The sequence below is a fragment of the Callospermophilus lateralis genome, chromosome 2 (genome assembly GCF_048772815.1).
Source record: "Callospermophilus lateralis isolate mCalLat2 chromosome 2, mCalLat2.hap1, whole genome shotgun sequence".
NCBI classification, from domain to species: domain Eukaryota; kingdom Metazoa; phylum Chordata; class Mammalia; order Rodentia; family Sciuridae; genus Callospermophilus; species Callospermophilus lateralis.
The window spans coordinates 21,318,970-21,570,224 of NC_135306.1; the positions used below are offsets into that span (position 1 = coordinate 21,318,970).

The window sequence follows — 251,255 nt, forward strand, 5'->3', positions numbered from 1 at the left end:
CTGGTGTTTCCAGGTGGGACCTTGGGGAGGCGGTTAGAATTAGAATCGAGTGGAGCCGCCATGATTGAATAAGGGTGGCTTTGTAAGAAGAGAGAGGGAGACTACCACACACACACACACACACACACACACACATACACTCACACACACATATACATACACACACACACGTGATGTGATGCCCCATGCTACTTCAGGACTCTGCCAGCAAGAGGCCTTCACCAGATGCAGGGCCTCAACCCTGGATCAGAACCATGAGACTAAATACATGTCTTTTCTTAATAATTTACTCACTCTATGGAATTGTGTTAAAAGGGACTAAGACAGTGGGCTACAAGTCAAATCAATTGATTGTAACACAGCCACACACTGCAGCCAAAGTCCACAAACTAATCACAGGGAAGTTGTTTTGTTTGGGTGTGCTTGTGGTGAGGGAGAGGCATGTTGGAGAAAACAGAGTAATCCTGCTGTTCCTCCGATGGCAACTGTGTCTGAGCGTCATTGAGGTCCCAGGAATGGGAAGTCTACCTTTATTACACAGAGGTGACACCCCAGGGGGAAAGGCCCCTGTTGTCAACCTTTACAAATCTGACTTTATTCTGGGAGGGGTGACGTGACTCTTTTCAAGGTGACCCTCTTGCTTTCCTCAGATGTTTTCTTCTAGGGATAGATGTATGTGGGGTGGGGTGGGCCGTTACAGAGGGACTGTTTCTTTCATGTTTCAAAAACACAAGGTTTTAGCCAATATAATTCAAAAGCTTCAAACATGTGAACCATTCCTGTTAGCACCAATTTCAAGCAAAGAGTGGAACATCAGAAACACCAAGCTCATTGTAGTGAGAGAGTCTCTCGCCACTCCCCAACTCCCATGTATAAACTATGCATGATTTACAAGCCTGCCACCCGCCTGCTGTTGGGGTAAACACTGGTCAGTGCCTAGGAAAGCTTGTGGTTCCTGGCGGTAAGATAAGAGGGTCTCTAAAGAATGTGATCACGAGGGGGGAACTCGCCACCTCCCTAATCTCCAATCTTTAGGGGAGGGCACACAACTTATCCTACATATTACCCCTGCTTGTGGATGTAGTACAGCCTGCATTGTATCCTGGCTGGCCAATGCTGAGAAGGGCAGGAGTAATAAAATGTTCACACCCTCTCCATTGAGCCCTTCAAGTTCTTTCATTGGGATCAGAATACAGTGCAAAGGGGCCTTTGCAGCCCTGGGGTTGAACAGCTTCTCAAACCAGTCTCTGGAAAAGGCAGGGCATCATTTCTAGTCAGGAGTGGGTAACAAAGCAATGGACTTCTCCAAAAGGGATCCAGGGTATTTGGTACACAGACTCCCTACCTCCTTCTCCTTTTGGCCTTATTGGAATGCACCAGGAAAACGCTACATTTTATGTTGGATGCAGACGCTGTGGGGGAAGCTATGGAGAGAGTGGACCAGTGTTCAGAAGGAAGTTCTTCTGTTTGCCTGCCTGCTCCTTCCCGTGCTGCTGGCTCCCACAGCCTAACTCAGGCTTCTTCTGGAATTTCATCCACTTTTATCTTCGGAATTGTGGGGTCCTGTGAATCTGATCCCATATTGATTTGTCAGGATCCAGAATTGATTTGGAAAGTTCTATATATTAGTGCCTGCTGATCAAATGATAATAAAAAATTAGTATGTAGATTTCTTTTTCTTTCTTTTTTTTTTTTTTTTTTTTTTTACTATTTTAACCATTTTAAAATATACATTTCTATATCAGGTACATTCACATTGTAGTGTGACCATTCCTACTAACCATCCACAAAACATTTTTCACCTTGCAGAACTAAAACTCTACAACCAGAAGAGTTCCTCTTCTGCCCTTGACTCCCTGGCAACCAGCATTCTACTTTCTGTCTTTATGAATTTCACTACTCTAAATATCTCATATTTATGGGATCATACAGTATTTCCCTTTTGTGATTGTACTCGTTAATTTAGCAAAATGTCTTCAAGGTGCCTCCATGTTGTATCATGAGTCAGAATTTCCTTCCCTCTTGAGACTGAATAATATCCCATTGTAGGTAAAAACCACATTTGCTTATCTGTTCATCTATCAATGGACCTAGGTTTACTTCTATATTTTGCCTATTGTGGATGACGCTGTTATGAACATAGATGTACCAGTATCTTTGTTGTAAAAGAATGCTTTGATGGCATAGCAAGATGCATTAAACTAACCTTCAATATTTCTGAACCTTCGAGGACAGAGTTTGAAATACACTGCCAATTCTACAACTATCAGAAGCTTCCTTCCTGGGCCTCCAAGAGATCTGGAAGAGGTCTCTTTGGGAGATTCTCTTGACTATAAGTACCCGTTCTAGATCTTTAAGATTGCTTCAGATATTCAGTAATTTCAATATTTTAGGTGGGATTTAAGTATTTTATCTAACCATATGAAGGTTGTCTGATGAGTAAATTAGTATAAGAAAGCTTTTTTAAAAATGAAGTTGAAAATGATTTTTTTGGTACTAGGGATTGAACCCAGGGCCACTTAACAACTGAGCCACATCCCTAGCTCTTTTATTTTTATATTTTGAGACAGGGTTTCACTATATTGCTAAGGCCTTACTAAGTTGCTAGGGCTGGCCTTGAACTTCTGATCTTCCTGACTCAGCCTCCCAAGTCACTAGGATTATAGGTGTGCACCACCACACCCGGCAAAAATGATTTTTTAATGGTGTGAAAGTTAATAGTTTTTCTTGTGAGGCCAGGAAACTAATATTTGTGTGGCTGAAGAAAGGACTGATTTTAGTAAACAATGTGTAGATAGGAGCAAAATAAAATGTTTGAATTAATAAACAGTGTACTTTGCATTTTCTTCAACAGTTCTTACATGGTGCTTCTGAATTAATTTTTTTTTAAAAAAAGAGAGAGAGAGAATTTTTTAATATTTATTTTTTAGTTATCAGCAGACACAACATCTTTATTTGTATGTGGGGCTGAGGATCGAACCCGGGCAGCACACATGCCAGGCGAGCGTGCTACTGCTTGAGCCACATCCCCAACCCCCTGAATTAAAATTTAAGCCGGGCATGGTGGTGCACACCTGTAATCCCAGTGGTTGGGAGGCTGAGGCAGGAGGATCGATTGCAAGTTCAAAGCCAGCCTCAGCAAGTTAACAAGGCCGAAGCAAGGATGTAGCTGAGTGGTTAAATTCAATCCCTAATACCAAACAAAAAAATTTTAAATATTATAATAAAATATGCACATTACATTAATATATACAAATAACAAATTGGAAGTGTGCATATGTATATATTTTAAGTTACACTATTTGTTTTTAACCCTAACTCCCCCCACTACAGATTATTTTTGTGAAGGACATGAGACAAGCTAATTCAATGTAGTTTTCAAAGATTTCTGGTCATCGATGGCATGTTTCCTTTTTTTGAGGGAGAGAATTTTTAATATTTATTTATTTATTTATTTTTTAGTTCTCGGCAGACACAACATCTTTGTTTGTATGTGGTGCTGAGGGTGGAACCCGGGCTGCACGCATGCCAGGCGAGCGTGCTACCGCTTGAGCCACATCCCCAGCCCATATTTCCTTTTTAAAAACACTGTTCATTTAAAAAAAATTTTTTTTGTGTGTGTGTGTGTGTGTGTGTGTGTGTCCGAAAATAAAATAAAACTGTATTTCCTCACACTCGACCCAGAATATTTGTGTGCCCAGATGCGTGCAAGCCACATCTACTTTTAATAGTTCACATACTATTAAAAGAAGAATTTTAGACCAATTAAGTTTAATTGAGCAAAGAACCAAGAATTGGGCAACCCTCAGAACCAGAAGAGACCGAGAGCTCCAGGCAGCCAGGGCTGGGTAACATTTATAGGAAGGAAAAGGGAAGTGAGGCTCAGGGACAGCTGGATTGGTTCCAGGTTGGTGGTTGCCTGTGTGAGCGCGGCTTGAACAGTTGGCCACCTGCAAATGACTGACACTCAGCTGTGATCAGCTGAGACTCAATTGTGTGTCTCAAAAGCAAATTCCTCAATGAAGTTTTCAGTTATTTACATCTAAATTATGCTGCAGTGTCCTTCGTAGGACTGGCTGGTTCAGAGGCTTCTAAAACCCAAACCTTGTTCTCCAGCAGACCCCAGTTGGGTGTCCTATTATTGAATTCAATTGTGACACTAGCTACTGGAGACAGACTGCCCACTAGCCTGTGTCCCCCAATTCAGATGACAATTTCAAGCCCCAGGCTGTGAACTTTTACTTCTGCCTGGCAGCTACAAATTAGGTTTCCCATGTTCCCAGTATGGGGTCATTGACTTGGTAGGTAGGATGGTTTACAGAACCCAGAAAACACTTATGTTTATTATAAAAGATATTGTGAAGAATACAGATGAATGGTCAGATGAAGGGACGCACAGGGGAAGGTATGGTCGGGGAGCAGAGCTTCCCTGTCTTCTCTGGGCATACCACCTCCCCAGCCCCCCACTAGTTTAGCCATCTACCATATATTTACCAAATTTTTCTCTCCTTTTTTTTTTTTTTCTGTACCAGGGATTGAAACCAGAGATGCTTAATCACCGAACCACATCCTCAGTCCTTATAATTTTTTTTTTTTAAATTTGGGGCCGGGGTCTAGTTAAATTGCTGAGGCTGGCTTGAACTTCCAATCCTCCTGCTTCAGCCTCCCAAGGTGCGGGGATTATAGGTGTGGGCCACTACACCCAGCCTACCAAATTTCCTTGTTCACGATTTTTTGTGGAGTTTAGAGCCGGTCATAGTGATACACTCTGTAATCCTAGGGAGCCTGAGGCAGAAGGTTTGCAAGTTCCGGCCAGCCTGTGCAACTTTTATTTTTTTTATTAAAAAAAATAAAAAGGGCCAAGAGTGTAGCTCAGTGGTAAAGTACCCCTGGGTTCAATCCCCAGTACCAAGGGGAAAAAAAAGGTTTTATGGAGCTTAATCTTCAGCTCCTCATTCCTGAAGGTTGGTGGGGAGGGCTGAATATTCAAACCCTTTAACCACTTGGTCTTTCTGGTGATGAGCCCCATCTTGGAGCTTTCTAGAGACCCCAAGTAAGTCATTTGTCACCTGCTCAATGGGTTTTTACACTATCAAAAGAATCAGATAAGGGTACACAGAGGACAGGAGCAAGACTGTATTTTCCTTTCTCCTTCCTTTCCCTTCCCTTCCCCTCCCCTTCCTTTCCATTCCCTCCCTTCCTTCCTTCCCTGGGGATTGAACCCAGGGTGTTAAACCACTGGGCCACATCCCCAACCCTTTTATTTATACACACACACACACACACAATTTACTTTTAAGTTTTAGGAGGACACAATATTTTATATTTATGTGGTGCTGAGGATTGAACCCAGTGCCTCGTGCATGCTAGGTGAGCACTCTACCACTGAGCCACAACCCAAGCCCCTTTATTTTATATTTTGAGACAGGATCTCGTTAGATTGCTTATGTTGCTGACGCTGCCCTCAAACTTGCGACCCTCCTCTGGAATCACTGGGATTTTTTTTTTCATTGTAGTTATTCATTTTCAGTTTTTTTAAAGTTGTCACTGAATCTTTATTTATTTATAAGTGGTGCTGAGACTTGAACCCAGTGTCTTACATATGCTGGGCAAGTGCTCCACCACTGCACTATGACCTCAGCCCCACTGGGATTGTTTTATACAATGTTATTAAAGTAGACTTTATAGGTTGCTTCAGTGACTATTCTATGCACATTTCTGCCCCGCATCATTTGGAATTTGCTTCTTATCATCTGGAAGAGTTCCTAATATTATTTTCAGAACAGGGCAAATGCTTACCCTGTCTCGGTGGCTTTGATTTCAGTGACCTTGTCTTGTCTGGCTCTAGTTCTTGGCATTTCTTCTGAGCACATCATCTCAGGAGGCTGAGCTGAATGCTCAAGCAGCGTTATCTTAACTCCATAGCCTTGAAAACTGGTCCACTTTTAAACTCCTCATTTTCTTAAGATAAAGAACTAGTCTGGCTTTCTCACTGCCCCCCCCCCCACCACCACCACCTTGGCGAGAGATTTTACTCCTTTAAATTTAAGAGGTCCTATTTTTCATGGGGGTCCCCCAACGGTTTCAATCTTATTAGCATAAACTCAGGTGTTATAAAAAGGAGTCATTATGAATAACAGAAGATACTTCTACACTAAGGAAACTCCCAGGATGTTAAGAGTTCTGAGACAGGAAGCTAGGACAAACAACAAATACTGTATGTACACAGTGTATCTTTCCCCATTTTAGCAGGATCAGGGAAGGAAGGAGAAAGAACTTTCAGAACTGAAGATGCCGTCTTGAAACCAAGACCTGAAATTCTCTAATGAAGCATTAAAATCCAGATGTTGTGGAGGAAAGAACTCGCTACAGATTCTCTTTTATTTATTTTTTAAATTTTTTTTTGGTTGTCAGTGGACCTTTAATTTATTTATTATATGTGGTGCTGAGAATCAAACCCAGTGCCTCATACACGCTAGGCGAGAGTGCTCTACCACTGAGCCAAGACTCCAGCCCCCAGGGTTTGATTTTTTTTTTTTTTTTAATATTATTTTTTAGTTTTCGCCGGACACAACATCTTTGTTTGTATGTGGTGCTGAGGATCGAACCCGGGCCGCATGCATGCCAGGCGAGCGCGCTACCACTTGAGCCACATCCCCAGCCCACAGATTCTCTTTTAAAAGATGGTGTATTGGCCACTCTCTCCCCAAAAGAGAACATTTTTCTCAGCAATAATCTCACTGCTCCAAGTTTACACTCCTTCAATATTGCTTTAATGTTTCTGACAAATACTTATAAGGAGAAAATCCTTAATCTTGTGATTCAATGACCTTACAATTGGGTAAGAAGTACCCAATGGCAATGGTAAAGTGCCCTTGGGGTCCATCTCCAGCAACAACAACAAACAAACACATAGAAAGCCCAGTGATGCTTTTGTCCTACTTTTCAAAAAATTTTGTTTAAAAGCTAAAAAAGCCCATAAAAATAACTCAATCTAATATAGAATACAGAACATGTTTTGTGCTAAAGTGTAATTTAAAGAGTTAAAAACATGACTCATGCAAAATTAAAACCTGAGATTTTGTCCAACTAATTAATTAATGAGGAACTCAGTAAGAGAGTGACTTCAAAGAAGAACTAGTAAGATATTAAGGTTCAAAGGAAAATCTGAAGTCAATGATGAAATGGACGCGCTGGTAGATTCCAAACTGGTTAACCAGCTGATATGATATGTAGGACAAAAGAAGGAGGCACTTATATTTCTCCTGGAAAACATTCATCTTCGTTGTTATAGACAAGAACTTTTTGTTTTATCATCAGTTTTCTACAAGTTAACTTCTACCCTTACAGAGTAGAAACAGAATTATCAGCAGCAAGCCCGAGAAGCTGCGAGCATTTCTGAATGGCTACTAGACAGTAACCGATGCAACACCTGGAAAGGACACTCAGTAATTTCTCTTGCCCATTCTCAAGTTTTGGAGAATTTTTCCTGACATCACTAATTTTAAAAAAGTAGGGGTTGGGGGTGTGGCCCAGTGGTAGAGCACTTGCCTGGCACATGTGAGGCACTGGGTTTGATCCTCAGCACTACATAAAAGCGAATAAATAAAATAAAGGTATTGTGTCCATCTACAACTAAAAAATATTTTGAAAATGTATAGACCTGCATAAATATTTGAATTTATTTTACAGAGGAGTATGTGGGAGATGGAGATATAGGTTGGTTAAGAAATGTCTCAAATACATGGCAAATTTGTTGCAATATTTCATAATTTCAAAGTTCATGGTGAGCTGAGCTTAGCAAAAAAAAAAAAAAAAAAAAAAAAAAAAAAGGCCTAAATAATTGCAAAACTCACACTGTCTATCTACTACTTTCCAAAGCAGGGCCCTATCTTTGTTGAACAAAAATAATTTGCAAGAAAGTCTGCTACAAAAGAGTCTAGAAGTTTATTTTTAACAATTTCTTTTTAAGGCTGCACAAGTTCAGCCCTTATATGGCTGTGTTCTCCTGTGGTTAAGATTTAGGGCAAGCTCATGGTAGAGAAAGCAAGTGTGGATATGGGTTGAAGTAGTGGGTGCTCTGGCACTTGGATGGCCCCACGGGCATTACAAGCTCAAAGCCTTCACTCGGGATCATCTTTCTTTTCCTGCAGCCTGCTCTACCCCAGCTGCATCTCTTTTTGGATGTTTATCTCAGTGGCTTCCACCACTGTCCACCCCAGTTGTCCAAACCATAAATCTAAATGACATCTGTAATTTCTCTTTCCTTCTCTTTTCCGGACATTCTACTTAAATGTCTCTTTTCCGGATATAAAATCCAGTGGACTCCATTTTCTCTTCTTCTTCACTCACTTGCCAATGCAGGACTCCAAAGCATGTCAACGTGTCTTTTTTTTTTTTTTTTTTCTTTTTATCAGAGCTTTTCCTGTATTGCCTTAATTCCTGCAGCAGCTCCGGAGGGGCCTGCCCCCAGGCCTCCCAACCTCACACTGCAGGCACAGAAAACCTTCTTGATAGAGTGACTCCCTGTTGTTACAGTTTCTCAGCAGCCTCCTTCACTTGGCTTATGTGGATTTGTTTACCGCTGCCGTTTAATGTCTCTTTCCAAATATCCGCTCCCCACACTAAGGAGACCTCCACTCCGTTTCTTTTTCTTTTTCTGGTACCAGGGATTGAACCCAGAGGCACTTAATCATTGAGCCACATTCCTAGCCCTTTTTATATTTTGAGACAGCGTCTTGCTATAACTGCTGAGGCTGGCGTGGAACTTTCGATCCTCCTGCCTCAGCCTCCGGAGTCGCTGGGATCACAGGCGTGCGCCACCATCCCCGGCACCACGACCCCATTTCTAGAACACACTCTCTGTCCCTGTCCCTTCACAGCACAGCTTTCTCGCCGCTAAGATGCCTCCCTCACGTCCATCTCATCATTCAGGCGGCTAATTTCCTTCCTCCCTAACGCCCCAGGCTGGACGTCCACGGAGCAGCGGGAACTCCTGCCTGTCCTCGGGCCGTCACAGCTGGGCTCTTTAGGCCCTGTCACCTGGTCACGTCTCTATCTCTGGGTGCCTGGGCCCCGCGGCTTTCCGCCCTCTCGCCTCTCCCTCGGAGCCGCACGACCTCATCCCAGCTCTTCCACGTCCTGGAAGAGTCCTTTCCCGGTGCCCCCCGCCCCTCTCCTTTGGCCTCCCGGGGTGGGGGGCGCCTCCCCTGGTCCCTGTCGTGCACGCACCGCGGACGTTTCCTCCCTAGCACAGTCTGGGGCTCCCCTCTGAATGTCTGTCCCCCTTTCCTAAAGTAAAGGCCAGAGGGCCGACCCTGTCCTGCCCCCGGGACCCAGGAGGTGCGCGACTGAAAACTCCGGCCAGCGTCCTCGGGCTCCCAGACTCCGGGGCCTCCTGGGGACCCCGAGGCGCCCTCCGCTTCCCCGCGCGGCGCCGGAAGCGACTGGGCCGGCCCCCTCCCCGCGGCACCCGCCGCCTTATCTCGTCGCCTCCAGGGCCGCAGGGGGAGTCGCGGGCGCGCCTGGAGGGACGCGGCGGCATGGGCCGGGGGCCCTGGGGCGCGGGTCGCCCGCCTGCCTGCTTGGTGCAGCTGCTGCTGCTGCTCTGCACGGCCCGCGGCACTACTGGAGCGCCGAGCGCCCCCGGTGAGTGTGGGCGGGGACACGTGCGGCGCTGGGGCCCCGGGAGGCCCCAGCTGGGCGCTGGAGGACGCGTCCGCGTCTGGACGCTTCCCCGCCCCTGCGCCGGCCAGCGTGCAGCCGGGGCGTGGAGCGCAGGTGGAGCTTGCTCCAGCGTTTTGGAATCACGAAGGCGGAGCTGGAAGAAACACGAGGGGCGCCCCACGCCAGCCCCAGGCCGCCGGGGGAAGCGGTTTTGGAGGCGGCCTTACCCGCGCCCTAGGGAACCCGACGCTGCCCCGGGGCGTGTGGCGAGGTGGGGGCTGGGCGCGATCGGGGAGCCGCACCCGGAGCAGGAGGGCCTGGGAGGGAGTTCCGCTGCACTGTGGGGCTTCCGGCTCTGCGGTGGCTTTTGCATGACAAATTCTTGACCCCAAGCACTTGACTTTTTACTCTTTAATTTTTTCACCTCCCTGAAGAACTGGATGCTAAATATGGTGAGGAGTTTACAGGAAGACCCATCCTTCATTCCTTGACTGCACGGCCCTTGAATAGCTTCTCCGCCCCAGATAGGAGTGTGCAGGGCTGGCCGCCTTGGGCTCATAATCTGGAGGAGGCAGACAAGCAGATGATCCATTTCTAGGCAATTGGTGTTGTAGGTGTTGTTTTTCCTCCTCTGCAAAACGCAACACCGAGCGTGGAGGGAGTTACTGTACCAGAGAGGATTCAGACAAGTAGGGGAGGTACTGTAATGGAAGGCAGAAGGACGGGAGTGCTCTGAGAAGGGGTGGGTGGTCAGAAGATAGGAGAAACACGTCTAGTGGGGAGGGGCGTGGGGTGGGGTGTGGACATCACGAATGCTCCATGAGCTGGGCCATCGAGGATTGGTGATATTGGATTTGGGAAAATGAGGAAAAGTCGCGCTAACTCTTAGCAGAGAGGGCAAACAGCTCTCCGCGTATGTGTGAGTGAATTCCAGAGGAGGGACAAGGGGAGGAACACACACAAGAGGCACCCAGGATGGGGCCCGTGGTTCCCTTGGTCAGTAGCAGATGGATGGGAATGGGAATGGAAACACAGACTGGATCTCACCAGGAGGCCAAGGACCTTGAGTGGCAGACCTCTGCATCTGGAGTAGCTGCTCCTGGGTAGTGGGAAGCCACTGGGAGCCATTGTAGGTTTTTGTACAGGAAGTGATAGGAAAAGTGTAAATAAGAACACTCCCCCCCCCCACACCTTTCCTTAATAACACCAAACACTAAACTTGAAATGATGGGAATTTCCATGTAAGGAGACTTTGTGGCTCAGATTCCTGTCCCCTGAGTTCTCTTTGGAACATTTGCCTTCACTGGTGGGTGTTTGTCTCGATGGCTCAACTTTCTGGAGTGACTGGTTTTGTAATATGGGACCCTCTGGTGATCTTTCTTCCTTCCTTCCCCGACTTGGTCTCCCATAGCAGTGCCCATGAAAGCTTGTAGAGACTCAGAGCTCATTTCAGGATCTTCCTGTGAAGTCTCTAGCCTAGGAAATTGTCCAGCGTCCTGTTGAATTGCTAGGCTAAGATGGCTGGGTAGAGCCAGTAGGTACCCAAGGTCACCTGTAACTTTTTCTGTATGTGTGTGCTGGGGTTTGAACCGAGGCCATGCTAGGCATGTGCTCTACCCCTGAGCTACACCCCAGTCCACCTGCAACTTCGTAAAGGCTGTGGGGTGAATGCTAGGAAATAGAAAGCAGGACTGCCTGATGGAGCCTCCTCTCTTTATGAAGCAGGCCTCCCTTCCTTTTCCAGTCTTGGAGAATCTGGTTTTATGTGTGACTGGTTTTTCTTTTCTTTTTTTTTTAAAGAGAGAGAGAGGTAGAGAGAGAGAGAGAGAGAATTTTTTTTTTAATATTTATTTTTTAGTTATCGGCGGGCACAACATCTTTGTATGTGGTGCTGAGGATCGAACCCGGGCCGCACGCATGCCAGGTGAGCGCGCTACTGCTTGAGCCACATCCCCAGCCCATGACTGGTTTTTCGATAGTGGACAATATGGGGGAGAAAGCCTGGGGGCTTAGAGCTCACTGAGGCAGTTGTCAGGGTTTCTGGCAGTTTTTCTGGCAGAACTGGCCTGGCAGTTCTGAGGATGGAATCCATAGTAATGACAGCAGGAGGACTGGATGTGGGTGAGAAAGTGGGAGTGGCACTGGAAGAAGATGACACTAAGGTTTTGGGACTGGGTGACTTGGATCTGTGGTTCTGTGGGAGGAGAAAAAAGACTGGGAAGAAAGATGATTGTTTTGAACATCCTAAATTTGGGGTGCTAATATGGATTTTGGACAGATGAAATCAATAGGGAGTCACAACTGGCCACTAGATATGTGCAAGTGGCATGCATAAGCTTGAAGGTCATTTGAAGCCTTGAGGTTGACCAGATTAAGAAGACCCAGGACAGGTTCTTGGGGAAGACCAAGTTTAGATGTGGATGTAAGGAGAGGAGTAGAAGCGGCAGCCAAGGTAGGTTGGGGTAGGTAAGGAGGACAGGACTCGCATGGTATGGAGGAAACCAGAGCCGGGGAAGCCAGGGGCTGCAGACTCAGGAAGGGCTTTGGATTTGGGAGTCTGGCCAGCAGCAACCCAGAGCTAGCAGAGCAGAGGGGGTGAGAACCAGATGCAGAGGCACTAGAGTGAGGGCAGAGACTGCGGCTACAGGGCACTCTTCAAAAAAGTAAAAAGGAAAAGGAGGGCACCATTTGGGCTGGCCAGGTCAGGGTGGAGTAAAGCCAACTTAAGCATATCTTACACAGAGGAATTATTCAGTAGAGAGGGAGAGAAGTTGAAAATGCAGAAATCAATGAGATATTTAATGGAGCCCAAGGAAAGCTGGACTCTAAGTAGGAGAGGTTTTTCTCTGGAAGGGGAAGGAAGGAGGAGGAGAATGGAAGAGAGCTGCTATTTCCTTCTCCTGAAACCATCTCCTCAGTGCTGTTCATATTTCAAAACCAGCCCAGTTGTCCTGGCTTCCGGGAGGCCCATCAGAGTTACCCACTTCTCTCTGCCACAGCAGAGATCCCATGCCAGGCCATGGGACCTTGATTAGGCTAAGAGCCTTGGGGGTCGGGGTTGTGGCTTGAGCTGGGAATGTGAATGGAAATAAAGATCACTCCAAGGAGTTCTCCTTCTCATGCAAAGAAAGCCTCTTCATGCAAAAGCTATTGATTGAGTGCTTGCTGTCGACGGGAGTCAGCCAGGACACTTGGGTTTGGCAACGTCTCAAAAGCAGGCAAGGGGGCGGGAGAGTTTAAGAGACTTGAGGGAGGGCAGCAGGTGTGTCCAGCCTGGGGCGGCTGGAGGCTGCTGACTAGCAGCAGATATCCTGTGTGACTGTGAGGGGGACTTATTTGGCTTTCTCTGGTTGGTCCTAAGTTAGAAATGGGGGCAAAGATTACGGAAGCTGGCTATTATTGAGTAAGTCCATTTCGGGCGATTGCAACAGAGGTTGAGGTTTGAGTTCCTGGATGGATGGCTGCCGTGGGGGCCTGAGTTCTATTTTTATGTATGTCTGGCCATGGTCCATTTGTCTGTTCAGTCCCTCACATGAGCTGAATTACATTTAATTGGTATGGAGGATGTTTGGGGGATGGGGCTAGGCTGTGAGGAAAGTTCAAGAAACATAGTTGGGAAAGCAGTAGGGTGTTGGTGGTTGGGTGGGGTTCCAGGCCCCAGAGGAACCCAGAGGTTAGGAATGGGTGAGGAGGGGTGGAACCAGTCTGTCCTGTTTCTTAACCTTTCTCTGGCATTGCTCTGAGTCTGGGAGTGGCTCTGGGACTTGTTGGGTCAGGCCTGGCTGGGGTTGGGGGAAGGCCAGAGAGAGGACCGGCAGAGGCATTGAGGAACATGGGGGAGCAAAGGTAGACAGGGTCAGGGAAGTTGTCCTCTCTGTCTGAGGTGCCCTCTGTCTTCACTAATCATTCTTTCACTGGCTTGGTCTTCGCTCCTTCTCTGTGAATTACAGCAGCATATTTACTCCTCAGAGTGGAGATGAGGGCACAGGAGGACAGATGGAGAGAGTGAATGGTTTTGGAGTGATTCAAAGTTGCCTTAAATAAGGGAGCAAGATCAGAATTGATGAAGCTCCCTACTGTGGCCCGGGTCCCACCTCCAGGGACCTGGCCCTGGGCACATCTTCATCTTCTTTTTCAAATCTAAAACTGAGCTCCTTAGTGTCTGTGTGTCTGCAGCCCAAGGTAGCAGAGTCCTCTGTTGGACTCAGCCCTGCGGAGGGGAAAGGGAAATGAGAAGCAGGGATTTTTTTTTTTTTCTTTTTAAGTGCACAGGGCTGGGGCTGTAGCTCAGGGGCAGAGCTTGCCTAGCAGGTGTGAGGCACTGGGTTCAATCCTTAGCACTGCATAAAAATAAATAAATAAAATAATGAAGAAAAAAGAAAAAAGGTGCACAGCTGGCTTAAGAATGTCAGGAGTGAAGCAGCGTGGGAGAAGTGGGTGACCGCAGGACATGAACCTTGGGGTAGGCCTGAAGTAATGGTTACATGTCTAGTAAGTGGCAAGGTTACATGTCTAATAAGTTAACTCAAGACTCAGAGTTGAGATTGGGGCACTCTGGTGGGTTAATTTCTGGTCTGGAGGCCAGGTGTGGGGCCCACTGCTAGTTGATCTTGGTGACAAATGGAAGCTGCAGGTTCTGAAAACCACTGTACTACAGGAAAGGTTAAGGGTTCTAGCAGGGTGGTGTCAGTCCAGGGCCTGGTCAGGTGGGGGCATATGTGATCCCTGAATTGCTCTGTGGTGACATTGCTTGAAGGATAGTGCTGCCCTCCCTCTTGGCAGGGGGTGTTTAAAGCAGAGGCTACATTTTGTTTCTGTTTCTGTTTCTTTCTTTCTTTCTTTTTCCTGTCAAGGATGTTGGAGAGGAGAGAATATAAGTATTCTCAGGTTCCTTCCATCTCTGGAATTTAGTGCACTTTCTTAAGAGCAATGCAATGTTATGCAATGTCACAGAAGACTTGGGAATGGCCTTTCTTCTTGAGTTTTGGGCCCCTTTGGCTTTCCCCTGAGGTTATTAGATGGTCCTACCTGTGTCCACAAGTATGAGAGACAGAATCTCAGGCAGGTGGTGCAGTGGGTTGGTTTGGTCTCACTGTGAATGACTGGGGGTTAGATGAGGACAGATATAAGTTCAGGCACTCCCATTGTGCTTTTACACACCCTTCTTCCCTTGAGTGTGAGCAGCATCTCTTCATCTTACTGTTAAAGTCCATCAGCTGATATCTCAGAAGTGCAGTTAAATGCTTGCTTGCATACTGAGGCAAAGAGGGAGGTGGCAGCCCCAGCCCATCCCGAGATACAGGTTTTCTTGATTGCTGTGCAGAGGAGGGACAGGTGAGCAGGCTGTGAGGATGACAAAGCTGACCTTTAAATTGTGAGCCAGGTATTACCCAGGAGGCTGGGAGGATGTGGGGAAAGCAGGGAGTGATTATGTAAATTAGAATATTATGGTTTCTATAATGAATGCTAGGGAATAGGTAGGCCTTTGTCCAAGCAAAGATATTGCATTGGATTTCTATGTCAAGAGTATCCATTGTGCTTCCATTAGCATAATTGGGAGCTGAGTAGCTAACATGGGAGTTAATACCTTCACTAACAGAGTTGTTGAGTTGAGTGGTGGTGTAACTATGCATAACATATTCTAATTGCCTTGTGTGTATTAACTCATTTACTCTTTAATTCTCACAGAAACTGTATGAAGTAGGTTTGGTATTCTTCACATTTCACAGACTTACAGGAAACTGAAGCACGGAGATTGTCAAGGTTACATGTCTAGTAAGTGGCAAGATGATAACTCCCATTTTCCTTGCCACTTTGCCACATACCAAGCTCTGCATCTTTTTTTTTTTTTTAATTGGTAATGGATATTTATTTTAATTTACTTATATGTGGTGCTGAGAATCGAACCCAGTGCTTCACACTTGCTAGGCAAGCACCCTTCCACTGAGCCACAACCCCAGCTCCCAAGTCCTGCATCTTGTATGACTGTTTCTAGCAAAAATAACAGTCTATGGAAACAGGCATATGATTCATATAATTTGCATAGTGCTTTAGAAGTTTTTTCAGTGTTTCTATTTCTCATTTAATCTTTTTTTTTTTTTTTTTTTTTTTGTGTGTGTGTGTGTGGTGCTGGGGATTGAACCCAGGGCCTTGTCCATGCGAGGCAAGAACCCTACCACCTGAGCTATATCCCCAGCTTTATTTCTCATTTAATTTTGACAACACCATTTTCTTCTTGAGGATTGAAGCTGGAGGGCTGACAGTTACCTAAGATCACATAACTGGGGAGCAAGAGAGACAACTCTAGCCTTGGTGAGACCTCCTCTCAGCCTTTCATCATGGGATGTGAATTGGGCTTGGCTGGCTTGGTCTCTGCAGAGCGGAGAGTGGGAGGGAACCTGGGGTGGTAGCGAAGCAGGAGGATAAGGTGATAGTTACAGAAAGTACTTGTCAGGCTTTTCTTCCTTTGAGATTTTAGAATCTCTTAACTTTCCTGTTTCTCTGCCAGGAATTCTAGGTGTCCCTGGGGGACCCCACCCTTCAGTTATGTAGCGGCCACCTCTCTGCTCTCAGGTACTGAGTCTGCTGATGACAGAGCTGACGTCATCTTTTTATTTTTTGCAGCCCTGGGGATTGACCCAGGGTCTTACACGCGTGCCCGGCAAGTCTTCTACCACTGAACTACACTCCATAGTCCTTTCTACTTTATTTCCAGATAGGGTCTTACTAAGTTGCCCAGGCTGGCCTTGAACTTGTGATCATCTTGCCTCAACCTCCCAATAGCTGGGATCACAGACATGGGCCACCACGCTCAGCTAAAGTCGTGTTTGGCACGGATGCAGTTACCCCTGACATAGCCCTCTTGTAGGCTGAGGCAGAGGCCTGGTGACCTTTCTGTTGGCCTGGAGAATCCCCTTCCCATGGCTTGTTCTCCCTGTCACATTGTTCCCGCAGCTATGCAAAGTGTCAGTCTAGACTGGTGGAAGACTTCTCTCATTATTGCCTCCCCCTAGCCTTCCAGAATTCTGGCTGATGTCCTTGAGGTTGAGCTAGACTTACAGTGCGACTCATGGTGTGGTCCACCTGGGAGTTTCTTGGAAGGGCAGAATCTCAGGCCCTACCTACACCCACCAAATCAGAGTCTCTGTGAATCATGTTTTTTTTTTTTTTTTTAATGAACCTTTATTTTATTAATTTATTCATATATGGTGCTCAGGGTTGAACCCAGGGCCTCACACGTGCTAGGCGAGTGCTCTACCGCTGAGCCACAACCCCAGTCCCTGAGTTCTGTATTTTTAACCACCCTCTCTTTTCAGGGTGACTGGCCATCTTGGTTTGTACTCAGACGAGGGGTTCCTAGGACACAGGACTTAGTATTAAAATGGGATGAATTGGTCACTCTTATCTCCCGGTGATTCTTAACTGAGCTTGAAGGTGTTGAACAAGGAACTCTGATGTGTGGTCAGAAGCAGTCCCCACAGTCTGTCCTTGGGTGGGAGTTGTGCTCCCTTCCTCTTTATTCAGTATAAAGTTTCTTTCTTTCTTCAGGAGACCATTTGGTCTCTCAAATCACCAGAATGCAGAGGACTATTCTACAAGGCCTTGCAAACTAGGGTCCTCCTGGCTGGATAATAAGCCTCACCTCAGCACTTTCTCCACCCCAGCACTTTCTGTTCTACAGGTGGTCTGAGAAGCCTTCTGTTGTCTCGTCCTTTGTGCTGCTGTGGGGCACAAACATTTATTGAGCTTCATTCTGCGCTGTCAAATGGATACACGAAATTGTGTTTATCCATTCACATATTTTGTATCCTGGTTGAGGCAACTGTTTCATGGTTGTATACATTGCCAAACTCATTGAACTGTACACTTAAGCCAGGGTTCCTTTTCTTGTACGTGTATAATGTACCAATAAAGTTATTTTAAAATGTAATTTTCTGTATCTTTTTATCATTGTGGTAAAACAGACATACAATGGTACCATTTACCATCTCAGAGGGTGCAACTGAGTGGATCAAATACATTCACTTTGTCGTGCAGCTGCCACCACCATCCATCCCTAGAACTTTTTCATCATACCAAAACGGAAACTCCACACCCAAGATTTGAGGTTTTTAATAGGATTGCATTCTATCTACCCATTAAATTGGAGTGAATATTCATCATTGTGTGGTTGAGCACAACTGAAGATTTTGACTTGACCCAGTATATTATTAGTCTGTTTCAGTTGCTATTATGAAGTACCTGAAGTGAGATACTTAGTTAAGAAGGGAAAGAAAGAAGGAAAGAAAAAAGAAGGAAGAAGGTTTATTTAATCTACAGTTTTAGAGGCCAGAAGGCTAAGAATGGGTGGCCCCTTTGGTTTTCCTCCAGTGAGGCCCTGATGGCAGCTGGCATCATGGCGTAAGCACTACTTTTTTTTTTTTAAATGATATATGCTTTTATTTTTATATTTTTTATTTGTTATTTTTTTTTATTTATTTGCGTAAGCACTACTTGAGGGAGAGATCACTTGGCAAGACAGGAAACCACAGGGTGGAGTCGGCCTGTCTTGCTCTTTTTAACTCCCTTCTCTTGTGGAAAGTAAATGGGGTATTATGAGAACTAATTAATCCCTTGGGAGGGTGATGTTTCAAATGACCCAATTATTTCCCACGATGCCCAACCTGTCAGAGGTTCCATGGCCTCTCACATTGCCTCACTAGGGACCAGGCTTCCAACACAGGAACCCCTGGAGGACAACCTTAGACAGTATCCAAACCACAGCACCCAAGAACCATTATTTAAAAAGAATTTCCAAAATTTGGTTGTATTATGTGATTACAAATTGATAGTGTCTATGAGTTTTATGTATTTTATTTCCCCTTCTTTCTTTTTGATTTTTTTCCATGTCATCAGATGGGTAATGTGCTGATGTGTCAAGGTTTCTCCCCCTCTTTTAAAGTATAAAGACAAGGGGCTGGTAGAGTGCTTGCCTTGCATGCTCAAGGCCCTAGATTTGATCCCCGCCCACAAAAAAAAAAAAAAAAAGTCAAAGCTAAAGTATAAAGACACATTAAACTAGAATTTTCTGGAGTATATAAGTTTTATAGCAAGTATTAAACATTTCATTTTTGGATATCTTCTCTATCCTGAAAGTTATTTGAGAGAATGTTTTGTAGTTTTCCAAATATTTTGTTTAGGGGATACTGGAATTATGTTTTGTAGCTTTATTATTTACTATTCTGTGGTGGGAAGATAATACCTTTACATTTTTTTTTTACTTTTTGGAAATTTGTTGCATTTTTTTCATGGTCTGAGATATATTTTGTAAATATTCCATGGTTAATTTGGTATTAGTAATGATTAATTTGTTATTAGTTAGTAATGATTAATTTGTTTTATTTTTATATAATCTCATTCATTAAAAAAAAAAAAAAAAAGAAGAAGAAGAAAAACAGGACGCAGAATATTTAGAAATCTCCTAGTGTCTGTTGCTTTGTGCCTGGAGCAGCCTGAGGGCTGGCCTGTATTGCCTGGTTAATAATGGGGCCAAGACGCAGATAAAATTCCATGCTGGAATCTTCCTTAACTGGGCCACTTCTGAAATTACAGAGACACTGAGCTGAAACAGTATCCCCCATGGCCTCAGGTAGAAATTCTTGTTTGATCTTGGGCCATATATCACCATCTGGTAAATCTGGATGTTTTAGGAGTTTTAGCCTCAAACATTTCTGCTGTTTGTCTAAGTAATTGGGGTGTGGTTATCCTGTGGGGAAATGGCTGTTATCTCCCTGACATCTTAAACACATTCCTTTTTTTTGCCCCTAAAAGGAAAATGGATAGAGTAACAGGCAGCTGTGTTCCTCTCCCCTCTGTTTACTTTTTGAGTTGTAGCAAGTTGGATTTCAGATCCCTTTAGCGAGCCTGTCAATAAAAATACAGTGAGTGTCTATGCTGGGCCATAATAAGGTTTGGACAAAGGTCATAATTGCTGTCTTTGAGTGGCTCATATAAAACCAAACTGGGAAGACAGAGCTGGGATCAGATATGACAAGAAATTAACGTGATTGATTTGGGAATGTGCAGGTGTTAGGTCAGCACAGAGGACGAGACACTCCCTTTTTCTTACAAATGGAGGAATGGGGGAGACTGAGACAGAATGAGATCCTCAGGCTGGGTCTTGAAATTGGAATAGGTGCCAGCTAGGTGTACAGGGAGGTAGGCATTCTAGGTGAAGGATTGTCAGGACCGTGGCATGGAAATCAGACAGTAGATGGTCTGTTAGGAAAGATTGGCCTCTTCTGCCCAGAGAGTACCACATGTTTGGGATTTGTGAACCATGGAGGCAGGAAATGTCTGTCAGGAGTTAGGTGAATGAGAGTAGTGATTGACACATGGAGGAATCTGCCCTGTATTCGTGGGCAATAAGTCGCCCTTGAAGGTCTTTATTTATTTATTTATTTAAATTTTAATATTTATTTTTTAGTTTCCAGTGGACACAACATCTTTGTTTGTATGTGGTGCTGAGGATTGAACCCGGGCCGCACGCATGCCAGGCGAGCGCGCCACTGCTTGAGCCATATCCCCAGCCCCGCCCTTGAAGGTCTTTAAAGATGAGATTAGATCTATCCTGTTTATTTTGGAATTCAATCCTTGGTTCCTGCCAGGTGCAGTGGCTCATGCCTATGTTCCTAGAGATTTGGGAGACTGAGGCAGGAGGATTGCAAGTTTGAAACCAACCTAAGCAATTTAGGGAGAGTCTAAGCAACTTATGGAGACCCTGTCTCAAAATAATAATAATAATAATAATAATAATAATAATAATAATAATAATAGACTGGGATGAGTTAAGTAGTAAAGCTTCACTGTGTTCAATCCCCAGTACCAGAGGGGGAGAGAGAGAGAGAGAGAGAAAATTGGCTATCTTAAAATATTTAACTAAATGTATCCCACCTTGAGCTTTCCTTTTTTTGAAATATACAAATTATGATTCAGGTGTTGATGTCTGTGCCACTTGCCACGAACATGCTACTTGCCAGCAAAGAGAAGGGAAGAAGATCTGCATTTGTAACTATGGCTTTGTGGGCAATGGGATGACTACCTGTGTTGGTAAGTTCTGACTGGTGGGTTAGACTGAACCATTGAATCAAGAAATAGGATTCTCTAGTGTAAAAGAGTGGATGTCCTTGGGGGGAAAACATTTTGTTCACATGTTTTTATGATGTGAAATTTTATCTATTATAATAGATCTTTGTTTTAGTGTTTGTTCTATCCTTTTTCTGATGTTTTTCCAGGAAGTATCCCTCCTGTTAGAGGTCATTGAACTTGACTCTGGAAACTTGACTCTTGACTCTCTGACCTACCCGAAATTTGAAATCTGTTTTAAGTTTTGAGTTAATTTAACAACTCAAGTGAATATTGCATTTCTAGATTTCTGTGTTTTTTAAAAAATATATAAATATTTATATTAATACCATGGGGAAAAACAAATCATAATTTCCTATTGGACTTTTTGGTTAATTAGCAAAATAATTAACTTGGTTTTGGTCTTATGTCTGCCAAAATCCATCCTCTGAAATTTTTGTAGGTGTGACCCTTTGGGGGACTTGGATGACTTGACTACAAAGTCCTTCAGGTTGGAAGCTTCTGAGATTATTTTTTTGCCTTGTGGCTTCCATAAGAAGCCACAACAGATGGATGATATCCAGATTTAAGTCCGATTCAGAGAGAGAGAGTTTCACAACAGTATTGTAACAGTAAATGTGACAATAATCACCTAGTTTTCTCTCTGCAACCTTGTCACATGCAGTAAAAAATATTGATAATTTTGCCATGCAATTATAGATAGACAATGTATTCAGCCTTGTGATATCTTTGTATATGTGTGTGTGTGTGTGTGTGTGTGTGTGTGTGTGTGTTTCCTTTTTAAAGAAAAATAACAATCAGTCCTGCATTGAAAAAGTCATATTTCAAAAGCTGTGGTGCTATGATGCTGGTCTCAGCTATTGGGAAGGCTGAAAGGAGCTGTCAGTTACCCATCATCACCCTCCTGCACCCTGAAGTTGCATCTTCTTTGACCCTTGCTTTTTAGGGTTCTACCCATGCAAGGTGTTGCTGCTTGGCAGTCTGGGGCTCCTGAGGGAATTTATCCTACTAACCTTCTTCACTCTGCAGACCCCTTGCTAGCAGAGACATGCAAAAATCAGAAATTTTTGTACTTGGAGTTGAGGAGCATGGAAGAGCTTTCCTGCCCCTTCTCTAGATGAACTCCCTCTCTTAAGGAGGCTGGCTATACGCTCAATGTTCCTTTACTTTTAAACAATAGAGACTTCTCTTAAAGGAAGGAGGGGGCCTCATTAATGCATTCCCTAACACTGAATGCTGCACATCACAGTACTTGGTCAGCAGTTACAGGTGAGGTTATACATGTGTCAAAAGCACTATACCATGGTATTTAGCCAAGGGACTTCAGAATTCTGGAATCCTTTACCAACCCAGTGTCACCGAAACAGTGACACAGGACAAGAATCTCCTGTTTTCTGAACAGCTGGACTTTTATCTGAAAGCACTGTGTACCTTTTTGATCCTTGGGCCAAACATCTCTAGTTTTACTACCACTAGTTTTACCTGTGAATTGTGTTCCAGATTTCATTAAATTTTAAAATGGTAACACAAGAAAAAGTTAAAGAACCCAGATCTCTTGGAGGGCATTTTTGAGTTAGTAAGAATTGAGTGCAAGTTGTGAGAGATTATGAAACAGATTCAAGAGAACCCATAGTGAAATCAAACACTAAAGAACAAAAAGCCAAACTGCTAGTTTATGTTCAAGTTGATGAGCTCCCCCCTCCAAACAAACAAACAAATGAAAACCTTGCTGGACAGAACAGCTCTAAAAGGAACACAAGAAATTGGTTCCAGGAGTTCGCTTTGAAGATAGAGGCTGGAGCAGAGTTGGCAAACTATGGCCCACGAGCCACATCTGACCTGCTGCTTGTTTTTGTAAATAGAATTTTATTGGAACACAGCATTGCTTATTAGTTTATCTATTTTTTATATCTGCTTTGGAGCTCTGCAAGCATGGGTGAGTAGATGTAACAGAGATTTCGATAAAGTTTGCTGACCCCTGGGCGAGAGGACAGAGGTGGGATGGAGATTTACTTTCATTTTATTCTTTCAATTTTAAATTGTTTAATGAAAAACTCACAGGGCAGGCATCTGTGACCTCACAGGCATCCACATTCCAGCCCCTCCTCACTGACGTTACTCACAGTCCCTATTAGCATGAGCTGTTCCTGACATAATCTTAGCCCTGTTCCGGGATGAGGTTTCAGTGCTGATACCATTGTGTTTCCTGGCAGCTCAGATGTTAAAAAATTTCCACTTCAATCATTGGATATAATATTTTTCTCCTGTGGCTTTCATGAAAAACCAAGAAAATGGCTGAGCTGAAAAAAATGGGATTCTGCTGGGTTTGTTTCCCCAAGCTGATGACATAACGACACCAGCAGCGATAATCTTGTTGTTATTATCATGCTGAGAGTTGAACCCAGCATGCTAAGCCCTTGTGCATGCTAAGCACATGTGCATGCTAAGCACATGCTCTACCCCTTACTACATCTTCAGCCCTTGATTTGATTTTATTTTTTAAGTGTGAAAAAGTTTCAAAAGAGTCCCCTTCTCCCAATCTTCTTATAAGATGGATGCCCAGTTGGGCTTTGGGGGTTTCTCTGCTGGTTTTTGGATACACCTGCTGCACAACCAAGAGAGTCCTGGATCCTCTAGTCTGGGAAGCATATGAAAGAAGAAGAGGTGTGAAACTAGATCAGTGAACTTTGTCACGGCACAGCCACCCCAGGTTTGTAGAGAGATAGTCTGGGCTACTGAACGCTGTGTGGACGGTGGCCTTTCTGTGTGTTGTTTCCATGTATCAACAGATAAAAACGAGTGCCTGTTTGGAGCCACGGTGGTCTGTGGGAAACACACGTCTTGCCACAACACCCTGGGAGGCTTCTACTGCATTTGTCTGGAAGGCTATCGAGCTACCAACAACAACAAGACCTTCATTCCCAATGATGGCACCTTCTGCACAGGTACTCAGGGGGCTGCGCTGTTGGCCACTGGTGAGGCAGAACAGCATGTGGGCTGTGGAGGGGCGGAGGACCATCCCAGACTCAGTGTGACTTAAGGCAGGGATTGTCCTTTATGAGTAACGATGGACTAAGTGTTAGTGATTATGAGGGAATCAATGTCAATTTTGTGAGGTGGGTTAATGGTGTGGGGGTAGGTAGGATAATAATATTCTTATTTTGGGAGATGCATGCTGAAGTGTCCAGCGATGTTATTATGAAGTATCTAGTGTTATGATGTCTGTAAGATACTTTAAGTTGCAGAATCTGGAAAATCTCTTGAATTTTTGATGGTGACAGGTGGTCTGTGGGAGTTATTGTAATATTATTTTTCTGGTTCTGTGTGTTGGAACACTTTTCTCATGAACCCTGAGGGGGCACTCTCTGAGAGTTGCAAATTCTTATAACTACAAATGGGGTGTCCTTGGGGTGGCTCTGGCACTCACCGGCTCTGAGCATACCACCCGCTATGGACATGGGGATGGACTGAGCTGTGAGTTCACAGCGGGTCAGAATATTGTCCCTGTGATGTGGGCTGACCTGCTGTAGGAACAAGCTGAGAGAGAGAGATGTGCAACTTTTGGAATCACAATAGCTTTGTTGGTCAAATTTCTGGTCATCTGTTGGTTGAATGTAAAGGTGAAAAAAAACTCCAGAAAGTTCAGTGGCTCTTCTATTATCTGAGCTCTATTCACAGTATGTTACAATAATATAGCTCTTTAGCTTTCTTTTAAAATTTTTATTAAAACAAACAAAAACTATCTATATTCTAATTCATGAATAAAAATGTTTGTGCCTGGTCCTGGGATATAGTAAAATACCAGAAAGACACAGATCCTAAGTCAAGGAACATATAGTTCATGAGGGGAGATAGATATTAAAGAAGGAAGCGCTGAGAAATAAGTTTGCATTGTACTTGACGAGTATTAATTTATTTTCATCATTTTGCTGTCTTTTTATTTCATATGTGGCATGTACCATGCATTATTTTCAGCTCACTGATGAATAAACTGAGAAGAAAGAATATTACTGTCATTCAGTCATCAGGAAGTGACAGGGAACACAGCTGGTGCAGAGGACATCTTGATTTTTCACTTGCCCCAGTGTCCACATTAAGTTGCTTCACCCTGACCCTCTGTGAACATGCCCCATGATGGGGACACATTGCTCGGGGACTGCCAGCCTCTTGTCACGCAGCTCTTAGGTTTGGGCAGAACTCTTCCAGTTTCTTGCAACATGAATTCAACCTTCTCATGGTTCAGGAGGCTGGGAAGTCCAAAATCAAGACAAATTTTGTGTCTGATGAGGATCTCCTTCCTAGATGAGAATCTTTTCATTGTGTTCCCTGGCTCTCTGACTTTCTAAGAAAATCTTTGAATGGCCTTAAGAAGGAGAGGCAGAAAGTACTCCTGGTCCTGAGATGGATCGCATAGACTTTGTGACTGCTGAAAAGCTCTGAGTTACTTTAAGGTTTTCAGGGAAAAGAAAGAGGGAGGGGAGAACATGCTTTGTTTCCCTCCTGCCAGCTTCTGATGCTCTGCTCTATTCTCCCTCTTGACCTGTACCAAGGCGAAACCCTCAAAGGATCTGGCTGATTCATGAATGAATGCATTCTGAGTAAATGTATTATAATATCCTCTTGGTTTCAGATAGCAAATTACCAGCAACATGGTTGCAGAAGTCCAGTGTTGACAGATTAAATGAGGCACATTAACAAGAAAAGATAGTGATTAATGGAAACCTTATAAGATGACGATCTAGGATTCAGTTCACTCATCACACATTTCTCTTGCACTTCTTCCCTGACTAGGCTGGGCCAGTGAGAGGTGACAGGCAGACAGCTAATTTTACCCTCATAGGTGTTAGTCACAGGAAAGCAAAGGTGATGACTGGAATCCAGGGGGGACACTTATCTTGGCAACGAGGAAGGGAAATGTTCTGGAGGATGTGACACCTGAAATTGTGTTTTCAAGGCTATGGGAGTGAGTTTGCTGGGAAAACCTTTTATAACTATTTATTTATTAGTATCGTTCCAAGGGATTTAGTCAACTTTTGAAAGTTAGGAAGAAGGAAGAGGAAGAAGAGGAGGGAGAAGAGGACTTGGGGTAGGGGGAGTGAGAAGGAAAGAGAGAGGAGCAGGAAGAAGAAAATATTTTTTTGCAAAGGTCCAATAGGTGTCAGCCAAAAGAACGAATCCTGATCCAGGATCTGCTGCTATTTGTTCTACTTTTTGCAATTATTTAGTGATCTTCCCCTTTAGGAAAATTGGGATATACTTCACATTCCACAAAATTCAGCCTTTTTAAAAAAATATTTATTTTTTTAGTTGTAGTTGGACATAATACCTTTATTTGTTTTTATGTGGTGCTGAGGATCAACCCTAGGGCCTCCAGCTTGCTAGACAAGCGCTCTACCACTGAGCCACAACACCAGCCCCAAATTCACTCTTTTGAAGTATATATATATATATGGTTTTGAGCTATGCTACTATCACTACTATTTCATTTTAGGTGTTTTCATCATCCCAAAATGAAACCCCGCATCCGTTGGCAGTCATTCCCATGGCCTTTCTGGTTGAGGCCTCTGGTTAGCCCTTTGTAAAAACTGATGGGTGACTTTTCTTATTGGTACTGAGTTTCTTTCAAAATCACATTTGCCAGGGAAACATTAGTGGAGCTCAGCACATTTGGGGGTATTAGCCATTATCTGGTGTTTGCCTGGTTCCTAGATTCCGAAGAATCCTCCTGCCAGATGTTTGTTGTGATTCAGTGAGTGACAGTCAAGCTTAAGAGCTGGTTGCGGGTAGACTTCCTGGGAGGCCACCAAAAATAGACAAGGAATGAGTTGCAGGGGTTCTAGTAGGGAGATAATTCCAGCCAGTTCTGGAGAACCGGAAGATGTTCTGGCTCCAGAACTGAATGCCTCCTGGGAATCACGGAAGCTTTGTCATGAGGCACAGGAAGAAGCTCTGTGGAAATTCTGTGTGAGGGTGGTGTGCGGGGGTGGGCTAGAGAAAGGAGACTGACTACTGACGTAGGCTATGGCAATCATCTCCCTACCAATAGGACTCTAGGGAGGCCAGGCTCTACAGCAAAACCTGCAAACTACAAACTAGCTTCTATGTGCCACTGAATTCTCCAGATTCTGCGGATGCATCCCAACCTGATGGCAGCAGCAACCTTCTTTTTCTTTTTCTTTTTTGGTACAGAGGATTGAATGATTGAACTCAGGGGCTCTGGATCACTGAGCCGCATCCCCAGCCCTATTTTGTATTTTATTTAGAGTTGCTTAGTACCTTGATTTTGCTAAGACTGGCTCTGAACTCATGATCCTCTTGCTTCAGCTTCCCGAGCTGCTGGGATTACAGGAGCAACCTTCTTTTTCATAAATTCATCTCTTGCGGTATTAGGGCCTGATGCTGTTGCTGCTGGTGAAATGTAGCAGCACTAAGCTCTGGCTAAGAAAGGGGGTTAAAGGCAGGAAAAGAACTTAGGGAACACATGTTTGCCATTCATCAGTTCCCGGAACCTCCCGCCCAAAGCCTGGGATCCTGTAGGTTTGCCTGTGGTCATATCTAGACATTAGTCCTACCTCCTCCGAGAAGAGGCTAGAGATCCCAGAGGCTTGTCCCTGACGTGAGCCATCACCTCGAGCTTTTCAGCTCTTGCTATTGTGGGTTCTGGGGCAGCCTGATGTGGCCTCAGACACAAACATGCGGGCCAGCTGAGACTCTGCTTGCTCTCTTTGGGGAATTGCCCAGTTAACTTGTAGCTGTCTTGAGGTTTCCCCCAGTGATTTCTCCAAATGGAACTTCCCTGGCACTCCTTTGTTTTAGCTGGATCTTCTCCACCCCCTCCCCTCTTCTTCCCCTCCCCCTTCCCCCTATCTTTTTCTTCTTCCTCTTCTTTTCTTGCTACTAGAGGTTGAACTCAGAGTTGCTTTGCCATTGAGCCCAGCATAATAAACCCCAGCCCTTTTTATTTGTTGAAGTAGGGTCTCACTAAATTGCTTAGGGCCTTGCTAAGTTGTGGAGCCTTGAGATCCTCCTGCCTCAGCCTCCCAAGTCTCTGGGATTACAGGAGTGCACTTTTGCACCTGGCTTTTTGGATTTTATTCTTAAAGAGTTGTGTTCTATTTCTCTGGAAGAAGGAGGAAGCAAGGAAATATAAATCCAAGGGCAAGTACATTCCCTGGAGTGTGTTGCTTTCTCCTGTCCAGAGCTGTGTGGCTCCTTGAATGTCTCCCTAGAGTCTTGCTGACTCTGCTTTAGACATGGGGCCATGATACTGCTCCAGCTCCTAGGAAGGAAAGAGAAGCCAAAGATTCTGGATCAAAGGAGGTTGAAGCAAAATTCCATCTCCCCAAGAACCCGAGGTCCAGACCAAGACACCACTGCTCCTCTTTGGCGGGAGCAGGAAATGCCTGAGCGCCCCTTACAGGTTAATGTCTCCCACATCTGACTCTTGCCTTCTGTTACTTGCTCAAGCTCCAGGATATCAATTTTCTGGGTTCCTTTCCATGTCCCTCTTGAATATGGTGAAATATGTACACAGGGTTCTTTTCTAAGACTCCATTGGTGTAAGGACTGAGATTTATCCTCAATCCATCTACAAAACCGGTTTTCCTAAACAAATGATGAATATGGAGAAAACTGAAGAAAATGTTGAGCTTTTTCATGACCCCTGCATCTCTAAGCAGCCTCTCGCCTTACTTGACCTTATTTATTCTGATGTTTCACTGGCTGGAGTATTTTCTCAAAATTATTTTCAGAAAAGAAATGTCAGTGGTATAATTCTCGAGATCATTCATGTTCTAAAATGTCATTTCTTTTCTTAAATAGAGCGTGATGTCTCGTTCCCCGTTTCTTAGAACTATAAATACTACTCCACTGCCATGTAGCATTTAGTGTTTCAGACAAGAAGTCCTAGGTCAGAATGGGTCTCCTCTTCATAGGTTACCATTCCTTTTTCTCAGAAGGTATATTTTTTCTCTTATTCTGTGGGGTTTGGAATGGCTCTAATTTTTTACTTATTTTTGCAATGATGGGGATTGTACCTGGGGCCTCACATGTGCCAAGCAAGTGTTCTACCACTGGGCTACATCACAACCCCTTCATTTTAAGTAACAGCTTCATTGAGATATAATTTGCATGCCCTAAAATATACCCATTTAAAGTAAAAGTGAACAATTCAGTGGTGGTTAATATATTCACAGAATTACACAACCATTACCACCTATTTTAGATTTTTGTCTCCCCCCAAAGAAACCCCATGCCCATTGTCTCTCTGCTTCCCACTTCCCGCTGACCTAGACAACCACAGCTTCACTTTCTGACCCTATAGATTTGCCTGTTCTGGAGACTTCCTGTGGACTGGATCAGGCAATATGTGGCCTTTGTGTTAGAGTGAGGTGTTGAAGTGGTTCATATATTTCTATCAGAGACGACCTTCCCTAGATGCCACACCTTTGTCTTTTCTAGCTCATGGTGGGGAAAAGAGGAGGGTAGGAACCCTGCACTTGGGGTATGGAAAAATTAGGGGTGGTCCCAAGGGATCCCAATCCTGGAGGTAGGGGTGAGAGTCCCAAAGGGAGGCAGCAGGTGCGGTCAGCCCGTAGCCTGCTGGCCACACTCAAGATTTATTTTTCAGCCGGTGCCTTATGTCATCCTCAGGAGAATGACATGCCTGTTGCCTTAAAAGTCTATTCGGATTTGAAGCATAAGCTGAAGTTTCTGTTTTTGTTTTTTCCCCTTTGGGACTAGTTTTTGTATATTCACTCCCTTCTCTTTGGTAATTCCTCTTAAGTGGATATTGAATATTTTGGATCCGTCTCCATAACGTTTGGCATTTGTTCTGTTATTTCTTGTCTCACAAAATTTTTTTCTATCTATTTTTGGAGAATTCCTCAAGTTGGGATTTGCAATTTTTTTTTCCATCGGCAAGTAACCTATATTCAATGCCTCCACCGAGTTTTTATTTTTAGCATTCATATTTTGCTTAGTTTCTAAGATTAATTGTCTTCTCAGAAGTCCCCTTTTAAAATTGATGTGTTATTCTCTTAATCTCACTTATCTGGACTTTGCTGACTCTTCATATGTCAAGGGGTCTTGGTTATCTGTTGCTGCACAGTCCACCAGCACCTGTGCTGTCCCATCCCACAGACTGGCAGGGTGGTTCTGCTTCATCTGCTGTGGTACATTTAGCCGGTGGCTGGGCTGAGCTGCAGGTAATAGCAGGTAATAGCAGGCCTTGCCCACATGTCTAAGGCCTCCATGCTGACTAGAGGCCAGGGCACTTCAGTTATCTTTCACATGGCCTCTATCTTCACATGGTGTTTGATTTTGGGGGCCCCTTTGAATGGCCTTTCTCCCAAGCACAATAGCTTGGACTTCCTTACAGAATGGCCACCAAATTCCAAGAGAAGGAAAGGGGAGGCTGCCATGCTTCTTCTTTGTTTTATTTATTTTTATGTAGTGCTAAGGATGGAACCCAGTGCCTCACACATGCCACGCAAGCGCTCTACCACCGAGCTACAGCCCCAGCCCCCACCGCCACGCTTCTTATGAGCTGGGTCCAACAGTCTACTGTTACTTATGCTCTGTTCTGTTGGGCAAAGCAAGTCTCAAGACCAACCTAAGAGGAGGGGGAACTGATTCCACTGCTTTTTTTTTTTTTTGAAATTGAATCAGATTCTTGAGATATAGCATGCAAGGGGAGTAATTGTTGGTAGCTGTCTTTAGAGACCATCTTCCACAGATTTTCCCAAAGTTTGCTCCAGTGAAGGAACAGATAGGTTCGTCAGAATAGGTAGCTTGCGTGGGCTCCTTCAGCAACTGAGTGAACTGCTGACTCCCAAATAGGCATCAGTGTGACTGACAGGTGTGCACTGGACCAAGACCAAAGAGAGAGAGACTAGAGTGAATTTTTACAAGATTACATTAAACAAATTTATAAGGATTCTGAAGTAGTTTTCCTCTCTGTTTTGGGGTGCTAATCTGTCCTCTCTTTATTAAAAAAAATTTTTTTTTAGTTGTAGTTGGACACAATACCTTTATTTTATTTATTCATTTTTATGTGGTGCCGAGGATCAAACCTAGTACCCCACATGTGCTAGGTGAGCACTCTACCGCTGATCCATGACCCCAGCCCCAATCTGTCCTTTTTTCATGAAATTATGGTGTTAGTAGTTTTTTTGGGGGGGATTAAAAAAAAGATCTTGCCTGGCAGAATAGAATATTGGCCATTTTTATCAGTCCTTCTGAAGTTACCAGTCTTTGAAATCCCAGAGCCTGGGTGCAACCAGATTTTCTTTATTCATGATGCTCCCTGTCCACTCCCCACCACTCACTCCTGTGGTTCTTGTAGGTGTCCTAGAAAGATTGTCGTTTCAATCAGGGAGCTTTTATTTTGTTTTCTTCCTTCCTTTCTTTTCTTCTTCTTCTTCTCTCTCTCTTTTTTGGTACTGGGGGTTAAACCCAGGGGCACTTTAGCATTGAGGTACATCCCCAGGCTATTATTGTTATTATACTTTGAGACAGTATTTCACTAAGTTGCTAAGGCTGGCCTCAAACTTGCAATCCTCCTGCCTCAGCCTCCACACTTGCTGGGATTACAGGTGTGTGCCACCACACCCAGTGGAATTCTTCAAGTTTTTAAGCTGTTCTGGAGGGAAAAAACCCTGCTTACTCCACAGAGGTTTCTTTCTCCAGCCTCTGAAATGCTATACAGTGTTTACCCTTGTACCTGCTGTCTTTGGCAATTGTTTTAGTCAGCTTTTCCTCTGCTGAAAGACCTGACAAGAACAATTTTAGTGGAAGAAGTGTTTATTTAGGGGCTCACAGTTTCAGAGGTCTCAGTCCATAGAAGTCTGGCTCCATTCCTCAGGGCTTGAGGTGAGGCTGAACATCATGGTGGAAGAGTGTGGCAGAGGGAAGCAGCTCACAGCATGATAACGGTGGAAGAGTGTGGCAGAGGGAAGCAGCTCACATCATGATCAGAAAGCAGAGAGAGACTCTACTCACCGGATGCAAATATATACCCCACAGCCACACCCCCAGTGAACCACTTCCTCTGAGTATACCCCACCTACCTTCAGTTACCACTCAACTAATCCAATCCGGTGATTAATTCGTTGAATGGGTTAAGGATCTTTAACCCAATCATTTCTTCTCCGAACCTCCTTGCATTGCCCCACACATGAGCTTTTTGGGGACACCTCACATCCAATCCAAAACAGCAATCTTCAGTCAAATGGAGAAGACTCCAAGGAGCATATCTTGTTCTTCTTGAAGCTTATTTTAAGGCCTCTACTCTCGGGAAAATTAGTGAGCCCCTTCTTAATTACCGCCTTCTGCCTGCCACATCATCCTGTACTCAGGAACTGAGACGCTGTTTGTCAGTTGCTAGCATTTTTCACTCTTGTGCAAATTGTTTTAGCTTTGGAGCTCCATGTTAGTTTGAGGTTAGGACTATCTTTATTTATAGCAATTGAATGTGTTCTTTTTATTGGGTGTTAGGGAACTGGGGATGGTCATTGGTTTCTATTAATTTCCAGAACACACAAGTATTTTTTGAGCACTTCACATGTTTTCAATGCTTTATTATGTGAAGACTATATGAGAAGAACCCTTAAGGAGTAACAGAAAGTTCATGATACAATTGCAAACACATGTCCATTTGTAAGGACAGATGGAAAATGTGAGAAAACAGCTGTTACAATGTCCCCCCCACCCTCTTCTTTTTCTTTCTGTTTTTCTTTTTCCTGTATCTGGGGTGGGTCTGAAGACATAAATGAGTGTGAAGTTTCCGGCGTGTGCCGACATGGAGGACGGTGTGTCAACACTCCCGGGAGCTTCAAATGCTACTGTAAGGATGGATACTTGCCGAAGAATGGACCTGAGCCTTTCCACCCGGCCAGCGATGCCACGGTATGCACAGGTGGGTGTTGCCAATGAATGCAGGCCCTCCAGGTGAGATCTGTGGTGTGACTTGCACATGCTGATGTTCCTAGGTCTGTGTTGAGGCTGCGGGTGGAGATGATCTTTCCTTTGTACTTTTGTACAACCTATGAATTAAAGCAGATAGTGATCTGATCACCATAGAAGGGGCTGTGTTAAAAAAGTCAAAACTAGCAAACGAGGTATTTTAGTAGTTAACAGACATTTGACATCAGTTGTGATGTTAGAGAGTAGTTTAGCCAATCTGGTAAAGACCCAGCATCTCAAAAGTAATGTTGAAAATTACAAAGGTACATATATTTTAAGGTATTTTGCAATTCAGTTTTTACTTCATGGGATTAGGTGTTCGATTTTTTTTTTTTTTTTTTTTTTTAGTTGTAGATGGACACAATGCCTTTATTTATTTTTATGTGGTGCTGAGGATCAAACCCAGTACCTCACATGTGCTAGGTAAGCACTCTACTGCTGAGCCACAAGCCTGGCCCTGGACTAGGTGTTTTTTAAGTTAGTATAAATTAATGAGGACGGATCTCTAGATTATTTCATCTTTGTGCATGTATAGATGCTATTACCTAGGGAAGGTCAGAAGATGAATAAAGATAATCATTAGAAACATGACCAGAACTCATATGGAAAAAGCTGAGCACAGTGGCACAGGCCCCTGATCCCAGCGACTCAGGAGGCTGAGGCAGGAAGATCGAAAGTTCAAAGCTAGCCTCAGCAACCTAGCAAGGACCTAAGCAACTTAGTGAGACCCTGTCTCAAAATAAAAAATAAAAATGACTGGGGATGTGGCTCAGTGGTTAAGTGCCCCTGTGTTTAATCCCTAGTATCAAAAAAAGGTCAAATCAGTGTATCTAAAATAGGGATTGGGATATGTGTGTGAGGAATGGGGTAAATGTGGAGCAAGATTGTGAATTTTGAAACTTTACATTCACATGGTAATGAATTTGTTTTCAGAAATAGACTGCGGCACCCCTCCTGATGTCCCACATGGCTACATCATAGGAAATTATACCTCTAGGCTGGGCAGCCAGGTCCGTTATGGTTGCAAAGAAGGATTTTTCAGTGTTCCAGAACATACAGTTTCAAACTGCACAGCCCTGGGCACGTGGGAATCCCCAAAATTATATTGCCAAGGTGAGTTTTCAAAAGGTCCAGGATTCCAGTTATACCATTTTGAGGTTGTTTCATATTTCTCTCTCGATTCTACTTTGGGCTAGTAAATAAAGTAAGTCCAGTATGTCCCTGGTTGTTACTAGTAAGTTTTCAGTTGGTTCTGTTGGTACTTTAGGAATAGTGTCTTGTCAAGTGCAGATGATAATTCTATCTTCTAGCTTTCTGTATTTGTGAAGGTTATGTTTCTTTTCTCTCTCTCTCTCTCTCTTTTTTGAGATATGTTTTTCTCTTGATGGGTCACTTGGCTAATGTTTTCAGAACGAAAACTTAAATAGTAGTGTTGACTTTATTCTCTTCTCGTTCCTGACTTCCATGGAAATTGTTGGGGCGTTTCACCATTTGTTTGTGATTTTGGCTTTTTGATGCTGTGTGTATCTACTTAGAACCTTGAGCCCATTACTGTTTTCAGCTCGTTTAATCCTTACGGAATCCCTGTGAGAAGATACTTTTATCACAATTTACAGATGAAAAGAGTCCTCTGAAAATGAATAATGTAATGGAGAGGCTAAGTAATTTGTTTAAAGCTGGATAATTAGTGGTAGAGATGAAATTCGTACCCAGAGATCCTAGTGTCACAGGTTGGGTTTTCGATCACTCTGTTACACTGATTCTGTTTTTATGATGGTGGTTTTGTTGTTGTTATTTTGCTTTCTCTCTGTCACCAGCTACTACTATTTTAGTAGTTTGGGCCTGTGTATAATCTCAGGGAAACTTTCATTCATTCTCATTTTACTAGGAGTTTTTTTTTAGTTAGAAATGAGTTACTTTGGGCTGGGGTGGTCATCCAGTGGTAGAGCACTTGCCTAGCATGTGTGAGGCCCTGGGTTCGATTCTCAGCTCCACACATATTAATAAATAAAATAATGTTCCATTGGCAACTAAAATATATTTTTTAAAAAAATGAGTTACTGAAGGTGATTATATATTTATTTTCTCCTATTAAACAGTAATGTGAGAGCTGGGGTTGTGGCTCAGTGCTTGCCTAGCATGTGTGAGGCACTGGGTTTGATTCTTAGCTCTGCATATAAATAAAAAAAATAAAGGCCTAAAAAAAAAAAACAAAAACCAGTAATATGGTGGATTATAGTAGTCACCTTCCTGGTAATGATAGTACTAATTGCTATTATAAATTATCCTTAGTTTTAGGTGTGTTATTCCTTTAATCTGGGTTTTATTTGCTAAATTGTACTTAGATTCTTCCACTCTATTCACAAGTGTGATTGGTCTGTTTTCTTTTCCTCTGCCATTTTTGTTGTATTTGGTATCAATGGTACTGAGAATTAAAAAAAAAAAAAAAAGAACATGAATCTGTTTCTTTCTCTGTTCTCTGGAACTCTAAAATGGAATTTTTAAAGATTTGGGAAATTTCACTTGGGAAACAATCTGGACATCCCACTTCAGAAGAGGTAGCACTTGGAGTAGTTTCAAAACTTTCTATACTTGGCCGGGCACGGAGTCACAAGCCTGTAATCCCAGTGGCTCAGAAGGCTGAGTCAGGAGGTTTGCAATTTCAAAGCGAGCTTCAGCAACTTATCAAGTCCCTAAGTGGCTTAGCAAGACCTTGTCTGAAAAAAAAAATAAATAAATAAAATCTGGGGATATAGCTTAGTGGTTAAGTTCCCCTGGGTTCAATCACTGGTACCAACAAACAAACAAACAAAAACCAAAGCAAAACAAAACCTTAAACTTTCTATACTTACTGGTACGTTTAATTTTCTTAATTTTTTCCTTTGGGATCATTGTTGGTAATTTATATAGGAAATCATCTATTTCCTCAGATATATTTATAGAGAGAAGTGTAAGCACTCATAGTTCTAATATTCTGTAGTTGTATCTGTTTGTAACTACTTATAGTAGTAAAATATTGGAAATAATTCCAAGTGCCTATTGATTGGAGATTGGTTAAATAAATGATAGTACATCCATAACATAGAATATAGTCAATAAAAATTATGTTATAAAACATTATTAACACACAAATATTAATAGTTTGAGTTATACTCTATTAATACTATATTTTAATTTTGAAAAAATTTCTATATACAGATATACTTAGAAAAAGATTTAGAGAACTATTCATCATATTGGTAATGGTGATATTTTCTTTTCTTTTTTTAACATTTATTTTTTAGTTGTAGTTGGATTCAATATCTTTATTTATTTATTTTTATGTGGTGCTGAGGATCGAACCCAGGGCCTCGCATGTGCTAGGCGAGTGCTCTACCACTGAGCCACAACCCCAGCCCAATGGTGATATTTTCACTGGGAGATTCTAGATATTTTTTTTATGTAATTTCTGTATTGAAGGAATTTTTATATACTAGACAAAGTAATAAAACAGTTTCCCTTTTGGAGAAAAGAAAAAAGCCCAAATTTTCATTGAATTCATTGCATAGCTAAGAAACAGTCATGTGCATGGCAAGTTAGTCCTCTGGATATTCTGAGTTGCCATTCAGGTTCTTAAACATATTCTATAGTTGATTATCATCTTCAAGGTCAAGGAATTTTAAAGGTACATTTTTAATTTTAAGAGCTTTCAACGATCCAGTTCAAATGAAGACCTTAGATTAAATGTGCTGTAACAACAAAGGGAACAATGAACAGGGTAAAGAGAATCTACAGAATGGGAAAAATATCTGTAAACTATTCATTTGACAGGGGATTAATATTTAGAATATATAAGGAACAAAAAACAAAAAAAAATTGAATAAAAAATGGTCAAATGATCTGAACAGACCTTTCTCAAAGGATAATATACAGGTAGCCAATGAATATATGGAATAATGCCTAACATCATTAGTTATCAGGGAAGTACAAATCAAAACCACAGTGATGTCTCATTTTACCCCAGTTAGACTAGCTATTATCAGAAAGACAAAAACAAAACAAAAAAATTTGAATGAGTATGAGGAAGATGGGGAACTTTTGATGGGACTAAAATTAGTGGAGTCATTATGAAAAGCAGTAAGGAGGTTCCTCAAAAACTAAAAATGGTACTGTCATATTATCTAGTTTTCCTACTAATGGGTACAGTTGCAAAGAAAATGAAGTCAGCACACAAAAGAGATACCTGCATACCTCTGTTTATTGCAGCACCATCCACAATAGCCAAGATATGGAATCAATTCAGGTGTCCATTAACATATAAATGGGTAAAGAAAATGTAATGTATACACACAATGGAGTATTATTCTGTGATGAAAAAGAATGAAATTCTGTCATTTGTAGTAACATGGAACCAACTGGAAGACATTATCTTGAGTGAAATAAGCCAGACACAGAAAGACAAATACTGTATGATCTCACTTGTATGTGGAATATAAAAATAGTTCATGTCATAGGACTGGAAATTAAAATAGTGGTCACTATAGCCTAGAAGGGTAGGAGGGAAAGGAAATGGAGGTAACAGGTACCAAAGTATAGTCAGGTAGGAAAAATAAGTTCTCTATGCACAAGAGGATGACTGTAGTTGACAACAATTGTTTATATATTTTATAATGAACTAGAAAAGAAGAACTTCCAACACAAAGAGGGGATAAATGCTTAAGATGGAAATACTAGTTACTCTGATGTGGCCTTTACACATTATATACATCTTCTAGTTTTATCACACTGCACTTCATATATATGTACAATTATTATGAGTCAATTAAAATAGATAAAATAGACTATAATACACATCAAAGAGCCCTCTAATAACTTATATAGGAAAGTCCTTGTAAAATAACTTATTACTTTGAAAATTAGTAGTCTTTTGGATGGAGAATGCAGAGTTAATTTAGAGGCGAGTGCTCGCCCCATTCCCCCAGGAACGGATATTTTAAAATCATGCTTCTGTTTCCCTCCTCTGTTACCTGTTCCCTTGCGTGCTGACACCCTCCTCCTCCTCCTCCCCCGTCACCACATGGCCTGGGCTTCTCGCTGCCTCTTGTCTGCTCCTCTTGGAGCGCACACACACCCCTTCTAATTTACGTTTCTGCCTTCTTTGGGGCTCCAGAATCTGGGCCGTGTGCCAGTTGACGCTGTATTTTTAGCTCAGTGTTACGAAGCCACAGGAATTGGGAATTTCACAAAACACCCTTACAAACTGTGAACTCGGTTGCTGCGGAGGAGCAGCGGGCTTGTGAAAGGGACAGCTGTGACACAGAGCACAGCTTTTGTGTCTGATGACGGGCTTCCCCATCAGAGAAGGCACAGTTGGTGGACCATCATGTCTGCCTTCTCCCAGATCACTGTGTCCCTGGAGGCTCTGCCGCCTTGGTAGGGGTGCCTGGAACACGGGGCCCCATCCTACCAGGCCTCAGAGGTGCAGCTGGAAGAGAATCTTGGAAGCTTCCAGTGGGACCCCTGTGGCCCCGCTTCCTGTATTGAGATGCCAGTCAGACACTTCCATCAACTCTCTGGGAGAGGTGGAATTTCTAGCTTTCATTTCCTATCTTCCTATTGTTATTATTTTCTAAAAAGTTTTCAGAAAATATGCTAGTTGACAGTGGCAGTTTGAAAGAACTTATATTTTTTTTGAATTTCAACCAAGCCAGGAGCAAGGGGAGGGAATCACTTTAACTGTTATGGTTACAGAGCTGATGCCTTCTGAGAAACTGAGGCAGTGGGAAGACCCCCCCCCCACCTTCACACCTCGATTCTTGTGATCAAGTCAGAAATATTTCAGACATGTTGCTCAGAATAACAGGAATGAGCTTACTGAAGGGATAGTCAGTGGGAAAGGGGACATTCTCAGGGACAGAGCAGGTCCTCTCGGAAAAGAGAGGGACGATATGCCTGTCCTGCATTCCATTTCTATTGGGGATCCCAGAGAAGTTTCCAAAGAGTCCTGCCCAGGTCCCTCTCTTGACTGACAGTAAGATGACATCAGATTTTCAAGTACCCACTGCCATGGCAACTCTAGGTCACTGTGGCCCCCGCTGACAGGTTCTAATTGAATTCTTCACCCTGTGTTCTTACAGGTTTTATGGTTAGGAGGAGCTGTCCTTATCTCCTAGAGTTTCAGGATCTGGTCACAAAGGTCTCCCCCTTCAGGGTAACTTGGGTTCCTCTTATCAACATTATTTGGGGCCTGCATTTCTCCTGCAGATAGGTCGTTTGCTGAGGAAGGTGACATATCCTGTCTACTTAGGCTGGGCAGGGCTGCAGGTAAATTGCTTCTTAGAAAAGAAAGTATGCACAGTGGGCCCATTCTGTAGAATTATTTCCTTAACCTCGTGTTTCCACCATCCTCATCTGTCTCTCTTATTCTTATTATCAACAGCAAGTCCAGAGTTCAGATCTAATGCTCTATATGGTAGAAACTGGGCTAAGAAAGTGTAGAGTCCTTCAGGAAGTCAAGGGTCGAATGTTTCCTCTCGTATGCAGAAGCTAGAGTAACGTAAGGGGAAAAATGGGGTGTGGGGTCAGGGGAGCGGTTCCCAGAAATAGAAGGAGATTGGTGGAGTAGAGGAAAGGGACCGAAGGGGAGGGGGGAGGGGAAGGAAAAGGAGGAATCGCAGAAGGGTATTGACCAAATTAAGCTGTGAACACAGATGGATGTTCCACAGTGAATTTCACCTTTATGCACATCTATAAAGCACTGGTTAAAAAACAATAAATACACAGAAGAAAGATCAGTAGAGTAGGGGGAGGGAAGAGAGGGAGGTAAAGAAAGTAGCACTGGGGACTGAAATGGAGCAGATTATATTCTATGCGTGTAAGATGACGTCCACATGAACTCTACCTTTGGGTATAACTATAATGTGCTGTTAAAAAAAAAAAAAAGAAAATCTAGAGTCTGAGAGGGGACAAAGACAGGTATAGCATTATCTATTAGATGAGGTGGGATCCCAGTATTCTGGGGGAAGATGTATGAATGACCAAGAGAGGTCAGGTGGGGAAGTAGGTGGTTACGTGGAACAGACATCTGTGCTCTTTCTGTTGAGCATGGAGGAGTTTGCCCACATAGAAGAGTCTAGTGAGGACTGGTTGTGGTGTTGGTGGGCCAACTGCAGGATTCTGGGAGCATCTGTCTTTATATATGCTCGCTTCCCTTACAGTGCCTGATGATCCTTTTGGGTTGGTAATTTTTATTGTCAGTGTTCTGGTACTAAACAGTCCCTTTAAGAATCCATTTATGATGGGGCCTGGTGGTATGCACCTCTAAGCCCAGCAACTTGGGTGACTGAAGCAGAGGATGGCAATTTTGAGGCCAACCTAGGCAACTTAGCAAGGCCCTATCTTAAAAAAAAAAAAATCCACTTCTTTGCTCGCACTTCAGCCTGCTCTTCACATAGCCGCAAGAATGAATGTCTTGAAATGTACTTAAAACTCCACTGAAGTATTAAAATGGCCATGTATTGAGAGCTAAGCCCAAACTGCTAAATGTCGCCTTGAAAGACGAGAAAGGTTTGGCCCTTTGGCTTCTGTCTAGGTCAAATCCCCCGTTATTCTCCCCCAGCCAACATGTCAAACTTGTCAACTGCAGGGGCTTTGCACATGCTTGTCTCTCTTTTTGAAATACTCATCTCCCTGCTTTAAATTTTTAAAAAATCTTGATAAAAATATACATACTATAAAGTTTACCATTTCAACAATTGTTAAGTGCACAACTCCGTGGCATTAATTTCATTTACAATGAACACAAACACCATCCATCTCCAGAACTCCTTCATCATCCCAAACAGAAACCTTGTACTCAGGGGTGGGGGCTGTGGCTCAGTGGTAGACTGCTTGCCTAGCACATGTGAGGCTCAGGGTTCGATCCTCAGCACCACATGAAAACAAACAAATGTATTAAAAAAAAGAAAAGAAACGCTGTACCCAGTAAACAGTAATAGCTTTCCATTTCCCTGTCCCTGTAGCCTCTTGTAACCTCTCTTCTGTTTTCTGTATCTAAGAATTTGCCTATTCCAGGTACTTCATATTGTGTGGTACAATATTTGTCTTTTAATGTCTTCTTTCACTTAGCATAATATTTCTAAGGTTCAGCCACGTTGCAGTGTGTATCAGAACTTTATCTCTTCAAATCTGAATAATATTCCGTTGTCTTTATATACACATCTTGTTTATCCGTTCATCAGTTGATGGAGCCTTCCTATAAGCCAGCACCATATTGTCTTTCAAGTTTCAGCTTAAATGTCACCTCTGACATTATTGTGTCTTCATACCAATATGTTCCTATATTATTTATGATTCTCATGGCTTTTGTCAGTCTCCCCTGCTAGGCTATAAATCTGGGAGCTCAGCAACCAGGTGGGCTTCTTCCACAGAGTCTCTCTAGCACCTGGCCAGTGTGTGGCTTGTGGAGCCCTGGATCCCCCTCAAAAGGTGCCACAGACCATGGCAGGCATTGTGGGATTGGCCAGGCCTTGTGGAGATCCTGGCCTCCTGTTTCGTTTGATCCTCAAGCTCCATGTCCTTTCCAGATTCTGCGTCTTCTTCCTTTGTCTTCTGGACCTTCATGCTTGCTTCTCTCACTTGGTTTGACATCTCTGCTTTGCGCTGACTCCTGGCTTCCCCTGCTTGTGCATGTGGCCCCCAGAGACCCAGCACTGTGGGCTGATTACAGAGCTTCTCCCTTCAGTTGGTCAACAAGGATGGGACAGGATTGTTAATGTCCACTGATAGCACATTCTGGTTCTACAGAGGTGGCCAGCATCTGAAGATGGATGAGTTTAATAGGTTGGATTTATTTCCCATTTCACAGAGGAGTTTACCTTAGGCCACTAGCTGTGTACCAGGATGAGAACCCAAAGCACTTTTCCAAAGTGCAGATTCCGTGTAAAAGCAGCCAGTGAGCCCTGGAGATGGAAGTCCATGATGAAGAAAGCTGGAGGACCCTAGAAAGAGAGATACTGGGACAAAGATTCCTTTATGTGCAGCATAGTCTAGGACCCACCCTGAAGGGTGTTGATGTTACTCAATCAACTCTTCATCTTTATTAGTGGAACCAGATCTCATCTTTGCAAAGTTCAGAAGGGTCTGAAAAAAATTGCACATAAATTGGAAAATGCATTCAGGTAAAGGGGTGGCAGGTAAGTGTCATTGCATGCTGCTTCTGAATCTCTGAATTTTTAGTACTGATGTAGAAAGGATTTTTTTTTTTTTTTGAGATGGGGACACTCTATTTCCCAGGCTGATCTCAAACTCCTGGGCTCAAACGATCTTCCTGCCTCAGCCTCCCTAGAGGCTGGGACTATGGTGCGTGTCACTATTCCTGGCCCTGGAAAGGATTCTGAGACTACATCTGAACTTAGCATAGAAGAATTCTGTGGTTGATTCATGGTGTCCACCGTGGGTGGCAGAGGATGGAGTGGCAGCAAGCCCATCTTGTGTTTAACACCTTTGTTTCAGGTGATGGGAGGTTTTGTTCATTTGAAATTATGTCTTCTGGTACCTCATTATATACTGATCTTTTAAAGCACTTTCATAAATTATATTGACTTGCTTGCTTTAAAAATCAATTTTAAACCATATCGACTTATTCACAGTATAGTTTATAAAAGTGTATTGACTTACTTGCTGCATGTGACAAATCTCTTGGGTTACCCTTTTGCTAAGCAGACGTCATCAAAATGTGTCTCTGTGTTTGGATTCACTGGATGGGGCACAGTGACTGAGGTCATTGGTTGTAAGACCATCAGAATGGGAAACACGAACTTTAGAGTCAGGAAAACCTATGTGAGTTTTGGCTGAGCCACTTGCTAGTTGTGCAACTGCCTCTAAAACTCTCTCAACTTCTTTTCTTCTGGAAGGAATAAAATGTGTTTCATCCTTTGGTTCGTATGAAGCTTTAATGAGAGAATAAATGTAAAGCCCTGGGCACTGGGCCCAATTCAGAGTAGCTGCTGGATCAGTGTGGCTATGATAAACAAGTGGGGAGTGGCAGGTGTGTTTTTAATACAAATTTAAGATCTGTTCAAAAGGTCCTGTCATAAAGTGGGAGGGTCTAAAATTCTTCAGCTTTCACTTTACCTTATACATTTAAGTTCAGATATTCCATGTGCAACTAGAACATTAAAATGAATAGTTCCAATGTTCTTGTTTGAAAAAAGAAACATTCATATGCAGCTCAAAGCTCAAAAGCTATCATCACCTCAACAGATTCTTGTAGGGAACACGCTGGTAACCCCTCGCCCTTCCTCATGCTTTCGCCTTTACCCACCTCCTCTGCAGGTTCTGAAATGTTCAGGTTCTAGCTGTTTCCTCACTAGACATTATTTATTGACAGTGTTGTGATGTGAAAGGGAAATTTTCCTCTAAATGAGCTCTCTCTACGAGTCCGATTTGAAGACAATGCATTGTTAGTCAAGGATAAAACTTAAGTAAGATTTTGGTTTATAAAATACATCAAAAATAATTTTTTTTATCCTTCTACTGCCTTGAGTGCAAGTGGACTTTTTGGTCCTAATGAGCTCATTAGCTGAGAGCAGCTAATAAGCTGCTGTAGACAATGAACTTCATAGCATACTATAACCCTTTTTCCTTTGGTGGTTACAAAATTCAACTTGCCACATATTGAGAAGTTACAGGTTACAGTCCAACCTCCAACATTAATTGTATATATATATTTGTATATGAAATATACAAAGTTATACACATATATGTACTTGTATATGACATATACAAATTTAGTCCCAAATTACTCTGGAATGAGGGTCTAATTATGTGTAGCCAAATTCAGAACATGCTATAAGATATATGACACTTTTTTACAGTTTTCAGCCCAATTCTTTTTTTAAAATTATAGCATTATAGTTATTCATAGTAGTTGGGTTCTTTTGACAAAATCATACATGCGTGGAATTTGAGTTCAACCCCTGCTCTCCCTTCTCTCCTTCCTCTTCCTATTTTCTTCCCTGTATTCTACTGATTTTCCTTTCACTGGTTTACTTATTTATTTATTTAATTAAAAAAAATTTTTTTTAAGTTATAGGTGGACACAATACCTTTATTTTATTTATTTATTTTTATGTGATGCTGAGAATCGAACCCAGTGCCTCACACATGGAAGGCAAGTGCTCTACCACTGAACCACATCCCCAGCCCCACTTATTTATTTATTTATTAAAAAAATTTTTTTTAAATATTTATTTTTAGTTGTAGGTGGACACAATTTGCTTATTTTATTTATTTTTATGTGGTGCTGAGAATCGAACCCAGGGCCTCACATGTGCTAGGCAAGCGCTCTACCACTGAGCCACAACCTCAGCCCCCCACTTATTTATTTTTAATTGGTACTTTCTACATGTACTAAAGGTAAAATTCCCTGGGGTACATTTATATATGCATATAATGTGGTTTTGTTAAATTCATTCTTTCTTTCCATATTTCCTACCATTTCCTGATCCTTCTCCCTCCCTCTTGATCTCCTTCTTCTACTCCACTGAACTTCCCCATTTATGGTATCCAACCCCACCTCTTTCTTTCCCTTATTTTGCTCTAGCTTCCACATATGAGAGAAAACATTTGACCCTTGGTTATCAGAGTCTGCCAGCCCAATTTTTGGGTCATCTTACAGGGAACATCACAAGATGAGTGTCTTCAGTCACTCACATGACTGCCAGTGGCATTTTAATAATGTAGGATACATTTAATAATGTAGGATACAGGCACAGCCCATTTAGTGAGGACGCTTTCACAAACGAAGCAAGGAGGAAAATACAGTATGGTACTGGATTACCGGATTTGGAGTCTGAGTGTAGTATTGATTCTGGTGTTAATCTGACTCGACCACTTGGCCCTTTACAAACATCTACATTCCGCTGGTTTCCTGATGACAGGTAGACTTTGGATTTGATTCTGAGGCATGATAGACACTTATTCCTATAGCTGGGTAAAGATGAAAACCCGACTTTCATGTGATTTTGTTCAGTTTTTGCTCTTTTTGTGTTCTTTTGAAGAACTTTACATCTTGTGATTTTTTTAATTTTTCTGGGAAGATTTGAGGATGGATCGACATCAAGAAGTGGAATAGCTTTATTATTCATTCCCCTGGCAGTTGGCCAAATGTCTGCCCCAATTTATAGGCGTTATTGGTCAGTTTTCTTTCTTAGCTTGTTATTTATTGATCTCTAAACAGTCTTAGATGAAGCCTCCTATTGCTGTGTTATTTCTGTCATCAGTCGATGTTATTGTGCCGATGTTCATAATAAACAGCAGCCAGTGTAGTGACATTTGTGACACAGTCAGTTGTTGATTAGATGCCATAAATTGCCTAAACCTTTCATCTATCGGAGTAGATGAAATGAAAATATTCCAGAAGGAATATTTTCTTGGGTAGCGTATTAAAGCTAGCAGAGTGGATACTCTTTTTATCTTCAAGATAGGAGATAAACATTATGTGATACATTTGGTCCTCGAAACTTTGACAACCCATTTTCCCTCCAGGGAGGCCTATTTTGAAGTTGACTCTTTGAATAAAATCATAGATAATGGGAGAGTAAGGAAAAATTCCCAGCCATGCTTATAATTAGTTGACTGTATTCCTGATGCAGATTCAAACCCTGTTACTTAATAATATAATTAGCCAGAGAAACATGTAGTTTTAATGAACACCTCTTTGCATATGCCATGCAAATTTGTGCTGCTTATTTTTTCTTTGCTTTGCGTATAAACTGTTTTATTTATAATTTTATTTCCTTGTAACATGGGGGAGTTTCACGTAGAATTATATTTTTTATTAACTACTGTGGCCTCTGTTGGATTGACTTATGTTTCCTAATAGGAATCAGCTACTTTCTGTGTAGAAGTGGTAGTGGCTAGAGTGTCTGTGATAGGGCCATGTTCCAGGCCGGACCCTCATATCATGGTTTTAAATCTGTGCCAGAAAGATTTTATGGGGTCATACAACTACAGGGGGAGTCTAATTCCAGCAGTTCTCCTGCTCTGGGAAAGTTCTCAGAGACAAGAGTGGGTAGGGGGAGTGGTCATGGAACCCTTCTAGATTAGATCTGATTTTCCTGCCTGCTACCTTTGCTCTACAGGTGTTAGCTAACCTAAAGTTCAGCCCTACTTGGGGCATAGAACGGACCCTTCATTGTGAGGCTGCCCAGATTGAATGGACCTGGATTTCAGGGTCCCACAAACCACAGTTTGAATATTAACTCTTTTACTAGTGTTATGACTTTTGAGTGTGTCATAAGCTCCTTAGGGCCTCTGTCTTCATATCTGTAAACTACTTGAGGAAAAAAAATACCTATATCCCACATTTTCTCTGGGAAATAAAACAAGATAGTCTATATATCTAGCAGGCTTCTTTGTGTGTAATAGGATTTCAGTAATGCTATTGTTTTTAAAATCACTGGGGCTTGAGCAGTTTCCTAGAATTCCCTGGTACAAGGCTGATGCTAAGTTTTTGTGGGTCTCTTTCTCAGCTACTTGGTGTTGGTAGATGTGAATTACCTCTGCTGGATAACAGACACAGAAGTAATGTCTGTCTTGTTATTTATACTTGTAATTTAGTGATATCTGTTTCCTTTCCTAAGGGGCTGTTATCATATCAAAGTCGCACTTATTGCAACTTGAATAATGATAAAGTCATAGCAATCTATCAACAAATAACTGTGCACTGAGTTTTTACTATGTAAAATGTTGTTTTAAGTAGGCATTGTGGGGTACAAGAATTATAAGCAAAGTTTCTGTGTTTTAGGAACTGTCCATATATTTGGGAAGACATAATATTCATAAAACACTAAATCCTCAAGGTAGGAAACAAAGGCCAAATGAAGAGCATAGATAATCTTTGTGTAAATAAATAAAATGGTATTTACTTATTGTATCTTCAAGTACAGATTGTCGCGACCCCTCGCCAGCAAGGGAACACACAACACAGGATTCTTCTTTCAGCAGTTTATTCAGGCCTTGATTAAAGTGTCTTCTAGTGACCCCCCTCTCCCGAGCGCCCAAACACAGCCTAATAAAGCCTCCCACGTACCAATCTTAAGCCGCCATGTGGATCTTTCTCATAGGGTGGCAAGGGACAGCGTGCCAACTCTCCAATAAAAGGAGTTGTTTACCACAGGCCACAGTGGAAGCCGGCGCCATCTTCTAATGGCGGCCACAATCTACAACAATGGCTCACCACAGTTCCCCCTTCTATTTTATAAAACAATGCAGGCGAAAGTAGAGGTCCTATCCCACTGTGCAGAAGCGGCTGTAATGTATGGTTCAGTCCTAAGGAGGCGCCTTCCCCAGACCTGACCCCATATCAGCCGACGCCTTTTTTCGTAGGGCGGGGGCGGGGGCGTGGACGTCAAACCCGCATGCAATAGGACATGCTTTCCTTGAGGTCCGTTGAGGGATCACTCAAGTGCAGTGCTTTGCCTCGCATCCTGCATCGTGACGACGGCGAGAAGTAGGGCAACACAGGTAGCCTGGTAACAATAACAAATTTTTAGTTGGCAACACAATCCCTAAGCCCCAGAGGAAAGTAAAGAGTCTGTAGCCGAGAAGAAAGACCAGTCCTAAAACCCATCTGCGTGTAATGGTAACAAGACCTGCAGAGTGCAAGGGCTATTCAGTACTGGGGGAGAATGAGAAAGAGGACATGCCAATACCAGTGCAATGTGAAATTAACTTGGGGTGCAATGGCCATGCCCAGAAAATCACTGTTTAAGATGTGCAAGCCAGATTTGCGGAGACATGCCATTTTCCAAGGCCGCAAGAGCCTGTACAATCATAGCCTTTTTCTGTGTATGGCGAGTTTTAAGGCGACAGAGAAGCCACAAACAAAGTATAATACCGAAGCAACACATTGCCCCCAAAATGCCCACTCCCACCCACTCCTTAAAGAAGGAAAAGGCAGAAGATAGCCAACTGGTGAATTGACCCAAAGTCATTGGTTCGACACGGGTACTATTCAAAACAGCAATTTGGGTTAGTTGAAATTGGAGTAAGTTTTCTGCTTCCATGGACCAGGTTCCGGATAAATATTTCCCGATGATGTGGGAGGCATTCCTGGAATCATTAAATCTGACAGAGGTTATACATAAATGTGCACGTTGATCAACACAACCTAAATATACTGGATCAGACAATTCCTCAACTTGAGCTTGAAGCAGATCTATCCTTTGATTAGCAGCCAGAATCCCAGATAAAATGTGTTGATTAATTCTACTTTGAGATTCAAGTATGGTGGATGTTTGTTGAATAACCTCATTAATAGTGGCAGCAGTTTGTACTTGGCTGGCCATGGCTACTCCAGCTGTAACTGCTGCAGCAGCAGATACCGCCACAGCTGTCACTATAGCTGCCGTAATACCAAAATCTCTACGGGCTCTAATCAGTTAAACAATAGGAAAAGATTCTGGATCCGCAGTAACTGGGATTGGGACAAAGGTTGGAATTTTCATAATCACTGCCACAGTCCAAGAGCCATTCCAACACTTAGTTAAATAACAGGTAACATTAGAACAATTAAGCATCCCCTGTGATGTATCATTAGCCAAAAGAAACAGGAACGGAGATTGGAGACAGACTGCTGCAGAGGATAACGTAGCATTACTTAATTGTGAGTTATGTGAAATATTTCCGAGTCTCCTACCTCGATCCGAGTCTTGGATACTACCAGAAACATTAAACAACCAGCTTTTGACTCCTCGTAATTGAGCCAAAGCAGAGATATCAGCTGTGGCTCCCTTTTCATTGGAAATTAACCATTGAAACCAAGACCAACCTGTTCCTATAGAGGATTTACAGTTGGAAGAATTATATAAGTATCTTTTATGAGAGGGGGAAAGAGAGAAACCCTTAGAGACCTGATGTTTCTCCCAAGAGTGATCTTGACAAGGCGTGAATGTTGGGGGGAAGCTATACTCAGGGGTGCAATAAGGAGAAGCTTTAAAATGACTGGCATCGGAGGTCTGATTAGAAGGGGCCAACGGAATTAGCACCTGGGAAGTAATGGCCAAAGTGGTTATATTTAACCCAGATGTATTATCCGGGGTTCCTGAGCCTGTTTGCACCCCTGAGGCAATTTGTAACAGCACCGCAGTCAAAACTCTCGTGGGGACCCGACTGTACTGCAGTGGGTCCTCCCAGTTAGTCAAGTTCTTAAGTTTTAAATGGATGCAATCACCCTGGGAGAGACTGAAACAAAAAACTCCTGTGAGATTGATGCTGGAGAGATTGAAGGATCGATCTTGGTCCCCCTTAGGGGAAACACAAGGAGCAGACATCTCACATGAAGTAGAAAAAAGAGTAGGGAGAACACTAGAATTGCTATGAACCGGCATCGGCATTGGCCACGATCGAGCTACTGCCCACCACTGCATTGATGTCCCCTGTACCATTGACATCAGCATGAAAACCAGGACACTCAGTAGAAGGATGGTTCTCATCATGAGATTGCTGTAGCGCCTCCTGTTGGTGGTTGCTTGATGTCGGGACTCTTCTTGTCAGGCGTTCTGGAATCCACACCGGTTCCGTCTGGTCCTGTGGAAAAACACAGACGGAACCTCGTGCCCATGCCAGCACGGGATCAGGCCCATACCATTGTCCAGAAAGTACATCTTTCCACTTGACGTGCCCAAAGTTCGGGGCAGAGGGCGAACTGTGCCTAGTCGCAGCAGAGCGCCCTTGGATGTCCAGATTCAAAAAATTAATAGTGAATAGAGCCAGGGAGAGGCGCTCTTTCGGGGTGTGGCCTAAGCCAATTCCCCCTTTTTGTTTTATTAACATTTCTTTTAGAGTCTTATGAGTGCGCTCTACAATACCCTGACCTTGTGGATTATAGGGCAAACCATGGACAAGCTGGATACCCATCTGGTTGCAAAAGGAAGAAAATTGTTGTCCAGTATACGCTGGACCATTGTCCGTCTTAATGGTCTTTGGTAATCCCCAGGCTGCCCAGGCTTCCAAGCAATGCGTGATAACATTTCCAGCCTTTTCACCAGACAAAGCAGAAGCATGGATAATGCCAGAACAAGTATCTACAGACACATGGACATATTTAAGTTTGTCAAAGTCGGGAACATGAGTAACATCCATTTACCATATAGTTAAAGGCCGCAAACCACGAGGATTTACGCCTACAGAAGGAGGATGATGCAAAATGACACAATTAGGGCAATCTAAGACAATTTGGCGAGCATCAGCACGGGAGATAGAAAAGCGCTTTTGAAGTGCTCGTGCATTAACATGAAATTTACTGTGAAAGTTTCTAGCTTGGTCTAAGGAGGAAACAAGGAACATCCAAGAAGGACGAGTAGCAAGGTCAGCGTGGGCATTGCCAGCAGAAAGAGCACCTGGTAAACCTGTGTGAGCTTGAATATGTAGAGAATAAAAACAAGCAGAACAATTCCAAATCAGTGTTTGAAGGTGGAGAAAAAGGGAAGACATTACTCCTGAAGTGCGTATGGGACCCACTGCTTCCAGCACCGTTAAAGCTTGAACTACATAAACAGAATCTGAGATTAGATTAAAAGGAAATGAACATTGTTCAAATACTTTTATGACAATTTGCAGCTCCATCCATTGTGGATTGCCAGGAGCAAACTGATGTTGGATAGGAGGTTGGTCATTTACTACATAGGCTCCAATACCAGTTTTAGATCCATCTGTAAAGATATTTGTAGCTCCTGGGATAGGTGCAGAAGAAGTGATTTTAGGGAAAATGATAGGATGTTCCTTAACAAATGTAATAAGAGGATGTGAAGGATAGTGATTATCTATCTCTCCTGGAAAAGAGCATCGTAATATAGCCCAATTATCCAGGTTAGCACACAAAATTTGAATTTGTTGACACGTATACGGAACAATCACAGACGTTGGAGGAAAGCCAAAAAATCATATACTTTGTTGTATCCCCAACATAGCTAAAGAAGCAACTGCATCAGGATAATACTCAAGGGATTTTCCAGGGGATATACGTGGATGTATCCACAACAAAGGACCCTCTTGCCACAAAACTCCAGTAGGTTGCCGTACAGTGGCGAGGACACATAATTGAAAAGGCATAGCCTCTTGAAGCCTGCAAAGACTAGCATGTTGTATAGCCTCTTCCACCTTGAGCAACGCTGACCTGGCTTCTTCAGTAAGATGTCGAGGGGAAGTAAGATCCGAATCACCTTTAAGAATTTCATACAAGGGTTTTAATTCAATATTGGGAATATGTAAGTAACCCCTAATCCAATTTATGTCACCCAATAATTTTTGAAAATCATTTAACGTATGTAAATTATCAGTTCTAAGAGTTATCTTTTGAGGTGTAATAGTTTTACAAGAGATACTAGCACCAAGATAATCAATAGAATCTTCTGTTTGTATTTTATCAGGTGAAATAAACAAACCCTTTGATTGTAATAAATGTACCAAATCAATGTAAGCTGCTTCCAGCAAACTTTTGGTTTTGGCTGCCAGTAATATATCATCCATATAATGTATACACTTTAACAACGGATACTTTTGTCTGAGTGGAACAATGGCCGCTCCTACAAACATTTGACACATTGTAGGACTATTGGCCATGCCTTGAGGCAAAACCACCCATTCAAACCTTTGATCAGGCTCCTTATGATTACAGGAAGGCAGAGTAAAGGCAAAACGCTCGGAGTCCTGAGGATGCAATGGAATGGAAAAGAAACAATCTTTAATATCTATACATATCACTGGCCAATTTTTTGGAATTGTTGAAAGCAAAGGCAAACCTCTCTGAATGGGTCCCATGAGCTGCATTTGAGCGTTAATGGCCCGTAGATCATGTAGCAACCGCCATTTTTCAGACTTTTTTTTAATAATAAATATAGGCGTATTCCATGGAGAAGTGGAGGGCGTTATATGTCCCAACTTTAATTGTTCTTGTACCAAAGTATGAGCCGCAGTTAATTTTTCAGAGGAGAGCGGCCACTGAGGCACCCATACTGGCTCCCCTGATTTCCAGGTAATGGGCACCTGATCCTCAGCGGCCCCTAGGAAAAACCCAGCCCATGTCTATTAAATTTTTGTTGAAGTGTTAATGGATGTCTACGTCCTTGCAATTTTTTTTCTAACCCTAAACCTGGTCTATACCCCATGTCTTGCATTATCTTTTGGGCAACTACTGAATATTCATTACTAAGTTGAAACCCCATGTCCTTCATAAGATCATGTCCCCATAGGGAGATTGGGAGATCAAGCACATATGGTTGAAAAGTGCCAGAATGTCCTTCAGAATCCTTCCATGATAAATGCCTACAACTGACTTGTGGAGCTTGAGCGTATCCTAAACCTCTTAGGGATTGATCTGAGAGTTGCACCGGCCACCCTTTTGACCAGTCCTTTTGTGCAATTATGCTACGATCTGCTCCAGTATCTAGTAGCCCTAAAATTGATTTGTCCTCTATGGTTAACTTTAACATAGGACGGTTACTCATATCCAAGGACAAATAAGCACAATTCTCTCCGGTGGCTCCAATCTCCTCACTTGTCCTTAAAAAGGAATCAGCAGGAAAATGGGTGTGTAAACTGGGTAAAATTAACAATTGAGCAATCTGGTCTCCTGGGGAAATGGACACAATACCTTTTGGAGCCTCCACCATAACCTTCACTGTTCCCACCATGTCCGGATTAATAATCCCAGGGAAAACATGAAGGCCTTGTAAGACAGAGGAAGCACGCCCAATTAACAAACCCACAGTGCCAGGTGGTAAAGGTCCTTTGAATTTAGTCTCCACCAGTTGGACTCCCATTTTAGGTGTTAATACGAGTCTGGTGGCGGAACAGAGGTCCAGTGCCGCGGCACCTGCAGTGGCTCTCCGCGATTCTTGGGATGGCGCAGGGACGGCCATGACTCGTTTTCCATTGTCCCATTTTCCATTGCCCCATATATTTGCGGGCCCTGGGGTCGGGGGGCCCCCCCGGCCGTTTTTTGACATGGTTCTATCTTTTAACGGCTGACCATGTACATCTCTGATGGACCTACACTCATTAGCCCAATGTTTTTTCTTTTTACATCTGGGGCATAAACCTGGTTGACGGCTAAGAGAGGTGGGCTCAATTCTGGATGTTCCCCTCTTGTTAGGACACTCTCGTTTAAAATGTCCTCCTTGACCACACCCAAAACACTTTCCAGCAACAGGGCTGGATTTATGTGATAATTGAAGGACAGCAGCAGCAAGGCCAGCATTAGTTAACGGCCCACCTATTTCTCTACAGACTTTCATCCAGGCCTCTATGCCTTTGTTTTTATAAGGAGTAATAGCTGCTTTACATTCTTTAGTACATTGTTCAAAAACAAGTTGTTTAATCAAGGGCATTGCTCTATCAGGGTCACCAAAGATTTTTCCTGCGGCGTCCACCATCCTAGCAACAAAGTCCGAGAAAGGTTCTGTGGGGCCTTGCATGATTTTTGTTAAATTGCCAGACACTTCTCCTCTATTTGGGAGTGATTTCCATGCACGGATACAAATGTTATTGATCTGTTCATATACCTCAGGGGGGTATCCTGTTTGTTGATTAGCAAACCTGCCTTGTCCCAAAAGCATATCCTTATCCCAGGCAGGGCGTCCCGCTGCATGATTTTGAGCAGCTTGCTCTACTGCACCTGCTAGCATAAATGCTCTCCAATCCAAATATTTCCCTGGGGAGACACAAGCGCGGACTAGACTAGCCCAATCTGAAGGAGTCATACAAAATCTAGCAAGTCCCTCCACCTGAGTAAGGGTGAAAGCGGCATCCACGCCATAAGTGCGGACAGATTCCGCCAAGGTTTTAATTATCTTAAAGTCTAAAGGCTCATGATATCTTCCCCTGTTATTGTCCTGAAATACAGGGTATGCAAGTCCCATATCTGTATTAACTGTCCTCCAAACTTGTGCATGAAAAGATCTCCCGGAATTTTGGCTCCCCCCCACATACGGGGGTGGGGCAACCGGCACCATATCTTTTTCGAGATATTCTACCTCCTCCTCCTCAGAGTGTTGTTGACCGATATTGGATCCCGTCCCCTTTTTACAGTAGGCCTGCGTGCCCTGTATCCCTTTTTTCTTTTTCTTCATTTTTATCTTGCGTAGTTGTTGTAGCAATATATCAAGGTCCTCAGAACTCTCTGAGCTGCTTGTGTTCTCAGGCGTTTTTAATTCAGCCAAGTCTGGGTAGAGCCTTCTCCTATCTTTAGTTTCAGGCTCTTTGGCCTTCTCACTACTCTTACTCCCAATGCTCTCTGCCACTTCACTATGTGATCCTTCAGACTTTTCCTCATGTAGTTGCTCAAGAACAGCTTGACCCTCACTCACAGCTTCCTGGCATTTACTATCTACTATACATCTTCTAACTAACTTCCAAAGTGGTACAACACCACCCTCTGAGGTGCCTTGTTCACAAGCGAAATCTGGATCTTTCCCTAATTTGTCCCAGCTAGGAATCGTAAGACTCCCTGAAAAGGCAAACCAAGGAGCTGCTATATCAGTTTCTCTTAAAAACATCTGCAAAGTGCTCTGCTTTACCTTAAGTCCTTTTGAACGTAGTAACCCATCCAGGGCCAACAAAATTGGGCTTGAAGAGGCAGCGCCCATAATAGTTTCAAAGCTATAAAGAAAGTGAAAGTACAAAAGTCCCGCTCTCTCCTTAATTACAGAGGAGCGTCCTATTTTATTATATTTTCCCTGCTCTCTCTTAATGTACAGAGGAGCGTCCCGCTATTTACTAGCTGATTCCCACTTTACCTGGGAACTTACCGGTGCACCACCCTGACTGCAGAAAGTTCTGGATCCTGGTTCGAGAAATATTCTTCCCCGTACGGGCCACCAATTGTCGCGACCCCTCGCCAGCAAGGGAACACACGACACAGGATTCTTCTTTCAGCAGTTTATTCAGGCCTTGATTAAAGTATCTTCTAGTGACCCCCCTCTCCCGAGTGCCCAAGCACAGCCTAATAAAGCCTCCCATGTACCAATCTTAAGCTGCCACTTGGATCTTTCTCATAGGGTGGCAAGGGACAGCGTGCCAACTCTCCAATAAAAGGAGTTGTTTACCACAGGCCACAGTGGAAGCCGGCGCCATCTTCTAATGGCGGCCACAATCTACAACAATGGCTTACCACAACAGATGATACTTATTTTTTTTTTCCACATTTTGTTTTGTTGGTGCATCATCATTATAATGATGGGATTTGTTGTTACATATTCATATATGCACACAACATAACAGTATAATTTGGCCAGTATCACTCCCCAACATAGATAATACACTTATTCTTGATTCCACCCCCTCCCTTACCTTCACATCCAGTTCACCAGTTCTGCTTCTGGAATACATCTCAATTCTATTATTTTCTTTCCATCTCCATCACCATCTTGGAAGTCTATGTGGACATCATCATCTCTGTTTGACTATTGCTATGGACCCTGACTGATCTCTCTCTTTCTTTTCTTTTATCTTGTTTTGTTTTGTCCTTCAATACTAGGGATTGAACCCAAGACCTCACACATGTTAGGAAAGTGCTGTACCACTGAGCTACATCCCAATATCTCTTCTTTTTACTCCTGTTCTTTCCCCATACTTTCTATACCTACTAGTCCAAGTGTTCTTTCAAGAACCCAAGTCAGATTATTTCATTCCTTCGCTCAAAACTCTCCCAGAGAATTCTGTTGATTTTAAAATAAGGTTCAGCCAGGCTTTTCCCCAAAAACTGACAGGGCTGTTTAGCTCAGCTTTTCTCTCCACCTTCATCTCATGCTCCTCTCTCTCACTATGCTTCACTCACTTTGCCCTTTTTGGAACAGAGCAAGAGCTGTCTCTGTCTCTGTCTCTCTTTCTCTCTCAGGGTCTTGGGATTGGATACTTCACTGGATTGAAATGTTCTCTGGTTCTAAACATGACTGGATCATTCTCATCCTTCAGATCTTAACTCAGATGCTACCTATTCAAAGAGATCAAAGCATTTCCAGTCACTCTATTCAAAGAGTCTTTCCTATCCTCTCACTTTATCTTCCTATGTAACTTTTACCACAATCTGAAATTATCTTCCTAATTTACTCTTTTGTCTCTTGACTCTTTTCCTAAGTTCCATGAGGGCAGTGATCTTATCCATTTTGTTCACTGTGATAGTGACTGGCATGTACTAGTTTCTTGATAAGTACGTGAGTAAGTGAACAAATTAGCATGGACCACAAAAGGTTAGAGGACTTTAAGCCATGACTCTGTTAGTCATGGAGGATGTTAGGCATTGAGAAGGGTTTTTCCAGGTCTGCGGGAGAAGGAGTGCATGGGGAAGAGAAAGAGTATGAGTCCAGGTGGAGGGAAGTGAACTGCGGTGGGAGGGCAGATTCCGTAGGATTTCAGAGATGGAGCAGCTCTTGATTCCACTATTGGGCACCCATAACTGCTTATGTGACTTTGGGTGTCATGGACCATTTGAGCCATCTTCGCCTGAAAAAGTTAAGGGGAAAACAGTCCTTACTATGAAGGGTTATACGTGAATAGTAATGATGTATACTTGGGGTTCTTTGGAATACACATAATGATGATTGGTAGTCATTCCTACTAGTATTTAATTCAGATTGGAAGTTTGTAGAAATGTGGATGCCAAGACTTTAACTCAGTTCTACTGAATCAGAAGAGTTCTGAGTAGGGGTAGGGTAGAACTTCAACTCAAGTACTTCCTAAGTTCCCTAGGTGTACAGCTGTTGTTTATAACTGTGTGTTTAATCCAGGGTGGGCTGGGATTCTCTCTAAACATCTCTTGCTATGGGACTGTCCGACTTGACTGACTCTGTGATAGGAAGTCAGAGTCACAAGTCCAGGGCCCCACAGGGCCATTTCCTTTAGCTTCTCAGCTTAGTTCCTGGAGATCAAGTCAATGATTTTTTACTAATCTGATGATTTTTAAAAGAAAAATATTTTTGCTACTATATAAAACAATTCTTATCGTCACAACTAAAGTCATTGTACCTTCCATTATTTTTGGACACGTCAAGATGGAAGCCAGGCTGTTTGGCTTTCACACTCTCATTCTTTTAGGCTCTATCGTTCTTCCCTAATGCAACTACCTGTTGCTGGGATACCTCCACAGTCTCTCCACTGAGCTCTTTAAGATTCCAGCTTCAGGGTACACACACCTACATCAACCTATACTGCGGCATTCTTCATAATGTCCACTCTGCTTCTTGCGGTAACCGAACCCTGGCTTAAACTAGAAGATGTTTTGGATGTCAACAATGACTGGGCAGTCTTATAAATTATTAACCGCCTGCTTGGTTTGTTGCTTATGTGCACACAAATATACTCATGTCTTGGAATGTTTGGGGCTAGTAGTAAATATGTACAAAGTTTGATGTGGGAAAACATGAAGAAAGCAGGGGGTCCTGTGTCTGGTAAATATGTGTGAAAAGAGAACAAAGCCCTGCGAGAAAACACGGGACGAGAGAGTAGACAGAACTGGAGATTTATGAAATGATTGCCGCATCCTGGTCCCGTAACTGCTCATGACTTCAGTTTCTATCAACTGGAAACTAGCCTCCTTTTCTTTTAATCTCAGCCAAAAGACTGGTCAAGTGAGTTGGGCTGTTGTATTGAGGGTTTTTTTTTTTTTGGGGGGGGGGGATAACGACAGTGCCAACAGATGAGACCTTGATCTGGGAAAATCCCTTTAGGGAAATAACTGAGGTTCTGGAACAGACCAAACAAGCATCCATAATGAGACAGAGGAGAGCAGTTCCACTATCACCACTAACTCCGAATCAAGGCTTCAGAGAAGCCACCTGTTCCTAAGGCCAAGCATGGTTGATGGAGAGGCGGGAACATATTTTATCGCTTTCTCTATTTGGAATGCTTCTGTTTTAAAAGCCTGGAAGTCAGGAGTGCTTTGTTTTCTTGGCTCTTTCTATAAATTGAGGAGAAAACAAAAAATCAGAATGATCGCCATAAGTTTTTTTCCCCTTCTGTTTTCAGGCCTAACGGGGACTATTGGTTACATTTGGAATCATTGCTGCCTTTTACATTATATTTATATTCTTTTCTTGAGTAGCATTGTATCCACGAGCTCCCTACAATTGCACAACATGAGAAAATTAGCATGCTTTTCTCCTTCCCTACATCTCATTGCTCAGGTTTTATTGAGATACTTTGGAAGTTTATTTCCAAGTTGTTATTTTTTTACATTGCTTGGCCTTTAGTTCTAAAATACTTTACTAATAGTTATATCAAGCTCTATGATTCCAATTTAAATGATTCTGGGAACTTATTTGTACATCTTGCTGATTTCATAGTTCATTAGTATTTCTTCTAAGACCGGTCTGCCTTCTCCCCCTTTCTTAGGTTATTTTTTAAAAAAATATTTTTTTAGTTATAATTGGTCACAATACCTTTATTTTATTTTATTTTTTTTATGTGGTGTTGAGTTGATCCCAGCGTCTCGCACGTGCTAGGCGAGCGCTTTACCGCTGAGCCACAACCCTACGCCCTCTTAGGTTATTTGTTCCAATTCATTTCTTGTTGGACTAGAGGATTTTTGTTTTGTTTTGTTTTGTTACCAAAAATTGAACCCAGCAGTGCTTAACCACTGAGCCATATCCCCAGTCCTATTCGTTATTTTATTTAGAGATAGGGTCTTGCTAAATTGCTTAGGCCTCATTAAGTTGCTGAGGCTGACTTTGAACTTGGGATCCTCATGCCTTGGCCTCCCTAGGTGGCATGTGCCACCAAGCCTGACTAGACTATAGTTATTTTTGACATTTAAAAAAAGAATGACACACATTTGGATTTTTAAAAATTCTAAAATGTCAGAAAATGATTTTATTATGCTCTTGTGTGAAGTATAGTTTGGTTGGGTCTAAAATGGTAATATCATAATCTTTCTTCTTCAGATAGTTCTCTGTAAATAGTCCCTTGACTGTTAGTAGATAGAGTTGTAGAAAAGAAATTTTATGTCAATTTTATAATTGTATCTCCCTCTTTGCTAATATTTTTTTTCTGAAAGATTCATATGAATTGAATGTTTAGAAGATAAATGCTTTCTCTATTACTTTGCCTTAAAAAGTTCAGAGATTTCTTACATATTTCATTTAATATTCAGTTGGCAAGAGTTGCTAAAATTGCATTATTGTCTACTCATAAGTTAATGACCTAAAGACACATAGTAAAAGGTTCTAGACAATTTAATATTTAAAGAACCCTACGATGTATTATTTCATAGACTGAGGAATTCTTTATAAGTAAATAATCTTATAATTTGACCATTCTCTAGGTGTGCATGTTTTGGAAATTTCAGACATACCTATTTGCTGTATTTCTTGACGACTGTATTTTATAAACCTACATTTGTATTATTTGATAAAGTTAGGATTTTCTTTTCCCAGGTGTGTGACCTTTATGATTATTAAATGTGTATTTCCAAAATGCTGATTCAGGATTAGAAGTTGGGGCTCATCACTAGTGATGTTTTGCTTCCCTTTGCAGAGATCGACTGTGGCAGCCCTCCAGAAGTGCGGAATGCCATCTTGGTGGAGAATCTCAGGTCCAGCCTGGGTGGTGTAGCTCACTATGTCTGTCAAGAGGGCTTTGAGAGCCCTGGAGGAAAGATCACTTCTGTTTGCACATCGAAAGGCACTTGGAGAGAAAGCACTTTCACCTGTACAGGTAGAGATTCCATTCTGCTGAACTCCTGTTATCTGGGAACAGAACAGCCAGGGGAACAGGGAATGTAAAATGTGAGGCCTGATTATAGCTTCACTCCGTACTGTGCCTGGTTCTGCCATTTACCCGGGTGGCTGCCTGGCTTTAGATTTGTCAGCTAAATCCTGAAGATTTAGAAGGTGGATTGGGAAGATAAATTGGATAGAAGATTGTATGCATCTCTTTCCAAATACCTTAAATCCACTATGATTCCTGTCTCCTTGGCTTTGTGGGCTAAGAAATTTTACACCATGAGCCATTTTCTCAGAGGGACATACTCCCAACTTAGCATATGTTGGCATGGTAGCTTTTCAGAGAAGAGATGACATGATGGGAAACAGGCTTAAAATTTTTTTCTTTTATTAATTGTGGTAAAGATACAAAATTACCATCTTAACTATATTTAAGTGTATAGTTCAGTAGTATCATATATATTCACATTATTGAACACCCATTGCCAGCATTTTTAATTTATATTTCAAAACTGAAACTTTATGCTCATTACAGTTCCCCAGGCCTCCCTTGGCACCCTGCCATCCCACTATCTGTCTCTTATGGATTTGATTACTTTAGGTGTCTTATGGCATTTTCTATTTGAGACTGATTTATTTCACTTAACATGATATTTTCAAGGTACATCTATGTTGTATAGCCACACATCAGAATTTCTTTCCTTTTAAAGGCAGAATAATATTCCATTGTATGTATGCATATACATTTTATTTATTCATCTGTCAATGGATGCTTGGGTTGCTTCTACTTTTTGGCTATTGTGAACAATGCTGCTATGAACATGGGTGTACAAATATATCTTTTAGATCTTGCTTTCAGTTATTTTGGATACATGTCCAGAAGTGGAATTGCTGGCAAAAAGGAGTTTTGAGACTTCTTTTCAGATTCTAGCATTGCCATCTATTAGGTGTGTGTCACTAGGCAAGGCATTCTGTATCACGGGGTGGCCAGCACCTCACCAGGGAATTCTTGCTTGCTTGGAGGGATAAGCCTCCTAAGAAATTAAAGTCTAAATAAATTAGTGAAGAACAAAAGACAAAATCAGAAAGATAGTTTCAAAAAGCTGGAGCCCCTGATAGGTCCAGTCCACACAGGAGCTGGAGCTAGGTAATTAGAAAATGGCTTCTGTGGCTTATTTAAGGAAGTAAACCAATGGCAGGGATAATGTTATAGGGGCAGAGTCTTGCTTTGTGACATCTTTCAGTCAGCAGGTTGATTGGCATCTTTGCAGGTCATACCCATCTCAGAGGGGCTGTGTGGCTACAGCAGGTCACCCCATCGCTGGTGCTGTGTGGGACCTTTGGCAGAGCTTGAATAGGGCTACAATGTGTCTGGGCAGAGGAAATGTTCACTGGAAGTTCCCAGACACCAGATTCTCCTATTCCTTAGGCTGCCATGTGCAACAGTGCATACACAACCCATGATGGCTCTCAACAATTAAGAGCCCCAGTTTCCTCATCTATAAAAGGGACAACATTAAAAAAAGTGTGCCTTTCCTTTTTCAAAGAGTGCTGAGAGGGAATCCAATAAGATAATCTATGGGGGCATTTTGAAATGTTCAAAGCACCATGCACATGCCAGTCTTTTTCTGAATTATGAGCTTCATGTGAAGATCTTCTCATGAATCAGAAGTGTGTACCACTACATTCTTCAATTTACCCTCAGTCCCCAAGAGACAAAGTGGGTAAAGGCAGTCATTCTTACCATTTGTGATGGTTGGTCAGGGAGTGGGACAAAAAGTTGTTACATAGTCTTCAGTGGCTCTTAGAATATATTTCTGCATTGCAACTTGGTTAGTTCTGAAGACAGGTTTCTAAGGAGTGAAATCTCATGATGGCTTTGGTTTGGGTCTCTGGATTGATTAGCAGCGGAATTGTGATAGAGAGTCTTGCCAAAAATTTCCATGGGAAAGTCTAGCCAGAGCAAGTAAAACTTGTAGACTTCTGGTGATTATTTGTCCATAGAGTGATTGTTCCTAATTTCGGGGATAGGAATTTGATGTAATCCATCCATTCACTCAATAGACATCTTTAGTATGCGTTATGTATGTGGTTCTTTAGGAGGTACTACCCTCTAGGAATTTACAGGGCAATAGGGGAAACAGACCCCCCCCACCAAAAAAAAATGCATGCACACATGTACAGGTAATATTTTGCAAAGAAATTCAAGACCTCTGGAGTCCTTGGGTAGAGCATCCTTGGAATAGCTGCAAAATGCAGCTTTGCTTCTTGGGACCTGTGTGAAATTTCTACGTTCAATTCTGCCTTAAAATTTCTATGTTCAATCATCTCCATCATCAATGCAAAATGATACAGGCCATACACTGAAATCTTAGAAACAAAAAGGATAAGAATCCTAAGACATAGCTCAACCTTTGAGACAAGTCTCGTTGACTCACCAGAGAAGCAAGGGCAAACCTGTAATGAGCATCAGGTTATTCCAGGGTTTCAGTCTAACTCTTTGAGAAAATTGGGAAGAACTGGCGCTGGACTAGACTGATGGTCACGCCAACCTTTCGTTGAATCTCTAGCAGCACCTCTGAGCGTTATTTGGAGGAAACAAGGCAGCTGCCTCCTGACAGCATTCCTAGCACCCAGAGCGACTCATGGAGTCACTGGATAAGAGAGCTGGGTATAGCTTTTGGACCATCAGCCATTTGCTTCATGGCCCTAGCTTCTCTGCCTCTGCCATTCAGAATTCAGTGAGGCCCAAGAATGAGTCACTACATGAAAAAACAGTGGATCTGCATGGGGCATAGTAAGCTATTAATTAGCTCATCCTTGTAGAGCACTTTGAAGAACAAACATGTTATGTAACTGCTCATTATAATTACCATCCTCCGCCTGCCTGCCACCTTTCACAAAGCCTGTGGCTCCAGCTGCAGCTGTTTCTGTGGGCCGGGCTAGCTCTGATCTAAGGGGAAAGAAAGGCCTTCTCCCTGCGAGCTGGGAGCTTCCTGTGACGAAGGCCTCTGTGCCTTCAGACTGGATTGGCAGCTAAATTCAATTTCCGCAGATAAAGGGAATGATTTACATGCTGATTAATTCATGGTGCAGTGCAGATGATCTCTGGGTGGGTAGGTAGGAGAGGCTTCCAGAAATGTAGTGAGATGCTGATTACCTTGCCTCTTGCCTAGCGGCCCCTTCTTTCTTCTTTCCCCTGCCTTTCACCCATGTCTTTACCCTGCTTCCCGCCCATCCCGCCTCCCTCTGTGCATTTTGTGTTTGCCTTCCTCAGTGTTCACTTCTGGCTCCCCACTCCCACCTTCCCATACTTGTCTCTCTCCTATACTTGAGTGTCGAGCTCCAAACCGAGTGGAATAATTTATCTTCATTTTATATGGATTTTAAAAAATCACCTGAAAAAGAGTTTTGGAGTCCTTGTTCCTTAGGATTAGCCGCCCAGATCCGTGATGCGTTTTTAATGGAGTGTGAACTCTAACGAGGTGGTGGGACTTTTTTCTCGGCCAGTTTGGACTGGAAACTCCAGACAGCTGGGAATCAGGCAACCACGTTAGTGTCTGGAAAAACCCCAGCTGGATGTCAGTGAGTCGGTTTACCTCAGGATCAAAGAGGCTGATTCATTTTTGATAAGGCTGTCCCTGACTTCCATTCTGCACAGGTCATTTGTTTTTTTTTTTTTTTTTTTGTTTAGAGCCTGAGTTAATAATTATAAGGTTGACGCTACTCACTCCATGCTCTCAAGAGAGTGATGTCTCCCCTGGAACACAGACTGTTCCTCTGCCAGGATCCTCGCTGAGGCCCCTAACCTGCTCTGGGTGCTGCTGCCAAGGCTGACAGACCTTTGTTGGCCTCTGCTCTTTCTGTTTGGTTGTTGACCCTCCTCTCTAGCCCAGTGAACGCTCACCTGCAGCTTTGCACATTTCAGATGGAAAAGAAAGGTCAGCTGGAATAAATGGGCATGTGCCTATAGTAGCCACAAGGCTGATTGTGTCTGAATGTGTGAAGAGTGTTTGGACCATCAAACATTATTGGCATTGCTGACTGAGCACCAGCTCACATGCCTGGGGCTCTCCTGGGGGCCTTAATGCTTGATTTTGTTTCATCCTCAGACAAACCCTGTGAAGTACTCGTTTGGTTTCCCAGATGAGTAATCTGAGACTCATAAAGGCAGTTTTCACCGGGTTATTCAATAACTAGCAAATGGTCAAGGGTTTGAACTCAGGTCTATAAACCCTGAAAGCCTGCTCTCTTTCTCTCTCCTATACTTGGATCTCCCAAGCTTGAATTATTTTCATACCATCCTGATCGTGTTTTCCATGGTAAGACCATCATTTACTTGATAGGTTTGTTCAAATAACTTTTAAATATATTTGTGTGTGTATTTTTTTTTTTTTTTCTTTTTGAGATGGGGTCTGGCTGTGTTGCCCAGACTGGTCTTGAGCTCACTTGGATAATGTCTCCTCCTGCTTTAGCCTCCCGAGTAGCTGGGACTGCAGTTACGTACCCTCACATCCAGCAAAAGAGCTTATATTTTAAACTTAAATGCGTAGGTAAAGGGTACTTTCTGGTGTTTGTGATGTCCATGTGTTGGATGAATGAGGCATATTTTCTCTAGTATTCATGAAAATCAATACATAGTGAACATATAAAAATTTATTCATGTCCCACCAAAAATCATTCTAGAGAGTGTGTAATGCATTTCTGGAAAACCCTACTCTAAGCCATTCTATGTCTACCCTTTTTACCTAACTCTAAATTAAGACTCAAAGAAAAGACACGTATGGCCAAACAGGCATTCATTCAAGGTAATCACCTTGGAAAATTGCATCCTGATTTCAGTGTTGTTGCCATTATCAAAATGCATTGGATTCTCTGTATGGGGATGGCCTTTGGAAGTGGTCTGTGAGTCGTATTAGAAGATCACCATATTACCTTTACAGTCAGGTACTGTTTCAACTAGAGACGGCACTGAGCTTGACCATCTTTTTGAGTCACGTGAATTCTGAAGGACCAATTACTGTTTCCAAAAATAAAGAAAAAGAATATAGAATGGAATCCCTGACTTTCCAGGGGGACTTCTGAAAGAGTGGTCAATGCCCACCATCTCTGTGTCCTCCTCTCCTCTTCTTCAGCTTCCTGAAGGGACACAAGGGCATCCAGGAAACCCACTTCTCTCTTCAAGGTTCCTAATGACCACCTAACTGCCGAATCCATGTTCTTGTTTCAGTCCTTGTTCCTCTTAACCTTTCCAGAACTTTCGTATTGTTGATTACCCACCCATCCATTCATCTATTCATTCACCCAACCAGACGACATGTATTTTTGATTGTCTATGTCTAAGGAAGGTGCTAGGGTCTGGGGATGGAGAGATAAGCATGGTCTTGTTATTATAAAGCCTCGCTCAGGAGCGATAGACATTTAAAAAAAATGAACTACATTATAATTTAGTTACAAATGTGATAAGTACCACACACAGAGCAATATTAGACTCTAACAGAATATCAAAATACTTATTTCACGTAGGTGCATTGTATGTTTATACACCCCCTCCCCAAACACAAGAGTAAAGAAAAACCAAAGTGCATATTTATTCACCCTTTGAGGCTTCATTTCCCCAAATTCCATGAGGGCTCCATTGGAGGCTGTAAGGGCCTTCATTTTTCAAGCCATTGAGACCTGAATGTCTTCCAGGTGCACAGGCCTTCTCTACCTGCCTCTACCCAAGGTCAAACCTCAGATCTGGTCATGACACTGTGGGCATGCCAGCAGGGGAGAAAGCCATAGGTAAAGGGACAGAGAGGTAGAGCTTGCCTCCAAGACTGTGACAACCTGTCTCAGGTTGGGATGAGGAGGTTGTGGGGTGGGAAGGGAGATACCCTCGAGGGAGAGACACTCCTTATTCTCTCTCTCCTCCACTTCCTGGACACCACTTTTGCATGGCCAGCCCCTTCATCTCTTCTGCATTGCCCTTTCTCCCCTGACTCCCTTGGGTCTTGGTGTTTGTTTGCTGTCCTCTCTGGACCACCTGGATGTCCCGCCTGCACCTCTGCCTTCAGCTACCACCTGCAGACCCCCAGCTCTGGAGTCTGAACAGTCAGCAGCTACCTCAGATTTAGCACGTCCTCAACAGGGCTCCTTCCTCTCTTTCTCACAGGCCCAGTCTGCCCCCTCTTGTATTTCTTAGGAGAGGTCCATTCAGACGCTGGAGCTTAAGACTGGCCGGCAGCCTAGCCTCCTCGCTCTTCCTTCTTTCTCACTTCCTATTGATTCTCGTTCAGAATTGCCTCTTGTTTTTCTAATAAGTGCCCTCATTCCATCTCTTGACCTCTTGGCCGAGCAGCTTCAAAGTCAAGGCTCTTAGCTGTGATGTCTGAGACAGCTAATGAAGAATCTTGACTCGCCTGCTTCCTAGCTTTAGGACCTTTGGCCGGTTACTTAACATCCCTAAACCTCAGGTCTATAAAATGGCACAACAATGTCTAGCTCATGTGGGGTTACTTCGAAAATTGAAGTACTTTGCACTGTATCTGGTTCATGGTAATAACTTGATGTGTGTTCTCTGTTCTGGTTTTAACTGTTGCTTCTTTTGACTGCTGAGAATGTGAGATCAAGTCTATCAAGAGCTATCTGTGATGTATGGGAATCACTGAATAAATAGCATTATATTCCTTCTCTGTGACCTCCAATTCTTCTGTGCTCTAGTGCTTCCTTCAAAATGCACTCAAGTCATCTAAGAAACATATGTTCCTGTCATTCTCCTGCTTTTAGCTCTCTATTGCTCAGAGAAGTGAGTCTGTACTTCACTTGGCAAGCCACGTCTTCCCAGAGTGATCCTGTGCTCCCTGGGCAGCCTCCCTTCCCATCTTTCCTCCTCCTCAGTTATGTGACCTCCCTTTCTCACTCTGAATATGCCATGCCCTTTGCTGTCCCAGGCTTCAGAGTTGCTATTCCATCTTCTCATTAGGATCATGAGCTCCAGGAAGCTGGTCTCCCAGGTCCTCCACTGAGAGTTGATTTCCTTTTTCTCTATGCCTGTGTTACTTGTGTGTAGCTTTGTAATAATACTTCTGAGTTGCAATTTACCTACTTTTGTGTTTTCTTCCTCCATTAGGCATTGTGATCCTCAAGGGAAGGACTGGTGTTTAGGTCACTGTTCACAGTCCAGTGGTTGGCATGGTAGGATGCTGCACATTCGGTGGCCATTTTGTTAGTGGTGAATAGTGAATGGAAGAGCCCTGGAGACAGTTCCAAAGGAGACTTCCAGAAATGTTTTATTAGTACTATTGGAATAAGGGCAAATATCCTCAAGTGTTCTCTTTTAAAAGGGCAACATTAATATAGAGGTTTAGTATCTGACATGTTTGTAAAGAGGTGTTTCCAACTGATTTATAGATGCCTGAAGAGAAACTCCATCCAATTTTGTTAAACTGCTCCTTAGGATGAAGTATCTGACATCTCTACGATCATATCTGGGTCCCGTCTGTGCAGAGTGTGGCACAGGTGGAGGCAGAGGGCGTCTTTGAGATGATATCTTCAGTTGTCATAATGAATGAACAAAAAGGAAGGACAGGAAGAAAACTCCTTCCTTATCTCTTTGTGGGTGACCGAGGGACCCAAAGTGAGAAGGAAATTTGCTTTATTGGCAACTCAGAGAGAAGGTGAGGGGTGAGATACTTTCTTTTCCTTCTAGATCAGGTGGTGTTTAGCATTAGAGGGTTTTGAGGAAGCACAGTTAAAGTTTAGGGCTCTGGGGCTTGGAAGGGCAGCAGAGAGGAAGGAGCCAGGAATATTTAGGGCTTGTTCAGGCTGACAAAAGACTGGTGCCAACATGATCTTTATGTTACCCACGGAGATGAACTGATAAGGTCATCATATCCTTACGTTACCCATCTCCATAACTGGAATATTTCTTTGATTTTACATAATCTGTGTTTTGGGGAGAAACACTTATGTAGAGACCCAGGAATTCTTTAGACAACTATTAGTCAGCTTTCTGTCACTGTGACAAAACACCTGAGAAAATCAACTTCAAGAAAGGTTTATTTAGGTTCATAGTTTTAGAGTCTTCAATCCATATCATGTGACTTTGCTGTTTGTGAGGAGCCTGTGGTAAGGCTGTACATCATGGAGGAGAGCATGGTAAAGCAAACCTGCTCACCTCATGGTGGCCAGTGAGTCGGAGGGGAGAGAGTGGGAGGGGGATAAATGAGAGGTTGGGGTGGGCAGAGAAAGGAAGGGTCTGGGAACAAAATAAATTCTTCAAGGCCACATCCTGTGACCTGCTTCCTCTAACTAGGCCCCATGTTCTGAAGTTTCCACCACCTCCCAATAGTGCCACCAGTTGGGGACCAAGCCAAGATACATGAGTCTTTGGGAGATGTTCCAGAATCCAACTCTAACAACCATAGGTGATCCTTTGGTATCTCTGTAGGAGTTTGCCTGTTATCATCTCTCTCATACTCCATTTATTCTCATTTACCCAAGAATGGGTAATGTGGAGCATAGAATCCAGGTAGTGTGGGATGGAATTACTCAGTAGAGATATAAAATAGTTGACGGGCAGAGAGATCACTAGACCCGGGCAATCCACACTGGGCACTGGTTCTGAGTATGGGAAAAATGAATTGACCCTATGCATGCCAGAGGTTCAGGCTTTCTTTCCCACTTGGAGACTGAGAGGAAATTTACTAGAAGGAAGGAATAAGAGCCGAGTTGAGGGGTTAATTTTTTTGGAATGAAGAATTTACCTTTCTCACTCTTCATGATTGGGATCTTGCCTTAGTTTCCTGGAAAACAAAGCCAGAGGTAGAGGGCTGATATTTATTATGTAATTGGAAATACAGCCCAAGGGACCAGGAGTGTAGACCAAGAATCGGAAGGAAGGGTAAGAAGGAGAGCCAACGGTAAGGTTGTCTTATGGTTCTCTCTGTATAAGAACCTTAGGGTTCTCTCTGTATAAGAAAGATGACATCATGTACAGTAGTGATGGTTTTGCTTCTCTTCAGGAACTCTGATTTTAAAGAAATGAAAATTTGGATGTCCCTTGACCCCCATCCGAACTACTTCCTAGGTCATTGGTTGACCCGGTCCACTGGAAACTGTTCCCTCAGAGAACCAATTCCCTAATATGTTTCCCCACATGACCAGATTTGTTAGATGGAATAGGTTCAGAGTACTTAAGAGAAGCAGAACCCAAAGAAATCATGGCTTCTTAATCGACCAGGATTACTTAGCTCCAGTTGAAGGAGTCCCAGGAGTAACCAGAACCTTGGGTAGAATTCATTTTAGTTCACCCCAAGCTGCTCCTGAGGATCGGTGGTGACTGTCATTGCCCCCTTGTGAATGGTTCCACCACTCAGTTGGGATGAGCAAGTGGAAGTGGATCTGACCTGTGCAGATGTAGGGGAGGTTCCGGTCAGGACAGCTCTGGGCCTTGTTCCATCCTACCTGAGTGGACCGCCAGTGGCATCCAGTGGCCCGTGGGACAGGAATCTTCTCCTGGGCCAGACTCATTCCTGATAAAGAGAAGTTGGGTGACCGGTCTGGGGCTGCTTAGATCGCTGATACGGCATCAGAGTCAGAGCCTGAATAGTGATGGGCAGAGACACCAGCTGGACGGATAAACTAATCACCACTAGGGCTTTTTCTGAAGTCTATTGATGCATTTTTTGAGTTGACTCTCTTTTTCTATTCTAGAAAAACCCACAGAAATTAATGAAGTGTCAGTGTTCAATAACACTTGTGTGAGGTGGCAAACGAGCTCAGGAAGAGTCAACTCCAAGATCATGTACGTGGTAAGTTAAATGATCATTTTCCTGCTAGGGCAGGAACGGTAACCCAGGGAAATATGACTCAGAAAGGGCTTGGTTCTGTAAGAACATCTCAGTCTAATTGCTTTCCAGTCCCATTGCCATTTTTAAAAGGTGACTGGAATTTTTAAGATAACTTGATTGTTTTGTTATTTTGTACTTTGGGTTTGATCTGTTTGTCATTCAACAGGATGTAAACATGGGGGCTGCTTTTATAGTTGGTGTCATCCTTATTGCTGTTTCCAAGCACTCGGGTTCTCTCCCCAGAGCAAGCCTGGAAACATCTGCTGAGTTGGTGACAGAATGCAGCCAGTGGCCCTGGGGTTGTGACTTCCTCCCTTTACCAGTGATTATTTGCAGGCAGCGTGGCACTCCCTAGACAGATTCCTCATTTATGTTGCTTCTTAGGGTTTATTGATTACTGGGCTGAATGGACCTCATCATCAGAGACCTGATGGCCGAGGTTGACCATTTGTCCTCCCTGCTTGAGTCTTAGTTGATCAGACCAGCGTCCTAGTGGGGTCTCTTGTCTTTTCCTCTCTCTCAAAGATACACATAAAAGGGCAACGGCTGGACCCTGTGGGATCAGTTCATGAGGAGATAGTCAACTTGACTACAGACAGCAGGACCCCAGAAATGTGCCTTGACCTGTACCAAGGCACCAACTACACCGTGAGCATTTCCACAGCCCCTCCCAGGCGCTCTGTGCCTGCCATCCTTGGTTTCCAGACAGCTGGTAGGTGGAGGCAAAGTCTCATTTCCTCTAGAAAAATGCTAAGTGTAGGGTGCCGGGAATGTGCTTTAGCATGTACTGGGCAGGAGAGTTTCTGTTGGTTTTCTGAGATGTGTGTGTGTGTGTGTGTGTGTGTGTGTGTGTGTGTGTGTGTATAGATACTTCAGGGGTCAGAACCATAGCAGGTCTAGTAGGAAGATTCCTATTCAGTTTCTACAGAGTTGAAAAGTGAAGGCAGCGATAAGATGTCACTGTTAGCCGAAGAGAGGAGTAGACCAAAGGGAGCTTTCAGAAGTGAGTATAAACTTCACTGCGCATACTTGTCACATGGATTTTTTAAAAACAGCACTGTGACAATTACAGTAAGCTTTTTTTTTTTTTTTTTTTTAAGAATTCTTAATATTAAGACAGGTTTATAACATACTTTGAGAAACCATTGGCATCATTTATTATTTTGGGGGAGTTAACTAGCTGTTTGATGTCCCACTTAAAAAAATCTACCTTAGAATAAGAAGCTATGCTCCATTTGTGTACAATATGTCAAAATGCATTCTACTGTAAAATCAATCAATCAATCAATCCCTACAAATTCATTTTAAAAAAACTACCTCAACCCTCAGATATTGCTAGGTACTGGGAGGTGACACTGAAAGTCTGTCAACCTAAATAAAGTAAAAGCAACTATGAAATCACATAAGCCAGACCTCTCAATATCTATAGAGAAATAAAATAAAATAATTTCTTTGTAAGTAAATAATAGGAAAGATATCATAAAATTAATATGTACCTAGAGAAACTAAAAAATTAATGAACTGCTATGGATTTACAGGGATGTCTTTCAAAGGTCATCACAGGACTTGAAACTTACCTGTCACTGTGAATCAGAGGAACAGTTGGCTGCTCAGTCAGCTTGTTTACAAATATCTGATTACCTCTTCAAGTGACTTTCGCTGGGGAAAACATGGTTTTTGGGGTCAGATAGACCTGATTTTGCATCTTAACTCTGCAATCGTTGAAGAACAAGCACAGTCATAGCTGAGTTATTTAATGTCTTTGGACTGCTTTCCTCTGTCTGAAATTTTAAATGGAATTGGATTAAATGTGCAAGTTCATCTAGTGAGAATTAGCATTTATACTGGGGCATCCCAGCTGGGAGCAAGGTACATCTCTATTGTCATTCAACGTTTCCCATCTTTCTCTCTTTATGTCTGTTCTACAAATTTGTCATTCTCTGCCCTTCAGTCCTGCACATTCCATTGTTTGGTTAAAGTTGGATACATTTGCTCATAAAAGTTTCACCTCGTTCAGAAAATGTTTCTTTGACAACTTTGTCAGTTTTTCCCAAGATTTTTGGTCAGTTTATGTTTCCTAGATTTTCTTGAGTCCATTTCCATAATTTTAATTTTCTTTCAAAATGTCCATTTGGGCTGGGCGCGGTGGCGCATGCCTGTAATCCCAGTGCCTCCAGAGGCTGAGGCAGGAGGATCGTGAGTTCCAAGCCAGTCTTAGCACCTTATCGAGGTTGTAATCAATTTAGTGAGACCATAAGCAATGTAGTGAGACCCTGTCTCAAAATAAAAATATAAAAAGTTCTGGGGCTGGGGCTGGGATTGTAGCTCAGTGGTAGAGCGCTTGCCTTGCAAGTATGAGGGTTTGATCCTCAGCACCACATGAAAATAAAAAAAAAATAAAAAAATAAAGGTAATATGTCCATCTACAATTAAAATATTAACAACAAAAAGACTGGAGATGTGACTTAGTGATTAAGCACCCCTAGTTCAATCCCCAGTTACCACCCCCACACAAAAAATGTTCATTTGGTAGAGATTTTTAAATATATTGACAGAATGGCATATGGAATATTTGTTTACAACTCCTTTGGGGCTATAGGTTATATAATTCCAGGTTACACTGATTCTTAATTTTTTTTCTCTCTCTTTAAAAGTTGATTTTCTTGGGTTGACTTGTTATACTTTTCTTTTCTGAAAGAATGAACTCTTGGTTTTAAAATTGTCTTTTCCTTTTCAAACTTGTTAATTTCTCTTACCTTGATTATTTTCATCTCCATGCTTCCCTTAAGTTGATTATATTGTTCTATTTCTAAATTCTTGAGTTGAATACATAATTCAATTTACCCCCATTCTTTCCTATTTGATGATAAAAGTCCTTAATATTTTTTTCTCCTTTCTGGATTTGAGCTTTTGCAGAATCCCTGAGGCATTGATTCATATTCTGTTTATCCTTACTTTCAAAGCTTGATGTAATTGTTATTCTGATTTTCCTTTTGGTTGAAGAATTATTTATGAGAATGTTAATATATATTCTCTTTACCCTTACTTTCAAAGCATTATATAATTGCTATTTTGATTTTTCCCCTTTGATTGAAGAATTAATTATAATTATGTCATACAAGTGGTAGTTTTTTCCCTTTTTAATTTTCACACTTCATTGTTAATTTCTAGTTTTATTACATTTTGATATGCTTTGGGAGATTGATTGACATTTTCTTGGGCCTCACTATTTGGCCAAGTTTTATCATTTCCGTAGTTGCTGGTTGATAAAGTGGAGGGTGGAGTAAGATCTAGTTTTAAGTCAACTTTATTAATAGAGTTATTCAGGACTTCTGTTTTTGTTTTTTTCTTACACAGCCATTTTTCTCAATTTCTCTTAGAGATTCTAATTGATTTGTTGCACACATATTGATGTTATGACATTTGTGTTTGTGACCTACCTTAATTATACTTTCACTAGTAGCAAATGGCTCGTGGATCACATTGATATAGGTGAACTCTAGGAGTTAGCACATGCTGGGAATCTTTCCAGAAAAGCTTTTGTTTTTTAGTCGATCAGTTAATTTGCATTATTGTTACTTGTGACCTGATTTCCTTTTCTTCTATCATCTTATTATTATTTTCTTTTTTTAATTATTATTTTCTTTTTTAAGGGTACTTTTTTATGTCTTTTGTTTTCTTTTTTGCTACACACATTTCTTTTTCAATGAGTCAGGTAGTACAAATTTTGCTTCTACTTTACAATTGACCACACTTTTAAGAAAACCCTAATTGGGTACATATTTCTGATTACTAATGTTAAGACTGAAAATATTATTAACTTCTCCCTGAAGGAGACAGGGAAGTCAGCCTCTCAGTTTGCTTTTATTCCTTCCCCTCTCCCTTTTGTTGTAATTATTTTTTTGGTTTATTATTGGCATTTTATTTTCAGCTTCTTAGTCTATATTTACTTATAGCAATACTTACAGCAGTTATCTAAGCTTAGGTATGTGGGGTTTTTTAATATTTATTTTTTAGTTGTAGTTGGACACAATATCTTCATTTATTTATTTTTATATGGTGAATGAACCCAGGGTCCTATCTGTGCTAGGAGAGCACTCTACCTCTGAGCTACAAACCCAGCCCCTAGGTATGTATTTTAATAGTTTCAGTGCTTACTGCCAATCTTTTAATGTCATTTTTTTTTTTGTATTTTCCCTCTATTTTTATATATCTATCTGAACGGTGATTTTTGTCTTTTCCTCACTGAGGGAATAGGATACTTTCAGAGCCCATAATTATCTGAGAATGTTTTTTTGTTGTTGTTGCCTTCACATGTGAATAAGGCCTGATTGAAGATAAAATTCTCCAGACATAAACCTTTGTTTTCAGAATTCTGAGAGCAGTTCACATTGGCTTTGGGAATTTAAAGCTTTGAAAAGGAAGCTTTTTATTTTTCCTGGTGCTAAGGATGAAACCCAGGGCCTTGTACATGCTAAGCATGAGCTCTGCTACTGAGCTACATCCCCAGTCTCTCTTGTTTTTTTAATCCTATGTAAGCAATCTGATTTTCAGTTTGGATATCATAATTAGCAGTACATTAGCAGTAAAATTCAAGACATTAATTGTTTATGCATGCACCTGGTAAGTGTTTATTGACTACTTATTTTGTGTCTGACATCGTTGTAGGCACTGGGAGTTCCATAGGGAAGAGACAGGAATCTCTTTCCTCATGAAATGTTAGTCTGTGGGGGACATAAAATGTTTATATTTTTTTTTTACTGAGTTTTCCTACTACCCTTAAGATTTTTTAATCTTTATTTTGGTTTATCCATATACTAGGAACATTTTCTTTCATTAAATTTCTGATTATTGTTTGTTTTTTTTAAGTTTTGTTTTCAGCTTTTCCAGTTAACTGTGGAATTTCTGTCTGTCCTGTTGGTTTCCCATTTCCTCCTTTGTAAGGTCTGTTGTTTTTCCTCTGCCTTCCGGGAATATGCAGCAAGCTTGTTTTCTCTATACATTTGTATACTCAGTGCATTTATAGATTGGCATTTCTCATCATTGCCATTTCTAATGCACTTTGAATTCTGTTGTTGCACTTTCACTTCCTCTTTTTTTTCTTGGTCTCATCTTGTTCCCCTTTTATTTCTGCCTCTTTCAACTAGTTTTTCCTCTGCCGTTATATTCTTTTTCTGTGTCATCCTTTTCTCTTGTTGAAATCCATTTTTTTTTTTTTTTTTTTTTTAGTACTGGAGTCTGAACCCAGGACCTTGATAATTCTTTTTTTTATTTTTATTTTTATTTTTTTTATTTTTTAGTTTTCGGTGGACACAACATCTTTGTATGTGGTGCTGAGGATTGAACCCGGGTCGCACGTATGCCAGGCGAGCGCGCTTTTATTTATTTTTTTGCTTGAGCCACATCCCCAGCCCCCATTTTTAAATGTTTTAATGGAAAGTTACAAAATGGTTGCTGCCTAATTTTATCATCACGTTCCTTATTTTTTTTTCCCCAGAAGTATGTTCACTCTTTACCCCCTAAACATGATTTCCCCTCCTTCCCTGTCCTCAGTAGAATCATTTCATAGAACCCCCCACCCTTTAAAAAAAATTTTTTTTTGCACGGGGAGTGGCTTGTAGATTACTTGTCTGGGGAAGATGAAAGTTCTGTCTAGGTCTGATATTTCCCTCATAATAAGATGGATGGCATTCCTTTTGATCTCACCTTTTCCTGGATAATATTAATGTGCTTATCTCGGATCTCCTGAAGAATTCACTGTTGGTTGGGTGAGCCAGCCTCCTTTGGGGAGCAGCAGCATGAAAGCCCACAGCCTGAGCTTTAATCTGAGCAACTTGCTATCTTAATTGGTAAACTGTTGGCCTTGGGCCAGCTCCGCATTGCCTGGCTTCATTATGGGGCTATAATCACTGAGGCAGGAAGAAGGCCCATCTCTTTTGTCAACCCAGGCTTTCTGTCAGTGGAACCTGCAGGTCCCCAGGGCTCTGCTTGGAATTTCTTCCTTGTTACTGATCTCCAGTGTGCTAAGAAATTATTACGAGCAATAATAATAGAAGTTTATGTATTTTTTTTTTTTTTTTGCCCTGACTGCCTACGACTGGCCTTTCTTCCCAACTTGAATGCAAATTTTGACCCATTTTTACTTATTCTCAGTCATTTCTGTTAGGAGTGGGTGTGGGAAGTGGAAGCCTTTCTTCATGCTTCCATCTTCCCCTGAATTCAGACTGTAGTGGCTGAATAATGTGAGCATCATCCTGAGTGGGAGCTCTGCAGACAGAACTGCTTACGTACTGTTTGTGCACAGACTTTATGTGGTATTTTTTTACGTACGAACATATATTTGTTTCATATATACATCTGGTATCCTTCAAAATCATATGCATACATGTGGCTATTTTTCTCTGATGTCCTTATGAAATCTTTAAAAAGAAAAGTTGGGAAGGTAAGGGGGCGCATTTATGATAGGTCTTCAAATTCTTTCTCATAACCAAATTTATACATTTTTCAGTAATAGTCAGGAATATTTTCTCTCAGCTGATTGCCTTTTGCTGAGTATGCTGGTGATATTGAAAATATTGTGGATAGTCCCTATTTTGACTAGGATAACTTATTGTTATCATTGATACCTCTTTAGGTGGCAGAGATTCCCCATGTGAAAAATACATATTAAAGGTAGCTATAAAATAGTTTCTGCCTGATAGACATTTCAGCTTTTTCTTGGGGGATGGTGATGAAGTTCTGGTGAGGCCCTGGGTTTGATCCCCAGAACCACAAAACAAAAATTAAAACAAACAAACAAACAAACAAAAAAACAAGTATATTTTTCTCATTGACAGAAAATATAGAGACTTGTGTACTAGGATATTTGCTTTTCCCTAAAAATTACCATGTTACTCCTGGACTCTCTGTGAGTTCTTTAGTTTGTTATAAGAAACCTGTATTTTTTTTTTTTTTTACTACATTAATAAAATAATACATTGCAGGAATGGATTCAACTGCCAGAGGGGTGAAATGACTTTTTCTGTACAATGGTTGAAACAAGTCTGCCTTCTGATTATTCTATGGCCTTTGGGGAACACAGCTGAGTAGCTCTTGATATACCGACTTCTCTGAGAACAAGTACTTCCTGTCAGGTTATCTACGCTGGTCATTTCCTAGGTTGAAAAGCACCTGCCCTGAGACTTTGAATCCAGGATCTTTGATTTTTATTCACCTTTTTCCTCATTCTCAGACTTTCTGGCTACTTACTTGTCTGCTTATCTTCGTGACATTTTACTCTGGAGTATCCAAGGGATCCGATTCACTTTCTAAAAAGGGCACAGCTTTATTAATTTACAGCGATATTTAAATATTTCATTTGATTCTCTCAACAGCCTATGATATAAGAAAGCAAGCTGGATTATCGGATTTCACCAATGAGAAACAGGTTCAGAAGGGTTCAGGGACTTGGCTTTTCATACAACTAGGAGGTTGTAGAGCCAGGACTTGAAGCTAAGCGTGCTGATGCCGGAGTGAATGGCCTTCCTGGTTTTATACGCCCTCCCAGCTCTCTGAAGGTGTTGGGAGTCTCACCTGTCCTTAGCCATGATATGTTTTGCTAAAATGATGCAACCTTTCCCTGTGTTCTCTCTTGTCTTTTAGAAGATGATCTCTTAGAAGATGATGGAATTTTCAATATTTCAGTATTTAATGAAACTTGTTTGAAATTGAACAGGCATTCTAGGAAAGTTGGATCAGAAAGAATGTACCAAGTAAGAAGATCTCTTATGCGATCTGTCAAAGAATGGTCTTAAAAATGTGGGTGATCTCCAAGTGATGATCCATAGCATTTAAAAACTACTATTGGAATAAAGTTTTAGACAGTTTGTGCTTTTTCTTTTTAGAGATGGATATGAGATGGATGTGAGGAACTGAATTGAAAGAAAGACACTGTATTTAGTGACTTATTATTTCCCTGCCTGAATATTTCACACTCATATTTTATTTTATTGCATAAAAATTACAGGTTATTTTACTGTCAAATTCATCTTTGGACAAGGATATTTAAGGAACTCGTTGCATGATTATTGGACTTCATTTAACTTGATTTTTTTTAACAACATAAGTCAAATTATAAGTTGATTCAGACAGGAATTAAGCTTTACTTTTCTATCATTTTTAGTGACTAGCAAATCATCTGGCAGAGAGTAGTAAGTATTAAGTTAAAGTTAAGTATTTATTCTATAATGATTACTCCAAGAATATCATCTATTAGGACCTGGAAGTTCCAATTCAAACAAATATGTAAATAAACAGGCAACTACATCATGATATAATGAGGACTTTGATAAAAAAATAAAAGAATGAAATGGGAGATCTGTATGTGTGTGTGAGTGTGTGTGTGTATGCACACGTGTGTCTCTAGGAAAAATTTTTTAGCAAGAAGCAAAGACTATGCTGAGTCATAAAAAATGAACAGGAATTAGACAGTTACAAGAACTGGGGTGAGGGTGAAGAGGGTGCTGTGGTGTAGTATATTGGGTAATAGAGAAAGCAAAGGGCAGTAAGAAGAAATGAGACAAAAGTCTAAGCAGCGGCCCCATGTGAGAAGCCCTGTGTGCTGTGCTTCTGTATTTGAATTTTATTTTGATGTCTATGCAAAGAATTTTAAAATGGCAAGTGAAACATTCAAATTTCCACATTAGAAAGAACCCTGAACCTAGAAACATATTCCAGCACCCAAATAACTTAATATATGATGAAGGTGATTTTTTTTTCTTTTCAAATCAGTTGAGAAAGCAAAGTTTATTGAATGAATGGACTGGGACCATTAACCAACTATTTGGTTAAGAAAATAAATGACTTTTATCAAAGTGACTGAAGAGTAAAAATTTTTTTAAAAATATTTTGTTTTAGTTGTAGTTGGACACAGTACCTTTATTTCTATGTGGTGCTGAGGAATGAACCCAGTGCCCCACATGTGCTAGTTGAGCGCTCTATCGCTGAGCCACAACCCCAGCCCTTGAAAAGTAAAATTTTTTCAAGATTGTTTTTAATGTGTTAGACAAAGATTAATTTATATAATATGTGAAACAGTCTCAAGTCTAAAGGAAAAAAGTAAACATTCAAAAGCAATTTGCACAAGACAATACACTTATTGTCAAAACACACATGAGCACATGTTATATGTCACCAATAATGGTCCAGAAGGGTTCTGTGAGATCTTGGCGGAGCAGCTCTGAGGATAACCTAGTCTAGGGGTTGGCCATGGGTATGGGTGACTGGAGTGGAGGAAGTTCATAGCATCAAGTTCAAGGAACTCTGAGGCCACATTTTGATGGCTTATCTATGAGGACACTTAAGTTATTTAGGAGAATTCAAGGAGTTGGGGGAGAGAGGAATCCTTATGAACCAAGGGTCAAGGTCTTAGATGACCTGGAAGACTGATGGTTAAGAGAGTGATTGACAGGGGTGGGGAGGGGGTGAAGGGTAGGATAGCCAGGAATACTGGCATCAATGCCAACACTAAACCCATGGTCTCCACCAGATAAAATGCACTGGTTGATCCGGGGCCAATCATCTGACTTCTGGGATCTTCCCCTGTAACTCTCTGTATCTGTTGCTTGAGTGGCGGTGGGTCGAGTGTGATTGATTAGCAGTATGTGTGCTGACTCTGTGGATGAAAAGCTTTTCACTAGAGCTCTAATGGGAAGGAGCAGCTGAAGTCCCATTGTACAGTTACTGCAAAATCTGAGGTAGTCCTGAAAAAGTTTAAGTACTGTGGACTGTGAAGCTTATCTATGGATTCCTTACAGTGAAAAGAAAGCAAAAGACTTTTGCCCAATAGCTCCAGTGCAGTCCTTTTCACTTGAGTGGGCATCAAGGGATTTTATTATTCTGCAGTGTATTTATTCATCCAATTTAGTCGTAGTCTTATACCTGGTTGAGAGGGAAATTCAATGGGTAAGGTAAGATGACTCTATGAAGTCCATTCCCAGTTTAGCTCACTGTAGTATTAAAAATAATTCTCAATACGTAAAGATAAATGAAACTTTCTTGTTTTGTCTCATTTTACTTATAGTCTAGACATCTGCAAGCCAACAGAAAATTTAATGCAGCGCTTTCTTTTAATCTCATGGCAGTTTAAAGTTCTGGGTCAAAGACTGTATCTGGATAACTTTTATCACGCAACATCTTTTAACCTCACAACGAAGGAACGAGTTCTGGAAGTGTGTTTGGATTTGTACCCGGCAACCCAGTATACAGTGAATATCACCCTCCTGAGCTCTCCTGAGCAGCACTCAGTACAGATAATGATAACAACTGCACCAACAGGTAGGTGGAGATGACTTCCTGTTTTTGTACCTCAGGACAAGGTAAATATGTAAATTGAACTGTACAGTGTTGGGGAGCTTGGAGGTGGGGGTCAGGAGACTTGTGTTCTAGTTCTAACAAACTACCAGCTTTGGCTGGGGTTCAGGATGCCTGAACCCTTAGCCCCTTCCCCACAGGGTTCTGGCTTATAGAGGGAACAGACTACTTTATCCAGGGATCCCTGGTAATCCTAGATTGAGAATTCTGTAAAGCCTTTTATGACTCACCCCAACTTTAAGATGATCCTAACCTCAGGGATGTGTAACTAGAACCAACCTCCAGGAGATAAAGATGTGAGCTTACTGTGCCTGGCACCCGCAGAACCAAGAAGCTCCCTGATTGGGCCATAAGTGAGCACATTTACTCAACATATAGAGAGCGGGAAGGTCAGGCACCTTGGAAACTTCCTTTGTGGCCTTTTGAGGAAGTTGCATGGAGGCCGACTGTGTTAACTGCACAGCTCCCCCTAGTGGGAAGGGACAAAGAATCTCTACCATTTCTCCTGTTCTTGAATCTTGGGGTATAACAAACAAATTTCCAGGTAGCCACAAGAGCCTGTCCCTTTGAAGGAAAACAGCAGTATAGTGCAGGGCCAGCTCTGATCCTGAATCCTTCTCTCATATTTGCTACAGCTCTGGAAGGCTCTCGGGTAGACAGTTTGGTCTTTGCACTCAGAAGACTCTGAAGACTCATGAGACACGAATGTTCTCCATGGGGGTCTCATACGTTAGTAAGCAGAGTTGTCTGACTAGCTTATTAAGATACTGGTTCCCAAGATCCATTACAGAGGTTCTGATTCAGCAGGTCTGGGGTGGGCACCCCCAATTTTTGTTTCTAGCAGCTTCCAGACTTTGCTGAGACTGCTAGCCTACATTTTGAGCAACATTGAACTAACCACATAGATCTTAGCTACTTCTGGGCAATTTAAAGGCCTTCATGGGCAGGAACGTGATGAAAAGAAAGGCAGGGGAAAAGTGGTAGTTAAAATAATTCTACCTGCTCTTGTATAAGAAGCCTGCATGTTATAACTGTGTTGCCTGATTGGTGAAGTTTTCCTGATAATCAGATATGCACCTCATCAGTTCCTGCATTCCAGCTGCAGAGACCGAGAGCCCCCAATTCTTCCCAGGGTGTTCCGCTGTCCCGCGGCATCTCTTGTCTTTACATTCCACATCCCGGTCAGTATATCCACATTTTTACAGGGAGAAACTGAGTCTTAACCCTCCTTTCACCTGAGATTACACAGGGTGAGATGAGAAGTAAAGCATCCACTTTATTGATCTGCGGGAGTTCCCAGGAACTGCCCTAATACAGATTTCAGGTAAAAGCTACATTGGAGAAGGAGGGGGTTTAAGTACATGGGCAATTGAATCCCACCCAGCCTTAGGCTGAACAACAGAAAGAGGGACAGTAGACAGACCCCTGTTACTTCCTGGAGACTGGAGATAACGTGCAGTGCCCCTTGTACTTGGGCAAAGGCAAGTTCCAGAGAGCAAGAGTCTGTGTCTTGTTTGGGCATATGGACTCTACCCACTGATAGCCTCCTATCACTCAGCTTACATATTTACTGTTCCTTCCTTGAGGATTAATGAGTAGGGAATTTTCCTTTCTTTTATGGAAATGAGAAGACAGACTAAGTAAGTGACCTTGAGCACGCTGGAGCAAGGTAATTGACCTCTGTGATGTGGAGGTTGGACAGGAAGGATCCATTTTAGTCCCAGGAGTCTACGTTAGGAAAGCAATTCAAATTATTTTTAGGTTCCTTCAATTCATTTCTTTTAACATCCAGACTTCTTGATTGATCTGTTAACCATATTTATTTCATTTATCAACTGTTGTATTCTTATTGTTACATACTATTTATTCATGTGCTAAAACATCAATCTTTTATTATTTATATGTCAAACATTTCTCCTGTTTTACAGTTTCTTCTAATTTTGATAAACGATGCTTTTGATATAAATCATTTAGATTTCTTTCTTTTTTTAAATATTTATTCTTAAGTTTTAGATGGACACAATATCCTTATTTTACATTTATGTGGTGCTGAGGATCGAACCCAGTGCCTCATGTATGCTAGAAAAGCACTCCACCACTGAGCCACAACCCCAGCCCCAATCATTTAGATTTCTATGTAATCAAATCTACTAATCTTTTCCTTTGTAATTTATTACATTAATATTAAATGTGTAATTTTTAAAAATAAAAATAATTAAATCCCATCTACTTATAAGAAAAACTTTAAGTGACTCGTATGAGTATATAACATAAAAGATAATAGGTTATAAGTCTAATAAAGAAAAAAGGGTAAAAAATGGCAGGAACATAAAAGAAGTAAGAACAAGGTTAAGAATAATTTATCCTTATAACCCATTTGCTTGTTCATTGGTGGTTCACAGATTTGGATGTAAGCTTTCTACCAGTCTGGTCAGAAAGGGAGCTGCTACCTTGTCTATAATGTTATAACATGGCAGTGTTTCTCATAAGTACATAGATTTTTCCTAACACGAGGATCAGATAGGCGTTTCTGATTTCAGGGGGTCTCATAAATAGGATGATGTATGAACAGCATTTTGTGAGGGGTTTATAAGTCTGATTTCTATGTTGCCTGCCCACATGGCTCATTATATTATGGGAAAGCACAGTTCAGCGTGGGTGTTCAAGGAAAGATGCGCTGGGAATGCCTGCCCCCTACAGATCCGGCTTGACCGGGAACCAGGTCCAGGGCTTTTAGACTACTGGAGGGTATGATTGGAAGCCATTTCTTTCAAGCAGTGTTCCCTAAATATTGCTTCTCTTCATTGAAATTTGAAGTTGAGTCATTCTGTTCCCTCTCACAATCCCCAGGGAGCATTATTCTGTGTGGCACAAGAATAGCAAGAACTTGAGCTTGAGTAGAAGGCTACCCGCTTGTGTTGGAAGGTTGAGCCCAGGGCGTTATCTTTCAGTGAATGGATGATTGAGCCCCCCAAATTCGTCTCCGTATAATAATGTAGTCACATAATTTTAGCTTGAAAAATTTCATAGTGGTTCTAACCAGATACCAAATTTGTCTAAAGAAGAGTTTTTTAAAAATAACAAACTCCCAGTCTCTGACAGTGTTCTATCTTCTTGTTCTTTCTAAGATAAACTGCTCCCAAAATGTACATTGAGGATAACCAAAATGATAACTGCTACTTATAGAGCAGAAATAAAAATAGTAACTTTGCTTTCAGAATAGTGGATTTATAGCCATTCTTTCTGATAATATTTAGATTGCAAAGCCAACTCTCTATTTAGACTATTTCTAATTAGGGATTTTAGAACCTTATCATTTATATATAAAACCATGTTTGTTTTTTAGCTCCTTTTAGCAAAGGTTTGCATGCAATTAGATATTTCTAAAATAATTTTCATAAATTAAAAAAAAAATGAAAAGAGAGAACAGAATACTTTTCCAAGGGAATAAAGCCCTAGAAATCCCACACTCTTTTCATTTTTCTTGATTGACATATATTTGTACAAATTTATGAACTACAATTTGATGTTTTGATTCATGTAATAATTGAGTAATGATTGATCCACCTAGGGTAAATAATATATCTATCACCTTAAAATTTTATTATATCTTTAGGGTGAGTACATTTAGAATTCTCTTTTCTAGCTATTTTGAGGTATTTAATGCATTTTAATTATATTCACCCTGCTGTGCTGGAGAACACCAGAACTTAGTTCTTCTAACTATAATAAAATATGGATTATTTCATGAATTTTCGTGTCATTCTTATATAGCAACTGTGCTAATATTCTCTATTATTCCAACTGTAGCATATGTGCTGCCAAAGTAAGCACAATCATAATTTTTTTTTTTTGAGGGGGGAATACCAGGGATTTAATCCAGGAGTGCTTTTCTATGATCTACATCCCCAGCCCTTTTTATTTTTATTTTCAGTCAGGGTCTCATTAAGTCCTAGGGTCTCGCTAAGATACAGAGGCTGTCTTTGAACTTGCTACCTTCCTGCCTCAGTCTCGCAAATTGCTGGGATCACAGGTGTCTGCCACCACTTCTGGCATAATCATAAGTCTTTTTTTTTTTTTTTTTCAGTGCTGGGTTTTGAACCCAGAGCCTTATGTATACCAGGCAAACCACAATCATAACTCTTAAAGTGGATTTATGATGCAGGGTTTCTAACAAATGTGCAGTTTAAGATCAATGTTGACCTGAAAAATCTTTCCCGGTGACTGATTTCTGTACTCATTATCCAGGTTCAAACAATAGATAATAAAGGCCATCAATAATTCACATTGTTTTTGATATTTTTCCATAAAATAAAAGATGGTATACCAGTAATCTGTGATGAAAGAGTCACATCTGCAGTCTACTTGTTTCTCTTAGGACCCATTAGCTTGAGAAAAATTGTACCTGCAATTGGTCAAGACAGAAATTGGCATTTTTAAAATATTATCTTTACTCACAAAGATGAATTAGTTATTTAGAATTGGAGTCCTCCACTAAATGGTCCTAACTGCTGTGAAAGCAACAAGTTCATCTCATTCTTCTCAGGATCTCCATATTCTAATCATCTGTATAAACACGAGGCTCCAAGACTGAACATGCATCTCAGTGTTTTTTCCCTCACAAACTCACGCTGAAACTTAATTCCCAACTTAAGTCCCATCTTAATGGTGTTTGGTGGTGGGACCTTTGGGAATAATTAGGAATACAAGAGATCATAAGGGTGGGGAGTCCATGATTAGATTAGTGGCTTTATAAGAAGAGGAAGACAGACCCCAGTTAGCATGCTTGCTGTATCTCACTTTGTGATGCCATTGTTCTCCATACCATGACCAGCAGGAAGGCCCGCACCAGATGCTCAGCAGATGCAGTGCCACGCTTCAGAACCCCGAGTCGAGTAAACCCTCTTTTTCTTAGGAATTATCCAGCTTATGGTAGTCAGCTATAGCAACAGAAAACAGACGAATTCAATAGCTATTAATGCAATGCAGAGGAACCGTAACTATAAGATATTCTTTTAAAATTTCACTTGTAACTTTTAAATTTTATTGTAATTTCAAAAAAATTTCCCCTTTCACTTGCATGAACTCTATCTCTCTTGTTCTTGTTCTCTCTCCCTTAAATATATCCCATTTGGTTGTGGTGCATTGTTCCTTATGTGGTGTTGAAAATTCTCTTCAGTAATATTTTTTAAAAAGTATTTTTTTTATTTGTCAATGGACCTTTATTTTATTTATTTATATGCAGTGCTGAGAATTGAACCCAGTGCCTCACACACGCTAGGCAAGTGCTCTACTGCTGAGCCACAACCCCAGGTCCTCTTTAGTAGTGTGTGTGTGTATGTGTATGTGTGTGTGTATATATATTTGTATTAATATTCATAAATAATGTTAGTCTAAAATTTTCTCTTTTTTTGGTGCTGTCTTTATCAGATTTAAAGATCAATATTTTCCTTGCTTCTTAATAATAATTTGAAAGGCTTTCTTTATTGGTTATGCCCTGGAACATTTCATGTTTCATTTGGTCTATCCAAATTAATGAATGATTTGGTAGAATTCATCAAATTTTATGCAGTAATCTGGGCATGGGGCACCTTTTATGGAAACTGGTCTTTTTTTTTTAATTTTTTTTTTTTTGTAGTTGTAGATGGACAGAATGCCTTTATTTTATTTGTTCCTTTTTATGTGGTGCTAAGGATCAAACCCAGTACCTCACACATTCAAGGCAAGTGCTCTGCCACTGAGCTACAGCCCCAGTCCTGTTTAAACTTTTCGAATGGGGTCCATTTTGGTAAATTGGATTTTCCTAAGAATTACCTGTTTCATCTAAATTTTAAAACTTATTTGCATAGTGGCCTACAAAGTAGTTCTGTTTAACTGTTTGGATTTTCTTCTTTCTTGAAGATTATCCTTCCCTGTATTTTTATTTTCTTTCTTTTTTTTCTGGATTAAATTAGCTAGTGGTTTGTCTATTTTGTTAATACAGTTGTCCCTTAGTATCCATAGGGGATTTGTTCCAGCACCTCACTGATACCAAAATCTGAAGATGCTGAAGTCTTTTATGGAAAATGTGTAGATTTGCATATAACCTACACACAGCCTCCTGTATATTTTAAGTCTTCTCTAGCTTAACAATATAATACCTAACACAATGCAAGTTCTGTGAAAATAGTTTTATACTATATTATTTAGGGAACAAAGACAAGAACAAAAATCTGAATATGTTCAGTACTGACCTAATTTTTCCCCCAAAATAGTTTTGATCCCAGGTTGGTTGAATCCATGGATTTGGAGTCCATGGATACAAAGGCCTGACTGTCCAAGAGTTAGGTTAGTTAATTGGATCTCCTCTTTTTTTCTCTCTGCTCTTTCAACATAAGGAATTAGCAAACTACGGCCTGCAGGCCAAATCAGGTCTTTCGCCTGTTTCCATAAAAGCAGTTTTATTGGAACAAAGGCACAGTTGAGTAGTTGTGACAGACTGGTCTGGCCTTGAAAGCCAAATATATTTAATTATCTGGTCTACTATAGGAAAAAAAAATCTTGATTCTTGTTTTATGTCATTAATTTCTACTTTCATAATTATTATATTCTTTTTTTTTTTCTTTTTAAAGTACCAGGGATTGAAGCGGAGGGGGGGGGAGGGGGGTTAACCACTGAGCCACATACCCTGCCCCCACCCCCGGGGGGGGGGGGCACCTTTTTTATATTTTATATAGAGAAAGGGTCTCTCTGAATTGCTTAGGGCCTCACTAAGTTGCTGAAGCTGGCTTTGAACTCACCATCCTCCTGTCTCAGCCTCTTGAGCCACTGGGATTACAGGTGTATGTCATTTTATCTGGCTATAATTGTTATATTCTTTCTTAAACTTCTGTTTTTGTTTGCTTTATAAAGGTGGTTGCAGTATATCTTCATTGTGAATTGTGGCTTTTAGCATTAAAATGGGTCCTTTGTTTTATTTAATGATTTCAGGTTAAATTGTGCTTTGTCTTGTATCAAGATTGCAACTCAGTTGCAGGATTGCAACTTTCTTATGGTTTCTGTTTGTCTTGATAAATTGTTGCCATTGCTTTCATCCTTAGCCTTTCTGAATCTCTTCAATCTCATCCCTCTTATCTATAGCTTAATGTTGGATCTTCCATTGTAAGACAAATTGAAAATCTTTTAAACCTTTAAATTAGTAAATTAAACCCATTTATAGTTACTACTGATAGACTGATATGTTTGGTCTCAATTCTGTCCTATTACTTTATATTATAATTACTGTGTGTATTATGTTACAGTTCTTGTATTTCTTTTTTTCTGTGGCTTCTTTGTTGTTTTGTCTTTGTGCCATTTTAAAATGCCCTGTCTGTTCTTTTAAATAAACTTTGGGACACTGAAATAGGCCAGGAGAGATTATTGGATAAAAAGTATTATACTATTTATTTACCTCCCAGCCTACAAAAAAAAAAAAAAAAAAAAAAAAGACAAAAAAAATGAACAAAACAGAACAAAACACCTATCTCTTGTTATTTCATTTAACTTTTTGAAAAATTAATTAATTTATTCTAATTAGATATATATGACAGGATGCATTTTGATTCATTGTATACAACATTTCATTTCTCCGATTGTACACGGTGTAGCATCACACCCTATGTGCGGTCATACATATACCTAGAGTAATGATGTCCACCTCATTCCAGCATCTTTCCTGTCCCCACACCCCCTTTAACTTTTTAAGCATCTGGCTTGCCAGTTTTTTTTTTTTTTTTTTTTTGGCGTGTGTGTGTGTGTGTGTGTGTGTGTGTGTGTGGCCAGGGAAGGTTGGGGAGTGGTACTAGAGATTGAGCTTGGGGCTTGAGCCACACCCTCAGCCCCTTAATTTTTTTTTTTTTCTTTTTAATATAGGGTCTCACTAAATTGTCCAGGCTGGCCTCAAACTGTGCTTCTCTTGCCTCAGCCTCCTCAAGTTGATGGGATTATAGGCATGTGACACCCAGCTGATTTGCCAGTTTTTTTTTTAATATTTCTTTTTAGTTGTAGATGGACCCAATATCTTTCTTTCTTTCTTTCTTTCTTTCTTTCTTTCTTTCTTTCTTTCTTTCTTTCTTTCTTTCTTTCTTTCTTTATTTAATGTGTGCGAGGCAAGTGCTCTACCACTGAACTACAATCCCAGCTCATGATTTGCTGGTTTTAATGGCATATTTAACTCTCATTTGTTGTTCTTATGACATTCATTTAGTTTATTTTACTTCCATTTTCTGCTGTCCCTTCTCTGTTTTCCAGTTGCATCAATATCAGAACATATACCGTTTATATATTATTCCTCCACCCTGCCCTATCTTTATTTTAGTCTAAGAGTCATAGTTCATTGTATCAAATGTTTACCATCATTCCTTTTACTGAAATTCCTCAGTTATTTCTTGGATGAAGATCATCTAGAAACTTCTTAAGAGTATTGCCTGAGTTCTCTCATGTTTAGAACAGTTCTCTGTTGCCTTAATGTTGCTGAAAGCTCAGTTCTCGTACCCAGGGCCAATCCAATGATGAGGACACGGTTTTGAGAGAAAAGAAAAAGAAGATTTATTGTTTTGCTAGCAAAGAAGAAACACAGGGTACTCCTGTCCCAAAGGCTGTGATTCTGCCCATCAGCAAGAATGGGGTGGTGGTGGGGGGGGTGTTTAAACAGGTGATTCAGAGAAAATGAGATTAGGGAGGAGAGATCAGGTAAAATCAGGAAAAGGTTAGAGAAAAGAAGACCAGGGAGGAGAAGATCAGGAAGAGGAAGGTTGGGAAAAAGAAAAAAAAAAAAAAGAAGTAAAGTTTCAAAGCCACAAGGGATATAGTCAAAGCATCAAGTGAACCTAGGCTTTAGGCTTGAAAGATAGTGTAGCTGGATGTAAAAATCCTAGTTCCCATGTACTTGGTTTGAGTTTTTTTTTTTTTTTTTTTTTTTAATGTTCAGATTTTCCTTTTTGCTTTTTATGTAGCTTTTGAGAAATAAGATGAAGGTTAATTTTTTTTTTTTTGTCTTTGGGTGTTTGTTTATTTATTTCTTTGAGTGGAGCTCCTGAGGATTTTTAACCTAGTTTTACTTAGAAAGGTTTTAGGGATGATTATTCTGGATCTGCTTTCTTAGGTATCTGGTGTCCCCTTTTATAATTTACTTTTCGGTGTTATTTTTGTAAAGTTATCTTGAATTATATTTTAAATATTAATTCTGTTTCAATGTTTCTTATTCTTCAGAGACTTTAATTATACATATGTTGGATCTTTGTGTATAGTTCATTTCAATCACTTCATTTTTTTTTTATTTGTTTTTTTAGTTGTTTTAATCTCATGTCTATTCTTTTGGTTGTTTTTCTGTATTTATTCAATGTCTTTTATTCAGCTTCCTTGTAATATTTTTGTTGTAAGGCATCAAGAAATTTAGTTTTTATTTCTGACCTGGATTCTCTTTTCCTTTCATTTCTTTCCCAAATTCAGTCATTTCTGTTCCATTTCCTCCTGCTTTTTGACCATTTCTATTCTTAGTTTTTAATTTTCTGACTAAAGGTGTTTCTTTCATACCCTCAGATGCTTATTGGTAGATGTTTATTTTGTTATAGGTTTTCCTCCCTAGTTCTGTGGGTTTTAAAAAGTGTAGAGCTTTTCACAAGCTGAAAGGTTTTGAGTCTGATTTGGGGTCTATAAAGGAAGACTGCTTTTGTCTATTGCCTCTGGGCAGAATTGGTGGTTTAGGTGGCTAACAGGATTTCTGGGTTAAGACTGCCCTCTTCTGTCATCGAGGAGAGTACAGCTTCTTTAAAGGGTTTGTTGGTTTTGGGTAAGGTTGGGGGTGCACTGTGTATTCATCTAGCTTTGGGTTCTCTTTTTACCTTCTAGGGTCTTGCAGTGACCTTTGCTTCTTTTCCCCATCGACACTTGGTCTCCAGGGACACCCAGTCCTTTCTTCTTAGCCCCTTTTTCTACAAAAGCAATGGCTTTCTCAAAATGCTACCTGATGACCATTGACTTTTTCCCCTTTCTCTGTAGTCAGAGTAGAGGGTAGGTGTCCTCTTCTAGATTAAATGCATTTTAAGGGCAAAATTGTCGTACCTTTATTTCATTGGGTTAATACAATATCCGTTTCTTAGTTTTCCTCTTTTTAATTTTTTTTTTTTGTAATTGTAGATGGACAGTATGTCTTTATTTTATTTGTTTATTTTTATGTGGTGCTGAGGATTGAACCCAGTGCCTCACGCATGAGGGGCCAGTGATCTACTCCTGAGCTGCAACCCCAGCCTTGAGCTTTCCTCTTACTACTCATTGTTTGCATTTAAACGGTGAGGAATGCTGTGACGGCCACTGTCCTAGACACTGGGAACACAGAGATTAGTTCAATGGGGACGATAGACAAGGGTCAGAAATACAATGCATAGGCCAGGTGTGGTGGTGCATACCCATAGTCCCAAGTGATGACTTGGTAGGTTGAGGCAGGAGGATCCCAATTTGAGGCCAGCCTCAGCAAATTGGCAAGGCCCTGAGTAACTTAGTGAGACCCTGTCTCAAAAAAAGAAAAAAAAAAAATTTTAAGGAACAGGGATGTAGCTCAGTGGTAAAGTACCCCTGGGTTCAGTTCAGTACCAAAATATTAATGATAATAACAATAATATAATGCATAAAGTGGTATTTGCAGGGTACTTTAGGGGCAGAGAGGAAGTAATGACTGAATTGGTTCAGAGTTACTCTCCCACATAATGAAGCAGAAACAAAGTTCCAAATAATTTGATTAAGTAGGAGCCCAATTTTCTCTGAGACTTTCTTGCAGGTTTGTTTTTTTCAACTTTAGGGTTAGCCCAGTGGGTGGGGGAGGTAGAGAAAGAGTGGCCACTGCAAGTGAGGCAGTGAAGGATGGGAGACAAGGATCCGAAAGCAGGAGGAAAAGACTCAGAATCCTGGGTCCACGATGCCTGTGGTTCAAACTGTAAAGCCCCTTGAATGGAGGAAGGTGACCTGGAGTGAGAATGTCATTCCCCAATCAAGAAGCAGCGGGAGGTCTCTGAGGAAGCCCCACAGACCCACCACTACTGTCATGTTACGTGTTAAATAGAGTCATTATACGTGAACCATTCTTCATCTTGCTTTTTTAAAAAATTTCTTAATTTTTGGCTTTACAATATTCTAAGGACATACTTTCATACCAATTCATGTAATGTCGTGTCGTTCTTTTTGAGGGAAGCATAGTATTCCATTGTATGAAGGTACACTAATTTATTAACTTCACTGTGGAAGGATATTTGCTTTTTTTTTCCCCTTAAAGTTTTTGTTATTATAGACAATGAAGCTGTTAATATAGATGAATATATTATGTTTTGTTGATTCTCAGGCGCTCATCTTTTCACATTTTGATAGAAAATCTTACAATTGTTGTAGACTCAGGTGTCTTTCATGAATATAATTGTCATTGCCCATGTATGCACCGTACTGGTCATAGCTACCTAATGTGTCATCATATCTATTTAATTATGGAGTTTTGTGGTTCTGTTTATGACTTGGGTTCAATTGCCCATTACAACTTTTTTGTTGTTTGGTAGGAGGGATTAAACCCAGGGGCACTTAACCACTGAGCCACATCCCCGGACCTCTTTATATTTCATTTAGAGGCAGGGTCTTGTTAAGTTGCTTAGGGCCTCATGAAGCTATGAGGCTGGCTTTGAACTTGCAATCTTCCTGCCTCAGCCTCCCAAGCTGCTGGGTTTACAGGTGTGCGCCACTGCGCCTGGTACAACTTTTTTTCAGAAAAGATTATACTGTGATTTGATATTGAAACAAAAAGTTATCATGTCTGTAGAAAACAATAGCAAGGTGTAAGATCAAGTGTCAGCACCAGAATAGCTACGGTGGCTTTTGGAAGAAGATCTGGGAATCCGAACCTGGGGCCTCTGTCTTGCTAGGCAGATGCTCCACCATTGAGCTACTTCCAAAGCCTAGTAGGGTACCTTTTAAAGAAACACTGCCTCATCAAGACTGTGAAAGGCACACAGGATGCTGTGTGGAAAAATATAGACACTAGTAACTCAATTAAAAAGTGATTGATTGGGGCGCAGTGGTGCACTCCTGTAATCCCAGAGGCTTGGGGGGGGGGCTGAGGCAGGAGAATTGTGAGTTCAAAGCCAGCCTCAGCAACTTATTGAGGCCCTAAGCAACTCAGTGAGACCCTATCTCTAAATAAAATATTAAAAAAGTCTGGGGAGGTGATTCAATTGTTAAGTGCCCCTGGGTTCAATTCCTGGTACTAAGGGAAAAAAAAGTGTTTGAGAAGTGTTAGATACAGAATATGAAGACATTTTCAGAATGTCTCAATCAACTTTTATCACATTTTTGTTTTAGGATACGTGATAAAAATTTAGTGTCCACATGGGTCTAAAAAACTCTTTCAACCAATATAAAATAATTCTATGAGATAAAAAATAATTGTGTGACATAGTCTCTGTGGCAGAATTTTTTTTCTTAATAATTCATAAGATATTGGTGTTATCTTATAAGATTTAATGAAATATGCTGTACCTTTGCATCCTTGGGGAGTGTATTTCTATAAAATTAAGCCTTGGGAATGAAACTGCCAAGAGAAGGATTCTCATAAATTCCTTTCGGCAAAGATTACATCAGCCTACACACACCCCAATGGTGTATAAAGGCCAGTTTCCCTTTACCAACCATTACAAACACCGGATATGGTTATTTTTAGTGTTTGAGAGTCTAATAAGAGAAAAACACATTTCATTTTGTTTTAATATATAAATCTTTGACTATTTAAAGGCTTATCTGTTATGGTTCTCCTATGAATCACTTATTCTACTTCATGCCCATTTTTTTTTTTAGATTTTGTCACTTCGTCATAGATACTCTAGCTATCAGGACAATTGACTTTTCAATATGTTAATTCCCCCGCCTCGTCCCATGGTTTGTGATTTGTCTTTCAAAATTGGTTATATATATATATTATATATATGTATATATATAAGATTTCTTTTTGCTGTAGAGAAAATTTAAGACTTCATTTAGTGAAATTTTAAAACATAGATTTTTTTCTTATTAATTTTTCCTTCCCAAGATTATTGAACTTTTCTTCCTGCCCTTTTGTAGTGGATTCTTAAACTTAAAAGTTGGATCCAGGCCAATGTTAGTAGGCCTCAAGTCCTTTTCTTAATTGACTTCTGTTATCAAAGTAATTATTTCATTAGAGATAAATAGGAAAATTTTTTTTTTTAATTTCAAAATAAATGTCTGAGTTGACTTTCATAATTTCACAAGGGATATTCATTTTATATAAGTCTTTAAAGTCTTTTATTGTTTGAGGTTTTTTTTCTTTCCCCAGTACATTTGCTAGGAATAACATGTTCAAATGTTTTTAATCTACTTGTGCAACACTATTTAGTTTCTTACAAAAATTGTTCATACATAATGATCATCACATTTTCTGAATTAAGGCGTGTTTAGGTGCAAGAGGAGCTCAGCTTTTACCGTACAGAAGGTTGAGAAAACATCGTAGATGTAAATGCAGACAAGACATTATAGTGGAGATGTAGTAATCATCATGGGCGATGGAAAAGGAGTCCAATTCATAGTCTGAAAACTTTAAATGTATTCTTAGGGGTCAGATTTTAATGAATATTTTACCCACAATAACTGCCTATTTTGATATAATAAAGTATATAAATATATATAAAACTTTCTTTAACTAAACTGTAACTACGGGAATTATTTTCTTTATATAGTTGCACACACACACACAAACTTATATATTTAAAATATATTTTTCTTTTGCCACCTATGCCTAACTTTTTGTTTGGTTTTTAAATTAAATATAAATTGATCAAACTTATCTTCCTTAATCATGAGAACTGAAAGCAGGAATACAGTGGTTGTGAGGAGAAGCCTCTAGGAAAATTAGACTAAGTAAAAGTATGAGCATGTTCTCCTCTTATACAGAAGTTTGCAAAAGGTTCCCAGGAGAAGAGGATGTTTGTTTTTGTTTTGTCATTTTTCTTGTCATTGGGTTTGATTTTGGTCCCCTGCCTTTCCTTTTATGAATAAGAAAACAGGCAAAAACCCTATTTATGTGTGTTTTCCCCTCAGACACCTTTCATCCTATGTAGCTGCTCTGCACTAGAGTTGCCCAGATCATCATGGTGAGCAATTTTAAGACATTTTAGTGAAAGGTAGAAATTACTTCAGAAGTCAATTTCTCTGGTCCTTTTTCTTATTAATATCATTTGGTTTCCCATTGTTCTTTGGAGTCGTTTATTAAAATATGCGGTTTCTGACACCCTCCTCATTAAAATTTCTTAAATGAGTACTGGTTTATAAAGAATTAGCCACACTATCCATTCCATATATGAGAAAGAGGAGAACAGCTAATAAAACTTTATTGTAAAATCTGCAAAAAAATTAAAAAAAAAAGTTTAATCCAGCTGGAATCATTTTAGCTATGTTCCAACTTATTTCCCACTGAGTGTCATTCTTATCTTATAGATTCCCACAAAGAGATAGATCTATTTCTGGACTCTACTCCATTGATCTATTATTTCCTTTGCTTGTACAATACAATGTTTAATCACTCTAACATTCCCCATGGTGGGTGGTATCACTGGGGGTGGGGGGCAGAATCACCCACAAAGAGGCAAAAATTGGTTCCTAAGGGATAAAGGAAATTTGTTTTGTGTGCATGAAGTCTAGGTTAATGTGCAGTGCCTAGGGGACATACAGCATGTCAGTGGTCTTACAGTTTTACAGGGGATGAGAAGAGCAATCAGGAAAGAACAGAACAAAACAAAACATTCTCAGAAGGTCCCCTGTAGGGGCCAAAACAAAAGAGAATTGAGCAACACTGCGCAGGTTTAATAGTAGGTACCGGCGTCTGGTCACCTTCCCTCTCAATAGTTTTCTTTCTAGTTTTTTCCTCTTGGTTTTTTTCATTAATCGTCTCAGAGAAACTTAGCAGTCTTGTTTTGCTGTTTGTTGAGTGTGTCACACTGGTTTCTGCTTTAGGGACTTTGCCCTGCGGTTCTCTCTCCCTGACCTCTCCTCTTCCTCCTCCTCCTCCTCTTCCTCCTCCTGGAGGGAGGGAGGCAGGCCGTGGTGACTCACTCACTCCTATCTGTCACCTCCACAGAGGGCCTTCCCCAGCCATCCTGTGTCGCCTGCTCCCTGCATTTCTTCACAGCCTTTACCAGTGCACAAAATTCCACATATGATATTAATACATGTATAAAACTTTCGACTTAGTTTTTGCTTCCTTTGCTAGAATGAATCCCATCAAGGCAGGGACTTTCTTTTCTCATCACTTAAGATATTCAGCCCCTAGAGCACGTCTGGCACACAGTAAGAACTTCTAAAGTATTCACTGAATGAATGAATCCCCAGAAGGCCCACTGTCATTGCCTGTGGAAATATTTTACATTTGATGAATTGATAGAGAATCGATATTTTTTTTTTCGTTTTTGAGTCTTTCCATTCAAGGACATGGCATTTCTCTCTGTATTGTTTTCTTTTATGTCCTTTAGAAACATTAAAAAAAAAAAAGTAAAACCTTCATGTTTGTTTTTGACATCGCTAGTTCGATTTATTTCTAGATAGTTGAAGTTTATGGCGTCTTTCTTGAATGGAGATCTTTTAATTCTTCTGTTGTATTTTGTTATGTATATTAGTTTCCTGTTGCTGGTTAGACAAATTAGTGCAAATTTAGTGGATTAAAACCACACATATTGACTGTCGTATAGTTTTGGAGGTCAGAGGTCTGAAGTCAGTCTCTGGATACTGGGATGGTGTTCACAGGCCTGTGTTCCTTTAGGGGCTCCAGGGGAGAAGCCTTCTCCTTAGTGCTTCCGGTTTCCAGAGCCCACCTACATTCCTTGACTGTAGCCCTGACTTCCATCTTTAAATCTCAGCAGGTGAACCTTTTCTTTGTCCTTATAGTGTCCTTCTTTAACCCTAACCTTCCTGTGAGGATCCCTGTAATTACCTTGAACCTATCTGGCTAATCCAAGGTAACCTCCTTATCTTAATCATCTCTACCAATCCTTCTGCCACATAAAGGTACAAATTTATAGGTTCCAGGGACTGGGGATTCATCATTCAGACTTCCATACTTGTTTTTGTAGGTATGTAGAAAATGATTTGGTTTTGTATATTTCTTCGAGCTGGGTGTACTTGCCAAAATCCTATTATTTTGTATTTGTTTTTCAATTATTTTCAAACGATTCCATGTTTGGTTTCCAGTTGATTCTCTTAGACTTACTGGCAGTGACATCATTTGTCCCTTTCTTTTTGGTATTTGTGGCTCAGTTTTCTTGCTACTTTTTCTACATTGCCTGGAATCTCCTGACTAATGCTAGATAACAGCTGAGACCAGGCATCCTTGAATTGTTCTTTCTCATTTTCTTTTTTTTTTTTCTTTCTTTTCTTTTTTCTTTTTTCTTAAATGGAGTAAGGCTAAACAAGAGAAAGTCCTGTCCTTTAAGATCCAGGTTTATACTTTGGCAATTAAACCTTATATCAAATGTGCATACTAGGGATGATTTCTTTATCACATATTCTAACTTACATTATTCTTAACTGTATAAGAAATTGCTTCATTATTTTACCACTGAGTATGGAAATTTCTAATAAACATTATTAAATTAGAGAGTTTCTATCAAATCAAATCCAAGTTAATTGAGATTTTAAATCAGGAATGTATTAACCCTTATGATTATAAAAGTAACCATATGGTTTCTTTTAGCCTATTAATAGCTTTTCCAATAATGTTCCCTTTGTATTCTGGGAATAAGTCTTCCTTGGTCATGGAACATTATTCTTTGAAAGGACTGCTGACTTCCCTTTGCTCATATTTTGTTTTGGATTTTTGTATCTATATTGACAAGTGAGTCTGGCATAGTGAGTTCAGTGTCTGGCTGTGCTATTCTGTACCTCTAGGGCATTGTGAATGATCTAGTCATATTGAATGAATTGGGAAACTTTCCACTTCTTGTATTATCTGAAACTGTTTAAATAATATTGATAATAATAGTATTAATAATATTAAACATTATGTGTTTGAATGTTTCCAAAACACGGGGGCCCATGGACCACCACTCATTTCTACAACCATCTTTTATACCCAGCAGTGGTTTCATTGTCCTGGATCATCTATACTTCTTCACCTGCTCTGCTCTGGAACACTTGAAATATAGTTGTGACCTGTGCAATAGGTTTTCTCTGTGCAGAACTGCTCAATGCACAGACAGGGAGTCACATCTACCAACTTAGCTTCATTAATAGAAACCTGTCAGGCCAGAGAGTTATATAATATAGCCTTGCCTCCCATGGGACTTACTTTTATGTGGTTTGGATATTGTCTTTATTAAGCATTAATCATCTCAGTGTTCCTATGAAACTTCCTAGCAGGTCTGCTATATTATTTCTAGTTTAGGGGCAGAGATCATTGTTAATGGAAGTAACCTCTGATATCAGTTTGGAATAGATAGTCTTTATTTAAAAAAACTTGAGGAAGTCAATAAATGTAATTCATCACATCTATAGACTTAAAGATAAGAACCACATGAACATCTCAAAAGACGCAGAAAAAGCATTTGACAAAATATAACACCCCTTCATGTTCAAAACACTAGAAAAATTAGGGATAACAGGAACATATCTCAAAATTGTAAAAGCTATTTATACTAAGCTCCAGGTCAGCATCATTCTAAATGGAGAAAAATTGAAAGCATAAGTATAACTCAAATTAGCACTATTTGCCGATGATATGATTCTATACCTAGAAGACCCCAAAAATTCCACCAGAAAACTTCTAGAACTAGTAAATGAATTCAGCAAGGTAGCAGGATACAAAACCAACACCAATAAATCAAAGGCATTTCTGTATATCAGTGACAAATCCTCTGAAAGGGAAATGAGGAAAACTAACCAATTTACAATAGCCTCAAACAAAATAAAATTCTTGGGAATCAACCTAACAAAAGAGGTGAAAGACCTCTACAATGAAAACTATAGAACACTAAAGAAAGAAATTAAAGAAGACCTTAGAAGATGGAAAGATCTCCCTTGTTCTTGGATAGGCAGAATTAATATTATCAATGACCTTACTACCAAAGCATTATATAGATTTAATGCAATTCAAATCAAAATCCCAATGACATTCCTCATAGAAATAGAAAAAGCAGTCAAGAAATTCATCTGGAAAAATAAGAGACCCAGAATAGCAATCCTTAGCAAAAAGAGTGAAGCAGGTGGCATCACTATACCAGACCTTAAACTATACCACAGAGCATAGTAACAAAAACAGCATGGTATTGGCACCAAAACAGACTGGTAGACCAATAGTACAGAATAGAGGATACAGAAACTAACCCACATAATTACAGTGGGTTATTATATATCTTAGATAAAGGTGCCAAAAACATATACTGGAGAAAAGATAGCCTCTTCAACAAATGGTGCTGGGAAAACTGGAAACCCATATGCAGCAAAATGAAATTAAACCCCAATCTCTGACCATGCACAAAACTCAACTCAAAGTGGATCAAGGACCTAGGAATTAAATCATAGACTCTGCATCTAATAGAAAAAAAGTAGGCTCAAATCTCCATCATATGGGATTAGGCCACAACTTCCTTAATAAGACTCCTATAGCACAAGAATTAATAAATGGGATGGATTCAAACTAAAAAGTTTCTTCTCAGCAAAAGAAACAATCAGTGAATAGAGAGCCTACAGCTTGGGAGAAAATTTTTACCCCTCACGCATCAGATAGAGCACTAATCTCTAGGGTATATAAAGATCTCAAAAAGCGAAGCACCAAAAAACAAAAGAAAACAAAACAAAAAAACAAATAACCCAATCAATAAATGGGCCAAGGACATGAACAGACACTTCTCAGAAGAGGACATACAATCAATCAACAAATATATGAAAAAATGTTCAACATCTCTAGCAATTAGAAAAATTCAAATAAAAACTACTCTAAGATTTCATCTCACTCCAGTCAGAATGGCAGCTATTAAGAATACAAACAACAATAAGTGTTGGTGAGGATGTGGGGGAAAAGGCACACTCACACATTGCTGGTGGGATTGCAAAATGGTGCAGCCAATCTGGAAAGCAATATGGTGATTCCTTGGAAAACTGGGAATGGAACCACCTTTTGACCCAGCTATCCCACTCCTCCGAGTATACCCAAAGGACTTAAAAACAGCATACTGCAAGGACACAGCCACGTCAATGTTTATAGCAGCACAATTCACAATAGCTAAACTGTGGAACCAACCTAGATGTTCTTCAGTGGATTAATGGATAAAGAAAATGTGGTATATACACAATGGAATATTACTCAGCAATAAAAGAGAATAAAACCATGGCTTTTGCAGGTAAATGGATGGAGTTGGAGAATGTAATGCTAAGTGAAGTAAGCCAATCCCCCCAAAACAAATGCTGAATGTTTGATATAAGGAGGCTGATTCATAGTGGGGTTGGGAGGGGAAGCATGGGAAGATTAGATGAACTCTAGATAGGACAAAGGGGTGGGAGGGGAAGGGAGGAAGCATGGGGGTAGAAAAGACAGTGGAATGAGATGGACATTATTATCCTAATACGTGTATGAAGATGCAAATGGTGTGAATATACTTTGTATACAAGCAGAGATATGAAAAATTGTGTTCTATATGTATAATATGAATTGTAATGCAATCTACTGTCTCATATAACAAATTAGAATTTTAAAAAATAGCAAAAAGCAAACAAAACAACAATAACAACAAAAAATTTGAAGAGTGTGCCTTTACAATAAACTGTACCAGATTTGGACTAAGCTGTATGTTGATTGCCATGAAACTGAGCAGAGGCCAGGAAGTCCTTGTATGATCATAAGAGAGGTGGAAGCAAAAACCCAGAGAACTGCCCTTTCATCCTGAAAAGCCCAACTGCCCCAAATACTGTGTTTTCAATTCCTCAAGGAGCAAGTCTCTGCTGAGATGTACCTCTCATCTCAGGATTTCAAACTGATGCTTATTTGAATAAATAAAGATGTCCAAAACCCAGGACAGTAAGTTGTAATTTAAACTTAGTAAACCAAGGGAATTTGCAGTGAATAGAGCTATTTTCTCTAATTGGTTATCTTCAGATCTGAACTCTTTCATCAGGACTGATTTACCTAAATATAAAAGTAGTGGTGTCTCTTGAATACTTCTACCACTAGTTTATAAATTAAAATACTGTTGAATTCATCTATGCAAATGTTTATTCTTGGAAAATGCTTCAATTAAAAATTTAGTATTTTTTTTGTATGGGGTGTAAACTGATTTCTCACCTTTCCACTTGCAGAAAAACAGATCATCAGTAATATTTCAGTATTTAACGACACCTGTTTGAGATGGAGAAGTTTGAAGACAGATGATGCAGAAGAGATGTATTTAGTAAGTTACTGAATGATACTTGTTTATAGATGCTTGTCCTGTGTGGGAGGTTTAAAGAAATCTGTAAACCTAAAAATTACTTCTGTAGCTTCCATCATCAATAGAAGTAGTTGCACCAAGAAGCAAGAAAACAGCACTTCTCCTGAAAGGCAGAAACCCTTGCTGGGTGGTGAGAAAAACCATGTGCTCCTCTGTCCACACATCCTGGTGTAGATGCTCAGGCAGTGTCTGTCCTTGAAAAGCATCCAGTTGTGTCTATTCAAACCAGTGTGTCTAAGCAGGATCTAGATGCATTGCCTGGAGAGTCAGAGGGAACCTTTGAAGCTAGACATGGTTGTGAGTAAGAACCTGAGAAACCATGGGATAAACTGCTACTAGAAGAAATTAGGAAGAAAAAGGACCTTTGGCCTGCGTGCTTGGATACCACTGGAAAGTGTAGGGTCACCATAAAGGGGTGAGCAGAGGAGATAATTTTCTCCTGAGTTTTACCTGCTAGGTGTATCTTAAGTCAGGTTCTGCTTAGTTCAAATTCTTAATTTGATTTCCAGGAAAATGTTTTTGGCCTTGCTCTTGTTTTACCAATAGGCTTCCGTGTTAGGCATGCACACTAGCTATGTGAGGCCAAGAAACAGCAAGTTGCCAGCACTGAGGCTTCAGTCTTGTACATTTTTATTTAAATACTGATGTATAATCCTCATATTGTAAGCACAATATATACAGTATTGCAGCTTTACTGATTTGCTTACTATTACATTTTATGTTTTGAATAAACCACAGTTTGGAGGGTGGGAGAGGAAGGAAACTCATGCCTTGATACTCAGGTATCAAAGCACCCAGAGCCTTTCAATCCAGCAGTTTACCCGGTGAACTTTTTTTATGTTTTAGTTTCACATTTGGGGCCAGAGATGGTATCAGAAGGAATTTTCTCAGGAAATGATCTTTAATACCACTACCAGCAGCCAAGCTCCTGAGATGTGCCTGGACCTGTATCCGGGTACCAACTACAATGTCAGCCTCTGGGCTTTGTCTTCAGAACTTCCTGTGGTCATCTCCCTGACAACCCAGATAGCAGGTAAATCTTGAATAACAGCATTTGGATTAACCAAGTCACCATAGAGTTGCTGATAGGCCTAGGTAAAGAGGAACACTGTAGTGTACAATGAATCAAAATGCATTCTGCTGTCATATATACTTAATTAAAATAAATAAGTAAACAAATTTAAAAAAAGGAGGAACACTGTTGCTTTCTCTCATTATACAGTGAACTGAGATAGAGAGAGAGAGAGAGAGAGAGAGAGAGAGAGAGAGAGGAAGAAGGACATGGACTTGGAAAGAGATGTTGAGCAGCTTGAAACTGTTGACCACATGTTTTATTTCCTAAAAATCTATTTCAAACAAAATGTTTGTGTGATTTAAATCCAGGTAGTGTATTCATGAGTATTGGTTAAATTATATGGGGAATGTTTAAAATATGTCATACTAAAGATTTCCTGTTACTCTTTCTTAGTAACATATTCAGTTGGAATGCAAGCACCTTAAGAGTAGGTTACTATCAGGGAGAGTGATCAGCATTATCACCATAGACACCTAGTAAATTCACTTTCTTTTAATTTTCTCTACTGTCTTTAAATCTGTGAATACTGCTTCCCTGCTGCCAAAGCTATTACTAAGATTATTAGCCCCTTTCTCCCTCCCTCCATTTCTTTCTTTCTTCCTTTCTTTGTACTATTGGGGATTGAACATAGGGTCTCACACATGCCTGGCAAGCTCTCTGTCACTGAGCTGCATCCCAAGACTATTAAAAAAAAAAAGTCACTAAGTTGCCTCGTCTGGCTTTGAACTTGGGATCCTCCTACCTCAGCCTCCTGAGTACCAGGCTAAGAATTAGCTTCTTGCTTCTTGTCTCACTGAGAAATTAGAAGTCATCAGGTGAGGACTTTCCAGTTCAAATCTCCCATTCCTACCTGTCACCCATATATTTTGCCTTTCCTCCTGTCTCTGCTCCTATCTAAAGCTCCCATTCCCTCCACTAGGTGTTGGATTCCATCCGTTCTTGTCTAGTCATCCCTTCCCCCAGTATAGAAGTATTCCCAGCACAGCCAACTATCTCCTCTACTAAAGAAAATAATGGAACAAGTCCACACACTCCCACAGAGCCCATGTTCCCCTCCAACTGTTCTGCCTTCTCAACCTCCCTTTGTATTAAAATTCCCTAAAGGAATATCTGGTTTATGGGCTCTGCATCCTTATCTCCTGTTCTCCTTTCACTCACCCCACTTGGGAGGCATCTGACTTTCTGCTTTACAGAAAGGGTCTCCATTCAGCCTCCATCTTGCCAGATCCTGTGGACAATTTTGTTCTCTGATTTTCTCTATGGCATTTGACGCTCCTTTTCAAAACATCTTTCCCCTTGCTTTTGGGTTCTTCTGTTTTACTGGCTATACCTTCTCAGTCTTCTTTGATAAGCTCATCTGCTTTTATTGATCCCTCTTTGGCTTCCTCCTCTTCCTTTTTCTTCACTATCTACTCTTCTTAGGTGATCACTACCAATCTCAGGGCTATAATGATTCCTGCTGATGATCTCCAAATATGTATTTCTAGTCTCAGCCTCTTTCTGGGCCCCAAACTCATATATCCACCCATCTTCTACATATACCCTGTTGAACACCTAACAGGTAAATCAAACAAGTTTTTTATTTCTCGCCTTTTCCCTTACCCCTAAATCTATTTTCCACCTAGGCTTCTCTACCTGGGTAATTGACATTCACCCAGTTGACTGGTAAGACCAAAAAAAAAAAAAAAAAAAAAAAGAACTAATTGATTGTATTCCACTCCCAAATTTCTAATCTATTGAAAAGCCCTATTGGTTTGCTATTCAAAATGTATTCTGCAGAAGCCATGTATCTTCTCCTTTACCTTTGCCACTAGCATCCTGATCCAGCAACAACCAGCTGCAGTTGTTTCCTGTTTTCCTCTTTCACTCTTGACTGTTCCACTCCACCCTGGACACAGTCTTCATCTTCACCGTACCTTTAAAAAGATTGCTCATCAGCCAGAGCGTGCTTTTAAATATAAGTACTAGGCTATGTTAGCGCCACTCAAAACCTTCCAATGAGTTTTCATTAAAGGTAGAATAGAAGCCAAGTTCCTTAGCATGGAGCATATGAACTGGCCCCTGCCTACCTCATTGAATTCCTCTCCCTTGCTTTCCTTCTCTCTCATCAAGCACCAGCTCTCTCCCTGGCCTTCTTGATAGTCCCTGAATAGGTCACACTTATTTTGCATCCAGGCTCTTGAATGTTTTCATTTGCTATGTCAGCGCTTCCTGGGACACAATCATGCAGGTATCTTAGTCAAACACCATCACTCTTGCCTTTGTCCATTTTGTGTTGCTAAACCCGGACATCACAGACTGGATCATTTGTAAAAGAATACAGCATTAGTTAGCTTGTGGGTTTGAGTGCTGGTAAGTACAAGAGCCTGGGGCCAGCATCTGCTCAGATCTGGTGAGGGCCTTTCTGCTGGGTCCTGACATGAAAGAGCAGCAAGGCAGAGCAGAGTGACCCCGTGGGAGCTTGCTGTTATTTGAAGCCACTCCCTCCAGAGCCCATCAGTCCTTGAATGATCAATCTGTTCGTCAGGGCAGAGCTCTCTTGACCCACTCACCTCAAAGATCCTGCCTCTCAAATACCATTCACATATGATTTGGGGAGTAGGTTTCTAAGACATGAAAACTGGGGGACACATTCAAACCATGGAATTCATGAAGAAGCTCCTGCTTCTTCAGAAATAAGAGAAGCCTCTTCAAAAATATCCTCCTCAACATCCACTCTATTATTCTCCATTCATTTACCCTGCTTCCATTTTTTTTCAAAGAACTTGTTTTCTGAAAAAAAATTTGGTTTGCTTATTTTCTTTCTCTCCTACTAAAATAGCACTCTTCAAGGCAAAGGTTTTGTCTGTTTTTTTTTTTTTTTTTTTTAATTGAATGCACAGCTTATAAGGACAGTACTAATAGGACCACAACAAATACTTTTTTTGAACAGTGGCCTCATGATTTTGTGGGTGGGTGGTATTGGTGTTGGGGACCTTCCTGGTCAGTCAATAAATATTTTACACCAAAAAAGAATTCATTACAGTTTGGGCTGGAGAGACAAATAGTATTCCACCTGGCCATTCCTTCCCAAGGTGACTTATTAAAATGAATAGCTATTTAGTCTCCTACTCTTTTGCTCTTGTCATATTTGGGTAGACTACTTTTCTGATTTTAATTAATATTTTATACTTTTTGAGTAAGAGTTAGGGGCTTCCTCTTGATGAGACACATTTCTACCTTGTTTTGTAGACTAAACATAGCTCTAGTCACTCAAGCTCCCAGTGTCTGCATTCAAGGCCACCAGGGGACGCTGTTGAGCTGCTCAACTTCATTGAGACCAGGAGGCTGCTCAAGGTCTTTGAGATTGTGACTGTTTCTTAACTTGGAGAATTTGCCATTTTTAAAAAAGCATAAACATTCAAGTTGTTAAGACTTTATTAAAGAGTTTAAAAGAACCCTCTTTCATTTTATAAAAGGGGCAAGAAAGATCCTCATCTGTTGATGTGAAGAGACACTCCTCCTCCTCACCTAACAGGCATGTGGCTTTATTTCAGTAAAATCATGAACTTTTGAATCTTACCAGAAATGTTAGTTAAGGATTTGGGTTTGGAAATGCACCGGCTGATTTCCCAGAAGAAAAGCGAGTGGAATTTCCCTTCTGTGTATCTTCCATTAAACTCAGTCTTACAGATGGGAACAGGATGAAAGCAAATGCTTTAAATATATTGCTGACCTCAGAGGAGAGTGAAAGTTCTAGGAATGTTGAGGGACAGAGGCAAGTGTTTCAGTGAGCTGGGAAGAGGGTGCTGGAGAGGGGGTGGGGAGGTGGAGGTTCTGTCCCAGTGTTCCTGGCTGGTTGCTAATGTGCTGGCTTGGGTGGCCATGGAACTGAGTTCTTCAGAGTATTCCCAGCATTCATATCCCTTTAGGACAGGGTGGAGGACAAACTTTCATCCTTGATATAAACCCCAAAGAGTATTAAGAGCTTTCATGAATTGGTTATACTATTTTCTTGCATAGTCTAAAAGCTTGTAGGCAAACTTTTCTTTTCATAAGGAAAGGAAGGTAACTGGAGAGGAGAAAGGGAGGGTGGTGTTGGGGCAGGGGTGGAGAGGGAGGAAGAAAACAATGTGGTGTGTGTGTAAATGTGTACTACACAAACGTGGTGGTCGCTTGAGGTCAAATGAGTATGTGGAACGGAGAATGCTGGAGGTAAAAAGGGAAGAAGAGACGGAAAGGAAATTATCCCATCTCTACCTTCAGTACCGGGGCTGGCAGCTTACATGGGGCCTTTCTCTAATTACATTCATAACAAGAAGAAGGGAAAGTGCTTTTCAGATGGTTAGGAAAACACAGGTGTGTCTCAAGCATCATCAGACTGTCACTTTGTCAGCCAGGGTTGCCTTGCTTCTCCCTGCCTCCTGTCTTTCCGCTGGGTGTCCCTGGGGAGAACTGTGCAGGACTGGTTCTCTTGATTCCTTCTGCTGTAGGCTTTCCTTTCGTGGTTGGCTACCCACAAGTCATCTATAGACATCCTTATGGCCTTGGTGAGATCCCTGTGATCCCACAGGCATTCCTGGGGGTGGGGGCTGAAGCTGCATCAGGGGTCCATAGAGGTTGGCCTTCACCCCAGTTGTTTCCTTTCCAAGCCTTTTGTGGTTAAAGGCTCCTTGGTATCTGGAGACCTAACACTGGGTCAGGCCAAGAGTGGCTCATAAGCCCCTCCAAACTTCTATGATCCACACATTTCTCCCATTTCTAGAAATTTCCTGACTACTTTCTAATCCCAGGTCTCCAGGTAAATGGCTGTGTGCGGATGGTATCCTCTCACTAAAGCCATCTGAACCCCAGTCAGCCATCACTGAGATGGATGATCCACCATAGAGGGAAATGGACTGGCTGGGTCATTTCCTTATATTAACTTTAGCTTTTATAAAATATGTATAAAAAGCTTCCTTAGATCAGAAACCTAAAAACCAGAGTTTGTGTGGGGGGTAGGAGCCAGGGAGGGTCATGCTGAGATTTAACAATCTAACTCAGCAAATATTTATTGATGACCATGAAGTCAACTCTCATGATTTCATTGATTGGGAAGACCTGTCTGACCTTGACATAGCTGATGACTCATGGTGGAAGCTCCCATTTCTTTTGTTCCATCAATTTCAATTTTTCTTCCTTTGGGTTGTATGATATATCTGGAGAGGTGCTTGAGGTTTAGGGAAAAACTATCTTGGTGACTTCATTTTTCTTCCTGCTTTTTATTATAGAAAATTCAGAAAAGTAGATGATACCAGTTTCTCAGCAGAATTATATTTTAATTCAACTCCTGTACTTACATGCAATTAATTGATGGTATAAACTTGGGACCTTTGCTTACTTTTGGTAGATAAAATTTTCTTTTTTGTTCATTTTTAATAATTTGCCTATATTAATAATGTTCATCTTATTTTTACTGCCTTAAGTTTATTTACTCCTTAATTTTCTTCCTTTTTGGGATTATTTTTAGTAGTATGCCTATATTAACAAAATTAATCTTTTGTTATACATAGTACAAATTCCTACCTCAAGGTCATTTATTATTTAATTTTCTTTTCAGTGTTATTTTGATATTTAGACATTTTATTTGAATTTTCTATGTCATCACTTTTATTCATGGCTTTAAAATTTCTGTCTCTGGTCATGCCAAGAGAAGGCTTCCCCACCCTGAAACCAGATCGATTCTTGTTCTTCAATATTTTCTTATGCTTCTTAATAGTTTTGCCTTTTGAATTTAAAATGTAGGCCCATTTGGAATTCATTTGGATGTGTTACATGAGCCTAAACTTACGTGATAATTTTTTCCTTAACTTTGATAAGCAAGTTCCCTATTACCTTTCACAATACTGTCCATGTCATACAGTATTTTCTCCATTTCTTTGGTCTCTTTCTGGACTGCCTAGTATCTTCCATTGCTCTGCCTCTCTGCTGTTTGTACCTTACTATTTCAATTATTGTAATTTTATAACATATTTAATATTTTCTCCTTATTCTTCAAAGTTTTCTTATATAGTGACCATGGATTTTCTTTTGTCATTTGCTGTTATGGAGAATTGAAATCGTTGACGCATAGGAATGGTATGCCTTCTGGTTGCCTTCCATGTCATATGCTCAGGGTAAAAGAGCTACATTTTCTAGCCTAGTCATGACCCATTTCTTGCCTGAGGTCTGGTGTAGTTTGAGTCAAGTCACAAGATTCAGGGAAAGGACTGCAGATTTGCCCGGGACAGCAGCTTGGGAGACAAAGAACAGCACCTTGGGAAACAGAATAAGAAGTCAAGGTCATTTCACTTTAGATTGTGGCTGAGAATCAGTTTACTGAGGTTTAAGCTTCTACATTCAAGAGAAAAATATATAAAGTGGGCAAGGCTTCAGGAAGCAGGGCAGAAAGAAGCCTAGAGATCCCAAGTTGATTGAATCAACCAGGTGACAATGGCACCTTTAAAAGTATGAGAACCACACGGGACTGGAAAAGGGCAGTGTGGCTTGGAGCAAGCAGGGGATGTCCTGAGGGGCCTGGACCTGCCTTCTCCCCACTGAGCGAGCATTTTTGTTCTGTTACTGAGGATAGCAAAAAACTAAGTGGGTTTCAGAGGGTTAGTCAAAAGATTAGAGAAACTGGAAATATTTATTTTGGAGAAGAACAACCGAATAATTTAAAAGAACCTGAGGGTTCTCATACAGAAGAACGACAGTTCTTCTCTGTCTTTGTCACAACAAAGCATCACAAATGACACAATGGCGGAAAGGCCCGAGGGCAGTAATTCTCAAATTGCAGGGGTGCATTGTCCTGGTCAGGCATCCTTCTTCCCTGGGGCACTGCTGCAGGAACTAGCCAGGTTTTCCTCAGGTGTGTCCCGGAATCTCTTCTGGGCGCCTCTTCAAAGTAGCATAGACCTTCAACAAGGGTGTTATGTGAGGCCTTGCCCATAAGCTGGGGCTGTTCCAGGTGATGCTCCAGGGTCCCTGGCAGTCCTGCAGGTTTATGAAAAACAGGATCTTTGTCACCAATCTGGGTGACTTTGGAAGAAATTCTAGGTTTAACCCTTTTTCATAGAAACTATAGGGTTCTCTCACTTACACCTGGCTGTTCCCTGGCCACCCTCCGCCCTCCTCTTTTCTTTTATCCGGTGTCCGCGGCAGCCATGCCCACTCCTACTTAAGAGCTGACTCCAAATCTCCCCCACAGAATTTGCTTCTAGGCCTGGAGCTGGGTTTCCAGCTGCTTCTGGAACGTTCCACATGCACTCCACCTAGGCAGGTCCATAAGTGAGCTGCTCCCATCTTCCCTCCAGACCTGGTGAAGGGCATCGTTACCTGCTGGGTGACAAAACCCAAATCCAGGTTTCTCCCCTTGTTCCTCCTCTCCCAGGACATTGTGTTCCTCTTCTCCCCAAGGAGCCCTTCTGTCTGTTTCCTCAGTGCCATTGCTTGCCTCAGACCTCAAGCATTCCTCACCTAGATTAGGGGATGACCCATACTTCTGTCTTTTTTCTAGTCATCCTCCAAATAGCTCTTTAAATCATATTTCTGACATATGAATCTGTCAAAAATCTTTAAGTGACTTATTATTTCCAGGTCCTCAGATCTGACCTACACCTACCCTCTCTAACCTTATCATCTGCGTCTTTGCCGCCAGAACGCATCCAGTCAGTCATGAGCTCCACGTAGTTCCATCACTGCCCACCCCTACCCCACGCCTCTGCATGAATGTATTTCTGTATTTAATGGGCTCATCCTCCTGTCCTTGGTCGGGTGGGTGTTCCTCTGCACCGCAGAGCACCCTGCATCTAACTTTATCGTAGCTCTAAGTGCTACCTGTTTGCAAAACTGTCCCCACTATTAGGCGCTGAGCTCCTAGAAAGCAGAAAGTCTGTCTTCCCTGGCTGTCTCCCCTAGCCTGGCACGGAGCCTGGTGCATCAGGTAGCTGAAAAGTGTCTGTTGATGCAGGAATAACACATGCCATAGGGCTTCCAAAACTGTGAAGGTTCACATAGGCCTAAGTTTATTATAATTTAGAATCTGACGGTTTCTACCCCCAAACTATTTTCTAATCCAGTAAATAGAGTCTTGAGTGTCTATTTGGCTTCCTAGTCTTAAATTTCACTGTAGCAGGGTTTGGGTTTTGGGGGAGGCAGCAGCAGGGAGACATTCATGTGGGTATTTTTCTTTTTCCCACCATGTCCCCCTTTCTCCCTTCTACTGAGTTGATTCAGGGGTAGAATCTAAAGAAGAGATGGCTTAGTATAGGGTCTAATTAGGGCTCTTCTTCCTGCTGTCCTCACTGTGTCTGCCACCAGAGGGTCCGGGGATGTTCCTGAGATTCATAGCATTCTTTTCACACAGATGCTTAAGAATCGCTTCCATCTGGCCCAGTGCCAGGGTTCCCTCAAGCGCACAGCTGTGCGATCTGCCCTTCAGCAGACCATCAGGATGCTGGGTGCATTCTATAATTAGTTAGGGCTTTGGGGGTTGCAAGTGATGGAAATCCAACTCAAACCAGTTTGAGTATGTAGAATTCGTTAAGTCAAAACTAGGAAGAACACAAGTGGATCTTGCTTAGAGCACAACGAGATCCAGCCACAAATGGTCCTCCAGAGCCCTGTGGCTCTCTCTGTCAGCCCATCTGCCCGCTTTCTGCTGAGCTCTTTCTGGGATAGGCATCATATTTCTGGCTCATAGCTATAATTCAAGAGGAAAAATAAGGCCCTATAATCTCTTAAATGAATTGCTCCCTGACCAGTCCTGTCATTGGGGCATGGCATCCATGACCATCAAAGCCTAGTCCAGCGGGGGTTTGGGACACTGTGACAGCCCCATAAGAACCATATGGAGGGAGAGGGCTGTTCTCCATAGAAAAAGGGACACTGAACACACAATCAACAGAGTCTATAAGATTTGAAAAGATAACATATATAGACTTGGAGAATCTCAGACATACGGGTCCCATCTTCTGGGAGTTTTGCAGTTGCAGGTTTATAGCTTTCCTTGGTCTCTTCCAGACTTGGTTTCTCTCAGCCCCCTGTTCATTCTGCAGAATCCTCTCCAGCCCTGATTTAGGGATCCTGCCTCTCCTTCTGGCTTATGTTTCCACTGGGGTACCCCTTACTAATATTAAATATCTCATTTACAGTGGCCTGAATGACATTTCCCTTGTGCCAGAGCTGGGAAAGAGCTGAATTATAGCTTCCCTTTCTGGGGTTATTCCCACTCACCTCTTCCCTTTGAACTTGTGCTAATTAAGAGATCCTTGGGGTTTCCTATCCCTAGGCCTCTCAACCTCTGTTCCTTATGGTCTCGGGCTGGAGAAGGCACAGGGGCTGCTTATTTGTCAAGAATTTGTTTTATTTATGTGATGCTGAGGATCAAACCTAGAGCCTCACATGTGCTAGGCAAGCGCACTACCACTGAGCCGCAACCCCAGTCCCCATGTGTCAGGAATTTGTGGTTCTAGGTTTCTATTCCTGGGCCATTATCGAATCTCAGGCAAAGTGAACAAAAGCATTGTCCTAACATGGCAATGTGACAAAATTGACTTTGGAGTCAAATTAACCTGGGTTCTATGCAGTGCTGTATTCAGTGCTGTGTCTCAAGCACTGAGTTTCGTTTTTTTCTTATTGATCAAATAAAGGTGATGGTCACTTGGGCTGCTGTGAGGACTTGAAAGAGCAGGGGCAAAATGCCTAGCACAGTATCAGCACCCAGTAGTTGTAACTCCAGTGAATTTTGAAAATGGCCAGCATACACCGAGGGCTGCTGTGTTGCAGGCTCTGTTCTATTCTCTGTGTGTGTGCTGAATAGTGAACTATAATTGTTAATTATCATTAATAGACTCATGAGTTTTCTCAACATGCTTATGAGTTGGGGGTTATTTCTACTCCCATTTTATAGATGAGGCAGTTGGAGGCATGTGTTGGAACCAGCATACTAACCCAGAGCCCCTGGTCTTACCCACTACACCGGTAGTGTTTATTTCTGCATCTTACCTGGAGTCCAGCCCCTCTGATGAGAGCCACACTGGTTAGAACTGTGACTCCACACTGACTGTAGCAAATGGATTATTTCCCTGGAGTTAACATGTTTCTAAAGTCTTTGCAGATTCAGTGTATAAAAGTAATAAGTGGATTTTATTAGTTCACTCAAAGGTGAGGAAACCCTGATAGATCCAGTTGGTGGAACCAGACATTCAAGTCACCCCAAGGTGAATGAGAAAGGTGTAGAGTAGAGAATGAGTTCAAATCCTAGCTGTGCTACACTGTGTGTGCTGTTGGAGAAAAATTTAGCTTCTCCATGAATCTGTAACCTTAATTATAAGATGAGATTTTGGAAAATAAGAAACCTACTTGTTCTACCTGCAAGTTTAGGAAAATTGAGGAATATACCCAAGAGTAAGGTAAGGATCCAGATATCACTTTGGTTGCTGCTGAAACTGGCTTGGGCCCAGGGCTAACAGAAAGCTTCCTGGAACTTCCTCTCACATATGAACCTTGCAGCCCAGCTGCGGGGAAGCTGAATCTGTAGGCCATGTGTAGACCTGACTTCAGACCTGCCTGGACTCAGGGTTTGCCTGGTGCACTAGTTATGGGAACAGGAAGTGAGTACATCTGCTCTGTGTTCAGGCTGCCCCATCCCACAAAAGAAAAAGAAGAAGAAGAAAAAATGTGGGGCATGTGGCCACAACAGGCAAACTCTAGCTCTCCCACAAATCAAATATACAGACGGGCAGCTGGGAGCTCTTTTCCGAATACTTGAGAGGAAAGAAGTTTGTAGTGCACAGGCAAAGGTAGGAATACCAAGAGAGGCAGAAGATAACTGCTTCCATAAATACCATCCACTTGATAGCACTGGAGAGATTAAATGAGGTGAGGCATGTACAGGACACATCTAGTGTATGGTTCATGCCTAGTATATCGTCACCATGGCACATGCAGGCAGACTGGCAGCTGATGCACTGGTGCTGTGAATGTAACTCCTAGTGAGATGTTGGAACATTGGTATCAGCGAGCCACAATATTTCTCTCCCAGGGAAAAACCTATTTGGGAGATCTGGTTGAAGGGGAGGACAAAATAAGAACAGATAGCTCTGTGATTTTAAAGGATCTAGAAGTCTGATATGTTGGTTTTTCCCACTGTATTAGTCCATTTTCTATTGCTATAACAAAATACCCAGGACTAGGTACTTTGTATAAAAAAAAGAGGTTTATTTAGTTCACAGTTCTAGAGGATGAAAGTCCAAGATGAAACTGCCCCATCGGTTTTTCCTGTGTTAAAGTCCTCATGGCAGACAGCATATGGTGCTTGTGGAAGAGGCCACATGGTGAGGCAGGAGGCAGAGATGGGATGGGTCCAGTCTTCTTAGGATAACCCACTCTCTTGGGAACTGACTTCATGAGATCAGTGTCAATCCCTTTCCCCCACAGTGACCTAATTACCTTCACTAGACCCTACCTCTTAGAGGTTCTACCACGTCTCACGTCAGCACACTGGGGACCAGGCTTTCAACACATGAATCTGTTGGGGACACACTGAAACCATATCCAAATCATAGCACCCACCAAACAAGGATCTACTCACTAAGCAAATGGTAATGCCCAGAGTGTCCATCCTGTCAGTGATGGAGTGTGCTCATCACTTTTTTAAAAATTGCATATATATATATATATATATATATATATATATATGCCTTTTAACCCTTTTTAAGTATACAGTTTACTAGCACTAAGAATATCCACAGTGTTGTGCAACCATCACCACTATTTCCGAAACTTTTCATCACCCCAGACAGAACCACTGGTCACTGAGCAAAAAGTTCCCACTTGGAACCTCTCATTGATTAATGTCTTTATGAAATTTGTCTATTCTAGAAATTTGTCTATTCTAGGAATTTCATAAAAGTGGAGACATGCACTATTGTCCATTTGCCTTTGGTCATTTCCCTGAGCATCATGTTTTCAAGCTTTATCCATGTCATAGGATGCATCAGAATAAGCTGATCACTTTTTAAATTCAGGACCACTTTGTGTTTTTTCCTTGTTCTGATCGTATCTCTTTCCTTCTTTTCAACATTTTTAGAGCCTCCACTTCCAGAAGTAGAGTTTTTCATGGTGCATGGAGGGCCTCTGCCGCGCCTCAGACTGAGGAAAGTCAAAGATAAAAATGGACCTATCAGGTCAGTAGCTGTCTTTTGTCTTTGGGGGTTGTTCAGGGATTCCCGTAGAGTGTTCCGGAAGCCCTGGTTTGGGTGAGAAGACTCTGTCAGTAGACTGGAGTCATTGGGGCCATGCAATGTTTTGCTTCCCTGGGCACAGACTGGCCTTTAGTCTGAAAGAGCCCTCCAGATAGGCTGACCCTTGAACTCACGATCCTCCTGCCTCAGCCTCCCGAGTCACCGGGATTACAGGTGTATGGTATCACCCCAGCAAGAGAGAGCTTTTGAGTGACCAGGCTCAAACACTTGGGCAGCTTAGCTTCAGATATTAAGCTTTGGCTGGCCATATCAGGCACTGCCCTTTGCACTCACATCCTGTAGTGCATCCTTTAGTGACAGTGGGTCAGGAGCATCCTTTCATTTGCCAGAGACAGAACATGTTTGTCTTTATGTAAGACTGTGTCGTGAAAAGGTCATTTGGGTAATTTTTTTTTTTATCTATTTTTGAATTGAGTTATGGGTAAATACTGTGTAGTTAATGACTGCTGCTAAATTCCAGATGTAATTAGGATGGCATTAATTGACTTCTGTTGGAAGACTACATTGTGTTCAATTTTGCATTTTATTTGCAAAGGTCAAGTTAGGATAGAGAGGAAGATTAGGTTGGCCTGGAGAGAGGAGCAGCTTGCCCACAGTACCAGGTCAAGATGACAATGTGTGCGGCCTGACCCCTGTAACTTCATGTCTCTCTTGACTCTTCAGTCTAGTGACCCCTCAGTGCCAGCAAGGTAAAAATAAATATGAGATACTATAAATTTATAAAAAAGAAAGTCTGGAGATATTATTTGTGGGTCCATTTATAATGAAACTTAGAGCTTTCCTGCTTCTATATTAGTTTAAGTTCAGGGTCTTTCCAGGATGGACATTGCATAAATGTTGCTGTTTTTTGATTCCTGACAAGTTACTGGAAGGCACTGTAATTCTGTTGCTGCAAGGAAGGCAGAACTTATGACATCACTGGCTGAGTGAATTTGCAAGAGTTAATGTGACTTCAGCCAAATAATTACGTAAAGCAAAAAGAAAAGCCAAATGACCATTTACCCTTGTGGCTCTGGGTTGGGCAGGGCTTCCAAAACAGGAAGTGGAGGTCTGTGAGTCATTCAGGGGAGGGTGGTGGTGAGACACAGGGGAGAAGTTCTTCCAGAAGGGTTGAGTTTCAGGCCACCACAACTGCTTCCCTGACGTCATCAGGGCCCATTACTATCAGGCCAGTGGGCTGATTTCCTCAACCTGACCACCTGCTTTGAGCTGGGGCTAGCACTTTTGTCAGGCCTGAGTCTGCTTGGTGCATTGTTTGGGAGCAGTGGGACTTGGGGTACATAGTGGAGCAAGGACCCTGGCACCAAATCCCCCTTGTTGAATGTGCTGATCTTAGGCCAAAGATTTGTCCTGTAGCTGGGCTCCCTTAGTTCTACTGTCTTCACTTTTGCCAGGTTATAGGAATCACCTCACTGGGCTGGTTAATTAGCAATAGGAATTCCCAGCTCTTCTGGAGGTTTCGATTCAGTAGGTCTGGGATGGAGTCTGAGTATTTGTATAATCCTCAAACTGAGTGGGGAGCTGCTTCCTGTCCTGTGAATGATGCCTTTAGTAGGCAATGTACAAAACCAGATGGGTGCAGGTGAGACTTGAACTTGTACATGACCACTACCACCTGCACGGAAAGATGCGAGGGATGTGAAGATGTGCTTATGGACAGCATGGTACAGTCTCGTTTCCTTTCTCACCTGCAGCCATGATTCATAGGGATGATTTCAGATCTCCGGGAAATTTGTTATTAGAGGGGTTGCCTGTAGGAGTGGATGCTCAGCAAATGTTTACTGGTGGTGGAGATGACTATTTACTGCCCTGCAGGTTTTATTTTGTTTCTTTTGTAGAAAGCCCTTTGTTGAAAGTGAGCCCAGACTTTGTGGAAATCAGAGCCGTGAGGACACCTAAAATATTTTTGAACCTGATGGGTGGCTGGAGACTTTCCAAATACAACACCTGCTGCTAGGGAGGGCTCCCTCTTCTTTTCTTTTCTTTTTTTTTTTTTTTTTTAAAGTATTTATTTATTTATTTAGTGGTAGTTGGACATAATACCTTTATTTATTTATATGTGGTGCTGAGGATCGAACCCTGGCCCCTGCACAATCCCAGCCCGGCTCTCTCTTCTTAATTTAGTGATCCATGAACTTTTAGGAGGCGGGAGATGTCACTAGGAATATGGAGCGGGAAATGCAGATCTGGTGGTAAAATAGAATTATGTGGCTTAAACGAGTTTTGGAAATTACCCTAATTACATTTGGTGATGATACAGTCCCTTCCTCTTTACTGAAAGTTTAGCTCATGAAGCATTAATGGGGGCTGATAATAGCCAAAGAAATGTGCAAGGATTTACAAGGATACAAGAGTAAGGTGTTCAAATCTCTGCTCTTGCGTCTGATCAAGGAAGCAGATGTTCAAACATGTACTGCATCAGAGGCGGGAGAGAAGCACAGAGTAGATGGAAATGGAAAGGATGGTGTGATTCACCCGTGGTGCATTTTTATGTTCTATTTCCTTCCTGGTAGGTTTTCTATGTGGTGGGATAAATAATAACAAAATACATGACACAATGATTCCTGACTGTTAGCATTCTCTGTGTGCACACTTAGGGAACAGTTTTAGAATGCACAAATGCCATTTTTACCTTTCTTCCCATTTTGAGACCTTGTGATCCTAGATTAACTCATGGTGACTTTGCACTCCTGGCTTCTCGTTTATTTCACATGAACTTTGGTATCAGCCTGTGAACTGCAGGGAATGTAAATCACATGAGTTCTGTTTTAAGTTGCCACATGATTGTCTGGAGCCTTTGCTCAGACTTAGGACATTAACTGTTTTGGGCAGTTGGCCTCCGTGTGATTGCTAAACCCTTTCTACTGCTGTTCTTTACTTGCCCGTGTGAAAAATCACTGATTAGATCAACTTTATGGCAGACACGGCAGGGCAGCTGTACATGCCAAAGACTTCTCCCAGCTAAAGAAGATGTCCTTGGCTGGAGCTTGGAGAGCTTATCAGCCAGTGTTATCTGGCATTCGCACTCAAGGTCAATTTGGTGCTCCACAACTGTTTGAGCCCTCAGATAGTAAATCCCATGTGGGCCAGAGCTTTTTCTTTTCCGGCATTGTGTCCCCAGTGCCTTGAAAAGTACTTCATCTTATAGTAGGATTTCAATGTATATGAATGAATGAATGCATGAGTCCTCCAGGCAAGGGTCCAATAGGTGAGTTTTATAAAATGCACATCTGATCAAGGCACTCCAGTGTAAAGAGCCCCTGCCAATTTCTCTGCTTTCTTTTTCCTTCCAGTACTTATCAGGTGGTGGTGCTTCCTCTGGCTCTCCAAAACACATTTTCTTGTGATTCCGAAGGTGCTACCTTGTTCTTTAACAACACCTCTGCTGCTAATGGATATGTGGCTGCAGAACTGCTGGCCAGAGATGTTGCAGATGATACCATGGATATTTCTATTGGAGACAGGCTATACTACGGCAAATATTATAATGCACCCTTGAAAATAGGGAATGATTACTGCATTATATTACGAATCACAAGTGAATGGAATAAGGTATAGTTCTTTAAAAAATCTCTTGTTAACTCTAAATGTTCTTCTTCGTATGAAGTTTACTTGGTTGAACTTGTCTTCCCAGTATTTGAGACGTATAGTCCATGTAATGACCACTGAAATGCACCAGGAGGATTACATTGCATTCGAGACCGTGATGGATCTGCATTTGGGTTGATCTGGCCTTGGTCGTTCCTAAGCTTCATGAATAACTGCATTCTATTGCCTTGCTTGACATCTGAGTCGGGAGGATCATCTAGATCTCTCTGTCAACTTCCCCATACTGCTCCTGTGTTGCTACCTCCACTCATCCTGCAGAGAAGGAGGGAGGGGCAGTTAAGCACAGCCCTGCCCCACTTTATCCTTACCCTTGTTTCCTTGGCTATAGAGTGGGCTCCACTCTCCTGTCCCCTGTCCTCAGGAAGGCTCTGCTCTTCCAGCAGTGTTTCTGTCATGAGACAGAGAAGTAAATATTCATTAGATAATTAGTAAATGTAACGGGCTGGACTAGCAGAATAGCAAGAACTATCCAGTATCAGTCAGTCAGGGACAGAGGATCTGGAAGGACCTAGAGACCCTAAGCTTGGTGTAAATGCACATGGGTTAGTAGTGGAAACTAAACAAAGTTATATTAATGCTAGTGAAACATCTCTTGACTGGTAAATTTGAGGCCAAAATAGGAAGGCATCTCAAGTGTAAGGTTTAATGCATATTTAAAACAGAGACACTTTATTAAATTCTAGATAGAATACAAGTCTAATGTGCAATGGACAAGATATTAAACCAATGGTTACTTTTAAGACTATGTCCAACTAGCAAAGAAATCTGGGGGTACCTTGGTCCATTTTGAGTTACTTTTTGCATATGGTATTAGGTAAGGATCCAACCAATTATTATTATTATTTTTTGCTATGGATATCCAGTTTTCCCACACGACTTATTAAAAAGGCTGTCTTTTTACCAGTGAATGTTCTTGACACTCTTGTCAAAAAACATTTGGCAGAGGGCTGAGATTGTGGCTCAGACGTAGAATGCTTGCCTAGCATGTATGAGGCACTGGGTTCAATCCTCAGCACCACATAAAGTAAAATAAAGACATTGCGTTCACCTATAACTAAAAAAAACCATTTGGCATATATGTAAATATTCATTTCTGAGCTCTGTATTCTGATCCATACATCTGTCTTTATCCTAGTATCACAGTGTTTTTTGTTTGTTTGTTTGTTTGTTTGCTTTGGGTTTTTTTTGGTACTGGAGATTTAACCCAAGAACAGACTGAGTCACATCCCCAGCCCTTTTTGTTTTATATTTTGAGACAAGGTCTTGCTAAGTTACTTAGGGCCTCGCTAAGTTGCTGAGGCTGGCTTTGAACTTGCACTCCTCCTGTCTCAGTCTCCCAGGCCCCTGGGATTATAGGCATATGCCACCACATGGAGCAATATCACACTGTCCTGATTACTATAGCTTTACAGTGCATTTTGAAATTAGGAAAGGGATTCTTCCAACTCTCCCATTTTGTTTTTTCTTCTATGTATTTGTTCTAACAAATAGCATCACTATACTTTTAGTCACTGAGGCAGAAAACCCAGGAGTAATTCTTCTTCCTCCTTACCTCTTGTCCAGTCTCTCATGACATCACATCAGTCTATCACCTCTGTCACCTGAAGCCTGCTTGAAATCGTGCAGTCTTCTCCTGTTCCACCAGCATTGTTCAGCTGTTGTCTTCTCTGTACATCTCTTTTCCAGCTTATATTTTCTGCCTCTTATTTCTACTCATCTCTGTGCCCCACACTGCTGTCAGGATGAGTGCTAAAATGCACATCTGGTCAAGGCCCTCAATGTAAAGAGCTCTCCTCTTCCACTCATTTCTTTGCTTGAACACTTTTTACTTCCCTAGTAACTACCTTGCTATTTGTAGTTCCTTTGCTTCTCCAGTGTTTTGAAATACATCCTTCTCTACTTATTCTTGTCCTTCCTTCCTAACTTCGTACTTAGCCTCAAGGTGAAATTTAATCACAATCAAAACCTTACAACTGTTTTCAGCTTTTCCAAGAAAATTTTCAGTTTAAATGTATTTTAAAAATATTCTAATAAATGAAAACAAGAATGCCAGCTGTTGTCACTTGAATCTCCTAAGGAGGTTGAAGGACTCCTTCTCTAACTCCTGCTGTTCAACTTCCTCTGGGATCTATCATGTTAGAGTTTTATCATACCCAGTAATCCCAGCAGTCCTGATTGACAAATATGCACTAATAATGATGCAGAGAAGGGAAGGTATTCCATTCCAGTGGTTTGTAGGTTTCTTCTACCATGATGAGTTTCCATGTGTGTTTCTTAATATTACAATGATGCATGGCATAATGACAATGTGATCAGTAGCTCTGCTTGGGTTATCCAACAGATAGTCACTTGCTTGTTCTTGAATACATTTTGGGTAACTGATGTTGCCATGTGTCATTCAGACAGGCGAGGAATTATTATGTATCAGGACTTGTCATAACCTTGCTTATAACATGCATCACTAGTTCTGCTGAACTTGGTTGTGACCTCAGGATTCTCAACATAGTTCTTCAAGGCAGTTAAAACCAGGAGCTTGGAGCTGGTGGTGAAATGAAGCTCTTGTCATTCTCGTGTTTACAGTAGCATGTCCTTCCTGAGATCTTTTGGAAACCTATAGAAGTGATCTTCTGGGTCACTTCTGTGCCTGCTACCCATGCCAGTCCCTTGAACAGTGGTGATATATGGCTGAATCATAAGGTAGAAAAGCTAGACGGGACTCTAGAGATCTTCCAGTTCAAATTGAGATGTAAAAAAGCTGAGGGTCCAAAGGTTTCAGCCTCTCAGCTCTGTTGTTTAAACGGACAGTATGTGCCACCTAGTTAAATGTGCTACTTTGTTTTTTGCTTACAGGTGAGAAGATACTCCTGTGCAGTTTGGGCCCAGGTGAAAGGTAAAACCATTTTCTGCCTATGAATGCTGTCCTGATTTTTTCCCTATTCAATTTGTAGCATCAAGTTTATGTTGAGATCTCTTTTTTAAATTGTCACAGATGACAGAAACCCAGCTCCTACTATCTTAAGCAAAAAACCACAATTGAAAAGAATGCATGTGTGTGGGGGGTAGTTTATAGCATTGTAAAAAGAGCTCTAAGCTCAGGCCTCCAGGGACACCATGAGTGGGGCTCCTCCTCTCTTTCTGCCTCTTGTCCCTGATCTCCATGTCAGTGATCTTAGGTTTTCCTACTGTGGGAGAGATGGGTCCCTGCTGCCCCAGCTGAACTACTTCAGTGAGAACGGAAAGGTTCTTAATTCAGGGAGGGTGTCTGTCTGTTGGATAAGTCACCGTTGATAGAAGATAGGGAAGCCATGATTGGCTTTTCTTGTGTTTTGTGTTTACTCCTGTGGCTTCTTGGGGGCAGAGCAATGTAATCAGTACCTCTGCTTGGGTTGTACTAAGAGGGAGATGAAATTCCCACCTAGAAAAGGGGCACAAGGGGCTGGGGCTGTGGCTCAGTGGCAGAGCGCTCACCTACCACGTGTGAGGCCCTGGGTTTGATCCTCAGCACCACATAAAAATAAATAAATAAAGTAAAGGCATTGTGTCCAACTACAACTAAAAAATAAATATTTAGGGACAAAAAGGGAGCACAAGGAAAAACATGTTTACAGGCCAAAACAATAGCTACAGCTGTCTCTTAACTACTATTGTTTGTGTGGCATGTGCACATATACATTTACACTCACATACCACATAATGACATTTTGGTCAAAATGGTCCACATATACAACGGTGGTCCCGTAAGCTTTTATCACCTGAGATAGCATAACCATCTTAGTCTGTGCAAACATATTCTGGGATGCTTGTATAATAGCGGAATCACCTAGTGGTGCATTTCTCATAATGTATCTCTGTCAATATGCCATGCATCATTGTAATATTAAGAAAAATGTCCTCTATTAACAGAATGGAACTATCCCACCTACCATAAAAACAAAAAAAATGGAACCCTAGGGGAATACAACTCAAAGGCTGGTTATGCATCCAGTTCCAAGACCAGGAATCTTGGGGATGATACTTTCTTTTTGATCAGATCCAGATGTGCTTCTCATGATCCACTTAATCATCTGTGATTAGATGGAAAGTTTAACCATTCTCAAATAGTGTATAATACGATAGGGAAAACTGGGTAACCACAATACATACTCTCACTTAGAAAGGAGGAAACTATAAAGCAATATGTAGTGGTTGGGGGCCATGACAGTGGCCCACCTCCTGCTGGACAGGTAAAGCAGGCATCTCCTGCCATGGTAGCAAAATGGGACACTTGGTCAGTTTGGCTACCTTAGTGTCTGCCTGTTGGGAGAGTGCCCCTTGTCCATTTCCTCCAGAACCTTCCTAAGGGATGCAGTGGGAAGGGTCTCTGTGTACTCTGCTAGGCTGGGTGCTATACAGCTTTAGCCTTCTGCACATTGGCAGAGTCACCCGGGAAGGGAGGCAGATTGCCTCCAGGACTGAGCAATTGCAGGTTTCCTGTTTGCCAGGCTCGGGACTTCCCAGGCAGTACATCTCTTTAAAACCACCAGGCAACGGGCCAGTGGATTTGATTCCCAGGAATTCCATTAGTTTGTAGTTAAAACCAGAAATCTTGACAAGTTTATGACCTTGGAATCTGGACCTTTTCCTCGTGGTTTATGAGTCCTCACAACAGGCTAAAGAATGCTGCCCTCAGCCCACAGTATCAGTTTAACCCCTTGTGGCCTGTCCCCTGCCTCAGAGCAGCATAATCCTTTTGCTTTCAGGAGGATTTGAAAAGATGGCACTTTTCAGTGGTGTCTGTTATCCTGTTGGTCGAGTGTACTTTTCAGGAAATGTTTTAGGAGGGACCCAGGGAATTAGGCTTCCTTCATTGGTCTGCTCCCCCACTCCCCAATCTTATTTTCCTTAAAAAAAAAAAAAATCTCTGCTCAAACTTCAGCAAAAGTGAAGGTGTTGGCTCATGAGCTGGGCAAGGTGAATCCAAGACTGCTGGGCAAGCAGTCTCGGATTGCTGGCTGCTGGGCAGTGTGGGACACTCTACTAAGATGACTTAGTGTGAAGATGGGCCAACCTCCCTTTCCTGCAGGTATTTAATGCAGGACACAGGAAGCAGTCACAAATTCTAACATTTGGAAAAACTGCTGTCAATCCATTCCCTGAAATTCTAGGCATGGGAATAAAATTACTGTGGCTTTTTAGAAATAGGAGTCAGGTGGGGGCATGCAGGCTGAGGAAGAGGGAAATTCTGAGCTCTTCTGATGGAAGATGAGCGCGGAGGCTTTGCCAGCCATCTACAGGATAAAGGCTTGGGCTGTGCGTGAAGGCTAGGCGTGCAGCGTGTGGATTGGGAGAATGAGGAGTGGTCACAGAAACAACAGCTTCCAGAATCCACTCAGCAACTGTTTGATATGATTGGAAAACACTCAAACTGGGTAGAAGAAATAACCAGAGAGCTGCTGTAGTCATTCGGCTGTGGGTTAGCTAATGGGAAGGATTTCACTGTGAGAATATCCAAGTGGCTTTTGGCAATGCCCTTTTCTCCTCAACTTAAGAACTAATATTGAAAGAGAATTTGATCCTTTGAATTCAAACCACTGGAAAGCTATAGAAGGTAATAGAAAACCCACTGTTATGTTGAACTTCTAAAGGCAATTCTAGTATGTATTTATCTATGTATAAAATTCACATGTGTGTGTACTATTCTCTGGAAGTGTTTTTCAAAAAATTTTGGAGACTTTCATAAAGTAGTTTGGAGAGAAGTGGGATCCAAATTAGTGCCGAAAATGTTCCAATTCACCCGTGTCAACCCTTAGCCCCATTCTGGCCTTTTACCCAGTGACAAGTTATATGATTTACCTTTTATATATTGGCACTAAAAGAACTTTGAGATGATTACCAGGAGTCGTTCATCCAATAGCAAATACAGAGACCTGGGCTTCCTTGCTTGAGTCAGCCAAGGGTCTTTGAAATGATATTTAACTTGGCTAGTCCTCAGTTGCCACTGTCTGGGCCCTTGAAATCCCTTCTAGCCACAAAGGCTATGGTTTCTTGAGTCATGGAGATGATAATAAGGTGTAATCAGGGAGCATTCTCCATCACAGGCATGAAGGCCTCTGAGTCATTAGTGACCACTCCTCATTCTCTCAGTCCACACGCTTTGTGCATGGCCTTCATGTACAGCCCAAGCCTTCATCCTGTAGATGGCTGCCAAAGCCTCCTTGCTCATCTTCCATCAGAAGAGCTCAGAATTTCCCTCTTCCTCAGCCTGCATGCCCCCACCTGACTCCTATTTCTAAACAGCAGCACTAATTTTATTGTTTCCTCTGATAATTATTCTCTGGCCTTCCATTAATTTTTAGCCTGGCTTCTGAGACCTCTCAGTCTGATATCAGCGTTTTCTCTAAATGCTTCTCTCATTCTCCATCCAGACTGACCTGCTGCTGTTTTCTGGATATGGCCCAAGAGTTCTCTCCTTAATGTCTTTGCTTGCATGGTGCCTTGATGAATTCCACCTGGATTGCCCTATACCCTGTCTGTGACTCTTCTTATTACAGTCCCACTTCTCTTCAAGCTTAAAACCAAAAGGCATCTCCTCCCTGAAGCTTTTTGAGTTTCCTCAACAGGAGAAGATCTCCCTCTCTCCTTGTCTTTAGCCATTCTGGTATACCTTAGAGCAACTGGTGAGCTCTTCTTTTCTTAATAATTTCAAACCCTTCAGGGAGAGCATTTGAAGAGCTGGGACACTGTGGCACAGGTTTGGTTCTCAGAACGTACTGAATTAGAGTCAGTGGTACTGGGGATCCTGCAGTTTTATGGGAAGTGAAGCATGGTAAGTGCAATACTTATTAAACAAGCCAGAGAAGATTCGAATCAAGATATAAGAGTCTGTGTGTACACATGTAGAGTTGGCTCACTGGACCTGCAGGTTCCACATCATGGATTCAAACCACTGCAGATAAAAAAATATTTGGAGAACAAAATTACATCTGTAACTGAACATGTAGAGACTTTTCCCTTGTCATTATTCTCTACAGACTATACATTATAAGAACTATTTGCACAGCATGTACATTTAGGTATTATAAATAATCTAGAGATGATTTAAAGTATATGGGAGGTTGTGCATGGATTATATGCAATTACTGCACCATTTTAACTTAAGCATCTGTGGATTTTGGTATTCTCAAGGGGTCCTGGAACCAATCCCCTGCAGATACTGAGGGACAACTGTATATACTGTTTATGTAGACACACACACACACACACACACACACACACACACACACACACAGACTAATTTTAAGCTTTCACAGTTGTGGCAGTCAGAATTTTAAGGTAGCTCCCTAGAATTCTTGGACCCTGCTGTATACCCACCTTCTCTCAGTTATTCATTTACATTCTTCTACGTGTTGCTGATGAGGAATTTTGAAGAAGTAATTAAAGTCCCCAGTAGGGAGATTATCCCAATGGGGCTGACTGGTCACATGAGCCCTTTAAATCTCAGTGCAGAGGTCAGAGACAGGGGAAGTTAGAGATTCAGAGGGTAAGATGGATTTGACACAGACATTGTCCTGCTATCTTGGAAGTCAGAGAGGGTCATGTGGCAAGGAATGCAAGTGGCCTGTAAAAGCTGAGAGTGCCTCACCACCCACCCCAGCTGACAGCCAATGAGAAAATGGGGACCTCATTCCTCCAAATGCAAGGAACTGAATTTAGCTGATGTCCTGAATGAGTTTGGAAGCTGATACTTCCCCAGAACCTCCAGAAAGGAAATGAAGCCCCCTGATACCTTGATTTCAGCCTTCCAAAAGTCCCACCTTGGAACAGAGAAGCAGTTACAGTGTGCCTGAACTTTCAAACCACAGGATTGTGAGCTGATAAATGAGTTATCGCTCCCTAAATGTCTGGTAATTTAAGCTGCAATAAAAAATGAATGCAGACAGCAGTATTGCTGACTTACCAAGCACTGCTTACTTATGTCTAAATTGGTTTTCTCCTTTGATGTCCTTTGCTATGTCCCGCTGTGCAGGAAATTGAAGGGAGAAGACCCTAAAATACAAAGAAAAATTGAACACACTAATGGTGCTAATTATTTGTCCTAGTTGGTCAACAGAATTGCTGCTTTTGATAAATGTCCAGGCCTGTGTAAATTTGTGGGAAAAAAGAAATGTCCACACCCACTGGAAGTCCTCAAGTCATCACGAATTCTGAGAGTAGGATTAAGTCCTTTCTTTTTTTAAATTTTTTAATTTTTTTTTTTATTAAGTCCTTTCTAACTTACTCTTCAGTACCTGTGATGTTTCCACCAGCGGAAGAACTAAAATAAGCCGAAATGGTGAAATATAGTTCTAATGGGTTTGCTTTCTCCAAGAAGGAGTAATCAATCTGGGACATATTGCATGAATCACTCACTTGGGTTTCTAAAATAATATTCTACAGGTGATTCAGAAGAAAAATGAGCCTGATTCCATGGCATGAGATCATGGAAGGGAGGGTCACCCCAGCATGGCAAAGCTATGAAAAACAATTCAAATTGGCCTGTTGCAAATTTTTTTTAGTAAGGAATTCATGGAGTGAGTCCCTAAAGAAGCCTGTGTGACTATACAAACAAGTGTTCTTGCAGATTTTTAGAGTGCTAAGCAATGGAGACAAAAACGACATACAACCAAGAACTGTCCCACCAGCAAGAATCATACTGGGAGCCAAAATCTAAATCATGTTATGCAAAATATATAAAGGTCTTTTTTTTCCCTATATTTATATCTCGAGTAAGGAATATTTGTTTTTATGACTTAGGATAAATCCTGCTGAGGGATGATCAAGAGGAACCTGACTTTCATCCTGTTGGCTTGTGGGAGGATATTTGAAAGCAAGGGAAGATCTAACTGCTGTACATAGATTAAAGTCTCCTAATGTAGATGATGCACATTCTAGCAGGCTCATGCAACTTTCAAATGGGATGAATAAACCATTGCAGTGATCTTGGAGAAATCTGGAAGAAGAGGAGAAGTGTAACAAGATTAGAGATAAGCAAAGAACCAGAATCTCTGTACAAAGAAGGAGCCATCAAAAATATAGATGGTGATAACTTGAAGTCAAGGCTGGGTCAGGTCTTCAAGGGAGAGCTGACTTTCTGGGAGAGGCAACAGCAGTCTCCTCCGCAAGGCAGCATGGGAGTTCCGAGAGATGAGGCTGGGTCCTTCTCCTTTTTTGCATGGAGTTCCTCACTGATCAGGGGAATATGGCAGGCATATGTATTTTGACTTCAGCAAACACTTAACAACCCCCTTGTGGATGGTGTGGGGACATGGGGTCATATATAGGTATAGGGACAAACTGAATGACTGCAAATTTGGCCATCGATTCCTTAATAGTTAATAGTTATCAAATCCGGGAATATGCATGACTTGGATCTCGAAGTCATCGTCAGTTCAATATTTTCATCAATCAAAAGTTAGAAATATATGGAATAAAAAGTATAAAGGAAAAAAAATAGGAGATTGGGGATGTAGCTTAATGGTAGAGCACTTGCCTAGCGTGCATAATGCCCTGGCTTCAATCCCCAGCACTACAAAAAAATAAAATCAAAATTTAAAAACATGTGAAAGCTATGACAAAAACTGGGTAGATTGAATGAAACATGTAGAGCAGGAAAGTACCAACTCCCCCATTGCACACCCTCCATATCCAATGCTATATTTTCTCTTAAAATAACAAATCAAGCCCAGTTCAGTGAGGCATGCCTGTAATTCCAGTGACTTGGGAGAATGAGCAGGAGGATCACAAATTCAAGGCCAGCCTGAATAACTTTGTGAGATGCTGTCTCAGAAAAATGGTATCTCAGTTTTTTTCTTTACCTTTTCATTACTTGCAAGAGAACATTTAACCAAAGGTTTATTGATGTTGTGATCATGTTTTATGTATGATTTACTTTTTCATATAATTTGCTTATTTTACTATTGGAGTATTTGTGTTTTCCTTATTAGTTTGTAATACTCTTTGTGAATTAACCTCTTGACTATAATCCCAGATATTTTGCCCAATTTGCCATTTATCTTTTAATTTTGCTTATGGTAAGTTTTGGTAAATGAAGTGTATACCTTTTAATGTGGTGAAATCTCTCCTTCTCTTTAAGGCTCATGCATTAATAGGTATACTTTGAAAATTCTTACACGGTTTAATATTATATAAGTATTTGCCAACATTTTCTAACTCAGATTTCAATTCAAGTTTTTAATCCTTTTGGATCTTATTTTAGTATAAGGTATAAGTTCTAATGATCAAAATTTCTTTATTCTAAATGGTTAATGAACATTCTCCACATTAATTATGAATAATTTATCATTTCTCATCGATTTGCAATAGTAACAAAACAATAGTTACAACAATAATTAATAATATAACTTTGGTTTTTGTTTTCTCTGTGCTAGGCACTATTCTAACATATATTAACCCATTTATTTCTCATGTGGATATTTTGTTGTCATTTCTATGTCATTATAACATTCTTCAGTATGGAAACTGAGACACAGAATGGCTGAATAACTTACCCAAAGTCACACTGTGAGGTATGATGTTCAGAAAAAATTTGGACAATCTGACTTCAGTATTCCCTCTTTGCAATGATTTGATATAGTTGACTTTGTTTCTAGGTGTTCTTTTTTTGTTCCGGTGTATTCATTTCTATGCTGGTTGTATTAGTCAGCTTTTTGTTGCTATGACAAAATACTGGAAGAAATGAACTTCAAGGAGGAAAGACTTATTTTGTCTGACAGTTTCAGTGGTTTCAGTCCATGACTAAATACCTCCTTTGTTTCTGGGCCTGTGGTGAGGCAGAACATCATAGCAGGGAGGATATGGTGGAGTATAGCCGCACACCTCATGGTGGCCAGAAAGGGGGGATATACATACATACACACACACACACACACATGAGATATATGTGTGTGTGTGTATATATATACATACATACATACATGCGTGTGTATATATACATACATATATGTATATGTGTGTGTGTGTGTATATATATATATATATATATAGAGAGAGAGAGAGAGAGAGAGAGAGAGAGAGAAAGAGAGAGAGAGAAGGAGGGGCCATAGATAAGATATACCCTTCAAAGGCACGTCCCCAGTGACCTCCTTCCTCCAGCTGGGACCTACCTCCTAATAGCCCATTCAGTTATGAACTAATTCATTGATGAGGTCAGTACTCTCATGATCCAATCACTTTCTAAAAGTCCCACCTCTGAACATTGCTGCTCTGGGCACCAACCCTTAACACATCAATCTTCAGGGGATATTCTGGATTTGGTAGGGGGACTGAATCCAGTGGTCTTAACCACTGAGCCACATCACCAGCCCTTTGTATTTTTTTTAGAGACAGGTTCTCTCTGGTTGCTTAGGGCCTTGCTAAGTTGCTGAGGCTGGTTTTGAACTCATCATCTTCCTGCATCAGGCCCTTGAGCAGCTGGGATTACAGAAGTGTGCTGCTACACCCAGCCCTAACCCCACTGCATATTGCACTTGGACTCTTCTTTTTTTGGTAGTGGGGATTGAATCCAGGGATGCTATACCACTGAACTACATCCTCAATTCTTTTTATTTTGAGACAGGATGTTGCCAGGTTGCTTAGGGCTTCACTAAGTTGCTGAGGCTGGCCTCAAGTTTGTAATCCTCCTGTCTCAGCCTTCTCAGTTGCTGGGATTGTAGGCATATACCATGGCGCCTGTCTGTACTGCCTTCATATCTGGTAATTCCAGTCATTTTCCTAATTTCTAATTTAATCACTATTATTCCTTCCTTTTTACAATCTAGCTTCTAAAAGTGGCAAGGTCTTTTTCTTCTGAATACTAAAAGCAACCAGACAGTGTAGTCCATGTTTTTCTAGAAAGTCTCTGACAATACTTTTGGAGGCAGTAGGTTTTGTAAGACTCTTTAGCAAGAGGTGAGTTCTATGCTTGCTCTTGCTGGTGCAGGTACCTTACAGAGTTTATAGTAGAATCAAACTGCTCTTAACCCAGCTGTAGAGATAAGAATTGTGTTTAACCACTCCCTGCCTTATCTATAAAAAGGGAATAATAATAGTATCCAGTGTAAAATGAGGTTAGAAGGCTGTCTACATGATTTAACATTTGTGAGAAGTTTAGAACAGTGTCTGGCACATAGTAGGTACTAAATAAATGTTTGAAAATTCAACCAGAGTTTTCACTGTGGTCTGGGACATGAAGCTCTGATTCAGTCACTTGGCCCAAATGTGCAACTCAAATGTGGGTGTTTTAGAGTTTGAAACCAGTAATCTCCTTGGAGTTGGGATGTAATGTTCCCCAAATAGAATGAATGTCTTTCAAAATGCTTTTATATCAATTTTTCTTATTTTATCCACACAGCAACTTTCTGAGCAGAGTGGAGTGGTATTATCCTTGTTGAGGTATAGGGAAAATGACATGTTAAATATCTTCTATTTAACACAAGATATTTTTCTGCTCTCTTTGACCACTGGAGCTAACATTTTTGGTCCAAAAATTCAGATGATGTCAGAATGACTTCTTCTTCCATACAAAGGATAACTGTGCATAAAAATTTATCCAGTGTAATTCTCCTGAGAGAGGTCTGATACAAAGTGTAGAATTTATATGCTCACTAGATCAGCCTTTTTCTCCCTTGTCACTTTAATATGGTCTATTTTACGCTTGATTTTCAGAAATGCCCGGAAATTGTGGTTTCCCAAAGCCCTAGGTCTGCAGGACCATTTCAGGGGCCACAAAGCCATGGTGGGGCATTCTTGGGATTCTTCCTTAAAGGGGGCCCAACTCTGGGTTGTGCCCTCCTGGGAGGGCTGTGATGTGCTGCGGGCTCAGTGTGTGGTTTCATCCCACAGATTCGTCACTCACACTGCAGCAGATGGTGGGTGTTGGACTGGGCTCCATAGCTTTTGTGATCCTTCTTGCATTCCTCTCCTTCTCAGCAGTGTGGTATGTGGGACTGTCGTTTTTGAGAAATGAGTGGAATGGAGGGGAGGGTGAGGTGGGAGTCATGCAGAACAGCTGGGGATGAGGAGGGTCAGAGGGGATGTGGGTGGAGGTTGTCCCGGGCTCAGCAGAGCACAGTCGTTGGGTGAAAGGTATGACATACCCTGTAGCTCACAGAGTGGGGTGGCTGGCCTGCCTTGCAGCTGCTTTTCCCCACCTCCCCGAGTGTGTGTATGAGTGTGTGTGTGTGTGTGTGTGTGTGTGTGTGTGTGTGTGGTGCATGCAGAGATGCACAGTGGGAAAACCAAAGGGTGTTCATTATTTGTCTCTTCTCTTTTTTTCCCTCCATATCTAGATCGCAGATGGGTGCTCCATGGAATCGATGCCCTGCCGCTGGGGCAGATGTTCTAACTGCTTCTCAGGTGTCTGCATGAAGGCCCTGTGTGGCTTCCACCCAGACGGGTGTGTGGGCCTGCACCTTTCTCCATTCCTGGATTCACTCTGGTGGCTATCTCTGTGGAATCCCCCAAAGGGAGAAAACTCAGGAACTGTTGATGTCTCTCCTGCTTCAGGACCAGTTCTATGTCTATGAACTTGAGACCCCTGATGTCCAATGCCATATTGATCACAGGCTACAGATCATGAGAGTCTGGTCTGAGTGATGCCTGTGAGTCAGCTTCTATAGACAGTGGATGCAAGAGATTCTCTATACTCTCCTTTACGGCATCTCTTAATTAATTCAGAACGTATATATGTATATATATTTTTACAATATGTAATGAGATAGGGGTTACATTTGGGCTAGAATTTGACTTTACAAAGGAGGTCATTGAGGGGGATGGAGAATATTGACATGGGCATATGTTTCAAGCATTGAAGGATCAGTCCTTTTCCCAATTAATTGATATATACTAACTACAAAATATACTAGCCTCTCAAATCCAGGAAGTTCCCTGCAATATCTGACAGCATTTCTTTGATACAATTCCAGTTGTCCTGTATGTGCTCAAAAGTAATATCTACATTCCAGTGAAAATATTTGGTAATTTAGGTTATTTTCCCCTAGTTATTTTTTTTTTTAATTACAGAGAATTTCATAAACATGCTTCCCTTTAGAGTCTGGATCTGGTGGTAGTGTAGTAAGAACAGGTTGATGCACTATCAAGCCCTTGGCCAGAAGAGTCCAGGAATGGAAGGGACAGCAGGTAATGTGCCTTATCTACAGCCTCAGTAGTCATGACAGTTACTGTGTCATGGACCACGAAACATTACATATTAGCAGTCCTAGACCTATTGGGAGGGTGCTGAATTTACAGATGGAGCATAGTAGATTTGATTTTTAAAGTTTTAATCAATATTCTTTAGCTTTCTTCATTGAGTTATCAGGTAACTCAACTCCAAGGCTCAGTAAGAAATGAGTGAAGAAATAGAGGCTTGTGGATTCTCCCTCCCTTGCTATTCCTGGAGAATGAACAGCATGGATGACAGTTACATTACACAATCACAGGGTGGACCATACAGAATTGTGTCTCTGGAATTGTGCTCCATTTTGGTCCTGAGGAAAAGGGACAGTCTTTCTAATGTAGAGGCTGGGGTGTCCTCTATAGAATTGGTGGGTAAATCTGAGTGGCTTGGTGTTATGGTTTGGGTATGGTTGGTCCCCATCAAAATTCATGTTGAAATGTGATTGCTATTTGTGGTGGTATTGGAAGGGATGAGATCTTTAAGAGCTGATTAGATCATTAAGAGGGATTAATGACTTGCTTTCAGGATTGAGTTTTCACTCTTGTGAGACTGGATTAGTTACTATGAGAGTAGATTGTTATAAAGTGAGGCCACACCTCGTATTTTGTCTTTTCCTGCATACTCCCACTTACCCTTCCATGGGTACCACCATGCTTTAATGCAGCAGGAGGCCCTCACCTGAAACCAAGCAGATGCCAGTACCATGCTCTTGGATTTGTCAGTCTCCATAATCATGATCCAACATAAACTTTTTTATTCTTTATAAATCACCCAGTATCAGGTATATGGTGATAGCAAGAGAAAACAGACTAAGACACCTGGGCTTCTGAGCAGATGAGGAGACAATAGGAATAGGCAGAAATTGTCCATAAAAGCTGCTCCATAGTATGGCAGAAGAGGGAAAAGTGTTCCACTCAATTGGGAAAAGACAGAGAATTGGAGATAATATTCTGATACTTGGATATTCAATGCCAGCTGCTAACCCCTGCCCCCTGCCAGTATTAGGCAGTATTAGGAAAAATTGTTTTCTGTCCTGTGAGGTACTGCCCCAGACTCCAACATAAGATCAGTGTTTAAAACCCTTTCCCCTTCATCTTAGGTGAATTATAGAGTAGAACTCCCAAATAGCTTTCTACTTTTGATTTTTAGTGCAACCATTCAAACTTGCACTATTTTTGCTGCTTCCGATCGCAATTTGTAATCATTACAAGTTATTGTGGTTAGTGTAGGGCAGGGCCTTGATGAGAAAGGGTTTTCCTCAGAGGCCATCTCTGTCTAAAGACGGAATCTGAGCCCTTACTCTCTTCCTTGCTTTGTTTATTACCAGGTCTATAAACTTGTCTGGTAGCTTTACAATAATATATATATATATATATATATATATATATATTTTTTTTTTTTTTTAACATGGGTTCTTAAAGGGGAGAGTGCAGGGTCCTTTGAGCAGGTAGCACCCTGTGGACTGAGGCATTGAACTGGCTTGGGAGTCCCACTAAGTAAAGCTAGGTCCTGAGGTGTCCACCACTGTCTGGGGACAGTGGGAAGTGGAGCACATGAGCTCATGAGTGTGGAGAGCCACCCGTTGCCCCGGGCTGAGCTTACTCCCCCTGCCTGGAATGATGGGGGTACTGGTCTGGCACACATGCGAAAGCTATACAGGGCAAGTGGCCACGGAGCCCGCTTCAATCCCTACGTGGGCGTTACCTAATGGGGATGGGCAGCCCCTTGAAACCTGATTCCCTTGCCTTATTTGGGTGGAATTTTCTCAAATGTCTTTTCCCCAATAAATTGAAGGTTTTGGGTGTGCTTGCTGTCTTGCTTCTTCCAGCGCTGGAGCTGACCCTTGGGGTCACTGAGCCGAGTCATCCTGCCTTAGAAACATATTCGTGTGCTGCCTGGTTTCTTCACCATTTTCTTAGTTATTGATACAGCCAGCTCCTTTGAACCCAGTTCATATCACCAGTCAGGCCAGCTGGTGATACATGAGCTCCCTTCTAGATTAGGACTCAAAACTGTAGGGTTGCCCAGGCATAGGGATGTGCCCGGGCTGATTTCTTTTGTGTCTATCAACTGTACAAAAGGCACTTCCTCATGGTCTTTCATTCCATCCTCACAGTGGTTCTGTGTGGTAGGAAGGTTGGGGTTGTTGGTCCCCGTTTAAGAATGGGAAAATAGGTTCAGACGGATCCATGACTTGAGTTGTAGGGCAGGTCTAGTTTTCTTTCTTGGCATTTGCTGGCCCTTGAGTTAGCTACTGAACTAATATTTGTACAGACTTTTTGGATCTGGGGGTTGTCAGACCTTTAAATTTCCAAACAACATGCACCTTGGTGTTGAGGCTTTCTGCTCCTGATAGCGTAAATGGGCATCAATCTATATATTTAAACTATTTCCTTTATATATAGCATATGTTGTCTTTTATAACTATCTTTTCACTGTAAGGTACCTTCACCCATCACTTCTAGAAGGCACAACAAACAACCAAGCAGGTTAACAGTTTTTTTCTGTGATCTAAGACCCAGGATTGCAGCTGAGGGCTTGAGACCAGAACAGCAATAATAATTTCAAAGTTCCACATTACTTTGGAATAAAGTTACTTATTTGTTTATTTTTGAAACAGGGTCTTGCTATGCTGCCCAGGCTGGTCTTTAACTTGTGAGCTCAAGTTGTCCTCCTGCCTCAGTTTCCAGAGTAGCCGGGGCTAGAGGCGTGTGCCACCATATCTAGCTCTAAAGTTAATATTTAAATTGATTTTAAAGGAAGTAAAAAGGAATTCTCAGTGTTCCTTTATTATTGATAATCTTACATTCTGATTTTCTAAGAAATTTTTTTTCTGTCCGATTCTAAGAGAAAATCTCTGGTCAAATCAGGCTTTAAGGACCTCTCATCTATCATACTCCTCGGTGAAGCCAAGGCCTGCTTCTGGAGGGAAGGATGTGACCTTTTTGGACTCAACTGTATGGGCTGATGCCACAGTGAAGCAAATCGATGACCAAAGCAGGGTGTGTTTTTGTTGCAATTAATGAATCACTTTGGTGGTGGTGGTGTGTCTCTTTATCTGTACCTCTGGGCACGACTTGGTGTGACCAGGATGGAGTTAAACTGTGTGTGGTTTTCTAACATTCTGCCTTTGCTGGTCAACATTTCCTGGACTCATTTTCACATCCATCATGATGGCATTACAAATTGGTACCATGAGTTATTTAATCACACTCTATTGTACATTTAGTTTTTCCAGATGTCTACTGTCCTTATACAAGTCTGTTTACATGTGTGTAATTATCACTTAGGCTGAATTCCTAGAGGTGAAATTGTTGTGATGGAAACTTTGTATATGTTATGTTGGGTTGCTCACTGCTGGAGAGATTGATGCCCATTCACGCTATCAGGAGCAGAAAGCCTCAACACCAAGGTGCATTGTTCTTCTTGATTAATTTGTTAGGTAAAAATGATGTTTTAATTTTGGGGGACTTTTTTTTTTCTGAAAATTTTGCATATTGATTTGCCATTTAAAATTCTTTGTGAAAATGCCTTCTTTCTTAGTACTGCACTTGGCCTGGTTATGTTTTATAGATTTGAAAAAATTCAATATCATTGTAATTTTAATTCTCATCTGTCATATATTTTGTAAACAATTGTTCTAGTTTTATTTCCTGAGAGTTTAACCCCTTTTTCCCCCTAAATAACCTTGTTATGTTATGAATTGTTACAAAAAACTTTTAAAATTTGTATAGTCAATTTTTTTTTCCTTATGTATTTTACTTTTGGTGCTATGGTTAGAAGGACATTCCAGTCTCAAAGTAACAAATATAATCTAGCATTTTTTTTAAACACATAAATCTTAAGTCTATCTGAAATTTATTTTAGTATAGGTGTGGGGTTTCTGGGGTTGGGGCTGGGGTGTCTTTTGTTGTTGTTGCTAAATGGTTTAGCCAGCTGCCTTTTAATATTCATTGACCATTTCACCTCCCGTGTCTTGAAACCATATACAAGTGTCTATTTTTGAACTTCTTTGTTTTACTGACCTACTTCTGTGCCAATACTACCTGCTATAACTTTAAAATAGTTTTTTTATATATATTAAGTAAGTTACTATTTTTCTAATAATTATCAGTATTTTAAGCATGTATTACATATTTATTCATGTATACTTATTGCATATATAAGTTAAATAATTTAGTCAAGTTTCTTAAGTCTTATTTTTTGGGGGGAGGATGTGTTAAATACCCAGAACATGATATGTGTCTCCACATAAAGTTTTCCTTTGTGTTCCTGCCTATAATATTTCAAAACAATGTATCTTAAAGATCGTCTCTGTATCAATTCATAGTTCTTCCTCAAAGTCATTCATGCATATGTTTTGTTGGGTATGTCTAGATTTATGTTTTATATATATAAAACATATATTTATATAAAATATAAGTAATATGATTTATATATAAATATACTTTTATATATGAAGTATATATAAATATATATTTATATATTTTTATTATTTATATTTTATCTATTTATTTATTTATATATTATTATGTCTAGTTTCTATTTTCCTGAACTCCGGTCCCTCCCTCAGCCCCTGCTCCTGAGAGTGCATGCCACAGCCTCTTCCTGCTGCTATGAGTTGGGTCTTCTGCTTGGGCAGTCTGCTTTCTTTGGGAAAAGTCACATCAAGGTGACTTCTCCATCCAAGCGGAGGATTGCCTGGCCATCGTGGGTAGCTCTAGCTGCCGACTGCCACCCATTGGACCCATTGTCCAGTTGGTGGGTAGGTCAATGCTTCTTGTTTTGCCCTGCCGCTGAGATGACACCTCAGCCTCTTGACCCTTGGGTTTCTTATTCTTGGAACCAGATACAGGCCACTTGTCCTCTGAAACCTTAGAACACAAGCTGAATTCTCGGAGTGGAGGTCCTGATGTTCCCCTTTCTGGGTGTGTGCTGGGGAAGAAGACCCTCTCCCCTCTACCATTAGCATAAGATGCAAATGCTCAGCACACCAACAGCTTTCTCTAAAAACACTTCTTTTCCTCTTTTCCATTTAAACCACTTTATATGCCTGAGAAGTATTATGCTGAGGGTCAGAAGACAACCTCGAAATCCTCATTTTAGAATATGGTGGTTCTTGCAACTGATTATTTTTCTTTTCTTAGTTTTTTTTTTTTTTTTTTTTTTTTTGGTCAAACCAATGCAAAAGAGTCCAACTGGAGATCAAAGGATATGAAAATACACTGCAGAGAATAATAAATGTACTTGATTCCTAATCCTAAAAAAAGATGCTCAGCTTTACTTTAAAGAGAAATTCAAGTTATACAATGTGTCAAATGCATTATACTGTCATGTACAACTGATTAGAACAAATTTTTTAAATATAAAAAAAGGAAAATGCAAATTAGTGAGATATTTTCTCAGTTATCAAATTTGGAGAAACCTAGGTTTGATAACACACACCTTTTTGAGATGGTGGGGAAACAGGTATTCAAACATTGGAAGCACAAAGTGGTAAAGCTCTATGAAAGGAAATATTTATATAATTTCAGAAGTTTTGGTCCTTTACTCCAGAAGTCTCCCTTCTGCGATTTATCCTTTGGACTCACCTTCATATGTTCAAAATGACACCTGTACAAGGAAAGTACAAATTAGTAAAAACCTTGTACAGGTGTCATTTTGAACATATGAAGGTGTGTCCATAGAATTATGATAACTTGGAAACACCCAAAATGCTCTCAGGAGGAAATACAAAGTGGAATACTATGCAGTTATAGAATGAAAAGGAATGAGGAAGAACTATGAATTGATACAGAGACGATCTTTAAGATACATTGTTTTGACGAGAAAATCAAGATGCATAACAGTAATGATATGCATCTTTTGTGTAAAAAAGAGGATGAATGGAAGTATTTATTCAATTTTACATAAATACATATTTATTCAATTTTACATAAACACTAGAATAATAATGAAAAATTAATGCAAATGGTTATAAGTGGGATAAGGGAAAATAGGACAGAGGTATGGTGAGTAAGGCTTTTCAGGGTCTGTCCTTTATTTAAACATGTAAGTATGTTGCTATTCAAAAACAAAATTTCATTAGGTAAAAGTATCATCTTTAATATTCTGTAATACACAGGATGAACCGAAATTTGATGGGTACTGCTTTATTCCTTCTTAGTCTAAACCCATGGCACAAGATTTGGATAAGATTAGTTCTTCATTCCAGAATCAGTGGAATGATCAGAGCTGCCTTTAGGATTTCTGGAAACCCTGTGAGGAGATAGAGGTAGGTGTTTTGCATTCTCATGATCAACTTTAGAGACTAGTTTCTGCTTCCTAGGATTCAGGTCAGCTGCAGGATCAATCTCTTCTTGGATGGTTCTCATTCTACCTGCACAGACCCACCTGTAGAATGAAGCTCCTTTCTTGTTTCTTCTCAAAATCTCGCTAAGGACTCTTTGCATTTAAATTATGTGAATGGGAAGCATTTTTATTTCCAGCTGATACCATAGCACTACAGACTTAGTGGCATAGAATCACACAATTTATTATCTTATGGTTCTGGAAGTTGGAAGTTTCACTGGGCTAAAGTGGAGGTGCCGCCAGGACTCCCCTCCTCCTGGAAGCTCTGGGGTGCATGCATTTCTTTGCCTTTTCCAGCTTCTAGAGGCTGAGGGCTTTCCTTGGCTGAGGGCCTTTTTTCCATCTTCAAAGCCAATGGCCTGGCATCTTTACGTCTCTCACTCTGACACTCCTACCCCTCTTTCACTCCTAAGGATCCTGGAAAACCCAGGATGATCTCCTTATCTCAGGGTCTCACATGTACAACATTCCTGTTGCCAAGAAAGATAAAATGTTCACCAACTCCAAAGGATTAAAATGAGGACATTTTGGGGGGATTTTTATTCTGCCTACTACAGAGTATTATATGTCAAGAATAAAAACAATTTTAAGGTGAGTGTTAGCTGTCCTCATCCCTCAAGGTTTTCTTTCTCTTCTGTTATGGTTTAGCTGTGAGGTGTCCCCCCAAAAGCTCATATGTGAGACAATGTGAGAGTGTTTAGAGGTGAAGTGATTGGGTTACGGGAGCCTTAACCTAATCAGTGAATTAATCCCCTGATAGGAATTACCTGAGTGGTAACTGTAGACTGACAGGGTGTGGCTGGAGGAGGTGGGTCCTGGGGGGCGTGCCTTTGGGGTATATATTTTGTATCTGGGGAGTGGCGCGCTCTCTGCTTCCTGGTGTGATGTCTTGAGCCGCTTTCCTCCAACACACTCTTCTGCCATGATGTTCAGCTTCACCTTGAGCCCTGAGGAATGAAGCTGGCTGTCTATGGACTGAGACCTCTTAATTAAACTATGAGCCCCGGAATCAACTTTTCCTGCTTTAAAATTCTTGTCACGTCTTTTGATCTCAGCAGTGAAAAAGCTGATCCAAACAACCTCTTTCTGCCTTCCATCTTCATTCTTCTTTATTGTACCTCTAAATTCCTGGGATGCAGAAAGATTTAGCTAGAAATCCTAAGCATCCACCTTTATCCAAGTAATTTATCAAACTATTTTTTCAACAAAAATAGTTTTCTTCTTAAGAATAATTTGGTTTCTGGGTTTTAATTTAAAACCTCTGGAACTTCTAGGAATTTCCCAAAGTTGCTGTTTATTAAGTGTATTGTTTTCTTGATGCATAGTGAGATTCAGATTTCTTGAAATATTTTTATGCATCTTTGGTAATGAGATTTTTAGGGAACAACTAGAAAGTCGGTGAAATATTTGTTAGAAAATTAAGAGAAAAAGAACATTTGCTTATTACAATGCATTAAATTTCTCTTGCTGTGTAATAAATCACTAAAATTAGTGGCTTAAGATGACATACGTTTATTATCTCCTAGTTTTGTGAGTGAGGAATTCAGTCCTGGTTTGGTTGTGGCCCCTGCTCAGGGGATCACAATTTGCAATCAGGATATTGCCTGGGCTGCATCTTCATCTGGATGGTTAATTATGGAAGACTTCCCTTCCATGCGTATTCAGGTTTGTTATGGTTTGAACCTGGAATGATCCCTAAAAACTCATGGGTTAGGCCATGCAACAATGTTCACAGGTGAAAAATGGGACTAAAGGGCTCTGACCTCATGGGTGTATTGATCCATTCGATGGACTAATAATTTGAATGAACTACTGGGTGGTAGTTTTAGGCAGATGGGGCAGAGGTGGAGGAAGTAGGTCACTGGGGGCACATCCTGGAAGGCTTTATTTTCTTTCGCGCTCCTTCCTCTTTTTCTCTCTCCCCTACCTGGCTGCCATGAACTGAGTAGCTTTCCTCTGCTGGGCCCTTCCACCATGATGTTTCTGCCGTGGAGCAAGCCAACCATGAGCCTGTGAGTCTAAACAAGGCTTTCCTGCTAAGTTGTTCGTGTCAGGTATTTTGGTTATAGTGATGAAAAGCTAACAGAAGGTTGTTGGCAGAATTCTTTTCCTTGTGCTTGTACATCTGGGGCCCCCAACATTTTGCTGGCTATAAACTGGAGGCTGTTCTCACGTCCTTGATGCCACCACAGTTCCCAGAAGCCATCTGCAGGTGGGCTTCCTTAATACCACTGCCCTCCTCATCAGGTACTCAAGGAGAATCGCTGACTGTAGGGAGGGCCTGGTCCCCTTCTAAAAGCTTTCATCTGAGTAAATCAGGCCCAACTGGATCCAGGATAATTTCCTGTTGATCTCACTAAAAATCAGTTAATTTAGCACCTTAATCACATTTGCACAAACTCTTCATCTTTGCCATTTTCTATTGATTAGAAGCAAATCACATTCAAGGGAAAGTGATTATGCACAGGCTGTGGACACCAGGGGGCCAGGAATTGTGAAGGTCATCTTAGAATTCTGCCTATGAGTTGCTGAAGAGAAAATTAATTATAAACTTTAAATTCTACTATGATATTTCTTGGGTACTTTGGGCAGATTTGCTTGACTTTATAGCAAAAGCCTGGGACATAATTATGTTTTTTTTTTTTCTTCCTAAGGAGAAATGCCAAAGCTGAAAGGAGAGAATGGCCAATGGCCATTACCTACTGGGTATCTAAAGTGACTTTCTCATCTTTGACCAGATACATTCATGTGAATGTCACAGTGGTTCAGGGAAGGAAAAGGACACCCGATTCTTTGGGTCCATGGTTGTGTGTCCTATCCCTTACTCTTTAAGTTAGCAGGATTCAGGATCTTTGAGTTTGGCCTGCCTGTCTCTGCTGAACTGAGGAGAGCTTAGCATGTAGACCCAAAGTGTTGTCTCTGCCATTGTCCTTGGGAGTGGCCATCTGGAGTATTGGTGGACTTGGCAAATAGGGCAACATTCACCAGATTCAAAGCTTTCAGAGGGTTAGTGAGAACCCAGGCACCAGTGCTGGCGAGCACAAAGGCCTTCCTTAGCTCCCAGCACCCTTCCTAGCCAAGGCCTTCCCAGCAGTTGTGTACAGGGAAGATAGACTGGGACTGGGGTGGGGCGGGTAAGCACCAATAGCTTTTGGCTATGGTGACTTCCTCTGTCCAAGAGCACTCTGCCTTCCTGTGAAGAGCAGGCCTAAAGAATTGAAAGGGGGCTCAGTTCCAGGGACCAGAGGGAACGTGAGTTGTCTTGGGATGATCACCTGGCTTGAAATGTCACAAACACCAGAATTGGTGAGCCACAGAGAGCTCCAGAGCCCTGATGATTTGCACCAGCCTCTCTACCATGCTGCTTTCTACCTAAAAGAAATGGCAGTACCCACAAAGGGACCGTCATTATGGAATCTAGGAAGGAGAAGCCAGAGGACAGTGTCTGGACAGTGCTATGCCTGCATTTGACAAGGAAGATGGTGCCCAGGTCCTGGCTAGAGAATGTAAATGTCCACGCTGCATGTAGCTTTATAAAGGAGAGGGTATATAAGGTGTCAGATTCAAAGATTCCAACCTCAGTCCCTGCTACTTGCTTCCAAGGACACAAAGCAGCTTTCTGAATCTAACTTGGCTTCCTGCAATCTACACTCATGAACATTCTTACTGGATTTCTTGTGGAAAATGAACACACAGTTATCTGGCCTGAATGTCCATCTGAGTTTCGTACACCTAAAATAATTCCCTGGATTAAACAGACTGGCAGAACCTCAAAGCCCCCAAAGGACCAGACCTCATCCTGACCTCTAGAAACCCGTCGTCTGTATCTTTCTGTAATCCATCTCTAGCACCAGTCACTTTCTTTCACTTTCTCTCATCTCTGCAGCCAATACACTGGTTTCCTCTCCTCTAACCTACAGGTTGCTTCTGCCCTGTCTCAGACCCCTGTAGTCTTCTATAGAGATGCTACTCAGAGAGGGTTGGAGCTGAATGCAAAGCTGGACCCCATACTGGAGATCTGGCTGGTAGAGCATGTGACTATCAATGAGACCAAGGCTTGTCAGTGGGTCAGATAAAAGAAACATAAATCTCCACCACGAGGGAAAGAGGCAGTCTGCCTTTGGTGGGAGTGACACATACTGCAGACAGCCTTGGGCCATTGATCATGAGCTTTGGAGGGCTGCTGATGTGTGTTGGAGGGCTGACTGTTTGCCTTGGAGGGCTAACTGTGTTTATTCTACACTTGGCTTGCGACTCTGGTCTGCATTGATCACATTGCATACTTAGCTTTCTAAGGCTGACCAGACAGGTCAGGGTCCTCAACCCCTGTCTGCAACTGGGTTGCCAACCTACCTACCTAGGTTAACTTTCTCAGGTCATTGCCCTTAATTCCTGGGGCAGGTCATCACCAGTTTTCTGAAAAGATATGGTTGGCATTCCTTCTAATCTGCTGCTGCATGTTAGTCTGAATTTGGGGAAACTCTGATAAATATTTTTATACTGTTTTACCACATTTACTACACAGACATCTGCTTTGCATGATTTCTTGCTTGGTCAACCACTGTGCTGCTTTTTGGCAAAATGGAACAAAAATAAATACCTTAAACTGAACAATAGGAAAGAGAACTTGTTTTGAATAGGTACTTTCCAAGTGAAATGAGAACCTGAGACTGAGCCTAAAGGAGACAATGCTTAGCTAAACTAAACTTTTAAGTGTTTTCCAGTTGAAAAGCGCCAAAATTCTCTGATCTCAATGAATTCTCCATCTAGTCCAGAGGAGATTCCTCAGGAACCTCATTATGAGGTGGCGAAGGTCACTATAGTCAAACAATTGTTTTTTTATAAGATACCTACTGAATATTATAGTGAAAGGAAATTTTCTTTTTTAAAAATATTTATTTTTTAGTTATAGTTGGACACAATATCTTTATTTTTCAAAATTTTTATGTGGTGCTGAGGATCAAACCAGGGCCTCGCAAGTGCGAGGCGAGCACTCTACTACTGAGCCACAATCCCAGCCCCGGAAATTTGCTTTTTTAATCATCCAAAACACAAAGGGGTGGGATTTGATGCGCAGTAAAAGAAATCATAATTTATTTTGAATTCTATTGTATTTTGGTAATGCTCTAAGCTCTGTATTTATGCCATGTACTCTGAGACCAAAGTGTATAGATTTAAAAAAAAATTTTTTCCCCAGGAATAAGCTTATTGAATAATCATAGGTTTTTCATCTTTTCTTTTTGTTCAAATGACTTAGAATTAATCATTGGGAACAAACTAAATGGGAACATTTACCACACAGAAGAATTACATGTCAGTCCCTTTTTTTCTTTTCAAACTGCTACATCCCTGAATGTGCTTGTCCTGATAGTTTGTGGTTGCTGAGTCTATACCCAAGCTTCCTATTAGAGTCCGCCTGTCACTTGGAGAAGTACTTTGCTGGCAGTTTTCCTTTATACTGCCAGGAATATTTTCTTTTTAAATTGATTTTTTTTTAAATTCTTGTGGTGCTATGGATGGAACCCAGGGCCACATGCAAACTAGGCAAGTGCTCTACCGCTGAGCTACACTCCCAGCCTTATCCTGCCAAGTGTAAAACTTTGGTGGCAACTTCAAATTCATGGGGAAAATGGGTTATTAGAGAAGTGTAAAAATAAATGTGTAACCACTTTGGAAAAACTGGTTTGCAATAAATACAGTTGACGAACAGCGAGTAAGCTCCATAAAATTCTTGCATATCAATAAGTAAAACTGTACTATCTTCCTGCTGGAGAAAAAGTGATCATACACAGCAATCTATTGATATTTTCCTTGGAAGCTGTATTTTTCCTAGTTTTATTGAGGTAGGATTGATAAATAGAACTAGTATGTATTTAGGGTATTCAATGATCTGATTTGAGACATATATTCATGATGAAATGATTACTAAATCAAGCTAACATATACATCACCCATCACCTCACAGAGGTTATGAAAAATAGTTACCTCTTTTTTTTTAATGGGTGGTGAGAATACTGAAGATCTAATCTCCTAGCAAACTTCAAGAAAACACTGCATTATGACTAATATCTCTAGTTACCATATGGTACACAGAGCTCTAGAATGTATTCATTTTATAACTGGAAGTTTCTGATCTTTGATCAACATCTTCCTATTTCTCCCACTCCCTGACCCCTGGCAACCACCTTTCCTCCCTGTTTCTATGAGTTCAGCTCTTTTAGAATCTACATACAAGTGAGATAATACATAATGCAGTACATCCCACTCTGTATCTAGCTTATTTTACTTAGCATAATGTCCTCCAGGTTAATCGATGTTGGATGGCAGGGTTTCCTTCCCTTTTTTTTTTTTTTAAGGTTTTAATATTTCAGCGTGTGTGTGTGTATGTGCGTGTGCACCTGTGTGAGTATCTGACGTCACCCATTTGTCTGTTGATGGGCACTAGTGTCATTTCCATGTCTTGCCTGTTATGAATAGTGCTGCGATGAACATGGGAGCGCAGATGTCTCTCTTTTTTTTTTTTTTTTTTAAGAGAGAGTGAGAGAGAGAGAGAAAGAGAGAGAATTTTTTAATATTTATTTATTTATTTATTTTAGATTTCGGCAGGCACAACATCTTTGTATGTGGTGCTGAGGATCGAACCCGGGCTGCACGCATGCCAGGCGAGCGCGCTACCGCTTGAGCCACATCCCCAGCCCTGCAGATGTCTCTTTGACATACTGATTTCCTTTCCTTTGAACATGTACCAAGAAGTAGGACTGCTGGTTTGTGCTTAGTTCTATTTAAAATTTTTTTAAGGGAACTTCCATAATGTTTTCCATAATGAATTCACTAAATTTACATTCTCACCAACAGCGAAAAAGGCTTCTCTTTTTTCTGTCAATGTCAATCTTTGCCAATGCTTCTTTTGGAGGTTTTAGATAATAGCCATCCTGACAGGTGTGAGGGGACATCTCATCGTGATTCTGATTTGCATTTCCCTGATGATTAGTGATGTCAAATACTATTTCATTTAGCAACTGGTCATTTGTATGTCTTTTATGAAAAAAAAAATCTATTGAGATCTTTTTCTCATTTAAAAAAAAAATCAGGTTTTTTTCTGAGTTCCTTATGTATAATATTTTGGATATTAACCCAATGGAATATATGGTTTGCATATATTTTCTTCCACTCTGTAGGTGGTCTTTTCATTTTGTTGTTTGTTATGCAGAAACTTTTTAGTTTGATGTAGTCCCATTTGTTCATTTTTGCTTTTGTTCCCTGTGTTTTGGGCATCATAGCTGTGTTTTAATATTTCTTCCACCCACAAAAGTGAAGCAACAAGCTGAGTGTCGTGCTGCTTTCCTGTAATCCCAGCATCTGGGGAGGTTGAGTCAGTAGGATCACAAGTTCAAAGCCAACCTCAGCAACTTAGCAAGGCCCTAAGCAACTCTGCGAGACCCTTTCTCTAAGTAAAAAATATAAAAAAGGCTGGGGATGTGGCTCAGTGGTTAAGCACCCCTGGGTTCAATCCCTGGTTACCCCCCCACCCCCCAAAAAAGACGCAACAAATGAAAAACATGAGGACACTAGAGTAGAAAGCCCTGTAGAAATCAGATGGCTGACCAAAGTTTTTACTATTAAAAGGACATATGTAGCCAGGAGTGGTGGTACATGCCTATAATCCTAGCCACTGAGAAGCCACTTGCAGGAAGAGCTCAAGCTTCAGAGCAGCCTGGGCAACTTAAGAAGATCTGTCTCAAAAAAACAAAACAAAAAAACTGGTGATGTGGCTTAGAGGTACAGCATTTGCCCAGCATTTTTTAGGCCCTGGTTCAATCCCTGGTACTGCAAACAAAACAAAACCAACAGATGTGATTTTCATCCTTGTTAACACTAGTGTATCTTCAAGACTTCCATTAATATAGAGATATGTATATTTTATTGCCTGATATTCCTGTTCTTTACTTGATGGTTTCCAATTAACCACACCTCTATGAGCCCTGTTTATTAAACCCTAGGATGATTAGATGCATGTCCTACAGACACATACATACTCTATTGGAAACTTCCCAGTACAGTTCCCAAAGAATGAGACTAGAAGTGTAAAATTTAGTCCTTTCTGTTTTAATTTCACATTTATTATTAGCAAATTGGACTCTTGAATGACTGAAGTTGGGGCATTTCCTTTAATTCTAACCCTGAATTTCCCCTGATTGAGGAATCCATCCCTCCTTTATTTCACAAACCCCATCAATGTCCTACTCAGCTCCTCTGTGAGGAGTTGTTATGTATGCAGTGGTTCAGAGTAACAAGCATAACAGAGAATAACATAGTAGAGAATAACAAGAATATCAGAGAATTGGCACAGAGGCCAGCAAAGCCAACACAGGTGGGGTCTGAATTGAACTTAAAGATTAGTAGGGTTTTGTTAGGCAAAGAACAGGAGGGAAATTCCAAGAATTGCCTCTGTGCTGCGCCCACATGCACTAGAACATAAACAAAGAAGTGTGGGGGAGAACCAGCTGCAATATCTGTCACCCCGCTGATGGCCAGGGTTGTTTTGACTGATCTGGCTGGCTAGGTGGGTGTCCCCCTCCTCCCTCACAGCTCCATGGGCATCCCCTTCCAAAGCTTTGCAATCAGAGGATGACCTTCCCTATAGAGGAGGAGTGTTCTTAGGTGAAAGATATAGGAGTAGCTGCGCTCTCCTGCTGGAACCTCCAAACAAGCTCTCAAGAATGTGAACAAAGGCACTGAAACTGCAAGAAAAATCAATATTAACTATTGAAGTAGAGGGACCAGAGAGGGAATATCTAATAAGGGAGATGTGGTGGAAGTAAAAATAAACAATTTGATGGTGTTTTGGGTTGACTGAGTGTTGGAATAGTGCAAGGAAATAGGTAAAAGAAGGGGAAGATTTGCTTATCAAGTCTTTCAAAGTAACATTTAAAAAGAGAACATCTAGACCAGTTGTGACTCTAATGTAACAAGGATTTAGAGGCCACTTTGCTCTGACTCAGTTACTCTGGATTCTAGGAACAACAGGTTTGATTGACAAACATCTTGTGATGATTCAAAACTAGCCCCGCCCCACCCCACCCCCAACCGGAACAGCAACTTTTTTACAGCTACCAACAATGTCCTGTCCTACCTGATGGATCCTGAGATAATGAGCAACCACATCACGGTGTGACCAGGACTGCTTGACTGCACATGCTTCTGGTCCCCCAGGTCTTCATAATCTGGGAGCTCATGCCAGTACCCTCAAAGACAGGACTGGAAACACTGTTCCCTTGTATTCCTGGTATAGGTATACTGATTAAAATTCCTTTCCTGCTTTTCACCATTATTTTTGCCATTTGGTTTTTTGGGGTGAAATGCCAGACCTAATTTGCTGGAATCCTGAGAGTTGGGCCTAGGACTCTGGCCTAGGACTCTAGTAACATAATGAGATTTAATCTCCCCCAAATGTTAGATATTCATCTAAATTATATTTGTTACTTTAAGTAGTTATTATGAAAAACTAAACACTTATTCCAGTGGTACTATTTTGAATTGAAAATAAAAATCTTGCCAAATGTGGTGGGCATGCCTGTAATCCCAGTGGCTTGGAATGTTGAGGTAGGTGGATTGAGAGTTCAAAGCCAGCCTCAGCAATTTAGTGAGACCATAAACAATTTAGCAAGAACTTGTCTTTAAACAAAAAGTAAGAAAGGCTGGGGATGTGGCTCAGTGGTGAAGCACCCTTGGGTTTAATTCCTGGTACCAAAAAAAAAAAAAAAAAAAAAGTAAGAAAAAAATCTTCAGAAGTCCCCTTTGGTAATTGCCTTTAGAATATGTTTAGGAACTATGAAAGAGCATCAGTCTTATGAATTAAGTTTTCTCTGTCTCTATTTTATATATGAAAACATATGTATATCTAGAATATATATGTTGTTAAAACTTAGCCAGTTGTACATTTCTTTTATAAACTGGAGTATGTGGCAAATAGCTTTTGCTTAAAAAAAACAAACAAACAAACAAAAAAAAACAACTGAAAAAAAGAATGCTACTTGGGGACTCAGAATACAAAAGATGGAAGAGAGAAAGAGAAAGAAGGAAAGAAAAAGAGAGCTGCTAAGGCTCTGATAGGATTCTAACATTTTGAGCAGCCCTAGTACAGGAGTCAATGTTGAGTCTGCACAGGAGACTGTTGCACAGAGCCCATGTTCCATGTAGATCTGCGTTCTGGGGATGTTTTGTCATTGTGGCTAGAAAAAGTTGTTTTGTAAGATTTTATGGTCCACTGTGGTGTCTGGCTGTCGTCCTCTAATGCAGTCACTCATAATTAGAACCTCTCCCTAAATTGTCCACAAAGACCCAACCGTAGTGTGGAGGGAAGAGTGAATTTCCTAATACCATCAAATCCCAAGACAGACAAATTAGTAGCAGAATCTGAAGAGGACTGGACTTCACCATATAGCATATTCTGGCTTTGTTTCACAAAAACAGTGCCCGTGCCAGGCATAGTGGTCCATGCCTGTAATCCCAGTGACTTGGGAGGCTGAGGCAGAATTGCAAGTTCAAGGCTAGCCTCAGAAATTAAGTGAGACCATGTCTCAATATATATATATATTTGAAATAAGGACTGAGGATGTAGCTCAGTGCAAGAGCACCCCTGGCTTCAATCCCCAGTGCCAAAAACACCACCACTATCACCTAGGGCCCTTTTGCAAAGGAAGGAAAATCCTTTCCTATGATCAGAAAATAGGCAACCATGCTTCTCTATATGACCACTCTGGGGTACAGACAGAACATGTCCCCTCCATGACTATATTTAAGGGGCCTATGATTTGTGCAGTATCTATGTGTTAATTGGCAAGAATCCTTCTTTCTTTGCTCTAGAATAGTTTAAACAGGATAGACATGATCTCTAGTTTTCAAATTGTGTCAGCCCAGAATTGCTTAATGCTCCTTGTGATGGTGAAGTAAGCTTTGCCTCCAGACACCATCCCAATCTGATAAAAGATGATGGAGAAGACATGATGTGTTTGTTAAGGCAGTATCTCTTGCAACACCATATTGGGTCAGTGGCTTCCAAGAGGGAGTGTTTTTTATTTTTCCGGAGATTTCCCCATGCCCATCATGCCTATTGATGGGACCCTTTGGAATTATTCCATGTAGGAATTGTATCATTATACCATGCTTATGCACTAGAGATTTGAGTTAGATCATGGGACTCTTGGTTGGTTTCAAATGACACTATATACAGTTGACTTAATCAGAAAGGGTAGTATAATGTTGGGAGCTTTGTTAGCTATAGAACAAAGTCATTTTCTTAATTTTCAGTTCTTTCTTTCCTTTTGAAAAGGGGATCTTGCTATGTTGCTCAGGCTAGTCAAACTCCTGGGCTCAAGCAATTCTGACTTAGCCTCCCAAGTAGTTGGGAATACGGGTGGGTGCCACCATACCCAGGTATTTTCAGTACTTTATGTTCATTTCTTTTGTGTTGGCACAGTGTTTGGAGTTAACATGAATTTCTGCTATCATTTTTTTATAAGCCTTCACATATTTTTCCATAGTCCATGAGCAAATAATTTAAACAATCACTTGAGAAAGTAAGTAATGTAAAGAACTTAAAAATTTTGAAAATATCCCTATCAGATACTCTATGGTTTATTAAAATAAACCATAAAGTCACAATAATTAAATTGGTACTGCTAATGAAACAATTTAAAGGCCAGAAATATATCCAGAGCAAACTCTGGTGTCAATATTTTTATGGAGGCCTGAATTTTGGCCCCAGTCAGGTGTAGTGGCATATGCTTTTAATCCCAGCAACTCAGAAAGCTGAGACAGAAGGATCACAAGTTTGAGGCCAGCCTCGGCAATTTGGCAAGGCCCTAAGCAACTTAGAGAGAGCCCGTCTCAAAATAAAAAATAAAAAGGGTTGGGGATGTGGTTCAAAGGTAAACCACTTTAGAATTCAATACCGAGTACCAAAAATATAAAATAAAATAATAAATTTTGGTTCCACTGTGGGCATGGGGAGGATACATAGGAGGAGACTCAGATTAAGCAGAAGACCCTAAACTGTGTTTAAGTCATTGCAAATTAATAACAACCCTCAACCCTAGTTCTTGGCAGAAACTAATATCCATTCTTTCTGGAGGAAAGCATCTTCAATTTAGGTATTTAGAATACCCACTGATTATTATGAACTAATTTTCAAAGATCATCAAATATTCAAGGAAAAAAGTTACTATGACTGAGATATAGCTGAATCTACAATTATGTGGAATCTCCAGGGATTTCACATATTGAATTATTAGACACAAGATATAAAAGAAGTATGCATGGAACATTTATAGAACATTTATTTTACATAACATAAATCAGATATCATTTACTATGACTGGGATGTTTAAAAATAACTAAATTGAGATATCTCCCATATATACTTCTAAGTGAAAAATATTAATTAATAACATGTAGTATGCTAATTTTGTATAAGAAAGAGAATAAGAACACATATATGTGATAGGCTAATTTTTGTGAGAAAAAGAGAATAAGAACATATATATATGTTTACCTTCATATAGAAACACTGAAAAAATACATAAGAAGCTCAGAGAAATGATTCACCTCTAGAAAATAGATGATGGAGTAGGAATAGAACTCAATGTGTACTTTTTAATACCAATTTGATTTTTGAATTATGTGGCTTTAATTTTTAAAAACTAAAATAAAAACAGAGTCAAATAGAATTTTTAGAGATGGAATACATACTTTTTTTTTAAGTGGATGAACTAAAAAGGATATTAGGTATAAATGAAGAGAGAATTAGACAACCAGGAAGGCAGAGCTAAAGAAGTTTCTCAGAATGAAGCACAGACAGAAAAGGTTTTGAGAAATATAAAAGAGAGATTCAGATGTGGAGGATAGAATGTATGAAAGTGTGAAATGCATATAATAAGAATATCAAAAAGAGTAGGGAGAATAGTAGGGAGAATAGATTATGAATATATATTTGAAAGATATTTTAGATTTAGGTGTTTGTTTTTACATAACAGAAACAATTGATTTTCTTTTTCATTGTATACAAATGTAGTATAACTTTTCATTTCTCTGGTTATACATGATGTAGAGTTGCACCATTTATGCAATCATATGTGCACCTACGGTTATGAGGTTCATCTCATTCTACCATCTTACTTATCTCCATGCCCCCTCCCTTAAGGATCAGCATCCACTTACCAGAGAGAACATTTGGCCTTTGGGTTTTTTTTGGATTGGCTTACTTTGCTTAGCATGATATTCTCCAACTCCATACATTTACTGTAAATGCCATAATTTTATTCTCTTTTAATGCTGAGTAATATTCCATTGTGTATATATGCCAGTTTCTTTATCCAATCATCTATTGAAGGGTATCTAGGTTGGTTCCACTGTTTAGCTATTGTGAATTCAGCTTCTATGAACATTGATGTGGCTGCATCTACTATAGTATGCTGATTTTAAGCCCTCTGGGCATAGACCAAGGAGTGGGATAGCTGGGTGGAATAGTAGTTCTAGTCCCAGTTTTCTAAAGAATCTCGATACCGTTTTCCAGAGTGGTTACACCAATTTGCAGTGTCACCAGCAATGTACCAGTGTGCCTTTTCCCCTAAGATTTAGGCATTTATAAAGTCTTGTGTACATCTCTACTGTAGTGGCACCCCTTTTTCCACAGAAAAGTCTTAACTGGGCTTCTCCAGAAATCTTCACCATGACTGATTATAGGACTGTCAGCAAAACAGTCTCTACAGAAGAGTTCAACGTAGATAAACTTCCCATTTTTGTGTTAACCTGTCTTTCTTTGCCGCTACTAACCTGGAAGAAATCAGCCCTCTAGATGCTGGACACCCCCTTACTAGATTTTCACAAACATTTATCCAGTATAGTAGTTTGTAGAAATGTGCAAACAAGGCCTCTGGCTTTGAGCTGGGCTTCACAGAGATGTCTACATTTCTAAGTTAAGAGAAGTTACCAATTGAGCTCCATGTAACAGCTGGTAGGGGGAGGAAAGAAAGGGGAGAAGTTCTCACCTTCTCAGGTGTTGTCCTTGAAGGGTTAACTTGCCCAGAACAGTGAAAGAAAAAGATGCTTTTATGTTACCTTCTGCAGACTGTGAACTTCTGAGCCCCTCCCCCTACATGCTGGGTATAAAATTCTGAAACTACCTGAATTCAGGATGCAGGGGATTGGTTGATTACAGCAAAAGCTGTGCCCTCTGAACCTGGCTGCAGCCAAATAAAACTGATTCCTACTATCTTTGGTGCCTCGCCTGTCCCTACAACACTACTAGTGTACAAGTGAGTGTTTAAACTTTAGTAGTGATGAAGATGCATTTGAAAGTGTGAAAAATTATGTGAAGAGTCTGCACCATGAATAGATGAACGGTTACGGGGCAGAAAGACAGACTATGAAATGTACTGAAATGATGAATGTCCCAGAGGGCACCTGATGGCATTGAAGAGGGGGTGTGAGGCTTGAAGGAGTCTGGGTGATGGAAATGGTTTAAATGGTGATGGCAGACAGTGAAGAGAAAGCAAGCGTAAGCCAGGATGCTGATGGGAGATGGTTGCAGATCCGAGGGAATCTGGAAAATTGAAACAACAATCAAAAACCCAATAGTTTGTACCATGTTTACTCAGTGTATTCTCAGGTTGTTTTTTTTTTTCTTATTGGAGAAAGATAAGAGAGAGCGGGAAGAGTCCTATTTTGAAGGAGAGAGTTTCCAAGATTAAGGAACAGAATCAAGAATTAAGATTCTGAACAGTACAGCTCTACGTGAAAGCATGTGTATTTTATTAATGCCAAAGCTTTCTACTGTTTTCTTACATGACAGATAATGACAGGACATTTCTCTGGGTCTCTTAGACAATTTAAATCGAATATAACTGCATAATGATTCTGACCTATTGAATGCTTACGTGTGCTAGGCCTGGAGCTAAGTACTTTATAAACAACCCATGTGGTAGGTATTTATTTCTCTTCCTCCTTCCTTCCCCTCCCCTTCCTACTTCTCCTTCTCTATTTTAAAGTTGACAGAATGGAGAGAGGTTAAGTCATCATCCAAGTTTACTTCCCAAGACTTAGTAGGGTTGGGATTCTAACCCAAGGCTTCATGCTCTAAATCCTGAGCTTGGAAATTCTTAGTGTATCCAAATCTACATCAATACAGAAAGTGATCTTAATATTAGAAGTGTCTTTGGGTGGTAAACCTAACTTCCTGTTCTAAGGTTAAGAGATCACAAAAGAGACTGACCCCTGGGAGTAAAAAGGAAACCCTCGATCATGTTTCATTTTGCTCCTCAAATGTCAGCAGAGACACCCTTGTGTTCTACTTTCCAAATTTCTGTATGACTCATTTTTTTCCTGGTCAACATATTTCCAGTCTTGCCAACTTTGATTTTAGGGTGGGTGTGAATAGGTATTTGTTGTAGGTGTTTGTATATCAAAATAGTTTGTAGGAGAGTTAATTTTTAAATGTCTTTTAGTCATTGGTTTAAACAGTATTCTAGCCACTAAGAGAGCTGAGGAATAAAGGAGTTTCCTAGGGGGAAACTACTGAATGAATGAGTCCTTTCTTCCTTAGAGTAATTAAATTCTCACATTCAACTCAATATTGGAAATAGCTTCTCTTTCATTTCTTGTGATATTCACCCTCCCCGCCGTTCCCCATCTCCCCAGTGCCCTCTAGCAGGCCAGAAAATACCCCAATTCAAAGTATTAATGCATTTTTATTAAAGCACATCCTGAGTAAACCGGCTTGCAGAGAACATGCTGTCACATGAAGACATCTTAGTTTCCTGTCCTTACTATTTCTTCACACTAGAACTTGTCACGGTTCACATGTCCTGGTTTCAGAAAATATCATCACATCATCAACAGATTTAAAAGCCCCAGAACAGTGGTTTTCAGCTTTTGCTGCACAACAGAATCACCTGGGAAACTTTAAAAAATACCAAATGCTTGTGTCTCATGTGCGAAGATCCTGGTTTAATTGGTCTGGAGTGTCAGCCGGGTATATTGTGATTAAAAAAATAAAAATAACTGGATGATTCTAATGTGAGCATGGTTCAGAAACCACTTCCCCGGCCCCAGAGTGCAAGTATAACCACTTTACTGTTTGGGACAAAACAAAAGGAAATAGGTACGTGCTAGGCAAAACTATCTTTACTGCCTTGGTTTTTGGGGATCAATATTCCTGGGGTGCCTCGGAATGCAGTGATAGTATCTTCCACCGGCCTCTTCTCCCCGGGTCTGCTTTCAAATCATGTTTTCCAGAGAAAGAAGTAACATCCATTGTTTGTATCTGTAGGGAGGGTGTTGTTGATTTTATTGTTTTAAAATCCAGCACTTAGTGTTGAATTGAGACAATGAAAAACCTCAACAGCAAAACACATTATATACAGCCTGTGACTAAGTAACACCATTTTATGATAGCCACATAATTTTGGTAGCATTGGGAAGAGGATATGCATGCGTAATAAATCTTTGGTAGCACAGTGATCTTCCATTGTCAGTCTCTTTCCACTGGCTCCTTCATCTTGGACCACGAAGGTACAAATCTTCCCTGGGATTTACAACATTTTCCTTTTTCTGCTTCCCAATCACAATTCACCATACTACCTTCTTCCATTCTGTCACTGCCAAACTCTTCAAGAGAACTATTTATATGTCTTGTCATTCCCAGTCATCCTCAGATCTAGCTGCCAAACCTGTATCTCCCTGGAAACTCTTCTTTCAAAGGTGACCAATGATCTACTACAACCTACTGACCAAATCAAATAGGTTCTTTTTCATCATTTTCCTTGACCTTTACTTATTAAACACCATTTAAAACTCAATGAAGCAAAAGTAATACAAACAATATGCCCTTCACATGAGAATACACGCATTAGATCAAGAAACATACTTGAGTCCAAAAATAAGCTTGGGTCCATGTAGGTCATAAATAGAGATAAAAGTAGACATTAAGTTGAAAAAGAATCACCTCATTACGGGTGCTGGCATTGTGAAGACACTTCACATACAAAAAGTAGATCTCAGATGAATCAAAGATTCAAATATGGTAACATTAAAAGATTTAGAAGAGAATAGGCATAAACTTGGGAAAGGGGAAAATTCTTAAGCAAATCAGCGAACTCAGAATTTGTAAGGAAAATGCAGATATAGTTGTCTACATTAACTTTTTTGTGTATAATAAAAAATGGCAAAATCAAAATGATGACAAATGATACACTAAAAAGATATTAGTAACACATATATAGACATTAAATGTCCTTAACATATAAGGAGCACAAATTGGTAGAGAAAAGCCAAGAAACTCCATTAAAAAATGGGCAAGGGACATGATAGGCAATTTATAGAAAAGGAAATACAATTGGCCAATAAACGTGGAAAACAGTAATATGAATTAAAGCATTAATGAAATACCACATTTTTTTTTTCTTGGTACTGGGGATTGAATCCAGGGAGCACCACTACTGTACTACATCCCCAGTCCTTTTGATTTTAATTTTTTATTTTTGAAACAGGGTCTTGCTAAGTTACCCAGGCTGGCTTTGAACTTGCCATCTTCTTACCTCAGCCTCCCACGTCACTGGGATTACAGGCACCACCACACCTGCTAAAATACCATCTTTTATTTAATGGATTGGCAAAATGTCAAAGAGCTCTGGTGATGTGGTGGGAATATGAATAACATTCTAGTCTTTGGGAATGTAATCCACTGTATCTGTTAAAACTAAAATTGTAGTTATCTCTGGCCTCAAAATTTCTGTCTTGATAATCAACCATCAATAAAATGAGAGCACCATTATGTAAGTGTGTATGCACAAGGATTTTGCTGTACCTTTGGTTGACTTCAAGGTCAGAGGGGAAGGGCAGAGGCCTGTCACTTAAGTTGGAGCTGGACCCAGGGACAAATCTCATAGACAACGACCCTTTTCTGAATTGGTCCTCAGCTTATCCTTTATCACTCAGCTCCTCTTTGCCTTGCTTCTCGCTCGAGTTCCTCACCTCTTTTGCTGTCTGTGCAGATGGAAGATACAGTTCTAGACCATTAGCCTGAAGTGAGGCCCGTGAAGGGAGCTTCACTTTGCTGTAAATGGTATAATTGCCATGGTGACCTGGCCTTTCCCACTCTTCCTGTCTTGAAATCTGATGTGCCATGGGAGCAGAGGTGTCTCTGAAGAAGAGTTGGAGGGACTCCTGGAGAGAAGAGAGAACTCCACTCGGGACCAATGGGGTTCTTGGCATACATGGAGGAAAAGAATTTCAGCATGGGCCAGTCAGAGGCACAGACAGAGATTTATTTGGGAAAGCAGAGGCACATTCAAGAGAGAGTGGGCCATCTACAAAGGCAGAAATAGAAACTGTTGGTGTTGAGGTATTAATACTTACAGAGGGACAGTTGCTAGTGGCTGTACTAGAGGAGGAGTCAGGGAGAAGTTATGCAATTTCATGCCAGTTTCGCCCTGTGCTTTAGCAGTGTCCTCGTGTTACTTTTTGCAGGCAAGGGCATGGGCCAAGGCCGTGGGCAGAGAGCACAGGTCGACTGCATGGGCCAAGGGTACAGGCTGGTTTTCCAGGAGCTGCAACTGTTCATGGGTGCTTTCTCCCTTTCCATGATTCATGGGCATTGTCTTTATTTCAATGGTTATGGATGCTTCCTTTGAGATTCAGTGTATCTCAGTTTATCTCCCTTCCCTGTATCCCAAATTCCTGTCTCAGATGTGTGATAGCCATCTTGAGCTTCAGGATCATTTCATCAAGTTTTTTTTTTTTTTTTTTAAACTAAGTCAGTGAAGCCAAAATTCTTCACAACAGCTCTGAGGAGTGATAAAATTTCTTATAAAATGTTCTTCTCTAGAACTGTGGGGGAAATTAGGCAAATACTGGACAAACTCCTGAGACTGTTTCATTTGTTCATTTATGAACAAGGTTTGGTTGAATCTTCCCTCTATACTATATATGCGGATTAAAAAAATGATCTCATTGTCAAAAGTTGAGGAGTACACAGATAAGGAGAGGGAGATCAATCTGGATTATGGTTTCTGTTTTCCACCAAAGAGAACAACAGCTGTCAAGTCTGGGTGTAAACACCTGCCTCTGTGGATGCTACTAGAGCAATTTCCCAGCACTAACTGTTCACATTTTCTAGGCTCAAGTGTCAACACTACCCTCTGAGAATAACTTCCTATCTCAAATTGCCTTGTGTAGGGACTTCTTTTCCAATAAGCCTGGCCACCCTACTGAGAGCATGTGGCTGCAGAAACCATGCTTGAAGCCAGTCATGTCACCAAAGGGACCTGAGATAGGCCACGGGTACAAGGACCATGTGAATAACAGGCACCGTTGAGCTCAGACTTTGAGGTCAGCAGAGATGGACCGGTTAAGAGTGAGGGATAGAAGATTTTTATGAGCAGCGTGGCATTTGACTTCCCAATCTTAGAATTACTACTGAAGTTCCACAAAGTTTAAGCAAAAGGGAAACGGGCTTTTGTGGCAGAAGTAAAAATTGCCTGGTTAGTTTTCTCTGATGGCAGAATAGTGGGAGTCCTTCTGTGGTGGGCGGTCTGCAAGGTCCAGTGGCTGGTCAAAGGGATTAGTAAAGTTGCTTACAAGCCAAGTTCATGAGTCATCCTCACAGGAGCCTGGTGTACCGAGGAAGGCTCAGTTGCATACTTCCCTTCTTTGTCACCGTAACTGAGACCTCCCTTCAGAGGTTTTCTGAGGAAACAAAACCAGAACTCACTGAGGTAGAGAGGGACAGATTGACCTCTTAAGCTTAGAATGTTGAGGTCTGAAGTTGCTGTGGGGCTAGATAGCTCTGATCCCAGGCAGGATAATTTATTGAGCTGTTTGTTTTCTTTGTGCATTACCCAGCATTCCAAGCAGGTGGCTAGGTCTTTGCTGCAAGGTCCAAAGAAGAAGTAGTGCAGACCGCCTCCCTTCCTGGCATTGCCCCTCTCAATCCTGAGGGATTTGAGGATACTGTGTTAGGGAAGGGACTTATGGAGTGGCTTTGGAAGGGTAGAGTTCTCTATAATAAGAGAGCTGAGATTGTTTCTGGAGGGAAGGAATGGACATCCATATTTTTTCCACATTTTTATTGGTACTTTATAGTTGTCCATAATGGCAGAATTTATTATTATATATGAACAAGGTTTGGAAACTCGTTATCCATATGTAGAAGAATGAGACTTAGATTCTTATCTATCACCCTGCACAAAAAAGTCAACTCAAAAGGATCATATATGCACACAATATAAATATGATTTGGACAACATCATTCCCCAGTATTTCCCCTTTCCCTCCTCTCCTTCCCCACTCCACCTCTTGGTGCCTTTCCTTTACTAATCTCCCTTCAATTTTCATAAGATCCTCCCTTTCTTTTCCTTTTTCCTCTCTATCTTCTACATATAAGAGAAAATATATGACTCTTGACCTTGACCTTCTGAGTTTGGCTTATTTTGCTTAACATATTCTCAAGTTCCCTAAATGACATAATCTCTTCTTTATGGCTCAATAAAACTTCATTGTGTGTATATGCCACATTTTCCTCGTCCATTCATCCATTGATGGATACCTAGGCTGGGTTCCATAAGTTTGACTATTGTGAATTGTGCTGCTATAAATACAGGTATACATGTATTGCTATAGTATGCTGACTTTAATAAATACCAACGAAGGGGATAGCTGGGTCATATGGTGGTTCTGTTCCTAGTCTTTTGAGGAACCTCCATACTGATTTCCATAGTGGTTGTATTAATTTACAATCCCACAAACAGTATAAAATTGTTTCTTTTTATCCACATCCTCTCCAGCATTTATTAATATTTGTATTCTTCATGGTTGCCATTCTTATTGAGTTGATGAAATCTCAGTGCACTTTTGAATGGCACTTCCCTAAGTGCTAATGATGTTCAACATTTTTTATATATGTGTTGGCCATTTGTATTTGTCCTTTGAAAACTGTTTAGTTCATTTGATGATTTATTGATTGGGTTATTTTGGTTTTTGGTGTTAAATTTTTTGAGTTCTTTCTACATTCTGGATATTAATCCTCCGTCAGAAGATTGGCTAGCAAAGATTTTCTACCATTCTATAAGCCCTCTCTTCACATTCTTAATTGTTTCCTTTGCTGTTCAAGAGCTTTTTGATTTCATGCCATCGCATTTATTAATTCTTGGCATTGTTTCCTGAGCTTTAGGGATCCTATTGAGAAAATTGTTTCTGTGCCTGTATGTTGGAGTGTTCACCTTATGTTTTCTTCTAGGAGTTGCATAGTTTCTGGTCTAATTACAAAGTCTTTGATCCTTTTGAGTTGGCTTTTTGTGCAGGATAATAGATAAGAATCTAATCTCATTCTTCTACATATGGATAACCAGCTTCCCTAGCATTATTTATTAAACAGGCTACACTTTCTCCATTGTGTGTTTTTTGGCATTTTATCAAGGATCCTATGACTATCCTGTGGGTTTGTCTTTGTGTCTTCTATTCTGTAATGTTGGTCTATGTGTCTGTTTTTATACCACTACCATGTAGTTTTTGTTACTATAGCTCTGTAGTATAATTTGAAGTCATTTATTGTGATGCCCCTAGCATTATTTTTTTTGGAGGGGGTACAGGGATTGAACTCAGAGATACTCAACCACTGAGCCATATCCCCTGCCCTATTTTGTATTTTATTTAGAGACAAGGTATCACTGAATTGCTTTGCACCTCACTTTTGCTGAGGCTGGCTTTGAATTCACGATCCTCCTGCCTCAGCCTCCTGAGCTGCTGGGATTACAGGTATGTGCCACCACAACCAGCTCCAACATTACTTTTTTGGCTAGAATTACTTTGGCTATTCTGTAATTTTCCTATACTCCAATAGTGATTTAGCCAAGGAAGAAATCAGGAAAACTATACCATTCCAATAACCTCAAAAAAAAATTAAATACTTGGGAATTAATCTAACTAAGGAGGTAAAAAAGCTCTACAATAAAAATTATAGAACATTGAAGAAAGAAATTGAAGAAGACCTTAGAAGATGAAAAGATATCCCATATTCTTGGATAGGCAGAATTACTATTGTCAAAATGACCATACTACCAAAAGTAATATTTAGATTCAATGCAATCCCCCATCAAAATGCCAATGACATTCTCAGAATTAGAGAAAAACAATTTTTAAATTCATTTGGAAGAGAGCCAGAATAGCCAAAGCAATACTAACCAAGAAAAGCAAAACAGGAGGCATCACAATACCTGATCTGAAATTATACTACATAGCTGTAATAATAAAACAGCATGGTACTGGCATCAAAATAGACATGAAGACCAATGGAGCAGAATAGAAGACAGAGATGAGACCACATATATATATAGCATCTGATATTTGACAAAGATACCAAAAATATATCTCGGAAGACTGAGGCAGGAGGATCGAGAATTCAAAAACCTTTTAAACAAATGGTACTGGGGAAACTGGATAGCTATATATAGAAAAAGGAAATTAGACTCCTCTCTTACACCCTTCACAAAACTCAAATCAAAATGGATCAAAGACTTAGGAATTAGACCAGAAACTTGACAACTACTAGAAGAAAACATGGGATCAACACTCTATCATATAGGTGCTCACACCAACATCCTTAACAAGACCCCTAAAGTGCAAGAAATAAAACCAAGAATCAATAAGTGGGGTGCCATCAAGCTATAAAAAGATTTTTTCACAGCCAAGAAAATGATTGAGCACTAGGAGAGAGTCTACAGAATGGGAGAAAATTGTGGCCAGTTACTCCTCCTATCAGGGATTAATATCTGTTATATACTAAGAACTTAAAAACCCAACACCAAAAGCAAAACAAAGAACAAACAAACAATCCAATCAATAAATGGGCAAAATAACTAAACAGAAACTTTCCAAAAGAAGAAACATAAATAGACAACAAATATATGAAAAAGTGTTCAATATCTCTAGCAATCAGGGAAATGCAAATCAAAACTACACTAAGATTTCATCTCACTTCTGTCAGAAGGGCAATGATTAAGAATATGAACAATAATAAATGTTGGTGAGGTTGTGGAGGAAAAGATATTTGTACATTGTTGGTACAACTGTGGATTAGTATAGCTAGCAATAGGGAAATTTCTCAAAAAACTAAGGATGAACCATCATATGACCCATCTTATCCCACATCTGGGTATTTTCTCAAAAGATAAAATCAACATACTACAGCAATATGGTCACCTCAATGTTTAGCACAATTCACAATAGCTAAATTATGGAACTAGCTCGGATGCCTGTCCTTAGATGAATGGATTAAGAAATTGTAAACACACACACACACACACACACACACACACACTGGAGTTCTACTCACCATAAAAACATGAAATTATGGCATTTGCCAGTAAACACATGGAAATGAAAAACATCATGCTAAGTAAAATAAGTCAAGCTCAAAGGTCAAATATTTTCTCTCATATGAAGAAGCTAGAGAAAACTAAAAGGGAGAGGGAATAATAGAAAAATATAAAGAACCAATCAAATATAAATTAATAGGCAAGTGAAAGGAAGTCAAATAGAGTAGGGGAAGAAGAATGGGAGAGGGAGGGTGAATGGGAGGGAAAAGTGGGAGGAAAATGGGGGGAATCATGAGCTTAAATTAATATTGATGCATGTTATGAGTTTGTCAGGATGGACACAACTACTATGTGTTATTAAAAAGCTCCAATTGAAAGAAAGTAAAAAGAACGAAAGAAAGATTGATTGCTTTGGTTATTCTGGTTTTTTTATTCTTGCAGATGAAATTTAGAACTTTTTTTTTTCTAGTTCTGTCAAGCATTTTATTGGCATTTTGATGGGGATTACATTAAATATGTTTATTTTTGGTAGAATAGACATTTTAACAATATTAATTCTGCCTGTCCATGAACATGCGAGTCTTTCCAGCTTGTGTTTTCTTCAATGTTTTATTGTTTTCATTGTGGAGGTCTTTCACCTCCTTGGGTAGACTTATTCCTAGATATTTTATTTTATGATTATTGTGAATGGAAATATTTTCTTTTCTTTTTTAAAGAGAGAGAGAATTTTTTAATATTTATTTTTTAGTTCTTTGGTGGACACAACATCTCCATTTTTATGTGGTGCTGAGGATCAAACCCAGCACCCAGCGCATGCCAGGCGAGCTTGAGCCACCTCCCCAGCCCATTGGAAATATTTTCTGATTTTTTTTTTTCTTAGCAGATTATTGGTGCATCGGAAAGCTATTGATCTTTGTATGTTGATTTTATAATCTGCTACTTTGTTAAACTTATTAGCTCTCCCAGTCTTCTGGAGGAGTTTTCTGGATCTTCTAAGTATAGAATCATAACAGCTGGTAATTTGGCTTCTTTTTTCCCCTGTTTTTATTCTTTTTATTTCATTCTCTTCCCTAATTTCTCTGGCTAGGTTTTCTAGTACTACATTGAATAGGAGTGGTAAGAGTGGACATGCTTATCTTGTTCTAAATTTTAAAGGATTCTTTCATTTTTTTCCCATTCACTATGATGTTGTCTTTGTGTTTGATATATATAGTCTTTATAATGTTTAGGTAATTTTCTTCTTTCCCTAGTTTCTTCAGTGTTTTTGTCATGAATGGGTGCTGAAATGTTGAAGCCTTTCTCTGCATGTGTTGAGATTACTGATTTTTCCCCTTAATTCTTTCTATTCATGTGGTGAATGACATTTGATGCATATATGTCAAAACATTGTTGCAATCCTGAGATAAAACCAACTTGATCACGATGTAAAATCTTTTGTTGAATTTGATTTGCTAATATTTCACTAAGGATTTTTGCATGTAAATTATTCAGGGATAATGGTCTGTAGTTTACATTACTTGATGTTTCCTTATGTGGTTTTGGTCTAAGCATGATATTGGCTTCATAGAATGAATTTTGTAAGTGTTCCATCCCTATTTCATGTAATATTTTAAGGAGTACTGGCATTAGTTATTCTTTAAAGGTCTGGTAGAATTCAGCTGAGAATCCATCTGGTCCTGGACTTTTTTTAGTTGGAAGGCTTTGTATTATTGTTTCTATCTCATACTACTTATCTGTCTGCTTAGGTTTTCTGTGGCCTCCTCATTCAATTTTGACAGGTTGTATATGTCTAGAAATGTATCAATTTCTATTAGGTTTTCCAATTTATTGGAGTATAAATTTTCAAAATAGTCTAATGATCCTCTGGGATGTCTGTGATAATTTCTCCTTTTTCATTTAATTTTTATTAATTTGGGTCTTCCCTCTCTCTCTCTCTCTCTCTCAGTTTGGCTTATCGATCTTGTTTATCTTTTCAAAGAACCAATTCTTCATTTAATTAATCCTTTGTATTTTTTAATTCTCTATTTAATTGATTTTGGCTCTGATCTTATTTATTCACTTCTACTGGTTTTGAAATTGGTTGGTACTTGTTTATCAAGGACCTTGAGATGCAGCATTAGGTTGTTTACTTGGGATGTTTCTGATTTTTTTATATAGGCAGTCATAGTCATACATTCCTCTTAGAACCATATTGATAGTGTCCCAGAGGTTGTATCACTATTCTCATTTGATTCTAAGAATTTTACAATATCTTCTATCACCCTTTGATCATTCAAAAATGTGTTGTTTAATCTCCTTTTGTTTAGATAGTTTCTGTAGGGTCTTTAAAAAATGATTTCTAATTTCATTCCATTATGATCAGATAAGATGCAAAGAATTATATGTTTTTTTTTATACTCACTAAGACTTGCTTTGTGGGTCAAAATATCGTCTATTTTGGAGAGGGTTCCATGAAAAGCTCAGAGGAATATATTTGGCTATTATTGGATAAAATATTCTATAGATGTCTGTTAAGTCCATTTGATTTAGAATATATTTTAGGTTTCAGAAGTTTTTACTAGCTTATTGTCTGAATGACCTATCTATTGATGAGAGTTGTGTTGAAATCACCCACTGTCATTGTACTGGAGTCCAACTGAGGCTTTAATTCAAGTAGTGTCTATTTTATGTAATTAGGTACACCAACATTTAAGGCATAGAGATTTACTATTTTATCTCTTTTTGTTGGATTGTTCCCTTTAAAAGTATGAAGTCACCTTCTTTCTCTTCTGTTTAATTTTAGCTTCAAGTATGCTTTGTTCTACATGAGAGTAACTATTCCTGCTTGTTTTGGAGCTCCATTTTCATGGTATATAATTTATGTCCTTTCACTTTCAGCCTATGGATTTCTTTGCCTGTAATTTGAGTCTCTTGTAAACAACATATGGCGAGGTCTTGTTTTTAAATCCATTCTGAGATCATTTACATTCAATGTTAGTACAGAGAGATGATTATTAATTCCTGCCATTTTGATTTATTTTTTATCTTTAATTTGGTCCTGTTTCTCATTTGCTCAATTACTTCTCAAATGTTATCTGCCCATTTGTGAGATCTGGAAATTGACTGTGATTTCTTCTATATCGAGTATTTCTTTAAGTATTTTCTGTAGTTCAGCATAGTAGCTATGAATTCTTTTAATTTCTGCTTATCTTGGATGGTTTTTATTTCTTATGTGATTCTGAAGGATTACTTTCCTGGATATAGCAATATTGGTTGACTTTTTTTTTTCCAGGGCTATTCCAAGCCCTCTTGGAGTTTATTCTGAGAAATCAAAAATAATTCTTATTGACTTATCTCTAAATTGACTTGACACTTTTCTCTCAAGGCTTTTAAAATTCTATCCTTGTTCCATATATAAATCATTTTAATTATAATGTGTCATGAAGAGGTTCTTTTTTGATCTTGTCTATCTGGGGTTCTGAATGATTCCTGTATCTGGATGTCCATTTAATTCTCAATGTTTGGGAATTTTTCTGTTATGATTTCCCTGAAGAGATTATCTATGTCATTGGCTTGCATCTCATAACCCTCTTCAATTCCAATGACTCTTAAATTTTGTCTTTTATTGTTGTTCCAGCATATTCTTGCATATTTGGTCATGGCTACTTATTTTCTTTTCTTTAATGTAGTCTGAATGTTCAAGTCTGATCACTTTGTATTCCAGCTCTGAGATTCTGTTTTCAGCACAGCCTATTCTATCAGAGACTGTTAATTGCATTTTTTAACTTATTGCATCATTATTTATAATTGGTTCTTTTTATATATTTCTGTTTCCTTATTGAATTTCTCATTCATTTCCTATACTTATTTAATTCATTCAGTAGTTTTTCATTCTCTTGCAATTGATCATTTTTATAATTATTCTTTTGAATTTTTTTTTCTAACAATTTTTTTAATATTTATTTTTTAGGTGTAGATGGACACAACACAATGCCTTTATTTTTATGTGGTGTTGAGGATTGAACCCGGGTCCCACCAGTGCTAGACGAGCACTCTACTGCTGAGCCACAATCCCAGCCCCTTGAATTCTTTATCTGGTATTTCATCCACTTCAATATCTTTGGAGTCAGTTGCAAGTGAATTATGAACTTTAGGAAGTGTCATGTTACCTTGTTTTTTCATGTTTCCTGTATTCCTGTGTTGGGTTTTATGCATGTGATGGGATAGATTTCTCTTCCACTCTTACGCATACACCTTTTTAGGGCATAGCCTTCTTTTGCCAAAATGTCCTAGAATGTTCTAGATTGAGACTCCTTGTAAGTATTGTATCCACAGTATTTATGTTAATCCTCTTTCTTTTTGCTGTAGGAGTGTATATCCCTTTGAGTGGACCTGGGGGGCCCCACATTGCTGTTTCTACTAGGGGCCCAGATGTTAGTTTGGGGGTTTTGTCTCTTCTATTCTTGGTATTAAAGAATAGCTAATGCTTGAGTGTGTTTAATTCTCCTTGTTCCATACACAAATTAATCAGCACAGGAAGAAAACACACACACAGACACACAGACACAGATACACAGACACAGACACACACACACACACACACGAAAAAAAAATTAAAGAAATTGTCTCCACTGAGGTGTTCTAAACTGTAGACAAGGATAGATGGTCATTGCCTATGCCCAGCTGTCCATCTTTCTATTTCTTCTTGGGTTATGAACCAAGAAAGAGAAAGAGAGAGAACATGATCAAGGGCTGGGGATTGTTATCTACTTCCTCTTTTTGTGTGCTCACTGAACTGCCAGCTGGAGTGGCCTAAAACTGAGGCTGGTTGAAAAACCTTTCAACTTCTTTTCTCACCAGAATAAGGTAGGATGGAATGGAAAGTACCATTTATTGAAGTTTTGTCCAGACAAACCAGATGGATACACTCCAAGGGTGGGGCTGCTGCAAAGTTCTAAGATAATTTCAGAAGCTGTGGCTTAGCTCCAGTCAGGCCTTAGGGACTTTGTTGGTTTGTGTCTGTTCTGGAGAGATTAGATCAACATACCCCTAGGGCCAGGCGGACACCAATTTCTGCTGGCAGTCTGGATCTCAGAAGCCCCCAGAGATTTTACTTGTGGGACAGAGGAGCCAACCCTCCATGGGTCTCAGACACTCTGTTACCCACAAATACAGCCTTCCCAGGCTTAGTCCCTGAGTGTGCTCCTGCCCACCTGTTCAGTTTCCTCACCCTCCTCGGCTAGTCAGATGGGCCATCATATTCAAAGGGAAAGTAAAATGTAATCCCCTGTATATTTCTGACGCGAATCCCTCTATAACCTTCTCTGTGCCTGTTTCATTCATGTTTTGCTAGGTGTACCCTAGGCCACACAGTAGGTGCAATATTTGCTATGATCTCCCAGGTTCCCACAGCAGCAAGATGGCTCCTTCTTCAGTTCTCTGCCTTCCAATTGAGACACACAGAGCACTCTTCAAATGCTAGTTTATGTGCAGGCTCTGGATAAGTTAGGTTCAGGCTGCTTTTCTGATCTACAGGTTTTTCATATTTGTCCATTGTGTTTCTCTCTCTGTTTGTGGCATTCCTCTCTCCTCTGTGGTGAACCAGAGCCACAGTCACTGCCAAAACCAGTACATTGAATTCAATGTACTCTTTCTTGTACTTTGTTCAAGGCACCCAAGTTTCTGAGTATTTAAGAGACTCTGACTAAAATTCAGTGAAATTCAGTGAATTTCAGAGAATTTCAGTGAATTCCCTCTTTATCTACCTTGCTAAGAAGCAGTACTCCCACTGCTTGAATCCTGAACCATGGAGCAACTGGAAATGTGGCTTTCTTCTAATCCACCATCTTGAATCTTCCATCCACAATTTTTGTAAATAATTGACTTTGTGGTCCATCCTCCTCAGAATCTCAGAAAGATGACAGGAACTCCTTGGGCAATGACTGTGCGTTGAGACAAAAAGTTCTCCCTTGACTCTAGAAACTGAGGCTCTCAGTGCTGACAAATGTTTCCTTAGGGAAACCAGAACACTCAACTTCAAGAATTTAGGCCTGTAGGCATCTTGGTGGAAATCATGTAGTTAACCATGGAAACGATGCTGACTCATAAGTCATACCTAGATGGACATTTTTTTAAAAAAAAATATTTATTTATTTATTTAGCTATTGGCAGACACAACATCCTTGTTTGTATGTGGTGCTGAGGATCGAACCCGGGCCGCACGCATGCCAGGCGAGCGCGCTACCACTTGAGCCACATCCCCAGCCCGACATTTTTTTTCTATATGACCTATGAGCTGAGAATGATGACCTTTTCTTTGGTGCAAAGTATTGAACCTAGGGCCTCACACATGCTAGGCAAGTGCTTTACCTCCAAGCTACATCCCAGCCCTACATTTTAAAAATGTTTAACAAAAACGTATAATAATATTTTATAACATATGTGATTATCTGAAACTCACATTTCAGTATCCATCAACCAAGTCTTCTTGGAACACAGTCAAGTTCATTCATTTACCTTTTGTTGATGGCTGCTTTCAAGCAACAATGGCAGAGTTGAGTAGCAGGGACAGAGAGACTCCTGGCCTGCAAAGACAAAAATATTTACTCTCAGTTCTTTACAGATAGTACAAACAAGTGCACTGACTCTTGTAACTATGGCAATTATATTAGGAGAGAGATAAGGCCCCGGCTTTGCAAAAACCACTTGGCCACATACATTTCTTTCTTCTTCTGAGGATTGCGACTAGTTCTGAGAATTAACACCATTCTTCTCTGCCATCCCCAACTCTTTCCCTGTATAATCACAACATAATCATATCGTAGCTGAGGTGGTAACACCAAAGAAGATAGGAGGGGGGAGTTTCAATGGGATTGGGTGGGATTATAAATACTGAAGTTATGGCCAGGCCTGGACAGGCCTCAGACTAGGAGCATGGACAGAATGGATGAAGGGTCCAGGTGGTGCTGTATGCCTCACATCCCTATGGTCTCTTTCCCCAAATATTTCTGAGTGCTCTGAGCTTTGGCCTATGACATCCAGTCACCAGTGCCACGGCTGATAATTTAACTTTTGCAAGAGGAGATGTGACAATGTCCTCTCTGTTCCTGCTTGGCCCTTACTTTTTTTTTTTTGTAATCTCATTGGAAATGGAGCCAACTCTCCTGGAGAGGCCAAGCAAATCTCAGGATATACCTCCTACGGGGACAGGGGAATTTATGATTCACAAACCTCCAGATTTATTTATTTTTTAAAAGAGAAATATTGTTTGTATTTCCTATGCAGTATGCTCTGTGCACTTTGATCACTTCCTCCGTCTACCCAGTTGGCTCCCCTCTCTAAGCCTGTTCCATCTGATGGATGGCACCCTGTCAGGAGGGCTGGGATCAGAAGTTGGGAGTCAGGAATCTTGTTTTCTGGCTCTTGTTTTAATCCTGTTTTTCTGCTCATTAATGTCCCTTTTACACAGTGAGAGATTCTCAGAAGAGGTTTTGTCTATCCCTCGGACAGCTGTGAGAAAGTCTCTGAGGGAAGTGTCAACAAGAGCCAGTCTGGCTCTGCACCAGTTGCTTCTCTAAAACCACTTATGGAAAGTCATTTTGATGTGAGAACAGGCTGTTACAGGGAAGAGGCCCATGTTGCCCTGGAGCCCCAGCCTGCACCTTCCACCTGCCATTTTCGTCTCCCTCCACAGTCTCTACCAGGAGTCTCCCCACTTTCAGATATGTTTGACAGACTGTATTCTCGGTGGTCTCTGCAGATTCTCATGGTTGATGCAGGTCCACCTTTGAAGATCTCTGTACTGGATCTTGCTCTGCTTTCTGAGGGTACAATATGTGGCTAGCCTCTTTCCCACCTCTTAGTAGCTCCTCTATGGAAAACTTCCTATCAGCATGAAAACGTGCTCTTTTCTTTCACATACAAAAATAAGCATAGGAAAAAAACAGAACGGGCTTCCTTCATGCACTTCTTTAAATAAGACTTACTCTCTCTACTTTCATTTATAGTCAAAGCTCATGAAAGTGTTGATTACTGCAGGGTCTCCACCCCCTCAGTTCCCTAGTCCTCCTGCAATCTACAGCAATTGGGTTTCTAACTGAAGCATCTCACTGCAAGAACTACTCTGATGAATCTTGCTTCTTGTTTGTTCTCACGTTTTCCTTTGGCCTCTGGGATATTGCACAATCCTGGATTTTTCTCTATCTCTCTGGCCAATTTTTCTTAGTCTCCTTTATCAATACCTCCTCTATTCAGACTCTTGTGTTGAAATTCCTCAGAGCTCTGTCTCATCCTATACTCATTCCTCAAGAAACAGCAAATAATTCCTTGGTTATACATACTACCAGAGAGCTGCTTCTTTTTAATTTTTAATAACTTTATTTATTTATTTATTCATTTATTTATTATGTGATGCTGAGGATCAAACCCAGTGTCTCACATGTGCTAGGCAAGCGCTCTACCACTGAGCCACAACCCCAGCCCATAGAGAGCTTATTCTTTACAACAAAATGTCTCCCTCATAATATTGGAGCTGTTGACTCTGGTGCATCAGGCCTGGTTGGGTCAGGAAAGATTCCCGGAAAAGAGATATTGGGCTTTCAAGTCATGGGAACCACTAAGGCAGTTCAAGGATCTTTCCTCGAATGAGAAAAATCACTTACTGGGGACCATCTGACAGAGAGGTTCTGCTCTGGGGCCTCATAAACCAGAACCTCAGATAGGCTCATTTGGGCTCTTGAAAGTCATTATTGGTGTATTTCCACTTACATGAAATATCCAGAATAGGCAAATCTCTATAGGCAGAAGGTCTATTAGTGGTTACCAGGATCTAGCTGGGAAGGGAAACGGGGAGTGAAGCTTAGGAGGTATGCAGTTTCTTTTGGGGTTGCTGAAAATGTTCTGCAACTAGATAATGATGTGGTTACCCAACATTGTGAAGGTACCACATGTCGATAATGGTGAAAAAAAATCTGGTATTTGCCTCAGAAGAGGAACTAACTCTGAACCAAACCTCCTAAATGGAACTTCAGGGTGTTCAAGGTCAGCTAGGATTAGTAGATAAGAAGCTTCAACCTGAGAATGATGAAAATCTCTTTCCCCAAGCACATTGCACAGAATGTGCTATTTTGCAAGATAACTAGAGGATTTCTAAACTACGTGAATGAGTAACATGCAGCAGGTGTGTGGTGTGATGGTACAAAAGCAAGTTTAAAGTTGTATTCAGAACCTTTTTCCTTTCAAATCATTATTTCTATGACAAGGTCAGATTGATGTCTTGGTGGTGCTTTCTGGTGGCCTGGGGAAGGAATATGATTTGAAATATTTAAAGTCTTGAGCTGGCAGGGCTCTGTCTGTCACCTTTTGGAGAAGTCTAGAATGGCCCTTGGCAAGTGACGTGAGTGAAACCTGCCCTGGGCTGGTGCTTTACAGAGGTCATCTCATTCTCTCAGAACAACCCTAGGAGGGGACACCTTCGGGTCAGGGTGTGAACCAGATACTTGCTCCTCCATTGTGTGCTAGACCTGATGAAGCTGGGAGCCCATGTGAGTCCTTGAATCAGAGAGGGAGGGACTCGCAGGTAAGGGGGCTGCTGGTGTCCCTGTGGTTCTATGGCTGCTGAGCCAGCATTCATGATTACATTTCTCTGATTGGGCCTCCAATTTGGTGTGACATTCATCTTATCTGGAACCTTGACGTGTCTCTGTCCTGCTGATAACAAAATGTGAGAAAACTACACCGCCAAGGGAAACTTCTAGAGTTTGCTTGCTTGTCAATTTCCCCCTCACTTCACTTCCTGACTTGTAAACAGGCGTAATAGAAAGCAGGTGACTAGGGTGTACGATAATCAGAGAACTCTGCTGGGCTCAGCATATCCTGTTATTGTTGTTATTGAGTCCTCCTTTGTCCAGTTTTCCCTCCTTTTCCTGGGACTGTGGTTGGGTGCGGGATGATTGGATTTGTGGGGGTAAAAATTTAAACTTTTCACTGAGGGAGTGAGCAAGGTGTAATTGGGAGAACATGATCCTTGGAACCAGCAGTGGATTCAAATTTTACTTCTAACACCAAACTTCAGTTTCCCATCTTTCCCAACTTTATTTTTTTCTTTACAAAAACAAAAATAAAGTACTCAGTCATTTTTGAGGCCTACTCTTAGACCAGGATGCAAGAAAAGACCACTGACTCCAATTAAAATCAAATTAAAGCAAGCTTATTATTTCCACCGGCCGGGCTGCCTCTCCCACCCCAAACTGCGGGAACAAGACAGCCCCCGCAGCTTTCCTGCAGCCCAGCTTTATAGCCCAGTAAGTTACACAAAGAGGGGTTACAGATAACAGAACTCTGACAAGCATCACACTAATGGTAATTTACATTTTTTTTGCTGGCCCCAACATCAGAATTTATGAGGACCATTAGAGCCTCAGAGAGGGTCGTTGTCTGGCCAGGGAAGGCCAATATTTAAGAGGTGCCACTAAAGTTTCAGAGAGGGCTGCTATCTGGTCAGAGAGCCAGGCATGGGTGAGTTCAAGGCAGGGCAGGCATTCCAAGCAGGTTCAGAATTTGCAGTAATTTATAGTAAAGCCAAAATTATCTTTTCATGGCTTTGTGGCGAGATGGCTCCCAATTTTAAGAAAAGATCAGGTTGGGTCTATCACTATATGCAACAATGGGAAAAGACTCCACATTTTATGGTGCTCTGGGAGAATAGAATGGGATTCATGTGGTCATTTACTGGAAATATGGGGTTCAATTGGAAAGGGGGGAGGCAGGCACCTGCTTCTCACTGAGCAAAGCAGGAGGGCTTTATGATTCTGCTTTCCCTTCCTCTTTTCCAAAGCTGCCTCCTGGCCTACCATCCTCAGCCTGGGCCTTCATTGGCAGATTTTGCCCCTTACCTGGGATTATATAGGTTTTGCCCCAGTGTTGCCCTATCTCCTGCACCAAGGCTGATGGTACCAGTGGCCTGTATTATGTAGATGGTACCCAGACTTGGAAAAAATGATAAAATATCTAGTTTATTCTCTGTGCAATTAACATCCTGAATTTGGTCCTTTCTCCTTTGGGGTGAACTTTCCTTGAAGTGCCCTGACCTCTCCATATTTTCCTCCTCACATACATATCCATTCTCAACCCTCAGCTTCTAGAAAGTATGTGGGTCAGGCCATCTTTCTCCAGGGACAGCCTCAGTCCTGCACAGTGTTGGGATATTGTAGCCCCAGAAAGGCCCAGAAGCAGATAGCCATGGAGCGAGTCCATAGATGACTCCTTGCTTTCACTTATGAATCGGAATAAAGTTGACTTGTTACCTGGATTACTATTTCTCCCTTTCTTTTATTCTATAGCAGAAATAACACAGAGAATAATGATACCAGCTAGCTTATATTAAGTGTAGGATGTATTTTTAGTACTTTCCTAATATTTGTAATAACTATATTAACAACAACTATATTATGAGAAACAATTACTATCTCATTCTTACAAATAAAGAATCAGACATTGAAAGGTAAACTAGTTCATCCTAGGTCATATAACTAGTTAGCGGTAAGCCATTCAAACTCAGGGAATTTAATTCCACATCCTGGGCTTTTAACATTGTACTAAAGCAGAATAGAGTATATGAAAAGACTTTTGGTGTGAAGGGGGAAGGTCCCAATTTTGTGTCTGGACACAGATGTGAATAGTTACTGGGATGCAATCAAGATCTTTTGAATGATATTACATTTCTATAATCAGAGTTTGTTGGTCAGAATATATATTGGTGTAACCATCTTTGGAAAATATGATTTGCCCAAACTTTTTGAAGATGTTATAAAAATAGCTTTATATAAAATACTAGGCTTTACCATACTAATAAAAAAGAAAGTAAATTTTATCCACAAAAAATTTTCCTCATTTTGTGTTTTATTTATATCCTCAGAGACTCACTTATCTCTTATGCCTGTGATTCCAGCTACTCTAGAGGCTGAGGCAGGGGAATTGCAAGTTCAAGGCCAGCATGGGCAGTGTAATTGGATCCTGTTCAAAATAAAATTGTAAAAAGGACTGAGGATGTAGCACAGTGCTTGCCTACCATGTGCAAGGAATTCCATATCTCAAAAATAAAAAATAAAAAATTTCTAGGATTGAGGTAGCCTCAAAAGCTATAGTCCTTATATGTTGAGAAATAAGAAAGACTACATAAATATATTTTGCTTTCAAACTTACATCTTCTCCTAGATAAAGGATGTATTCCAATCCCTTACCTGGGACTAAAAATTCAGAGAAGGAGGTTGTGGCTCGGTGGTAGATGCTCGCCTAGCATGCATGAGGCACTGGGTTTGATTCTCAGCAGCAAATAATTGTAAAATAAAGATATTTGTGTCCACCTAAAACTAAAAAATAAATATTTTTTAAAAATCCAGAGAAGGAGAAAATTAGTTTCAATCCTAAGATTCAGAAAGAGAAGCCAAACTCTTTTGGGTATCCCCCTCTTTGGGCAGGGTAGCAGTGATGATTGAGCATGACAATATAGTTATCCCCAGACTGTCCCAGAGTCTATTGGGCTGAGCCAGGGCTCCCTGCATGTAACTGACAGCATCTCTCACTATTACTGCCAGGAAGCCTGCCAAGAGCATTCCCGGTGGCATTCCTGAGCCACCTATAAACTCTTCTTACAGCACACACTCTGTTGTGACATGACAGGAGCAAAGGGGGATGCTCCAAGTTTCCTTCTCCCCTCTGAGGGAGACAAAAAAACTCCCTGCTTACTGGAGAAACAGATTACCTACCTGGCATGAAATCTGAAACACGAAACTTACACTACTGTTAGAAAAAAAAAATCAGTTCTAACCGCAAAGATAATGAAAGTACATTTGAAAGCCTAATACAGTGTGGTTGAAAGAACAGTGCAGTAATATTAGTCAATGTTATTGTGCACTTTGTACAGTGTATTTTATTTAATTTTCATAATGAGCCCTTTAAACTGGGTGGTGTTATTTTCTCTGTTTTTTTTTTTTTTTTGGACAGGGAAACTGAGGCTTTGAAGTTTAAAATAACTTGTCCATAATTACACAGCTGGCCAGAGGTGAAGCTGGAATTCAAATCCTGTCTAACTCTAGATTCACTTTCTTAAACATCATGCAGTTGCTTCTTGGCCCTCTAAGGCTACTGTTTGCTCCTCTGAAGCCTGGTTGAGTGACTGGTATCACCCACTGGCTAGCCATGCAAACTGAGGGTCATCGTGGACCAGGCTTCTTAATCTTCTTAATCTCCCTCATGTCCCCTGTTGATGGTGACTCTGCCACATGCCAGGTAGCATGGATATAATGGAAGGAAGAGTAAAGATTCCTGCCCACGTTAAGCTAATCAGGGTCTTCTCTGGGGTTTTGGAACCAGAGAGAGTCCATATCCATTTTCTCTTGGTACAGAAACAAGGAGAGGAAAGTCCAGGGATCCTCAGGCAGCCGTGTTTCCTATTATGTGGAAAATTCAGAGAGAAGGAAGAAAGAACTCAAAGAATCAGAAGTGAGAGATGAAGAGAGGAGATGGCAGCATCTGAAATTGTTTCCAGCTGTTCCTAGGTTAACTGGGCCCTGCTCTCAATGTGTTTGTTAGGGAGAAAGTGGACATTATCAAAAGACTAAGAAAAATTGGGTTTAGGCTTCCTGCAACCAAACCATTCTTGAGACATACAAACCAAAATAAAAAGGCATTCATACTCTCACCACAAGGGAATCATCATGGTGCATGTTCTTAGCAGTAGCACTGAGAACACTGGGCATCACAGAGTCTCTCCTCCTGGCCAGGGAAGGGCCTCCATAGCCATGGCTCTACCACCTGGTTATTAATTCATCCAAACACTCACTTCTGATCCATTTTGGGTCAATCAGAAACCCTCTTCTTAAAATTTTACGTTTGGGCTATAAGTAGAACCTAGATGGGAACCATTTCATCAAAGAAATAGAGCAAGAAATCCTCAAATCCATCTCTTGAGAAGGATCTTGGCATTGTTCTTGTTCCTTATCCAATCATATCTTTAAAGAACAATTCTTCCTTCAGTTTCATAATTTTTCTAATAAATTCATCCTCTTTTTTTTATTAAGTTAGGCTGGGTCAACTTTAGTTTCTTGTAAACAAAAGAACTAACTCTTAAATTCTTTCAGAATCTGCAAATAGAATATATAATATCATAATATAGTATATGATGAAAATAGAATCATACTCTATAAGCTATTTTGTAATATATATGAACATTTCTTAAAAATAACAAATATTATTTTCTTAATTAATTTTAATAATATAATGTGTAATTTTGTTTATGTAGCCTGCTTCTTAATTTTGATCATTTGGGGAGTTTTCCCTATTAAAAAAGTTTCTAGTCCCTTCTTAGAATAAGTTCTTGAAGTCACATTATTGAACAAATTAAACGCAATTTGAAAGACTTTTAATTTATATTGTCTAGTTTCTTCAGGAAATTTGTCCTAATTTACATTTTCATCCCTGGTGAAGGTAAACAGTTTCCTTACATGATTGATAACATTGTAATTATTTGTATCTTTGTATCTGGCAAACAAACTGATACCCCTTTCTTTTAATTTGCACTTGTTCAATAACTGCTAAAATTAAATCTTTTTTTTCAGCCTAAGCTCATGGCCACTTGTATAACTTCAGTTATAAAATTCATGTTTTTGTGTATTTTTATGTTGGAATTTTATTTTTCAATTTTTATTTTTAAATTTGTATATTTTCAAGATACAGCTGGTGTTTGAAAAAATATTTGTGCTATAAATATTTTCATAATTTTTATTTACTCTGTTATTGTTCTTATTGTTGCTTTACAAAAATGCTTACTTTTATATAACCTTTATTCTTACTGATATCTGTGGTTTCTAATTTTATGTTATGCTTCTATAGGTGTTTCACATGCACAGATCATATGAATATTTACATATTCTACTATGATTTTTTTTCACATTTAAATCTTTATTTTATCTGAATGCATTTTGGTGTAAAGCATCAATTTTGTCCTCCATTTGGTTGGTCAGCTTATGGTTTTTCCCAAATGTTAACCACATCATTTTTAGAACAATCCCTCCTTCCGTCATTGGCCTAAGCTACACTGTACTATGGTCTGCTTCAGGAATTTCCATCTCCTATGCAGTCTTCCTTCCAATTTGCTACTAATGACACCAACTTCAGTTCTCCTTTTGCATTCCTCCCTAGAGAAATGCATTCCATGAAGCATTAGTGACCAGTGTTATTTGACTAAGTATTTGGTAGGAGAGTCAGAGGAATTCTGTACCAAAGTCCAAATATCTCACATATGAAAGCACATGGACTCAACAGCCCCTAGTCTCACTTGGTCTGAGTTATCTGCTTAAGGTCCTCACCGGCTCTATGCTTGCCCACACGAGTCTGAGTCCCAATAGGGCTTTCAAATATTTGCTTCATAATCAAAGGTCAGTTCTCCAGTTCTCTGCCCCCACTCAATCTTCATGGGCCTTCTTGCCCAAAGGCCTTGGTGGTCAAGAAATATAGATCTGTGAAGGCAAGAGGGGCTGTCATGCTCTCCCACCATGGCCATGACAACTGGACCTTCTGACTTACAGCAGGCCTTTAGGCTCACAGCAGCCCACTTACTGGTAGCTCCACGTGTGTCTGCACAGACAGAATATGACTGTTGCATTTGAAAGCTTGATGTTATGACCACTCTAGACCAGATTTGAGGCAGGCATTGCCCTATCTCCAAATGAACAGTGAGCCTCCCTCTTCCCTGAACTACCATCATCTCAAGTCTCACTTTTTGCAAAATTTTTCCAAGTTACTATGTTTCCTCCTAAAATTTCTGTGAGCTAAGTAGTGACGCTCTTTAATTTACAGGAGGAATAAAATCAGAAGTTATACAACTAAAATTTAGAAAGGGTACAACTAGATGAGAAGTTTAACTCACAAGCCTGGTGCCAGTTTAATTTTTTTCCCCCATGAATCGTGTATCATTCTCCCTTGACCTGCTTCACTCCCCCATTTTCTTCTCCTACAACAAAGTCCTTCGTTCACTATTTTTCCAGGTCAAACTCTGGGCTCTCTGCCCTCTAGTTTCCACCTTCTCCAAGCTTATTTTTCAATTAGTCTTTCTTACAGTCTAAGAGTGGGGCTGGAGTTGAACTTGACAAGAGACAAGGTCACAGCCACTTGAAAGGAAGGGGCAAGTGCCCTGAGCTTTGCAGAGTAACCTGAACTTTTTGCATTTTTAAGTAGAGAAAGAGGTCAAACAGCCCTGCCAAACCTGAAGAGTTGGCCAATGGCCTTGTTCTAAGAGCCTTAGGGCTGCTGGGTGCAGAAGGGAGCTTTGGGGGGAGTGGGGTTAGTAAGGAGCTTAGCAGAGTGAAAATAGTGAATTTTCATATTCACTAGCACTCAACAGTTTACAGCATTTGTTAATGATTTCTGAATATTTGCATCTGTAACTATCCTTTTAAAATTCAGAGTAAATGTAGTTATTTGTGTTGCCTTATTTTTAAAAAATTAGGTTTATGAGAGATTCTGATTTCGAATTGGTTTTCGTTTTCCCAAAGAAATCGCTCCTAGATGGATTTCTCTGTTCTAGCCAGTTTTGTTTCCTAATTAATTAGTTTCTACCTTTGTTTTTATGATTTTGATCTTGATTTGGATTTCATTAGGGTGAATTTTGTTTAAATTCCTATCACTAAATGTTAACACATCATTAGTCTTTATTTAGTAATAAAGCAATATTAAATGGCAGCATTCCATTAGTATTGATAGGTTGTATCTGCTAAATAATTTGCAATAGTTATTTCCATTTCTTTTTGAAGATGGAGGGAGAAGTGTTTGCTGATCTTTAATTGGTAGATGTTCGGAGTCAAGATGGAACTTCTGTGACACTTGTTAATAATGGCTAAGGATGGGAAGGCAGAAATGCATAAGTCATCCTCATCTAGTCACCCTATAATTTGCCCTACAGGTTTCTGCAGATCTGTATAGGAGAAACGCTAATCAAATGGGACTCAAAGTATCATTTATTCATAGCTGAGCCAATTTATAATCAAGGTTAGTGAGACACTCTGGGGAAGCTAGTCCCGGGCCTAGAATTTGAGGTCATGTCTAAACAGAGGCTCTGCTCTAAATCTTAGGACCAAATAGTCATACATCATGCAGTAGGAGCTGGCTGGGCTCTAAGATAATTGTCTGATTATCACCAGGTGGCATCATGAGTCCCCAGGCCCATAGAACTGCAAAAGAATGGCCAAGTGAGCAGGGCAGCTATCAGACCATCTGGCTTGAGAGAAGAGTGTGAGGCAGGCGCAGGGTAGGCAGGGAAGCCTGTCGCAAGGGGAGGGCGGAGCCCCAATAAGAGTTCCCCTTCCTAAATAGTACAGGTTTTATCTTTTATGATTAGTGTCTGCTTATGCTTTGTGGTCTGAAAATATGATCTGAGAAAGTTCTATGTTTCGGAACTTAAAGTTTTTGTTTTGTTGTTTTGCTGTGACTATCATAAAAGAAATTATATTTACATATATTTAATACATTTATTAATTCAAGATTATATGGAATATTTAAAAGTTTTACAAAGCTTTTGGTTTTTTAAAAAAATCTTATTGCAATTATATTTTTCCTTCCTTCCTTTCTTCCTTCTCCTTTCCCTTCTGCTCTTTCCCCCCCCTCCATTCTGTCTCTTCTTTCCATATAAACTATATTTTCTCCCCCTCCAATTTGGAGGGCACATGTATTCTTTCCAATTCCACTAAGTTACATTTCCTTAAAAAATGGAGTATGTCAATAATCAATTTTAAGAAAATTAACATTAATTATTTCCCATGTAATATAACAGTCTTCTCTCCTACATTTTGATCTTTAAAAATATAATAAGAGGAACCAGACCCAGATAATTGTCATTATGTCTTTACATAGTACAAATGAGAATATATATAATTATTATATATATTATTTTAAAATTTTTCAAACTTATATCAGGTTGTTTTATTGTTTGTTTTTGTTTTATACCTTTGGTACAGTGATTGAATACCCAGAGCACTTTCTACTGAGTTACATCCCCAGTCCTTTTTATTTTTTGAGACAGAGTCTTGCTAAATTGCTAAGGTTTTTTCTAAATTGCTGAGTCTGGCTTCACACTTGCAATCCTTCTGCCTCAGCCTTCTGAGTTGCTGGGATTACAGACATGTGCCACTATGCTGGCTCTTATATGAGTTTTATTAGTTCCTTCTTCAAATAATAGAGAAGTTCTAGGAGTTACAAGAAGATTGACTAATTTTAGCTCCAGCCAAGAGGGATATGTGACTTACATCTTTTAAAATTTATTGAAACTTTTATTGTCCAGAATATGGTCTGATTTAGTAAATGTGTTATTTGCACTTGAAAGGATGTGTGTCTACTGTGGTGAGAGGGCATGTTGTATGACTTTTAATCAGGACAAATTGGTTGCTAGTATTCAAGTCTTCTATATTTTCTCTGACTATAATTGTAGATTTGTCTATTTCTCATTCTAGTCTGATCAGTTTTTGCTTCACATATTTAGAATTTTTATGTCCTTTTTGTAACTTAACCCCTTTATCATTATAAAATAATGTTGGAATTGTTATTATGATAATATTTTTTGCTCTGAAATCTACTTTAGTTCATATTAATATAGCCATTCCAGCTTCCTTTGGTTAGTTCTAGTCTGGTACATTTTTCCTGCTTTTTTACTTTAAACCTATTTGTGTCTTTATATTTAAACCATATATATTTGGGTCTTACTTTTTTCTTCTACCAATCTGGCAATCTATTACTTTAAATTGGAATGTTTAGGCCATTTACATTTAATGTAACCAAGGATATAGATGGGTTTACACATATCATCTTGCTATTTTTTTTTCCATAAGCCCCATCTGATCTGTTCTTCAATCTCTTTTCCTGCCTCCTGTTGGAATAATTGAGTTGTTGTTGAGGGTTTTCTTTTCTTTTCTTTTTTTTTTTGGCACTGGGAATTGAACTCAGGGACACTCAGCCACTGAGCTATATCTCCAGCCCTATTTTGTATTTTATTTAGAGATGGATTCTCACTGAGTTGCTTAACGCTTCACCATTGCTGAGGCTGGCTTTGAATTTTCAATCCTCCTGTCTCAGCCCCTCAAGCTGTTGGAATTACAGGCATGCACCACTGTGCCCAGCTAATTGAGCATTTTTTAAATAATTTTTTCCTTCTTTATGAGTATATAATCTAAACCTTTTTAATTTGTGCTCCCAGTAGTTGATTTTGAATTTATAGCTTTAATGTATTGATGTAATATTATATGACTTCATGTATAATGTAAGAATCTTGTAATAGTAATCTTGTATTTCTCTTCTCCTGAACTTTGCCCTATTGGTTGTTGTCTTATAGTTTACTTCTATATTTATTATAAGCCATAGCATATTATTGTTATTTTTTACTTAAAAAATTCAATTAATCTTAAAAGATATTTAAAAATAAGGAACAAAGTGTCTCATTTTGATATTATTGCCCGTATTATTGTGATGAAGTAGAAAAATACTTTTTTTAAAATTGAAGAGGAATTCATGATACTTTCTTAATACACACATTGCAGACTTAGTAGTCTTACTAATATCTATGGAGGAACACTAGTACTTTATTTTGGTTTATAGAATTATTGGATTATAGAATTATTTTGGTTTATGGAATTATTGAATTATAATTTACATAAAAATTCACTAATTTGCCATAAAATCACGAATTAGAAATTCAATATACATTTCAATAATTCTTAGTAAATGTGTACAACTGTGCTATTATCACCATAATCCAATTTTAGAACTTTCTCATTTCCAAAATTTCCTTGCAGCCTGTTGGACCTTCTAAGAAAGTGCCTGTCCTGGTTCACATTCCCCCCAACAGTCCATGAGGGCCCCTGTTTCTTTGGGTCATGTTTTATTTTGGGCTATTCTTGTTATTATGAAACAAACAAAAGAGAAGTGCCTGATGCACAGTGAGCACTTGCCCCTCCAACTCATGTTATATGCAGGGTGCGTGAGCTGATAGCAGGGAGAAGAGGCTCTATCTGAACCCCATGCAGATGGTAATACTGCTTTGGGTTTTTGGAAAGATGAGAACACTGCAGTCTCCTTTCCTTGTGGTGCTTCCGTGGGCCTGAATGGAGTGAAGAAAGAAACAGGACACTGGCTGATTCAGGACATCATGCATTTTCTTTCTTGGCTTTTTTTTTTTTAATTCCTGGATGGCTTTCCTACTAAATTTGCAAAAGCAATTTTGTGATTTATTTGATTATATGAGTGAGTCTGAAAAAGAGAGAACGTGCAATGCTGGTAACCACAGCACCTTCCTGTTCTCTGGTTGTACCAACCCATGGCATACATCTCAGGAGAACTGAGGTAGCATAATGTGGTCTGAAGAACTCTGTGATAGCAGCTGGATTTGGTTTGAGGGATGGCTTCTTCAGGCACCTTAAGAAGTTACTCTAGCCAGGCTCAGTGGCGCATGTCTATAATCCTAATGGTTTAGGAGGCTGAGGCAGGATGGTTATGAATTCAATGGCAGCCTCAACATCTTAGTGAAGCCCTAAGCAACTCGGCGAGATCCTGTCTCAAAATAAATACATAAATAAATAAAGGGCTGAGGCTGTGGCTCAGAGGTTAAGTGTCCTGGGTTCAATCCCTGGTTACTCCCTCCCTCCAAAAGAAGTTACTCTATGTCATTGCCACTAAAGTTAGCTAGGACAAAATATTAGATGAACAGATGTTAGAAGAACAAATATAACACAGCAGAGGGAGGCAGTTAAAATTGGTTCATTAAAGGAAAACAGTAAAACAAACAAATGTTATGCCAAAATTCATTTAAGTTTTCTCTTTTGGACTCTAGAGCAAAGCAGGTTGGACAAGGCAGGTTGGTTTCCTTACCAGGTTGAAAGAACAAGTATTTGCGATGCAAAAACAGAGTGACAATGTCCTAGAATGTATGTGAGTTGCTTTTCAAAAAATTCACATCCCTTCTTAGCTGTTGGTTATTGCCTATAGTTGTTGGGGATGTCCTTCCTGGGGACAGTCCAGGGCAACCTTGTTGAAATCCCTGTCTCCCTCTCACATACTCTGCCAGAGGGGCAGAGGGGCAGTTGGACAATATGCTCTGTAACCCAGTGCAAATGACAACACATGACATGAAAAAAGATTATTTAGAAGCCTACTTGTCTGTTTTCTCCATGAAAGAAACTGGGCTTAGAGGTGGCTTCATCTTTTCCAATGACTGTGTGTGTGTGTGTGTGTGTGTGTGTGTGTGTGTGTGGTGTATTTTAGACAGGTCTCACTATATTGCTGGCTTTGAAAGTGATCTTCCTGCCTTGGTCTCCCAAGTAGGTAGGAATATAGGCACATACCATCAGCCATACCCAGCTTTAACAATTATATTTTAAAGACAAATCAATTCCCATTTATCTTGGTAAATTTGTATAGGCATTTAAAAGTTTATATCTCTTTAGTAATTTTAAGTCCATTGGATGTAGTAATTTGCAGAAATGTTTGTATGTGAGGAGAAAAGAGAGATCCAGGTGCTATGATTTGAACCAGTAAATCCCAGATACTCAGGAAATTTCAGCCAAGGCTACACAGTCAGACCTCACCTTAATTTAAACAAAATAAAATAAAATAAAGCCAGTTCTAAGATAATTTAAAACTGTGTTTTATTGGCTTGCTGTCTTGAATATTAATTGCTTTTGCATTTCCAAGTGATAATTCAGGGGATTCATATCATTCCTGGTAGCTAATGGCATCTGGTTTGATTTCTATTTCCTCCATCAATATTCTTCCAGATAATAATATAAAGTTAGAGCCTTCAGGTGCCATGGAGTGCACATGTGTCAGGAGGAGTAGAAAAGTGTTGTAGTGAGTGAATTGTCTGGAGGGCTCATTACCTGATTAGACAGCTGTTTTTATTATTTATGCTCTCAATTGAATGTTCATTAAAGGCAAAACATAAGAAGTCCTGGTATTCAAATATATGCTACAAAGTAATGGAAAAGGACTCATAATAATTCTCTTCAAGATAATCTTTATTCTATTATATGTTGCATTTATTCAAAGTTCTCGTATAGGATAACAAGGAGTTCTAGTTCTTCAAAATTCAATATTTAAAAAAAATAGTATATAAATGCCATTATATTTACCTACTTTTCTCCATTTTTAGGAATGAAGAGTATCTATACTGAGATAGTTTCACGTGCAGAGGACCTCCAGTTTCCAGTTAGCAGCCTGGAACTTTTTTTTCCCCCGGATATTTATTTATTTATTTTTAGTTGTGATTGGACACAATACCTTTGTTTTATTTATTTATTTTTTTTATGTAGTGCTAAGGATCAAACCCAGGGCCTTGTATGCGCTAGACGAGTGCTTTATTGCTGAGCCACAACCTCAGCCCCTGGAACTTTCTTTCTGATCTTGCTATTCAAAAATGTAACTCAAAAATTAAAACAGTAAACCAATTTTTAATATTCCAAAAGTTTACAAATTCCAGCTGGATGTGGTGGTGCACCCCTTGTATTCCCAGGGCTTGGGAGGCTAAAGCAAGAGGATTGCAAGTTCAAAGCCAGCCTCATCAATGACAAGGCGCTAGGCAATTCAGTGAGACCTTGTCTCTAAATAAAATACAAAACAGAGCTAGGGTTGTGGCTCAGTGTCGAGTGCCCCTGAGTTCAATCCCCAGTACCATTAAAAAAAAAAAAAAGAAAGAAAAGTTTACAAATTCCAAATAGTTATGAAAATGGATATTGTCTATTTTTGATTTAGTTCCTCATTTTAGTATATGCTTGATTCTGAAACCAAACTCAGTTTTGGTTTAAAGTTATAAATTTGTATATAATTAATTTAAAGAAAAATTAGGGCATGTCACTTTTTTTAAACTTTATTTTATTATTTATTTTATGTGGTGCTAAAGATCAAACCCAGTGCCTCACACGCTCTAGGCAAACGCTGTACCACTGAACCACAACCTCAGCCCATGCCATTTGTTAAATAAGAAAGCGTAGAGTTTTGCCTTAAAATAATTAAGAGAATTTTTCACAGTATTTAAAATGAATTTATATCATACTTATTTATAAGATGTGGGCCTAACATAGAGCTATTTTAAAATTAAAATTGTTGGGCTGGGGATGTGGCTCAAGCGGTAACATGCTGGCCTGACATGTGTGCCGCCTGGGTTTGATCCTCAGCACCACATACAAACAAAGATGTTGTGTCCGCAGAGAACTAAAAAAAAATAAATAAATATTTTAAAAAAAGATTCTCTCTTTTAAAAAAATTAAAATTGTTTTTCTATTATACACCATACAAAAAAATATGACTTTTTATTCCTAAGAAATGAGAAAAATATGAGTAATGCATTAAATAAATTTTATAACTAAGAATATACGTATGTAAAGCTATATATATGTATATGACTACATATATGGGTCTAAAAAAGATACTTTCTACCTGAAAGTCACTTTTGAATATACAGTCTGTTTGAAAAAGAGAAATAGAAGAGAAAGGGATAGAAAAATTCTTCGTTTATGTCACAAAACTACTGTCCTACACAGATCTGCTCTTGATGAGTCTTTAGGGTCCCATTCAGAAAATGTGCCTCTTCTCTAGGCATCTCCTTTCCTTCCTCAAGAGCATTTACGTCTCGAACTGCCCACCTTGTTTTCTCCCCAGGACTAACTCCATCCGAGAAACTGAGTTGGTGAGAGACTGAACCCTTTCAAGGGTCAAGAGAGTGGCCCCCCCGTATCGGGTGGAATTCTTTATTTTCCACGCTAGCTGCTTCTGTTCCACCAACTTCAGGAGGTTGAACCACATGGGCAAGCAGGCAGAATGTTCCAGAGTCAGGAAAGCGTAATTATGCTTGCATATCCTGAGACCAAACAGTAGTCTGATCTACAGGCCGGGCTGTCAGTGGTGGCGTGGAAACTGTCAACATCTCTCACCACGCTCTCTTAACTCTCAGATTAACTTTATTTCCCCAGCCTCTGGGTCCTACACTTTGGGATTGACCTCTTGCTTCCATTTGCCTAGATTAGGTAGCCGGCCTAAGAGCAGTCATCATGTAGGTGGCTAGTCTGTCCCTTAACCCACATTTCTTTTTTAAAATTTTATTTCTAATTGACAAATAAAAAAAATATGTATATTTATAGGATACAATAATAATAATATATATATATATATATAGTATAAATATATATTTGTAGGAAACAATGTGATATTTTGATATATGTATACATTAAAGAATGATCAAAACAGCTAATTAACATATCTGCTTCTCATATACCTATCATTTCTTTGTGATGAGAACATTTAAAATCCACTTTTTTTAAGTTTGAAATATGTATCACTATTGTCACCAAGCTGTGCAGTAGATCTAGAACTTATTCCTCCTGACACTTTGTACCCCCTTCCCTTTCCCTGTCAACCTCAAACCCCAATCCCACTGTTCTAACAGCCTCTCTAACCCACAGATCTGTCAGGTGTTTGGTGCGAAAGAGGAAACAGGTGCCATTTCGATCTAGATTCTGTAGGATAGAGAACATCCATTTCACTTCCCCGCCCCCCCCCCCCGCCTCTCTCTCTCTCTCTCTCTCTCTCTCTCTCTCTTTTTAAACTGGGGTTGAACTTGGGTGGGCTTTACCACTGAGCTATATTTCCAGTCCATTTTAATTTTTTTTATTTTGAGACAGGGTCTTGCTAAGTGGCTTAGGACCTTGCTAAATTGCCAAGGCTGGCCTCTAACTTGTGATTCTCTTGCCTCAGTCTCTCAAGTTGCTGGTATTGCAGGTGTGCAACACTGTACCCAGCCTTCTCTGATTTCTTGAGAGAGCCTTCTCATGCCACTATTACCAAGCATGCCTCGACTTTTGCATGGCAGGTCATAAGATTTCTGTATGGGTACAGTGACCCTTACGATGTTAATTTTCCAATAAGAAATATGAAAAGTTTACTCAAGCTCCTAAGGTCTTAGAAACATGCTTCTTTCAAAACTGAGCAGAGCTCTTTACAACCTTGCTAGAAGGTTTGTCTCTTCTAATCACAACCTCACTGCATGTATCGTGTTTGCCTGTTGGTGACAAATCATGAATGTGTCAGTTTTACAGGTGTTGAGGGGATAGTAAAGGGGAAATAGGTAAGCTAGTCTATATATGTATATATATGTGTGTGTATATATGTGTGTGTGTATGTGTGTATGTGTATGTATACACATACATATATGTATATATATGTATGCAAATATATTTGTGTGTGTATGTATGTATATGTGTGTGTGTGTGTGTGTGTGTGTGTTTTTAAAGATGGGTCTCTATGTTGCCATGTTGCCAGGCTGGCCTCAAATCACTGGGCTCAAATGATCCTTCTGCTCAGCTTCTTGAATAGCTGGGATTACAGGTGTTTGTCACGGTGCTTGGTTTATACTTAATATCTTATAGACATTTCAATTGTAAAACAGGCCATATATCTGGTATACAAAAAATAGTGACAGTTATAAAATCTAAAGCCATGAACATAGTCAAAGAGTTTTGGAGGTGTTGAAGTTTCAAAACCTTTTAATAACATAATCATTTAAGTTATGCCCCTGCCTCTCAAAAAAAGAGACAATATTGAAAGTAGGACGCTCAAAGGTGTCACAGTGATGTGTTTTTGAAAACAATATTTTTCACACCAAGACTCCTTTCAGGAGCGCTGTTATGTGGTTGGAAGGTGTCCCTTAAGAGTGCCTGAGCTGGAAACTTGGTTTGCAGTGTGGTAAAGTGGGAGAAGGTGAAACTTTTTGGAGGTGGGGCCTAGTAATTAGGATAATGAGGGCACAACCCTCAGAATGGACTAATGCTGATCTCTTAAAGTGAATTAGCTCTTACTAGAGCAGGTTGTCATAAAAGTAGGCCACCCAGTATATTTGGCATCTTCTGTGCACTGCTATTTCACTTCCTGTGACACAGCCAAGGAGGACCTTACCAGAGGCTCAAATAGACGAGGCTGCCCAATTTTGGATTTTCAGACTCCAAAATTGTGAGCTAAATAAATCTTGTTTTCTTTATCAAGTACCCAGCCTCTAGTATTTTGTTATAGCCACAGAAAATAGGCGATAGGTGATAGCTACCTTATAAACACTAGAAATTAACAATAAAAATTAAATTACCCCAAAGACACAGAGGAAACATTAATACAAGTATAAAATTAATTGTATATAATTTGAAAGCCTGTTTTAAAATGCTTCCAAATTCCAAATTGATGCATTATACAGATGTTCAGTTTAAGCTTAACATTAAAAAGTATACGAAATACTCTGCCTATTTGTCAATTCATGTCAACATTAATTTATAATGTAGCATTTACCACAACGGTACCAAGAGGTTAAAGGAACCAACTTCCTATCAAAATCGAGGCAAGTGGTTTGAGAGCTAGTGAAACGATTTATTGCAGAACTTATTTACCAGAAAGAAACTGTTTTCTCATTCTGCCATACCCACACTCCCTCATAGTCCTAAGGAAAATATGACAAATCCACCTTCTTCTAATTAAAGAGTATTTAACACATTTAGCAATTAAGAGTATTTCTTTCTTTCTTTTCTTGTCATCCTCCCATCATAGCTTTTGAAAGGTGTAGTTGACGAATCAAAATTATGTATATTTATGGTGTACAACTTTTGATATGTGTATACTTACGTTTTGATACATGTACAGTGTAAATAAAATAATAAAATAAATCTAACTAAAATATCCATCACTTTAAATATTTCTTTTTTTTGTGATGAGAATGGGCAGAGTTTACTCTCACAGAAGTTTTCAAGTACTCAATATATTATTATTAGCTATCGTCTACATGCTGTAAAATGAACCTCAGAACTTAGTCAACTTGTCTAGCTGAAACTTCGTGCCTTTTGGCCAACATTCCCTTTCTTGTCCTCTACTTTGTTTTAGCAGAATAAATCAGTTTCACCAAACTAAGATTCAAGCTTTTTCTAAGTTCAACTTGATTTTCTAGAACTACAAGATACATGTTGCCATTCAACAACTTTCCAATTTCCCAAGTTTGAAATATGAATATACAGAGAACACGGTTTCTAAAATGTATTTGATCATTTTAAGTCTACGAAGAAAGTGCCCGTCAGGAATTACATTCAAGAGGGCAAGTTTAGGAATGTATGTTACTTAGATATTGCTATTTAGAAGACTAAACAACTCTTGTACAACTCTCATGGTACAAAAAAAAAAAAAAAAAAAAAAAAAGAAGGAAGAAAATCAATCTCTTAAAGAAAATCCATCTTTTTGTCAATTTATCTTTAGTAACTTGAATCTATCTTAGTAACTTGAATGCCTTTATTGTTCAATATAATGAAGCAAAACTTTTGATGTACATTTCTTTCTGCTTCTTATGAACTTCTTTTCAGTCTATATTTGAGGCAGGTAAAATTTATAATAGGTTTCCATATTTCAAGAGAAGAAGACACTTGAAACCATCTATGAAAGGTACCAAGACTCTGCTTTGTCCTCATCCTTCCTCTTTGCTAGAACCGTCGTGAGTTCATTCTACTTATATAGGGACAGCTATGTTAGCAGTGGGACAGTTCCCTGAGCACTTTCGAAGTGCTTCCTTGGCACGTGGATGAAACTAAGTCCTGGAACCTCCTTCCGTGTTGGAAGGAGACAAGGAGGAATACCTACAGCCAACGTAGCCTCTGGCATTGGAGGGTAAGGCTTTAGGGAGGAGGTATGTGTTCCTTGATAGCACATATTTTTCTTCTCTGCACCTTTATTTTTTTCTTCCTTCCTTCCTTCTTTTCTTTCTTTCTTTCTTTCTTTCTTTTTTTTTTTTTTTTTGTACCAGGAATTGAACCCAGGGCCTAATACATCCTGGGCAAGTGCTCTACCTCTGAACTATATCCTCAGCTCTTCTCTGTGCTTTTAAGGGCAGTGAAAGATAAGTTTGACAACGTGGGTGAACCCAGAGGACACGATGCTAAGTGAAAGAAGCCAGACACAGAAAGACAAATGCTGCATTACCTCACTTACACTAGAATCTTAAAAAGTCAGCACCAAAAACAGAGTAGAATGGTGCTTTCCAGGGGTGATAATGGAAGGTGTAAATAAGGAGATGTTGGTCAAGGAGTATACGCTTTTGGTTATAAGATGAATAAATTCTGGATCTCTCATGTACAGCATGGTGATGATAACTAATAATTCAAATTTGCTAGGAGTAGATCTTAAGTACTCTTATTGCCTACTCCAAATGGTAAGTGTGTGAAGTGATGGATGTTAACTAGCTTGATTGTGGTAATCACTTTATAAAATATGCACATATCAAAACATGTTGAATATGTATAATTTTTGTCAGTTATACCTCAATAAAGTTGGGTGGAAAAATGCTAAGATCAATTCATGTTAGAGCAAGCAAAGTTGCTAATCGCCCCCACATTGAACGCTGTATTTGAAAGAGAAAAAATGAGCTGAGGGTGGGGTTCAGTGGTAGAGGATTGATCTACTTGTGCTAAGGTCCTGGGTTTGATCCCCAGAATTGGGGAAAAAAAATTGCTGAAGGAGAAACAACATCCAGGTATCCTGGCATAGCAGGCACTGCTCAAATCCATTCAGTTTTTGACTGTGTTCCAGAGTATTTAGTAGTAGCATTTAAAATAAATGGAGCCAGGTGAGGTGGCACACACCTGTAATCCCAGAGGCTCTGTAGGCTGAGATAGGAGGATTTGGAGTTCAAAGTCAACCTTGGCAAAAAGCGAGGCATTAAGCAACTCAGTGAGACCCTGTCTCTAAATAAAATACAAAATAGGACTGGGGATGTGGCTCAGTGGTTGAGAGCCTCTGAGTTCAATACCTGGTACCCCAAGATAGATATATATATAGATAAGATCTCACTCGTTATATTTATTTATCTATTTATCTTTCTGCTAACCATGATACATATACAGTGTAAAATAATTAAATCCAACTAAATATCCATCGCTTCAAATATTTCTATTTTTTATGAGATAGGAATGAGATAGGAATTTTCTGTGAGCTAGACAATTTTTGCCATTCTTATCATAATGGAAACGAACTTTGTTTTGGTTTCCATTTTAGTTAAAAATGTTTTTTAAAACTCATCTAATTTATCAATGCAACATCTTGTTACCAAAAGCTTAATTGTGTAAGCTGAATCTTAATTTCAACACCAGCAGCTGATATGTGTCATTATCTGATAACTGTAAATTTGTTACATTTATGGATGTGTTACTGATTTCAGAGCACCACTCATAAAATGCATTTGTCCTTGTAAATCTTGATAGTAGTCATTATAAATTTGTTACCAGGATTTTGTTACTGGAGCTGCCTTCTGATGATTGGCTTGTGATGGCAGCCACTCAGTGCCCTGTTGTCCTTGGTCTTTGAGACAAATGATATTTTGCATGGCAAATAGTCGGCTTCTCTTGTAATTTTTTCAATTATTCATTCAGAAGTAGTTATACTTTACTCTTCCCAGTGAAATATATGATTTCAAGCACAAAACGTAGCATGACAGAAGCACAGTGGTGACAGCCTGAAGTAGGTGGCTCTCTTCTGGGTCACAGTCCTCAAGTGCCTTGAGCCCTCCTGACTGGCACATGTTCCCTACTCATCCTGCTCCCACCTGGCTCAGCAGGTGAAGCCACATCATTTCTGGCTTCTGCCGGGTCTCCAGCTAACCCTGGGGGACCCTCCAGATGGAGAATGCTTCACCTGAAGCACATAGCATCCGGCACAGAGCCTGTTGTCCCTGACAAGCCTGAGTCCAGACCAAATTATTTTTTTAAAATCAAAATACATACTGTCTAAAGAGATCTAACCGAACACCTCTATATGAAATTAAAAAAACAGAAGGGAGAACAAAAACAAAAAGTTCCATTGTAAATGGAAATTAAACAGGGAAGGCAATATTACACTTACAGAACCACAATTTTAATGGGAGATTTAACACACCACTATCAGTTCATGGCAAAATAAACTATAAAAAGTAAAAGGAAGATTCTTTTTATTTGATATTTAGTGATCATGTGCTATGGACAGGAATGTTCCAGACACTAGAGGTACACTTATATAGAGAACAGGTACTTACATACAGGTGCATCTATATACAGGACAGATTAAAAGGCATCAAAGAAATACAAAAGGTGATGAATTTTTACGAGTGATAATTAGCACAGGATTAGTACATATGGGGTGCCAAGGGCATGGCAGGACTAAAAACTTCATCTTAGAGTCTAAGAAAGTTTACTTGGAGTAGATTTTAAACTGACACCTAAAGGCTGAGGTTGAGGAGGAGATAACTAGATAAAGATGGGGTAGAAGAGGGCAAGAATGTGTAAATGCCTGGAGAGGAAAGATAAGATAGTGTGAATTCAAGAAATGAAAAATTTTCCATCGGCCGAGTAAAAAGTTGTGGGGTGAGAGATGAGGATAGATGAGTGGAGGGAGGGTCATAAAAGGTCTTGTGAATGTTGTTATGATCTTCCTAAGTGCAATAGGGAACCCTGTAAAAGTTTCAAAAATAAGGAGAAACATAAAGTTTTAAAGGGATAGCTCTTTTAAAGGGATAGCTCTTCCAATTACATAGAGAATGGAGGAGACCCGGAAAGTACCATGCAACCTGTCAGGAGGCTAAGACAGAAGTCCAGGAGAGAAAAAACTGTGACTTGTAGTCTATGACAGTGGTGAAGGAGAGAAGTAAATACACTTGGGCGTTATCTGTAAGGTAGAATAGATAAGACTTGGTAATGAATTGTGTGGGTGAAGGTGACGGATGGTATTTCCACAGATGGTCACAATGTTTTCCATCTATATCAAGAGACGGAGGCTTTTTCCACCTCCCATCTCTGCATGGGCCCCAAGACTACTCTGAATAATAGAATATGGAAGAAGTCACACTGTGCCAATTCCAGTTGTAGTACCCAACTGGCCTCTCTCAGAACCCTGCCTCCATTTAAGAAATGTGACTACCCTGAGAAGGCTAAGCCATGTGGAGAGACCCTGGAAGATGTGAAGCCAGGTGAAGGTAAAGAGATCAAAGAGAACGGAGTGTCAGACGTGTGACTGAAAAAGACATCTTGAAAGTGGATCCTCTGACCTCAGATGCATAGCTGATGCCACACAGATCAGAGACAAGCTGCCTAGCCGGATCCTTCATGAGTTCTTGACCCACAAAACCAGGAGCAAAATAGGTGGTGGCTTATAAACATTTTGGAATAATTTGTGAGGTAGTGATAAGCAGAACAGTGACGGGGAGAGAGACATGTAAGAGTACCGCCATGTTAGCTTTCTGTTACTATAATAAAGAGAAAACGTTTGTTTTATCTTCCAGTGTGGGTGGTTCCTATCCATGATCAATTGGCCCATTGTTCTTAGGCCATTTAAAATGTAAGGCTGAAAATGATATGCTTATCAGGACAGATGTGGTAGAGCAAAACCCCTCACCTCATGGCTGGGGAAGTGAAAGAGAAAGAGGAAGAGACAAGGGTCCCATAACCATCCTTGAGGGCATGCCCCAAAGACCTAAAGACCTCCCACCAGGCCCCACCCAAGCCTTTAACACGTGGGCCTTTGGGGCACATTTAAGATTAAAATGACAGAAGTCAGGGTTATGGTTTCTATGGCAGTGCCTTTTTCTGAAACAGAAGACGGTTGAGAAGATGAGAAGTTCAGTTGAGTTTAATTCATCCATGAAAAACCTTTGTGTAGTTTCTAGTAAGTATCTAGGTGGATGAACTGGTAGGCAGAGTGAAACCCGATCAAGATGGAATCCCAAGAGAAGCAACATTTAGGGGACCTTTTCCCTAAAGGAAGAACTTGTTAAGAAGGCCACGAAGGAGAAGCCAGACCCCACAAGAGTGCAAAGAATCAGAAACCGAGGGCAGAAAAAAATCTCAAGAAAGAGAAGAGAGTGAAGAACGTCCCGGGCTGCTGGGAGATCCAGTCTTACATGGTCCCCTGTGTACCCCCTGGATTAGCAACTGCAAGAGAAATTTTAGGGAGGGATGGGAGGGAGAAGGCAAAGTCTAGACTTGAAAGAACTTGAAAGGAGGAGAGAACACAAACAAGGGAGAGTGGACAACATTCAACATGGGTCTGACTATAGCAAAGCAGGGAAAAATGTGGCTATATCTTAATCCTCTCTAAGATAGACCAAGGGTGATTGAGTGTTGCTTTTTCTTAGGATGAGGAAGACAAACATTTTTTTTTCTTAAAAAAAAATTATCACGATTGTCTTTTCTGTTACAGATGTTCAACTGTCTTCTGGCTTCTTCCATTGCTGTAGGAGGTACTAGTGTCCCCGAGTCTGGGCCTTCCATGGTGGCAGTCATTTCACTTCTTCCTCAGTCTCCCATACAGGATCCCCACCTTTCTCTCTTCTCTAATGGCAGTTTCCTCTCCTCTACTGATTTTACATAAAAAAAAAAAAGGTATTGCCAACATCTAAATCTATGGTGGTTTCTTCTACAATTATCTTTGCTGTGGTTGGTTTATACCTCCTAAAAAAAAATTTGGTTTTACTATTATTTTAGTGGGTTTTTTTTTTTGCTCTTTTTTTTAAATTTAAGGAAGAAAGGTACCTATATGTGTGCCATCTGCCTTGTTTAGTTGGATTCTCTTGTCCAAGAAATGTTTATAGCACCACTTATTTGACCAGAAAGAAAATGATCATATACTCCCCAGAGCAAAAGTCTTATAGGCCAAATTATCTGACAGCGATGGGAAAGGAGAGGTGAAAATAGGTACATGAGATGTGCTGGGTTTTGCCACTTGGGCTTAACAGGCCCAGCTGTGGGTTGAAATAAGGTGCTGTGGTTTGGGTCTGAACCAGGGTTTCCTTTTCCTTATAGTCATTTGGTACTGGCAGCTGTGAAATGGCAACTATCAAATGTGAGGGACAGTTGGTGGCAACAAGAAAGCAAGCCTAAGCCAGGCGCCCTTCCTTCATAGCCCTTCATATTCCTGAACTGGAGTGCCTAGTGAAAATACTCATAACAGCATTGTTTATAATAGCCAAAGAGGACACAATCCAAATATCCATCAATGGGTGATATAAAAAAGTATTCCACACAATGGAATACTACTAGAAAACTGAAAAAATATTTGGTTTTGTAGCATGGCATGGGGAGACAGTGGAGGTTCAGGAAGGGGGCATGGGTGAGAAAGGTGAGCACACAATGGGAAAGCTCAGAGGTGAATTTTATCTCTACCATTCCCCTGTCTCTAATGAAAATAAACCAATAGGTACAGATGTCCTGGGCACATACAAATATCCTCAACATCGTTACTCATTAAAGAAATGCAAATCAAAATCACAATCAGAGACCACTTCATTCCCACTAGGATGGTGATAATAAATGTGACAGATAAGAACAAATGTTAGACTGTAAAGAAATTATGACTCTCGGAGAGCAGTGTAGCACACCTATACTCCCTGCAGCTTGGAAGGCTGAGGTAAGAAAACTGCAAGTTCCAGGCCAGCCTAAGTGTTTAATATATAATTACCATATATCCCAGTTCCCCTACAAAAAGTACACATCCTAATTCCCAGAACCCATGAATGTCTTTTCTTACATGGAAAAGGGGATGTCACAGATATGATTAATTTAAGATTCTTGAGAAGGCGATTATTCTAGATCATTGTAATCCCATGCATCCTTATAAACAAATAGAGGTGGGAGCAGAGAGTCAAAGACAGAGATAAGGCAACAGAAGCCAAGGCTGGGGATGATGTGGCCATGAACTAAGGAATGTTGGCAGATGGACAAGACAAGGAATGTACTCTCCCATGAAGTCTCATGAAAGGACAGAGTTCTGCTAATGCCTTGATTTTAATCTGTAAGACCCATTTTGACTTTTGATCTCCAAAACCAAGATAATTTTACATTATTTTCAGCCATTAAGTTTGTGATAATTTGGGGCTGGGGATGTGGCTCAAGCAGTAGCGCACTTGCCTGGTATGCATGCGGTCCGGTTTCAATTCTCAGCACCACATACAAACAAAGATGTTGTGTCTGCCAAAAACTAAAAAATAAATATTTAAAAAAATTCTCTCTCTCTCTCTCTCTCTCTTTTTAAAAGTTTGTGATAATTTGTTGTAACAGCAACAGGAAACTCATACCCACAATTCCATTCCAAAGTGATGACACAGGAAAAATAAAACCACATATCTATACAAAAAAATGCATATGAAAATACTCCTAGCAGCCTTATTCACAACAGTCAAAGAAGACACAGTCCAATTGTTCATCAGTTGGTGATATTAAAAAAAAACTTTATAGACTTACAATGGAACAATACTTGCCAATAGAAACATAAAGTAGAACTGGTGGTTGCCAGGAGCTGGGAGAAAGGGATATGGGAAGTCATTTAATTTATAATGTCTCCATTTTGTAAGATAAAGATAGTCCTGGTAATGGACGGCAGTAAAGATTGCCCAACAGTGTGAATGTATTTAATATTGTGTGGATTTTACTTCTTCAACTGAAAAATAAAATGAAGTCCTGATATATGCTACAACCTGGACAAACCTCAAAAATATGCTCATGAAAGAAACTAGACACAAAAGCACACATGCTATAAGATGGCATTTGTATGAAATGCCCAGTGAATGCAAATCTTAGATTGGTGGTTACTTAGGGCTGGAGGGAAAGAGAATGGGAGACTGTATGAGCACCAGGTTTCATTTTGGGGTGTTGCGTGTGTTCTAAAATTAGGTTATGATCACTGCACAACTCTGTAAATATATTAAAATCATGAATCTTAAATAGATGAATTTTATGGTATATACATTAAACTCAACAAGCTGTTAACTACAGTTTTTTTTTTTTTTTTTAAGCGTAAGGGTAGTATTCTTCTGATCCTTAAGGATGTGCACATTTCCACTCGTAATTTTCTGAGTGATCTAAAGGACATTGTCTTGACCTTTGTCTCATAGCAACCTCATAGAGTTCTCTCAGCACAAACTCCAGCCAGTCTGGCATTCTTAGATCTTTGGAGAGAGGAGAGAAGTGGTTCATTTATGCTTGTTGAAGAGGTAGAGTTTCATAGAAGACTGACCTAAGAACATAAAGGAGAAAAATAAAAGCATAAATAGAATTTGGGGTAGAGGGAGATGCCTGTTGTTGTTTAGGCAAGAGATGATAGCAATATCTACCTTTTATTTACAATAAAGAGTTAAATATCTAACTTTGGGAACAAGTCTTGTAAAAAAATATATTTTGAAGCAAATAACAGTAAGAGTTCATCTTTTGGGCAAAATTTTTAAAAAGTCAAGAAAACCGGGATGATATTTTTGTGTGTACTCATGTGCATGTATGCTGACTTACACTGGTCAAAAAGAAAGTAAACAATGTCTAACCTTGAACCCAAAACAATATGTATTTGATCAAAGTCTCTCTTTGATGTGCAATGAATATCTTCCAGAGAGGGATAGAAATTGGGAAATTTGCTAGAAGTCTCAAGAGATGGGAGGTTATTGTTTTACAGCCTTCACACTTCAAAGGTGACCTGAGGTTTGAAAATCATAAATCTTAAGTTTGAGATGTGAGACAATTGTTTGTAGAGGAAGTAAACTCTCTGACATTTCCTAACACTTAGTTTGAATCAAGTGGTACTGTCTTAAAATGGTTTGCTTGAGGAATTCATTTCCTTTTATATTATTCTAGAAGAGATTTAACTCAAGTCAGCTATGGACACCAAAGGCTTGATGGGAAACAATCGGCCCTTCTTTCATTGGTTTTTCTATGCTTTTCTGGGGTGGTGGGGGGGAGGCATTAGGGAGGAAGAGCTGTGCTTGAGACGGGTTGTGCACCGGTAAGTGGTGAATGAATTCTTGTGAGCCCTGATGGCCAGCGGACAGGAAGCACAGGCAGTCCCCTTGCCAAGCCTTTGTAGCTGTGACAGCCCGTGGCCAAATGCTGGGTAGTAGCAAAGGCCATTGCTTTTCTCTCAGACTGTCTCACTGCTGCAATGAGTTTTTCTCCCTGACTTAGAGCTACACTGAAGTTAACCTGGCCCCCTGTACTGTATGCCCATCTGTCACAAGCCCTCCGTGGACTGTATGTGGACTGTGTTGCACATAGCAGCCTCTTGAAGGGATAAGTCTGGCATTGGGAACTCCCTGGGGCACCCCGACAGGGTTTGACCACCTGATGCAGGTGAACTTCCCCCTCAAGCTCTGCCAAAGATCCCGCATAGCACCTGAGATGGGTGTGACCTGTCAAGATGTCAATCAACCTGCGGACTGCAAGACATCAGGAAGCAAGATTCCACCCTTGAAACCTTATCCCTGCTTTTGATGTACCCCCTTAAATAAACCACTGTAGCCATCTTCCTTTTGTCTAGTTCCAGAGCCCATGTGGACTAGATCAGGGGCTCTGCTTTTGTAAATATATTTCTGACTATCTGTGTTTTGTTATTCACTAATTAGTTTAGACTTTGTTTTAGGGTAGCTTACGTCCTCCTGGGCAGGAAGAAGAACCCCGGCAATGAGATGCTGGCTGTGGCCCCTGTTATTCATGCTCAACAGGCCTGCCCATGTGAAGGTCTGGAATTAGCCACCAGGAGTGGGCTCCATATTCTGAGCCAGAGAAAAGCTCACAGTGGGAGGATGACTTCTGCAACAAGTATCTGACCTGGAGAGGGCTGCTGCTGGGAACTGGCTGGCCTCGTCCTGTAGGAGTAGATGGCTAACATGCTGTCTTCCCCTTGGGCCCTCCTTGCTCTGGCTGAAGACATCCACTCTTCACAAATTCTTGGGGTTCTAACTCGTGACCCTAGTAAGTCCTAGGTGACAACGTGGGGCAATGTGGCATGGTGTATGGGATCAGAGGGGATGCTGAAGAAGGATGTGGAGGGAATGAGGAGTCACAAAGAACCTATGGGGGATGGAGGTGTCACAGCACAGCCTATTTTTCCCTTTTCTTGTGGTGTAATCCCTCCATTATGCCCAGCACCACCAAGGACATAATTACTCTTTGGATGGTGAGGGACCCTTTCTTGGTAGGTGTGCTCTTGGTCCACAACCCCATTTTAAAGGTATTAATACAGATTTCTTGAATCTTTTCACACAAACTTTCCTTGCTGGGCTTTACTTCCCGTTTGCAGGGGCTCCAGTTCTCTAGCCTGATTCCAAATGGTGACTTACAGGTGCTCCCTGAAGCAGAGAGGGAGTATGTGCACCCAGCCCCTCCTAGTCCATCTCTCTAGTTTACCCTCAGTTCTCCTCGTAACCAACCAACTCAACCTCTATCTCCCTGTTCTGTCATGATAAAGTAAGTTATTCTTCCTGAATCTGGCCTCCTATTTCTCTTAGGATTAAATCCTAACTATATGAATAGCCAAGATATTTAAATAATTAATATCTAAATTTATTGAACCCTGTCTGTTGAGTACTGTTTTAGGCACTCTATAAGGAGCGATTCATTTCACCCTAACAACATGAACACACCATATTTCGCTGATTCTAAAACATAAGCTACTTTTCACATTTTAAACATCTCTAAACCTGATACATCTTAGGAATATGGCAGTTAGTTCAAAGGACAGCCTTTTTTTCCTCAGCAGCACATAATGCTGTATTTTACATTGACAGAGCCTCAGATTAGATGAAATATGGTACTGGAAATAATCCAAATAGCTCAATGTGTTACCTTTGGGAATCCCAGTTTGGGAACCACTAAATTAAGAGAATCTCTGATGTTTTGTTGTGGGCTTCTTTACATTTTAAGATAACATCAACAGGAATAAACATTCACCCTAGTACTCTGTCCCCATCCTATTCTTCCCGTGGAGAACACTGGGCTTTTCCTCTGGAGAGGGACAAACTCTCTGGCAACCCTCACTTTGCTATCAATAGCTACAGGGGGACTGGCAGTTAACTTCACAGATTGTGTAGCAGAAAGAGAGGGGGGGATCCTGGAGAAAGATTTGTTTACCCATTTCATGAGCCCTTCTGGCAATCTTTGAAAGGCTCTGTTCCACAAAATCTTGTCAGTAATTGTAAATTAAATCCTTTCTAATATAATAGAGATGCAAATTAAAGATTTGGTTTCCTCAGAAAAATCCTTTTAGCTGTGGGCCTTCATGGTTGGAAGGTAAGTTTGCACCTACCTGGGGCTGGGATTTATAGATATTGGCTGTGTTCTTCCACAATTCCTGCAATGGGGATAGTGGGTAGAATGAGGTTTTCAGGGCTTCAGGGATATAGCTAGCAAAAGTGGAAAGAAAGCCAAGAATGCAGGAGAATTGTCACAGGCCCCAGCCTCAGACAACAGGGACCTCATGTAGCTCAGACTGGGGTCAAGTCTTGGTAGAGGAAGATGATGAATCTGACATTGCCCCTCACGTGATACAGTGATCCTTGGCTGGTGTTGGGCACCTCTCCAGGTTACTGAGCTCTGTGATGGTTCCTTCAAGTTGCTGGTCTAGGGTGGCAGCTGAGTGTGAGCCTTACTTCTCCCTTCACAGAGTGGTCTAGTAGCCCAGGAAAATGAAGCTGATGAGTTCTTTGTAAAATATATCTTTCTAGTACATAGTTCAAGGTCATGGCATTCATTCTCTTGGCCAAAGAGCTGTGACCTCATGACAAGGAGCTGACTATTCTTCCCCTAGCCTGACCCGCAGCTTGTGACAGTGACCATCTTATGCTGGTTGAGGCCACCTACTATGCAGCTTAATGCTCAGGAACCTAAGGAGTCTTGGAGCAGTGTCTTGCCCAATCAGTAAAAGTACTGTCCTCCTTTCATCTTACCTGCTAAGTGTGAAATGAGGATGGGGTCCACACTACCCACCTGGAGGCCTGATGCACATTTGCCCCAGAATTTCTCTAGGAGGATTGGGGGGTTTTAGTGGGGTGGGTAGTTACTGTCTTTTGCTTTGAACCAGATTTCTGGGCTCAGAGTCAGGCTGTATTCCTAGCTAGCTGTATAATCTTGGGCAAGTTGCTTAATCTCTGTACCTATTTCTTCCTTATCTGTAAAGTTGTGATGATAATTATGCCCACCTTTATAGATTTATTCAAAATTACTAGCATAAGTAGAATATATAAAACTACAAAAATAAATTTACTAATGTCCTCAGTTGCAGTTATATCATTGCCACCAGAGGGTGCTGTTAACCTTAGGGGTAGATGGTACCATTGGCAGCGGGCCAGTATCTTGGGACCGAGGGACTCAGCACTGAAAAGGTCTCTTCTCTTCCCCTCAATGGAGCAAGGAGTAATTTGTAATTGGTAGAGAATAATCGCCCAAATCTCTGGAAAAGAGCAATATAAAGCCCAGCCACAGAAAGACCCAGCAAGCCAGAGCTGTCATGTCAAGCATGGACAGAAGCTTGGCACAAGGACACCTGCCTGGCCTTGACTTTAGAGAGAATAGCCTGCATTTATCTCAGGCTGTGCTCTTAGCAGCCAGTCAGAGAATGGGAGTTAGCAGGAAGAACCTGGGGCTTCAGTGTGAGAAGAGAGAACCATGACTTGAATCCTGCTTGGGGGAGCTTGGAAAGCCAAGATGAGCCTAAACATCAAGCTCGTGGGCTTGAGCCAAGAATTGGAAGTGGATGCCAGCAGTCTGGAGGCGAGATCAGAGGCAGTATGGGAGCAATTAGGTTTAGGAGGGATGTCTGAAAAAAAATGTAGGAAGTAGCATTTTATAAGAAGAGAGTACCCAAGGACCTGTATAGAAAGAGAGCTCTTAAGGCCACCAAGTTGGTCTCCCCTGCTCTCCTTCCTCCACATGTGTGACCATAGTGAATATCTGCAGCTTAGTGGACCCACATCAATTATCTCTCTCTGGGGAAAGTAGCTCCATAGGCTGAGGAGGCCTGAATACTGTGCCTGTCCTTTTCCATGTCATCCTCTTACCATTTGCAGGAGGCTGTCTGATTCTCTGAGATGTTTCTGGGACTTTGACAGCTGGTGGCTCACATGTCAGTAGATTGCATTAATGTATGTCTCCTCTTCCTTCACTTCATGCTTCTTTCTCCATGGCTTTCACCTTCAAAAAGAGGGGAGGACAACCCTCTTTCTGAAATGTTCAGCATCCCGACTAGACATTGAGGGCTTCAGTCAGCATGGTAATGGTAATTTATCCAGAAAACAATAGGGGTTTTGCTCTGTCTTATTTATTTTCCTCTCCCATCCCTACCCCCAAAAGGTAGTGAGGATTTTAGACTTCTTTGGCCTGTGCTTTGAGTTTGTTTTTGTGTGGTAGGGCCCAAAGTGGAGGATGCAGTAGAAAATTTCCCCCAGAACTTGGAAACATAAGCCCATCATAGGGAGCTGGGTCCTTGAGGAGAGAGATTTTTGAGCATATCTGGGAAATATATTTGGCACTCTGTGTGGAGAAAATGGCCTCAGGCAGCTGCTCTATGGCCTGTAATTCTCTCTCCCTCCCCCCTCTCCCTCCCTCTTCCTCCTTCCCCCTTTCCTCCTCCCTCCCTCCCTCCTTTCTGCCCTTTCTTCCTTCTTTCTTTCTTTTCTCTTTTGCTGTCTCTTTCTCTCTTTCGGTTTTTTTCTCTCTCTTTCTCCCCACCTCTCTCTGAGAGACACCCTGAGCCTCTGGGGTGACAACACGTAAGAGACAAGAAGATTAACCTCTTGGACTATTGTGGCTCCTGCCTGGCCTGCTTGTGCCCTGAGGTCTCAGGACTTCTGCAGAATCCTTGTGCGTGTACAAGTATGTGTAAGACGATGTTGAAATGGCAAGACATCTGAATTATAAACAAGATTGACTATTCCCCCCACCAAGTGCCCAAAAGTGATCTTTTTGGAAAAATAAACAAATGGGGCCTGTCTCTAAGTACAGTGCAGTAAAACTCGCATCATTTGCACTGGTTTCTCAAAATCCCCTACATACAGGAGGGAACTTTGAGGTCTGACTTGCAAGGCTTTAGAAGTTTCCCACTGTCCCTAAAGGCTCCCCTACCACTTTACCTGTATTCTGACACTTTTTTGTCATTAGCAAGATTCCTGTACTTGAGGTATTTCCTTAGCAAGAGGAAACTTTAACACCCATTACTTGACTGGTATGGCAGCCCTAATTGGGCAACTTTGATCTGTGTGGTTTCTACTCTGTGTTTGGTAAAATGGCTCCGCCAGGGGCACCTCCTTGGCTCAGGTGCCCCTCCAGCACATGGGGGCCTCTGCCTCCCTTGCTGCCCCAGGGTCTTCTGGTTTGATGGAAGCTGCTTCTGACCTTTGTTGATCCACAGCAGCAAAAGAGGGTGCAAACACAGGGGATCAAAGTGTCCCTCAACCCGCCCTCACCCCCCACTTAGGAGGGTTGGGGAACTCTCAGATTTTCTCGGATAGGATACCCCGTTTTCAGGAAGTGGAATTGTGAGTTTCCTACTGGAAACTTCCTTCCATCAGTCTTCTCTCAATCCACAACTGCAGACCAAAAACCTCTGCCTCCATCCTGACTCTTGCCCTTCTCTCCTCCTTGGGTATGGTGGGCCAGTTCTGTCTTCGTAAGACATCTCAAGCCACACTGGACATATTTTACTTTTGTAAACAGTAAAAGCAAACCCATGTTTATAAGAGAGTGCACGGGGCGGGGCAGTTTGTCAGCAGTTTTCCTGTGAAGGAAGGCTGAAGAACAGAGGAAGTGGAGGTTAAAGGTTTGGGTGGGAATAAGAGTTCAGGTCTCAGAATTTTGAAGAGGGTGACAAAAACTGAATTTTAAAAGGCACTGTGTTTTCGGCTCATACTCTGCCAGAAGAAAAAAGCTTCTGATGAGAATTGGTATGTGTAGTCTGAGTGCGTAAACACAACCCAGTTTTAGATCAAAGGTTTGGTGCAGTTAGATCAGCGGTTATACAGGCCCATGAGCTGCACGGCGGAGTCCGCCAGATGGTACTCATCTCAGCTGGCCTGGGGGTTTTCTGGGGGCAGAGTGGCTCAGGTAGTGCAAACTGAGGCTGCCCTGGGTCAGGAAAGTGATGGATGTTCTTTGATCTGTAGCTCAGTGGTTGGTCTTTTTCAGGGTGGGGACTCTTTAGCCAAGGCCAGGAGAAGGCCTTTCCAGAGTAAAAAGTGGGGGTGGTAGGGGGCAGGGGAGACACAGGGTGAAGACAAGAGTTCACTGTCTCTACCAGATCATGAGCCCCAGGGAGCTGGTTAGAGGCTGGCTCTCTTGAGGAGTTTGCCAAGAGGATTTTCTTTCTGATCTGAAAACTCAGACAGATGCCTCTCTTTCTCTCTCTCTCTCTCTCTCTCTCTCTCTGTGTGTGTGTGTGTGTGTGTGTGTGTGTGTGTGTGTGTTTGTTCTGGTTTTTTGGTAGAGCTGGGGATTGAACCCAGGGCCTCACATATGCTAGGAAAGTGCTTAACTACTTGTCTCTTATTTTTATTTCTATTTTGAGCCAGGGTCTTGCTAAGTTGCCCAGGCTGGCCTTGAACTTGGGATCCTCCTGCCTTAGCCTCCTGAGTAGCTGGAGTCCAGGTGTGCACTGCTGCATTCAGCTATGCCTTAGTGTTATAAATGCCAGATGCAAGATTCTCATTGAAATCAACATTCCCTGCCAGCCTAGAACTGAGGGAACCAGAGAGCTGCCTCCACTTCTCTTCCCTAGAGAGGGCTTGCTCGTGGTTAGGCCCCAAGGAAATCCTGGTATAGACCTCTGGCCTTCCTCAGGCCCTCAGTTTTATGAGAGGATGTGGAAATGGCAATAGGAGTGGGGGGGCTTTGGAGTTTCATTTTCTGCATTCAAATTTCAGCTCTACTACTTATTGGTTGGGGGACCTTGGGCAACTCACCTAACCTTTCTAAGCCTGCTTTTTCATTTGAAAGATGAAGGAAACATATTGCATGCTTTATTATGAGCAGCAAATGAGTTAGTAAAGATACTAAAATGCACAGAGTGTTTTAGTTATACTATCATCTCCCCAAGGTGGTAGGTAAAGCAGAGCACCCATGTGTGTTGGGCTGGCACAACCCTGGGTCCTGAATAACAAGTGAGAGGGAAGAGTCCCACCATGACGCATCAGCGCACACAACAGCGAAGTACCTTCCCTGTACCCCCATCCCAAGTAGGACACCATCATGGTGGTAGCAATTGTGTCCCCAGGATGAGACAGTGATGAAGAAAGAGCAGCATCCCCACAGCCCAACATTGCTCAGATTCTGCCCCTGTTTCAGCCTTCAGGGCTCCCCAGATTCTCTCCCCACCAGTAACAGGGAAGCATACATTCCCAAAAGGATCATGGTAGACATCAACCTCAGGAAGTTGACAGAGGTTGCCTAGAATTAGCTTTTGCTCAAAGCCAATCACAGGGTAGGAGGAAAGAGAAGAAGTAGCATTTTTCTCTCTGGCACTTGGGGTTAGGCCCCCACTAGGGTTCATCTTTGTGGAACAGATGGGCTGGGGTTTGGAGGGAAAAAGATACAGGCTGTACATCTGGGCTCACAGAGCTGTGACACCTCAGAAAGGAAGGAAGCATTTGTTTGGGGCTTAGCCTCCTGAACTGCCCACTTTTCAAAGAAAACAAGCAGGAAGAGAAACCCAACAGAGAAGTAGAGGAGGCAGGTCACACTTACGGTTGGTGATGCTGTTGGTTTTCTACCAACAGGGAGAATAACCAGCTGCCTTTATGGTACATTGGCCTTTTGATAACCTTAGAGCAGGCCCCATCTCTTCACTTGCTCACAAATGTGGCAAGAGCCTGTCAAAGATCAGTTCCTAGTTAGAAGTAGAACTTGGGAGCAGGCCTCTCACCAGAGCTGTCTCCAGGAGGAGAATTCCAGCAGGCGCTCTCCTGCTCAGCCCCCTCTGTCTCAGGACAGAGAGCAAGTGGTGGCATTCCAGCTGGCACCAATGTCCCTACTCTTCCCATGCTGTGGGCATCTTTGTCCTCCTTACTTCTCCAACACCACCAGCTCTGGGCTGAGATGACTCTTCCCACGCAGAGCCCGACCATGGTGGAGAGGGATGTCTTGCCACTTCCTCTTCAGAAGGCCAGCGGGCAGGCTCGCTTCCCTTCAGTGACTTTATTGCTACTCAAGAAAGAGAAGCAGGATCACGACACTAGCACATCTAGTGCTAGCTTAACAGGGCTGCAAATGAGTGAGCCAGGCATTAGGAAGAGGTTAGAAGGCAGATGCAGGGGAGGTGACCATTAGAGGGTCAGGTCTAAAGAAAGGTAAGGTTGCTGGTTATGTGCCAGGAAGTCAAGGGTTAGTGATGGGTACAGCAATGACACTGGCTGTCAGTGTGAGTGTCATTGTGTCTATGCAGACAGCAAGCTGAGCACTTTACATGCACAGTCTTCTAGTAAGTAAAGGGCAGTCAGGACCGTTGCTCTTAAGCAAACCTCCCTATTCTAATCCTAGCCAAAAGTTTAGGCCAAGCTCAGCCACTCTGCCCCCCTCTTCAGGCTCTCTTTAGCATGTACATCCTGCATTGGATAAGAGGAGACGAAAGCAGTTTTACAGCCCCGCCCCCCAACCCTTCCACCAAGCAGACAATTTGCATCTCTGAGCAACTCACCTGCTTTACTTAACCTTTGTGCATTCCAGGAATGATGCTTGCTGGGCATCATATTTTAAAGGGACTTGGTTTCAAGAGCCTCAGAGCCAGGCTGGCAGTGTGAAGGAGCATGGGTGAAGAACGCTCACCTAGTCGGAGCTAGAGGGTGCTTGTCCTTCCACACATGAAACCCGATTGCCAGATCTTCTGTTCTTTTTTTTTTTTTTTTTTTTTGAAGGAAATCAGGAATCCATATTAGAATATGAAATCTCAAAATCTTTTAATGTTAACAATAAGCATAAAAGTCAAAACAAGCGCTTTCTTTTAGGGACTTCAATTATGCAAATCAAATGCAAAAATCACATCCAGCTTCCCATCTGCCACTGTGTCTTGCAACATCTCACCAAGATCAAAGTCGAATTCAGAGTCCTTGGCATACCTTTCTGATACAGGTTAAATGCTTCCAACTGAGATGGGAACACCCTTAGCATCGTGTGACCGCCACTCTTAGCAAACCACTAAAGCTATGTCACCATCTCATTCATCTGTGGACTTAGGGCTAAGAGAAGAGAGGGAAGGGGAGGGGAAGGGAAAGGTGAAAACATTGGGTGGGAGGAGGAAGATACTATATTCTGTCCCAGAGTATGCTACAGATATCTTATTTAATCCTCACGGCTATGTAGAGTAGGCATTTTCCCTCTTTTGCAGAAGGGAAACCCTGTCTAAAGTCACCCACAGTGAGAACTCACTGGAAGGGGCCTGTACTCTTTCTAGTGTATCCTGCAGAACTGACTAGAGGGATATCTCAGTCCACGACTTTCTGAGGGGAGGACGACGACCAGCGTCTCAATAAGGGATTCTTCGTTCTGTGCAGGAGAATCCAAGCCCCCCTAAAACTTATAATCTCAGATAATTAATAAATAACAAAACCAGATACTCAAAAATATATGTACATAATGCAAAGTCCCTGATAGATCTAGTCTATGGGTTCTGGAACTAGACAAAAGAAAAATGGCTCTGGTGGTTTATTTAAGGGGATACCTCAAAGGCAGAGACAAGGTTTCAAGGGCAGAGTCTTGCTTCCTAATGTCTTGAAGTCAGCAAGTTGATTGACATCTTTGCAGGTCATACCCATCTTAGGTACTGTGTGGGCTGGGCCACTGCAGAGTGGGAAAGATTCACATTTTCCCTGGGCAATTGACCAGAGGAAATGTCCTTTGGTTATTCCCAGACACCAAATGTCTCTATCCACGAGGCTTCCATGCACAGTGACCCACATGCAATCCATGAATGACTCATGACACACAGTGCTGGGAGCCATCAGCCAAGTAGGTATGACAATTTCCTTCCCAGCTACTCCCATGCTGTCTAGTGGAAGGACTTCTGAAAGGTGACCTTGCTCAAGGACCAGGGCGGATCCGTGTTCCCCTTTAGAATAGGGCAGTTTAGCATAATAGGAGATTAGGGTGTTCCCCCTTTAGAATAGGGCGTATCCTCCTGCTGAGTTCCTCTTGAGTTCTTAGGGTCAGACAGTATATTTTGGGAGACAGAAGCCCATGTGAGGTGGATTTGGGCAGAGTAGTGGATTTGGGCAGAAGTGGATTTGGGCAGAGAACGTGGATTCCCCCAGAGCGTGTTTGTAGACGGCCGGTGTGAGTTCGGGAATAAAGAATTGCTGTTTGAATCTACAAGCTGTGTGGAGACTCGTGATTTGTGCCCAGCCAGAGACTGCGGCATTTGGTGGCCCGTACGCGGAACGCCTGAAGCTTGGGGGTAAGTGAAATTGCTCGCCCCTGAGGGAAGGCGAGAGAATGGGTGACCATTTCAAAAAACAATGTGTTCTTCTTTTGATTTATTTTGTTTTTCTTTCAAGCTGCCTATCCCTAGAAATTTCTCAGGCAAACTGGAAAAAAATGGTTGACTAAAGGTTTGAAGTTTGTCGGCCCTGAGGAAGAGAAAATTGATACAACGATTTTTTATTCCGTTTTTGTTTCATTCAGTTTCGGTTTCGTTTTGTGTTATCTTATTGGGTTGCGTTATCTTTATAGAAGATTAAAACAAACTGAAAAGATGTTAAGTAAATTGTTAGAGGTTCAGAACATGGAGAAAGACATTTTAGATCAAGCAAAAGAGAAGGTCTCTCGAGCTAGTCAGACAGAGGAAGAAAATTTAAAGGAAAAGGGGTTGTTAGGAAAAAGGCCACAACAGGAGGCTGCTACTAACTCCGTTTTATCACAAGAGGGTTTAATTCAACCAACAGCCCCACCGATAGAGACAGCTGAGTGGCCCTCAAACCCCGTAGTTGATAATTGGGATCCTGAGACAGGACCTCGAAGATTAGCATGCCCTGTACTTGAGCAGGCAGGAGGGCAGCGAATTCACCGTGCTTTAGATTTTAAAACAGTGAAGCAGTTAAAGGAGGCTGTAACAACCTATGGTCCCCAAGCTCCCTTCACGGTGAGCATGGTCGAGTCCATTACTAACTTGGACATGATGCCAGCAGATTGGGCTAGCATGTGTAAATCTGTGCTAAATGGAGGACAATATTTGTTATGGAAGGTTGCCAATGAGGAATTTTGTGCAGAGACAGCTAGGCGAAATGCAGCAGCCGGTTACCCTCAAAGAAATCTAGAGATGTTGCTAGGGAAAGGACCTTATGAGGGTCAGCGGCAACAAATTGATTATGATCCTGCTATATATGCACAAATTGCTGCAGACGCAGTTAGGGCATGGAAGACTTTACAAGGACATGGAGATTTACAAGGTCAGCTATCTAAGGTAATACAGAGAGCTAATGAACCTTACGCTGACTTTGTAGATAGGCTAATTCAAACGGCTGCCAAAATATTTGGGGATACGGAACAAGCAATGCCATTGATAAAACAACTGGCTTATGACCAAGCAAATCGTTGCTGCAGAGAGGTTATTAGACCATGGAGACATGAAGATTTAAACACATATATTAAATTATGTAGAGATATTAATGAACAAGGGCAAGTCTTGGCAGCTGCAGTACAACAGGCTTTAGATGCCAGGCCAAAAACATGCTATGATTGTGAACAAACAGGACATTTTAAAAGGAGTTGCCCCATAGGAGGAGGGTTTAACAAAACTAGGTATCAAAGAAATAGAATACCGGGTATTTGCCCACGATGCCGTAGAGGGAGACATTGGGCTAATGAATGCCGTTCTCAAACTACCATAGAGGGTACTCCCTTATCAAAAAACGGACAAGGACCAGGTATTTACCCACGATATCGTGGAGAAAGGCATCAGGCTCCATTGCCAAAAAACGGACAAGGGGGCCCAATGCTCCGGGGCCCACAACCACAAATATACGGGGCAGTGGAGGAACCCAGCAGCACCATCAGAGTAGTGCCCAGGACACATTGTCCATTAAATCCCTCATCAGACAAACCCGAGGGAGCGCAGGGTTGGACATCTGCGCCTCTGCCAGAGCAGTACTAACTCCAGAGATGGGAGTTCAAATCATTTCTTCAGGAATAAAAGGACCTCTTCCCCAAGGGACAGTAGGCTTATTATTAGGACGTAGTTCATCTACATTAAAAGGACTTATGATAAGTCCTGGGGTAATTGATCCCAATTATGTAGGTGAAATAAAAATTATAGCTAGTTCTCCAAGAGGTATATCAGTAATTTCACCTGGAGATAGAATAGCACAGTTGTTAATAATACCCAGCCTACATAATAAATTTCCTAGTCATAGTGTAAAAAGAGGTTCCAGGGGATTAGGCTCCACAGGTGTAGATTGGGCTATGTTGTCTTTAAATTTAGATTCTCGCCCAATGTTAAAACTAAATATTCAAGGACATGACTTTAATGGGCTACTGGACACAGGTGCAGACCTTAGCATCATATCTAGTAAGGAATGGCCAAAACATTGGCCATTACAACAAGCCACTCAAACGCTTCGAGGCCTAGGAGTGGCGACTAATCCCCATAGAAGTGCAATGGTATTAGATTGGAAGGATCCTGAAGGATGTGAGGGAACTATACAGCCATATGTATTGGATCATCTTCCTATAAATTTATGGGGACGAGATGTCCTAGATCAATTAGGTTTGACGTTAACAAATAACATCAATCCTAATGCGTCCACTACTAGGGCTAGACAAGGTTTTAGGAAAGAAAAAAGATTAGGAAAACAAGGACAAGGTATAGCAGCACCAATTCAAATAGATCAAGGAACAGATAGACATGGGTTGGATTTTCAGAAAGGGCCACTGAGACAATAAAAATTACTTGGAAATCAGAAAGACCAGTGTGGGTTCCTCAGTGGCCCCTGACTAAAGAAAAGATACAAGTAGCCCATGATCTGGTCAAACAACAATTAGCGGAAGGACATATACAACCTTCCATATCTCCCCATAATACTCCCATTTTTGTCATTAAAAAGAAATCTGGTAAATGGAGATTATTGCAAGATTTAAGAGCCATTAATAATGAAATGGTTATTATGGGACCTGCTCAATCAGGGATTCCTCAATTGTCTGCTTTGCCAAAAACCTGGCATGTTTTAGCCATAGATATTAAAGATTGTTTTTTTTCAATTCCAATTCATCCCGAGGATAGTCCACGTTTTGCATTTACTATCCCTGCATTAAATCATGAAGGTCCTGATCAGAGATATGAGTGGAAAGCACTCCCTCAAGGGATGGCTAACAGTCCAACTATGTGTCAAATATATGTTAATAAAGCAATCCAGCCACTTAGAAATCAAAATCCTGAACTACAAATATTTCACTATATGGATGATGTATTATTGGCACATAAAGATAAAAACATATTGCTGGAATGTTATGCCACACTTACAAATTTATTAAAAAATTATAATCTAGAGATAGCAATAGATAAAGTACAATTAAATTTTCCAATTAATTATTTAGGAGTTCTATTATCCTCAACCATGGTTTGTTTGCACATTTGTGTTTTGTGTTATATGTCTGTGTGTGCGTATGTCCATATTTCATATATGAGGAGCGCTCATGAAAAATGGATCCAAATTATTATTTTTTTATTCACGTGATTTAAATGGCTTAATTTAAATTAGGTAAACAGCTGTTAAGGATTGTTTTTAAAGGTGGTTAACAGATCTGCTTGTTTACTAATTTAAATCAGGTAAACAGCTGTTAAGGATTGTTTTTTAAGGAGGTTAACAGATCTGTTTGTTTACTTTCACCTTTCCTTTTCATTATATTTAATAATTCTTTTCAGGATAATGTCTTTTTAGCATCATTGCCAGAATTCCTATCTTCATCCCAATGAATATAACTCAACAAGTATGCTCAATCAAGGAGCCAACTTACTTTGGGAGGCAACAGACTTTGGGAGGAGACGGACATATTGATAGATTCCTCCACTTTGAACTGCTTGCAGCCACCCTCTTCTTGTACACCCGTGCAGTATTGCAGCCCTAAAGTGCACAGCTGGCACCAGGCAGTGAGGCTCAAGGAATGGAGAGGGAATGGAGGGACTATCTGCAGTCCCTCCACTGTGTCCCTGCTTCACACACACATCTATCAAACACTTGCTTTCTTCTCAGCACTGCTCTTGGGAGACTGAGAAAAGACAGGAGCAATTGAAAACCCAGTTTCTCCCTGCCAAGAGCTTTCAGTCTAATAAGGAGACCCAGGACCTCTAAAGGACATTGATTTGAGGACATCGGATCTTTAAGGTACCTTGATGCCCACTACAAAAGACTTGGCCTCCTACCAAGACAGAATTGTGGAAAGGTTCCTCAGAGAGCTGAGGGAGCCTTGTGAGCAGGGTCTAGGACTTCTCCAGGAGACACCTAGAGTTGCATAGGACCCATTGACCAGAACTGTTCATTTCATCCCATTTATAATCACACACCTGGGATACTGTATAAAAAAAGAACAAAATATTGTACACACTTCAGCATGGATGAAACTCAGAAGCATTGTGCTAAGTAGAAAAAGTCAGACCTGTGGAATGATTCTGTTGATCTTAAATGTCCAAAATAAGTGAATCTGTAGAGACAAAGTAGATTAGCGGATGCCTGGGGTTGCAGGTAAGGTGGGAACTGACTGTAAATGAGTATGAGGGACCTTCCTGGGGTGATGGGATTGATTTTGAAACTGGATTGTGGTGTTGGATGCACAACTGGGTGAAATTTCTAAAGTCCATTTCATTGTGTGCTTAAAATGAATGAAATGTATGGGATCTAAACTTGTTTAAACACATGCATATATACAATTCTTGAAGCCTGAGGGAAACCAGAAGCATAGCACCTTTCATACAAAGCCAAAGAAGAAATTAGCCAGAGCATAGGTCAGATCTGCTTTCTAGAAGTACAATTTTCTCATGAAACTTGATAGGACAGTTGAGAAGTTTGCAGCCACAGAGTTACACCGTGATATGAGGTGAAGAAGTGGGAAGACATGTGGTTTGGTTCCACTCTGTGTCTACAGGTGGGACAGCAGGAAGGAAGCTGACCCAAGCTCAGACTGATATGGGGACAGCCTCTCCAGGAGTGGACCCTACCGGAACCCCTCCCTGGGCCCTTGGGTCCACTGCTGCCTTTGGTGGTGCTTTTTATAGAGGAAAAGGGTTGGGATGTTACTGTTGTCAGAACAATGGCTCAGTGAGGCAGGCAGAGGTGACTTGGGGGATACAAGAGTGAAATCTGTCCTTGGAAGAGGGAGATAAGGAAGCCAAGGTAAAAGAACAGAGTCTTGGGAAGTAACTACAGCCAGATGCCTGCTAAGTGACCTCCCAGCTGTGCCAGGCTGAGCCTTCATTCAGGCTTGGGTAATAGTAGAAAGCATCGGTAATGGAGATAATCCCTGAACAACACAACACTGCCTCCTGATTTAGTTAAGAGCGCTCGGAGGAAATTCACCTGCTTTCATAGCCTCGCTCCACCATTTTACTCAGAAAAGCTTTATGGAGCATCTGTGTGGGGCCAGGACACACAAGTAAAGACAAGGGTCCCTGCCCTAACGGGACTTGCATCCTCTGCAGAGGGGGAGACAGTCAATAAACAAATAAACAAATGATCAAAAAAGCAAAAAGGAAAATGTATTAGAGGGGGATAGATGAATCCTATTGGGGAGGAGAGCTAAGAGGCAGCAGGAATGCAGGGGTGGGAGCAATTTCTTTGAACCCAGGGAAGGAGGTGAGAGTGAGTCATGTGGCTATCTGAGGGACAGCAGTCCAAGGAGAAATAAGCCAGGTGGAATTTTGCCCAGTGTGTTCAAGGGGCAAGGAGGAAGCCAGAGTGGCTAGAGCTGAGCAAGCCAGGGGAGAGTGTGTGGGGGCCAAGAAGTGCCCTTGGTTTATATTCTGAGAGAAATGGACAGCCCTGAGGGACTGAAGCTTAGGGGAGACGTGCACTGGTCTAAGTTGAGAACTCCAGATTGCTCTTTCAGAAGGACTGCTGGGGCGACAGTAGAAGCTGGGAGACTGGTTAGTAGGCCACTGAAGTAATTCAAGTGAGAGTTGATGAGACTGGGACCTGTGTGGTGGTGGGTGGTGAAGAGAAATGGGATTCTAGATGGCCAGTCTCCAATTAACTTACTAGGAAGCCATGTGACCTTGATCGTGTCTCCCAACCTCTCTAAACCTTAGTTTGCTTGTCTGTAAAACAGTGGTAATAGAGCCTATCACAGAGGAATACAGACAGGATGAAATAAGATAATACAAATAAAGCCCTTTGCATGAGCTCTGATAGACGGGAGCTTACTTTATTCATTCAACAAATATTTTTTGAGCATGTATTATGTGCCAACCACTGAAGAGGGATTAGCAAATAAAACAATTGCATAGAAGTCAGATAAAACTGTGATAGGACAGAGAGTAATTGTAAGAAGACAGCAGTGGGGACGGGAATGGGTGACTTTTCCATCGTAAATCAGAGAAGGAAAAGTTTTTCTGGAAAGATGACATTAGAATAGAAGCCTGAACAGTGAGAGGGAGCCAAGGAGGTAAGGATCTGGAAGGAATGTTCCAGACTGAAAGAACAGCAAGTGTATATGTCCCAAGATGAGAAGGAGTTTGCTCAGAGCTAGGATTGTGCTAAGTTTGAAGAGGCATTCACATGTTGAGCAACTACAGGGCTAGATCCTGTCTTTATTGAAAGTACTGATATTTTGTTCACCGTGAACTTTTTTGGCATTGATTTTGAGCCTTTGAAAAAAGTTTTTGAACATGTTTACTGAGTTTTTTTTTGGCACCTCTTAGGGTTTGCCCCTCCAGGGACTGCCTCACTTACCACGCCCCAGTCCCATCCTGTGGGAGGAAAAGCTGAACCAAATGGTTGCCAGCGATGTTGATGTTCTAGAGAGTTCGGGATACTCCTGTAGAAGGCAAGGCATTTGGTTCTGTGACTCCAAAATTTGAGTATGAGTTGGGTTATTGTAAAAGTAATCTAATGCTAAATCTCTCTCCGTTTTTCCTTCCCCCGGCTCCTGTTTTTAAATCAAGAACCCAGATTATATTCAGCGGTATTTGTCATGACATAGACCTGCTGAGATTCCAAGTCCATCTGCTCAGTCACCCCTTCCTCCCTTTTCTGATGTTGTGTGTGTTAAGGGCACACACCAGAGTCCCCTCCAAATTATTCCCGGTAGGGGGAAAACTCTGGGGCCTTCAACTCTGATGTCCCTTCTAGTCAGTCCTTCCCAGGTCCCACTCTGTTCTAATGTCACCATTCTTCCTCAGCCCCCAGGCAATCTCCCAATTCTACAGAGTTCTTTGAAGAATAAGAAAAAATGTGTGTGTAGGGCTGGGTGGCCTCGCATGCAGGAGGTCCTGGGTTCCATGCCCAGCACAGCAAACAAATAAACAAAAAATATGTGTAAACTATAAAGCCCTAACAGAGTCTCATCTGTTGGCTTTGGCAAAGCCTCAGGCCTCTAACACCATTGCAAAAAAGCCACTATAGTCAGTCTACCCCCTGGGAAGGACGAGCCTGGGAGGTTCACAAGGTTTGGGGGCCCACAGGTGACTTTGCTTTTTCAGGGTTGTAGAGCCTGAAAATCTAGACCACGTCCTATTTTGTCATTTGCCACTTGCTTCACTGTTTTTCCTTTTTAGGGAATGGAGAGAACCAGTTTTCTTCCTTGTTAATTTGCAGGAACTTTCAGGACTACTAGAGCCTTCATGCAAATAGGTCCCTGGGGCTTGTGAGGCTATCTTTCTCCTTCCTTCCTCATGCAACAGATATATTTTTGAGTTCCTGTGTACCTGCCACTGGACTGAGGACACAGGATGTGTAAGACAGACCTGGCCCCTCTTGGACTGAGCTCATAATCCAGTAGGCCGACTCATGAAGCAATCCCAATAGGGCTGCTGTGATGGGGGAAAACGGGGTGCTACACAGGTGGCAGGGGAGAAAATCTTGAGCCTCTTGTCCCTTTAAAATATGGAACTGAGATCAGAGAAGGAAAGGATGGTGTCCTTGGGTACATGGTCCAAGAGCTCTGGCCTGATTTCCAGACCCACGCTTTTTCTTCTCTTTGTACTTTCTAATAAGGATCTCACTTTGGGGCCCATAAGATCTCTATTCAGGAGGGGACTCCAGGTGTGTGACATAAAAGCAGAGGGAGTGATGGGAAGAGTTTATCAGATGACAGTCTGACAGAGGAGTGCACGTGGCTGAAACCAAAGTCAAGTGCAGCTTCTGCCTCTCCCGCAGAGCTGGCTGAGGCTGGCCTGGGCTCACTCTTACTCCAGTGTCCCTGAGATGTCCAGGGGTTCCTGGACCTGGATGAGACTTCTTACTTTTTCTTCTTGTGCTTCCTGTGCCAACTCTACTTTGATGTGTAAGGCTTGGCCTGCACAGTATTTGATTTCTTAGCAGTGGCTCCAGTTCCACGTGGAGACCAAGGTCTGCGATGGACACTGTAGGAAAGGAGATTGTCCATGTGAGCAGACAGATACCTCCTTAAACTTCTCAATCAGAGCCCACGAATTTTCCACTTGCCCTTGCCCCCGTAGAGTAGCTTTTACACATTTCTAGAAACACACAAAATGTTTTGTACATGTCTATAATAATATATTTCTGTAGGCCTATCACAGGGACTTCCCCAAGCAGGCACCGTGGACACATCAATGAATGACTCTGGAAACTGCTCCCCCTGCTCAGCCTTATCTTTCGTGGCCTAATCTGAAGTCACTTGCCTCTCCTACGGGATTTCAGCATAAGCTCAGGAAGTTAGGTCTAGAAAGAGGCACTAACTGGAAAAGGATGAAGGGGTTTCTTCTCCCTCAGCCAGAAGATGAAGATGCTTGCCAAGATTGGAACAGGGGCCAAAAGTGTTTTCTCCAGAGGCAAGCTGACTTAAAGTTTCCCAGAACCTTTCTGACCTGGAATAATCCATTTCCTTCCTTATATTGTTGGCTCCTAGGTAAAGCTGAGAGCAGGTAACTGGCCAATTGGAAGTAAAGAAGAAAGAGCTGGAAACACAAGCAGAACTTTTTGACCCGAGAAAGACTTGGTTTTCTTGTAGTGTCAGGCTATATAGGGTGGGTTAGTGATTACTTGGCACTGTTCTTAACTGGCCCAGACTTGCATTTCCAGGGGTACACCAGTCTGACAAGTACACAGGATCCCTTGCTCTTAAGGGCCTTATAGATAGACATACAGGTCAGAGTTCAGCCAAGCTCTATAGTATCTGCTCTCACTTCCACCAAAGAAATGTGAAAATACCACTCTTGTGTGACAGCTCAGGCAATGACATTCATTAGGGAAAATCTAAATGCAAGATGTATGTTAACTAGTCTGCTCATGGGAGAATGTGGGATTACTGAACCTTTTAAACAACTTGTATGAAGAGTTGTTTTTTCCCCCCTAGGAAATCAACATTGAATATATCAGTTTGGTAAAACAATATCTCACAAAGCAGTAGCTATTGATGCTGATTGCACGTTAGAATCATCTAGAGGGGACTTGGAGATGCTAATATCTGGGCCGCAATCTAGAGACTGACTTAATTACTCAGGATGCAGGGGAACAATAGTAAAAACTCCCCTGGTGAGTCTACTGTGCAGCAAGGGCTGAGAAAACTGACCTAAGGGGACACCTGATTCCCATGCTAGGTGGCTACCCTAATTCAGAAAAGAGGAAAGCCAAAGCAACATATTAAACCAGCTCATATCTACTGCCAGGAGGTGGAGAAGTAAGCCTGACCTGCGACGCCAGCCATATGCTTCATGTCTGTAGAAGAAATGGAGATGTTTTGTTGATCTCAGCTTTGATTGTTCCCCAATAGCCAACCATTTCCCCCGAATGGCTACAATATACCTTATTCTTTCCCCACTGTCTCTACATTTTCAACATCTATGACTATTCCAATATAATTAGGACTTTTCTGAGGACCCTATTCTAGTTCATTATTTGACCTATTTCTGCATCAGTGTCACATGGTTTTAATTATGTTTCAGGGAACAGTTCCAATGAGAAGCCACAGCATCTTTTTTTTTTTTTTCCTGGTTCTTGCAAGCATGTCAGAGAGATTTCAGACACTTTGCTCAGAGTGGCAGGCATGAGTTTATTGAAGGGATAGGAAAAGGGAAAAGAGGACACCATCAAGGAAGAGAGGAGAGCCACACACCCCTCCTGCCCTCCAATTTTATTTGGGGGGGGGGTGTCCCAGGAAAGTTTCCAGAGAGTCCTGGCAAGGTCCACCTTTTGACTGATGGCATAGAAACTGCACAGCCACCTCGGCCTCAAAGACAGGATCAGGATGGTGCTCATAGAGTTGGAGTTTTTAAGGAAATTGAGTCCCCTGTTTTGGGCTCAAATTATTCCCCCCTTAATTATTTATTTATCCTTTGAATAGCCCTCAGCAATCTTTCTTTGTGAAGGTCTTGATGTTTTGGTTGCTACGGTGATTGGGGGTTGTGGCACGTTTTGGTGAGCATTCCTGGTAGGGTGTGACATGTTCTTGAAACAGTAGTTTTCCCTAAAGGGATGTGATTAGAGCCAGGGGAGGTTTGGACAAGCCAACCCCAATTCCAGGTGCTTGCCTGTCAGATCAGGCTCCCTGGGATTTTTCAGTTGTCCTTAGTTGTCCTTTTTCTGCTCATCCATTCATGGCTGATGACCTTAACAATCACATTAAGGTCTCTCCTAATATTTGCAATCTGTTTCCCCTAGTTGTAAGAAGGAACAACACTGAAATATTCCCTAGAAATAACCTTTAACAAATACAGTTTATTTAAAAAAAAAAAGTGCAGTTGCCCTGTATCAACCACTCTCCATGAAGTAACTCAGTTCCACGGGAATTAGGCACCATTATCAACCCCATTTTACAAAAGAGGAAGCTGAGGTACAGAGTGATTCAGTATCTTGCTCAGGGTTACCCAGTTTATAAATGGTGGAGCAGGAGTTAACACATGTGATGTGGCTCTAAAGCACATTTGGTTTTTGGTACCAGAGATTAAAATCATGGTCACTTCAAAACCATTGAGCTACATCCCCAGTCCTGTTTATTTTTTATTTTGAAATAAGAGACTCACAATTACAAAGTTGCTTAGGGCCTCACTACATTGCCGAGGCTGGTCGTCAATTTGCAATCCTCCTGCTTCAGCCTCCTGAGTTGCTGGGATTACAGGCGTGTGCCACTGTGCCTGGTTCCAAAGCACTCTTCTCAGGTTGCCTACGCCTCCCAATTATTCTATCTTTCTCAGTTTGTCTGTTTGTCTCTATGTATAAATATATGAATATATTTATATATACACACACAGATATACACATTATATAATGATGCATACACATGTATGTATAGACATATATTATTTGTATAATGTATATTATATTTTTAAAGGAGATCTTTGGAGCTCACTCCCCACATATACCTAATAAAGTCTTTAATCATTTTTACAAGGAGGATTTAGAGCTACTCCTATCTCATTATGAGAAGCAAGTTAGGGAACACACATTGGGGCTCTTGGAGTGAAGCAAACTAGATGTAAATATCTGCTCCACCATTTCTTAGCTGCGTGGCCTTGGGAAAATTACTTAACCCTCCCTGTGTCTGATACCTCAATTTAAAAAATATAAATGATAATGACAATATTACCTCTCTTACATTCTAATACTTAGTAAACACTTTTCTATTTGCTTGTTATTGGCACATTTTTGTAAGCTAGATAATCTCAAGCAAAGCACTTTATCTGTGCCTTTGTTTCCTCTTCTGTAAAATGAGGGTGATAATGGTACCAGGCTCATAGGGTTGTTTTGAAGATAAAACAAGTTGATATGTAGAAGAAAGCTCAGGATGGGCAAGTGCTTCACTGTTGGTTGGTTCTTACTAAATACTAGTTCTAAGACTTATGAGAGAAGGATCTTGGATTTTTTTTTTTTAAAAAAGGTAAGTATTCCATGTTTTATTTAATTAGAGCCTCACTCTTATTGAGTCAAGTGTCCTAGAATTTCATCTATTTCACACATAATTTTAAAATCTTTAAGTTTTAAGCTAACTTTGACTCTTCTAATCAGAAGAATAGTTTTCCTTCATTCTTGCTAATTTTTGTGCATTTATATTCTCCCTGTCTCTCTCAACTGGACTTCCTAGTTTTTGAGAATCTCTGCTGTAATGTCACTTTCTTCAGATATTTTTAGAAAAAATATGTTGAAAATTCAGATTTAAATTCAATCTCATATTTATTATATCTTCTATTCTGGTACTTAATTTTTAAAATCTGTGTGATCTAACAGTTTCTGAGAAGGAAATGTTAAAATTTCTTCCAAAATGGCAGTTGTATTTAGTTCCATTGGTCTTGACTTTCTATATTTTAAGGCTATGTATTAAATGTACATCTGTTAATGATCATTATGTCTTAGGGAACTATTCTATATCTTATATGATCACATGGCATCATTACTTTTTCCCTGGTCTTTTTATTGTTGTTGTTGGGGGTAGGGAGTAAGGGGAAGAGGTAAAGAGTTTAAAATCTACTTTTCCTAAAATTAAGGTGTTTCTCCACCTTAGTTTTGGCTCTTGTTAGCTGATGTGTTTCTCCCTGTCACCATATTGTCAGTATCTTTATACACTTTTAAGTTACCTGTCTTTTCCCCAAATAAGACAAGTGTTTAGCGTGATCTCATCCCTCTGGTCTAGCCTTCTCTCCCACTGTGTTGGAATGGCCTAGTTTTAGGTATGTGTTGTTATGGGCATACCCTTTTTTTGCTTTTGAACTTTCTTTCATTGCTTATTTAGGCAGCAGTATACCTAAAGTTATTTACTTTCCTTATTTCTCCAATGAGATTGTGTCTTCTTATAACATCTATCATCCTTTCCAGAGTGTTTGTTTCTTTTTTTAAAAAATATTTATTTCTTTAGTTGTAGTTGGACACAATACCTTTATTTATTTATTTTTATGTGGTGCTGATGATCAAACCCAGGGCCTCACATGTGCTAAATGAGTGCTCTACCACTGAGCCACAACCCCAGCCCTAGAGTGTTGTGTTTCTAATTCCTCTCTTGTATTTCTGGGGACATTTATGTTACCTAATTTGACTATTTATTTTGTGAGTCCTTTAATTTTACTTTTTCAGATGTTGGCTCCTCAGAGTGGTCTTTATTTATTTATTTATCTTAATTTTGGGGGATACTGGGGATTTAACTCAGGGGCACTCAACCTCTGAGCCACATTCCCAGCCCTATTTTGTATTTTATTTAGACAGGGTCTCACTGAGTGACTTAGCACCTTGCCATTGCTGAGCTGGCTTTGAACTCGTGATCCTCCTGCCTCAGCCTCCTGAGCTGCTGGAATTACAGGTGTGCGCCACTATGCTCAGCTGGGATCTTTATTTTATAGTGCTTTTGTTCCTCAGATGTCCCATTGTTATTTCTTGTGAGCTCATATTCTCGTGTCTGTTAGCTACCTGAGTTGACCCTATGTCCTGACTACGGGAATGAGAGCCCAATTTTGTAGTCTTTTTCTCTGGACAAGTGGGCAGGAGGAGGCTCTGCCAGGATGAATCACTCCACATTAGCTGTTTCCCCAATAGACCAAGGCAACCCCACTCCTTAGGGAATCTCTCAAGCAATTTATCCAGGCACTGCTTTTTTGCTGGCACTGTGTCCTCAGGGTGTAATTTCTCAGCTACAGGTCAGGGGAGAAGCAAGGTAAACACCAGGAGGCAATCCACCACCTGTCAATTTCAGAAGATGCCAGGAATGGAGAGCAGAAGAGCCCTCCCCAATTGACCTTCCATGACCACTACCACCATCTTGCCATTCATCCAGGAAGACAGTGTTGGGGAGAGGAAATGGCAGTGTCACCTAGCACTGTAATGGGAGGCAAAATAGTGTGGAGACAGGAACTGTGATTCTGGAGCCAGACTGCCCACGTTTAAGCCTAGCTCAGTTTTTATGAGCTCTGTGACCTTAGGCATTTGACTTATCTTCACTTTGCCTCAGTTTTCTCATCTGTAAAATGGGATAGTAATTCCTACTTTGTAGGGTTGTTCAAAGGATTGAATGAGCTCATATAGATATACAAGACTTAGAAGAATGTCTGGCAAATAGTAAACACTTGGTAAGTGGTTATTATGACCACTATTATTATTTTTATTATGATGATGCTCCCAAGGCCCATTTTCTTCTCTCACCAAGTCCCAAGCACTTTCTGCTCTGCTTTCCCACAGTTTTACATTAGGTTTCGGAGTTCACCGACCTGTCGCTCACACTTCTCTTGCACATTCACGAGAGAGAACCTGCAACTCTTGGTAAATGAGCTCATTACCTTGATCTGAATCTGAAGCTCTTTTTCCTAAGTGTCTGCAAACCTCTTATTTTGAAAAAATGAGGATATAACACGCTTATTCAACCTCCCTACACACTGAGCCTTTAGTTGACTATTCAGTTTCCTGTTTATCATCAGAAAATAACATTCTTATATAATGTTATTTTTTCCAATAAAAATACTTGATTTTTAAATTTTGTTAAGTCAACTTTATTAAAGTATCATTTAGATACAATGAAATGCACCATTTGAAGTGTATAGATGGCTTTTGACCAAGGTGTATACTACTGTAAGCACCCCCACAGTCAAAATAGAGAACATTTTCCTCATTCCAAGTGATTCCTTTCTGCCCTTCCAGCACTGCCAGCTCAAAGCAACCACTAATCTGCTTTAATATGTTAGATTTGCCTTCTAGAGATTCATATAAATGGAATCTTACAGTATGGAGTCTTTTGTGTCTGGCTTTAGCTCAGCAGACATTTTTCGGATTCATTCATGTTATTGGGTGTTAGGTCATATTGTAAGTGTAAACTTTATAACCAACTACTAAACTGTTTGCCAGAGTGACTGTAGCTTTTCACATTCCTACTAGCAATGTAAGAGAGTTCCAGTATTGTACATTCTTTCTAAAAATTGGTATTGTCTCCTATCTTTGTGTGTGTGTGTGTGTGTGTGTGTGTGTGCGGGTACCAGGGATTGAACTCAGGGGCACTTGACCACCAAGCCACATCCCCAGCCCTATTTTGTATTTTATTTAGAGACAGGATCTCACTGAGTTGCTTTGTACCTAGCTTTTGCTGAGGTTGGCTTTGAACTTGCCATCCTCCTGCCTCAGTCTCCAGAGCCACTGGGATTACACGTATGCACCACCGTGCCTGGCTTGCCTATCTTTTTTATTTTAGCCATTCTAATGGGCATGTGATGGTATATTATTGAATTTTTAGTTCTCATTTACCCAGTGACTCATGATGTTGCACATCTTTTCATGTGTTCAATGTTCATTCATATATCTCTTTTTTATAAGTTGGTCATCAAAACTTTTTGAATATTTAAAAAAATTGAATGCTTGTCTCATTGTTATTGAGCTATAAGAATTCTTTATATATTCTTGATATAAGTGCTTAGGCAAATGTACATATTTCCTCCCAGACTGTTGCTTTCTTATCAGTATATTTTATAGAGCAGAAGTTTTAAATTTTGATGAAGTTCCAATTTATCTTTTTTTTGTGACTTATGGTTTTTAAGTCTTATCTAAGAAATTTTTGTCTAAGCCAAGCATGCAAAAAAATTCTCCATTTTCTTTTAGCAGACTTGTAGTTTTCATTTTTCCATTGAAGTCTACGATTCATTTTTTGGGTTAATTTTTGGGTATAGGTTCAGGTAAAAGTCGATGTATAGATTTAGGATGAGGCAAAGAATTTCAACAATGTAGTTTATTGAAAGAATGATCTTTTCCTTATTTGAATTAACATGTCACCTTTATTAAAAAAAATCAATTGTGGATGGAAATGGAAGGAGACCCTCATTGATATACAAAATTACATATAAGAGAATTTGAGGGGGAAGGGAAAAAAATAAGGAGAGAAATGAATTACAGTAGATGGGGTAGAGAGAGAAGATGGGAGGGGAGGGGAGGGGGGATAGTAGAGGATAGGAAAGGTAGCAGAATACAACAGTTACTATTATGGCAGTATGTAAAAATGTGGATGTGTAACTGATGTGATTCTGCAATCTTTGTAATGTTTTGAATAACCAATAAAAAAAATAATAAAAAAAATAAAAAAATCAATTGGCCAAGTAAGGCTCAGTGGCACATGATTATATCCCAGAGGCCCGGGAAGCTGAAGCAGGAAGATGGCAAGTTGGAGACCAGCCTTAGCAAGTTAGCAAGACCCTGTCTCAAAATAAAAAATAAAAAGGGGTCTGGGGTTGTGGCTCAGTGGTAGAGCACTCACCTAGCATGTGTGAGGCACTGGGTTTGATCCTCAGCACCAAATAAATAAATAAATAAATATAGATATTGTGTCCATCTACAACTAAAAATAATAATAATAATAATAATAATTAAAAAAATAAAAAGGACTGAGGATGTGACTCAGTAGTAAAGCACCCCTGAGTTTAATCTCCAGTACAACAATAACAACAAAATCAATAGGTCGTATATGGAATGTTCTACTTTTGGACTCTTCCCTGTGTTCTGTTAGTTTGTTTTTTTATCATTTAAAAAAAATCACCTGAGCAATTGATATTTCCTTCAGAAGTTTTTTAAAATCCTATAGTTGTAAGCCATATCAAATCAACAAGGCAATTCGGGGGCTTTTCCTTCTGACTGGGGAAAGCAGTGGGGTGAGTCTCCAACTTCTGTTACATTCCAGTTTGGGTAAAAGGCAGCCATGTTGGTGGAAGTCTGTTTAGGGAGATGCTCATGGTAATTGTGTTTTGTTGATTGGCATGTATTTCACCCCTGCCTCCTCCCACCTGTGCCACACAATGCTTCTGCTCTGCAGCTGCCTTAAAGGCCTATTTAGAGTCAAAGCAGTGTCAAATCAATGAGGGAAGCTACTTGTTGTTGATGTCTTATGGGGGATATTATCCCAAATGCGGTAACCCACAACTCCCCCACCTCTATATTGGATAGTACTATGGGGACCCTCAGAATTTTGTTCCTTACCAAGAACAACAATGCTTACCAACTTGAGTGCTGTACTTTGACTCTTAGCACCAGTTTAGAGTTTGGTACAAATTGAATTGCATCTGGTCAGTATTCTCAATATGTAGAAGACTGGGCCTTCTCTATTTTGGATATTTTTGTTTATTTTAATGGATATGGACAGGGAGGGACCTTGGAAATGGACATTTAAACTACCCTCTTTCCCAGAAATTTTCATCTAATATATTTTTAACTTCAATTATTTGTTGATTTTCTCATACATTCTATTTTCAATGTAACCTTAGGTCAGTTAAAATTATCAATTGAGTGGTTTTTTTTAAAAACTGGTAAGATTTCTTTAATCTCATATTCTGTGGGAAGAACAGTTTCCTTTCCATTATGTATGTAGATTCCTGGGAAGTTTCTGCAAGCTCCTGGTCACTTCTGGCCCCAAGTTCAAGTTTCACTTCTCTGAATCCTCTTGGTTTCACTTACATTTCACTTCCTGAAGCTGTTCTCTCTCTCCCATGGCTCAGCTTCTGTTTTGTGATTCTTACTTCTGGAACTGTCTCCCAAAACTTCAAAAACTTCACACAGGCATTTTTGGGTAATTATCAGCTTTCCTCTGGGTTTGAGATGCTGCAGGTGGAGTGGGGGTTACATAGTCAATTTTCTGGGCCTCCGTCTCTCCCGGCTTCCAGTTTCCTTTCCTCTTAGAATTCCCCACCCAGATCAATTCCCCTTTTCTACCAGGAAAATGATGGAAGACTATTAGTATCATATTAATAAACACAGGAAATTTACCATGTGTGGTGTCGCGACCCCTTGCCCGCAAGGAAGACGCAACTCAGGAATCTTCTTTCAGCAGTTTATTCAGGCCCTTGATATTTCTTCTCTCTCCCTCTCGGATGCCCCTCCCAGCCTTAATAAAGCATCTCAAGCCCCAATGCGAAGCTGCCACATGGAACTTTCTCATAGGGTGTTGAAAAACCATGCGCCAACCCTCCCAAATAAGGAGTTGTTTGTCACAGACCACAGCGGAGCCAGCGCCATCTTGTAATGGCGACCATAATCTGCAGAAACGGCTCACCACAGTTCCCCCTTTCTGTTTTCTGAAAACAATACAGGCGAGAGTAGAGGTCCTATCCCACTGTGCAGAAGTGGCTGCATAGTATGGCTCAGTCCTAAGGAGGGCCCTTCCCCAGATCCGAAGCCATATCAGCCGACGCCTTTTTTCGTGGGGCGGGGCGTGGACATCAAACCCGCATGCAATAGGACATGCTCTCCTTGAGGTTCACTTCAAGGATCACTCAAGTGCAGTGCCTTGCCTCGCATCCTGTATCGTGACGATGGTGGACGAAGGGGGATAGCTGAGGCTGAACTGTGGCTGTTTACAACGACAAACAAGTTGACAACACCCTGAAAGAAAGGCACGGACTTCAAGGCGATAGAGAAGCACTAGTGTGGAAACCCATCTACGTGCAATGGCAGCAAGACCGGCAGAGTGCAAGGGCTTTCCAACACTAAGAGAATAACGAGGAAAGACATGCCGATCCCAGTGCAATGTTATAATAACTTGGGGTGCAACGACCATGTCAAAGATTTACTGTTTAAGATGCGCAAGCCAGACTTGAGGTGAATTGCCATTTTCTAAAGCTGCAAGAGCTTGGATGATCATAGCCTTATCGTGAGCACTGCGGGCCTTGAGGCGACAGAGAAACCACAAGCAGAGAAACATACCGAAGCAACACATTGCACCAAAAATGCCTACCCCCACCCACTCTTTAAAAAAGGAAAAGGCAGAAGATATCCAATCGGTGAATTGACCCAAAGTCACGGGATCAACACGGGTGCTATTTAAGACAGCTATCTGGGTTAGTTGAGACTGGATCATGTCTTCTGCTTCCATGGACCAATTTCCGGCCAAATATTCGCCAATGATGTGGGAAGCATTCCTGGAATTATTAAATCTGACAGAGGTTATGCATAAATGTGCATGTTGGTAAACACAACCCAAAAGCACCAAGTCAGCCAATTCTTCTACCTGAGCTTGGAGTAAATCTATTCTTTGGTTGGCAGCTAAAATCCCTGACAAAATATGTTGATTAATTGTATTTTGGGATTCAAGTATAGTGGAAGTTTGTAGGACAACTTGACTAATGGTGGCAGCAGTTTGTACTTGATTGGCCATAGCCACTCCGGCCGTAACTGCTGCAGCAGCAGATACCGCCACGGCTGTCACTATAGCTGCTGTGATTCCAAAATCTCTGCGGACTCTAAGTAGCTCAACAATAGGGAATTTATCAGGATCCGCAGTGACCGGGATTGGGACAAAAGTTGGAATTTTCATAACCACTGCTACAGTCCAGGAACCATTCCAACACTCAGATAAGAGACAGGTAGTATGAGAACAATCCAGCATCCCCGACGAGGTGGCATTAGTCAAAAGGAATAAGAATGGGGATTGGACACAGACCATTGCAGGGGGCAATGTGGCATAATACAACAGAGAGTTGAATGAAACAGATGTAAGTCTATTACCTCGTTCACTTTCCCTAACAGTACCAGAAACATTAGCCAGCCAACTTTTGGCTCCTAGCAACTGAGCCAGTGCAGAAATATCGGCTGAAGCCCCCTTTTCATTGGAAATCAGCCATTGAAACCAGGACCAACCTACTCCTGTAGAGGAGTTGGCACTGTTGTTAAAGCTATAAACATACCTCTTAAGAGAGGGGGAAAGGGAGAAACCTTTAGCAACTTGATGTTTCTCCCAAGAATGATCTTGACAAGGCGTAAATGTTGGGGGGTATCCTGTTTGTTGATTAGCAAACCTGCCTTGTCCCAAAAGCATATCCTTATCCTAGGCAGGGCGTCCCGCTGCATGATTTTGAGCAGCTTGCTCTACTGCACCCTCTAGCATAAATGCTCTCCAATCCAAATATTTCCCTGGGGAGACACAAGCGTGGACTAGACTAGCCCAATCTGAAGGAGTCATACAAAATCTAGCAAGTCCCTCCACCTGAATAAGGGTGAAAGCGGCATCCACGCCATAAGTTCGCACAGACTCCGCCAGGGTCTTCACAATTTTGAAATCTAAGGGCTCATGGAATCTTCCCCTATTGTCATCCTGGAAAACTGGATAAGCAAGACCCATCTCAGCGTTAACAGCCCTCCATGTTTGGGCATGGAAAGCTCTCCCCGAAACACCCCCACCGTACGGCAGTGGATCCGGAGGATCATTTTTCTTGAGCCCCTGTTTATTTTTGTTCCCTTCTCCTATAGCTAAACTCCCTAGCTGATGAGACAGCCTCCCGAGCTCTTCCTCCTCATCCTCCTCTTCCTCTGGCCCACTTTCGCATGGGGGTGTGCGCAGCGTACTGAGATCTGGATACAATCGTCTCCTCCCCTGTTTCACGCTCCGCACACACCTCACTTCCTGCCGTCTCCGATTTTTCTTCATGTAATTGCTCTAGAACTTCCTGTCCTTTAGTAAGTGCTTCCTGACATCTGCCATCTGTGAGGCAACTACGAACCATCTTCCAAAGGGGTATCACCCCACCCTCTAATATGCCCTGCTCAGAAGCAAAGTCAAGATCTTTGCCCAACTTATCCCAGCTAGGTATAGTAAGGCTGCCCGAAAACGCAAACCACGGTGCAGCAATATCTGTCTTCTGTAAAAATCTCTGTAAAGTACTACGTTTCACTTCTAGGCCCTTGGAACGTAACAGGCCATCTAGGGCCAGGAGAAGCGGACTTGAAGATGCGGCACCCATGACACAACAAAAGACGCACAAAAAACAAAAGTGAAAGTACACAGTGCAGCTGCAATAAAATGTAACGCTCTCTCTTTCTTTACAGAGGAGCTGCCCCGTTTTGATCGCGGATCCCACTCACCTGGGACTAATCCCTGCTTTGATGGCGGATCCCACTTACCTGGGACTAACCGGTGCACAACCCCTGACTACTGAAAGTTCTGGTTCCCGGGTCTCGGCACCACTTGTCGCGACCCCTTGCCCGAAAGGAAGACGCAACTCAGGAATCTTCTTTCAGCAGTTTATTCAGGCCCTTGATATTTCTTCTCTCTCCCTCTCGGATGCCCCTCCAAGCCTTAATAAAGCATCTCAAGCCCCAATGTGAAGCTGCCACGTGGAACTTTCTCATAGGGTGTTGAAAAACCATGCGCCAACCCTCCCAAATAAGGAGTTGTTTGTCACAGACCACAGCGGAGCCAGCGCCATCTTGTAATGGCGACCATAATCTGCAGAAACGGCTCACCACTCTTGAAAGTACTTTAGACATACTAATCATTTCATCTTCATTACAATGCTGAGAAGAAGCTATGGTAATTAGCCACCTTTTGTCAGATAAAAACTTAATCATATCTAATTTGCTCTGCTTTTAAAAAGACCATTGAAAGAACTGGGAGACTTTGAAATTATGGGTATCCCTCCCCACTACCCCTAGTTTCTGGGGAGGTGAATTGGGCAACATGGAGATTTATTTTGTCAAGGATGTGAAAAATGTTAGTTCCTTTACAAATAAACACACAGATATAGTCAGTGACATTTTAGATAACTGAAAGTTGTCAGCTGAGATCACCCTGCTAGTATAATTTAAATTTCCCATTCTATAACTTGTAGAAATCAATGACCTTCCCCAAACTTTGCAAATGTCATGACAAATTACCTTCTCATGGTTTCCATTTTGCATATCCTCTGAATAAATTAAATTATGGGCTATTATACAATACCTGGGCCTAGACATGGAGTACAGCTGTTGGTCTTGATTCTCCCCAACTGTACCCACCCCACCTTCCCACACACATGGTCTTCATCTGAGGAGACGATACTGAACACTTGGGAGAAATTGAAGAGTTTCTGTCCCCTAATGCTAACAACTCTCTTTGAATATTAGATTCCATTTTTAATTTAATTTTATTTTTTGTACCAGACATTGAACCCAGGGGTGCTTAACCATCAAGCCACATCCCCAACCCTTTTTTTATATTTTATTAGAGACAGGGTCTTGCTGAATTGCTCAGGGACTCACTAAGTTGCTGAGTCTGGATTTAAACTCATGATCCTCCTGCCTCAGCCTCCCAAGTCACTGGGATTATAGGCATGTGACACTGCACCTGGCTAGATTCTCTCTTAAAAGTCCTTTTAGTTCTTCCAGCATTGGGAATTTTACTGTTACTGGCCTCTACCTTTTCTCTCTTCCTAATTCTCTTCTATCTTTTTTCTGTCTCTTCCTCTTAGGAGTCTAAAATAATTCCTTTTGTTCTCTAAAAGATTAAACTCCCTTCTTTACTCCATGCTTCATGACCAGGCTTTATAATTTGAGAATCAAATTTTTCGAGAATGAAATTTTATGCCTAGAGAAACAATAACAATATTTTTTTCAACAAAGAGTGCTTCCTCCCAGAGATAAAGTTTGGGACCACCTGCTGAGTCATTTTTTAAGCATCTACAGAAGACTTTCTCCTTGTTACATAAAAAATGAAGGTTTGATAACTTCAGAAAATTTACAACTCAAGAGTCACAGGTTGAGTTCATTGGCCCTTTTGCTTTTGGGTAAGACATGAGAGAGGTCCATGTCTTACACAAACTAGAGGTAGAGGTAGGGGCCTATCTGTTGTGCTTTGATCAGGCAGAATTAGGGCTAGACCTTGTACATGGGAATCTTGAGTAGCAAGAGAAGGAAAGGGGAGATTTTATATAACTTATGCAACTTTTGATTTACCAATAGTATAAAAACTAACATTTTTATATATGATGCATGATGGCATAATGTAGTATGCTTGTAAATACATTAGTATTCTGAAAACAGATTTAGAAGAGAGAGGTCTTCAATGAGACTGAAAAGGCTCATTGTCCACCCACTGTTCAATATGCTATATAAGTGAGACAAAATTGAATAATTAACAAATAACATTGGAAAAGTGGGATAGCCATTTTTTAAAAAAGTGGCATCACTTGGCATTTACTAGAAGAATATATAGATGAATATTTATGTAAATCTTAAAGTAGGAAAGTCTTTTCTAATCATGGCATAAAAAAACACTAAAATAGATTTGACTGCCACATCAAAGTAATACCCAGAGGGCCTTAAGGAGCCAGCAACGAGGAGGGAGGATGGGTGTCACCCAGAAATGAACAGTCTAAAAGCTGAGAGCATATTCGCAGGCCCAGATGTGTCCTGATAAGGTAGCCCCAAAGGGAGGGGACGTTAAGAGGAAAAGGGTAGAGACAAACACAAACAACTGAAAATACGCGCGCGCGCGCGCACACACACACACACACACACACACACAGCCTTATAAACCACTGAGGCACTGGACATAGGGCATCTGGGCCCATTTTTAACTACTAGGGGCAGAACACCAACAGAACCTAGAGACTCAAAGAATCCCTCAGTCCTTCACACTGTCCAGAGTTGAGACCTGGAGAAAAATCCTGGAAACATGCAGGGATACCTTGCGCTGTCACAGAAAAGAGAGATCATGTGACCTCTGTGAAAAAAGAGATAATACATATAGCAGGGTTAAGGTTGTGGCTCAGTGGTAGAGCACTTGCCTAGCACGTGTTCAATTCTCAGCACCACATGTAAATAAAGGTCCATTGACAACTAAATATATCTATATAAAAGATACAGCAATAAATTAATAGAATGAGGCTGAACAAGGAAGTTGAAAGGGCTAAGGAAAGAAAGTGAGGACAAAATCTCCTTCCAGAACTAATACATATAACAGAAACACCGACCCAGTAGCCAACCTATGTGTGATATGAGGAATAAACTTCAGAAAAATCACATAAATCTCAGATGACCACTCAGAGAAGCCAAAGCAATTAGAAGAAGGAAGAGAAGCTGGGAAGAGCCAGCATACTTTTTTGACAGGCAATTGTTGCTTTTCAATCTAGTAACTCTTCCCAACCCACTTCTTGCCTACCTAAATTTACTGTATAGGATGCACAGGTGAAAGACTCTCTCTCTCTTCCTCCTTGAGAAGACATACACCTTTGACTTGAAAACATGCTGAAACTGCTCTGAGAAAATCAAGTTGCAGAGATGTACACAAGAAAAACGTGTGTGTGTGTGTGTGTGTGTGTGTGTGAGAGAGAGAGAGAGAGAGAGAGAGAGAGAGAGAGAGAGAGGAGTTAAATCACCACTCCCCCATTCACATGTTGAAATCCTATTCCCCAATACCTTAGGATGTGACTGCATTGGGAGTTAAGGCCTTTAAAGAGGTAATTAAGGCTGAGGCCATTCAGTGTGAGCCCTAATCCATCACTGGTATTCTCACAAGAGGAAATTAGGACACAAACACACACAGACCAAAAAATCACACAAAGATGCAGAAACAACAGGAATGTACAAGCCAAGCAGAGAGCTCTTGGAAGAAACCAACCCTGCTGGCACCTTGAACTCAGACTTCCAGCCTTCAGAACGGTGAGGAAACAAATCCTCCCATTTAAGCCCCTCGGCCGGGGTTCTGTGTTACGGCAAAGAACACAAACTAAAATAGTATGTGCTTGCAATAAAATACAACTGGAAGAAACTATTGAACTCTAACTTGGCTTATTTTTGAAGGAACGGCTGGCTACATAAGAGACTAAAATTTCTAAATTATATAGTTTTGTTTGAAAATGTATAAACGTCCTCAGAGAACAAATAGATATGTTAACAGGGAATGCAGGGTGGGAGACAAGTTGGGAAACTCCTTTCTTAATAAAAATACGGAATTTTAAAATATGAAATAGAATAAAAGAAAAAAACCCAAAATGCACCGATCTCTCTCTATGTGCGGTCACCAATTTGCCCCTGAGCTGTCAATAATGCAACTTACAAGAGCATGGTGTTTGTTGCACAAGTGAGATAACAGCCCGGATCACATGTTAAAAGGTACCTGGCTCGTGTTGGCATAAGACAAGAACCCTCCACGTGCTCTCACACAGGTGACATTTCAAACATCCTTATAACTCAAGCTATGATTGGTCCATAGTGACTGGTTTTATACCAGCTCTCAGCATCACAGCAAGTGCAAGCAAAGGCCATGACCTGAGTCTAGGACCAAATCGTTCCTCTTCAATTTGTCATCTGTCAGGCTGCACTTGGTAAGATACCTATTTGTTCTCCAAGGATGTTTACATGTGTGATCCCAGTCTCCACAGGCAGAGCATGGAGAAAGGTGGGGCTTAGAGAGCAGAGTCCCTGTTCCCTTTTCCCTCCCTGACCTCTGCTTTGAAGGGGATGGCACTGAGAACTAGCTCTGGGAAATCCCAATATCTTCCCAGTCTGGGGGCAAGAATTAGGGGTGGGGATCATTTATTGCAAAGGGGAGGAAAAAAAAAAAACCTAGGCAACTTTTCCCAATATGTACCAAGCAGTTACTAAACGTGAGTCATTATATTAAGTGCTTTTCATTTATTATTTCATGTGATCAGAATAACAGCCCTGAGTGGTATAGTCTGTTGTGGCAACCATATTTACAAAAAGGGCAGCTGAACCTGAAAGAGGTTGAAAAATTGATCAGATCTCGCAGGGGACAGAGGTGGAGCCAGGATTTGGAGCCATGTATCCTGACTCCGGGGCTAATGTTCTTCTAACCACCGGGCCTGGTATCAGGAGGCCCCATGTCAGTGCTAGTGTAGCCACTTGCTGGATGATGGCTTTTGACAAGGCCCTCCCCTTCTCTGAGCCTCATTTTCCTCCTTAGTCGAGGGGTAAGCTTCACCTGGGCATTCTCGGGGGCCTTCTAGCTGGGCAGTGCCAGGCTTGGCCCCATGTCATCATTTTGGCTGATGGCCTTGGCTCCAGCACAAGATTGGCTTAACTTCCAGAAGGCTCCTACCCCTGGATGATAGAAATTGTCCCTGAAAAAGTTCTGCAGAGAAGAGTATGTCTCCTTCATAGATGAGCTATGCTGCAAGATCTTGGGGCAGTTTTTAGGATCCTCCCTACCTCCTTTAGCATTCTTGGCCCTACTCCTGCCTCTACTTTTGACTCCTCTGCCATTCCATCAGCACTGTCCTGCCCCTCAGTGGTGACAGGTGATGACAATAGACATCTGCATTTCCAGACCACGAGCTCTGTCCCAGGCCTACCTGAAATTCCAGGCATTAGGACTAGGAAACCTCTGATGGGCAGATCCCTATTCAGGAACCACTTACCAATACTACCACCCATCCAGATCCTGACCCCATTTCACAACCTAGTTAATTGTACCAATCCATGCTTTTTCTGTTTCTTTCTAAATAGTGCTCAAGGGCAGGCTGTTTTTGGACAGAGGGTTTGTGATTGGTTTTCTTCAAGGGTTTCCCTCTTCAACATCACTCCTGTTAAAATCTCTCTTCATTGCTTACATTGCTTACAAATCTACTGGAAAAGGATAATAAAATTAAGGGGGCTATGATTTAAATTCTTTGTATCCAGAAATCTATGTATAGCATTTTAGGACAAGAGAAGTCCCAGAGATGAAACAAGAATAGTGGAGTATTTCATTTTGTGCCTTCCAAGGTCTGGCTCCACCTACATTTCTATCTTATCCATGGCTGAGGCACCATAGACGTAAGAGCAGTAAGTCCTGTCCTAAGGGCAGTGATGAACCTCAGAGGCCACTTTAAACACCGCAATAGTGTTCAGATGAGAAACAGAGACTAGGAGAAGGGAAGGGACCTATGAATCACTGACAGAGGAAGAGTTACAATCTAGGCTCCTGAATGTCTGAATGTCATTCCAAGGTCATTTACGCTGCAGCCCTCTTGGCCTTTGGGGGCTGTTTCCTCCTGATTATCATCTTTCTCCAGTTGCATGGCTTGGAGAAGCCCAGTACCTGGGAATCCGGGTAACATTTTGTTTCCAGCCCTAGTTTTCTCTGGATTATGCATAGGTAGGACCTTTCAGAACCTAAAGTGTATTTTCTTCACTCGTCCCTTTTAATTTGGAAATTTTGTTTAAAAATTGTTTTGAGAAAGAGATCGGAGTTTAGATGACAACCAATACAATTTGGTTAAATATCTGAACACAAACATTTCTTCTTTCTTTCTTTGTTTAGCAGCCATTTTACATTTAAAACAATATACATGACTTCACTCTGCACTCACCTGGGTTCCAAGATTTTCTTTGGCTATGGATAAAAGACCAAACCCTGTTTGCTGACTTTACAGCCTTCCAAGGTCTGGCTCCACCTACATTTCTATCTTATCTATTTCCCCCCACCCCCACACTGAATGACATTCTTCTCTGCAGATACACTGGCCTTATCACACCTCTCAACTTCTTGATCACATGAAATCTCCTCTGCCTGTGATGCCACCCACCCCCTTCATGTCTTCACACTGTTCATGCTTTTCAAGGTCTAGTTTAAAAGTTCTTCCTCCTTGAGACATTCCTCAAACTGGGAGTGACCCCTCACCTACCTCTGGGTTTCATTGCACCTTATCAATTCCTTTCCTGCCACTTCCTAACTCACGGCATAGTTATCTAGTATCCTCCCAACTGGACTGTGAACTACAAGGCAGGATGCCTGTCACATGAGAAAGCTGGGATACCTCACAGCACCAGCACATACTGATGAGTAATGAACAGAGGGTACCTGAGTTCAGAAAACAGAGCCATCAAGGGAACATTTATGGTGGTGTGGAAATCAATTCCTTTATCCTGGAGACTCTATGGAAGTATAGGAAAGGAAAAAAAAAAGAAGAAAGAACAAATACAATGGTTATGGGAAAGATTTGCAGGTTGCCCACCTAACTGGAGGGAAGGAAAGGGCAAGAAACAGCAATAAATAAATTCTTCTTCATCTACTGAAATTTTCATTCATATAAGGCTGGAATATGTGGCAAAGTTTTGCTTTGCTTTGTTTTGCTGATGGTTTCATGGTGATGGGCAGAGGTAGCAGAAGTTAAGAGAAGCAATGGATTGGTTGTGGTGGCACCTGCCTATAATCCCAGCAACTCAGGAGGCCGAAGCAAGAGGATTGTGGGTTTGAGGTCAGCCTCAGCAACTTATCAAGGCCCTAAGTCATTAGCAAGACCCTGTCTCAACATAAAAATTTAAAAAGGGCTGGGATGGGAAGTTATGCTCCATGTGTATATGATAGGTCAAAACACATTTTACTGTCATGTATAACTAAAAAGAACAAAATTTTAAAAAGGGGCCGGGGATGTAGCTCAGTGGTAAAGTGCCTCTGGGTTCAGTTCCAGTACAAAGAGAGAGTGAGGGAGAGGGAAAGAGAGAAGCAGTGATGGAGAAGCAACACTGATTGACAAGAGAAAGGCTTGAGGTATTAATGAAGCATTTTCCTCAGAAGAAGTAGGGAAGCAGCAATGCATTTTTTGCTGTGATAAAGTGAGTTGTTCTCTGGAAGAAATGGCATTGATTTTGAGTTAGAAAACGTGGTGGGTGTTGAGATTGGAATGAGGTGGACCTCCGTTTTCAAGAGTTGGGACACTGAGATTGTAGAGAAAGGTGGTTCCAGGTGGAATGATTGGCTAAATTTGGCAATTGATCCAGATGTAGCATTCTTAACGCTATGAAGACATTTGGAAAGAGAGGCTGTGTGTGCACTCGTCACTGAAAGATAGAGCTGGGGAACTGGAGAGCTCCCCCATGGATGTGACTGCAGTGAGAGTAACATTATCTCTAGGTGAGTATCACTTTCTCCCACAGCATGTCTTGACAGCCAAAGCACTTTCTGCAGTGGTCAAGGTCCTCTGAAGTTCCAGAACACCTTATTTTGGTGAAAGTGGTATCTGAGTCTCCATTAAACATCCAGAACTGTGAACATAGCAAGTACTGGGCTTTCCAACCTCTAAAGTGAAAGATTGCAAGGGAGAAGGAGGTTTGGGATGGGATAGTGCATGAGTTTTATGTTGCTGCAATAACAAAATTACCATAAACTTGATGGTTTAAAAATACAAATTTATTAGCAAGTCACAATGGCACATGCTTGCAATCTCAATTACTTGGAAGAGTGAAGCAGGAGGATCACAAGCTCAAAGCCAGCCCATGCAATGGAGCAAGACCCTTGTCACAGAATAAAAAAAGAAGACTGGGGATGTAGCCCAGTGGTAGAATGACCTGGGTTCAAGCCTCAGTACCACAAAAAGAAAAACACCCTTACAAATCTGTTATCTTACATTTCTAGAGGTCAGAAGTCAGAAATGGGTCTCACTAGACTAAAATCTCGGTGTCAGCACTACCGTTTTCCTGCTCGAGGCTCCAGAGGAGAATCCATTGTCTAGTTTTTTCCAGCTTCTAGGGGCCCTTTGTACTCTTTATCTGTGGGACTCTTTCTATATCTTCAAAGCTCGAAGTATAGCATCTTTCGATATTTTGTGTATCTCTCTTCCTCATTTAAAGGAGCCTTGGGATTAAATTGGGCTCACTGGGATAGTCCTTTATTTTAAGATCTGCTATTAGCAAGTTTAATTTCATGTGAACCTTAGCTCTTCCTTGCCATATAACAACAGATTCACATGGACCATACCATTTCCCTCCAGACACTGGAACATGGACATTTTTGGAGGAAGGCATTATTCTTCCTTTCACTGTTGGGGAAAAAATAATTTTGTTCCCTGGAAGTGTGGAGAAAAGACATTTATCTTTATTTTCTTTCTATCTCCCTCATCAAGTAGAAAGATATTTAGATCCAAAAGAGAAAAATCATACTAGATGGAATCAAAGCCGAAGATGAATGAAGAGTCACAATAAATTCTAGGCTCCAGTGTTGGATTAAAATTTGCCCCAAGGTACTGAGAGAATTTAGGAATGAAATTTCCAAATTGCTCATGGAGAACTTATAGGATTTATGGAGAATAATAAAAGTGTTAGAAGATTAGAACGAGACAAACATTGGTCAGTGTCTTACAGAAGTTAGATCTCATAAACTAAAGGTGAATGAGTTTATCGTTGTTTCTGGAAATAATTCTGAATGAAACATGAAAAGAATGGTTTCTGAACACCCCAAAGAGCCCTTTACAACTACAAAACAACATGGGCTCACTGAGAATAAATCATATCAGACACATGGTGTTCCACCCTTTCACATGGTTCATCCATGGTGGGTCTAGAGGGGAGGTAGATGCTACATTAACAGACTAAGAACCCCATGAGGATTTGCTGAGGCAGAGACAATTATCAGTCTGTGCTGGAGTTGGCTTATGCTGGTTCACTAAAGTTGATCATGCACATGAATCTTTTGCCAATTCCATGTTCAATGACACCATACTGGTAGTTTGAAATCTGCCATTTTTTTTTTATAAGGCTTATTTCAAATGAAGTAAGCCTTAGTTCTTCTTTTTTTTTTTTTAAGAGTGATAGAGGAGAGAGAGAGAGAGAGAATTTTTTTAATATTTATTTTTTAGTTATCGGCGGACACAACATCTTTGCTTGTACGTGGTGCTGAGAATCGAACCCGGGCCGCACGCATGCCAGGCAAGCGCGCTACCACTTGAGCCACATCCCCAGCCCTGAAATCTGACATTTTGGAAGTAGTTATTTCCCAGAAGTCAGCAAACATGACAAACCAGGGCTTTTCTTCCTGGGTATTTGGTTGTTAAACATTTACCACCACAGCCCTGCCTGCTCTACAAGTGTCTAGCATGGTGCCAAGACCCAGCAGGTGCTCAATAAATGTTTGCTGAAGAAATAATAACTTGAACAAGAAACTAAACAAAGTCTTCCATAATAAAATTGCAGTTACAATAAAGACAGCTGGATACTAGTGCAATAAAAAATATTAAAAGAAAAGTGCAAACAAGAATGAAAAGAAATAAGGAAAAAAGAAAAATGATTCAATGTCAAGATGAAGGGAACTTTCTAAGAGGTGAAGAAAGAGCTCTATTTTGGCCCAATGAGTCTTGTGTGATCTTTATCATTCTGAGAATGTTGTATGATATAAAGAAGTCTTCACCCTCCTGAATGATAAACAGAATCTAGCAAGATGAAATCTCACAGGGGTAAATTAAAGTCCTGCTCTTAAGTGAGAATTAAAACTTAACAACAAAAATTGTGCAAGGTCAGGATGGAGTAGGGACAGGCAGGATGAGGTGTGAAAAGTGAATCTCACTACTCAAGCTGGTCAGATGATGGCAGAGCATGGTTTTCAGAACCAGCTACGTTAGCTGAGCATTCAAACAGTGACTTGAGTGATGGGAGATGCCAAACTCATCCAGCAAGGTGTTGGAGGAATTCAGGAGTGTTGTTATTGGAGAAGGAAAGAGTCCAGAGGATATGAGGTTGACAACAGATATTTAAATAACAGGGTCATCATCCTGTGGAATTTTAGGGTGCACCATTTTATGTCAGAGTCTATGTTGAGAGCAACCCTGGAGCTGAGCAGGATATAGTCTGCAAAATCAGCAGGGCTAGTCCTACTTGAGCACAGCATTGCTGTTTCACATAGCAGAAGCCCCTGAGAGCTATATTTCAGCTCAATATCAGGAAGAATTTATAACTCCTAAGGAGAATTCCCTTGCCTTGGATGGATTCAAAGCAGAAGATGGATGGTCACACGCCTTGGGTGTGGGATGGGGGATTCTGGCAACAGAAAAGCAGGAAGGTTTTGTGGGATAACTTAAAAATCCTTCCAACTCTGACATTCACTAATCTCTGTTGTGGACTATCATTGACGGGCTTTTACTTGTGCTAGGTATTCTGTTAGGTGCTTTATATACCTGAATTAATTACCTGCTGTAATTTAATCTTCTGAAGAACCCTACAAAGTGAATATTATTTTACAGATATAGAAATGAGGAGCCAGAGATTAATTCTTGGTCCATATTGAGAAGTTCAGCCAGGATTTAGACCTGGGAATATTTGACTCCTTGATTTTTCCTGGACCATTGTGGATGGAAGAACTTGATTATTCCTGGACCATTAGGGATCCTCAACTATCTTAGGACTTTGAATTAGCAGTGTGACCAGTGTCAATACCAGTACTATAGCCAGGGAGACTTTGGAAGGAGTTTACTGCAAAGAACATAAAACCCCGGCTTTGGTCACAATTGACTGGTCGGTGGAGACCCTATCTTGGAAGTTAGACTTTTGACAGAGCTGAAAACTCTGAGGCTGAAGCCCTCCTCCTCCAGCCCTAGGATACATAATCGTGGAACCAGATTCGTACTGTGTACCTTCCACTGGCTAGTGATCACAAATTCACAATGCCCTGAAGACAATGAAGATGCTCACAGAATCAAAGTCTCTGACTGAATCCCTGCTTCAGATTAAAGGATGTGAGCCAGGAGTCTCTTTATCTTGCCTCCCCACCTACTCCACTGAGACTCAGGTGTTGACGGTAACTCTGGGTTCACAATCAGTCCCAGGATTGCTCATATGGGGCCAGTGGCAGACTGGAGCCAGTTCCTGAGAGCAGCCAAGTGGCCAATGTCCTAGGAAGCATGATCTTTGACTCATCCATCCTTTATGAAACTAATGAGCACTGCAGAGCTTGGGTGTTCACAGTGTGTCACCACGCACAGGAGCCACACCTCTCTGTTGCTGGAATAGCTTGCCTGGCTGGCTCCTGAAGCACTGGAGGATGTTCTTTGAGTTAGAAGAACCAGTGCCTTCCTTATTACCTAACGTGCTGCATCGAGACTGCTATTTCCTGCCTGCCTGTAATGTCATTCTTGAGTGTGAGAATTTGCTATGGGCTGATATTGTGTCTTGGGCAATTACTTTGAATTTCTCTGGAAACACCCTTGTTGACAATGGCTCATACTCGCACCTAGGATTACAGTCTGCTTATTATCAGAGGGTAAACACCTGTCCTCCCAGTGACCACAGCTGCAATTACAGGCAGGATTCCTATCTCGCTCCCTTCCAGCCTCTCAATGGCTCACTTTATTTTCTGAATAAGTCTGTCTGAATGGTCTCCCTTGACTCAGGCACTCGAGTCCCAAACATTATTCCATTCCATCATCCCACTAGCACGATTCTTCCCAGGTCAGTATGATTGTCACAGACCTTGGCACCACAGATTAGTAATAAAGCACAGGGTGGCTTGGCCAACAAATCAGCAAGTTCTGTGATCTTTTCATCCAGTTTTCATGCCCCTCTCCCTTAAATGAGCTGGGGTGGTGGGTGGCCAGAATGGTGAGAAGGAAATTGGCAACAGGCAGCATGTCTTTGTCTTTATTTTTTATAGATGATTCTGAAGTTGCCTTTGCAACTCACCCATTCTCAGAACGAAATGAAGAGGCTGAAATGAAACGTTGAAAAGGACTAAAGGAGGACTATTGTACACACTGGCTAAAGACCACGAGGGAGTTGGGTGGGGTGGTGCAGGCCTGTAATCCTGGCAACTCAGGAGGCTGAGGCAGGAGCATCACAAGTTCAAGGCCAGCCTCAGAAACTTAGCAAGACTCTGTCTCAAATAAAAGGAACTGGGTGTGTGGCTCAGTGGTAGAGTGTCCCCGAGTTCAATCCCCACTACCAACAAAAAATAAATGCAAAATAAAAAAGGCTAAGGATGTAGCTTAGTATCAAAACAAACTGATAAATAAAAACTCACATTTTGAACAACCAACAATAAAAATTAAAAAAAAAAAAAACTCACAATACTTTCTCATCTCTGGCTCTTGCATCTCTTCAGAGGATACCACTGGGACCCAAAGCAGAGAGGTAAATTAAATTGGGTCTAATTCTCCTTAGGCAGCCTTCACATCCCTGTTTCACATGGGCTGCCTGCCTCTTTCTATAGGGCTGCGTGACTAACTCTCTTTCTGCACATGTGGAAGGTCCAGTGTCTAAGGACGAGGGTGGGAATAGCTTAGTAAGGCTGGCCTTCCAAACTGCCAACCCAAGGGCTCTTGGCTTGCACTCTGCTGGGACCCTTGTCCTCTGTGGCTGTGTTCATACAAGTTATGATGACAACAAGGAGTTTCGTGGCTAGAGGAGTCCCTTCATGCTTGAGATGAGAACTGAAGATGACTTTTCCATTTGCACAACACTCTGGCATTTGGGGTGCAATGGTATTCAATGCCTCTATGGCAAGTGTAACTTGAGCTACTGCTTTTTAATCACCTCTTGCCCAACATCTCACATTACACAGCCACGATCCTCTTGTCCTCTGTTGTTTGTCAGAAAAGCAGAATAGCTTTTTGGTGAATAGTTTTTGAGTTATTCAGGTTCAATCCACAAGGGTGTCATGGGGTGCTATCCAGAGTATTCAGTAGGAAAAAATCAGAAGAAGGTTTGATGGGAGAGATGCCATCTACCTACTCATTCTCCATCCACACAGATTTGTTGGCTTCAACCTGAGTCATCTCATATCTCAGGCTGCAGGGAACTCCAAAGAATGCCACTTCCTCATCAGAGCCATTCTTAATGGACACTCCCTAAAAAACATTAAAAGTAAAGCTTGCTGCATCTGTGAATATACTCACAGAAGAAATGCCTAGAGTGGACATGCCGGGTCAAAAGGCATGTGTATTTGTAATTTTCAAACAGAGGTTGTGAATTTATATATCCACCAGCAGTGTATGAGAGCGCCTGTTCTCCCATACCTTTGTAAAGAAAGTGGCTTTTAAACTTTTCAGTTTTATGAGTGACAAAAAATAAAAGAAAATTTACAATCAACTTAGAAAAAAAAATCCATCCTTTTATCACTGGGAACTCTTTGGAGGAGGCGACTTGGATTCCATAAATGCTTTCTTATCTTTACTCATACCACTTAGGATCCTGAAGAGAGAAGAGGGGACAGGAAGGAGAACAGGGACAGGAGGAGAAGAGAGAGTAGCAGATGCCAAAAAAATGGGATGAAGTGGTGAGGACGTGGGGTGGCCGTGGGTTGGACCAATGAGAGCATGGCTAGAGGATGCAGCTCCTGGCTACTGAGGTGTATTCCTGCCCCTCCCCCGTGAGCTTAGCTGCCCACAACCAGGGTATCCATTTCCACCCAGGTGCTTTACTTTCTGTGGCAAGGAATTCTGCTGTAGGCATTTGATTGCTCATGCCATTCTCAGACCTCAGGACAGTACTAGATATGGATGCATCTACTCCCCAGAAGCCCCCGCTAGAAATGTCAGGAAAAAGAGGTTAAGGGTCAACAGTGAGGTTTCTGAAGCTGCAACACTGATGATTTCGGATGCAAGAAATGACCACAGCAAATTCTGTGCTGATCAAAAAGACCTCAGGGCCAAGTGCAGCGGTGCACACCTGTCATCCCAGCAATTTGGGAGGCTGAGGCAGGAGGATCAAGAGTTTAAAGTCAGCCTCAGCAATTTTGCAAGGCCCTAAGCAACTGTATCAAAATTTTTAAAATAAATGAAAAGGGCTGGAGATGTGGCTCAGACTGTGTTGGGAATTAAACCCAGGAGCGCTCAATCACTGAGCCACAACCCCAGCATTTTTTTTAAATTTTGAGATAGGGTCTCACTAAGTTGTTCACTAAGTTGCTGAGGCTGGCTTTGGAACTCAAGATCCTCCTGCCTCAGCCTTCTGAGTCCCTGGGATTATGGCATATGCCAACATACCTGGCTAAGACCTCAAGTCTTACTATCAGCAGGATTAAAACTATTGGATCAGAAATTTTAATACTAATTTATATGGTCGTATATAGCACAGTTGTCAATGGGAATGCTGGTCTATTAGCCCCTTTTAGTTTAAGGTAACAAATGAACTGATTCAGATTACCCTGAATGTTGGTGATTTATGAAATTACATGTGTAATGAAGCGTAATCTGTTGGCCAGGCAGACAGGTCCAGGGCAAACCTGTTACAACTCAATACCGACCTCCCCAAACACAGTTTGGAAATCAGAAGATAGAATAGAATTCCATGTAGGTCCTTCCACTGGGCAATCACTACTCTTCTCTGGGCAGCAGCATGAATTATTTGCTGCTCTAGAGCTTCACCATCGTTTCAGTCTCACTCTTCCATCTTTCCTACTGGGCATGTCTTTCCCCATGAGAGTCTCTCTGCTCTCCAGCTGATCTCACCCTACTGATTAATTCATAGCCAAAATCTTTCAGCTTTTGCCCCTCTTATCACTTGCTCAATGCCCAATATCCCATCCCAAATCCTCAATGTCCTCAGAGGTCTTTATAGCTCTGACAATTAAATGTGGTGGTACTATCAGTCTCCAAATACTACATCTGCTCTTCCAGACTGCTAGTCTTCCCTCTAATATGACTGCCGTGTTGACCTACTACTCTTCCAGGGAAGACGGCAAAGATCATTGTTTCTCATGCAGGATATCAGAGGATATTTACAGGCGGATAAGGTCTCTTTCACCATCAGAATGGATTACTTGTTAGATCTGCTGGTGGTCCCTAGACTCAGGGGGTGTTGCAGTGTGGGGGGCATAGTGTGGAGGGAAGACACCTGCCCCATTCCTCATACTCTCATGGAGAAGTGGAGGAAGGACGGCGGGCTTGTTGCAACCCCTTTATCCTTCACACGGATTTCCCAAGAGAGAAAGAGTGACTAACTAGAGAGGATGAGAATATTCTTTTTTGGAGCATCCTCCTCTCAGCAAATTCAGGTTCTCTGCTTTCCCATGCAACGTACTTACCAGAACATGTTCTGACCCTTAGTAGGGAAGGACTACAATTTTGGTGATCAGCAGTAGGAAATCTGAGCCAGTCATGTCACGGTTGCCTTTATCAGCCAGAAAGGTGTTTTGATCTTGAACTGTATGATTCATGGATATATCTCAGAATTGCTTTGGCAGTTGGCCTAGGGAGAAGGAGCATGGATAATTAGCATCACCTCATTTTCCAATACCCTGCCATCCCTGGGCCTGGATGCTTAAGGAAACTTTGAGTACAGAATAGAGTGATTTGATCTGAGGTTCCAGAAGCAAACTGAGAAAAGAAGGAAGACATCCTGCAGGGATATTGGCCTCCTGTGAAGGAGTACCAGGCCCCAACACTATCCACAAAGATTCTCCATTCCTCTTTCTCCTCTGGGGATGCCAATAATTTTTGCTGCCACTAGTTTTTCTGGGGTTGGACTAAAAGACTTATCAAATTCAAACCTATCCAGATGTGAGCATCATCATTTTTTGTGTCACTGGATGGAAATATTCCTTATTTGGCTTCTAAGACCTCTAAACTACCAGAGCTCACAGTTACGGAGACAAGAATCAAAAATGATCTAATGGTTCCTTAGATGTGGTATTGAGAAATGCTAAACTACTTCTAACCTATATATCTGGGCTGAAGAAGAATCAGTACTTCTGGTTCAGAGCACATACTTCAGCACATACTTTAGCACATATTTTCAAGGTTTTGTCTCCTAGTCCTTTTCATAACTAAGTCTTCGATCAACAATTCCACCATCTTTAAGTCCGGTGAATTCAGCGTACATGGTGAGGCAGCTGGGTGCCATCAACGTCAGCTCATTTTCTTCTTAAGTTGTAAATTGAGCTTCTTGATCAGAACCTGTGGAGTGTGTGGCAGCTGGAAAAAGCAGAGAGGGTAGAGGAGACGAATTAAACATCAGAAAAAGCATCTCTTCTAGGGAGGACTACCTTCTATAATGGAAGGAATCCAATGTGAATAATCTGCCACCAGGTAGCTGTCTGGTCCCCTGCATCATGGCATCCCTGCAGAGGCTTTGGTTTGGTTATCCTGCTGGGAAGTGCATATTCAAGAGCACAGCAATGGTCACATCAGCCTTTGCAAGCAGAAATGTGAGCTCTTGGGTTGTACAAAATCTTTTCTCCTCCCTGCTATGGGGCCTTGGGTGAGCTCTCCTTCCTGCTATGGGGGCCTGCATATAAGGGACTCCACATGAGACCATAGGCATATGTCAGTGAAGAAGTGGCAGTGTGACAGAGTAGGCACACTGAGACTCTGAGTGGCCTGCTGCTCATACAACTTGCTAGGAACTCCAGGACCTTTAGATGTTAATCATGCTTAACTTCATGGCTTGGCAGGCAGATAAAATCTAGTTCATCATGGACAGTCTGTATTGCATGGGTTCTTAATGTCCATGGACAGGATTCCATCTTCTATGCACCAAAGGCAATTGCTTCTCAAGAACAGTTACTTGCCAAAGAATACCCGTCTTTTCTCTAAAACCTCAGGGTCTTAGTTGTGACTCTCCTATTAAGGGCTGCCACAGCAGCTCTTTAGCATCTTATAATTGCACAGATCCATATAACACCACTAGATCTTCAAGGGTCCTGAGTGTCAGCTGTTAAAATCAGATTTGGGTTCTTCTCTCCATCCTGCAAGCCTTTGAGATGACAGCAAAATGATCAAAACACCAACCATGCTTTAATGTAGCATACATGGCCTCAAAGCCTGAAGAGGTTTACCAAACACTATATATCTTAGTGCTACACAATGCAAGGTTCACACTAATGCTAGATGTTGCAAGTACAAATACTTCTTCCTTTGAAGGTAATAATCAGTCCCTGGACGTTATGAGGGACTTATCCTTTATTGTAGAGGTAGCCCCTACATGTTCATGGGATGCTTCTCTTACTTCAGGCACATGTGTGTCTTTCTCAAGGCATCCAAAACACTAGCTCCATCCTGGCCTCCAAATCCTATTAGCTTGATATCAGCAATATAATGGGCCAGCATGATGTCAAGGGAGAAAGACAAGCATGGCCTAAAATGTGGCACAATGGCAGAGGTGATGAAATTTCCAGGTAAGTCAAGGAAGTGTCCAGCCCCACCTGCCAAGGGAAAACAAATGACAGGTGATGTTTTCTTGTTATTTGAATATACCACACAGCTACCACGACCAGGTGTTGGAAACTGTGCCTTGTTCCCTTATTAAAATGCCGCATCTGGAGCAGCAGATAAAATTTGAGCCACTACTTAATTATGTTCCTGTGAGTCCTCTAGATTTCTTTACGATCTATCTACCAAGGTGTTGTAAGAGGCACCATTATCCCTGCAGCTTTCGGCTGTCTTGTGATTGCACATGCATTTCTGAGACTTTTTCAGGAACATGGTGGCATTGCTGTGGGCTTGCTCTCATGGCAAAGAGGGAGGTTATGAAACTGTGCTGTCCAGTACCATCGCTACACGACATATGGCTATTGGGCACTTGAAATTTGTTTAATCATGGACATGTTCTGAAAATTATACACTTCTGTTTGAAGACAGTACAAAAATAAGCCATTGCTAAGTTTTATATTGATTATATGTTGAAATGATCCTATTTTGGATATGCTGTATAAAATAGAATGTATTGTTAAAATTAGTTTCACCTGTTTATTTTTTAAAATGTGGCTACAGAGGTTGGGGTTGTGACTCTGCGGTAGAGCGCTTGCCTTGTGTGTGTGAGGCACTGGGTTTGATCCTCAGCACCATATTAAAATAAATAAATAAACAAAGGTATTTTTAAAAAGAGATAATACATTTTAAAAAAAGTGGCTACAGAAATTTAAAGTTGGTCATGTGGCCCACATTATACTTCTATTGGACAGTACTGCTTTTAAGGCCATTTTTTTTCTATAATAGCCCTCATGACAAGAATTAGGAGGTCAATTTGAAAATTAAATGAATTGCTGAATTTATTTATTTCAACTACCCACCCAACTAACTACCCAGTGAGTCACAAGAAAAGTTCAAGTCTCACCAGGCCTGGTGTGGAGCTGATTAAAGTCAGACTGTTAGCAACCTGATCATCATAAGGCTGGCACAGACTGGCAGTCCATAGTGGCATTCTGACCTCTCATATTTCAAAACTGAAGGTTTGGATATTTTCTTTCCCTAACTATACACTGACCCTGATAAAGAGTTGTTTCTTTTGGAGAAGATGAGGAGAAAGAGGCAAGTATACACCTGTCATGATATCGCAGTCTTTTCATTTGAGGGGCTTAGAGCCTCTGAAATGAATGAGACCCAGGAATTGAGTGAGGAGGCAGGAGTCTATTGTACTGACTCGAGTAAAGACTCTTTTTTTTTTTTTTTTTTTTTTTTTTTACCAGACTTAGAGTTTTGGGTTCCATAAATTAAATAAAACTTGAGGTGGGATGCCCATCTGGTTCAATTTTAGATCATCTGATTAGTTAATTAGATACCACCAAAGAATCAAACTATTCCTATGACCACGTCAGCACCTTTGCCAGTTATGCCAATTATAGATACCATGCCTCTGGATGGTTCCCTGCTCATGCATGGGTGTGGGTCTTCTTGCCTGTGTGCCCGACTCCCCATTCCATTCCCTATTGGAATCTGGGAGACCACTTCAGCACAGTTTCTCCTGTTTGCATCCTTGGCCTTCAGGGGCTTATGAAGACTCTGGCACTCCTGGAACCAATGTATTTCTCAAAGCTTTCTAAAACCCTAACTTGCTTTTCTTGCCATTATAGTTCTCATGAAAGGGTCTAGAAGTCAATTTGGAAATTATTCAAATTGCTGAATATATTCCAGTTATACAATGAACCATGGATGAGTTTGGCTTTCATAGGACCCAGTGTGAGGTTGATTATGTTGTTTTGTTTATTGTATATTGTTAGTCTTTATTGGGGAGGAGGGGCATGGTTTTGAGGTGAATGAATCTTAAATGATAAATCCACTCTAAAAATCTCTTCCTAAGGCATTGTATTGAATCCTGTTAATTCTACCCAGGAATTTCTGGCCTGTTAGCCTCCTTTGGTGTGGTCCTTCTTTGAGCCACAGTTTAGTCAGCAAACTGAGAAAAAACAATTAGAATCACTTCCAGCTGCTGGAGTTGGCATTTCATCTGAAATCTCTGAAAAGAACACTGTATTGAAAAATTCAGCTTTATTTATGTCCTTCTTTTCTTGGCCAAGTTCTCATTCTCACACATGTTCTCCAGGGTTTTGCTGATAAGAATGAGCAAAAAACTTCCTCTTTTGACATTTTTGTCGTCTTCTTGGTTCTGGATCTTGGAGGGCATGATGGGAAATAATTCTGGTTTTAAGACCAGAGGCAATCAGAGATGGTAAGAAGAGAGGGTATGAAAAGAATCACCTTCCTCTTTTAAGGTAACTAACTCCATCTAGCAAGATCACTCTGGGCTCTCTGACAAAAGAGGAGGAGGAGTTGCATTTGTTGGCGAGAGAAGCGCAGTGGGATTTGGGGTATTCTGAGTCACATAAAAAGCATCAATTCTTTTGGATGTACTTCTTTCTGATTCATGCCATAACTTTTGTCATAGGACTAATGAGGCTGTGAATTCAACTAAAGTTTTAATTCAACATGCTACAGAATCAAACTTTGAGTATCAGGGAACAGTGGGGAAGCCAAGTTGGTCATCAAGTCCAAGGGGTTGTAGGAGACTAGAACAGGAAGTAAAGCCAGTAGGGTCCTATGCAGGAAGTGGTTGGAGAGTGACCTCCTGGGAGGTAAAGTGAAGGCAGGGAGTTAAATAAGTGGGCTGTGGTCCTGATGTGGACTTTTATTTTGGGAGGTCAGATCCTCATAAGGCTGGTGTAGGATTGATACCGAAAAAGGAAGAATTCCCACTGTATATAGTGAGGATTTTGTAAAAAGTATATTCCCCTTGACCAATGCAAAAGGAAAAAAAAAAAAGTTTATAGCCACACCTAGGTCAGAGGGGTAGGATAAACAGCATTCCTAACTAGGATTAGAGCAACAACTTTCCTGTGAGTCTCTCTGCCTGCAGGCACCTTGTCTCTAATTCACCCTCCACAGAGCAGCCAGATGAATCTCACGCACAACACGTTCAATGACTCTCTACTGCCAAATGCCTCAACGGGCCCTTTAAGACATTTTATGCCCCAGTCCTGCCATTCTCTCCATGCTCAACCCTGGCTCACCTCCATTCCCTAACACCTTAGTCTCCAATCTGAGAGCTTTTCAGTGGCGCTGAACATACAGGACTGTAACAATGGCCAAGAAGCCTTATTGAAAAATGCAGTCCTCCAAAGGGGCAGATCTTATAACAGGAAAGAACATGGTCATCAGCTTTCTGCTAGTCCTTTGTATTATTACTAAGGGAGAGGTTTGTTTTTCATTCAACTGAACATTTTGATGAGTTTTGGAGAGGCATAGGGGCTAAATTTGCAATCTATGGTTAATTTGTCCTATGTAAAGAGAAAGAGAAGAATATAGATGATGATGATGATGATGATGATGATGATGATAAAGAAGTCCTTGATGTACAAACAGGTAGGAGTCTCAGAACAGCCTTTTCTGAGGAGTCCTAAGCCGTTTTCAGTGTGCTGTTGACAGGCACTGCACCCCTTCTTCCCAATTCATAAACCTCAACAAAGCAAGAAACCACTTCCACTCCCCCAGGGTCTCCCCACTCCAACTCCCAGGTTTTGAGATAACTTAGAATCTTGGGTGAGGCTCCTAGAAATTCCCCGAGAGTCAGTCTCATCCAATTCAAAAATTCTTCCTGTCCCAAATCAGGCTGGCAACTGTTTAGATCAGGACTATCATAAGATTTGTTAACCTCTGTTGTTTTCTTGTACTCTTTCTCTTCCCCTGGGGCTGTTTATATTTGGGGTTATTTTCTTGAGTATTTTTTTCCATGATTAGAGATGCATTTTTTTATATTTGTTCTTTTTAGAGATACACGACAGTTGAGTGTATTTTGACATACTATACACATGTATAGTGTAAATTTCCATTCTTCTGGTTGTATGTGATATGCAGTTACACTGGTCGTGTATTCATATATTGAACATAGGAAACTGTGTCTTATTCGTTCTACTATCTTTCCTATTCTCATCTCCCCTCTCTTCCCTTCATTCTCCTTTGTCTATTCCAATGAACTTCTATTCATCCCTCTCATGCCCTGATTGTGTGTTGGCATCTGTATATCAGAGAGAACATTTAGCCTTTGGATTTTGGGCATTGACTTATTTCGCCTCCCATAACAGTCTCCAGTTCCATTTGTTTACCTGCAAATGCCATAATTTCATTCTTCTTTATAGCTGAGTAATAGTCTATCATGTATATATACCACATTTTCTTTGTCCATTCATCTGTTGAAGGGCACCTAGGTTGGTTCCATAGCTTAGCTATTGTGAGTTGAGCTGCTATAAACATTGATATTACTGCAAGGGACACCTCATATTTAAATTATAATAGCATTGCTGGTCCAACTCCCATTCCTTTGTCAACAAGTTGTTCTTTCTACCTGATGGATGATAAATTTATCCTTGGAGCTAAGAAATTTCACAGCACACTGAGAGTGTATCTTTTCATTAAACTCACCCGGAAGTAGGGCAGTCATTTAGATCTAAAGCAGGAACTCTTTCTTTAGTTTTTTTCTATCTTGTGCTGTTTCTGGAAATCTATTATTAGACTATAAGTCTCCACCTGATGTGTTCTCTCTGTCTTGTAAGGGTGATTTCTCTTAATACTCACTACATTTGCTACCATTTTGTTTGGTTTTGCTTAGGGGGGTTATTGGGATCCCACCAAACACTAATTTGGTTCTCAGAAGCATTGATGGGTTTTCCTTAATTTCTACATTGAATTCTAAATTTAGAAACATGCTTTTTCACTCCATTATTTCATTTTTTATGCTCTAATTGTATGTCCTTAAAAGTCCTCATTATGTTTTTCCCCCTCATTATGTCCAAATTGAAATTTACTTCATTTCTCCTATTAATTCTGCCTCTAGGTTAGCCACAACTTTTTGGTCATGCAATTTAGCCTCTTCCCAGAAAATTAATTGCTCCCTTTGTGATCTTTATTTTGCCTCATGATTTGTCAAGCCAGCTGTTGGAATCCCTCAAGCAGTGGTGGGCTGCCTGACATTGAAATATGGACCAGTAATAACTGGGATTTTCTGTTGAGCAATTTGGAGTTGGGTCTTTATTTTCAAATGCAAGAAAACTAAACCTTTTTTTTTTTTTTTTTTTTCCTGGTTCCGTTGACATTAATGGAATTGGTCAAAGTCTCACAGAGATGGTCACAGCAAGAGGCCAGGCAGACAGATTTGGATCCTTATCCCTAGATGCTAATGAGCTCCTAGCTGTCTGGACTCTTCATTCGGTGGCTGGGTTGTTGTAGCTGTCTAGTCCTGTGCTGGCTCTATCTGTGTAGTCCTAGTGACTATATGGGACCAGAATTCCCCAAGGCTGGGCAAGTGCAGGAGTCAGTAGGACTCTGAATGATAGAAAGTGCTTCCTATTTTCATTTGGCAACTTTGGTTCATTTTCCTTAGAACAATGGTAGTCTTGAGACAACACACAAAAACAAAACCAAAATTTTAAGTTTCTGTTACCCTAGTGACAAAGTTCAAAATGCTAGTCTCTGAGAAAATAAGTTTTTTTGAAAACAAAATCTTCTGTTATCTTTTCAATGAGTTTTCCTCTGCCTCTACTTTCCCTATCTGGTACAGAGTGCTTGATGGCCAACTAACATCCACCATTCCATGTGGCCTGACTTGCAGATTCCTGTGTGTTGCGGGAACCTCTGGTGATGGCACTTCTCCTGGGTCACTTTACCTGGAGATCAACAAAATGATGCCCTAGGATCTGAGCCTTAACCCTCCAGACCCT

The 251,255-nt window shown here is 40.9% G+C and overlaps 1 protein-coding gene and 2 non-coding genes across 3 annotated transcripts; 2 read left to right on the forward strand and 1 right to left on the reverse strand.

The window, feature by feature from the left end:
* Window positions 1-879: 879 nt before the first annotated feature.
* On the forward strand, window positions 880-130,423 carry Susd1 (sushi domain containing 1). The gene is made up of 18 exons (XM_076840989.2): window positions 880-961; window positions 9,298-10,026; window positions 20,641-20,754; window positions 23,580-23,735; window positions 32,555-32,707; window positions 33,688-33,867; window positions 59,266-59,445; window positions 69,153-69,250; window positions 69,815-70,001; window positions 76,931-77,040; window positions 79,411-79,603; window positions 99,983-100,074; window positions 100,960-101,146; window positions 113,280-113,376; window positions 116,748-117,006; window positions 119,914-119,953; window positions 129,922-130,062; window positions 130,368-130,423. The coding sequence occupies exons 1-18, from the start codon at window positions 880-882 to the stop codon at window positions 130,421-130,423; spliced, it is 3,054 nt and encodes a 1,017-aa protein (XP_076697104.2).
* Window positions 83,369-83,473, reverse strand: LOC143393201 (U6 spliceosomal RNA). The gene has a single exon (XR_013090509.1). It is a non-coding gene; the product is annotated as a U6 spliceosomal RNA (small nuclear RNA).
* LOC143393253 (small nucleolar RNA SNORA36 family) lies at window positions 86,972-87,084 on the forward strand. The gene has a single exon (XR_013090552.1). It is a non-coding gene; the product is annotated as a small nucleolar RNA SNORA36 family (small nucleolar RNA).
* Window positions 130,424-251,255: the final 120,832 nt, after the last annotated feature.

Coding starts and splice junctions, on each gene's coding strand:
- Susd1 (XM_076840989.2), top strand. CDS start 880: ATGCATGATTTACAAGCCTGCCACCCGCCTGCTGTTGGGGTAAACACT. Junction 962..9,297: donor AAAGCTTGTGGTTCCTGGCG/GTAAGATAAGAG, acceptor CCTTTCCTAAAG/TAAAGGCCAGAGGGCCGACC. Junction 69,251..69,814: donor ACTCCAAGATCATGTACGTG/GTAAGTTAAATG, acceptor TCTCTCTCAAAG/ATACACATAAAAGGGCAACG.